The sequence below is a fragment of the Indicator indicator genome, chromosome 23, assembly GCF_027791375.1.
Source record: "Indicator indicator isolate 239-I01 chromosome 23, UM_Iind_1.1, whole genome shotgun sequence".
NCBI lineage: Eukaryota > Metazoa > Chordata > Aves > Piciformes > Indicatoridae > Indicator > Indicator indicator.
The window spans coordinates 14271115-14537283 of NC_072032.1; the positions used below are offsets into that span (position 1 = coordinate 14271115).

Below are 266169 nucleotides of genomic sequence, written 5' to 3' on the forward strand. Positions count from 1 at the left end.
CCCCATGTGTTCTGTTTCTTTTTTTTTTTTTAATCACTTGTTTAAAGACTCCTCCTTCAGGAAGAACAAACCCCTGGCCTGCTCTGTGACTGCACCACAAAGTGAAGGGGCTGCAGGGGTTGGGTGTCTGTGAGCTGGCACAGCCCAGAGACAGCTGTGTCCTGGGGCTGCAGGGGCAGGGAGGGGATTCTGCCCCTCTGCTGGGCTCTGCTAAGACCCCCCCCCCCTGCAGTGCTGGGGCAGCTCTGGCATCTTCAGCACAGCACCGACAGGGACTTGTTAGAGTGGGGCCACAGCAATGATCTTAGGGCTGGAAGCCCTCTGCTGTGAGGCCAGGCTGAGAGAGCTGAGGTTGTTCAGCCTGGAGAAGAGAAGGCTCTAGGGAGACACACAGGGCTGTTCATGGGGCAGGAGGAAGTGCCATGTTCTACCACCCCCAGCCCTGTCACCCAGCTCCCAGGTGATCTTGGACCCTACCCCCAGGCTCTTTCCCTCCTGCTCCAGCCCTGTGACTGCCACAGGGCTCCTGTGCTGCTGGTCCTGTTGGCAGCAGGGTGATCCTGTGTCCCCCAGGCCATCCTGTGACACCCCTCTGCCCTGCCAACACCCCCTTCAATGTCCCTGTGTCCCCCAGGTCCTGTCATCCTCAGGGGGTCTGTGTTCCCTAGGCCATGCTGCTGTGTCCGGGTCACCCCTCGGGGGTGATCCTCTCATCTGAGTACCCTCAATCTTGTCACTCCCCTCTGGAGTGGCTCTGTGTCTACCAGGGCACATTGTGACACCCTAGGCCCTGTCATCCCACGGAGGAACGCTTACCCCCAGGCCATGTGGTGTCCGTGTGTGCCCTCGCTCGTCACAGCGCTGTCACCCCTCAGGGTGGCTCTATCCTCACGCTAGGCCGAGCTGTCCCCCAGGCCCTGCTCCCTGTGCCCCCACCCCAGCCCTTGCTTCGGCCTCCCTCTCCCGCCCGCCGGCTCCTATCCATCAATCAGCGCCTGCCCGCGTCGTTTTGGCCAATCACGGCGCGCCTCTCTCCCGTGCAGTGGGTGGGGGCCAAGCTGCTCTGCCGCTCAACCAATGCCCGCCGCCCTTGCTTCCTCATCGGCTAATCCGCGCCCCTCCCACGAGCTGCGCCAATCCCGGCAGAGTCCCGCTGCCCCTGCTGGCCAATAGCAACTTGCGGGAGGAGTGGGTTGACTCCGCCCCGCTCCACAGAACTGGGCGCGGGCCGGGGGTCGCGCGGCGCTGCCATGGTGCGCGCGCTCGTGCTGCTGGCGCTGGGCGGGACCGAGACCCCCGGCCCCGCCCCTTCGGGCCCCGCCCCCTGCCGCGTGCTGTACGCGCGAACCTTCGGAACCCCTCCCGAGCCCGCGACCCCCCGCCGGCAACGCCTTCGCCGTAAGGAGCAGCTGCTGGCCGTGGCCAGGTACCGGGGACCCTCTGCCACCGCTCCCGGGGATGGGGCTGGGATCGGCAGGAGCCCTGGGCTCGTGGGATCCTTCCCTCGTGGGACTCTTTCCCTCCTTGGGACGTCCCCCTTCAGCGGGACACCCCCATCGCGGGCCTCTGCCCTTCCCTGGTACCACATCCTCCGGGGGACCCTTCGCTCGGTGGGCTCCCCGTCTTCCGTGGGCCCTCCCAGTCCAAGAGACACGCCCCCCCATGGGACCCTTCTTCTTGGGGATGCTGTGCCCAGTAGGATCGCCTGCACTCGACCCTCCCCTTCCTGGAACCCCCAGATTTATGACCCCCCCTAGTCTTCCTGAGCCCCCTCGGGTGGTGGCACCCCACTCCCTGGGACTTCCTTGGTAGCTCTGGGCTCAGTGGGACCCTCAGCATCCCTCCCTTTCCGGGACCCTCAGGGTGGTGACACCTCCCTCCATGGGATCTCCTGCTTCCTGGGGATGCCAAACTTGGTGAGACCCCCAGTACCATGACACCCCCCATTCAGGACCCCCCTCTTTTTGGGGGATGCTGAACTTGGCAGAACCTCTGGGCTTGGACATTCTCCTTCTTGGGGCTGCTGGGTTCAGTGGGACCCCCCCATGACCATGACACCAGTGCCCAGGCTCCTCATGGCCCTTATGCCACCCCTTCTTTCCTCCCTGGGACCCCAACTCCCCCCCAACCATGCCAACAACCCCCATTTTTGGGAGGTTTCCCATTCTTGGGTGGCTCAGGTGCCCATTGGGGGGGGGGGGACAGAGCTTGGCAAGACCCCCAGGGCTGTGGGACCACAGCCCTGGGGGTCTTGCCAAGCTCTGCCCCCCCAGATGGTGGCCAACCTGAGCATGGGGGGGGGGTCTCCCTTCTCTTCCAGACAAGTGGCTTCCCAGTGCCATCTCCTGCAGTCCTCCTCAGCTCGCCCATTCTCCCCCCAGCTCCCCCAGCTCCCCGACGACCCCATCCCTCTCCAGGATGCCCCAGGGGGACTTTTCCAACTGCCCCCTGGCGACCCTTTCCCCGAAGAAGTGACAGTAGCCTGGCTGTCAGTGATGGCCATCGCCTTGGCCTTGGTTTGTGACCCCCAGGAGAACCTTTTGCTGGCTGAGATCACCTTACGCCGCTTGGCTCCTCGTTTGCTCCACTCCTTGCATCTCCTGGGCCCTGGTGCTGATGTCCTGCTCCGACCTGAGGTGGCTGATAGCCTCCTGGATCGGCTTCTGCCTCATGGGGAGATGCTTTTCCTCAACCAACATTTCCTCCAAGCCATAGACCGGGAGTTGGGCATCAAAATAGTTCGTTGAGCTCCAGCTCAGCATCCCTCTGGGTGGGATGCAAAGATTGGGGTGGCTGAGCCCCAAGGGGATGGTCCAAAGCGAAGTGGCTCGAGAATAAAAGAGCAAAGAGCAACCAGAAAAAAGCAAGGTTGAATCCATTTATCCCTCTTGATGCCTTCTAGTGGAAGGGAGGGTTGGGACTCGATGATCTTGGAGGTCTCTTCCAACCCAAAGCATTCTATGAAATGAGAGGTCTGAGGAGCACCAAGTGTTGTGTCCACGTTTAGGAAGCATGGGGGTGGCTGAGTGGGCAGTGAGGTTGGGTTGAGACATGGCTGAAGGACAGAGCTCAGCAGTGCAGGGAGGGCTGGAGCTCAGCTTGGCCCTCCCTGGCTCCTGAGACATGGCTGAAGGACAGAGCTCAGCAGTGCAGGGAGGGCTGGAGCTCAGCTTGGCCCTCCCTGGGTCCTGTCTTACTCAACATCTTCATGGGTGAGATGGGTGAAGGGACAGAGATGAACCTTCAGCCAGTTGGTTGTGCCCCTGGGCACCCTGCTCTGGGTGACTCTGCTTTAGCAGGGGGGGTTGGACTGGATGATCTCCTGCAGTTCCTTCCAACCATGCTGGGATTCTGGGATAAAAATCCATCTGGAGCTGGGACAGTGCCACCTTCCTGCCACGTTCATGCTCTCAGGATGGTGAGTGGTGTCTCCTCAGGGTCAGCAAAAAGAGGCTGGTTGTGCCAAACCTCTGCCAGCTGGCACCTGGATGGGTGCTGGGTGCCCTCATCCCCTCCACATGAGGGACCCTGGGTTGGAGTGTCCCCAGCTGGGTGTTACAGAGCTGGTGGAGGGTGCCCAGAGCAACAGCCATGGGTCAGGAAGGCTGGAGATGGTCACCCTGGGACAGGAGGGACCTCTGGGGACAGGGGACAACTGGCCCTGGTGCATCAGGGTCACCAAGCTGGAGCATGAAATAGGCAGGCAGTGGGACAGGACGTGGCCATGTGCCTGGCACAGGGGAGTGGTTGTCCCCAGACAGCGGACGGCAGTGGAAGGTGACAACAGCAGCCCACAGAGCTCTGCAGGGCACAGGTCCTGTCCTGGCTGTTTCTGGGTGCCAGGAGAACCAGGAGCTGTCATGCCCAGCTCTGCCACCACCACTGGTGTGCCAAGGATGGGCTGGGTGCTGCCTGGCCCTGTGTAAGGGTTGCCCAAGGTGGGCAGACCACAAAATGTCTCCCCAGTAACCACAGCAGTAAACCTGAAGGGGCAGTGGGCATCAGAGGTGGTGGGGATGCAGCTGGGCTGGGTCTTTCTGGCTGTGATGCCAGCTGGGCACACCTGTGGGTGTTGCTAGCAGGAAGGGGTCCCTGTGCCCCCCTCCCCCCATGCTCACAGGGCGAGGGGACAGATCTGCCCCTCCCATGACACTTGCAGGACCCCCATGACATGAGAGCTTGATGCCCACAAAGGTGCCCAAGGCCGAGGGGCACCTGGCTGTGTTTGGGTGGGGGTGGAGCCAACCCACCCTCAGCAGGGAGGGCAAGAGGCAGGCGGAGGAGGTGCAGCAGGAGTGGTTTAATCGCAGCTGGGCAGGGGGCTCTGGGTGTGGGGGTGGCACCGGGATGCAGGGGGCAGTGGCAGCATCATGGCATGGGCATGAGTCTGGGAGCTGGCACACTCCAGGGGGGAGCAGAGGTCCCTGGGAGGGTCATCCAGGCAGGCCAAGGGACTGGTAGTGTGGCTGGCAGCATAGTTGGCATTGGATGCAGTGGTGTGCCTGGCAGCATGGCTGGCAGTGGACCTGGCACCGTGGTTATCACTGTGGCATCAGGGTGGCATCAGGCTCCTCTTGCAGATCCAGGGAAAGGAGAAGTTGCAGTTGTGGTCATTCCAGAGCCCGTTGCCAACAGGGTGGATCTGGGCACACCTCTCCTGGCCCCACTGCCCATGGTCGGTGCTGTCTGGCTGCCCCGGTGCCCAGAAACTGCCAGGGCAGAGCTGGAGTCAGTGGGGTGGTGCCAGAGGAGCCAGGCACCCCCGTGTTCCCCCCAATCCTCCTGCTCACCTCAGGGCCTTGGAGTAGGTGGTGCCATCCACCCAGCGCCAGGAGTTCTCTGGGCCAGTGGACTCCAGTCCAATCCAGTACGATCCTCCCCGTGCCTCCCGTGCCAGGTAGTCCTGTGGGACAGGGCACGGGGGTGGGCAAAGAGGCACAGCAGGGGGCAGGGGTGTGGGCAGGGAAAGGTGTTGAGAGTGCCAGGGCAGGAGGGTGCATAGGCAAGAGAAAGCTGTCAAGGAGTGCATGGAGAGGAGGATGCCCAAGCAGGAGGTATCGAGGGGTGTGTGGGCAGGAGAAGGCACCGATGGGCGTGGGCAGGAGAAGATGTCAGTGAGTGCTGTCCCCGCTGGGTGCTGCCCCCACTGGGTGCTGCCCCCGCTGGGTGCTGTCCCCGCTGGGCGCTGTGCCTGCTGGGTGCTGTCCCCATTGGGCGCTGTCCCCATTGGGTGCTGTCCCCACTGGGCGCTGTCCCCATTGGGCGCCGTCCCTGCTGGGTGCTGTCCCCATTGGGTGCTGTCCCCGCTGGGCGCTGTGCCTGCTGGGTGCTGTCCCCATTGGGCGCTGTCCCCATTGGGTGCTGTCCCCATTGGGCGCTGTCCCCATTGGGCGCTGTCCCCATTGGGTGCTGTCCCCACTGGGCGCTGTCCCCATTGGGCGCCGTCCCTGCTGGGTGCTGTCCCCATTGGGTGCTGTCCCCTCTGGGCGCTTTCTCCATTGGGCGCTGTCCCCGCTGGGCACTGCCCCTGCTGGGTGCTGTCCCCATTGGGCGCTGTCCCCGCTGGGCGCAGTGCCCGCTGGGCGCTGTGCCCGCCCTGCCCACCTGCTCGTCGGCGCTGGTGACGGAGGTGAGGTGCGAGTGCGCCGAGCGGCAGGCAGCCTCTGCGTCCTCCCAGCCCTTGCGGTCGGCCGAGAAGAAGTAAATCATCCCCGCGTGGTACCTCCAGCCCAGCGACAGTCCCTGCAGCCACTGCCCTGTGGAGGGGGCAGCCCTGGGTCACGGTGCCAGCTGCCCGGGCAGGGGGCGCTGAGGGATGGGTGCCACCCCCGCTCCCAGGGACCTTACCCAGCCGGTCCTTGCGGCTCTGCGCTGCTCCTGGGCTCTCGCCGAAGCTCCGGGGACCTGCCGCGGGGTGAGGGAGAGGAGCTGGCAGTGGCCTGGTTGGCACCACAGGCAGGGGCAGGGGACAATGGCTGGAGGCCAGGAGTTGGAGGACAGGGGCTGAGGACAGGGAAGGAGGGCAGGGGTTGGGGACAGGGGCTGGGGACAGGGGTTGGGGACATTGAGGACGGGGAACAGGGACAGGGGCTGGGGACGCTGGGCACAAGGACTGGAGTACAGAGAGCAGCCCCCAGGGCCCCACTCACTGTTGGGGTCTGGCAGCCCAGAGATGCCAGCTGCTGCCAGCTCTGCCCGCGCTGCCCACAGCTCCGCCTGGCCCTGCACGTCTGCCCCACAGCAACAGAGACCTCAGAACTGTTCACATCACCACGGCCCCTGCCCCACAGCTGCTCCCACCACATCCCCCTGCCCCACATCATCCCAACCCCCACAGCTGCTCCCACCACATCCCCCTGCCCCACAGCACCACATCCCCCTGCCCCACATCATCCCAGTCCCCACAGCTGCTCCCACCACATCCCCCTGCCCCACATCATCCCAGTCCCCACAGCTGCTCCCACACATCCCCCTGCCCCACATCATCCCAGACCCCACAGCTGCTCCCACCACATCCCCCTGCCCCACATCATCCCAGTCCCCACAGCTGCTCCCACCACATCCCCCTGCCCCACATCATCCCAGTCCCCACAGCTGCTCCCACACATCCCCCTGCCCCACATCATCCCAGACCCCACAGCTGCTCCCACACATCCCCCTGCCCCACATCATCCCAGTCCCCACAGCTGCTCCCACCACATCCCCCTGCCCCACATCATCCCAGACCCCACAGCTGCTCCCACCACATCCCCCTGCCCCACATCATCCCAGACCCCACAGCTGCTCCCACCACATCCCCCTGCCCCACATCATCCCAGACCCCACAGCTGCTCCCACCACATCCCCCTGCCCCACATCATCCCAGTCCCCACAGCTGCTCCCACCACATCCCCCTGCCCCACATCATCCCAGTCCCCACAGCTGCTCCCACCACATCCCCTGCCCCACATCATCCCAGTCCCCACAGCTGCTCCCACCACATCCCCCTGCCCCACATCATCCCAGTCCCCACAGCTGCTCCCACCACATCCCCCTGCCCCACATCATCCCAGTCCCCACAGCTGCTCCCACCACATCCCCCTGCCCCACATCATCCCAGTCCCCACAGCTGCTCCCACCACATCCCCCTGCCCCACATCATCCCAGACCCCACAGCTGCTCCCACCACATCCCCCTGCCCCACATCATCCCAGTCCCCACAGCTGCTCCCACCACATCCCCCTGCCCCACATCATCCCAGACCCCACAGCTGCTCCCACCACATCCCCCTGCCCCACATCATCCCAGTCCCCACAGCTGCTCCCACCACATCCCCCTGCCCCACATCATCCCAGTCCCCACAGCTGCTCCCACCACATCCCCCTGCCCCACATCATCCCAGTCCCCACAGCTGCTCCCACCACATCCCCCTGCCCCACATCATCCCAGTCCCCACAGCTGCTCCCACACATCCCCTGCCCCACATCATCCCAGTCCCCACAGCTGCTCCCACCACATCCCCCTGCCCCACATCATCCCAGACCCCACAGCTGCTCCCACCACATCCCCCTGCCCCACATCATCCCAGTCCCCACAGCTGCTCCCACCACATCCCCCTGCCCCACATCATCCCAGTCCCCACAGCTGCTCCCACCACATCCCCCTGCCCCACATCATCCCAGTCCCCACAGCTGCTCCCACCACATCCCCCTGCCCCACATCATCCCAGTCCCCACAGCTGCTCCCACCACATCCCCCTGCCCCACATCATCCCAGACCCCACAGCTGCTCCCACCACATCCCCCTGCCCCACATCATCCCAGTCCCCACAGCTGCTCCCACCACATCCCCCTGCCCCACATCATCCCAGTCCCCACAGCTGCTCCCACCACATCCCCCTGCCCCACATCATCCCAGACCCCACAGCTGCTCCCACCACATCCCCCTGCCCCACAGCACCATGCAGACCCCATAACTGGTCCCATCACCTCATGCTGCTGCCCCACCCAGCATGAGGCCCCCAACATCTCTGACAAGGAGGGCACAGGGATGCCAGGGGCTGCCCCCCCAGCAGCCCTGTGGCTGTGCACACCCCGGTGGCACTTACGCAAGGCGATGATGACAGCGAGGGCAGCTCCCAGCACCAGGACCACCCCTGTGCCCACAGCCAGGATGGTGCCCATGGTCCAGCAGGATGTGGCTGGACGGGATCTGGGTGCTGCAGAGGAGGAGGAGAAATTAGAGATGCCCTCAGCCACCCTGGCACTGCCAGGTGTGGTGGGTTGAAATTACTCCCCCTGCAGTGTGCCAAGGTGCCAGGGCTCACCTCGGGTGGGGCTGGGTGGGTAGTGGATCTGCAGGGTCTCGTACAGGTCTGGTCCCCCGGTGGCCATCCCTGGGGAGCTGCTTCCTGATGGAACCTTGGCACACGCTGACAGTGCCAGGAAAGGGAAGCCAGCAGCTGGGCAACCCACCACAGCCTGTGGGTGTCAGTTCCTGCTGCCAGGCAGGGTGTCAGGCATGTGCCCCCCCGCCCCGGGTGGCATCATCTGCTGATGAGTGGCACCTGACGTCCACTGGCACCCTGGCCCCCCGTGTTTGTCCAAAAGCTATTGGTGTTTCCCACCCTCGGAGGCAGAAGTGTTGGGGAGACTCCCCAGCTTCTCCTCCCCATCATCATCGTCATCATCGTAATCCATGGATTGGGAGAACCCCTGAATCCCAGGAGGCAGCCAGCTCCTCCCCATCATCATCAGCATCATCATCATGGTCATCATGACCATCACAACCATTACTCATGGACTGAGGGAACCCCTGAAGTCCAGGAGGGAACCAACTCTTCCTCCTCCCCATCATCGTCATCATTATTCAGGGATTGAGGGAATCCCTGAACTCCAGGAGAGAGTCAACTCTTCCTCCTCCCCATCATCATCATCATCATCATTAGTCAGGGATCAAGGGAACCCCTGAACTCCAGGAGAGAGCCAACTCTTCCTCCTCCCCATTGTCATCATCATTAGTCAGGGATCAAGGGAACCCCCGAAGTCCAGGAGGGTGCCAACTCTTCCTCCTCCCCATCATCATCGTCATCATCATTAGTCAGGGATTGAGGGAACCCCTGAACTCCAGGAGGGTGCCAGCTCTTCCTCCTCCCCATCGTCATCGTCATCATCATTAGTCAGGGATCAAGGGAACCCCTGAATTCCAGGAGGGTGCCAACTCTTCCTCCTCCCCATCATCCCCACCATCACACTGGTGATGCCATGCTGAGAGCAGGAGGCTGGATGCCCAGGCCAAGCACGATGGCAGCAGGATCCATGCTGGCTCAGGACTGGGGAGTTGCCACCCAGCACTGGTAGAAGCTGTGGGTGCCTGGACAGTGCTGGGGAAGCTGTCCTGGACCCCTCCTGGTTGGCACCGTGGGGCTGCATCTCCACATCAGTGGTGCCACCTCAACAAGGGAATCCAAGAGCACCCCAGGGGTGGTGCCATGTGTTGTGATGGGACACCTGGCACACATGGCACAGACCTCAGTGTTGCCTGCTGTGCCCTTCCTGGGGCACACAGGCTCTGCTCTGGAAGCACCACGCTGGGGGATTTCGGGACGTCTGGGCCTGGCCTTGGCTTTCCTCCTCTCAGCCCAAGTCACCACAGGGCTGATGCAGGCACTGGAAATAGCTCCACACCTGCAGAGCAGCCTGGGGCTCGCTGGGGGGGTGAGGAGACACCACCAGCAGCTCCATGTCTGCAGGCTCCCCACTTCCCCTTTCAAGGGCTCCACTCAACATCTTTTCCTCCCACTTTTTGATCCTCCTGTCCTCCTGCCCCACATCACCACGGACATCCTGTCAACGGTCCCTCCACCCCCTCCTCGTGCCCTGCAGCTGGTCACCACCCCATGCTTCAGGCCCACAGCAAGACAGACCCCACAGCTGGTCTAACCCTCCCAGCCCAGCTATGGTGTCCACCCCCAGGAACGGTCCATCCCAGCTATGGTGTCCATCCCAGCTAAGATGTCCATCCCAGCTAAGATATCCATCCCAGCTGTGGATCCACCTCCAAAAATCCATCCCAGCTAAGATATCCATCCCAGCTGTGGTGTTTTCAGGGATACAGCACCACCCAATCCATGAGCTACACTGGACTGAAGTCCTCACCCATGTGGGACCTCAGAAGACAAGAGGATGCGGGCAGGGGCTGTGGTGTTGTGAAAGAGGCTGAGTCAGAGCCGGTGTTCCCATCACCAAGAGCTGGATGGTGCTGGAGAAGTGACCAAAGGAAGGGGAAGCAGCTTGGCAGGAGGAAGGAAGCTTCGTCTGCGGCTTGCACAAGCAGCAAGTCAGAGGGGCACAGAACATCTGGAGATGGAGGAGACCCACCAGGAGCCCCCCTGTGAGGAGCAGGGAGTTGGACTCAAGGCTCTTGATGTGTCCCTTTCAACTGGGGATTCTCTACAAGTCTTTGACTACCTCAAGCTCCACCTTGGAGCTTGCAGGCAGGACTGGTGACTTGTGCTCAACTTACTCCACCTGGACCCCCAAGTCCCATACTGTGGGGCTGCTCTCCAGCCCCTTGTCCTCTGGTTTCTAGGTGTAGCTTCATGCCAGGTGGAGAAGCTGGCACCTGCTCTCAATGAACTCCATGCAGCTGGTGTTTGCCCAGCTCTCTGCTCTGCCCACACCTCTCTGCAAGGCCTCTCTGCCCTGGATGGAGGCCACATCTCCTCCTGGTTTAGTATCATCACCAAACTGCTGTGATGTACACATCACTGCGCCCTTGGGTTCCTCCCCGTGCCCATCAGACCATCCTTGTGCCCACTGAGCCACCTGGTTGGGTGGTTCCTGAACCCAGCCCCCGTGGTGGGACTTGTGCTGTGCTTGCTGAGCGAGTCCCGGGGAACAGGATGCTCTGGAATTTGGCACCAGCCTCTCCTCTTGGCACCTCTGAGCAGAGCAAGAGCTGCTGCCTGTGCCAACAGCAGCAGCAGGGTTGGGGATAGATGGCATCCCCAGCACCGTGCCAGCTGTGTGTCCCCTCTTGCCCTGGCACCTCTCCAGAGAGGGTTTGGCTGCATCCTCACCCCAGGGGCTCCTGGATTCCTCACTCTGCTCTTGGCAGTGCACCAGGGCAAGTCCTGCACCACAGGCATGGAAACCCCGAGGATGTGGAGACCTCAGGGATGTAGAGATCTCAAGGACATGGAGATCCTGAAGACCTGGAAACCTCCAGGAGCCCTGACAGTCCCATGGGATCTCTCCATTCCCAGCTGACCCCAAGATCCCAGCTCACTCCAGGGAGCCCCAGCCGACCCCATCTGGTCCCAAGGGATTTGAATCGACCCCTGAGGGCCCCAGACAATCCTTGAGGCCCTCCTGGGGGCAGGGGACTCCGTCTTCCCCCAAGGGACCCCAGCCTTCCGCAGCCCCCCCAATTCCCCTATCAAAATGGCGGCCAGCACCTGCCCTCACTGTCTGCCCACACCCAAGATGGCTGACACAGGGCTGGGCGACGGTGTGACGTCATGACGAGGGGTGCTCCTCTCCCCATAATGGCCTCGCCTCCCGCCCTATGCCCATATCCAAGATGGTAGAAGGCATAGCGTGAAAAACGTTCTGCGCCCTTTCTAAGATGGCGGTTCTGGCGTCAGCGTATCGCCCAGGCGCAAAACCTTTCAGCTGCACGCTGGGCGTAAGGGGCGGTGCGGGAGAAAGCGAAAGTGGCGGAAGGACCGGAACGGCGGTGGCCGTTCCCGGAGAGGAAACGGAGAAGGGAACGGGAGCAAAGAGACAGGCGGCCAGTCGCCGGCGGGAGGCGGCCGCGCAGACAAGCTGGGCGCGGAGCGGGCGTCCCCTGCCGGCTCGGCGGATCCCGTCGGGGTAGCCCCGGGGGGTCCCCTCTGTCCCCTCCCGGGCCGGGAGCGGGACGCGGGGACCCCCCGCCACGCGGGCCATGGCGCGGCTGGAGGCGGTGGCTAACGTGGCTCTGAGGGTGCCGGGGCTGGCGCTGCTGGACCTGCTGTACCGCTGGGACGCGGCGGCCATCGGCGAACTGCTGCGGCCCCGCCGAGGGGACCCCCCCTTCCTCCGAGCCCCCGCCCTCCGGGGTGCCTGCGGTCTGGGTGAGGGCTGCGGCGCGATGGGGGACGCCCCGAGGGGGCAGGCTGGGCACACCCTGAAGGACATCCCAGGAGTGGACAGGCTTGGGGACACCCCAGGGCTGGGATAGACTGGTGACATGAGTGGACATGCGAGGGCATGACCGGGCTGGGGACGCAGTGAGGACATCCCAGGGATGGAAAGGGTGAGGACACGCCAAGGGGTGACCAGGTTGGGGATATGGTAGAACATACAAGGGCTGGATAGGATGGGGACTCAGAGAGACATCCTAGAGATGTCCACCTTGAGGACACAAAGGGACACCCAGGCCCCGGCCAGGTTGGCTCCAAGGCATGTCCGTGTTTGAGGACACCCCGAGGGCTGCCCGTGTTCATGCTTTTGCTGTCCCAAGCCCTGCTGACCCCCCTTGACGTGAAACCGTCTCCATGGGGCCATCTGACCCTGCTGTCCCCCTCCTCGGCAGGCCACATCCTGTGCCTGGTGGTGCTGGTGCTGCCGGTGCAGTCCCTGGTGAAGCTCTACCTGCACGTCTTCACCGCCCTGCTCCTCGCCGTGGGGCACAGGGTGGCCAGGTGAGAGCTGGGAGGCCGGGGAGGGGCTGTACTGGGGGGAACTGGGGAGCGGTGGTGGGGAGCTGGGGACTCAGCCACTGTCCTCACAGGGACTACATCCACCGGGAGCTGGAGTTTGGTGACCAGGGTGCTGTGTACCAGGACCCTGCGGCGCTCAGCCGTGTTGCCACCACCCTTGCAGGTGAGTGGCAACTCCCTCCCAAAATATCCCTTGCCACCCAAAAATCCCTGCCCCACAAACAGGCTGGTGGCCTCCTGGCATGTCCCTTGCCCACTTCATGGAGTTTCAGCCCCCAGGTGTTCCTTTCCTCTTACATGGGGTCTGAGCCCACCAAAATGTCCCTGATGTGGGGGTGGCACTGGGCAGAGTGAAGGTCTCTGGCTCCAGGAGCTGTGACCCCATGGGACGTTGTGTTGGGTAACAGTGACATGTCCAAGCCCCCTACCTGGCTCCCACCTCCTTCCAGGGAGCTGCAGAGAGCCAGAAGGTCTCCCCTCAGCCTTTTTTACTCCAGGCTGAACCAACCCCAGCTCCCTCAGCCTGCTCCTCACAAGATTTGTGCTCCACACCCTTCCCCAGCTTCCTTGCCCCTCTCTGGACACACTCCAGCAGCTCAACGTCCTTCTGGCAGTGAGGAGCCCACATTGATCCCTGTCCCTGTGCCCTCAGGCCAGCTCTGCCTGTGTGCCCTCTGCTCTCTGCTGATGCGCAGCCGGCAGCCGTGGCTGTTCGGTGCCCCTGCGCTGCCAGCCCTGGCTCGGCTCTGTGGCCTGCCCCTCCGTGCCCTGCCCCTGCTCGACACCTTCGCCACCACCCTCACCACCATCCAGGTGCTCTACGTCCTCGCCTCCCACGTCCTTGTCCCCTTCCAGCTGGCTGCTGCTGCCTGCCGGGAGATTGCACAGGTGAGAGGGGCAGGGGGCTGTGGGATGGGGTCTGCGGAACTGGGGGCTCTGGGGCAGGGGTCTGCAGGGATGGGGACTATGGGATGGGGTCTGCAGGGTTGGGGGCTGTGGGGCAGGGGTCTGCAGGGATGGCGACTATGGGATGGGATCTGCAGGGTTGGGGGCTGTGGGATGGGGTCTGCACATCTGGGGACTGTGGGATGGGTTCTGCAGAGCTGGGGGCTGTCGGATGTGGGCTGTAGAGTTGGGAGCTGTGGAATTGGGGTTAATGGGGCTGTGGGGCAGAGGGCTGCAGGCTGGGGGCTGTGGGACAGAGGGTCCAATGCTGAGCCTGGCTTGATGCAGGGTTAGCTGCAGGGCTGTCCCCTCACACAACTGTGCCCCCCACACCACCCCTGTCCTCTGTGGGGAGTGCTGAGGGGCAGCCCCACAGTGTCCATCCTCCCAGGCCCTGGAGCTGTCCCGGCTGGTGGCACTGGGGGTGTCCCTCTGGAGCCAGCTGGCCATCCCGCTCCTCTTCCTCGTCTTCTGGCTGGCGCTCTTCACCCTCCGCCTCTTGGCCTTCCTCACCTCTTCCAGCAGTCCCATGGCCCAACAGGGCCTCCTCTTCCTCCTCCTCAGCAGGTAGAGACTGTGGTGGGGGACAGGGGTTGATGGAGCTCTCATCCTTGCTCGGGCAGGGCAGTGGGAGGAGGATGAGGAGGGCTGGGGCTGTGGGAGGAGGATGAGCAGGGCTGGGCTGTGGGAGGAGGATGAGCAGGGCTGGGCTGTGCCTGCAGCCCCAGCAGGACAGTGGGAGGAAGATGAGGAGGGCTGGGGCTGTGGGGGGAGGATGAGGAGGGCGGGGCAGCCCCAGCAGGGCAGTGGGAGGAGGATGAGCAGGGCTGGGCTGTGCCTGCAGCCCCGCACTCAGCCCAGGCTCGCCTGCAGCGCGGCGGAGTGCTGCAGCACTCCCTACTCCCTGGTCGGCCTCACCTTCACTGTCTCCTACCTCGCCCTGGCTGTCCTCAACCTCTGCAAGTTCTATCTGCTGGGCTTCAGTGCCTTCCAGAATGGCAACGTCATGCACAGGTGAGCCCTGGCACGGGGCTTGGGTGGGCACCTCTGGCCCTGGCTGGCACAGAATCGCAGAGTGGTTTGGGTAGGAAGAGACCTTTAAGGTCATGGAGGCCACCACTGCCAGGGCACCACTGAACCATGGCCCTCAGCACCACGTCTCCAGGGCTCTGAAATGCCTCCAGGGATGGAGATTCCACCACTGCCCTGGGCAGCCTGGACCAGGCTTTGACCACACTTTTGGGGTAGAAATTGTTCCTCATGTCCAACCTAAACCTCCCCTGGTGCAACTTGAGGCCATTTCCTCTTGTCCTGTCACTTGTTCCTTGGGAGAAGAGACCAATCCCTAGCTGGCTCCAGCCTCCTTTCAGAACCAGAAGGTCTCCCCCCAGCCTCCTCCAGTCTGAACAACCCCAGGTCCCTCAGCTGCTCCTTACAAGATTTATGCTCCAGACCCTTCCCCAGCTTCGTTGCCTTTCTCTGGACCACACTCCAGCCCCTCAGTGCCCATCTTGGAGTGAGGGACCCAAAACTGAACCCAGGACCTAAGGTGTGGTCTCACCAGTGCCCAGTACAGGGGCACAATCCCTGCCCTGCTCCTGCTGGCCACACCATTGCTGATCTAGACCAGGATGTTGGTGACTTTCTTGGCCACTTGGGCACACAGTGGCTCATGTTCAGCCAGCTGTTGATCAGCACCCACAGGTCCTTTCCTGCCAGGTACTTTCCATCCACTCTGCCCCAAACAAGGAGCATTCATGAGGTTGTTGTGACCCAAGTGCAGGACCTGGCACCTGGCCCAGTTGAACTTCATCCCACTGGCCTTGGCCTATCGAGCCAGCCTGACCAGGTCCCTCTGAGCATCCAGCCTGGTGCCATCTGCAGACATTCTGGGGGTCTCCTGGACCCCCTCACCTGATCTCTGACAAAGAGATTAAAGAGAGCTGGCCCCATCTCTGCACCCTGGGGAACACCATGGGGGTGTCCCGAGGCCCCCTGTGACTGGGAGGTGTCCCCAGGGGATGCCCAGGGCACGGCAGAGGGCTGTTGGCACATGCCCACAGCTGCCCACAAGCTGCCCCACTGCTGGCAGGGGAGTGACGGAGGGTGTGACACTGCTGCTGCTGGCGCTGCAGACAGGGCTGCTGGACCTGCAGATCCTCCAGAGGACCTTCCTGCTCAGCATCATCCTCTTCATCGTGGTGACCTCCACGCTGCAGTCCATGATCGAGATCGCCGACCCCATCGTGCTGGCGCTGGGGGCCTCCCGGAACAGGTACCAGGAGGAGCAGCAGGACCTGGCCCCCTCCCCACGCTGGGGGCGGCGAGGAAGAGCCAAGCTGGGTCCCTCCACCTTGCTCCCCTCTCTCCTCAGGTCCTCACTGCCTGTTTTTGGGGCAGGATCAGGGGGAGGGGAGAGGTGGGGGGTGCTGCTGGGGTGGGCATGGCCCCGCTGAGCTGTGCCTCCCCTAGGAGCCCCTGGAAGCATTTCCGTGGCGTCAGCATGTGCCTCTTCTTGCTGGTTTTCCCTTGTTTCATGGCCTACAAGATCGCCCACTTCTTCCAGCTGGACTTCTGGCTCCTCATCCTGGTCTCCAGCTGCATGCTCACCTCACTGCAGGTATGGCCTCCTCATCCTGGTCTCCAGCTGCACGCTCACCTCGCTGCAGGTACAGCAGCCCCAGCTCTCCCCCCTCCTCCCCAGCTGGGAGCTTACTGGGCCCCCTCCAGCTGGGTCTAGGAGCACTGTGGGTGGGAGAGGTGTGCGGTTTGCCACCTGCCCACCATCACCACAATGCCATCCCCCTCCTCACTCACCCACCCAGGTGATGGGCACCCTCTTCATCTACACCCTGTTCATGGTGGAGCTGCTGCAGGACAGACCCCTGGAGCGGATGGATGAAATCATCTACTGGGTGAACGCTGTCAGCAGGGTGCTGGAGTTCCTGGTGGCCCTCTGCGTGGTGGCCTATGGCACCTGGGAGTCCCTGCTGGGCGAGTGGAGCTGGATGGGAGCCTCTGTCATCATCATCCACTCCTACTTCAACGTCTGGCTGCGTGCCCAGTCGGGCTGGAAGAGCTTCCTGCTGCGGAGGGAGGCCGCCAAGAAGATCAACTCCCTGCCCCGGGCCACCGGTGGGCAGCTGCGGGACCACAACGATGTCTGTGCCATCTGCTTCCAGGTCAGGCCTGTCCCTTCACTGCCCACCCCTCTGGGGCCCCTGCCCGCTGGGTGCCATCCTCTCCCCTGCCCAGACACCCCTCTGGGTCTTCTGCCTGCTGGCTGCCATCCTGTCCCTCTGCTGGCCATCCCTCTGAGTCTCCTACCCACTGGGTGCCATCCTGTTCCTTCGCTGGCCACCTCTCTGGGTCCCCTGCCCACTGGGTGCCATCCTCTCCCCTGACCAGACACCCCTCTAGGTGGCTTGCCTGCTGGGTGCCATCCTGTTCCTTCACTGGCCACCTCTCTGGGTCCCTTGCCCACTGGGTGCCATCCTCTCCCCTGCCCAGACACCCCTCTGGGTGCCCTGCCCGCTGGGTGCCATCCTGTCCCTGCCCACAGGACATGCAGGTGGCAGTGGTCACCCCCTGCAGCCACTTCTTCCACGCTGCCTGCCTGCGCAAGTGGCTCTACGTGCAGGACACCTGTCCCCTGTGCCACCAGCAAGTGACAGCAGTGCCCGCCGGGGGCAGCCGTGCCAGCGGGACAGGGGCTGGGACAGCGCCGAGCCACGGCCAGGAGGTGCCAGAAGGGGCACGTGCCAGCAGGATGCCAGCCCCAGCTCAGCACAGGGACAGCACAGTGTCCCCAGAGGATGGGGCTGGGGACTTTGGCCAGCACCACCCTGTTGGCCCCCACGAGGACCCTGGTGCCCAGGGCCCGCTGCAACCGGAGCCTTCTGCCAGCCCTCAGCCTGGCACGAGAGACAATGAGGACTGCCACAGTGGCCAGCACCCCTCCTAGCAGCCCAGACTGCCAGCCCTGGTGCCAGGATCGTTCTGCGGTGGCTGTGGTGGCACTGGGTGGGGCCAGGAGCCTGTGTGGCACCGGCTCCCCAGGTGCCCATGTGCCCACTGACTTTTTGCAATAAAGCCGGAGCTGAAGTGGCTGCACCTGAGGGACAGGACTGCTCCTCTCACCCACTCCATGCTAGGGTGGTGCCCCATCCCAGGGTGGTGCCCTGTGCCAGGCTGGTGCCCAATGCCAGACCTGTGATGTGTCCACAGCTTGTCCCTCATGGGCTCTACTGTGGCATGGAAAGGGTGGGCACTTGATAAGTACCCAGTGGGTACCAATCTGCCTTCTGGCCTTACCTCCTGGGTGGCATGGGGGGTGTGTTTTGGGTGGCTTGGGGTGGAGGGGCTTAGGAGGTTTTGGGGTCCTCTTGGGGGAGTATAGCCTGGGCATGGTGTGGAGCTGGTGTGGGTGGAGTGGGTCTGGCAGGGGATGGTGTTGGCTTTGCACAGGTCTGGCACAGGATGGCATGGATCCAGTATGGGATGGCATGGGTTGGTGTGAGCCTGGCATGGGATGGCATGGGTCTGGCACAGGATGGCATGGGCTTGCTGTGGGTCGTTTTTCCCAGCTCCACAGCCAAAGCCCTGTTCCCATGCCTGTCCCTGTGCCACCTTGGCACTGAGGCTCCCCTCTGGGACCACTGCCCAGCCATGCCCAGGCCTCCACCATTGTCCCCACCTCATGAGAGGGCAGGTCTGGGGACAGGATCCTGGCTGTGCAGGGGTCCCCATCTCCCACTGCCAGGGGCAGCTAACCCCTGGGGGCACCAGTGCCAGGGGAGCCACCCTCCCAGTAGCACCAGTGCCGGGGCAGCCACCCTCCCAGTAGCACCAGTGCCGGGGGAGCCACCCTCCCAGTAGCAGCAGTGCCGGGGCAGCCACCCTCCCAGTAGCAGCAGTGCTCCTGGTGGTCTCTGGGCTGGGGGGTCCCTGGGGAGGTGGTGAATGGGGGCCCCCCCTTCCAGCTCAGCCCCACCCTGCACTTACCCTGATGCTGCTCCCCTGGGCCTGGATCCCATTAGCAGGAGGGGAGGGGAGCCTGGTCCATGGAATCCGTCTGGGGGTGGAGTTGGGGTGAGCCCCCTCCCCTCTTATCTCCCCCCATCCTCCATAGCCAACCCCTGCTCTGCCCCCCCAGACCCTGCTGGAGCCATCCTGGGGTCCCCACAGGGACCCTCCCCCTGGTGGCCAAGTGCTGGGGGGACACGAGGGGGGGTCCCTGTGGGTGGCACTGGCTGGGTGGAGGTGCCCCCACCCCACTGCTGGGCCCCACAAAGGTTTGCTGTGGGGTGGCTGCTGCGGGGGGGCCCTGAGCGTTCCTCCCCTCTTCCCCCCCGCACTGCCTCCCCCCTTTCCTCTCCCCTCCCCCAGCCTCGCTGTCTCCATTACAGCCCATTAGCAGAGTGGTGCCAAGGTGGGTCCCGATGGGCACAGTCCCGGGGGGGTGGAGGGCACCCATGTGTCATGTCTCCCCCACCCCAGCATGGCTCAGCCCAGCTCTGCCTGGAAATGGGGGGCAGGGAGTGGGGCTCCCACTGCCCCCCTGTGCTGTGCCCACCGTGTGCCAAGCCCTGGGGTATCTGGGTGGGATAGTGGAGGGGGGGGGGGGGGGTGTGGATGGATGGACAGACAGACAGACCTGGAGGGACAGAGGGATGGACAGAGGCTGGGATGGGCAGGGGCATGGAAGGATGGACAATGGCACTGGGATGGATGGAGGGATGGATACTAGGGGGTGGACAGATCCTGGGGGATGGACAGATGGACACTAGGATGGATGGATGGATGGACACAGGGATGGACACAGGGATGCAGTGGGGTCCCTCTGGGGTGGGTATCTCCAGGATGTGTTTGGGGTCGCTTTGGGACACTGCAGAGGATGCAGTCCTGCAACAGGGAGTCTTGGGGGGCCACAATGTAGCTGCTCTGGGGTATCTGGGGACCTGTTTGGGGTCTCTGGGGTGTCTCAGGGGATCCACTGGGGTCACTCAGGGGTGTCTCAGGACTTGTTGGGATGTCTCCAGAGCATCTCAGAATGCAGTGGGGGCTTCCCCAGGGTACACCCAGGGAGCCTTGGTGCTGCTCTGGGCCCCCCAGGATCTCTTTGGGGTCTCTCTGGGCTGCCGTTACAGTGAGATGTCCCCAGGGTGTTCCCGAGGCCTGCCAGGAGTGTCTCCAGAGCATCCTGGGGGGATGCATTGAGGTCCTCATGGCTTGTCTCCAGAGCCTGTTTGGGTTGTCCCTGGGGCCTGTTTGGGGTTTCTCAGGGGATGCAGCAAGATCTCCTCTGGGGTACTTGCAGGTGCTGCCCAGGCTCTCTCCAGGATGTCTTCTGGGGTGCATTGGTGTCCCTGTGACTTGTCTCCAGAGCCCATTTAGTGTGTCCTTGGGACCTGTTTGCAATGGCTCCAGGGGATCTCAGGGGATGCAGCTGGGTCTCCCCTCAGGGCCGGCCTGGGGTGTCTCCAGGGGGTCTCAGGGAATGCATTCAGGTTGCTCTGAGTTACATCCAGGACTTGTTTGGGATCTCCCCAGGGCAGCCCTGAGGGTCCATTAGGGGCCCTCTAATGTGTCTCCAGAGCCTGTTTGGGGTCTCTCTGGAGTGTCTTAGGGGATATATTTGGATCACTCTAGGGTATCTCCAGGACCTGTTCAGGATGTCTCCAGAGCATCCTGGGGGATGCATTGGGGTCTTCTCCAGGGTACATCCAGAACCTGCCTGGGGTCTTTCCAGAGTGTCCTGTGGGGTACATTTTGGGTTGTTCTGGAGTATCTCCAGGACGTGTTTGGGATCTCTGCAGAACATCTCAGAGGGTGCATTGGGGTTCCTCTGACTTGTCTCCAGAGCCCATTTGGGGTGTTCCTGGGTCCTGACTGGGGTCTTTCCAGGATGTCTTGCAGGCTACTTTCAGGTCACTCAGAGATATTTCCAGGACCTATTTGGGATCTCTCTGGAGCATCTCAGGGGCTGCAGCAGGGCCTTCTCCAGGGTACACCTGGACCTGCCGGGGTTCTTTGCAGGGTGTCTTGGAGGATACATTGGGGTCACCCTGAGGTATCTGCAGGACCTGCCTGGGGTCTCTCTGGAGCATCTCGGGGGATGCAGCAGAGTCCCTCCAGGGTACCCCCGGGGCCTGCCCGGGCTCGCTTGGAACCAGAGGCCTGGGAGTGCCCCTGGGGAACCCAAGGTCTCTCGGCTCCATCCCTCGGCGGCTGCCCACCGCCAGCCCCGGGGTGCCCGGTGCCCGCAGCCCCCCTCTCCCCCGGCGCGGGGAGGGACCGCTCCTCCCCGGAATGATGTCAGCCTGCCCGGCCGCGGCCCCCGCCTCCCCCGGCGGCTCCGGCCCTGCCTCCCCGGGGAGGCGGCGGCGGCGGCGGCATGGCCCGGGCCGGCGGGACAGCGGCGGGGCCGCGGCGCCGGGTGCTGGTGCTGATGGTGCTGGTGGCAGCGGCGGGGCGGCGGGGCCGGGGAGCGGCGGGGGGGTCACGGCGGCGGACAGTGGGTACCCCGAGCTCCCCCGGACCCTCCGGGCCCCCCGCCCGCCCGCTTCTGCTGCTGCTGCCGCTGCCGCCGTCGCCGCTGCCGCCGCCGCCGCCACCCCGCGTCGCGCCCGCCGCCGCCGCCCGCCCGGTAACGAGCCGCCGCCAGCCGCCGGCCCGCCCCCGCCCCATCCCGGACCGCGCCTGCCCCTTCCCGCGCCCCTCGCCGGCCTCCTCCTCCCTCCATCCATCCCTCCACTCCTCCTCTCAGCCTTCCTCCAGCCCTCCCTTCAGCCCTCCTCTGCCTCCCTCCATCCCTCCCTCCGGTCCTCGCATCCTCCCTCCATCCCTCCCTCTAGTCCTCTAAGCCTTCCTCCATCCCTCCACTCCTCCTCTCAGCCTTCCTCCATCCCTCCCTCCGCTCCTCCTCTGCCTCCATCCGCTCCTCTAAACCTCCTTCTATCCCTCCACTCCTCCTCTCGGCCTTCCTCCATCCCTCCCTCCATCCCTCCCTCCCGTCTTCTAAACCGTTCTCCATCCCTCCCTCCCTCCTTCCACTCCTCCTCTGCCTCCCTCCCTTCACTCCTCTAACCCTTCCTCCCTCCTTCCCTCTCTTCTTCCGCTCCTTTAAGCATCCCTCCTTCCCTCCACTCCTCTGCCTCCTTCCATCCGTCCCTCCTTCCCTCCCTCTTTCCCTCCCTCCACTCCTCCTCTGCCTCCCTCCATCCCTCCCTCCTCTCTGAGCCTTCCTCCATCCCTCCCTCCACTCCTCCCCATCCCTCCCTCCCCGCCGCCCCCCGCCCCTTTTCCTCCCGGTGCCTGCACTTGGCTCCTGGGCTCCTTCGTCTCCAACTTCTCCGGCCCTGCCTCCTCCTGCCTCCGCCTCCACCTCCCCCGCCTCGAGCCTCCCCCCGGCTTCCTCCCGGTCACCCTCCGCAGATGCCTCTTCCCCGGCGGCCCCGGCACCTGCCCGGTTCCGAGCTCCGCTGCCGGACCCGGGGCAGGGAAGTTAGGGGCGATCGCTGAGCCCCTGCCATGTTCTCGGTGCAGGAGGCTCTGCCCCGGGGGGGGCTGCCCATGAAGGAGGAGCCGCTGACCGCCGGGCTGCCCTCGGTCCGCTGGCTGCAGGGCACCGGCATCCTGGATGCCAGCACGGCGGCACAGAGGTAAGGGGCTCCGCGGGCATCCCAGGTACTGCGGGCATCCTGGGCTGCGCGGGCATTCCGGCCACTGCGGGCATCCTGGGCTCCGCCAGCATCCCGGGTGCAGTGGGCATCCTAGGTACTGCGGGCATCCCGGGCTGCACGGGCATCCTGGCCACTGCGGGCATCCTGGGCTCCATCGGCATCTCGGGTGCAGAGGGCACCTCGGGCTTCATGGGTGCCCTGGGTGCAGTGGGCATCTCAGGCTCCATGGACATCCCGGGCTCTGCCAGTATCCTGTGTTTGGTGGGCATCCTGAGCACTGCGGGCATCTCGGGCTCTGTGGGCATCCCAGGTGCTGTGAGCACACTGGGCACTGTGGGCATCTAGGGTGCTCCGGTTATGCTGGGTTCTGTGAGGTCCTTGGGCTCTGTGACCATGCCAGGCACTGTGGGTAGCCCAGGTTCCCCAGGCTCCGTGGGCATCATGATCTCCAGTGGTATCCCATTTGTTGTGGGCATGTCAGTCAGTGTGAGCATCCCAGGCTCTGCAGGCATCCCAAGAACTGTGGGCATCACAGTTGCCTGGGCATCCATCCTGACCACCATGGGCACCATGGCCACTGCAGGCATCTCAGGTACCATGAGCTCCATGGGCGTTCCGGGCATTCATGCCCAGCAGGTACCTCAGGCACTCCAGGTGCTACCCATGCCCTGGACTTCTTGGACCTCTGGGGACCCACCACATTCCTGCGGCATCCCGGGGCCCCTGTGGCCTTCAGCACCCCTGGGCACCTCAGGCACCTTGAGCCCTTGGTGCCCCATGCATGCCAGGCCTGCTGCTCTGGGTTGGGAGGGCCGGTGGGTGCTGGCAGTGGGGCAGAACCTGCTGCCAGAGCTGTGAGGGGCTTGTGGTCTTGCCGTGCCATGCTGTGCACCCACCGGGACTGGGACCTGTCCCCTGAACCCCAGTTCTCCTGGGGGAGGTCACCGAGGGCACAGGCAGGGCTGGCAGCAGTGCCACCCCTCTCTCCTGGGCAGGGCTGGTGGCATTGGCTGGGGTGAGCCACCGCTGCAGCCTGTGCCACGGGGCTCGGTGCAGCCCAATGCTTGATGCCCTCCCCGGCCCCAGCGGTCCCCATCTCCTGCCCTCACTGGGCGGGCTCAGGGCTCCCTGCACCCCATCTCCTGCCCTTATTTGGGAGGGACTCTGTGCCCTCTGCCCCGCTGCTCTCTTCCCATGTTGTGCCCAGCAGGATCCTGGCTGCATCTGGGGGACCCCTTCAGCCCTGCCCCTAGGACCCCAGCCCCTGCTGGCCCCAGCCAGTGTGCGTCGTGCGGCTCGGGGCGGTCGGGAAGCAGGGGGCTGTGCCCGAACCGTGCTGTGGCTTTGCCCGGGGGTGACAGGAAGAGCCAGGGGACTTAGGGTGCTCCATGCCCTCTCCTCATCCAGGGACAGGGGGTTTGGAGGGCTGGGGGCTCCCGGAGTTTCCCCCAAACCCCAACACAGTTGCAGATACTCAGCGGATGGTTGAAAATTGCACCGACCCCTGCCCCCCCGACGCCCGGTAACCCCAGCAAAGCTCCGCCAGCCCCGGGGAGGGGGACAGCCACCACTCGGGATCCCCCCAGAATGGCTGGACTGAGGGTCCCAGCCCAGAGAGCTGTGAGGGGAGGACAGTGCGAGGTGGGGGCTGCAGTATCCAAGCCGGGGTGCAGGGGATTGCCTGCCTTGGCACCCAGAAAACTTCTCCATGCGCCGGGGTGGGGCTGCCCCAGGGTGGGGAGAGAAATCTGGCCCACTCCCACTCAGGGGACACACACAGAGGGCTAGCACCATGGCAGAGAGCAGGGACATGGCTGCCCCCCATGTCTCTGTGTGCCAGTGGGGCCCAGGGTGTGAGGATGGGGCTGCCAGATCCACCTGCCCTCTCCTTTTGGGATGCTGGGCACTCGGTGGTGCCCTTCAGCTGCCGCACCCCCACCCCACCCCATCCCACCACAGTGCCTGGCGGCAGTGTGGGCACATTTGTGGGGTACTGGTCACCCCCAGGCCCATCTTGCCTCCACCCCGTGTCCTGCACTCCTCTCAGATCCCCAGCTGGTGGCAGGGGCAGGTCTTTTACCATCACCCTACAAAGACACCCCTGCTCCCGTGGGTGACCCCATGGCCACTGCAGGATTGCTGAGTGCTGCCAGCTGGTACCCATGCCAGGGAGGGCAAGGGGTCATGAGGTGAGCCCACGCAGGGCCTCATCTTCCTGGATGTGAGGGTCCAGCACTTGCTCCCCACATTTGGCAGAGCCACCCTCCAGGGAGCTGTGGTTGCATCAGTGCACAATGCCCAGGGTGCCCGGGGTGCCCGCCAAGGGAAGCTGCTGCTGTTCCTGTAAGAGCCCAGCGCTGGGCTCCTCTGCTAGGAAATGCACTGATTGCTTTTAATAATTAATGATGGCAGCGCCGGGAGCCCAGATGCAGCCATTACCGCCCCCCCCCCTCCTCTTATCGTCCCCCCCCTGCCCCAGCACTTTAGGAACGAAGCTTTTTGGGGGTGGGGAGCAGAGCGGAGGGGAATGGGGGGGTGGGGGATGGAAAAGAGGGTGCTGGCTCGCTGCAGCCATCCAGCTGGCATCCTGCCACCTGCTCACGGAGCCCCATGGTCACTGGGCATGCTGGGATGGGGTCTCAGTGAGACAGGAGGGGGTCTGAAGGGGGCTGACTGTACACTTGTGCCTGGACATGTGTGTGCCAGGCAAGATGCCATAGGCATAGGGTGCCCTGAGAGCATACTCATTGGCACTAGGTGGACCCATGGGTAGGGGACAAGGGACACCCAAAGGAGTGTGCCAGGACATAGCCATCAGGAGCCAGGACATGTGCCTGGACAAGCGTGTGGCTGTGTACATGGGTGCCCCTGTGCCAGGCGAGTGTGCCAGGCATGTGTCGTGCTGTTTGCCAAAGGGGTGCTCTGGCTCCCTGGTGATCACCTTGATGAGCTTTTTCCTTCTTCATGCAGAAGTGTCCCCAGAGAAGTGTCTCTGGAGAATTGTCCCCATGGCTTTCAGGGTCTGGGCTTCACACTTGGCCTTGGCTGGTGCCCAGAGCTGGGGTCAGGGCTGGGGGTGGTGACAGGAGGTAATTAAAGCCCGAGGAATGCCATTAAAAGTGCCAAGGGGCCTGCACCCACCCTGTGCTGGTTCTGCCCCGGGATGGTCCTGTTAAAAGGACCTCTCTTTCCTACTCTTCTTTGGAGGACATGCTGATGACTGTCTTGTGTAGCACCGTGGGGGGTGTCCCCATGTCCCCGTGGTGTCCCCGTGGTGTCCCCATGTTCCCCATATTCTCACAGCTGGGTGCAAGGGTTGGGAGCAGCATTGGGAAGAGCAGAGTGTGGGGTGAGGTGGTTGTGCTCCATGCTGTGGGGGACTACAAGGTCCGAGGGGGCCTGGAAGGTCCGTGGGGTCCCCATGGGAACCATCTCTGGCAGCTGAACCACCCCCCCAGGCTGGTGTGTGGGCAGCCAAATCCTTCCCCCCCACATCCCCCACCCCCACCTCTGTCCTCACCTGATGTGTTTTTAATGATGAAAAGGGCAAATTTTGTACATTGCTGTGTTTATCTTGGCCCCCCCAGCTGGGGGGTGGCCCAGCTCCCATGTCTCCCTCCCTCACCCCCCCCATGGCACTGGTTGGGGATCACATATTGGGCTGGGGATGAGGTGACAAGGATGAAGACTGCTCAATAGCGGAGCCGTCGTCCCTGCACATGGCTCTGCCACCCTCCCTTGTGCTGTCACTCTGGTGGCCATGCAAGGACAGCAGTGGTGCCCCCCAGAGCAGCACTGGGAACTGTCCCCTCCCTGGGAACTGTGGCTGTCTTGAGGACTGTCCCCTCCTGGAGACCAGGGCTGGCTTCAGCCTTGCTCCCCCCAGTTTCAAGCTCTGTGAGCAGGAGTGTGCTGGCCACAGGCAAACCCTGTCCACCGAGCAGGGGAGGTGTCCTGGGTGCTCCCCCCTGTCCTTGTGTGTTGGGAGCATTGTCATCCACCACGGGGGTGTTTGGCAGCTCCCACCAAGCCTATCCCCTGGTGATGGGGTGACCATGGTGATGGGGTGGCCCCGGTGATGGGGTGGCCCCAGAGAGGGGTCCTGAGTGCTGACCCCGTCCCGGTCTGCAGCACCCTAGGGGGCATTGGGAGCATTGTCACCCACCACAGGAGTGATCAGCAGCTCCCATGGAGCTGGTGATGGGGTGACCCTGGGGAGGGGGTGCTGGGGATGCTGGGGGTCCTGTGTTGTGCCCTCATCCTGGCCCACAGCACCCTGTGGTGGTGGGGAGCACTCTTTCCTGCCGTGGGGGAGCTGGGAGGGTACTACCAAGCCTGTCCCCTGGGCATGGGGTGGCCATGGTGGGGGTGTGCTGGCAGCCACCCCATGCTCACCCCCTCTCTCCCCCCCAACTTCCTCCTGGCAGCGGGGTGGGCCTGGCCCGAGCCCACTTTGAGAAGCAGCCCCCCTCCAACCTGCGGAAATCCAACTTCTTCCACTTCGTGCTGGCCATGTACGACCGGCAGGGCCAGCCCGTGGAGATCGAGCGCACCTCCTTCATCGACTTCGTGGAGAAGGAGCGGGTGAGACCCCCGGGAAGGGGGGCGTGGTGGGGGTAGGGTGGTGACAGGGATGGGGATCACCCACCCCCTCCTCCCTCCACCCCGTGCCGTTGGAGGTGTGCAGGAGGCTGTCCTGCAGAGGCTGAGAGCTGTCCCAAACTCCTTGCACTTGTGAGGAATTCCCGACCTGGCTCCGCATCCCTGGGGGCTACCAAAGGGCCGCGCTGGGAGGGGACCAGGATGTCCTTTCCCCAGCCAACCATCCTCCCCCCAGGAGCAGAACGGAGAGAAAACCAACAATGGCATCCACTACCGGCTCCAGCTGCTCTACAGCAACGGTGGGTGCCAGCGCCTGGGGTGTGCCAGGGCTGGGGGCAGCGCGGGCAGGGTTCACCCTGTGCCCTCTCACCACAGGGCTCCGGACTGAGCAGGACCTCTACGTCCGCCTCATCGACTCCATGTCCAAGCAGGTACTGGCATGGGGGCACAGCAGCACACAGCTGCACACCTGTGGCAGTGCCAGGCAGGCACATCTGTGAGTGTGTGTGCACACGTGGGTGTGCCAGGCTGGCACATCTGTGCCAGTGCATACAGCCAGGCAGAGCAGGCACATCTGTACATGTGTATGCCAGGCTGGCACATCTGTGCCAGTGCATGCAGCTGGGCAGAGCAGGCAGATGTGCAGATGGGCACAGCACACACACCGGTGCATGGGCACAGCACACATGGGCACAGCACACACACAGGTGCATGGGCACAGCCCACAAGGGTACATGGGCACAGCCCACACGGCTACATGGACACACACATGTGCACCCATAGAACTCCCTGGCAGGGTGCACTTCTGCACACCCACCCACCTCAGCTCCCACCTCAGCTGCCACTGAGGACCCCCAGCCTGGCTGGGGTGACCCGAGGAAGGTCCAGGGGTCGGGGAGGGGCTGGAACAGTGGCAGGGGATGGTGGCAGGGTGCCCGGAGGTGGTGGCACCCCCCTGCGTGCTCTCTCCTCCCCCCCAGGCCATCATCTATGAGGGGCAGGACAAGAACCCAGAGATGTGCCGAGTCCTCCTCACCCACGAGATCATGTGCAGGTAGGTGGGGAGGTCCTGTGGGGATCTAGTGGCACCAAAGTTGGCACCGTGGGGTCCCCGGTGCCCCATTAGTGCCTCTCTTGTTTACCACCCTCGGCTGGGTGTTTGTGCAAATTAATGCTCCGTGCCAGGGCGGTTAATTAATCTCCATGAGCCAGGATAACGATGCCAGGGATGGGTCCCCCGCTGCTCCCCACTCCCCAGGGCTGGCACCAATGTGTTGATTGGCCAGTGGTGGCACAAACCTGCCTGGCACTACTGTGTCCCTGTGGGTGGCATGGACCCCCGAGGAACAGTGTAGGGCTGGGGCACTCCTGTTTCAGAGTTCCCTCCTCTTTGGCTTCCCAGGGCAAGGGTGCCCCCCAAGAGCCCCAAACTGGAGCCCAGCCCCATGATGTGGGGTGGTGGGGTGGGTAAGTGGGGTACCCCAGGCGTGCCTTCTCTGCCACAGCCCCCTGCCCTGGCACCATATGGCTGATGTCCCTGTCCTGAGATGTGTTCCTGCTCTGGGGACTTGTGGGGTACCTCTGCCCCCTCTCTCCTGTTGTGGGGCAAGACCTCCCCCTACTCCCCAACGCTAAACTGGGCGATTCTGGAGGGCATAAAGGTGGCAAATGGGGGTCTGGTGGGTGTTGCCCTGTGGGTCAGGGGTGTAGGGGTGGCCCCAGCCCCCCTCACGCCAGCTCCTGTCCCCGGCCCGTGTCCAGCCGCTGCTGTGACAAGAAGAGCTGCGGGAACCGCAACGAGACCCCCTCGGATCCCGTCATCATCGACAGGTACCGAGGGGACATCCCCTGCACCTCGCTGGGGCCGAGGGAAGGGGGCAGCGGGAGCGGACCCTGGGAGCTGGGGTGGGGGGTCCCGAGGGGCTGGGGAGGTGGTGCGAGCTATGCTTCATTAGCGCTAATGAGCTGGAGGAGCAGAGTGTGGGGTCCGGGGCGGGGCACAGGTGCCCCCGGTCTGGTTGGTGGCCCCGTGCCAGGCTGCGGTGGCAGATGGGGCCGCGGCCGCTCGCTGTCACGGCGGCACTCCCGCGGTGCATCAAACAAAAAGCACCCGGGCGCCCCCCGGGCACTTTGGCGGGGCACAGCCAGCCTGTGGCAGCCCCGCGCCGGGAACACGTCCCGCAGGGGCACCCCCGTGCGGGGAGGGACAGAGCCATCCTCCCTGCCAGGGCAGGGCCACCGAACCAGAGCAGGAAGGGAGTGGGAAGCCCAGCCCAGTGTGTGCGTGGACATGGTGCCCTCCCCGCTAGGATAGGCACCTGTCTGTCTGTCTGTCTGCAGCCCTGTCCCTCTGTCCTGGCTGTACAGACTGCACACCTCACCTCCTGACATTCCCCATTCTTCTCCATCCCTTCCTTTGTCCATTACCCTTCCTGCTGCCCCATTATCCATCCTTCCTTCTATCCATCCATCCCCCATCCTTCTCCATTCCATCTGTCCATCCATCCATCTATCCTTCCCCCCTTCTACTCTTCCTCCCACCCTTTTACCTTCCCATTCCTTCCCTCCCTTCTCTCTCTGCCCTCTCACCAGCTGTTCCTCCATCCAGCAGCAACCCCAGGCTCCCACACATCCACTCCTCTGTCCTCCTGTCCCCCAACTCAGCCTGTCCTGTGCCCATCCCTCTGTCCCCATTCAGGAGTTTTCATGCATCTTCTGGCACGGTGGCACTGCCCTGGTGACACCAAGCCAAGCCCAGCCTCTTCAGGAGGTGCTGAGGGCTTCAGGGACCCCATCTTGGCCACCTTGTCACTGGGGCCAGGGTGATACAGTGGGGACCATGGGGGCTGGCCTGTCCCTGGGACACTGGCAGGTCTCTGGGGACAAGGGATGTATCCTGCATACCTTGATCCCAGCTCCCTCCAACTGTGCTGGTGCCAACCAGCTGTGCCCCCCCTTCCCATCCAGCTGTGCCCAGTCAGCTGTGAGGATCGCAGCCATCCCCCCAGCCCATCATGCCAGGGGGGTGCAGCCACCATGGCTCAGCCATGACAAACCTCCTGCTCATGGTGACCCCATGTCCTTCCCGTGCCTTCAGCCACCTTGTGGATTCTGGGGTGCCCTGTGACTCACCTGTGCTGAAGGCTGGCACCAATCCCGCTACCCCCAGGGCCAGTGTGCCCCCAGCCCCCTTCTCCCCAGGGACTTCTCCAGGCTGGAGGTGTGGTCCCCTGGCTGGTGGCATCTAGGGGGACATCCTCGGTGCCCCGTTGCCCTCCTCCAACCTTTGGTGGGGGTCACCTGGGGCCAAGTGAGTGCCCATCCCCAACCCCATCTCCTCAGGGACCCCTTAGGCTGGGAGGTGGCATCCCTGGAGTGGTGACATCTGAAGGAGCATTCTCGGTGCCCCCTCAGCCTTCTCCATTATTGTCAGGGGGTCACCTGGAGCTAGGTTGGTGCCCAGCTCCCTGCTCTTGTCCTCACCAGCCCCATTTCCCCAGAGACCCATCCTGGGCTGGAGGTGATGCCATCCCCTGGTTTATGCCATCCCTTGGCTAGTGGCATCCCCGAGCTGGTGATGTTAGAGGGGGACATCCTCCCTATCCTCTCACCTTCCTCCATCCGTTGGGGAGGGTCACCAGGCTGCTGCCCAGCCCGCTGATTCCCACCTCCCCACCCCCTCCCCTCCCGCCACAAACCCTCCCATTCCTCCCAACCCTTCTCCCCAGCCCTTCGCCCAGCCCCACTGGTTTAGAGAGCCGGCTAAGTGCCCTATCAACATGTTAATCAAATTACTTAGGAGCTAAAATTGAGGCTTTTCATTAATTATACAAGATTAGCCTAATTGCGGATTCAAATTTATGCGCCGGGAACAGAAGGTGTTCGGCAGCAGCGCCGGGAATTTGCATATTAAATGGGGAGCGGGGTGCAGGCGGGATGCTAATGCTTCCCCCGCCGGTATTTATAACTCCCCGGCCCATATGTGGCTGCCTGGCGGGGGGGGGCACAAGGATTATCCACCCCCGACCCCCCCACCCCACCCCACCCCACCCCGCCCAGCAGAGTAGAGGCAGGGCCAGAGAGCTGGGGGAGAGGTCAGGAAAGTCAGGGATGGGGGGGTTGAGGGGGCTGGAGGAGGTCAGAGAGAGGGACTGGGGGGGGCGGCAGGAGGGGCTGAAGAGGGGTTAAAGGGCTGGGGGTGGGTCAGAGAACGGGGATGGGGGCATCAGGATGGGCTGAGGAGGGGTTAAAGGGGCTGGGAGCGGTCGGGGAGGCTGAGGATGGGGGGCTGAGGGGTGGCTATAGGGGGATGAAGGGGTTTAGGGGGCCTGGAGGAGGTCAGAGTGGGGTACTGGGAGGGTCAGGCGGGGATGAGGAAGGGTTAAAGAGGCTGAAGGTGGGAGCAGGAGAGGGTTAAGGTGGGGCTGGGAAGGAGTTAAAGGGGCTGAGAGTGGGTCAGAGAATGGGAATGGGGGCGTCAGGATGGGCTGAGGAGGAGTTAAAGGGGCTGGGGGTGGTTAGGGAGGCTGGGGATGGGGTTGAGGGGTTTAGAGGGGGCTGAAGAGGGGTTAAAGGGGCTGGAGGAGGTCAGAGGGTGGGGCTGGGGGGATCAGGATGGGTGAGGAGGGGGTTAAGGGGACCGGGGTGGGTCAGAGGGAGCAGGAGGTGGCTAAGGTGGGATGGGAAGTAGTTAAAGGGGGTTTGGGGGTGGTCAGAGGATGTGGGGCTGGGGAGTTGGGGGTGTCAGGGGGGGTGAAAGGGTGTTAAGGAGGCTGGGGTCAGAGGGGTCGGAGCTAAGGGACTGGGGGAGTCAGGAGGGGCTGGGGAGGGGTTAAGGTGGTCGGGAGGGGGGTCACCCCCAGCCCCACGCCGTCCCTGTCAATCTCCTGGCAGGGCAGGGGGTGTTTTCCTGCCGTTTTCCAGCTCCTTCCTTGCCCTGATTACCTCCTGCCAGGCGGGAGAGGGGGGGGCGCGGGGGAGGTCTCCCTCGTCCCGGCCTTTCCCGGGAAAACTGCCCCCTGCGTGGGCAGTGCCGTGGTGGGAGCCCTGCTCCATGTGTCCCCCAAGGAGCGGGGCCATGGTCCGGGTGCCCAGAGAGGCCACAGGGTGCCCAGAGTCCCCGGGTGGGTGTCCCAATGTGCACAGGGGCTGTGTGCCCCCCTCTTCGTGCCCCACCAGGGATGTGGCTGCAGGGGTCTGGGGCCGGAGGGGTCTGGGGCCAGGAGGCTGTGCCTGCTGCTCCCGTCCTGTGCACCACTGGGATAGAATCATACTGGGATGGGACAGGGTGGCAGACTGGGATGGAGACACACTGGGATGGCACAGGGTGGTACACTGGGGTGTGGGACAGGTTGGCATACTGGCATGGGGGCACTCTGAGATGAGGAACAGGGTGGCACACTGGAATGGGCATAGGTTGGGAGACTGGGATGGGGAAACACTGGGATGGTACAGGATGGCATACTGGGATGGCACAGGATGGCATACTGGCATGACACTGGTTGGCACTGATTGGCAGTGGTTCCCTGTTCCCCACCTCTGGTTTCTGTCCTGTCATCCCAGGTTTTTCCTCAAGTTCTTCCTCAAGTGCAACCAGAACTGCCTGAAGAATGCAGGGAACCCCCGGGACATGCGGCGCTTCCAGGTGAGGGGATGGGACCCCCCCTCAAATTCTGCCCCACACAGAAGGGGGTAGGGGGCGTCACACAATTCCCCACTCAGGGAATCGAGTCCCTCTTTCCCTCCAACCCTTTTGCAAAGCCTAATTTCCAAAGCCTCATTCCTCTTGAGCCCCTCTGCAGACCCCAGTTCCCCTCAACTGCTTCCTAAACCCCAGTCTGCAAACCCTGATCCTTCTCACCCCCCTTGGTGGACTGCAGCTCCCTTTCCCCCTCTGCAGACCCCAATTCCCAGCCCTCAATTCCCCTTGCCCCCTTTGCAAGCCCTAAATCCCTTTGAATCCCTTTGCAGCCCCCCTGAACCCCGATTCCCAAACCCTAGCTCTCCTCCACCCCTTTGTGACCCTCATTTCCAAACCCCAATTCCCTTCACTCCCTTTGCAAACCCCCTTAGACCCCTCTGCAGATCCCAAACCCCATTTCCCCTCACCCCCATAGCCCTTAGCCCCTCTCTCCCCTAGTCTCCCCCCATACCCCTCACCCCTTCTCCCCCCTCTCCTGTCCTCAAAGCCCCTAGCCCTGCTTTCCCTCCAGTCCCCCCACAGACCCCAGCCCCTTCTCACCACACTGTCCTCATAGCCCCCAGCCCTCCTTCTCCCCCATCTCCCCACCAAAACCCCCAGCCCCCTCTCCCCATTCCCCCCATAACCCCCAGCTTCTTCCCCAGTCTCCCCTATACCCTCAGCCCCCTCTCCTCCCCGAACCCCCCATTTCCCCGAGCCCCCCATAGCCCCCAGCCCCTCTCTCCCCTGCTTCCCCTTTCTCCCCAGCCTCCCCAAATCCCCCAGCTCCTCTTTCCCCCTTCCCCCTTCCCCAGCCCCAGCCCCTCTCTTCTGGCAGCAGCTGGAGGTTGTGGGGGGGTGGGTCCGGCCCCGGGCTCCCCCCACCCCCCACCCCAGCACCGCGCCTTCATTAGGGCCTCTCGTAACGATATGATAATTGTGACATTTTTACATGATTAACGACCCAGCCAATTTGCATCGAGCGGAGCCGGCGCCGGGAGAGCAGCCAAGGGGGGGGGGCACGGGGAAGGGGGGCACAGGGGGGCCCCTGGGGTCCCCTGGCCGGGGACATGGGGATGGGACCAGGCTGGGGACAGGGGCAGCGTCAGTGGGTGGGGTCCAGGGAATGGCTCAGGGGAAAAGGGGGGGCACGGGGAGGGGGGCACATACGTGTGTGCAAGGGGGAGGGATGTGTATGGACAGGCAACCACACGTGTGCAGGGGCACACAACGGCCTTGGCACGCACATATGGCACCTCTGCAGATGGCACACGTGTGTGCAGGGGTGCACACACACCTTGGAACATACATGCACATGTGTGCACACATATATGTGCAGGGACATACACACCTTACAACACACAGAGGCATGCACATGTGTGCACACAGCTCTTAGCATGCTCACACACGTGTTCAGCACATACATGTGCAGATGCACACACACATCTTGGCACATCCACATCCATGCACACACATGTGCACAGCACACACATGTGCAGATGCACACACACAGCCCTTGGCACACTCACACACATGCACACACACGTGCACAGCACACACATGTGCAGATGGGCACACAGCCCTTGGCACACTCACACACATGCACACACATGTGCACAGCACACACATGTGCAGATGCACACACACAGCCCTTGGCACACTCACACACACGCACACACATGTGCACAGCACACACATGTGCAGATGGGCACACACAGCCCTTGGCACACACACACACATACACACATATGTGCACAGCACACACATGTGCAGATGGGCACACAGCCCTTGGCACACTCACACACATGCACACACACGTGCACAGCACACACATGTGCAGATGGGCACACAGCCCTTGGCACACTCACACACATGCACACACATGTGCACAGCACACACATGTGCAGATGCACACACACAGCCCTTGGCACACTCACACACATGCACACACATGTGCACAGCACACACATGTGCAGATGCACACACACAGCCCTTGGCACACTCACACACACACACATACACACATATGTGCACAGCACACATATGTGCAGATGGGCACACAGCCCTTGGCACACTCACACACATGCACACACACGTGCACAGCACACACATGTGCAGATGCACACACACAGCCCTTGGCACACTCACACACATGCACACACACGTGCACAGCACACACATGTGCAGATGGGCACACAGCCCTTGGCACACTCACACACATGCACACACATGTGCACAGCACACACATGTGCAGATGGGCACACACACAGCCCTTGGCACACTCACACACATGCACACACATGTGCACAGCACACACATGTGCAGATGGGCACACAGCCCTTGGCACACTCACACACATGCACACACACGTGCACAGCACACACATGTGCAGATGGGCACACAGCCCTTGGCACACTCACACACATGCACACACATGTGCACAGCACACATACATGTGCAGATGGGCACACACACAGCCCTTGGCACACTCACACACACGTGCACACCACACACACACATGCAGATGCATCCTCCCCCCATCATGGCACCTGCATGCCCAGGCACAAGCATGCACCCACACGTGCACACAATGCCCAGAGGTGCACGGGGCAGCCCCTGGCACACGAGAGCCCCTGCACACTCGTGCACACAGCACAAGCACATGTGCACCACACACCCCCCTTGGCACACACATGTGCAGGGGCAGCCCTGTGACGCTAGTGGCAAGCAGGTGGGCAAAGAGCCCCTCCTGGGGTGGTCCCCGTGGGGAAGCTGACACCAGTGCCTGTCCTCTGTGGTGACCCCAGGGCTGAGCAGTGACATGGCCAAGGGGCATGAGGTGGCCCTGTTGTGTGAGGCACAGTGGCCCTGAGCAGGCTGTCTGGTGGCCATGGGGCACAGGGGAGGGTGGCCCTGAGCAGGCTGTCCCCGCAGGTGGTGGTGTCGACGACAGTGAACGTGGACGGGCACGTCCTGGCAGTCTCTGACAATATGTTTGTCCACAACAACTCCAAGCACGGGCGGCGGGCACGGCGCCTCGACCCCTCCGAAGGTGAGCCCCTGTGTGCCCACCCATCTGTGCCCACGCACACGTGTGCCGTGCTCTGGCACTTGTGGCATCCATGCAAGTGGGAGCTGCTGCTTCTGTGGCATCCTCTGCCCCACGGTGCCAGGGCAGCCACATGGCTCTGTGTGTGTGTACCACATGGTGCCAGGGCAGCCCCATGATCATGTGTGCCCCACAGTGCCCATGGCTGTACCTGCCCCATGGCACCAGGGCAGCCCCACAGACTCTGTCCCCATGCTGGGGCCCCCTGAGAGGTTCGTGCTTGTGCCCAGCTCTGCCCCACATTGCTCAGAGCCTGCAGCTCTCCCAGCCCTGGCACTTCGGGCACCACAAGGCAGCCCCCAGCCCCATCTTTACACCTTGTCTGTGTGTCCATCCACATGCACATACCCTTGGCCTCTCCATCCACCTGCCCAGGCAGGTGTCCTTCCCTCCTGGGTGCCCTCTGTCTGTCCACATCCTGTCCGTCCATCCATGCATCCACCCTTCTGCCTGTCCCTCCCTCTGCCCAGTGCATGCATGCCCTGTCCACCTGTCTGACCCCTTGGCTCTCTGTCCATCTGTCCCATGCATGCTCTTTCCACCCCCCCACATTGATGTGTTCTTTGTACCCTTGTTTGTCCCCTCCATGTGCTCTTCCCCACCACCCCCATCCTCTCCCCACCATTCCCATTTCCTTCCCCACCATCCCCATCACCTTCCCATCTCTTCACCATTCCCATCACTTCCTCACGCTCCCCATCTCCCCACCATCCTCATCCCCTCCCCACCACCCTTGTCTCCCCCACACACTGTCCCCATCCGTCTCCATGTGGCCACCCATCTGTCCCCTGCCTGCTTCCCGGTCTCCACCTCTCCTCTCCCTCTCTGTCTTCTCTCCCCCAGCACCCAACCCAAGGTCCCCCACACTCACTGCTTCTCTCTCTTCGTCCCCCATCCCCCCTAAAAAGCAGCCACCCCCTGCATCAAAGCCATCAGCCCCAGCGAGGGCTGGACCACTGGTGGTGCCACTGTCATTGTCATCGGTGACAACTTCTTCGACGGGCTGCAAGTCGTCTTCGGCACCATGCTGGTGTGGAGCGAGGTACGGGGTGGGGGGATGGGTTAGGAGGATTTGGGAGCGGGGCCGGGGGGCTGCTGAACGCCTTGGCCGTGGGCTGAGCACCGTCTCGCCCCGCAGCTGATCACACCTCATGCCATCCGGGTGCAGACCCCCCCGCGGCACATCCCCGGCGTGGTGGAGGTGACATTGTCCTACAAGTCCAAGCAGTTCTGCAAAGGTGCTCCCGGGCGCTTCGTCTACACCGGTGAGGGGGGGCACAGATGCCCCTGGGAAAAGGGCACAGATCCCCAGTGAGGGGTAGAGAACTCTGGGAAGGGGCATGGATCCCTGGTGAGGGGCACAGACCTCCGGGAAGGGGCTAAGACCCGCAGTGAGGGGCGCAGACACCCAGAAATGGGGTATGGGTGCACAGGTCACTGGGAATGGGGGTATGGACCCCTGGTGACAGGCACAGACCTCCAGGAATGGGGCACAGACCCCTAAGAACAGGCACAGATCCCCAGTGAGGGGTAGAGACCCCCAGGAAGGTGACAAAGATCCTCAGTTTCCCTACTGATCTGGGGCCCTGTACCCCTCAGTCTGTGCCTCAGTTTCCCTCTGAGTTCCAGAGGGGCCAGGGCCAGGGAGGTTCAGGGCAGCTTTGGGGGGCAACAACTGAACCCCCCTCTTCTCTTGGCAGCACTGAACGAGCCCACCATTGACTATGGCTTCCAGCGGCTGCAGAAGGTCATCCCCCGGCACCCCGGGGACCCCGAGCGCCTGCCCAAGGTAGGGGACTCCCCCTCAGCACCCATGGGTGCTGGGCACCACCTCACACAGACCCCTGTACCTCAGAGGGGCACATGGAGGGGACGGGGACGCAGAGAATGTTGGAGAAGGCTCAAGGAGAGCCATGGGGAAAGGCAGGGAGCATCACTGGGAGGCTCAAGGAGGGTCATGGTGGGGAGAGCTCAGGGAAAGCCATGGGGGCAACTTCTGAGCCCCATCCTGCTCCCCACCCAGGAGGTCCTGCTGAAGCGTGCAGCTGATCTGGTGGAGGCTCTTTATGGGATGCCACACAGCAACCAGGTACTGTGACCCCTTCCCCACCTCAGCCCAGCAGGTCCCACTCAGCTCATCCTCCCCCTCCTGCTCCCCCATCCCAAGCACCCCAAGCCCTCACAGCAGGGACACAGAAGCCAGAAGCTGGGCCTGGGCTTCCAGCTCCACATCTGCTTCACATCAGGATTCCTGAGGCGCTGAGTCAGCACTCCCCACCCCCACCCCAGCCCCCCATCTGCAGGGAAGGGGAGCAGCAGGGTCAGGCCTCCAAAGCTGCCTTTGTTCCCAGCTCCTTCTCAGTTGGTGACACAACGTGGGGGGTCCTGTTCCCCCCCTGCCCCATCACTGCCCAGCACAGGATGCTTGGGCCTGGGGGTGCCCTGGGAGGTGTGTGTGTGGAGGGGTAGCTCAGCACCCCCTGTCCTGTTCTGCATTCCAGGGGTGCTTGGGGACTGAGGGTGCCCTGGGGAGGTGACATGAACCGGGGGGAGGGGTCTGCACAGCCCCTGCCCCATCACTGCCCATCACAGCCTGTCCTGCACCCTGAGGCTGTGGGTGCCCTGGGAGGTGGCATGAGCTGGGACATTCTCAGCACCCCTCACCCCACCACCACCCATCACAGCCCATCCCGTGCCTGGGGACATGAGTGCCCTATGAGGTGACACAAGCTGGGGAGGGTCTCAGCACCCCCCTACCCCATCCTGCACCCCGGGGGGGGGATGTGGTCACCATGAGAGGTGAGATGAACTGGGGGGTCTCAGCCCCCGCTGGCACACCCCACCCTGCCCCGCAGGGATGCTGTGGGCACCCTGGGAGGTGACCCGAGATGGGGAGGATCTCGGCCACTTGGGGGTCTCACCCCAGCCCCTGCTTGCCGCGGGGTGACGCCGCCCCCGTGTGCCCCACCCCAGGACCTGATCCTGAAGCGGGCGGCAGACATCGCCGAGGCTCTGTACAGTGTGCCCCGCACCCCGGGCCAGCTCTCCTCGCTGGGGGGCACCCACGGCCCCGCCGCCATGATGGGGGTGAACTCCTTTGGCACCCAGCTCGCCGTCAACATCGGCGACTCCCCGCAGGGCGCCGAGCAAGGTGGGCCCGGGGCCGCGCCGCGGGGCAGCGGGAGGGGGTCCCTGCCCGCCCCGTGCCACCCACGGCCCCTCTCGCCCGCAGGTTTCTCACGGAACACGGGCAGCGTCTCGCCAAGGGGCTACGTGCCCAGCTCCACGCCACAGCAGAGCGGCTACAGCGGGGCCGCTGGCATCGGGGGCTATGGCGGTGGCACCATGGCTGGTCTGGGGGTGCCCGGCTCCCCCAGCTTCCTCAACGGCTCCACGGCCAACTCACCCTACGCCAGTGAGTCGGTGCCACGGCACGTCCCCGCTGTCATCCGCCAGTCCCGGGACCTCCTCAAAGCCGTGTGCTAATCCCAAGGTGTCCCCTAAAGTCGTGCACCAGCCCTAGGATCTTCCCAGTGCAGTGCACCAGCCCTGGGGCATCTCCAGCATTGTGCAGCTGCAGCCCTGGCATGTCCCCAACACCATGCACCAGCCCTGGGTGTCCCCAGTGCTGTGCACCATCTTCAGTGTGTTCCCAAAGCCATGTGCCAGCCCTGGGGTATCCTCAAAGCCACGTGCCAACCCTGGGGTGCTCCAAAGCCATACACCAATCCCAGAGCATCTCCAGGGCAATGCACCAGCCCTGAGTGTCCTTAGTGCCATGCACCAGCCCTGGCATATCCCCAAAGCCATGTGCCAGCCGCAGGGTGTCCCATACCATGTGCCAGCCCTGGTGTTTCCCCAAAGCCATCAGGGAGGGTGAGTGGGAACGTGGCCAACCAAGTCACAACAAGCCCTGGCCCTTGCAGTCTGTCTCCGAGTGCCATCACCAGGAGGTGCTGGTGTCCCTCATGGGGTGCCACACCCCACCCCCAGCTGTGCCCAGCCTGAGCAGGTCTCTCCCTGCAGTCGTGCCCGCCAGCCCCCCACTCGGCGCCTCCTCCATCACCCTCCCGTCGGGCACCAACGCTTCCACCCCCACCGGGGTCTTCTCCTTCTCCCCGGTCAACATGATCTCGGCGGTGAAGCAGAAGAGCGCCTTCGCCCCCGTGGTGAGACCACAGCCCTCCCCACCGCCCGCCTGTGCCAGCACCAGTGCCAGCAGCCTGCAAGGTGAGCCTGGCGCAGGCACCACTGCCCGCCCCGGGTTCACCCCACCCACGGGGATCTCAGGACAGCACTGCACCTGCACTCTCCTGCCTGCACCCAGGGCACGGCTGGGGCTGTGCCACCATGCCAGCTCTGTCTTTGTGCCCCCTGTGCCCAGCCCTCACCCGCTCTCTCTCCCTCCTGGTGCCCAGACCCGGCTTTCGAGGACTCAGACAAGTTCCACACGCCTGCGCGGCCGCTGCAGGGATTGGCCTATTCCTAAGCACAGTAGGTCCTGGCATGCCCCAGAGCCCCCAGATCCCATTGGGATGAGCAGGGATCCTGCACCCTGCCTCTGCCCACCTCTCATCTTCCCTTCCAGCCATGCCCGGCCACCTCATGCCACCCACATGAGCCAGGACAACGCCGGAGCCGTGCCATGGAGCAGGGCTGAGCCTGGCCTGGCAGCTTGGCCCCTCTGACCTGCTCCTCAGGGCTCCCCTTGGGATCGGGGCACAGGGGGCCATGGGACCCACCCCCCCTCTGCCCTGCAGCCACCCCAGCTTGGTGACCCTGGCCATGGTCAGCACCAGCCTGGCTTGGCATGGCACAGCTTGGCTGGGTGGGCAGCACTCCTAGGGCCAGAGGGGCCTTGGGGGTAGCCCCTGGGAGTGACCTGAACGCTCTGGGTTTGGCCCTGGAAAGATACAGAGAGACCCAGGGGAGCGTGGGGCAGCTGTGGGCAGGATGGTCCAGGGTGGGAGGGATGTATGCTCTGGGGCAGGAGGGATGTGCCAAGGTGGCATGGATGCTCTGGGGCAGGATGGATTCTCTGTGGTTGAGTGAATGCTCCAGGGTGGAAGGGATTGATGCTGTGAGATGGGAAGGATGATACAGAGCAGGATGGATGCTCTGAGCTAAGATGGATGCTCCAAGGTGGGGTAGTTGCTCTGGGACAGGAGGGATGGATGCTTCAGAGCAGGATGGGGGCATATCCCAGGACAGGATGGATGCTCCAGGGCAGGATGGGTGCTCGGAGTAGGATAGGGGGATATTCCAGGGGCAGGATAGATGCTCAAGAACAGGATAGATGTTCCAGAGCAGGAGGGATGCTCTAGAATGGGATGGATGCTCCAGGATAGGATAGATGCTCTGGAGGAGGGTGGAGAAATGTTCCAGGGCAGGAGGGATGCCTCAAGATGAGATTGATGCTCCATGGCAGGATGGATGTTCTGGGGTGGGAGGGATGGATGCTCTGAGATGGGACAGACGCTCCAAGACGGGATGGATGCTCCAGGGCAGGATGGCTGCTCGGGGGCAGGGCGGAAGCTCCGGCGGGACCTCGCTCTCTCCCACACACTGTTCCGGGCTCTCTCACGGCTGTGGCCAGCACTCGCTCTCCCCAGATGTGCAGCTCCACATCTGGAGCTGCCCACCCGCAGCTCCCGGGGGGGCTGGGGCCGGATCTCTGCCTGCACCCCACACCCCCACACAGGACCAGGACCCAGGTGGGGGGTCTGGGCTTCCCTGAACCCCTCAAGCCCAACCCCTGCGTGGGTACAACACGGTCCCCGGCCCGCCCCAGGCCGTCACCGCAGCTCTTTTCTCATCGTTATCACTGTCATTAACACTGTTATTCTTCTTTTTAGCAGCAGGCAAGATCCCCCCTTCCCGGCCCTGGCATTGCCTCCCCACCATCCCCAGCCGGGGTTTTCCTTCTCCTCTCAGCCGGGAATTTTGTAAATAAAGGGTAAAAGGGAAAAGAAACCAAAACATCCCCACTCCCCCTGCCCGCATCCCACCCGTGGGGGTGGCCAGTGTCCCCCCACCCCGTGTCTTGTGTAACGGTGACACTGCCGTGTCCTGCTCAGCGTCCCCCTCCCGGTGCTGTACCTCTTGCCCCTCACTCGGTGCTGGGTCCTGCCTGGGGTGACTACAGGGGTCCCGCGGGTTAGGGGACAGCCCTACAGCCACCCCTGGGGGCAGGGTCACCCCGCCGCGGTGGCACAGGAGCTCGGGGAGGGGCTTTCTGACATGGAAATAAAAGGCCTTGCAGAAGGGCACCGGCTTTGGGGGGGCGTCTGTGAGTGTGAAGGGGACTGTACATGGGGACACCCCCGGGGATGGGGACATCAGCCCAGCAGCAGCAGGAGCGATGGGGGGCTCGACCCACACCACCCCCCCATCACCCGGCCACTCTGTGCTGGCAGCACCCACCCTGCACCCTCACAGCCTCCAGGGGTCCATGCCCTGCATCTCCCTGCCCCAGGCCTGCCCATGTGGGCAGCACCTATGTGGGGACCCTTTCGCAGGCAGCTGAGGCCTTGCAGCTCATTGCATGGCAGGGAAGCTGCAGACCCCCACTGGTGCTGCCACCAAACAGGGACTGGGACCCTCACCATCCATGGAAGGAATGGCCTGGGGGAGGACTCTGAGATCCCAAACAGGGATGCCCCGAACAGGGCTCTGCCCTTACCCAGGCACCCTCAGCTGAGCAGGGTGGGCACGGGGCTGTGCCAGGAGGACCTGGCATGCAGAGTTGGCAAGGGAATCCCAAAATCCCAGCTACTGCCCCCAAAGAAGTGTCACCACCAAGTACCCTCCCAGCACCTTCATCTACCTCAACAGCCCTAAATATTTATCTATTAATTAATAAATTACTAATTATTATTATTAGGCACTGGCCCCCAGGGTGTACCCACAGCCCACTCAGCTCCTCCCAAGCCCCTCGGCTGAGGGGAGAGAGTTCCTTCAGCTGCGGGCTCCCCCAGAGACCCCCGGCCCCATGCAAGGGTCCCCTCCACCCCCAGGACACACGTGGGGGCTGCTGGGGTGAGGAGTCCAAAGAGCTGTGGTCACCCCAAAGACCCTCCCAGCCCCTCTTCACCCTCCACCTCACATCCACTCCATTGCAGGAGGGTCTCTGCCCATGAGTCTGGGACAAGGCAGGGCAGGGACCAGACCCCCAGCTGGGGACCCTGGGGGCATGTCCCCACCCTGGCATGGTCCCTGGCACCCAGCCCCTGGAGGCTGCGGGTGCAGCAGAGCTGAGATGTTTAGATTAGAGGATAATGTGCCTGAAATAATTGCCCTAATCAAGAAAGGTTAATGAGGCTGCGGGTGCGCAGGATGCTGATGGGTGCCAGCACAGGCCAGGGTGAATGGAAGCCTGGCACAGCTGGCACCAGCCACTGGGCACTGGTCAAACTGGTAACCTGTGGTGGGCAGTCCCTGTCTGCCAGAGCCAGTGTGTACAGGAGGGTGGTGGCACCAAGTGTGGCATCAGCACATGTTCGGGGCCACCTCCTCCTGGTGACCCCCTTGGGGACATGCCATCTTTCCATGGGGCACAGTTATCACCCAGGCCAGCCTGGGTCTGGCACCCACGGGATGCTGCCATGTGGCATGTCCCAGAGCCCCTCTGCCTGCAGGGAGGTCCTCACTCCCCAGCCAAAATGCACCCCCCAGCATGGGCACGACCTGCTGGGGACCATGACAATCACGGGGGGCTGCCAGGGGGTATAGCCACCCTCGGCTCCTGGCACTGTGCCGCAGTGCAGCTGGTGCCGCAATTGGCACTTGATGGCAAGCGAGCGCTCGATGGCTCTTGAAGCTGCACTCCAGGCTGAGCTGCAGCAGAGGGGGACCTGCCCCCTGTGCCCCCTCACCCAGGGCACCGGGGATGGCTCCTGCCACCACCCCGGGGTCTGCTGCCAGTGAAGGGCTCGACTGTGTGGGGCAAAGGGACCCTGCTCCTATGGGGGTTGGCATCACCCCCTGAGGCCACCCGAAATCCTTGGGGTGTCACAGGGACCTTGGGGGGAGCTGAGGGGACACAGGGGGCAGGTCCTGGGAAGGGGCAGGAGCTGAGGGGTTGAGCACACACACCCCACCTCCTCTCTATCCCCCCATGCCCCAGCTTGTGCCCAGCCATCACCCTGGCCTCTGCTCAGGCTCTGCAGATGCCCTGGAGCACAGGAGAGCCATGCCTGTGCCCATCCCGTGCCACATGCACCCTGCTCCTTGCAGCAGGTTAATGAGGCACAGATGAGAGCAGGACTCCTCAGCTGCAGCGGGACCCCCACAGGGACACGTCCCTGTCCCCATCTCTGTCTCCACCACTGTCCCCGGCACTGCTCCCTCCCCAGCCGGGCCCCGCTGCAGCGGACCACAACAGGGCTGTCATGGTCCGTGGATGGAGTCTGCACCCCAGCCTGCACCCTAACCCTGCACCCCACCCTACACCCCAACCCTGCACCTTAACCTGCACCCCAACCCTGCACCCCAGCCCTGAACCTTAACCTGCACCCCGACCCTTCACCCCAACCTGTCATTGCCAGGGAGCCCTCCTGGGATGCTCCGAGAGGGTGTCCAGCACCCCCAGCCCCTGCTTGGGCAGAGCCCACGTCCCCACTGTGGGATGGGGCCACGGGGCCAGGCTGGTCCAGGGACCCCATGCCCAGCACAGGGCCCCCTCACCCAGCTTGGGCACCCACGTGCTGAGCCACTGGCCTGGGCAGCGTTGGGTGAATGTGGCAGTGCCAGGCGGTTTGGACACGAGTCCTGTGGCCAGTCTGGTGGCCACCAGAGTTTGCCTTGGCTGGTGTCCCCCGACCTCGGCCACGGCTGGGGCAGCTTGGGGCAGCGAGCCAGGCGGGCAGCAGCACTGGCACCAGGTGCAGGGCGCTGGCATCCCCAGGACCCGATGTGGGAACGTGGGGCTCAGCCATTCCACTCCGAGGGGGAATCCCTCTTTTGGGATCCCCCCCCGGTAGCAGGGATCTCAGATGGGCTTCTCCACACCCATGGAAAGCAGAATAGGAGCACCATCACCAGCGGTGCCAGCAGATCCAGGACCCAGTTGATGGGTTCGGCCCAGATCCAGCTGCGGGGTGCCACGGGGGGAGCCGGGTCCTGGCATCTATCCAGTGGCATTCCTGCTGGGATAGAGCACGGCGCCTTTAAGGCATCTCCCCCAGTGGGATCTGGCAGCTGCCGGCGCTGTGGACGCGGCCGGCTTGAGTCGGAGCCAGGCTCCATGGGGAAATTCACAACATCCCTGGAAGTGCTGAGCAGAGCAGAATCGGAGAGCAGAGAGCCTGCCAAGGTTGTGTGTGCCTTGGCCCCAGCCAGCTGCGAGCAGGGCCAGCCCAAACTGGCCTCTCCTGCCCCGGAGCTGGGCCATGTGCCCACCGCCTCAGCCAAGAGGGGGCAGAGAGGTGCCAGGTCTTCAGCAAACCTAGAAAGTGCCATCGCAGGGGGGCTGAGTGGGGACGGTGCAGGCGGCCACCACTCCTGGACCCTTTCCAGAGCCCTCAACAGGATGTGAGAGATGCCTCAGCTCGTGGTGAAACCCTTCCCACCATCCAGCCCCAAGAGACAAAGACTCATCCTGTATGCCAGACATCTGGGCCCTGTGCCAGCCCAGTTTCAGCCATTCTCTGGTCTTGAGCAGTGATGGAGAAGAACCATCCTCAGGAGATGCCGGGATGGAAGATCCCATCCCACAGCAGCATCCCTGGGTGCTGCAGGGCCAGAGGACTCTATCCCACAGCAGCATCCCTGGGGCACACAAGGGCTGCAGTGAGCTCTGGGGCAGCCCCACAGGGACATGGTAGAGGGGGAAGGGATGGCACCAACAGTCGGAGTTGCCAGTGCCACTCCAGCCTGCCATGAATCAGGTGAAGGCAGAGGTGCCACCAAAGGCTGCCTGTGGCCCAAGCCCAGCCCTCTCCCTCCCACTCCTTTGGCTGGAGGCTGTAGGAAATGTCTCCAAAGAAGTCAGGACTTTGGGGAAAGTCCTTTTGGGGTGGAAAATGAGCTCATGGGAGGCTGACGACAGTGGTGTGGCTTTTGGAAGGGTCCCTCGCTGGGTGGGGGCAGAGGTAAGACACAGAAACCTTCTCCCTCAGTGGCATAGTGGCCCCTGGGCAACCCAACCTGGACCCCAGCCTTCCACCCTGGGCACCCCACTGGACTGGCATCAGCTCTGGCACTGCACAGACTTCAAATCTATGTCAGGGAGGTGACCTGGTCAGGGAGGTGACACGGGGTGTGGCAAGGCCACTCACACCTGCCACAGTGCTGGCCTGTGCCCAGCTCCTGTGGTCCCATTGGCGATGTCCTAGTGCTCCGGGCACTGCGGGCACCGCCGTCCCTGGGAGTCCCTTCTGGGCAGAGCACCAGGCAGGGCATCCCCACTGCCTGGAGAAGCCAGGGCTGGATCTGGATCTCTCTGATGCCTGCTGGGCTGGGACTTGGCTGCAGAGCCTGGTCAGGCTCTGCTCCGGCTCCTGGGGCCCCCCAGGTCCCCCAGGCTCGGCCGGTGGCACCAACGGGAAGAGCTGAGCCCCTCCAGCTGTGACGGTGCTGGGCATGGCAGGGAAGCACTCGAGGTTTCCTGGCATCCTGGGGAGCATGGCACAGGGCCCGTGGGGCACCCAGCACACACTTTGGCATGTGCCGGGGGACAGTGGGCACCCACTGACCATGGGGACACTGAGGGGTGCTGAGCACAGTGGGGTCACCAAAAGGTTCTCAGGCAGAGTGAGGACATAGTGCAAGGGTGGTGAGGACATTGTGGGGTGCAAGGGTGGTGGGGACACTACAGAGTGCTGGGAACAGTGAGGACATGGTGCTGGGGACATCAGGGACAGTGAATAGCACTAGAAACAATGGAAACCCAGTGCTGGGGACAGTGGGGACACTGAACAATCCTGGGGATAGTGGGGACACGGTCCTGAGGACAGTGGGGACACTGAATGGTCCTGAGGACAGTGGAGACCGATGCTGAGAACACTGGGGACACAGTGCAAGAGTAGTGAGGACACTGTGAGGACAGTGGGGACATGGTTCTGGGGACACCAAAGACACACTGGGGACACGGTGGGGACCCAGTGCAAGGACTACAAGGGTAGCAGTATGGAACCGAAGTCCCCAGTTCGAGGGGCTCTGGGACCAGCTGGTGACGCTGGAGAGGGGCATCCGGGACAGTTTTACACACATTCCCCCTCAGACCCGGGCACAGCCCGGCGGGACCCGGCTCGGTGTGGGCACGGTGCGGGCAGCGATGACCCCCCCGGAGGGTCCCAGGCAGGCGGGGGCAGGGGCGGGGAGGGGCGGGCGGGGGAGGGCTGGGGCCGGCAGGACCGGGCAGGACCGGGCAGGGCCGGCGGGGCTGCACCGCTCCGCTCCGCCGCGGCCATGCCGGGGCTGCCCCTCGCCCTGCTCCTACTGCTAGTGGCCCCCGGGGGGTCCCGGGCTGCGCCCTCCCGCAGCACCCCCAGACCCCGAGGGCTGCCGCCCCTCCCTGCCCAGCCCGCCCGGCCCACGGCCACGGGGATGGGCACCACCACCGGCCCCCCGCCAGGCACCGGGCTCCCCGCGAGGGGCATTACAACGGCACCTCCCAAGGGCAGTGGGGCGGCCCCCCGGAAGGGTACCGCGACCCCCCCGAGAGGCAGTGGACCCTTCCCGAAGGGCATCACGGCGGGACCCCCCAAAGGCACTGAGGCAGCTCCCCCGAAAGGCACCACGAGCCCCCCGAAAGGCACCGGGACCCCCCAGAAGGGCACAGCGACGGCACCCCCCAAAGGCACTGGGGCAGCCCCCCCGAAGGACACCACAAGCCCCCCGAAAGGCATCGAGACCCCCCCGAAGAGCACAACGACGGCACCCCCCAAAGGCACTGGGGCAGCCCCCCCGAAGGACACCACGAGACCCCCGAAAGGCACCGGGACCCCCCCGAAGGGCACAGCGACGGCACCTCCCAAAGGCACCGGGGCGTCCCCCTCCCCGGTGAGCGCGACCCCGGCCAGCCCCGGTCCTTCCGAGCGCGAGGGGCTGCAGGAGGGGACCCCCGGGGGCAAAGGTAGGAGAAAGGGGGAAGGAGGGGAGAAGCGAAAACGAGCTCGTGTGCACGGCGGGGAGAAGGGGGTTGTGCATATGTAAAGAGGGTGTGCAGGGAGGGGGTGTGCACAAGTGTGGGTGTGGGTGCACAAGCGCGTGGTTGCACAACTCAGTGCACAAACGCGGGGCGGGGGCATCTCGGGGACGGGGGTGCTCCGTGTGTGTGCACAACAGCCTGTGGGTGTGCAGGACGTGAGTGCATGGCTCTCTGTGTGTGCGCGTGTGTGTGTGCAGGGCTGCGTGTACACAAGCTGTGTGTGTGCACAAGCTGTGTGTGTGCACAGCTCCACCTGCAGGGGCTCTGTGTGTGCACAACTGTGTGCACTGCACATGTGCAGGATGTGCAAGTCTGTGTACAAGTGTTTGTGTCTGCACAACAGTGTGTGTGTGCAGGATGTGTGTGCACAGCTCTTGGTGTGTGACTCCATGTGCAGGGCTGTGTGTGCACGACTGCGTGTGTGCACAGCCTGTGATTCCCCGTGCACATGTGTGTGTGTCTGTGTGTCTGTGTGCACGGGGATGTGTGTGCACAAGTGTGTGTGCATGTGTGCACAGGGATGTGTGTGCTGGGTGTGTGTGTACAAGGATGTGTGTGCAGGGATGTGTGCACAAGTGTGCATGTGTGCACAAGTGTGTGTGTGCACAGGGATGTGTATTTGTGGTCCCATGTGCAGGGCTGTGTGCACAAGAGTGTGTGTGTGCACAAGAGTGTGTGTGTGCACAAGTGTGTGTGTGCACAAGTGTGTGTGCACAAGTGTGTGTGTGTGCACAGCTGTGTGTATATGGAGGGAGGAGGCTCCAAGTGCCCGTGCACAGGGGGGTGTGTCACACGTGTGTGTGTGGGTGATGGGGTGCAGGGTGGGTGCACAGGGGCCAGCCCTGGGGTGCTGTAGGGTGACCCCGGGCCCCACCCCCCTCATTGGGGAGTCCGTTCTGCCCCTCCAGCCCCGGCAGCCAGGAAGAAGCTGGTGCGTGTGAAGGTGGTGAGGAAGAAGGTGGTGAGGAAGAAGAGGCCGAAGGCTCCAGCCAAGGAGGCAGCTGCTCCGCAGGAGCCTGGTACCTATGCTCAGGGAGTGGGCACGGGGACTGGCAGGGGCACATGTCTGTGTTCGTGTCTGTGCCAGGCACACACCTCTGTGCCATGTACTCACCTCTGTGCCAGGCACTCACCTCTGTGCCATGCACACACCCCTGTGTCAGGCACTCACATCTGTGCCAGGCACTCACCTCTGTGCCAGGCACACACACTGGGACCAGTGTGGTGCTCAGCTCTGGGTGCACACCCACACACCTTGGCTTGTGCCCACACATGGGGCACTGCATGTGCCAGGCACATGCCATGGCATGTATGTGGCCCCTGCATTGTCACCCACACCCCCTGCATATGCCACCATGTGTGTGGTCTCCATGCTGTCACACATGCCCTGCACAGTGTCACGCATGTGGCACACCGTGGGGGTTGCATGACGTGGGGCAGGGTTTGTGTGGCACACCGTGGGGGCTGCATGACGTGGGGCAGGGTTTGTGTGGCACACCGTGGGGGCTGCATGACGTGGGGCAGGGTTTGTGTGGCACACCGTGGGGGCTGCATGACGTGGGGCAGGGTTTGCAGGACATGGTGTGGGGTTTAGTGCCATGAGGAGAGGTTTGTCTGGCATGGAGCAGGGTTTCCATGACACAGACCAGGGCAGGCACACATCCCACAGCATGGCACCTGCTAGACGTCTCTCCTGCCCCATGCAGGAGGGCACAGGGTGGGTTGTCAGCCGTGCCCAGGGTTCTCTGAGCCAGCCTGGCACCCCCTGCTCTGTCTGTCCCCAGGGTGTCCTCCGCTGGGGCTGGAGTCCTTGCGGGTGTTGGATTCCCAGCTGCGAGCCTCCAGCCACAAGCGCTATGGGCTGGGGGCACACCGTGGCCGCCTCAACATCCAGGTAGGACACAGGGCATGTGCCTGGCATGTGCCTGGTGTGTGCCTGGCACAGGTGTAGCAGGAGGTGTCTTATCCCACCATGGCCAGTGGCAGCACCAGTTGTTGTGCCAGTGCCGTGCCAGAGCTGTGGGGCACAGCAGGGCTGGGGACATGTGGGCAGTGAGTGCCCTGAGTTCCCCTCCTGTCCCACCTGTCCTCCCCCACCCCACAGTCAGGGCTCTACGATGGGGACTTCTACGACGGGGGCTGGTGTGCAGGGCGGGAGGACAGGGAGCAGTGGCTGGAGGTGGATGCCCGCCGCCTCACCAACTTCACTGGCATCATCACCCAGGGGCTCAACTCCATCTGGACGTAAGGCACCAGGCTGGGGTTGGGTGGTGGTGGGGAGGGGGACAGGACAGGACAGGAGCCTGCTGAGCCTCTCCCCGTGCAGGTACGACTGGGTGACATCCTACAAGGTCCAGGTCAGCAACGACACACACACCTGGCACCCGTGCCGCAATGGCACCCAGGAGGTGGTAGGTGCCCGCGGGGGATGGCCCTGGGTGGGGTGGTGGGGGCAGGGACCCCGCTGGCACTGCCCAGCCTAGCTGGTTCCCCAGGCAGACCATGTGGGGTTAATCACAGCAAAGAGGGCATGTGGGGTTAGTCGTGCCAGGGAGATAATTGCGCCAGGGTTAACCACGCTGAGGAGTTAACTGCGCCAGGGAGAACTGTGCCAAGGGAGTTAACCACGTCAGGGTTAACTGCTCCAGGGGGATAACCCAGCCAGGGGGTTAACCATGCTGGGGGGTTAACTGTGCCAGGATGTTTAACCACACTGGAAGGATTAACCATGCCAGAAGGGTAACTGTGCCAGAGTTAGCCGTGCCAGCTGGCACTGGGCTGGGCCCCAGCTCTGTTGCCTTTGGCATCCCCCAGCAGTATCCTCCAGTGCTTCTCCCCACCTCTGGGCACCAAGCACAAAGGCCACTTGTCCCCAGCTGCCTGCCAGACCCCCCAGTGCTCACGAGTGTGAGTGTGATGTGGGCACAGGTGAGTCTGTGTGGCACTGCTGGCACCTCTGGCTGTGCCCAAAGGTGGACACAGCAGCCTGGTGCTCAGGAGCACAGGTGAGCACTGCACGTGCAGGGTCACACACGTGTGCAAGGACGGAGGGGCTGTGAGCAGTGCACACGTGTGTGCAAGGAGGTGTGAGAGGGGGGTGCTGCCCACTCAGGGTCTCTGTGTCAGAATGGGTTTGGGGGTTCCTATAGCAGACTGCATTTGGGGCTTGACGTCCCTGTGCTGGGAGAAGGTTTGAGGCTCTGTATGCCAGGTCTGTGCCAGGAGTGGATTTGGGATCCCTGTGCCAGGGCTGTGCTTTGGGAGTCCCTGTGCCGGGCGTGGGTCTGGGTCACTGTGCCAGGATGATGCCAGGACAGGGTCCCTGTGACAGGGTGGGTTTGGGGATCCTTGTGCTGGAGCAGGAGCAGGCTGGGGGTCTCTGTGACAGAGCTGTGCCTTGAGTGGGTTTTGGGGTCCCTGTGCCAGAGGGGGGTCTGAGGGTCCCTGTGCTAGGGGTGGGTTTGATAGGTTTGAGGCCCTTGTGCCAGAAGGAGGTTTGAGGATCCCTGTGCTCATTCCTGGGGACTCCCCCTCTGTGGGTGCTGGGGTGGCAGGTTTTGGGCATAGAGCAGCTCAGGCTCTCCCACCCCACCCAACCCTGTGTCTGCTCCTCACGAGGGGCTGCAGTGGGGTCAGGACTTGCTGTGGTGTCTGCAACCCTTTAGGGCACAGCAGGCAGCCCCCTGGCTGGGTGCCCCCTGGCACAGGGGACCCACAGGGACTACATCCATGTCCCCCTGCCAGGTCTTCCCTGGGAACAAGGACCCCGAGACACCAGTGCTCAACCTGTTGCCCACGCCGGTGGTGGCACGTTACCTGCGCATCAACCCCCAGAGCTGGTTCCAGAATGGCACCATCTGCCTGCGGGCAGAGGTCCTTGGCTGCGCCATGCCAGGTGGGTGCCTGCTGCCCACCCCCCTCACCCCAACCTGTGAGTGCTCGGGATGGGCGTGTTCTGTGCCCAGGTTGAGGTCCAAGCTGTGGGATCTCTGACTGTGTCCCCTCTTGTCCCCTCTGTGCCAACCTGGCTCCTGGCAGACCCGAACAACATCTACGCCTGGCACAGCCAGCCCTTGCCCACTGACAAGCTGGATTTCCGCCATCATAACTACAAGGAGATGAGAAAGGTGCCCCCCACCCTGCAGCCCTGGCACGGGGCAGGAGGCTCTCTGTGCCCTTGACAGCACCTAAGCATCAGGCAGTGGGGGTCTTTCCATCCCTGGGGACACCCTGGCATGGAGCAGAGGGTCACTGCACCCCTAGGACACCTTGGCATGGGACAGATGGTCTCTGCCCTGGAGGGCACCTTGGGATGGGACAAAGGGTCTCCATGACCTGCGTGGATGCCAGCGTGGGGCAAGGGGTTTCTGCACCCCTGGGCTTAGCCAACTGTGGGGCAGGAGGGGTTCTACACCCTTTGAGTCACACTGGCAGGGGGCAGGGGGTCTCCATAACCTTGGGGTTCTCCCAGACCCTGGCACAGAGCTCTGTACCCTCCCTTGGCAGCTGATGAAGCGGGTGAGCGATGAGTGCCCTGACATCACCCGCATCTACAGCATCGGCAAGAGCTACCTGGGCCTCAAGATGTACGTCATGGAGATCTCCGACAACCCTGGGCACCACGAAGTGGGTACGTGCCAGCCTGCTGCACGATGGCAACGTGGTGCCCAAGGACACCCAGGCTGGGGCAGGATGGAGTGGCCAGGGATGCCCAGGATGATGCAGGATGGAGACAGGGTGATTGGGGATGTCTGTCATGGGGATAGGGTGGCTGGGGCTGCCCAGGCTGGTGCAGGATGGGGATAGGGTGGCTGGGGATGCCCAGGCTGGTGCAGGATGGGGATAGGGTGGCTGGGGATGCCCAGGCTGGTGCAGGGTGGGGATAGGGTGGCTGGGGATGCCCAGCTGGTGCAGGATGAGACCGGGATGGCCGGGGATGCCCAGCTGGTGCAGGATGGGGCATGTAGGGCTGGTCACCGTTCCTGGCAGGTGAGCCTGAGTTCCGCTACGTGGCTGGGATGCACGGCAATGAGGTGCTGGGCCGGGAGCTGCTGCTCAACCTGATGGAGTACCTGTGCCGGGAGTTCCGCCTGGGCAACCCCCGCGTGGTGCAGCTGGTCACAGAGACACGCATCCACCTCCTGCCCTCCATGAACCCCGACGGCTACGAGACCGCCTACAAGCTGGTAGGCTGGGGTGACCTGGGGCCACGGAGCTGAGCCCCCACCCTCCCCTGGGGCTGCCCCGGTGCCGGTCCGCCGTGACCCGGTCCCCAGTGACGCAGTCCCCTGGCAGGGCTCGGAGCTGTCGGGCTGGGCCATGGGCCGCTGGACCTATGAGGGCATCGACCTCAACCACAACTTCGCCGACCTCAACACAGCCCTGTGGGATGCCGAGGACAATGACCTGGTGCCCCACGAGTTCCCCAACCACTACATCCCCATCCCTGAGTACTACACCTTTGCCAATGCCACGGTGAGCCAGACCCATGGGCACCCCGAAACTCACCCCTCCTTTGGGCATCCCTCTTGTGCCAATCCTGCACCAGGCTGTCCCTGGCCACCCTACGCTCATTGTGAGTGTCTCGAGCCACCCTGTCCTCATCTTGCACAAGCTTTGGCATCCCCCAGCTACCCTGTCCCCATCCTGGATGCCCCTGGCCACGTTGTCCCCATCCTGCACCAATCCGGACACCCTTGGACCCCCATCCCTGGGGATGGACCCACACGTTCTTGACCAAGGACCCTGAGGAGAGGGCAACAGGAGCTGCCACGATGCCATCTGACACGAGGTTCCTCCAGGTGGCCCCTGAGACGCGGGCAGTGATCGACTGGATGCAGCGATACCCCTTCGTGCTGAGTGCCAACCTGCACGGCGGGGAGCTGGTGGTCACCTACCCCTTCGATATGACCAGGACCTACTGGAAGGCACAGGAGCTGACCCCCACAGCTGACGATGGCGTGTTCCGCTGGCTGGCCACTGTCTATGCCACCTCCAACCTGGCCATGGCCAGCGAGGAGCGGCGCCTCTGCCACTACGATGACTTCATGCGCTTCGGCAACATCATCAATGGAGCCAACTGGCACACGGTGCCTGGCAGTGAGTGGGGGGCTTAGGACAGAGAGTGGGTTCAGATGGGGACCCCCCATGATACCCACCCCATCCTTCTCAGGCATGAATGACTTCAGCTACCTGCACACCAACTGCTTTGAGATCACAGTGGAGCTCTCCTGTGACAAGTTCCCACACGTGTCCGAACTGCCAACCGAGTGGGAGAACAACCGAGAGTCACTGCTGCTCTACATGGAGCAGGTCAGGGAAAACCCCTGGGTGGCACTGTGGTCCTGGGTGGAAGGAGGACATGCTCTGGGGGGTGTGGGCACTGAGAGTTCAGAGTTTGTCAGGGGCTGGATGGAGAACGCAGAGGTCCCCAGACACTCCCAAGGCTCCATGTGTCTATGGGCACCTCCATGGGCACAAAGCGTGGGCTTGGCATGCAAGGCACATGTGTGATCTGCAGCACGTGTGTGCCCCATATGGAATGGGGGTGCTCCTGTGTCCAGGGCCTGCATGTGCCCAGGGTGTGTCCCCCCCATGCCCAGGGCATGTGCCCCTGTATGTGTGGGTACACAGCTGTGTCCTGACGTTAGCTCCACTTGTGGTTCCAGGTACACCGTGGGATCAAGGGGGTGGTTCAGGACAGTGACACAGGGCAGGGCATCGCCAATGCTGTTATCTCTGTGGATGGCATCAACCATGACATCCGGACTGGTACAGTGAGATGAGGATGGGATTTGGGAATGGGAATGTGAAGGGGCTGGGGAGGGGATTGAAGAAGGGATGGAGATAGAAATGGGGATGGGAATGGGGAGGGCATGAGGTTGGGAATGGGGATTTGGGATAGGAATGGAGATGGGAATAGGGTGGGGTGGGGATGGGAATGGAAATAGGATGAGAATGGGGATGGACAGGAATGGGATTGAGGAGGGACATGGGGATGAGGGTGGGATGAGGTTGGGAATGGGGATAGGGACAGGCATGAGGAGAAGGACGAAGACAAGGGACGGGGCAGAACAGATGCCTCCCGAGGCACCTGATCACAGCCCTGCTGTTGCAGCCTTCGATGGGGACTACTGGCGACTGCTGAATCCTGGCGAGTATGAAGTAACAGCGCGGGCCGAAGGCTACGAGGCGGCCACCCGGCCGTGCCACGTCTCCTACGAGAATGTGCCCACCCAGTGCAGCTTCCGCCTGGCCCGGGTACGGCGGCAGCGGACACGGGGGCGGCTGCCCGGTGATACCCCTGAGCCACCCGATCTTCTGCTGCGGCTGCGGCGGCAACGCCTGCAACGGCTGCGAGCCCACCGCCGTGCACCGTGAACAGGATGCTGCCCCAGGGCCGCAGGCTCGGCGTGCGGGGCCAGAGGCTGCAGCCCGTGCCAGCGGCGGGGCCGGGAAGGCGCGGGGAACCATGGGGGACCGTAACCGGAGCGGGTGCTCCCGGTGTCACTGCTGTGCGGGATACCACCCAGTAAAGTTGGCTGTGCTGCCCCTCTGCCTGCGGATGCCGAATCCTGCCCCATGTCCCAGCCCCGTGAGTCTGTGGGGACGGGACAGGGCTAGATTCTGCCCGCTGTCCCAGCAAGGCCCGCCCCCCGTCGATCATTGGCAGATCGGCAGCCAGGCTCCGCCTACCTACGCTGGCCTCGCCCCGGTCGGTCTGAAGCACGTGATGATCTGTCCCTCCCACTGGCGTCATCGCGTCGCTCGCGCGTCTGCGACCCTCGCTGGGCGCCTATTCGTCCGTGACGGCGAGAGGGGCGTATCCCGTTAGGCGAGGTGGCCAATGGGCAGCGAGCTCTGTCTCCGTCAGGCGGGCGCTGGCGGCGGTGCGGCTGCGGGCGGAGGGTGCGGAGGGAGGGGGCGGAGCCAGGGTGAGGGGCGCGGGGGGGAATGGGGGCCCTGAGGAGTACTGGGAGTAATGGGGACACTGGGGCTGGCGGAAAGGTGCTGCGAGCATGGGGGCATGGGGTTGGTCGGGGGTCTAAGGGCATGATGGGAGCAATGGGGGCGCTGGAAGCACTGGGGAGAAAACTGGGGGTATTGGAAGTGTGGGAGCACTCCGGGAGGTCCAGGGTGGGGGAGTCTGGGAGGTGCTGGGAGCATGGGGACATAGGAGAGAGTGTGGGAAGTGGTGGGAGCAATGGGAGCATTGGGCGGGGTCTGTGGGGTGCTGGGGGTAGGGATGCACTGTGTGAGTCTGGGGTGGGGAGTCCAGGGGGTGCTGGAAGCAGGGTGGCAATGGGAGGGAGTTCCGAGGTGGGGGGACCGTTGGGATGGGGGGACTGGGACCATGGATGTGTAGAGAGGGAGGCTGGAGGGTACTGTGAGGATCCTTTTGGGGGTGCAAGGGATCCATGGAACACATGGTGTGGGATGTGAACTTGTGGGGAGGGGTGCAGGGTCCTTCCTGGGAGTGCTGGGGAAGTGTCCCTCGGAGGATGGAATGGGGTAGCACAGTTATGTGGGGTGCAAGGTGGAGTCTGAGGGTACTGGGTGCAGACAGCAGCACCTTCTGATCCTGTGCCTTGTGGGCTGGTTAGGGTTCTGAACACCCTCCCATCCCATCCGATGCCAGCACCATGGTGGAGTACCGGATCCGTCCGTACCGAGACGAGGACTACAATGCAGTGCGCGAGGTCTTTGCAGCCAGCATGAGCGAGTACGTGCCCGCCCTGTGCCAGCACGTCCTGCGGCAGCCATGGGTGCTGCTGCTGCTGGGCTGCACCTTCTGCCTGCTGCTGGCCAGCGCCCGCTCCCTCCTGTTGCCTGTCTTGGCTGTCACCCTGCTGCTGGCACTCGCCCGGCACCTCCTAGGTTACGCCTGGAACACCTACATCGAGCACTGCCTTGATGACGACCTGCGCGACATCGCTGCTTCCTATGCCGAGAGCGCCGGTGCCCGCTTCTGGGTGGCGGAGGCAGATGAGAGGGTGGTGGGCACAGTGGGCGTGCGGCCAGGTGACGCTGAGGGCGAGCTGGCCCTGAAGAGGATGGCGGTGCGGAAGGGTTACCGAGGCTCGGGCATCGCCACGGCCTTGGGGCGCACTGTGCTGGCTTTCGCCCGGCAGAGCGGGTGCCAGGCTGTGGTGCTCAACACGTTGATGGTGCAGCACGAGGCTCGTGCCCTCTACGAGCGTCTGGGTTTCTGCTGGCACCGCCGCTACGTCCTACCGACCATCTATGGCCACTTGGCCAACTGCACCATCACTGTCTACCGCTACGACCTCTCCGGCACTCCCTGAGCCCTGTTGCAGCGCCAGGACTGGGCATTGTGCCCAGGCACTGCCATGGCCAGGTGCATGCCCTACACGGGGCCAAGGGGCATGGAGGTCCATGGGATGGTGGGCATCATGTCCAGGCACCCACATGGCCAGGCATGTCCCCGTGCCCACATCTCAGCTATGCTACTGGCTGCTGCTCTTCACTGGGCTTACCAGACATGACATTGCCACAGGGTGCCAGGTCCCTCCCTGTTGTGCCAAGTGGGTCCTACTTCTCAGGAAGTGTCCTGCACACTGGCACAGGTCTGGCATGGGAGGTAGGGACCCTCATTCCACATGCAGTGGGGTCTGCAGGGCTCAAAGAGGTCCTCTATGTCTTGAGGAGGTGTGAGTGCTGTGCTGCTTCCCACCAAGCTCTCCTTGGGCTGGGAGAGGTTTCCAGGGACGGGCTGTGCCCTGCCTGGCCTTGGTACCTCCTTGTTCCCTGGGGGAAACAGCTGCCCAAGGGAGACTCCCCCCAAGCTGTGTGCCCCACCTTGGTGCCTGCAGGTCAGGCATTGCCCCCATGTGGGGTGAAGAAATAAAGGACTGTGTGCAGTATTGGGCTGGGTCCTTCTTCCTGCACTGCCACAAGGTACCAGGAGTGCCACTCCCTTTGGGTGATGCGGGCTTCTGGCACTGCACAGACCATCGTGGCACCCCCGTGGGAAGGGTCCACCAGTTGCCACCACTGTGGGGTTCTGGAACAGGATCTTACTTTGTCCCATCGCTTGTGCTAGTAGGCATCCCAGGGCAGGGCATGGTTACCAGCCAGTGCCCTGGAGCTTGGACACCTGCCCTTGGGGAGTTGCCTGTCTCCAAGGAGCTCTTTGTGTGCCCACCTTGGGCTTTGGTGGCCTTTGTTTGAGGGATAAGTGACTTGGCCACAACGAGCCTGGCATTGAGCCTGGGCTTGGGTCCAGGCCAAGTCCCCTGTGGGGCTGAGCTGGGTGAGTGCCATAGTGGGGGGCTGGGGGGTACAGCAGCTCTTTTAAGGGGGTCTGAGCAAGGGATTAAATGCGCTCAGCCCCACACCGCCCCTATTGATACTTGCCCCTCGCGGCGGTCCGGTGCCAGGGCATCTCCTTCATTTGTTGGGGATGAGGGTCCCGATAAGCAGCGAGGGAGGGGCTTCCCCACCCCCCATGCGCACGCTGAAGCCTGTGCCTCCCGCCACACACATCCACTCCCCTCCGCGGGATTTACCCATCCGAGCCGCAGCGTGACCCCACAGCCCCCCCGGGACGGGCTTATGACCGCGGCCCGGTACCGGCGTGGGCGGCACTTCCCGTTCGGCGCCTGCGCTCGCCGCGTCCCTGGAGCCGCCGTCAGCCCGGGTAAGGGCCAAGTTGGGGGGGGGGGGGGTACAACCGCCGGAACCACCCCTGCCTAAATCTAGACGAGACCCCACTCCCCCTCCCCAGCCAGAGGGTTGCAGAGGATGGGTTGAACCGAGCCTGCGTCTTTGGGCAGCAGCTTGGGCACAGGCCGGGGATGGGGGAAACAAAGCTCCCCCGCCCCCTCCCCAAACCCCGCACTGTGCTGGGGGATTGCCGGGCCCCCAGGGTCTGGCGAGGGACACTCAACATCTCACCTCGGCCACCCCCGAAGCTGCTTGGAGCCGCAATGTCAGATAGCAGAAGGTGCGGGGGGTCGGACAGGGAGTCTGCCAAGGTGGAGGGGACTGGGAGTCTCCAATGGAAGGGATGCAGGGACCCCAGGGTGAGGGGGTACTCTCCCTTCCCCCCCGGGAACGAGGCCGGTGCAGACCCCCGCGGGGTTTTTGGCGGCTCAGGATTCCCACCCCCTTCCCCCAGGGCTTGAGGGGGTCATGCCTGCTCGGGGTGTCCCTGCCCAGGGTGGGCTTAGACCCTGCTCCGTGAGCCCACAGCGTATGCTGAGCAGCCCCCGCAGGGGTTCTGTGCCCCTCACGCCCCCTGCCCCTCCTGTGTACCTTTGCCCTGCTCCCAGAGTGGCACCGCAGGGCAAAGGACGAGCGCCCAGGCAGCAGCCCGCTTCTGCCCGTGCCACCGGTGAGTGCTAGGGGCCCTGGGATTGTTCGCGGGAGGAGCAGGCATCCCTAGATCTTCCTGCCCAGACCCTGCTCCCCATCTCCTGGATGTCCCAGCCTGAACCTGTTCCCTGCAGCCTGGGGGAGATGAAACTTGGAGGTCACATCTAGGAGACCACTTTGCCTCCACCTTCATGGGGATCCCTGTATGGGAACAGCACTGGGGGGAAATGAGGAAATCTGGGGTGAGATGGTCATGCTTGGAGGGATGGAAGAAATTCTTCACCATGAGAGTGGTGAGACACTGGAACAGGTTGCCCAGGAAGGTGGTGGAAACCTCATCCCTGGAGGTTTCTAAGGCCGGGCTGGATGTGACTGTGAGCAACCTGATGTAGTGCGGGGTGTCCCTGCCCATGACAGGGGGGTTGGAACTGGATGACCCTTAAGGTCCCTTCCAACCCTAACAATTCTATGATTCTCTGGGATTCATGAGGTACTCGGAGAGGATCCCCAAGGGGAAAGAGATGTGGGGGGAGGGCTGGGGTGGGTAGTCAGGGCAGGGACCCGATGGGGGGATGAGGTGCACACCCTCAACAGGGCTGCTGGTGGTGGGTTTTGGTGAGAAGGGGGAGCTGATGTGGCTGCATGGTGCTCGGGCAATGATTCCTGGGGTTTGGGGATGCTTTGGGGGTCCCCATCCAAGGCGGGCAGTGCCCTGACACCCCTGTACCACGCAGGTGCTGGTAGCCCATGGCGTCCTACCGCATCAGGCAGTACCGGGAGCAGGACTACGAGGCGGTGCGGAGCCTCTTCGCCCGCGGCATCCTGGAGCACGCCCCGGCCGGCTACCGCCACTTCCTGCGCTCGGCCTGGGCACAGCTGGGGCTGCTCATCCTCTTCATCGGGGCACGAGCGGCTGCCGGCTGCTGGGTACTGGGGCTGGGTGCCGTGGCGGTGGCACTGGTGGCCTCCTGGGTCCAGGTCCGCTCCTTGAGCACGACCTACGTGCAGCAGGCTCTGAGCACCGACCTCCTCGACATCTCCAGCAGCTACCTGCGGGCACCCAACTCCTGCTTCTGGGTGGCAGAGGCCAAGGGGACTGTGGTGGGCATGGTGGCTGTGACCCCACCCGAGGATCCAGCAGAGAGAGGGACGGCCCTGGAGCTGAAGCGAATGTCGGTCAACAAGGACTACCGGGGCCAGGGCATCTCCAAAGCGCTCTGTGGGGAGGTGCTGCGCTTCGCCCGGGCACGGGGCTTCGGGGCCGTGGTGCTCTCCACCTCCATGGTGCAGGTGGCTGCCCAGCAGCTCTATGAGGGGCAGGGCTTCAAGAAGGTAGGAGCCTCCAGCCCCTCGCTGCTTGCTGCCATCCTCTGCTTCCAGATCTACCATTACCGCTGTGACCTGCCCGGCCGCACCGCAGCCCCACCACACTAGGCACCGCCCTGGCACCCCAACCCGGGCACCCCAACACTGGCACATGGGGCATGGCCATAGCACCCCTGATCCCAGCCCTGGTATGTGAGGTACCACCATGAGCCCCATGATTCCAGTCCTGGCATGTGGGGCACTGCCGTGGCACATCTGAACCCCACCCTGGCATGTGATGCACTATTGTGGCACTCCTGACACTGACCCTGGCACAGGAGGCAATGTGGCAGCATCCTTCTCTGAGGCACTCCTGACTCCAGCCATGGCACATGAGGAATTACCATGGCATGAGGCATGTGCCTTGGCACATGAGGAACTGCCCTGGCACATGAGGCACCACCATGGCATTCCTGACACTGGCCCTGGCACACCAAGCACCATTGCCATCTCCAGCCATGGCACACAAGGCACCACTGTGCCACTCTGACCCCAGTATGCAATTCCCTGTGGTGGCACATGCGTGGGGTAGGTGGGTGGGTGCCAATGCCTGTGCCTGGCCAGGCTGCTGGGTCCCTTCCTCGTTTTCTAGCAGTAATTAATAAATGAGACCTGTGTAAAGCCTCGTGGGCCATGTCTGTGGGCACAGGTGTGCCCATCTGTGTGCTGCCTGCGTGGGCTTGTGGCTGTGTGTGTGTGTACATGTGTTGGCACATGCGTGTGCCCACGTGTGCCAGCATGTGCCTCGTGTGCCTGCACATGCTGCCAGCCCCCTGACACAGGACCATCCAGGCATCCCAGTGGGGTCACCCTGGGGACAGGGAACAGCTTGGGAGACACAAGCACCCTGGGTGACCAGAGTAGGAGCAATCCTGTGCTGGGGACCCAGGGTGCTGGGGTGAGGTGGTCATTGAATGGATGGTGATAGAGGATGCTGAGGGCATAGGTGACACCATGGGGACTGGACACTTGGGGGACACCGGACACCTTGGGGAATAAAAGATAAGAGGGCTCCTGACCGTAGGGCAGAAGGGACAAGGGACCCTCGAGGTGCTAGGGGGAATTACGCAGGGATGATGCCAGGGGACACCTCAGGGACAGGGGACACCTTGGGGACAGGGACATCCCAGGTGCCCAGGACAGGAATATGGTCATGCTGGGGATAGAGGCGGACCAGGGACCCTCGGCGAGGACGTCACCCAGGAACGGCGGCAGGGCACGCCCCGGAGACACCCCCGGGGCCTGGAAGAGAGCGGCCGTGCCCTTAGGCAAGATGGCGGCTGCAAAAGACCCGCTGTGCCCTCACTCAAGATGGCGGCAGCTCGCGGTCTCTTCCGCCTCCACGTGCCCTCAATCAAAATGGCGGCGACCAGCCCGGCGTCGCGTAGCCGTGGGGTGGGCGGAAGTGTTGGGGGCAGCCGCGGTCCCGACAGCGCCTAGTCCCGTCCCTGCGCCTCCCGTCCCTCCGCCTCCCGGCCTCTCACCTCCCGTCACTATGGACTGCTACACGGCTAACTGGAACCCGCTGGGCGAGGAGGCCTTCTACCGGTAAGGAGTGGCGGGAATGGCTGGGGGGACTGGGCCCGGCACCGAACTGGCACCTTCCCGTCCCTGGGGCCTCACAGAGGGTCCTGGGACTACTCGAGAGGTCTCGGGGCAGGCTATGGGCCTTGGGGCTGGCCAAGAGGGGTCCCAGGGCAGGCCATGGGCTTTAGGGCTGGTGGGGTGGGGGTCCCGGGGTCAATTAGGGGTTAGGTACTGTCCCTAGAGCCCCCACTTGTTGATTTGTCACCTCTCCATCCATGCCTCCATCCATCCGTGCATCCATCATCCATCTGCCCATCTGTCGTCTGCAGGAAGTTTGAGCTGTACACCATGGAGTGGAGCCTGAAGGAGGACCTGCGGGACTGCCTGGTGGCAGCTGCCCCATACGGGGGACCCATAGGTAGGGATGGGCCCTGTCCCCCTGGGAACACATGGCAGGGGTCGTCCTGGCCCCCTGTGGTGACAGCAGAGGGGCCGTGGCTCAGCCTGTCCTGTCCCACGCGCAGCTCTGCTGAAGAACAATGCCCGCAAGGAGAAGTCCCCCAGCGCCCGACCGCTGCTGGAGATCTACTCAGCCTCAGGTCTTCTGCTGGCCAGCATGCTGGTGAGCTGGCCTGGGCGAGGCTGCCCCCTCCTTTGAATTGCACCCTGTATGCTCTTTAGAGGTCTGTGGCGTGCCAGAGAGCTTGGGACAGTCCCAGCTGCCTCTCAAGGAATGCTGGAGGCTGGAGCTTCCTGCTCCTCACAGCAAAGAGCCTGTGGGCAGGGCTGGGGCACTGTGGAAGGGCTTGCTGGTGGCACCAGGGGATGGGGCTTGATGATCTGAAAGGTCTTTTCAGACCAGAGAAAGTCTGTGATTCTATGTCTCCTGCCCACAGTGGAAGAGTGGCCAGCTGGTGCAGCTGGGCTGGACAGCCAGCGAGGACCTGCTGTGCATCCAGGAGGATGGCACAGTCCTCATCTACAACCTCTTCTGCGAGTTCAAGCGCCACTTCAGCATGGGCAATGTGAGTGGGGTAGCACAGTTTGCTCCAGAGCTGCCCAGCCTTGAGTTTGTGTGGTGGGGAATCATCTCCCTTAGCAATTCCCAGCCCCCTGGGGCACTGTGAGAAGAATCCTGGGGCCTCTAGGGAGTGAGCTGGCAACCACCTTGGTGGACCCTGGATCCAGAGATGTCCTGGCTTGGGTTTATGTGGTGGAGAATCATCTCCCTTAGCAATTCCCAGCCCCCTGGGGCACTGTGAGAAGCCTGGCGCCTCTGGGGAGTGAGCTGGAAATCACCTCAGTGGACCCTGGAGCCAGAATCATCCTGTGTCAGCGCAGGAGCAAGGCCTGCCTGAGCTGGGACACCTCCCAGCAGTGCAGCACAGGGCTGGGCTGGCTGCTGGCACGGCCCAGCCCTCTCCTTGTCCCACAGGAGGTGCTGCAGAACCATGTGCTGGAGGCCAAGGTCTTCCACACGGAGTACGGCACCGGCGTGGCCATCCTCACGGGGGCGCTCCGCTTCTCCCTGGCCACCAACATCGACGACCTGAAGCTGCGCAGGATGCCCGAGGTTCCCGGTGTGTCCCTGTGCCCCCTGTGCCCCCTGGCTCTGGCTGGGCACGAGGGCCTGACAGTGCTGCTTGGCAGGTTTGCAGAAGCCCCCCTCGTGCTGGGCCGTGCTGTCCCAGGACAGAGTCACCATCGTGCTGCTGGCAGTCGGACAGGACCTCTACCTCCTGGACAATACCTCCTGCTCTGTGGTGGTGAGTGAGCCACAGTGGCTGGCTGTGGGCAGCAGGGCAACCCCTTACACGCACTGGCAGATCCTTACTCTGTTCCCTTCTGTCCCATGGGGTGTTCTCCAGCCCCCAGCACTCATTAGTAGGTCTTTCCTCCTGCTGTGCCACAGGCAGATGTGTACACCAGGGACATCTGGTCCCATCCCGGCCAGGGGTGAGGGTTGAGCGGCCACAGGGTGGGAAGTAACCAATCCTCAGCCCCTTGTGCAGCACCAGTGCTGGTGTGTGGCATGTCCCACGTCCCCAGGTGTGACTTTCAGACCTTTTCCCTGTTCCAGACCCCCCCTGGCATGAGCCCTTCCGCTGGTGCCTATGTGCAGATGGCTGTGTCCTTCAACTACCGTTGCCTGGCCCTCTTCACTGACACTGGCTACATCTGGATGGGGCTGGCCACACTGAAGGTGAGTGTCCTCTGTCCCTGCCTGTGGCAGGGCATTAGGGCTTAGCCCACACCTCCTCTCCTCAGCTTACAGCACTGGGGGGTGTCCATGCAGGTCCCCTGGGGTCCCCATGGGCTCCAGGTCACCTTCACTGCTGTCCACAGGCACTTTTGTCTTCAAAAGACATCCTCCCTCCACTTCCCATCTTGTTCTTCACTTGATTTTTGTTCCTTGCTCCCCACTTTGCCTAATTCTGGACCTCACACCCCCTTTTCTCTGTCCAAAGTCCCCCCAGTTATACAACCCACCACTAATTGCTGTTTCCCTGCCACTCACAGTTTTGTGACATCCACACCCAAACTTGCTGCTCCTAGAACCATGCCCTGGGCCACCTCAGCCATATCACCACTGCTGGTGCAGTCACTTAGACCCAGGGACCTGCTCACAAGTTGTGATTCCATCCTGCAGTCCCCCCCCGTGTGTGGGGCTCATGTGGATGAGGTTCTGGCTGCCTTCTGTGATCTCTGAGAATCACTGAATCATGGAGTTCTTTAGGTTGGTAAAGACCTTTCAGATCATCAACCATCAGCCCACCACTGCCAGGTCACCACTAAACCATGGCCCTCAGCACCACAGCTACATGGCTTGGAAACTTCTCCAGGGATGGGGACTCCACCACTGCTCTGGGCAGCCTGTGTCAAGCCCAAGCAGCTTCTCCCTCTGTGCAGACAGAGCTGTGTCCTGCAGCAGCTGAGGGACATTCCTCACCCTTGGTTTCAGTGCTCTCACAGTGTCCTTTGGCTGTATCAGCCTCAGCCCTGATGGCCTCCAGAGCCTGAGATGGGGCTGGGTGCTCCCACAGGACCCACTCACAGCATGGCACCCATGTTTCTGGTGCTGCCTGCTCTGGGCTGTGCTGCTCAGCCCTTGGCAGCTCCTGTTGGCAGTGTTGCCCTGGTGGCCACTGCCCCCCTGACCCATTTCTCTTCCACCACAGGAGAAGCTCTGTGAGTTCAACAGCAGCATCAGATCTTCACCCAAGCAGATGGTTTGGTGAGTGAGTCCCAGGGCTGATGGTGGAGCCTGGGCCTGGCTGAGGGGGCTCAGGGCTGATCGTGGCTCTTGGAGCTGGCTGGGAGGGTGTGGGGGCTGGTTATGAGCCTCCAGGCTGGCTGGAGGGGGTCCCAAGTTTGGTCATGGGTCCTGGGGCTGGCTGAGAGATCTCAGAGCTGGTCGTGAGCCTTGGGGCTCGTTGGAAGGCTCCCAGGGCAAGCTTTGGGTCTGGCTGAGAGGGTCCTTGGGCAGTCGTGGGTCTTTAGGTCCCCAGCAGAACCCTCGGGCCCCAGCCGTGCCCACCAGCACCACTCCTCTGGTACCCTGAGGCTTTGCTGGGATCTGCTTGGCTTTGTGGCCACTCTGCTGCCTCCCTGGGACAATCAGGACCCTCTGTGGTCCCCCCTCCTGGTGTGGGGAAGCTGCAGTGGGACTGTGGTTAAGCCAGGGCCCCCTGGCAGGTGCATGCGGCCCCGGAGCCGGCAGCGCGCGGTGGTGGTGGCCTGGGACCGGCAGCTGATGGTGGCAGGGAACTCCAAGGAGTGCATCCAGTATCCTTTGGGAAAGAGGAACCACTGTCAGTTCTGAAGGCCACTGCAGACCACTGCGTGCCCTCCTTGGGCCACTGCCATCTCTGTCACAGACACTGGTGACCCTGGAGTGACCCTCAGGTGTCCGTGGCCCTCCAGGCTGGTCACATCATTCCCAAATCCCAGCGTGCTGGGAGCACTGCCCCTGCTGAGGCCCAATCCCACTCCCCTGCTTCTTGTGCCCAAAGTGCTGATCCCACACCCTGCTGCCTCAGCATGGTTATGAGGCACAGCCTCGTGGGGCAGGGGCTCCAGGGTCACTCTGTGGCACTGCCAGGGCTGGGCTGAACCCAGAGCCACTCTCGTCCCCCAGCCCTTAGCAGGGAGCTCAGGTTTGTCCTGGACGAGGATTCCTACCTGGTGCCCGAGCTGGATGGGGTCCGGATCCTGTCTCGCAGCTCCCACGAGTTCCTGCATGAGATCCCAGGTGAGGGGTGCAGGGTGGTGAGGCTGGGTGGCACCCATCTCTGCCAGGATGGGCACTGCTCACTGCCCAGGATGTGGCCCATGACAGTGTTCTGCTTCGGGGCATGGGTTGTCCAGCCTGTCCAGCTCTTTCTGGAGGCTCAGGAGGTAGTGAGAGCTCTGAAGGCAAGCTCTGAGCCCCACCAGCTGTCCACTGCTGGGCTCCAAACGCAGTTCCTCACCTGGCATTGGGCTTTGCCTTTTTTTCCCCAGCATCGTGCCAGTGCTGGTCCCCTGCTTTGCCAGCTGTGAGTCCTGAGCCAGTGCTGTCCCTGCTTTGTCTCTTGGGCCCTTGATTTGGTGTTGAGTGGGGTCATCAGGGCTGGAAGAACATCCCTGAGCTGTACATCAGCAATCGCACTGCCCAGCTCCTCACCCCAGGCTCTCCTCTGGTCCTGAGCTGCCCGCAGGGATGGTGGGGAGCAGGTTCTGGTGGATGCTCCTTAGCTGGGGCAGCTTTTCATCTGTGTTTTTTTCCCCTCCATCTCTGCAGAGGCCAGCCAGGAGATCTTCAAGATCGCCTCGATGGCCCCAGGAGCACTTCTGCTGGAGGCACAGAAGGAGTATGAGGTAGGTCTTGCTGTCCCCATGGCAGCTGGCATGGCTCTGGTGCCAGCATTATCCATTGGTGAAGAGGGCAGGGAAATTCTTTCTTATACTAAAGCTGGGGACAAGCTGTTGTGACAGGACAAGGGGAGATGGTTTGAAATTAAAAGAGGGAGATTTAGGCTGGAGAGAGGGAAGGCATTTCTGTGCTGATGGTGGGGAGACCCTGGCCCAGGTTGCCCAGAGAGGTGGTAGGTGTCCCATTCCTGGAACCTTTCCAGATCAGGTTGGATGGGGCTCTGAGCAGCCTGCTGTAGCTGATCTCACTGCAGGGAGGCTGAACTGGATGACCTTGAAAGGTCCCTTCCAGCTAACCCAGTCTGTGACTCTCTGACGCTGTGATCCCAGAGGTTCCTGCTGGGGCTGAGCTGCCGGGGCAAAAGCTCCCTTGGCTTCCAGTCCCAGAGGTGCTGGTGGGTGCTGCCAGGGCTCACCCTAGGGACCCTGTTGTCCTGCAGAAGGAGAGCCAGAAGGCAGACGAGTACCTGCGGGAGATCAAGGACCAGAAGCTGCTCCCCGAGGCCGTGAGTCAGTGCATCGAGGCGGCCGGCTACGAGCACGAGCCAGACACACAGAAATCCCTGCTGAGGGTGAGCCTGGCACACGGAGCCTGAGGCTGGCGGGCATCTCCTCCTGCCCAGGTCAGGGTCTCGCTGTGGCTGGCACAGCCCCAGCACCACTCACCTCTTCCTGCAGGCAGCTTCCTTTGGGAAGTGTTTCATCGACAAGTTCCCCCCGGAGGGCTTCGTGCGCATGTGCCAGGACCTGCGGGTGCTCAACGCCATCCGGGACTACCAGATTGGCATCCCTCTCACCTTCACCCAGTATCCTCCGTGGCGTGGGGGGTGCAGGGTCTGGCCCAGACAGGATCAGTGCTCTTTGGCTTTCTGGCCCTGCTGGAACGGCCACCTCCTAGGTGGAGTCACACAGGGTGGAGAGAGCTGCTGACACCACAGGGTTTGGGCATCAGCTGGGCCAAGGTTCTATGGCAAGACCTCTACACTCATCACACACTGGAGTGTGTCCAGAGAAGGGCAATGAAGCTGAAGGGTCTTGAACACAAAGCTTGTGAGGAGCAGCTGAGGGAACTGGGGTTGTTGAGCCTGGAGAAAAGGAGGCTGAGGGGAGACCTTCTGGCTCTCTGTAGCTCCCTGAAAGGAGGATGGATCCAGGTGGAGGTTGGTGTCTTTTCCCATTGAACAAGCTGTAGGACAAGAGGGATTGGCCTTGTTGCACCAGGGGAGGTTTAGGTTGGACACAAGGAACAATTTCTTCCCCTTGAGGGTTGTAAAGGCCTGGCCGAGGCTGCCTGGGGCAGTGGTGGAGTCCCCATCCCTGGAGAGTTTTTAAAAGCTGTGTAGATGTGGTGCTGAGGGCCATGGTTTAGTGGTGCCCTGGCAGTGCTGGGTTGATGGCTGGACTCAATCTTCAAGGTCTTTTCCACCCGAAATGATTCCATGCTCATGCCCTGTGGTGCTGGCAGAGCCAAGGTGACCCTTATGGGGCTGACCTAGGGGTGCCAGGCAGGGATGTTGCTGGAGGAGTGCTGGTGCCCAGCATGCATTGCTTGCACTCCATGGGTTTTTGTGGTCCAAGGTGTCCCTTGACTGTCCCTACAGATACAAGAGGCTCACCATTGAGGTGCTGCTGGACAGGTCAGTGTCTGCGCAAGCACAGCCAGGGTCCTGCACAGCCTGGCCTGAGCCAGCACCCAGCCACACTGCAGTCCCCATTCCCATATCCCCATCGCTTTGGCAGGGGGCTGAGAGGCTCTGAGCCCCCTGCCAGGCCAGCCAAGCTGCCCAGCTCCTCAGGGCTGTGCCACTGAGCCCCCCCTGCACCCCCTCAGGCTGGTGCTGCGGCGACTCTACCCTCTGGCCATCCGCATCTGCGAGTACCTGCGGCTCTCGGAGATCCAGGGTGTCAGCCGCATCCTAGCACACTGGGCCTGCTACAAGGTGAGGAGACAGCCTGGAGGGCTCTGCCCATCCAGGGCCCTGTGGAGACCTCTTCTCTTGTGCCCTTGCAGGTGCAGCAGAAGGACAAGTCTGATGAGGAGGTGGCTCAAGCCATCAACCAGAAGCTGGGTGACACGCCGGGCATCTCCTACTCAGAGATCGCTGCCCGCGCTTACGACTGCGGCCGGACGGAGCTGGCCATCAAGGTCTCCTGGCTGGGGCTGGGGCTGGAGCTTGTCTGGTGGGATGGCTGAAGTGAGTCACACTGCACTGACACCTCCTCTGCCACCTGCAGCTGCTGGAATATGAGCCACGCTCGGGGGAGCAGGTCCCACTGCTGCTGAAGATGAAGCGGAGCAAGCTGGCCCTCAGCAAAGCCATCGAGAGTGGGGACACAGACCTGGGTAAGGGCCAGGGCTGGGCAGCAGAGCACAGGAGGGGTCTGAGGGGGTTTGTTCATAGCTTTGTCTTGTGGAATGAGAGTGGTGGGAGCTGCTGGGGACCTGTGGGGTGGTGCTTGCCCCTCAGCAGGGGGTGGAGGTCTCCTTGCTTCCCTTGCAGTGCTGCCTCCCAGGACTGGCTGGTTGGGCTGCTGGAAGCAGCTTTGCTTGTAGTAAAACCTTCTCACTCTCTGCAGCTCCCTGAAGGGAGGTTGGAGTGAGGTTGAGGTTGGTTTCTTCTCACAATGAACAAGTGACAGGGCGAGAGGAAATGGCCTTAAGGCTCTGACAACCCTTTCCATGAGCTACTGGAATGGCTTGGGAGGGACAGGCTTGTGGCACCCAGCAGGGCTTTGCCAGCCCAGTTGCACCAGGGGAGGTTCAGGTTGGACATGAGGAACAATTTCTTCATGGAAAGGGTTGTCAGGGCCTGGCCCAGGCTGCCTGGGGCAGCAGTGGAGTCTCCATTCCTGGAGGGGTTTCAGAGTTGTGTAGATGTGGTGCTGAGGGCCATGGTTTGGTGGTGCCCTGGCACTGCTGGGTTGATGGTTGGACTTGATGATCTTAAAGGTCTCTTTCCAGCCAAACAATTCTGTCCCTCCCTGACTTGTCCCTGCTCTTGCTGAACATCACTGGTCCAGTCTACACCGTGGTGCTCCACCTGAAGAACGAGCTGACCCGTGGCACCTTCTTCATGACCCTGCAGAACCAGCCGGTGGCCCTCAGCCTGTACCGCCAGGTAGGTGCTGCTGCCATGGCCTGAGGCTGCAGCTGCTCAGCCCCACGTGCCCTGACCCCCTCCTCCCTTCGCTCCCCAGTTCTGCAAGCACCAGGAGCGGGAGACACTGAAGGACCTCTATAACCAGGATGACAACCACCAGGAGCTCGGCAACTTCCACGTCCACTCCAGCTACTCAGAGAAGGTCTGTGCCTGGCAGCGGCAGGAGGAGCAGGGAGGGAGGGGTGGTGGCTCTGGGCTGGCTGCTCCTCGCCCAGGAGAGACAATGCAGTGGAGGAGGGACCACGGTTGGGGAATTTCACACCCTGTGTCTGCCTCTGCCCCATGCAGCCCCATGACAGAGCCAGGTGTTCACACCCAGAGGGGTTTCCCACTCTCACCATGCTCAGGGTGGTCTTAGGATGTGGGGGCTGGGCTCCCCACTTCATATCTCAGGGCCCATAGGCTCATACCCAACCTAAACGACTCAAAGACCTTTAATTAAGATCATCAACCCTTAGCCCAGCACTGCCAGGTCACCACTAAGCCATGGCCCTCAGCACCACATTTACACAGCTTTGAAACCCCTCCAGGGATGGGGACTCCATCACTGCCCTGAGCATCCTGGGCCAGACCTTGACAGCCCTTTTGGGGAAGAAATTGTTCCTCATATCCAACCTGAGGTCTCCCCTCAGCTTCCTTTTCTCCAGGCTGAACAACCCCATCTCCCTCGGTTGCTCCTCACAAGATTTGTGCTCCAGGCCCTTCAGCAGCTTCCTTGTCCTTCTTTGTACGTGCTGCAATACCTCAATGTCCTCCTTGGAGCGAGGAGCCCAAAACTGAGCACACAATTGTCACCTTAGGGCTCTGGGCTAGCAGACACCCAGCCCGTTCTGTGTATCCTGGGAGGTCAGGATCCCACCAGGCCTGAGCAACTCCCTGCCAATCTCTGGGTATCAAGCAAAGCATCTCAGAGCTGGAGCTTCACCTTGGCGGTGTCTTGGCACCAGACACACCTCTTGCCCCACTCTAGGGGTTCTGTGGGTGCTGCCCCATCCCCACTATGTGGCATTCATGCTGGCAGGGGTGACATGGCTGTGCTCTGTCCCCAGCGCATTGAAGGGCGAGTTGGAGCTCTGCAGAACGCCCTGGATGAGTACTACAAAGCCAAGAATGAGTTTGCTGCCAAGGTGAGTGTAGCTGGGGCTAGGAAGGTGCTGGGGGCATCGCTGGTGGGCACAGGGCTTTGGCTGGGCCACGTCTGCTTAATGTGACACCTCAGGTCCCCCTGCCTTGCTCTGCTGCGTAGCTGCTGCCATCGTTTTCCTGGGCCAGGGACCCCATGGCAGAGCTGGGACAGGGACTCTAGGCTGGTGCTCTGCTCCCCAGGCCACAGAGGATCAGATCAAGCTCCTGCGGCTCCAGCGCCACCTCCAGGAGGACTTTGACAAGCCCTACCTTGACCTCTCCCTGCATGACACTGTCTCCAACCTCATCCTGGACGGCCACCACAAGCGAGCTGAGCAGCTCTACCGGGAATTCAAGATCCCTGACAAGAGGTCGGTCCCCAGGGGAGCTGGGTTTGGAGGCCTGCAGGGTCCTGGCAGCTGGAGGAGCCAACTTGCCCTTTGTCCCAAGGTACTGGTGGCTGAAGATCAATGCTTTGGCCACCCGTGGTGACTGGGAAGAGATGGAGAAGTTCTCCAAGAGCAAGAAGTCGCCCATTGGGTACCTGGTAAGGGCTTTCCCTGATGGAGAGGGTGCCTGGGGTAGTTGTGGGGCTGAGCCATGCCATGGGGCAGCAGGAGGGCACTGCGTGGAGCAGCCTGAACAGGCTAGCATGGGGTAAAGGCTGAGACTGGGGGTCCCAGCAGCCACTCCCCCCCCACCCCTGCCTGCTTCTGTGCTCTCCAGCCCTTTGTGGAGATCTCAGTGAAGCACCACAACCGCTACGAGGCCAAGAAGTACGCTCCCCGTGTCACCCCCGAGCAGCGCGTCAAGGCCTTCGTCCTGGTGGGGTATGTCAGGGGGCTGGGGGCAGCTGGCAGGGGCAGGGTGGGAGCACACAGAAGCAGCTGCTTCCTGAGGACGTAAGGGAACCAGGGGCGGATCAGACTCCCGGGAGTGGCTGCTCCAGGGCACTCGGTGGGGTCCCAGGGCGAGCTAGGAGTGGATGAGACCTCCCAGGAGAAAGTGGGTGGGGGTAGCCTTCATCCTTGTTCTCTGCAGCCAGCAAGGGCTGTGGGGGGAACCCTGCCCTTGCTGGAGCTGGGGGAACGGTGGCTGTGGGGCTCCTGTGTCCTGTCCTGTCCCCACACCATCCCCAGCTGCCTGGCTCTGCTGCAGGGACCTGGACCAGGCAGCTGATGCAGCCATCGAGCACAAGAATGAGACAGAGATGAACTTTGTCCTGTCCAAGTGCAGCCCCAGCACTGATGCTGCTGTGGCTGAGAAGCTGAATCGGGCCCGTGTCCAGCTCCTCAAGAAGTGAGCCCTGTTTCTGGGGGGGCCATACCTTGGTCCCCTGCCTGCTGTTCACTCCAGGGGCATCTCCAGCTCCTCGTTGTGCTACTGAGACTCTGCACCCCCTACACCTCCCCCTTGCTGAGGGGGGATCTGTGCCCAGAGACAAGGGTGGCAGAGGGGTGTTCATGTCCTGCACCAGGGCTGCTGTTACACTGCCCAAGGCCAAGGTCTTCCTCGGTGGCTATGAAATAGAGCATTGGGACCCTCCCCTACTGACTGTGTGGCCCCCTCCCCACTGTGGGGCAGGGGTGACCCCAACCTTCTCCCTTCTTGTTCAATAAAGAAAAGACCTCGCTGTCCTGACTCCAGGTGGGAAATGCGTAACCTCCATTGGCACCCCCAGACAGGGCCTGGGGGGGGTCCTGGGGGCCAGGGTTAGAGGGGGTGGCTGGAGAGCAGGTACGGGGGGCAGTGGGGCCTGGGCTGTGCTAGGGCGCTGGAGCAGGCTCCAGGGGGGAGGGCTGGAGTTGGAACACTGGTTGTGTACCCAAGGCGCCATGCAGGGGAGAGTTTAGCGGGGAGGGTCTCAGGGTCGGCGGGTCCGTGGGACCCTGCGGCCACTCCCTGGCGGGGGTGTCGGGGGTGGGGATGTTCTCTCTGCCGCCGACCGCCAGGGGGCGCTGCAGGGCGCGCCCGGCCCCGCCCGGCCCCGTGGGCGCGGTGCATTGTGGGGCGGCAGGAATGGCGGCGCTCAGCGTAGGGCGGACGGCTGCCGGGGTGAGGGCGGTCAGCGGTCGGGCTGGGTTCGGGAGGGGGTTTGTGTGCGGTTGGGGGTCGGTCTAGAGTAGAGCATTAGTCGGGGATGGAGGAAGGTCTGTGCGGTTTGGAGGGTCGCGCTGGCTGGGCCGCGGGGAGCAGGCTGGGTGGAGTGGGCCGGGCTGTGGGGTCAGGCCGTGAGGGGATTGCGGTCTGGAGCGGGGCAATCGTGAGGGCTGGGGCTGGACACGGGCTCGGGCCTGGGCGGCCCATCTAGGCTGGGGGTACATTGGGTCGGTAGGTCAGTCCGGGCTGGGGCGGTCCGACTGGACCGGAGGGATCAGCCTGCGCTAGTGGGTGGGAAACAGACTAGATGAGGATCTGGGCTGGAGGGGGGCAGTCGATCTGAAAGGGAGTTAAGGTCCGGGGGTGAGTGGTCTGTGTGGCTCGAGGGGGGTCAGTCCGAGCTGTTGGGGTTCGACTGAATGAGGAGGGGTCTGGCTTGGGGTTGAGGTGTCAGTATGGGCTGGGGGTACCAGTCTGGATAGAGGTGGGAGGCAGACTGGCTTGGAAAGTCTGGCTTGGGGATCACGGAGTTGGTCCCTCTAGGCTGGGGGTCTCAGCCTGAGGAAGGGGGTAAGATTTGGGCTGGGGGTGTTCAGGCTGGGAGCTGAGATTAGTTTGGGCTAGGAGGAATGTGGGGGGGCAGGGGGAGTGTTCATCCAGATTGGGCTGTCTCACCTTCCCACCCCCACCCCAGGGTCTCCTGCGTGCCCAGAGCCTTGGGGTGTGGAGGGGTCTGCGTTCCTCTGCCGCTCTCCAGCAGATCCCACGGGCCAAGGTGAGAGTGGGGATCCTGGGCCCCCCGAGTGTGGTTGTTCCCTGGCTGGGTGGGGAGCAGGACAGAGCTAGGGGTGGACCCTGGGCAATGGAAATGTACCTGGGCTGGCTCCACTGTGGGAGCAGCACACTCTCCAGGCACACTCCCTTCTTCCCTGGAGGCTCTTTAGCTCTCTGGCTCCAGCTCAGCCTCACTTGCCAGGAGGGACTGCTGGCAGGGCTGTGAGGATGAGTGGTTTTGTGCTGGTACAGCTGAATCCGTGAACCCAAGTGCAGCATGGGCTGCAAATCTTTTTGATCCAGTCCTGTCTATTCAATCCCAACCCTCCTGTAGCTGCCTGCAGCAGTGAGCAGGAAATGAGAGAATAATTGTTGAAGATGGGATGAGGTAGGAGTGAGTGGTGGCTGAGCACGTAGGCAAGTCCTTCAGACCCTGTGGTCAGGGAGGTTGGGCTGTGGTGGAGAGGTGAAGGTGTTAGCTGTGGAGCTGAGGGTGGAAGACACACCCCAAGCTCTGGGTAGTGAATCCACACAGTTTGTTGTGCTCAGAATATTGAGGGGTCTCCTCTGGAAGCTGAAAGTGTTTTGTGTTATTGAAGCCACTGAAGGGAAGAGCTCAGCACTGAGATGTTCTTTTGACCTTGAGCTTTGGCCTGTGCTGTGTTTCCCCCCACAGATGCTTTGCTGCTGCTTGAAGTTTAGTTGCTGAACAGTAGGTGAGGTTTTTCTGCCCTGGAACTTGGTTCTGAGATAACAAAACCCAAAAGTGAAGACTTTAACCTTTCTTTTCATACCCCCTCTTCCCTTTTGCCATTCCACGGTCACTGTTTGCCTGCTCTTCGTGAGACTCAAATAATTTCTCAACTCATATTGGCTTTGCTGCTGGGTCACTCTATTTGTTGTCTGATTAAATAGTTGAGGGAGGTTTTTGTCTCTGGTTGTGTGGTTCTGTGACTCCCCACACCTGGCGCTCAGCCATGTGCAGGGAATTAACAGACTGAAGCTGTGGGGATTAGCAAAAGAACTGTTAAAATAGGAGGCAGCTGTGGTGGGGGAGCAGGCAGTGCTGGGTTGGAGGTGGATCCTGTGTGGAACATCCTAAGAATTATCTTTGAGACTGATTTTTGTGTTCAAGACCCAAAAATGAAGCAGCAGACAGCTGTGAGGCAGTGTGAGTGCAACAGGGTGATGAGAGCAGGGCTCAGGAAATCCTGAGGACGTGAAGGAGGAAGGAGGAGGGTTGAAAACACAAGATTGTGCTCTTAGCTCCCCATGAGAGGGGTTTATGTTGTGCAGGGGGAGAGCTCAAGCCTGGAAATGCTGTTTGAGGAAGGGCTCCTTGTCTGGCAGTGGGTCCCAGGGTATCAGGTGTCTGCTGCACAGGAGCAGGAGCCCTGCAGGGCACAGCTCAGAGCTGCAGGGACCTGCCCTTACCGAGAGCAGGGCTGGGAGGGAGGATGTTCATCGTGTTTTGAAGTGCCCTGTGTCTGGCTTGCAGCCTGCAGGCTCTGGGGGTCCTGTGAGGGTCCCTGTGTGGGGTGCAGCAGCAGGTCTGACTCTGCCCTGCTCTCTCTCTGCAGTCAGACAATGCCAGGTCAGAGAGCACCTTCCAGGTCACCATGGTGCCCGGGGACGGCGTGGGCCCCGAGCTGATGCACGCCGTCAAGGAGGTCTTCAAGGTAATGCCCTCTGCCCCTGCTGGGCATGGAGGGGGTGGGGAAGCAGCTGCAGAGCTGGCTCAAAGTGCTGCTGACCCACAGACACTCCAGGACCAAACTATCTGGTTGGGACTTGCGGGGGTGGTTGGTTGACAATCATCTAGATATGAGCCAGGGTGTGCCCCGGGGGCCAGGAAGGCCACCAGCATCCTGGCCTGGATCAGCAATGGTGTGGCCAGCAGGAGCAGGGCAGGGATTGCCCCCCTGTACTCAGCACTGCTGAAGCTGCCCCTGGAATCCTGGGTGCAGTTTTGGGCCACTCACTCCAAGAAGTACTTCGAGGTGCTGCAGTGTGTCCAGAGAAGGACAGCAAAGCTGGTGAAGGGTCTAGAGCACAGATCTTGTGAGGAAGGAACTGGGCTTGTTCAGCCTGGAGAAAAGGAGGCTGAGGGAAAACCTTCTGGCTGTCTACAACTCCCTGAAAGGAGGTTGGAGCCAGGTGGGAGTTGGTCTCTTCTCCCAAGGAACAAGTGATAGGACAAGAGGAAATGGCCTCAAGTTGCACCAGGGGAGGTTTAGGTTGGATATGAGGAACAATTTCTACCCCAAAAGTGTGGTCAAGGGCTGGCCCAGGCTGCCCAGGGCAGTGGTGGAATCCCCACCCCTGGAGGGGTTTCCAGGCTCTGTAGATGTGGTGCTGAGGGCTGTGGTCCAGTGGTGCCCTGGCAGTGCTGGGTTGATGGTTGGACTCAATGAGCTTAAAGATCTCTTCCAACCTAAACCATTCTGTGTTACTGGAGGCTCTGTGAGCCGGGACAGGACAGACCCAGCCCCTTCAGAAGGCTGCAGCATGAGGTCCTGTGCTGGGAGGGGTGGTGTCTCCATCTCTTGCAGGCTGCCAGCGTGCCTGTGATCTTTGACGAGCACCACCTGAGCGAGGTGCAGAACATGGCCTCAGAAACAAAACTGGATGAGGTGGTTGGCTCCATGAAGGAAAGCAAAGTGGCCTTGATAGGTGAGGACTGCTGCTGGTGCTCTGACACACAGGGGCTCTCTGCTCCTCCTGCAGGAAGCATTGCCTCAGCTCAGACACCATCAGGTGGTTGTGGGGGACCAGAGTGTCAGTGGTTGGGTCCTGGAGAAGGAACACAGCTAACTCCTGAAGTGCTTCCTGAAGGGAGCAAAGGGGAGGTTATATCCAGCTGCTTCCTTTCAGACAACATGTCTCAGAATGGCCCAGAGAAGCCAAGAACCTTAGCAGGGTCCTGTGGAATGCTCAGCCTCCACACTTGGCTGAGGTGCTGCTGAGGCATCCTGTGGCCCAGCCCTTCCCACCCCGTTGCTAAGCTCAGGTTATGGCCTTAGCAGCTGTTGCTCTCTCCATGTACTTGCTCCATGATCTGTGTCCTCACAACTCTCCATGTTGTCCCACAGGGAAGATCCACACCCCCATGGAGTACAAGGGAGAGCTGGCTTCCTATGACATGAGGCTCAGGTGAGCTCCAAGTCCTCCTCAGCTGCCAGGGCTGGGCAGCAGCACAGCAGGCACTGGGAATGTTGTGTTTGGTTGTGGTGTTCTGCTGAAAGGTCTGAGATAGGGCCGGGGGGAAATGAAGAGGAATCAGAGTGGTTTGTGTTGGAAGGGACCGTTCAAGGTCGTTTAGTCCACACCCCCTGCCGTCAGCAGGGACATCTGCAGCCAGATCAGGTTACTCAGAGCCCCAGACAGCTTGACATGGAAGTTTCCACCTCTGGGCAACCTGGGCCAGGGTCTCACCACCTCAACACAAAAAATCTGTCACTTCTCTCCAGTCTGAATCTCCCTCTTTCAGTTCCAAACCACCACCCCTTGTCCTGTCACCACAGGCCCTGCTAAAAGTCTGTCCCCAGCTTTCTCATCACCCACTTCAAGTACTGAAAGGCCACCAGAAGCTCTCCCTGGAGTCTTTTCTTCTCCAGGCTGCACAACCCGAACTCTCTCAGCCTGGCCTCACAGCAGAGGGCTTCCAGTCCTCTCATCATTGCTGTGGCCTTCTCTGGCCCTACTCCCACAGGTCCCTGTCTGTGCTGTGCTGAGGACCCCACCAGCACACCACCTCCATGAAAGCCCTTCAGGAATGGGCTGCCCTGGGCAGCTTGGGCCAGGCCTTGACAACCCTTTTGGGGGAGAAATTGTTCCTCATGTCCTGATCACCAACCCAGTCTGTGAGGGGATGGATGGATGGGTGGATAGTTGGAGGGAGGGAGGGAGGGACGGATGGTGGGTGGGTGACTATGGGAAGGTGCCAGGAGGTGGGGAGCTGTTCACACCATCAGCAGCTGTCACCCCAGAGCTTGCAGGGAAAGGTCACTGCCCCAGAAATAGCTGCTGCTGAAGTGCTGACGCTGCTCTGCCAGGCGCAAGCTGGACCTGTTTGCCAACGTGGTGCATGTGAAGAGCCTGTCAGGCTACCAGACACGCCACAACAACCTGGACCTCGTCATCATCCGCGAGCAGACCGAGGGGGAGTACAGCGCCCTGGAGCACGAGGTACAGGAGCCACCTCCCAGCCCCGGGGGGCTCTGCTGGTGGGCAGCCTGCCCCCAGGACGGGTGGCTTTCCCTGCTGCCAGAGCTGCTCAGCACCACTGAGGAGCTGGCTGGAGCAGCTGTGATGTCCCCTGTGGTAGAATTGGGAGTGTTCAGCAGTGGGAATGTCCACAGCGAGGGTCCTGGTCTGCTGCCGGAGGGGAGATGCCCGAAAGGAGGGACATGGGAGTTAAGGGACTTCTTGAATCATGGACTAGTAAAATCACAGACTGGGTTGGGTCGGAAAGGACCTATAAAGGTCGTTTAGTCCACCCCCTGCAGTGAGCAGGGACATCTGCAGCTAGAGCAGGTTGCTCTGCCCCATCCAACCTGACTGGGAATGTTTCCGGGGTGGGTTATCCATCATCCCTCTGGGCAACCTGGGCCAGGGCCTCACCACCCTCACCGTAAACAGTTTTCTCTCTTACCTAGTCTGAATCTCCCTCTTACGGTTTCAAACCATCATAAAGAGCCTTGTAAAAAGTCTGTCCCCAGCTTTCTTGCAAGCCCCTTAAAGCACTGAAAGGCCACCTGAAGGTCTCTGTGGAGCCTTCTCTTCTCCAGGCTGAACAACCCCAACTCTCTCAGCCTTCTTCTCTTGGTGGGGCGTGATCGGTTGTCAGGCAAAGATGCCTGATCTCCACCTGGAGGTGGCACAGTGGGTGCTGGGCAGGGGGCCCTCACCCTGCCCTTTGTGCCCAGAGTGTCAAGGGTGTCATTGAGTGCCTGAAGATCGTCACCCGGGCCAAGTCCCAGCGCATCGCCAAGTTCGCCTTCGACTACGCCACCAAGAAAGGGCGCTCCAAGGTCACAGCCGTGCACAAAGCCAACATCATGTGAGTGCCCCAGGGGCAGGCTTGGAGCACTCCTGTCACTGCTCTTGGCTCCAGAGAGGCTGGCATTTCCCTGGCAATTGTGGCTTTCCTTCTCCCTGCGGTCGTGTCCTCAGTGTGGGGCCCGACAGCTGCACCCTGAGGCTGTCAGCTGAGAAGGGTGAAAGCTGCTGGCACCAAAAGCTGATCCCTTGCTGCTCCCCCTGCCCACAGTCGCCACCCGTGGCTGCAGCTGTGCTGTGGGGTGCTTTGGGGTCACCTGCCCTGCCTGCCCTGCTGCTGGGACGCAGCACTGTGCAGAGCCTCTGATGTGCTGCTTCTCCCACAGGAAATTAGGTGACGGACTCTTCCTGCGCTGCTGTGAGGAAGTGGCAGAGCTGTACCCCAAGATCAAATTTGATACCATGATCATTGACAACTGCTGCATGCAGGTGAGATCCCAGGTCCCTGCCCTGAAGCCATGCCCTGAAGATCTGAAACCTGAAAAGCTGCTGCTGTGGCCAGCCTGCCCATCCAGCTGGTCACTCTGGCCTGAGGCTTGCTCCTTTGTGCGAGGCAGGAGCTGCTCTGCTGCAGGGCCTGAAGGTGTCAGGGATGGTTAGAATCATACAATCAGAATTGTTTTGGTTGGAGGAGGCCTTTAAAATATCATCAGGTCTGCCAGGTCTCCACTAAACCATGGCCCTCAGCACCATATCTCCATGTCTTTGAAACCCCTCCAGGGATGGGGACTCCACCTCTGCCCTGGGCAGCCTGGGCCAGCCCTTGACAACTCTTTCCATGACGAAATTGTTCCTCGTGTTCAACCTAAACCTCCCCTGGTACAACTGGGCTGGCAAAGCCCTGCTGGGTGCCACAAGCCTGTCCCTCCCAAGCTGTTCCTTGAGCACGCTTTGGGGATGTTCTCCGCCAGGCTGGGTTCTGCTGCTCCACCAGATTTCTCACCCTGCCCTGCAGTCCACATAGCGTCTCAGGGTCCTGTTCTTTCTCCCCGCACAGCTGGTGCAGAACCCCTACCAGTTTGACGTCCTGGTGATGCCAAACCTCTATGGGAACATCGTGGATAACCTGGCAGCAGGGCTGGTGGGCGGCGCCGGCGTGGTGCCCGGTGAGAGCTACAGCGCCGAGTACGCCGTGTTCGAGATGGTGAGGAGCTGGAGCTGCCCGGGGCTGCGGGGCCCTGCCAACCCCACTCACTGAGGCTGGGGGGTGGGGGGTGGTCCCTCACTGTGGCTTCTCCTCCCACAGGGCGCCCGGCACCCCTTTGCCCAGGCTGTGGGCAGGAACATCGCCAACCCCACTGCCATGCTGCTCTCGGCCTCCAACATGCTGCGGCACCTCAAGTAGGTGCCTGGCACAGGGGGGTGGGCAGCGCTGGGCTGAGGGAGGGACTGACCCCGGCTCCTTTGCTGTCTCCAGCCTGGAATTCCATGCCAACCTGATCTCAGATGCGGTGAAGAAGGTGATCAAAGGTGGCAAAGTGAGTGCTGGGCGGTGGCTGTGCCAGTGCTGGGCGGTGGCTGTGCCAGTGCTGGGCGGTGGCTGTGCCAGTGCTGTGTGTAGGTGTGCCAGTGGCTCCAGGCATGAGTCTGTGGCCTGCCCCACTTCCAGCTCCCAGACCCGTGTGTTTGGCTGTGGTGGGCTGTGGCCAGCCGTCAGTGCTTGTCTGGGGGCCCAGTTGTGCTGCCTGCTGTCTGTAGTGGTGCCTGATGCTAGGCAAGCTGTGGGGAATGTCAGTTAGCCTCCTCCTCCTCCTGTGTCCCTGCCAGGGGCTCGGGCAGGGTGTGTCGAGTGACTCTGCTCTCCTCTCCTTTCCCTTCCCCCAGGCACCACCCTGCGTTCACCATCACATTTCTCCCTTGTTTCTCCCCTTCCCTGTGTTGGATTTTTAGGTTCGGACACGGGACTTGGGCGGTTACTGCACCACCTCTGACTTCGTCAAGTCTGTGATTGACAGCCTGCACCCCCACTATGGTGCCTAGGAGCCCCCCACACCCCGAAGCCGGGGTCGGTGCTGCGCCCTCCTCCAGCACCTGCCCGTGGCTCACAGCCCAGCAGCGCATCCTCCCCTCTCCCTCACCCTGGCTGAGCCCCCCTGGTGTCCTAGGAGAGGAGGAGGAGGAGGGTGACCCAGTCCCAGTGCCCAGTCATCACCCCCAGCCACACCAGCAGGGACTGCTGCAGGGACCAGTTGGAGTGAGGGTCCCTGAGGGTCCTTCCAGTTGATGCAGGCAACGTCCCTGCTGTGCCCTCCATGTGAGGAGGGCAGTGAGGGTGATGGGGCAGCACCCCCAGGCAGCTTTTTGGGTCAGTGGGACCATGGTAGCTGTAGGAACCTTCTCCCAACAGAGGCTTTAGCAATAAAGGGACCACAGGGCTGCCACCCTGCAGCCAGGAGTGTGCCAGGGTTCCCTGCTCTGCTCCCCCATGCAGGGGGTGAAGCAGCTGGGAGGCTTTGTCACCTACGTGCTGGGGACCAGTGCAGGATGTGGAGACTGCCCTCTCTGCTCCCCACTCGGAGGTTGTGGCTGGTTTCTGCAGGCTGGGGGAGCAGGGGCCTCCAGGCTGAGCCACCCTGGGCACAGGAATTCTAGCCCCAGGACTGTCCCAAACTGCCACCCTCCTCCACAGAAGCACTCCCTATGGGTTGAGCCCCCTCTGAGGGGCTCCCAGTGGGCCTAGGGACCAGCAGCAGTATGGGGCTGGGCTGTGAAGGTGCTTGGTGGGACCAGAGCAGCTGTGCCCTGGTGCTATGTGTGAGTGGCTGGGACATGACCCCAATGCTGTGCTGTATATTCCTGCTAAAAATAAAGGGTCCAACGCTCCCCTCCACCCCTGCCCCCACTGTGCTGTTCCCCATCTGCCTCTGCCCCACACTGGGGTGGGGGACGAGCCCAGGGAAGGGCTCTCCCATGACACTGGTCCTCTGCTGCTGCCATGCTGGCCTGGGGCAGCTCCTGATCAGCTGCTTTTGGGGTCATTCAGCCTGGAGAAGGCTGCAGGAAACCACCACCAAGCCTTTCAGTGCTTGAAGAGGCTGACAGGAAAGCTGGAGAGAGGTTATTTATCAGGGCCTGTTGTTGACAGGACAAGGAGTGATGGTTTGAAACTGAAAGAGGGAGATTTGAACTGGTGAGAAGGGAGTAAATCCTGGTTGTAGAGTGGTGAGGCACTGGCCCAAGTTTCCCAGAGAGGTAGTAGATGCCTCATGGCTGGACCAGGTTGAGGCTCTGAGCAGTCTGTTCCAGTTGCTGATGTTGCTGCTGACTGCAGGGGTTGTGGACTAGATGACCTTGGAAGGTTCCTTCCAGCATACATCAGGCTGTGATTCTATGACTGCTACTGTGGGGACATAGTGGGAGGGCTGTGCTGGAGCCAGTGCTCTCGAAAGGGCCTCAAAGTTGCACCAGGGAGGGGTAGGTTGGACATGAGGAACGATTTCTTTCCCCAGAGTTGTCAAGGCCTGGCCCAGGCTGTGCAGGGCAGTGGTGGAGTCTCTGTCCCTGCAGCTGGTTCAAAGCCATGGAGCTGTGGTGCTGAGGGCCATGGTTTAGCAGTGCTGTAAGGATTGGACTGGATGATCTTAGGTCTCCTCCAAACAGAACGATTCTGTGATTCTACTGTGCAACACCTGGACACCTTTTGGGGTGCCCCAACTCTTGATGTGGCCCTCATCCCCCTCAGCAGACACAGGGCAGGCTGCTCCTCCAGCAGCCTGTCCCCATCGCTTCTCCCTAAGGCAGAGACACCTCGGGGACACCCAGGAAAGGCCTCAGGGAGGCCAATCCTGCAGCCCCAGCAGCCGGGGGGGTCCCCAGAGCGCTGTGGGCCCCCCTAACACTGGGCTCTCCTTGCAGGTGCGCACAGCGGACATGGGGGGCTACGCCACCTCCGTGGATTTCACCCAAGCCGTGATAGCCGCCCTGGATGTGTAGGGCCCTGCCTGCCCACCCACCTCCCACCCGGTAACTTATTGCTTCCCTCCAATAAACGTGGCCTCTGCAGCACCAGGGATCTGCCACCACTGATCCACACGTGCAGCGGGCACCGGCTCTGGCCCTTGTGCCAGGAGCAGCATGGGCACCTCTTGCCCACGCAAGGAGAGCTGAGCCCCCACAGCAGAACAGGACAGGGATGGCTCCAAACCACCTTGACCCTTTATTGAGAGTCACAGCCAGCCAGTTCCTGCCCCACAGTGCCATGAGGGATGGGCCTCATGCCAAGGGGACAGCAGGGGCCTGAGGTGGGGACACCACATGAGGCCCCAGCACAGCTGAAGCTCTGCCGCTGGCCTGCCCCAAGGGACTCACCCACACCACAAGGTGCCCAGGGGGGTTTAATGTGGCCTCCTTGGGACACCAAGCCACCAGCACTGGCCAGGGCATGCCATGCTGACCTTCTGCCAGTCCTGAGTCCACACTGCTGGAGCACAGTCCAGCCCCAGCAATGCTTGCTCCTCTAGTCCTCGTCCCAGTCCCTGGCCTTCTCCTTCTTCTTCTTCTTTTTCTTCTTCTTCTCATCATCCTCCTCAGCAGCCTCCAGTGTTAGTTTCCTTTTCTTCTTAGACAAAGGCTCCTCCTCCAGCCCGTTCTGCTCTGGCTCTGAAGCAGCGTCCAGCTCCTGCTCTGAGCTGGCCTCCAGCTCCTGCTGCTTCTTCTTCTTTTTTTTCTTGGGCTCTCTGTCATTCTCCTGAGGGGATCCACAGGGTCAGGAGCAGCCATGCCCAATGCAGGGCTGTTCAGCACCCTGTCCTCACCCCCACTAGGGCACCATCCCACAAATCCCACTTTGGGATGGCCTAGTGAGGAACAAACAGTACTCAGCCCACAGTCCCCTGCCCTCACCTCTATCTCCATCACTGAGTTCTCCACCTCCTCTGCAGCCGCAGCCAGAGCCTCCAGCCGCCTCTTCTCTCGCTTTTTCTTCTTCTTCTCCCTCTTCTCCATCTTCCTCTTGACCTCAGCCACCACCTCACGCGCCTGAGGGAGCAGAGGCAGCAGTTCAGGAAGGGTTCCCTCCCCTCCTCCCCCCAGCCCACGGCCCTGGTCGGATCAGCCTCATTAAATCAGTCTTTGCCCTCCATGGTGGGTCAGGCTGCAGGTTGACATCACCTCCGACAGCAGAACCCAGCCCCCTGCCCTGGTGCCCGCTGGGGCTCACCTCCACCACCGCCTCCTTCATCACCTCCAGGTTCTTACGGGGCGGTTCCCCGGTCTCGTAGAAGGCCAAGCGCTCCTCCACCTGCTCCCGCAGCTTGTCCCCAAAGACGCTGGTGGGGACCTCTGCAGGGAAGGGAGGGAACAGAGGGGGCTCAGCACCCACTGCCCCGTGCCACGCACCCCCGCCCCAGCTGCCCCGGCTCTGCTCAGCCCACAGGAGTCACCATTCACACAGTGAGATGCTGTTGACGAAAAATGTTCCCATCACTGCAGAGGCCACCTGGGGACCTTGCCTGTCCCTTCCCTGTGTCCCTCCCCTCTGCCCAGTCCCCCCAGCACCTGAGAAGCAGTCGATGCGGGAGGCGATGGTGCACTTGTTGGCCAGGTAGCGCGAGATGCGGCCCTTGTTCTTGGCAGCTGCTCGCCCGATGAAGGTGGAGTGGAAAATCAGCCCATACTTGGGGGTGTTCCCTCGAGTCTTCAGAGCCCTGCAACCAGCCCGTGGGGCTGTGAGGGACAGCACAGGGCACCCCCAGACTGGGGCTGCCACCTGCCACCCTCCCCCACCAGTACAGCAGATCTTGGAGCTTTGGTTAGAAGAGATCTTGAGGACCACTGGGTCCAAGCTATAACCCAGCACTGCCAGCTCAACCCTGAACCAGGTCCCTCAGCACAGCTACACAGCATCAAGACTCTCCAGGAATGGAGACTCCAGCACTGCCCTGGGCAGCCTGGGCCAGGCCTTAACAGCCCTTTTAGAGCAGAAATTGTTCCCTGTGTACAACCTAAACCAACCGTGCGAGCAACTTGAGACTGTTTCCTCTGATCACTTCATCCTTGTAAGGGACCATCCCCCACCTGACTCCAGCCTCCTTTCAGGGAGCTGTAGTCAGGTCTCCCCCTCAGTGTCCTTTTCTCCAGGCTGAAAACCCCAATTTCCTCAGCTGCTCTTCACAAGATTTGTGGTCCAGATCCTTCAGCAACTTCCTTGCCCTTCTCTGGACCTGTTCCAGTCCCTCAATGTCCTTCTTGCAGTGAGGGGCCAGTACCCAGCATGACCTGACTCACTGGATGTGTTTCCCCCACCACCCTGCTAACCTCCAGGGGTGCCCAGGGCACCCTCAGGGCCCCACCAGATGAGATGCAAAGCCATGGTGGTCACTCAGCAGCTGGGGCTGGCTGATCACATGCAGCTGGGGCCACCCAGCACATCACAGCCAGCAGCCCAAGGACCTGCCATCACCGTGACCACCCTGCAGGCAGTGGTACCTGAAAAGGGCCTTCTCAGCCCCCAGGATCTGCACCGTGGAGGCTGGGTACTTGGCCAGGTTCGTCAGGCTGCCGGCATGGGAGATGAGGCGGGCACCCACCTGAGGGGGAAGAAGATGATGAGGGGAGGTTAGGGCTGCTCCCACCCTGGGAGCTCAGCTCCAGCCCCACGCAGCCCCCCAAGGCCAGGATCAGCAGTGAGATGTCAGCAGCACAGCTCAGTGGATTGACAGATTCACTCTGACATCATCTCCATAGCCTAGACATGCCCACTGGCACCCCCCAGGCCCCACTGGCACTCACCACCTCGCCAATGAGTGCTGAGAGGCTGGGAGCCACCTGGCTCATCTTGGAGCGGAGATACTCCTGCAGGCCCTTGCGGTACTCGGAGAGGGAGATGACACGGCTGGAGAAGCTCTCGATGTTGATGAGGTCAAGTGGGGAGATGTCCATCCCTGGGTGTGACAAGTGGCAGGGGTTGAGTGGCACCTCCCAAGGTGGAGAGGAGCTCTCAGCCCATCCTGGCTGTAGTGGATCCATCAGCACTCACCCCCAAGGACCCCTCCTGGCCCCACTCACCCTCCCGTGAAGCACAATGCTCCCCTGGAACCACTGCCACCACAAACCCCCAAATCCTAGCATGGTAGGGTTGGAAGGAACCTCTACAGATCATCTAATCTAACCCCACTGCTAAAGCAAGGTCACCCATGCAGAGCAGGTGCCCAGGCTCACAATGTCCAGTTCCACATCATCACCACATTGGCTGAAGATCCGTTCCATGCCCTTGTCCAGACTGCTGATAAAGATGTTGGAACAAGCCTGGACTCGGTCATGATCCTGGGGAACACCACGAGCTAAATGACCTCCAAACAGGTTCTGCACCACTGATCATGATCTTCTGAGCTCTGTCTTTCAAGTGAGGTCTCATCCCTACCTCACTCTCCACTCACACACTTCCTAAACTTCCCAAGGAAGATGCTGTAGCAGAGGGCATCCAAAGCCTTGCTGAAGCCAAGACACCATCTGCTGTTCTCCCATTATCCACCCAGCTAGCGATGCCACCAGAGAAGCTTTTCAGCTCGGCCAAGCATGACTTCCCCTTCTCACCCATGGAGGAGCGGGAGGCCTCCAGGATGGCCTGCGCCTTGGCACTGTCCATGACGATCTCCTCCAGCCCCTCCAGGCTCTCCTCGCTCAGCTCCTTGCGGTTGCCAATGAACTTGGCCAGCCGGCAGTAGGTGTAGTTCTCAGGGGTGATCTTGATCAGCTCGGGGAAGTGGTACCCATACCACTCCCTGTGGGACAGGCACAGGGTCAGAGTCACAGTCCCACACCAAGCCCACTGTGTCCCCACCAGGCACACCGTGGCCAAGGCACCATCGCCTTAGCTGGGCCGGGGTGCCCGGGGTGCTGCTGTCCCTCCCCTGTCTGTACAGGCAGCCGGAGCAGCGACTGCCTGCGGTAAGCATGGGGAGGTGAGGCTGTGCCACCCCCACCCAGGACCCCCACTCACCGCACACGCATGGAGAAGGTGTTGATGTCCTTGTCCAGCTGGTCCAGCAGGCTGATGGACTGGATGATCATGTTGTCCACGCGGTTGACATTGAACTTCACCTTGGCCCGCGAGTAGCTGTGGCCAAGGCCCAGCTGGGCCTTGGAGGCCGACTGGGCGGTCAGACCCTTCACCAACACGTGGAAGTGCAGGCGGATCCCTGTGCAGGGCCACAGGTCACTGTCACCAAGGCTCCAGCACAGCCCCAGGCCACAGCAGAAGGTGTCCCCACCCCAGCTGCTGTAGGCCCCTCCAGGACCCAGACTCACCCCGCATGATCTCAGCCACAACCCCTCCAGTCTGGCACTGGTAGCCCAGCTCCTCCAGGATGGCAGCTCCGATCTTGGGGTCAGCCACCCCCAGCAGTGCCTTCTTCTTCTTAGCTGGCATCGAGGTCTCCAATAGCAGCCGCAAGTCCTCATGGAGAATCCCTGTGACATGAGAGGGGTCAGTGGAGGGGATCCCGGTGCCCCTGGCCCCTCCCGCACGGCGCTGGGGGAGCGCCCCAGTGCTCCCTGCTCACCCTCGGAGATAGCGTTGATGTTCTCTAGGGCGCTCTGGGCCGACCTGAAGGGAGAGAAGGCCACCAGCTTCACCACGTTATGGAACTTGCCGATGGTCAGGACGCTCTCCTCCACCTGTGGGGGCGGACAGGACCGGGGGCTTCCGGTCAGGCCCCGGATGGCCACCAGGACACCCAGTCCGCGGGAACGGGGCTGCAGCCGGAAAACGCTGCGCCGCCCCCTGCCCCGGCCAGAATAGTTAACACCAGGGAACGAAACCCCCACCCAAAACTGGTACAGTCCCTCGATACCGGCCAGAATCCCTTCGTACTTCCGTCCCGGCCTTCCCGGTACCGGAGCAGCCCCATCCCGCGACCACACCAGATCCCGGGCAGCACAGAACCCCTCCCCTCTCCCGGCAGTGATTTCCCTGGACACTGGACTCACTTTCCACCCTCCCGCACTGGGTGGTCCCTTCCAGCATTGCTGAGATCCCCTCCTCCGCCCCGGGACCGGATCGCCTCCATCCCAGCACCGATCAGCTACTGGGCACCAGGCAGATCTGCTCCCTCCTTCCCTGGTCGCGGTGTCGGACCCGTACCTGCGGCAGCAGCAGGCTGATCTCCTCCACCTCCCGCACGGCGAACAGCGCGTACCCGGCGGCATGCTCGAACAGCACGTGGAGCAGCACCTGCACCGGCACCGGTTACCGGGGGCTCGGCTCGGAGCGGCCGCGGTGCCCGCTCCAGGGCGCGCCCCACACTCCACCTCCCCGGCCCGGCCTCAGCGGCACCCCGAGACCGTGCACCCCCATCCGAGTCCCCCATGAGTACCGGCCCAGCCCGATGCAGGCAGATGCGCTCGGCCCGGCCCAGAGGCCACTCACCATCCTGCCACCGCCTCTGTCACCGCCGCCGGAAATGACAGAACCAGAAGGAAGCCCGCCCCTTTCGCTCTAAACCAATCGGCGGCCTTGACGCAAAACCCTCTACCAATCAGCGCAGGTTACCCTCAACTAGGCCGCTCCAGCCAGTCAGGTAGAGGACGAAGTAATCCTACCTTCCTTTGCCGCTCCTACCAATCAGGCTCAAGGAAGCTCTGCGGCCTCCCGCCCCTTCCTGCCCTCCCGGCCAATGGAAGCCGCTCGCGCTTCCCGCGCGGCTCCTGCCGCTGCAGGTGGCTGGACCACCACGCAGGGTCCCGTCCGCTGCGCGTTCTCCAGTCCCGTCCCGTGCACCTCATTGCCCCTCCGGTGCCCCTCCGTGTCTCCCTCGTCCGCGGTGTGTCCCCCTCACCCCCTCCCCGTGGCTCCTAGTGCCTTCCCCACAGCCGCCTACCCACCCTCCCGCTCCTCCCCTCATGTTCCTCCCGCTGCCCGCGGTGCAGGAAGGCGCCGAGTCGCGGGCAGGTTCAGGGCAGCTTTATTCGAGAGCGCGAGTGCCGGGACCCGGGACGGGGTACCCCGGCGGCTGGGGGGAGGCCGCAGTCCCGGGCCCAGCCTGCAGCAGTCCCCCGGCTGCAGGGGGCGCTCCCGGGGGTCCGTAGTGTCTGAGAGCAGCGGGGCGGTAGGGAGCCCCCGCCTCACAAGTGGGAGAGGCGGCGGGTCTCGGGGGTGCTGCCGAGGCCCCAGGTCATCACCGGCACCGGGGGGAAAGTCTGTCAGCGGTGGGGGGTGCAGAGAACCTCGGTCTGTGCTGGGGAGGGGGCAGCCGGTCCCGGCTCAGGGCCCGAAGTGCTGGCGGAGCCCCTGGAGCAGGTCGGGGGTGAGCAGCAGGCGGTGCGCCTGGCCGTGGCCGGGGGCGCAGGGGAAGGTGACCCGGCCATAGCACGACAGTCCCTCCTCTTGCTCCCGCTTAGCCTGTGACAGGGAGAGAGCAGCCAGTAGAAGACACTTGTGGGACTGAGCCAGGACCCCGCAGACCCAGCAGCTGTGGAATCATGGAATTATTCAGTTGGAAAGGACTTTGAAGGGCAAGTGCATTAACCCAGCACTGCCAGGTCACCACCAAACCATGGCCCTCAGCACCACAGCTCCATGGCTTTGAAACCCCTCCAGGAATGGAGACTGCACTGTCTTGGGTAGTCTGGGCCAGGTCTTGACAACCCTCAAGGCGAAGAAATTGTTCCTCATGTCCAACCTAAACCTCCCCTGGCATAACTTGAGGCCATTTCCTCTTGTTCTGTCACTTGTTCCTTGGGAGAAGACCAAGCCCCGCCATGTTCCACCCTCCTTTCAGAGAGTTGCAGAGGGCCAGAAGGTCTCCCCTCAGCCTCCTTCTCTCCAGGCTGAACATCCCCAGTTCCCTTAGCTGCTCTTCAGAAGAGGAGGGGCCTGTCCTCTCTCCTCACCCTCTTGCACTCACAGATGGCGCCAGCACGACTCCATGGGACACGCCCAGGGGCCCACGATGGAGAGTGAAGGTTCCTGACCCACCCCTGTCCTTCAGCCACTGCCCTGGGGACAAAGGTCTCACCTTGAGGAAGGAGGATGAGGGGAAGATGCCAAAGTTGGTAGGGACGCTGGCACCCATCTGCTGCTGAACTGTCTCCCTCATTGTGTCATCCTGGGGGGAGAAAAGCACAAGGGTGGCATCCAGAACCATGCTGCTGCTCCTGTCAACAGAGCCCCTTGCCCATCCCACAGAGACCTTTCTCTGAGCACCTTGCCCTCTCTTGTGTTCCCTGCAAAGTCCCTCACCCACTCTGCAGAGCCCTTTGTCCATCCCAGAGCCCCTCCCCAAGCCCCTTGCTGCCCCACAGAGCCCTCTCAAGCCCTCACCACCCCACAGAGCCCCTTGCCAAACAGGAGGGACAGGAGGACTGGGCCTGGGGTGCTGCTGGGGCACCCTGGCAGCCTCCCACAGCAGCTCCCACAGGCAGGGAGGGCTGAGCCTTACCTTCAGGGTGTCGATGGTGTTTTTGAGGGCGCAGAGCCGAGCTGTCTGCTCCAGCAGCCGTGCCGAGGAGCTCCGAGCTGCAGGAGACAGGGGAGAGGCAGCTGCCCACGGGGCTGCTAAGCGCCAGCCTTGGGGCAACAGCAGCACTGGTGCACACCCAGAGCCCTTTGTCCCAACCACCACCACTAATCCATGTCCCTCTGCACCACATCTGCATGGCTTTGACATCCCTCAAAGGATGGATACTTCATCACTGCCTTGGGCACCCTGGGCCAGGCACTGACATCCCTTTGGGGGAAGAAATTGTTCCTTATGTCCAACATAAACCTCTCCTGGTACAGCTTGAGGCTGTTTCCTCTTGTCCTGTCACGTGTTCCCTGGGGAAAGAGACCAACTCCCACCTGGCTCCAACCTCCTTTCAGGGAGTTGTAGAGAGCCAGAAGGTCTCCCCTCAGCCTCCTCCAGGCTGACCAACCCCAGTTCTCTCATCTGCCCCTCACAAGTCTTGTGCTCTAGACCCTTCACCAGCTTCCGTGCCCTTCTCTGGACATGCTCCAACCCTCAAGGTCCTTCTTGGGACGAGAGGCCCAAAACTGAACCCAGGATTTGAGGTGAAGCCACACTAATGCTGGGTACAGAGCCATGATCTTTGCCCTGGTCCTGCTGGCCACACTATTGCTGATCCAAGCCAGAATGCTGCTGGCTTTCAGTCATTTGTGCAGGACCTACCTGACTTGTTTTGCTTCATATCCAGAACCTTGGCATTGGCACTCATCTGGTAGAGGGTCTCCAGGAGCTGGCTGCTCTTGCGGTACAGAGTTTGTGTGGCCAAGCCTTCTCCCTGCCTGTTCTTGGGGAGGGAGAGCTTGGGTACCTGCAGAGGTGCCAGGCTGGCCAGTTCCATCTTCATCTGGGCTCCCTGAGAGTGAAGAGGACAAGGTTGTTAGAGGCAAGGGCTGCTTTAAGAGTAATTGAGCAGAGAAAAGGTGTGAAGGCAGCAAAAAGGAGAAAAGAAAGGATACAAAACTGTAGCCAAAGCCACCAGAGGGAGATCAGCCAAGGGTGGAAGAATGGATGGACACAGACAGCATTAATGTCCCACCAGGACACCAGAGGGAAGCCCTTGGACATTCAGTAAGACCTAGGGAGGGGGAAAGAGGTTGGAACCTCAGGGCTTGCAAAACTGTAACTGAGCAGTGATCACAGAGACGACTCAGCAGAGCCAAGAGCCATCATTAACAGCTCCACCATTGTGCACAATCACCTGCAGAATTATATGGCTGCTAATTAACACTACTGGGATGTGATTTACTTAGATTACTGCTTTGCCAGTTTCCTCATTGTGTGTTCATTACAATCTGTACCACAGAACCACAGAATCCCAAATGGAAGGTGCTCAAGGATCGTCTGGTCCAACCTTTCCTGGTCAAACCCAGGTCTAGACTTTTTATGCTGTCAGGTAGTGATAGGACTGGGGGCATGGAACAAAACTGGAAATGGGTAGATTCAGGTTGGATGTAGGAAGAAGTTCTTCCCCATGAGGGTGGTGAGAGACTGGCACAGGTTGCCCAGGGAGGTGGTAGAAGCCTCATCCCCGGAGGCTTTTGCAGCCAGGCTGGATGTGGCTGTGAGCAACCTGCTGTGGTGTGAGGTGTCCCTGCCCATGGCAGGGGAGTTGGAACTGGCTGAGCCTTGAGGTCCCTTCCAACCCTGACAGTTCTGTGATTCTAGACAAGCTGGCCCAGCCCCTGTCCAGCTGAATCTGAACAATGTCCATGATGGGGACTCTGCCACTGCCTGGGGACATTATTCCAAGTGCTTGTTGTTCTCATGATGAACAATTTTCCTCTGGTATCCAGCCAGAACCTCCCCAGGAGTCACCCGTCCCTGTCACCCCTTGTCTTCTCCATGGGACTCCTTGGCACCTCCCTGCCCCTCACCTTCAGGCGGTTGTTCTCATTCTTGAGGTGCTTGATGGAGAGCTGCAAGGCATCGATTTGCTGCAGAAGCAGAGGGGAGTCCTTCACCTGGACAGGTCCTGAGCCACCTCCGTTCATCTGCCCAGCACCGACACCTGCAGGCGGCACCAACGGCAGCAGCGTCAGCAGCAGGCACAGGTGGGCATGGGGCTGGGCATGCCATAGCTCAGCAAAGGGAGAGGTGTCTGCAGGGTGGGGGGAGCAGAGTCTGCCACCAACAGAGCCATCATGAGCATCCTCACCCCCACCACACTGTCCCAGTATCTGGGCACTCCCAGTGCCTGCTTCCTGGAGAGACAGGGCTGTGCCAGGCTCTGGGCACTCCAGAACACATCTGCCCCCTGCAGGAGTCCCACCACTCCACAACAGCAGTGGTTCCATGCTCATCCTGCCCTTCCTGGGCACTGGCCAGAAGTGCACCAGCTGCCACCTCGCCTGCACCCCTGAGCAGGACCTGCCTCCTTCCCCAGGCTCCCACACTGGGCTGTGTCCCAGAGCCATGCGTGGGTGCTGTGGGACACTTGTCCCCCCCTGGCATGCACTTCTGGGGGAGGCTGGCATGCTGGGGTGCAGTACTGTACCTCTCTGCTGTTCCTCTGCAGTGCAAGGAGAGGAGCCAGAGGAAAGACAAGAAGAAGCAGAATTAAAGCTGAGGATGAAGTGTGGGAGGAGCCAAGGCCAGAGGAGCTCTGGTCACCTATGGCTGTGTTCTGAGCCCTGTCCCCTGAGTCTGGGAGCAGCAACTGTCCCAGCAGCCCTGATTCCATGTGCTGCTGCTGCTGCTGCTGCAGGAGATGGTGAGCCCTGCCCATGCTCCCTGAGGGCCAGGAGCTGCTGCACCCAGGTGTTACTCCAACCCAGAGCAGAGCAAGCAGATCAGGAACCCACTGGATCACCACCACCACACTGCGGCCAAGCGGCTCTGTAGCCACCTGGTCGTCATCCTCCAGCAGGCCACACACTGTCCCCCAGTCAGAGCTCCTGACAGAGACCTGCTCAAGCCACTGTGTAGGACATTTCCTCCTGAGTGCCAAGGACGGTGCCAACAGCCCTGCAACCAGCAGGAGGGCTCACAGCCCCAGCCAGCACCTGTCCCATGCCATCATCCACCCCCTGCTGCTGGGCTCTGGGAGAGCCCAGGAGGCACAGTGCAATCAGCTCTCACTCCCAGCCAGCCAGAGCACAGCAGCAGAGCCTGCACAGCCAGACCATGCCCTGAAGAGGCACAGCCCAGGCAGCTCCCCAGCTGTCCTCATGGCCTGACTATCTCCTGTCCTCTCCCTGCCACACCAGGGCTCTGGTGGCTGCGGGAGGATCAGACAGGCAGAGCAGAGGCTGCCGCAGCAGCATTCCCAAGCTCTGCTCACTCCTCCCAGTCCTGAGCTCCAGCACAGCCTCCACACACACTGCAGGACAGTCTCTGGGCTTGGGAGGACACCCCAGGGCTCCTTTGCAGCCTGCAGACACCCCACAGAGCCGCAGAGGGGCTCTGGGGACGCCGTTACGCACCTCCGGCGATGCCGGAGACGATGGAGGCCACCCCGGAGGCAGGGGATCCGCGCAGGCCCTCGATGGTCCTCTTGGACTGGTTGTTCAGGCGCTGCTTCAGCTCCACCTTCTCCGACTCCAGCTGGTCGATATCTGCCTGAAGAGCATCCATGGTCTCCTCAAACTCCCTGGGGAGACCACACAGAGTCATGGGCAGAGCCGAGGATGCTCCTCCCGAGGGAAACGGGAAGCAGCAGTCCAGGACCCAAGAACTCCTGGCTGCTGGCTGCACATGCCTGTCTGGATCTAACCCAGGATGGTCCTGCTTTGTCCAGTTCACATTACAGGACAGTCCCACATCCACCCTACACCTTCCTGCTTGTCCAGGCTCCCTCTGCCAATGGCTCACTTGTGGCAAAAGATGCTTGGAGCCTGGCAATGTTGTCAAGAGCATGCCAGGACAACAGCCCTGTCCACAGGTGAATTTGGATAGGACCTTTGCCAGGATCTTCTGCCAGCCTGTGTTCTGCTGTGCATCATTCCTGGAACCCGAAGGTTCCATTTGAACATGAGGAGAAACTTCTTGACTTTCAGGGTGCCAGAGCCCTGGAGCAGGCTGCACAGAGAGGTTGTGGAGTCTTTTTCTCTGGAGAAATTCCAAACCTGCCTGGTTGAGATGCTGGACAACCTGCTCTGGGTTCAGCAGGTTGGGTTTAGATCCTGCTTTAGCAGTGGGATTGGACTAGATGACATCCAAAGGTCCCTTCCTAACCCCATCATGCTGGGATTGAAACGTGCTGGTTCCCCTGCAGATCCTCCACTGATGTCCCCTTCTACCAACCCCCAGAGCCTTGCAGCTAGCCTGAGGGACTGCTGGCTGCCCTCAGAGACCCTCCAGCAGCAGCCCCACCTCACACATACTTCTCTTTCTTTTTGAGCAGCGTCTGGGTCTCATCCAGCTTTGTCTGTATCTTCTCCACACGATCATCTGCATCCTTGGATGCACTGTCCAGCTTCTTCTCCAGGAGGCTGAGCCTCACATTTGCTTCACTGAGCTCCTCACCCTGGAGTGGGAGGGAAGACATCAGGGAGCTGCAAAGCCCTGTGGATGGTGGGCACCCAGAAAAGCTCCTAGCAGCGCCCAGTGGGAGCCTGGCCAGAAATGACACCTCCACCCACACTGCACCCATGCTTGGCACCCATCACCAACACTTGCCATCCCAAAACATCATGGAGAAAAGGCCAGAACAGTCTGGCAAGGAGGCACCAGGCAGATGGCACCTCCCTGGCAACTCAGAAGAACATTTCCAGGAGGAGACCTGGCTGGGACTGGGCACCATCAGCCACACAGGCAACAAGTCACCGGGAGCATGAAGGTGACCACTACAGCAGCAAAGAGCTCTTCAATGAGCAGAGTGGAGGGCAAAGATCAGCTGAGAAACAGCTCACCTTGATCTTGAGGGACTTCTTCAGCTCTTTGATGACTGTCTCCCTGTCCTCCAGCTTAAGCCCCAGCCCCTCAGCATCAGTGATCTCTGCCCGCAGCGCCGCTGCCCGCAGCTCAGCAGGTGGGGTGGGCTGCAAAAGGCACCACAGGGACAAGACACAAAATTGGTAGTTTAGGAAAAATTCCACTTGCAGATGAGGCCACACAGCAAGAGGAGGATTGTTCTCCACCTCCCTGAACCCTGCAGGCATCTGCTGCACCCTCCCAGCTCTCTGTCCCACATCACACCCACGAGACAGTCTCCCTTCTCCTGCCAGAGGAAGCAGCAGCAGGACCACAGAAGATGACAGAGCAGTTCAGATGTTCCATCTGTGCCCAAGACCCCTGCCCCAGCTGAGGCCCACCTTGGTCTGTGGCCTGTCTGCATCATACTCTCCCTCCTGCATGGCTGTGGCCATCTTGTTCATGGTGGCAATGAGGATGCTGCAGGACTGACGCAGACACTCGTAGGGGTTGATGCCCTGAGCACCATAGATCTGCAAAGAGGGGGAGAAAGTGGCAGGTGGCTGGGGTCACCTTTACAGCCCTCTCCCAACCCTCCCCAATGCACCACAGACCTGGGCAATGGTGGAGTCTCCATCTCCAGAGGGGTTTAAAAACCATGGAGATGTGGTGCTGGGGGACATGGTTTAATGATGACCTGCCAGTGCTGGGTTAGGGCTTGGGCTCAATCATCTTAAAAGGCTTTTCCAACCTAAATGGTTCTGTGATGGTATTCCCAGGAGCTTGTGCCAGCCTCCACAAGTGCCATGGGCAGGTCTGTAGCACTGGAGGGAGACAGCTCCCAGCTTGACCCCATTGCAGCAGGGACCAAGGAGCAGTTGAGAGAGGACTTTCTCACCTGCTCGCTCGCTTTGAAGGCCAGATCCTCCAGCTTCACAGCCAGCAGCCCCTCGTTCTCAGCCAGAGGAGCTATCATCTGTGCCCCAGCAGCAGCCACCTCCTGCAGCACAGCCACCACCCAGGTCAGATGCTTGCGGCAGTCCAGGAGCGTGTCCGACACCTGCAAGTTGGGGAGGCACAGGGTGGTTGGGAAAGGCAGACACAGGAGTGGCTTTCCAGGTCACTTCCCAGGCACAGGGGGAGCTCTGGCCTCACCCTACTCTGAAGCTTCTGAAGCATCCCTCAGAAGATGGGAAACACCAGGGAAGACAGAAAGAAACCCCAGGGCTGGAGAAGAGTAGGTGATGAACTCCACATCACCGCCCCAGCCAGCAACGCGAGGACGAGAGACACTATAGGGCACTGCACACCACCATGCTCCCTCCCTGGAGCCAGCAAGAGCACCAGAGAGCTATCAGCCTTTGCTGCTAGCCCAGCGCAGCCCACAGGTGCCAGCAGGTGGCTGAGAGAGCTGTGCCAGCAGCTCACCTGCTGCCCAAAGCCCAGCGCCGCGGGGATCCCCGGAGCGTCGGTGCCAGGCATGCGGCGCCTGATCTTCTTGCAGAACTGCCTGATGTCACTGCAGGAGGTCTCCAGGTCCTTCAGCAGGATGGCGAGGTCAGATGCCTCCTGCCCACCCTAGGGTGCAGAGAAAGGAGCTCACACAAAGCACAGAAGGTGAGGGGAAGCCACCACACCCCCCCTCAGAACCAGCCCCAGCCTGTCCTACCTGCAGGAAGGATCGCAGCCGGCACACCTCCACCCCCATGCAGTCCAAGGCACTCTGGGTGAACTGCAGAGCACAGAGATCATCAGCTCAGGGCAAGGCAGAGAGCAGTGAGATGGCTGCTCTGGGGCAACCTGGGGCTTGTATCAGCAACAGTGTGGCCAGCAGGAGCAGGGTAGTGATCATCGCTCTGCACTGGGCACTGCCGAGGCTGCACCTCAAATATTTGGTTTGGTTTTGGGCCCTGTACACCAAGAAGGACATTGAGGTGCTGGAGTGTGCCCAAAGGGAGGGTAGCAAAGCTGGTGAAGGGCAGAGAGCACAAGACTTGTGAGAGGCAGCTGAGGGACCTGGGGTTGTTCCTATGGAGAAAAGGAGGCCAAGAGGAGACCTTCTGGCTCTCTACAACTCCCTGAAAGGAGGCTGGAGCCAGCTGGGGTCCGGTCTCTTCTCCCAAGGAACAAGTGACAGGCCAAGAGGAAACAGCTTCAAGTTGCCCCAGGAGAGGTTTATGTTGGACATGAGGAGTAATTTCTTCCCCAAAAGGGCTGTCAAGCCCTAGAACAAGCTGACAGGACAGTGGTGGAATCCCCATCCCTGGAGGTGTTTCCAGGCTGTGTAGATGTGGTGCTGAGGGCCATGGTTTAGTGGTGACCTGGCAGTGCTGGGTTAAGGGTTGGACTCCATGATCTTAAAGATCCAACCAAACCAATTCTGTGATTCCATGACTCTGTTTGGTCTCAGGTGCTTCAGGACAGACCCTCTCTGCACTACCCTGCCACAAGTCCAGGGTTACAGGAGGGGAACAGGTTGAGACATTCAGTCAGGTTTTGGTTTGCCCCCTAAGGGACAGGACAGTGGCTGGGACAGGACTGGCACTTCCCTTGGAAAATGGACTCGGGGTGGGGGCAGGAAGGGCAAAGAGAGAAACCATGTGACAAGGAAGAGTCAGATTATTCTTCCCCACCTCACCTTGATGTGGTCAGCCAGCTGCATGGTGCAGTCTTCAGCCTGGTCAGCCAGGTGGATGCTGTACAGGTGCTGGGTGGAGAGAGAGACCAGCAGAGGTCAGCACCCCCAAAACACTTCCACCACAGGCTCAAACCAACCCAACAAACGAGGAAAAGCAGAACAAAAGCCCTCAGGCATCGAGGGGTTGGGCTAATTCCTGCCTGGATGTGAAAACCCTTGCAGTGACTCTCACCAGAGCCCCTTCCAAAGAGCTGGTGGCCTCTCACTCGAAGCCTCAGCAACCCTGACCTGCAGCTCAGAGGTTTGAAGCATAGGATGGGAGAACCGCATCCCTTCTGCCTGCATTCTCCCAGGGACAGAGAACCCAGTCCCCAGGTGACACAGCCAGAGGCTCAAGTCCTGTGTGCTCCAGAGGTGGAATCATCCACAGGAAAGTGCTACCAGTGAGCTTGTCAATGTGCCACAGGAACACCACACCCCAGGGCACCGTTTCCAGCTGGGGGGCATTCAGAGGAGTGTGGCCAGCAGATCCAGGGAGGTTTTCCTCTCCCTCTACTCTGCCCTGGTGAGGCCACACCTGGAATATTGCATCCAGTTCTGGGCTCCCCAGTTCAAGAGGGACAGGGATCTGCTGGAGAGTCCAACAGAGGGCTACCAGGATGCTGAAGGGACTGGAGCACTGCCCTGTGAGGAGAGCCCTGGGGCTGTTCAGTTCAGGGAAGACTGAGAGGGGATTTAATAAATGTTTATAAATATCTGAGGGCTGGGGGTCAAGAGGGAGGGGACAATGGGCAATGGATATAAACATGAGGAGGAACTGTGAGGGTCACAGAGCACTGGAACAGGCTTCCCAGAGAGGTTGTGGAGTCTCCTTCTCTGGAGGCTTTCAAGACCCATCTGGATGTGTTCCTGTGTGACCTGCACTAGATTCTATGATCCTGCTCTGGCAGCTGGACTTGATGACCTCCAAGGGTCCCTTCCAAGCCCTAACATCCTGTGAGCCTGTGGCACATACTGGTGAGGCTGCCCCAGCTCCCCAGGAACACCCCAATCTTGGCCAACCCCCCTTGGCTCCATGGCTATACCTGGTAGTACTTGATGGCTTTGGTGAGGGGCTCCACATTGACTGTCTCATCCAGCTGGTCCTTGTGCAGCAGCTCGATCAGGAAGTCGAGGGAGCGCTCATGGACACTCATCTCGGGGTACAGCATCCCCACCTTCTTGTACACCTCCACACTGCACTTGTTGAGGGCCCTGGCAATGGAACACACACATGGTGGCTTTGGCTGGGATGGGAACATGCTCCAGACATCATCAGTAAGGGTTTTGCTGCTGGCTGCCCATCTCAGACCACTGGAACTCCTCCCAGGTCCGCCAGCTGGACATCCCAAGGAGCTCTGTAGCTAGAGAGCAGTGAACGAAGGTCAAAAGATCTGTAGCAAACCAGGGCATGAGACAGGTTCCCTGTCTGAGGGGAAGAGCTCCAGGACAGAAAACCACTCAGCTCTCTAGGCCAGGACTACTGTTGGAGGCAGAAGACTCTATGAGGTCATCAGCAAAGGGATCTCTCAGCACCCTGGCTCAAACTGGGCCACTTTCCTGGGAGCAAGGCCTCAAGGTGAGATCCCTCCTTGGCCACAGCCATTTTGGTGCCCAGTGGCTTTTCCCAGTCTCCAAGGAAGGCCCCAGCCTCATGGTGCTGGCAGGGACAGGCTCAGACTCATCAAACACTCAGGATGATGCTCTGTGAAACCTTCCACACAGGACTAAGCCTTAGGCACTGGTGGAAGAGGGCACTGGGCTGCAGGGAGGAGCCTGCTCTGGGGAACTGAAGCCCAGAGTCAAGCCTGGATGCAATCAAGGTCAGCAAGAGACTGTGACACATCTAAAGAAGGACAGCAAAGCTGGTGAAGGGTCTAGAGCACAAGTTCTGTGAGGAGCAGCTGAGGGAAGTGGGGTTGTATAGTCTGGAGAAAAGGAGGCTGAGGGGAGACCTTCTGGCTCTCTACAGCTCCCTTGAAGAGAGGTTGGAGCCAGGTGGGGGTTGGTCTCTTCTCCCAAGGAAAAAGTGACAGGAAAAGAGGAAACAGCCTCAAGTTGCACCAGGGGAGGTTTAGGTTGGACATGAGGAACAATTTCTTCCCCCAAAGGGCTGTCAACGCCTGGCCCAGGCTGCCCAGGGCAGTGGTGGAGTCTTTATCCCTGGAGATGTTTCAAAGCCCTGGAGATGTGGTGCTGAGGGCCAAGGTTTGGTGGTGACCTGGCAGTGCTGGGTTAAAGGTTGGACTCAACAGTTTTCAAGGTCTTTTCCAACCTAAATGCTTCTGCAATTCCATGATTCTATCTCCTGGCAGGGCAGACAGAATTCATGCAGCCAGGTTTCTCCTGGCCTCAAGCCATGATCACAGCTGAAGGATGAGCAACATGTGCCAGAGAACTGATTCCCTTCATGTGCTAGTTCTTGGGAGGAAAATGAGGAAGGAGTTAGAAGAGAAGCAAACCCTCCTCTCACAAGGCAATGAAAGAAATCCAAATCTCTATCCCTGCAGAGGGACAGCTCCTGCTAGGAGGCTGCTGAGCTCCTCCTCCCTGCTGCTGTGGTGGCTGGGGATGGGGATGAGGAGCAGGCTGGGTGGGGATGGGGATGAGGAGCAGGCTGGGTACTCACTGTTCATATTTGTGCAGGGTGGCCTGCAGCAGGCTCAGGGAATAAACCAGGCCAGCAGCAAAGCTCAGCTGCTCGCCTGCTGCTCCCCGCAGCCCGCTGCGCTCGGCGCAGTTCTCGTTCAGATCAAACTTCTCCTGAGCCTGTTTGCTGATCAGCTCAGCCTGGAAGAGGAGAGGACAAACCTTCAGAGCCTCCCCAAGCTTGCTCTGAGCTGTTCTGCTCAGCTAGAGACCAGCCAAACACCCCCCAAAGGCAAGCGTTCCTGGGAAAGGTTTCTGCAGAACAGAAGGGGAATAACCCCCTGGCCACTGCTGCGGCACCCAGGCTCACACACACCAGCCCTGCCTGACCTGGGAGCCCTGACCCACCAGTATCAGCTGAGGGCTCCAAGAACAGACCCACCACCACCCATGGGCAGGGACTCCAGCTTCCTCCTTCTCCTGGACAATTTGGAAAGTTCTCAAACAAGAAAGCATTCAAAATCCCTAAATCAGCTGGGAGAGAAAGAGCAGAGGCTGGGGCCAGGCTCTTTTTGGTGGTGCTCAGTGACAGGACAAGGGGCAATGGGCACAAACCAGGAGGTTCCATCTGAACAGGAGGATAAAATTCTTTGGTGTGAGCTTGCTGGAGCTCTGAAGGAGGCTGCTCAGAGAGGTTGTGGAGTGTCCTTCTGTGGAGAGACTCCAAACCTGCCTGGATATTGTGATTCTGGGCAAGCTGTTATGGGTGCCCTGCTTTTCAGGGGGGTTGGACTGGCTGATCTCCAGAGGTCCTTTTCAACCCCCAGGATGGTGGGATCCTGCAATTCTGTATTTCCTACCACTGACTCCCCATTAGCCCAAATGGCCTGGTGGGATAGAAGATGACACTACTAGGCAGTTTTAGGCTGATGCCTAGGAACATTTTCCACAGATGTTGAACAGCAAGTGGTAGGATGTAAACAAATCACCACTGGATGGAAAAAGGGAAATGATGCTAAGTTCTAAACAATCCCATTGGACAGACTACTAACAAAGTTGATTGGTACAGAGTTTCTCTCTTCTCGCTTCCTCCGCTCCTGCTGCTGCTTCTGCTGGGCTTTGCTGACCTTGGCTGCATTGCTTTCTTGTGGCTAAGTACTAACAAACAACTCCCTGCTCTTTTCTCCCCTCTATCATGTACAGGGGGCTAGGGAGCAAGGAGTGGTGAAGCTATTAGGAGCCCCCTGGTTTGTCCAGAGGGGGTTCTTGTGCTGTTTAGAAATTGTAAGTACAGCTTCAGGTGATTCAACTAGAGGTGATTCTCCCCCTCTACTCCACGCTGGTGAGACCCCTCCTGGAGCACTGTGTCCAGTTCTGGAGCCCCTATTACAAGAAGGATCTGGAGGCACTGGAAGGTGTCCAGAGAAGGGCCACAAGGATGAGCAGAGGGCTGGAGCTGCTCTGCTATGGAAACAGACTGAGAGAGGTGGGGTTGTTCAGTCTGGAGAAGAGAAGGCTCTGAGGAGACCTTCTTGTGGCCTTCCAGGATCTGAAGGGGGCTACAAGAAAGCTGGGGAGGGACTTTTGAGGGTGTCAGGGAGTGACAGGACTGGGGGGATGGAACAAAACTAGAAATGGGGAGATTCAGATTGGATATTAGGAAGAAATTCTTCCCCATGAGGGTGGTGAGACACTGGCACAGGTTGCCCAGGGAGGTGGTGGAAGCCTCATCCCTGGAGGTTTTTAAGGCCAGGCTGGATGTGGCTGTGAGCAACCTGCTCTAGTGTGAGGTGTCCCTGCCCATGGCAGGGGGGTTGGAACTGGATGATCCTGGAGGACCCTTCCACCTCTGACAATTCTGTGATTCTGTGATTCATTTGCTTCCAACTGAGCTGGTCTGGCAATTTTATGTCAGGGGGAATTTCCAACCCACCACATTACAGGCAGCCTTCCCACCTTGCAGATGAGGCGAGGGATGAGCAGCAGCACCAGGACGCAGTCGTGGTCCCCCCCGTGGCGCAGGAAGCTGTCGGGCATGAAGGAGGTGAGGAGGGAGAGGTGGCGGTTGGCCTGCTGCACCTCCATCTGCCGCAGCTCCATCTCGATGGCCTGCAGGACACAGCACAGCCTCAGCTCAGCCTGAGGGCTGAGCCAGCTGGGGAAGGCTCCCTGCTAGCCCTGCCACTCATGGACTGACAAGGACTTGGGAGTGATGTGAAGGTGGTTTTGGGCATAGCCATGGTGAAATGGTTCTCAGTTCTTGGAGAGGTTAAGGGGGAGGGAGGGAGTCAGCAGAACTTGGGTTGCTGGAAGGCAGGTTTGATATCTTTTGGAGCCTGACTGACAGTTAACTTGAGAGGCAGCCCTGAAGGGCAGAGGAGTCCAGGAAGGCTGGACATTCTTGGCTTGAACATGAGGAACAATTTTTTCCCCTTGAGGGTTGTCAAGGCCTGGCCCAGACTGCTCTGGGCAGTGGTGGAGTCCCCATCCCTGGAGGGTTTTCAAAGCCATCTTTGTGTGGTGCTGAGGGCCACGGTTTAGTGGTGACCTGGCAGTGCTGGGTTAACAGCAGTGAGGGTCCAGTTCCACTGATGGGCAGCAGCAGAACGAGGGATCTCAGGGCCTTTTGCTTGCACTGTGGCCAGGAGCAGAGCAGGGGAGGCTCTGCATAGCCCACACCACCCCACTGGCACAGTCCACCCAGGAACAGGGGAAGAGATTTATTTCCTCTTGATTAATCTTCTCTACTTGCTGAAGAAAGGACGGGAAAGGACACATTCTGCTCAGCCCCTGGGGCTGGTGCACAGCTCTGGTGCTGGCCCTACCTTAGCATGGGCTTTTGTCTCTGCAAATTTAATCTTGAAGTCAAACATCTCGGGGGGAGGCTGCTGCTGCTTCTCGGCAGAGGCTTCTTGCTGACTCATGAGCTCTCGGTTCACATCCTGGGCACAGAGAGAAGCTGAGGTGAGACAGAGCCTGGAGGAGATGTGTGACCTCACACCACTGCAGAACATCACAGCTCACCTCCCCATGCCCTTCCTCAGGGAGCACCAGGGCTCCTTGTGCAACACACACAATGATGGATGGGAGAGGAACACAAGAGCTTCCCCAAGGCTCAGCTGACTGCACGCTGTGTGAAAGCCAAGGAACCAAGCCAGGCTCCTCACTCGGCTCCTCCCACTGCCAGCACAGCCCCAGGGAACCCAGCCCAGTGCTGGAACAGCCCCATGCTGCTCTGTCCTGTCCAGGACTCGGTTCCCGAGCAGCCCAGTGCAGCGAGAGGCTGGAACAACCCTCTGCTCCCAAATATTTACAGAGCTGACTTCAGCAGGGGCTCTGCCAGCCCCATCTGGACACAGGCTGAGGGACAGGCAGGGCTGCCAGAGGTCACAAGAGGTCTGGTACTGCTGGAGTTTCCCAGGAAAGCTCCATCAGGAACCTGCACTCCAGGATGTGGGTAACAAGCTCACCATGAGCCCAGAAGGTCTCCTGGGGGGCCTCTTGAAAAGTGTGACCAGCAGGTCAAGGGAGATTCTCCTCCCCCCTTACTCTGCCTTAGGGAGGCTACATGTGGAGTACTGGGTCCAGTTCTGGGCTCCCCAGTTCAAGAGACAGGGAACTACTGCAGGGAGTCCAACAGGAGCTGGAGGCTGGGGTGCCTGGAACATCTGTGAGGAAGAAAGGCTGAGAGCCCTGGGGCTGTTGAGCCTGGAGAAGAGCAGCCCCAGAGGGGATCTGAGCAATGCTCAGCAAGAGCTGAAGGAGCTTGGGGGGTAAGAGGATAGGGCCAGACTCTTGTCAGTGGTGCCCAGGGACAGCGCAACAGGCAATGGGCACAAACTGGAACCCAGGAGGTTCCATTTGAATAGGAGGAGAAAATTCTTTGCTGTGAGGGTGCTGGAGCTGTGGGGCAGGCTGCCCAGAGAGGTTGTATAGTCTCTGTCTCTGGAGAGATTCCAAACTGACCTGGACATTGTGATCCTGGGTAACCTGCTGTGGGTGACCCTGCTTTAGCAGGGGGTTGGAGCAGATAATCCCCAGAGATCCCTTCCAATCCTCCCCACAATGGGATTCTGTGATCACCCATCTGTCCCACAAGAGCAGGAGGCCCCAGGGATCACCTCCTCCAGGAACGCTCTTGCCCACACATGCTTGGCCATGTGGTTGGCTCCCCAAGTCTCAGCAGCTGCCCCAGGGAGGGCAGGGCAGCAAAGGGCCACACCTGCAGGTGAGCTGTGAGCTCTCTGTACTTTTTGATGGTCTGCTGGTAGTCAGCCACGGTCTCCTGCGCCGCCTCCACGCGCTTCTCAGCCTGGCGCACCCTGGCCGTGGCCATGTCCAGCTGCTCCCGCAGCTCCAGCTCCGTCTCCCGGGCGTTCTCCTGCAGCTCGTCGTTCATCTCGTTCATGGCTTCCTGCCAAGGCACCACAGCACAGGGTTATGTCCCAGCTGGGTCAGCAGTTGGGCAGCACAGCGGGCAGCCCACAGAGACGCGGCGCTCAGAAGGGGCACCGAGAGCAATCGCTGCAAAGAGGGTCTCCAGGGCCACCTGGTGATGCTGCCAGGTAGCCCCCAGTGCCCCGGGTGCCTTCGCTGTCTGCCAGCCAGCTGGGCCAGTCCCCAGGTCAGCCCAGGCACAAAGAAGGTGGCACAAGCCCTCTAGCACCAGCTCCTGCCCCAGAGCAGTCCATCTTACCAGGTCCCCAACAGTCTCGCGCAGCTCCCGGACCTTCTCCTCCAGGTCCAAGTTTCTCTCTGTCAGAGTTTCCACCATCTCTTCAGCACCCAAAGCAGCATCCACCTGCAAGGACACCCCACATCACACTCCAGCCTGGAGCTCACACTGCAGCAAGCAGCTCGAGAGCCCTGAGGGATCACCCTGCTGAGCTGCGGGGCATGGCTGACAAATCCATCTCCCCACACTGGTGGACAAGTTGCCCAGGAGCCAGCAATGTGCTGTTGTGGCCAAGAAGGCCAATGGTCTCCTGGGGTACATTTAAGAACAGTGTGGCCAGCAGGTCAAGGGAGGTTCTTCACCTCCACTCCACCCTGGAGAGGTCACATCTGGAGTACTGGGTCTAGTCCTGGGCTCTCCAGTTCAAGAGAGACAAGGAACTACTGGAGAGAGTCCAGTGGAGGTCACAAGGGTGCTGAGGGCCATGGCTTAGTGGTGACCTGGCAGTGATGGGTTAATGGTTGGACTCAAGGATCTTAAAGGTCTTTTCCAAACAAAATGATTCTGTGATTCCATCTCCTGTGCTCAAGAGCCACCCCATGGCCAAGCAGAGCCCAGCGACTCCACTGCTGGAACGAGGTTTGCTTTTGGACAGGGACTCTGAAGTGTCAGTCCCTGCAGTGGTATCACCAAGCATGGCTCTCCAGACATCTGTCCCAGGAGGTGTCCCCATGCTGCCTTACAGAAGTTGCTCCATGCTCCAAATGGCCTCAGACTTCCCTCCCTGCCCATCCACTCCCCAGGGCACTCACCTGCTCCTTCAGCTCATCGACCGTTTTCTCCGCCTGCTTCACCTCCTCCTGCAGCTTCTCCCTCTGCTGTCTCAGGGACTCCAGCTCTGTGTTTTTCTTCTCCATTTGCTTTTGAAGCTTCACATGCTCCTGCTTCTCTGAGGCAGACAAGTCCCTCATCCTGAGAGAGAGCAACCAGACCCATCACAGCCCAGCAGAGAGCCAGGCACCAGAGCAGGAGAAGCCTGAAGCAGTGGTGCTGAGGGCCATGGTTTAGTGGTGACCTGGCAGTGCTGGGTTAATAGTTGGACTTGAAGAGCTTCAAGGTCCTTTCCAACCTAAATTCCATGATTCTGTGTTGAGGCCACTGCATGAACAGCTCCAACAGCCCTAAAACATCTATGGCTCAGGGGCTGCAAGTGCTGGGGCATCCCTCACATGGACCTTCTACCTCCCACCCCAAACACACTGGTTTGGACGTCCTTGCAAGGCAGTTTCTTGTGTTTCCTCTCAGGAGGGGATGCTTCCACCTCCTCCACCTGCTCCTGGCCTACAGGAACAGCTGTCTTTGAGCACAGGCTGGTGGCTGCACCAAAGACCACACAGCATCCTGTGCACACAGAGAGCAGCAGTGGGGTGGTCACCAGAGGGACCCTGTCTGAACCTCCAGGATAAAACTACCCGAGAGAAAAGCCCCAAAGCCCTAAGCCCTGGCCTTGTCCAGGGAAAGGCAACAACCAGAAGCAGGATGACCTGGACAGGAGGAGTCTGGGTCCTGTCCAAGTTGCTTGGCTAAACCTGTGGCTGTGCTGGAGAAGCAGAGCACTGTGTACGTGGAGAGATGAAGCACAGAAGCTTTCTGAAGTGGCTCTTTTTTGCAGCAAGAGGAGACCCTCCCTTCTGTGTCACATGCTTGAAGGAGCACCAGAGCTCAGAACTATCCCAGACCTGATGGCAGGACCATCAGCTGCTCTGGAGGAGCATTTGGCTCAGTGCTCTGATGCAAACTGCTGTTAGAGATGCCATAGGAAGGAACTTCATGGGCAGCCCTGCAGGCTCTGGAGAACACAAGTGGTCTCCTACCTCACAAGGGCTTCCTTGAGTCTTGCATTCTGCTCTTCCAGCTGTTTGACCTGGTAACTGGAGGCTGCTCCATCTGAGCCTGCAGTGAAAGCAAACACTGTCTGCCTGGGCTGCTGCCAACAGAGCCAGCTCTGCCAGCACCAGCAAGGGGACAGATACACCAAGGGGAACACCTCAGTCCCTCTCCTGCAGCCAAGCAGAGCTGGAGCCTGGTGCACAGCACTGGTGCTTGAAGGCTGAGAGATTGCTCCTAATGCCCTCAAAGCCATTTAGTGCAGATGGAGAACCATCAGTAGAAGAACTTCTAGTGCAGGTGAAGGACCACCTCCCAGAGTGGATCTGAGACACCAGGCAATGGCAGAGTCACACCTTGCTGGGTACCATCAGTGCTCCCTCCTGGCCCTCACAGCTTGGTGCAAGCAAACCCAACCCAAAGACATTGCACATCTCAGTAACTTCCACACCTCCCTGCAGATCACTCCTGTCCTTCCCACATCTTCCCAACCCCTCAACACATCACATTCCTCATCCTGCCCAATCAGCTGCTGATTCTACAAGTCTGAGTCTGTTTCTAGGTGAATGCCAGCTCTGCCAGGGTTTAATGGTGGCTTGTCCTCTCTGGGTGTAAGTTTGAACACCAAGAGCCAAGAGGCTGCAGGGGAATCAGCACTGGTTCTGCAGGGGAAATGCACTGGGGTTTGGGAGCTGTGCTTGGGGCAGAGCTGGGGACTTGGGGCAGGGAGCAACAAAAGCTATTGTGTTGCCTCCTACATAAAGTCTGCCCCAGTCACACAGCTTCTGGGGTGGGATCTACCTTCTCCAGGGAGAAGGACAAGCATTAAAACAACTTGATAGAACAAGAGGAAATGGCCACAAGTTGTGCCAGACGAGGTTTAGATTGGACATGAGGAGCAATTTCTTCCCCAAAAGGATTATCAAGGCCTGGAACAGGCTGCCCAGGGCAGTGGGCATTCCTGGAGGGGTTTCAGAGTTGTGTAGATGTGATGCTGAGGGCCATGGTTTAGTGGTGACCTGGCAGTGCTGGGCTAAGGGTTGGACTTGACAATCTTAAAGGTCTTTTCCAACCCAAACAATTCTGTGATTCTATCATTTTAACCCTAAGCTCCTTCAAGCCCAGGACAGCAACACCTGTCCTCAGGCTCAAACAGTCAGCAGCACCACCTCTACCTTCTCCACAAGGCTGGGAGCCATGTGAAGACCACACTGAGCTGCTGCTTCCCTGTCCCTGTGTAATGGTCACAACCGTCCCCACCGAGCAGGGCCAGGAACACAGCACAAAGGCCCTAAGGCTGCATGGGAGCTACAGAGACAAAGCCTCAGCCCCACCACAACCGGCAGTGAGGAGACATCACAGTGTTCCCCAGACCAGTCCAGTGTTCCCCAGACCAGTCCAGTGCTCCCCAGACCAGTCCAGTGTTCTCCAGACCAGTCCAGTGCTCCCCAGACCAGTCCAGTGTTCTCCAGACCAGTCCAGTGTTCCCAAGACCAATCCAGTGTTCCCAAGACCAATCCAGTGTTCTCCAGACCAATCCAGTGTTCTCCAGACCAGTCCAGTGTTCTCCAGACCAGTCCAGTGCTCCCCAGACCAGTCCAGTGTTCTCCAGACCAGTCCAGTGCTCCCCAGACCAGTCCAGTGCTCCCCAGACCAATCCAGTGTTCCCAAGACCAATCCAGTGTTCTCCAGACCAATCCAGTGTTCTCCAGACCAGTCCAGTGTTCTCCAGACCAGTCCAGTGCTCCCCAGACCAATCCAGTGCTCCCCAGACCAGTCCAGTGTTCTCCAGACCAGTCCAGTGCTCCCCAGACCAGTCCAGTGCTCTCCACCCCAGCAAGCAGCTCCCTCCCTCATGCAGTGGGACCCAGGCTGAGGCCACCTGACCCTCTCCCACCTTTCTCTTCGATCTCATGCTTCAGGATCTCCAGGTCCATGGTGAGGTATTCCACCTTCTCTTTCAGGGAGTCCACCTCCTGCTGCAGGGACTCTGCTCTCTCTTCTGCCATCTCCTTGTCCAGGGTTGCCATCTCGATGGCATCAGCCGTGTCTGCCATCTCCTCCATGTAGCGCTCCTTGGCCTCCAAGGCATCTTTGGCTTCCTGTGGTCAAGCACATGAGGGTGAGAAGAGCCCTGGAAGCCCCAGGCTCTCTCTTCCAGGACAGATCCTCTCACAATCAATGAGCCTCCAACAACTGCCTCTCATCCCAAAGGAGGATCAAGTCCAATTAACAGCAGCTTATCTGGGCCCAGATGGGAAGGCCCAGGGTGCTCCAGCTGCCTTCTCCTGCAGCCTCTCCCCTGCTTCACAGCTTCTCCCACCCACAGAAGAGCCCAGCAGAAAAACACCTGCAGGCAAGGAGAGACAGAGATGAGGACAGCAAATACACAAGCTTGGACTGGGACAATCAAACACTGGGGAATCAGCCTCAGGTGGCACCAGGGGAGGTTTGGGTTGGACAAGAGGAACAATTTCTTCCCCTTGAGGGTTGTCAAGGCCTGGCCCAGGCTGCCCAGGGCAGTGGTGGAGTCACCTCCCTGGAGGGGTTTCTAAGCCATGTAGATGTGGTGCTGAGGGCCATGGTTTAGTCATGACCTGGCAGTGCTGGGTTAAGGGTTGGACTCCATGGTTTTAAAGGCCTCTTGCAAACCAAATGATTCCATGATTTATCCTTCTCTATTGCTTTAATGTAATAAAGAAGCAAGAGGAAGGACAAGCTGCTGCTGCTCAAACAGTGGAGAGTCAAAGACAAGCCCAGGGCCTCTCCCAGGCAGGTGAGGCCATTCTAAAAATCATTCCAGAGATCCAGGGACAGCAGGAAAGCCCAGGCTGCCCAGTCAGCAGATCCCACAGGATCTCCCACCAGGGAGCCTCCTCCTATGGGCTGGCTCTCTCAGGTGGATCTGAAACCTCAACACACAGCCACGGTCCTAAAGCTCCAGGAGTCCACTTCTGTTTGAAGTCAGCTGCAACATCTCCAAGAGCTTTACTTAAGCTTTTGAAGGTGGGACTGGTGGTTTACCAGCAGGTCTGGAGCGTGAATGGTGCCCTCCTACAGTGCTGGTGGCCTGCAGCAGCAGATTAAGCCAGAGGAACAGGGCTGCTGTTGCACTCAGACACCCAGCCTGCAAGCTGAGGTGTAAGACCTGCTCCTCAACCATCATGCTCTTCATCTCCATCTACCAAAGCAAACCACCTCTGATGTTAGCTCCTCTAACCCTGCACAAAAGCCTCTCACACAGATTTTCAGCAGCTGAATTAGCCCTGGACCCACCTCTCCCTTTGCCAGTGCCAGGACAGGAGCTGCCTGGCTGCCAGGGGCCACTCACCTTCTTGGCCTCCTTCAAACGCTTCTGGAGATCAGCCTGCTGCTCTTGCATTTTGCTCTTCCATTCCTGCACCTGCTCCAGCTGGATCTTGTACTTCTCAAGCTCTTTAAGCTTTGCTTTGTCTTCATTTCGCTTTATCTTCAGAGTTTCCAGTTTCTCCTCCAGGTCCCTGACTTGAGAACGAAGATTTTCCTCCTCCTACAACACCAAACCAAGAATTACTAAGAGGAGCAGCAAGTTCCTTTGAAGAGAGCTCCAGAGACACTCACTTAACCCTCAGAGAACCTGGCCCTGCATTGTGGCTTGGTTGCTGGGGCACCTTCAGAAGAGCAGCCCTCTGCAGCTGCAGACTCCATCTGCCAGTTTAGTCTCTGGATTTTTACTACGCACACAATGTGTGGCACATGTCCCTCAACACCCTGACAGAACCCTTCGGGCTGGCAAAAGCTCCTGAGTAGAATCACAGAATGGTCTGGGCTGGAAGGGACCTCCAAAGCTCACCCAGTCCAACCCCTCTGCACTCAGCAGGGACATCCCCAACTAGATCAGGTTGCCCAGAGCCCTGTCCAGCCTCACCTTGAATAGCTCCAGGGATGGGTCCTCAACCACCTCCCTGGGCAACCTCTTCCAGTGTTCCACCATCCTCATGGTGCAGAACCTGTTCCTAACATCCAATCTAAATCTGCTTTTCTCTAATTTGAAGCCATTGCCCCTTGTCCTGTCACTGCAGCCCTTTGCAAACAGTCTCTCTCCAGCCTTCTTGTAGCCCCTTCAGGTGCTGGGAGGTCTCTACTAGGTCTCCCTGGAGCTTCCCCTTCTGCAGGCTGAACACCCCCAGCTCCCTCAGCCTGTCTTCCTTTTGACCTCACTGGGCTCTCCAAATGCATGAATCCTTTAAAAAATCCCAAACCCCAACCCCCACCATGAACATGTCCAGATTCTCCCCTCAGCAGCTCTCCCTCCCTCCTCCTGCTCTGAGCAGAGCCATAGCATGCAAGGCTCAGGTGCTCATGGACAGAAGAGGATCCTGCAGGCAGGCTCCACCAACCCAAGGAGCACCATGGTGCAGACATCCAGTGGGGTTAGTTGTTAGTGAGGCACTCAGGAGTGTGCTGACACACACAGGAGGTGCACCTCAAACCCTCTGGTCACTGTGCTCCAGGTGAGCTGCTCCCTCCATTTCTCCTCCCCCAAATCTACCTCATGGAGCTCAGCAGAGCATTGTACAGGGGTCCCCATTGTCACCCTGGGGCAGCCAGGTGCAAGCCTAAACCCCAGGAATCCTCCTGCCTCAGCAGATCCAGCCCTGCACTGGGCTCTGCTGGGCCCCGCACCAGCTAACACAGGCAGCACCAAACCCCTCTCTCCTCAAGGCTTTTCTAGCCTCTCACCTGCACTAAGACAGGTGCTGGCCAGCATCCTTCTGAACTCACCCCTTCTGCTCTAAGTGCATTTGGGAGTCATCATGAAACCAGCTTTACCTTCTGGCTCTCTACACTTCCCTGAAAGGAGGATGGAGCCAGGCAGGGGTTGGTCTCTTCTCCCAAGGAACAAGTGACAGGACGAGAGGAATCTGCCTCAAGTTTTGCCTGGGGAGGTTTAGGTAGGACATGAGGAACAATTTCTTCCCCCAAAGGGCTGTCAATGTCTGGCCCGTGCTGCCCAAGGCAGTGGTGGGGTCCCCCTCTCTGGAAGGGTTTCAAAGCCCTGGAGATGTGCTGCTGAGGCACATGGTTCCATGGTGACCTGGCAGTGCTGAGTTAAGGGCTGGACTCAACGACCTTGAAGGTGTTTTCCAACCTGAACAGCTCCATGATTCTAGAAGCTACAGCCTGAGGAGGACACTAACACCTGTACACCATGGTCCAGGGACAGCTGCACGGTGACACAGCCCTGCAGCTGGGTGCTGGAGCATCATCTGGAGACCAAAGCCCATGGTGGCTGAAATGACAGCCAGCATATGGAAAAGGGACACAGGCTGGAGGTTTCCAAGCAGATGTGCACACAGCTTCCTCAGGGGTCACCTCCCCCAGCTGTTAGGGGAAAGGCAGAGTGGACTTGCTGTAAAATCCTTCCAAAGTTGGCTCTGTGTCTCTAAAGGGCTCTGCTGTAACTGGACAACCACCCACCCAGGAGGGGAACCACCAAGGCAAGAAGTTATCACCCAGCCACATGTGAGCTGTTACTGGGGGGTGTTAGGTGTGAAGGCAAACCCTCAGCTCCCTTTTATGGGAGCAATTTCCACATGCATGCTCAAAGCAGAGCCCTGGAGCAATGGTCACCTGGCCTTCCTGGAGACAGGGAGATGGTGCTGAGCTGTGCTGGAGACAGAGAACACTTCAGTTACCCTGGGCTGACCTGCACACAACCAACCAGCTCCTGTCCTATGGGATGGGAGGGTGGCTGAGGCTGGGGAAGCTGCGTGGAGGTCTCTGCTCAGTGGTGCTGAACAGATCAGGCAGCTCAGGCCCTCGTCTGGCCAAGCTCCAGCTGCCTCCAGGCACAAGGTGCTAGACCATCCTGGTGCCTGCCCTCCCCACCAGGGAAACTCTTCCCTAGCCAAGCCCAGCACTCACCTGCCCACAGAGCTTACCTTTGTGGGTGAGGGAACTGGAGGTGCCACTGGTGAGGTCAGGGAGGGGCTGGGGATCACTGGGGCCACCAGTGGTGTCTGAGCAGGCGTGCTGGGCTCACTGCTGCTCATCTCCCCACCCGAGGCAGAGGCTGAGCCCGACGGCCCGGCCGTGCCGCTCGACGCTGCCGAGCTGGGGGTCCGGGTAGGCTGCAAAAGGGAGGGCAGGGGGTCAGCTGAGAACATCTGGAGGGAGATGGCACTTCCATGGACAGTCCACTTCAGCTCCAGTTTCCCTTCACCAGGGTGTTTTTCATGGTCAGCCAGTCTCTGGACTCACACTCCCAGCACTGATGAACCCAGAGCATGGTGACGGTGGGGACACGGATGGCAAACCAGCTCTGGCTGGACAGAGCATGTCCATGTCCCCCACTGCCCCCAGACCCACAGCATGCCCAGGCCCAGCACCACTGCAGAGCCTCCTGGAGGAGTCAAAACTCAGAGGTAACCACTTGTGAAGGGAAAGGTCACTGACAGTTGAAACAAACTGCATCATTTTCAGAGCAGCCAAGCTCTGATCAGGGCTCAGGGGCCCTCTCCTCCCTCCTGCAGTAGTGAGGACAACAAAAGATTGCCAAAAATCTGTGCCACGTTTCCTTCCTGGCACTGCCACATCTCTCAGCACTGCTGCTGCAGGCACAGAGCCATCTTCTTGGTCCCCTGGCAAGGTCAGGTCATGCCCCGGGGGCTCAGGATGTGAGGGCAGACCCTGCCCAGAGGACATAGCCAGGAATAATGAAGCTCTTTGGTCGTGCTTGCAGAGGTTTTGGGGTTCCAGCTCCAGAGGATGGAACAGCAAAGCTCAAACCACACCGAGATGGGAACAGGGAAGGTTTCACCCCATCCATCCTCCACATCTGGAACACATCTGCTGCTTGGCATTGGCAGGAGCTTGAGTTAGGAGCTGCCTTGCATGGTGTCACCAGCAGCTTGTTGGGGACGCAACAGGTGCCCAAGCCTGAACCCACTGCCTGCAACCACCCCAGTTCAGGTGCCACAGCACCAGGTTTGAGGGGAATGGAAGGAGAAAATGAGAGAGCAACAAGAGTTCACCAGAGCCCAGGGAAAACCAGTGGAGCTTGGAGGACTCAGAACAGCAGAGCTGCTTCATCAAGCTAACAGGCTGTTAATTGCTGTCTGGGGACCCAACCATGTAACCCAGGTGACAGGAGCAAGGGAAGCCAAGAGAAGTGCCAGGTCTGTCAGAAAGCTCTGCTCTTCTCCTCATGGACCTGTGACTCTGGAGCACTCACCCCTGTGGCATCCAATGCTGGCTAAATTAACTCCCTGACTTTGTATTTCACTCCTCCAGACTGGACTTGGGTGCACTGCAGCTTGGCAAGGGCACAGCTCACCCCAGGCTGGCCGGGCATGGACACACACACAGCTGGGCACAGGCACTGGCACTACCAGGCACAGACTAGGACACAGCTGGGTACAGGAGCTGTGCATGCCCAGCCTGGGCATGGTCTCCATGGCACCAAGCCACCCGTGTGCCATCTCCAAGAACCAAGGCCTTTGTTCTTGTTCCTGCTGCCTTAGGGCTTCAAAACCCTGCTCAGAGTGAGCCCTCAGCTGCTGAGGGGACAGCAGCACAGCCAGGGACACACCAGGACAGTTCCACTGCTCATCACATCTGAAGAGCTGGAAACCTTCAGAGACCCACAACCTTCCCTCACCCCAACTGTCAAGGGCAGGTCCAAAGGATGTAATTCCTTCCAGCCAGGGTGAAAATGCAGCATGGCATCTCCTGGAGCCTTCAACTCCATCTGGTTCCTGCCCAGGAAGGGCAGGATGGAAGGCCAAAGGAGGAGGAGGTCACGCAGGACATCCACTCTGGCTCCTCTCCAGTACAGACAGCCAGAACACCATCCCAGCTGGAGGCAATGGGACAGATCCCCACAGAATGGTGAGGGTTGGAAGAGACCTCTGAAGGTCATTTAGTTCAACCCCCCTGCTAGAGCAGGATCACCTACAGTAAATCACCCAGGAACAAATCCCAGGGAGTTTGGATACTCTCCAGAGAAGGCAACTCCACAACCCCTTGGGCAACCTGTTCCAGTGCTCTGCCACCCTCAAGAGCTCTCCAGGATTTGCCCCAGTAATGGACAAGCTCCCAGCTGGGACTTGAAACTGACTCAAAAAGCACAGCAGCAAACAACAGCTGCTTACCTTGAGCTCACTGCTCTGCCTCACAGGGAGCTCACAGCAAAACCCTGCCCTGACTCCAGCATTTGGGTGACCTTAACCTAGGCAAGGAGTAGTGGACTCCCCTCCTCACACTGAACTCACATTGTTCTGTCACACATTTTATCACCCAAGAGGTCCCACCTTGGCCTCTTTGCTCTGCAGGTGCCAAAATGACAAAGTATCTTGGGGAGGGTGAGAGGAAGATGCCTGGCAGTGAGGATCCCCGTCCCCTGGGACTGAAGGAATCCACCACTGCCTTGCTTTGAGTTTCTTCTACAAGACAGTGAAAATAAACCCTCCCCAGTGAAAATAAAGCCCCCAGCAAAAATAAAACCCCCCAGTAAAAATAAACTCCCTAGAGTGCTCCTTTACAGAAGAGAAAACAAACTGTGGATTGTTCACAAACTGTAACTTGGCTACTCCAGAGCTCTCTGAGGATTTGTCTCCCTTGTTTGCTCTCCTCCATGTGCCCCTTTGCAAGCCAGGTCCCACTGGTTCAAATTATGATGGGTCAGCACCCAGCAGGTTCATGTCTAACACAGGAGGGTGCTGGGTGCCAGGGTCAGCACCCATCACATTCACATCTAACTCAGGAGGGTGCTGGGTGCCAGGGTCAGCACCCAGCAGGTTCATGTCTAACACAGGAGGGTGCTGGGTGCCAGGGTCAGCACCCATCACGTTCACATCTAACTCAGGAGGGTGCTGCGTGCCAGGGTCAGCACCCATCACGTTCACATCTAACTCAGGAGGGTGCTGGGTGCCAGGGTCAGCACCCAGCAGGTTCACGTCTAACACAGGAGGGTGCTGGGTGCCAGGGTCAGCACCCATCACGTTCACATCTAACTCAGGAGGGTGCTGGGTGCCAGGGTCAGCACCCATCACGTTCACATCTAACTCAGGAGGGTGCTGCGTGCCAGGGTCAGCACCCATCACGTTCACATCTAACTCAGGAGGGTGCTGCGTGCCAGGGTCAGCACCCATCACGTTCACATCTAACTCAGGAGGGTGCTGCGTGCCAGGGTCAGCACCCATCACGTTCACATCTAACTCAGGAGGGTGCTGGGTGCCCCCAGCTGCGGTGCTCACCTTGGGGCGCCGGGCCGTGGTCTGGAGGGCAACAGGAGCGGAAGGCAGAGGAGGAGAGAGTCAGACAGGACAGACAGGAGCAGAGGTACAGCCGCAGCAGCAGACAGCAGAGGAGCAGGGAAAGGAAAGAGAAGACAAAGGAGAGCTGTTAGTGTGCAAGGCAGCGCTGGGCCAGCTCCTCACCCCCTGCTCCCAGCACTGCTCCAGGCTAGCAGAGCTCCAGGAGATGGAGGAACAGAACCCAGTGGCAGCTCAGCCTCCCGCCCAGGATTTCCTGCCCACACTGAAGGTGGCTTGTCCAGCTCTAGCCCTCCTCTGCCTTTAGGCTGGTGCAGAAGCACAAAGCTGTGGAGATGACGGGGCTGAACCCCAAGCCTGACAGCCTGAACCCTAACCCTGGCTCCAGCAGAACCCTGGGGCAGAGGCACCTTTTCCTGCTCAGAGATCTTGGCTTCAAGGGCAAACTCTGAGCTATCCTGGGTCAGCCTGGGAGCTGCTGTCACCTCACTGCAGAGCTCCTCAGGTTCTGCTGACCAAGGCTGGGTTTATCTCGGCACACCTCTCCCAGAGCTCACTGCAGTGTGAGGCCGAGGGGGGGATTTCTACTTTACTTTCCCCCTCCCCTCAGCCCTTTGGATTCTGCAGGGCCCAGAGATGCTGCAGGCCCCAAGCTCTGTTTCTCTTTAATTGCAGGGACAACTTGGAGTTTCTCCCTGGCCACTTCCATGTTTTCTTGTCAGTTCTGTAACTAGATGCATCCCCTGACTCTGAGGCAGGACCCCCTACCCTGCAGCACACCCACCAGTGGCACATGCTGCAGAGCAGTGCCACAACTGTCCCCATCAGAGGTGCTCTCATGTTGAAGGGTGAGGAGATCACCCCAGGTATCTCAGCACATCCTGACAAACAGCTCCACCATCACCCACCCGAGGGCAGGCAGCAGCAAGGCTGGCAGTGGGGAAAGCTGCCCAGGGGGCTCTGGGTGCGGGCAGGGAGCCCCTGGCTGCTGGGGGCCATTGGCTGGGACACCTGCTCCCCAGCTGCAGCTTTCCAACACCAGAGCATGCTTTAAAGCTCTTCTGCTTCGTTTGCTGTTCCATTACCTAATGCACAGCTTAGAGCCACTGAGAACAGCAAAGATCAATACAGCTGCTGCCGTACCACATCCCCGGGGACTCCTCTGGAGCCATCAGCAACCACTTGGCCCCCGTGACCCAGCAGCAGAAGCAGCTCAGACCGTCACAGCATCACACCCACCACCACAGCTTCTCCCTGACAGTCAGGACAAATGGTCATGTTCACGCCCAGGGCCTTGATAAGCAAAGATAAACCTTAGAGCTGTTTGGTTTGTAGCTACCAATCAGCTCTGGGTGGGTTTTATCAGCTCTACAGAGCCCATCCCCTTCTGTTTCCCTTCAGCTACATCTTACTGTGCTCACTCCCAGTCCTTCCAAAAGGGCTGCACTCAATAGCAGCCCATTTCAGGATGGAGGGAAGAGGCCAATCCTCCAGAAAATCCTCTGCTTGGCAAAATCCACCAGGCATGTGCAATAGCATTAAAAGCTTCAAACCCTCTTCTTTAGGAACAGCTCTTCAGGAGCACTGCAGCATCTTCCAAAAGTCCTGCTAAAGAAAGATGACACTGAGTGGGCACCAAACCCCTGGAAAACACTCTGAAAACCTTCTTCCTTGGGGAGTCTGCAAGTAGGGAGATGCCTCCACTCCTTGCCAAGCCCATGGCTCCCAATACAGCTTGTGAGGGGAACTCCAGAACCCCATCACTAGGCAAAGTTCTCCCAGCCACAGGGGGAACTCCAGAGCTCCATCACTGGTCAAAGTGCTCCTGGCTGTGGGGGAAACTCCAGAGCCCTGTCACTGGGCAAAGTTCTCCTGGACAGTACCAAAAGCTCCTTGAGATGTTACAGATAGGAACCACGAGGAACTGGGGTGTTTCACACCAGCAACTGTGCTGGAAATCCAGCTTCATTGGATGGACCCCACAGCAGCAGTGGCTCAACAAGCAGCCACTGAGCCCTTCCCAAGCTGGGGTGAGGAGACCCAAACCACGCTGAATCCTTAAGAAGGGAGGCCTCTTGGTGACCTTCTCTAAAAGCCAGGCCAAATGATAGATTCATTCTGGTGTGAGGCTGTTTTGGTCCCCCCGCACGTAACATCATGTGAAGATTTAAAAGCCAAAGTGTCAGCTCCAAGACCTCCAAGCTCCTCAGTGAGAGGAGGGGCAGGGAGATGCTCTCTAGCAGGGCCGGGGGTGACCAGGCTCCCAGCTGTCCCCTTCTCCATCCAGCTGTCACCCAGCACACCTCACATCAGCAATCCACTGGCTCTGCTCAGCTGCAGAATGCTGGTGGCACCAGGACACCAGATTCTCCTCCTTCTTTCCCGCATCCATTGGGGTCCAGCATCCAGCTGGTGAGATGATAGCAGCAGCTCTCCACTGACAAAGTTCCTCCTGGCTTCAGGAGCATCCTAGAGCCTTGCTCAGGAGCTGAGAGCAGACACCTGAATCTCCACTGGTCACACATTGTGCAGTAGCTTCATACAGGAACTCTGGGCCCTCCAGGGTGCTCCAGCATCCTGCTGCTCCCAGCCATCAGTTTGGTGGTTCTGAGCTCTGCTGCATCACGTTGTTGCATACATATTTGATGACATTATACAACCTCTGTTCCCTTGCAGGTCCTGTTCTCAGGAGCGAGGAGAGCATCCAGGGCTCTGAACAGAGGCACTTGGGTGCCAGCTGCACCTCCAGCCACAAGGAACCTGGTGAAACTCCTGGCTACCAACAACTGCATGTGGTGGAAATGGCATCACCCATCCAACTGTGGGGCTGCAGCTGGCAAGTCCTGCAGCTTCCTCCTGACCTGAGTCAGCTCTGAATGCAGGAGCCCTGACCCTGACGCAGACCCAGCCAGGAGCACTCAGCATTGGCAGCGTCGCGAGCATGGCCGAGGGCACTTGGGTTAATGTCACAGCAAGCAGGACTGGCACTGCTGAATGCCTCTGCTGGACAAAGCCGGAGGGTTTCTGAGGCAGAAGAGCAGAACTTCCCAGGCTGCTCCAGTGATTTCCCATGTAGCTGCCAAGAGTTATTCCAGCAGTGGGTACAAAGGGCTGGCAGGCACCTCCTGAGCAAGGCTGGCAGCCATGGAAGCCAACACCTGGGCACTAATCAGGCCAAGGCCAGTGCTGCCCACCCAAGCGGGCACAATGCCATCCCATTTTCCAACAGAGAATGAAGCCCTCAGAGGAACCAAGCCTTCTCCAGACAAAACCTGTTGGTATGAACTCTGTCTCAGCCCCCATGGCAGAAGGACAAGCTCCCTCAGGGTGTTTTTCACCATCTCGGGGTGTTCTTCACTACCATGGGGCATCCTTCATTACCTCAGGGTCTCCTTCTTCATCACCTCAGGGTGTCCTTCACGATCTTGGGGTGATGTTACTTGCATTACTGCTGGGCACCCAGTACAGGAAGTTTTGCATTTTAAACCACCAGCAACACCTTGCACATGATACAATTCCGTAGGGAGGCAGCATGTGCAAGGGGAGAGAACAGCAGGAAAGCTGAAAGATGAGATCCAGTGGTGGCTGGGTTTGCAAAGCTCCCTGGCAGGCAAAGTGCTGAGTACTGGGCACTCCACCCTTTTGCTGGAAGCAGAGGAAGATCAGCATTTGTAAAACTTTTCCTTTGGAGGAGGATTAAAGAGGAGCTGTGAAAGCAGTCAAAGTATCTGGCTGGGTTTGGTGAGCTCAGGGAGGCAAATCAGGAGCGTTCACTGGAAGGTTAATGAAGCAGCAAAGTCCCTTCACTGACACAGCACAGTCAGGGAAGTTGCACCTTTGTGCTTTTGGTTATTTCTATTTTCCCTGATTCTTGGAGATCAAGCAAAAAAATTCCCAGGATTTCTCTTTAAGCTGAACAGTGATATCCTGGTTATGCTAAAAATATCCATATAGGACACTACCAGAGCACAGAGCCCGTGCTGTAACCTACAGAAACGTCAGCCTGACAGGGAGTCCAGATGCACCCAACCCCTGGAAAGGCTAAAAGCAGAACCCAGGGCTCGGCTGGCATCACTAGGGCAGGAAAAACCTCACTGTGAACATGCAACGCCCAGCAGTCAGGCACCAGCTCCCTCCCTGGCAGCAGGGAAGGCAGGGAGCCCGGGCTCCAGCCGAGCTGCAGAGCTGCTGCTGCATGCAAGACAGGCACGGAGCAGGGAGATGAAGAAAGGAGCTCTGGAAACTTGCAAGGGAAAGCAAGGCATGAAATGATGCTGCGATGCTGCGCTCTCACTCGGCAACCTCCCCCCTCCCCGTCCCGAAGGCGAGGCCACCTCGCAGCTCCCAGCTCAGCAGCCTTCACACACGAAATGAAGGGGGAGAGGAAAAAAACCAAAACCCAAACCAAACAACAAACACAAGAGCAGAGCAAGGTAGGTTCAGAGCAGCGTTAAGCGATGCCGGGGTGGATACAGCGGCAGATTGTACCTTCCGTGTCGCCGGGGCCTGCCTCATCATTGCAGACAGACAGACGGAGAGAGACAGAGAGGGAGAGAGAGGGATGCGGAGAGACGTTAGGCAGCCGGGTCCCCGAGCGCGGTCTCGGAGCAGCGGCTGCCCGGCGGCGCCTGCAAATGGCCGCAGCTTCCCCTTTAGCCGCTCGCCATCCGCCGAACGCCGGTCGTGACGCGCCGGCCGCTACGGCAGCGGCGGCAGCTCAGCGGGGCTGCGCTGCACCGGGGCCCATGGCAGCCGCCCGAGCCGCGGCCGTTCGTCCTGGCTCCGCCGGTGTCTCCAACCACCGCCCCGGTGGCTCATGACATCACCGCCGGTGGGGCTCTCCTCCCCGCGCCGCGGCTGCTGCACCGAGCCGGCGGTGATGCGATGCGATGAGATGCGATGGCTCCTCTCAGGCGAGGGCTCCCCGGTAGCTTAGCAACAACCCCGGCTCGGTCACCTCGCCGAAGGGGCCAGCCAGCTCCGTCCCTCCGCCCAGCATCCGCGGCGTGCCCCGCAGCCCTTCTCCCGCCCGCCCCGTGTCACCGACGCGCCGACGCCGCCACGCCGGCCCCAGCGACGGCTGCGACCTCCCCAGCAAATCCCCTGAGCCCGGGCAGATGGACGGAGCTAAGCCCAGACAGACGGACAGATGTCTGCGCAGAACTGTATCCATCTTGCAGCCGTTTGCCGCCCAGCCTGGCTCCCACCCTCGCAGGCACTCGGCTTGGTCCCTGCCGCCGAGGGGAGTTGGTTTCGAAGAGCTCAACGCACCCCAAGGACAGCTGTGAAACCCCCATCGCAGGACTGGCCCCGGAAAAGCCCTGCCCTATGTCCCTCAATCATTCCAGGTCAGGCTGGCTGGGGCTGTGCACAGCCTGCTCTAGTTGAAGATGTCTGTGCTCACTGCGGGGGGGGGGGGGGGGGGCTCGGACTAGATGATCTCTAAAGCTCCCTTCCAGCCCAAACCATTCCATAATTCTATGCTGCTAGAAAGAAGCCCACACTGCCGAGCACCAGCAGCCAGCACAGCATCTGGAAGGTCAGCTGGGCTGTGTCCAAGCCCAAACCTCCAACTGCTGCTCAGCATCCTTGTCCCCAGACCAACACCCCATCAGAACTGCCACGTGGGGTCTAAACCAAAGCATCCAGGAACACCTCGAGCAAGATCTCACCACAAGCTCAATGCCACGATGTCAGCACAACACTGCAGATCCCAAGCCTTCAGATTCTGATTTCTTCTGCAGACACACACCTTTGTTCTGTGTATCACACTCTCGGGGTGTCAGTGTGGATCTTCTTGTCCAGCATTGCCAACTCCCACCTCAATTACACTATTTTCTGATATTCCACACTAGGGTAGCAGGAGGGAGCAGAGCTGAGGCTGACCCAGGCCACTGTCCTTCTTAAACAGTACATGAATGGAATCATGGAATCATTTTGGTTGGAAAAGACCAACCAGGTGACCTCTAAACCACAGCCCTCAGCACCACAGCTACACAGCTTTGAAACCCCTCCCCGAACGGGGACTCCATCATTGCCCTGGGCAGCCTGGTCCAGGGTTTGACAACCCTTTTGGGGAAGAAATTGTTTCTCATATGCAACCTAAACCTCCCTAGGTGCAACTTGTGGCCATTTCCTCTTGGCCCCATCACACTGCTGCACAAATTTCACACCAGTTCACAAAAAGCCCATCCTAGCAGTTGAGTATCACCTATTGCTCCAAAATACCCCATCAGTACTGCTCTGAACTGTGGTGAAGAGCAACCAGCAGCACCACAGACCCTGCACAGAGCCAAATCACACACAGAGCCCCCAAGCCTCCCTTTCATTATTGGTCTTGATCCAAAAGCCCTTGGGGTAAGTGGAAAGCACTTACAGCACCAAGTTCAGGTTACAGGCTCCAATCAATCGCCTCCAAAGCACATCAAGGCCTGGATTTAATTACACATTAAAGCTCACTAGTGCTGGCTGGACCTCCCCAACCTCCCAGCAGAGCCACAAAGCCAGATGTGGTCTTGTTCAGTTCATTTCCAGCGTCATTTTGTTCATCTCCACTGCAGGAAATGCTGTCTGAGGCCTCAAAGGACAATAAATGGTGCAAGACTGCAGCAAACATGGGGCAGAAACACTGCTCGTGGTGATGGCCCACTCCACATCCACACCAGTGACAACCAGCAGCTCCCATGCTGGTGGGGGGTTAGTCAGTCAGGGTCTAGTTCCTCTAAGACTCTCCAGGTCTTGGGTTTTGGTTTGGTCTGAACCAGTGAAGTTCTCCTAGAGCCTGGTAGGATGAGGAACATAGAACAAGAGCTTCCTGCAGGATAAAAGGTTATGGAGCTGGATTAAATCATGGAGCAGACATGGACATCCCACAGAAAGAGAAAGGTAATTTCTGTAGGTAGCAAGCTCCAGCAGCTGACATTGATCACTGTTGTCTTCAATGGGGCATCCACTGGATCTACAACCCAGCATCACACCCTACAGACTTACTGGCCCCAGGACCTGAGCTGCCCAACTCTTCTGTAACCCCTGTGGCCTGTTGTACCCATGGTGACTCCTCTACCCAGGACTTCATACAATTATTGATCTCCAGGCTGGAAGGGACCTAAAAGATCATGTGGTCCAACCTTTCCTGGTCAAAACCCAGGCTAGACAAGGTGGCCCAGACCCTGTCCAGATGAATCTTAACAGTGTCCCATGCTGAGGACTCCACCACTGCTCTGGGGACATTATTCCAAGATCTGATTGTTGTTACTGTGAACAATTTTCCTCTTGTGTTCAATCACAATCTCCCCAGGAGTCACTTGTCCCCATCACCCCTTGTCTACTCCATGGGTCTCCTTGTAAAAAGGGACACTCCAGCTTTAAACACTGCAACAAGGTGAGAAGGTCTCCTCTCTGGTCTGTCCACAGCTTTTTTGTCCAGCAGGGACCAAAACTGAACCCAGTATTCCAGAGGTGTCCTGAGCAGAGTGGGACAATGACTCTACCTCTGCTGCTGATGCCTCTGGTGATGTACCCAGCATCCTGTTGTCTCTCTGTGCTGCAGCAGCAGCACATTGGTCACTCACACTGAGCTGCTTGTCCACCCCCAGGGCCCTTTCCACAGAGCTGCTCCCCCACCAAGTAGATCTCAGCCTGTGCTGCACTCTTGGATAGCCTTTTCCCACGTGCAAGACCTCGCACTTGTCCTTGTTGAACTTCATCAGGTTCTTGCTAGCCCACTCTTCCAGCCCCTCCAGGTATTCCTGAAGGTGGCTTGCCTTTCCAAAGTGTCCCCTTGCCCATCCAGTTCAGTGTCACCAGTAAACTTCATCAGGCTATGCTTGATCCTCTCCATCCAGATCACTTGGGAAGACGTTGAGCAGCGTTCGGCCCAATGCTGATCTCTGAGGGACAGCCACCAATTTATCTCCCCAAAGCACAGGTGAGCTTCTGCCAGCCTCCAGGTAGTTATGATTGGCTCTGTTCCAGAAGTGTCAGGAATTCTGGGGTGTCTGGCCAGCCTGGAAGCATTCTCAGCATTCCCCCTCCAGCAGCACCCTCTGGGTCACAGAGAGGACCACAGATCAAAGGCTGTGCTGTGCTCTTGGTATGTAGGATCTCCTGGGCATGCTGAAGAAGCAGAGTCAGGTCAGTACCCTCCAACCTCTCCTGCTGCAGAAGATGGTGGTTAAGGCCCTGCCACTCACTACAGATCCTGGTGACAGCAAACCTCCCTGTGTTGAGGCCTTTCACCTCACCAGTGCTGTGTCAGACTTGGGGAAACCACAAGACAGTGATGGTCATTCGGTGAAGAGGTCTCTGCTTTCTCCACCAGAGCAGGGGCAAATGCCCCTTCTCCTGCTTTAGCTGCACAGCAAAGGTGTGCAAGCTCTACAAAACACAGCAGGGTGCACAAAGCACCCAAGAGCAGGATTCCAGGTGTGTCACAGAGGCGACTTCATACAACACATGGGGCTGCCTCCACCTCTGAGAATTCCTAAAGTGCAAACAAAAAAAAAAAATCCAAAACGAAAGCATTTTAAACAGCTACAGAAGATAAACACTGAGGGAAGCAGGAGATAAACACTGAGGGCAGCAGAAGTCATGTCCAGCTCTGGTGACACTTACCCTGCACGAGAGGCTGGAAAAAAAAAAAGGATTGTCCTCAAGAAAATGCCTCTGGTCCCGCAGGAGCTTATCCAAACAAGGCAGATGAGGGTCTAATGAACTGAGAGATTGCCAAATACCCAGATCAAGAGCCAAGAGGAAGAGTTTAGGCAGTTTCTCAGAGCTGAAGCACTAAGGTGACCCAGCAGACTTCAGAAGTTAAGCAGATGAAGCAGTTCAGGAGTTCAGAAACTGCAGCACTTTGCTGCAGACAGCTCCAGGCAGCTCAGACCTGCCCCATGACTGCACAGAACCCCTGAATCCCAGCATGGAGGGGGTCAGAGGGACCTCTGGAGATCATCTAGTCTGCTAAAGAAGGGTCACCTACAGCAGGTTACCCAAGATCAAGTCCAGGCAGGTTTGGAATCTCTCCAGAGAAGAAGACTCTACAACCCCTCTGGGCAGCCTGCTCCAGGGCTCCAGCACCCCCTCAGCAAACAAATTTCTCCTTGTGGAACCTCCTGGATTCCAGTTTGTCCCTGTTGTCCTGTCACCACTGAGAAGAGTCTGGCCCCATCCTCTACCTCCCCACCCTTTAGCTTTTGCTGAGGATTGATCAGATCTCCTTTAGACTGCTCTTCTCCAGGTTAGACAGCCCCAGGGCTCTCATCCCACCCCTTCTCTCAGTGCACCTCTCAGAAGCACAAGGACAAATGCTGCTTAGGGACAGGAAACCCCAGTGTGGGACGCTTGAGAGCTGTCCTCGGGGACCCGCCAGTGCCACGTAAGAACTTGCTGATCTGGGAGCCACACCAAGCACCAAGGGGCTCTCAGCACAGGGCAGATGAGCAGCTTGCCGAGTGTCAGCGCAGCCCGCGCTGCGGCCGTGCTTACCGCTGGTTCATTTGCCTGCTGCCACCACCTTGGGGCGCCAGAAGCTGCTCAGCTCCGCAGCTTCCCCGCTCCACCCTGCGGGGAACAGCACAAGAACCCCCGTGCTGCTGCCAGTTCCACCCCCCCGAGGCAGGGAGAACGGCCACAACAGCTTGTGAGTGGCCAAGAGGGACACCAGCCATGCACCCAGAGCAATCTGGGGGACATCTTCAGCTGTAAGACACGGTTTATGAGCTAATCGGATCACTCCTTCCTTTACAGGATTGACAGAGCTTGGGTTGGCCTCTCTGCTCCAAAAAGAAACCATCTGGAAGCAGATTGCCCCCTGCCCTCAGCACCTGGCTGAAGAGCCCATCTGCTACTGCATGGAGCTGGCTGCCACAGGACCCAGCTCATGACTGGCACAGCCAACAACCAGGACAGAGCAGGGACTGCTGGAGCACCCCTGGCACCCTGCACAGAGACAGAGCAAGGCTGTCCTCCTGGTGGGACAAGAGGAAATGGCCTCAAGTTGTGCCAGGCCAGGTTTAGGTTGGACATGAGGAACAACTTCTTCCCTGAAAGGTTGTAAAGGTCTGGCCCAGGCTGCCCCAGGCAGTGGTGGAGCCCCCATCCCTGGAGGGGTTCAGAGCCATGTAGGTGTGATGCTGAGGGACATGGTTTAGTGGTGGCCTGGCACTACCAGGTTAGTGGACTCGATGATCTTCAAGGTCTTTTCCAACCTCAACACATCCATGATTCTAAAGCACATGATACCTGCATGAAGAACGAGGACACCCCTCACCATGTCACAGCTGAGAACCTCCAGCTTGGGGCTGCCCCAGAGGTGACCCAATCATTCTCTGAAGCCCCACAGCCACCCTGACAATGGCATGGTGCACATAACCAACAGCAAAGGCTGGAAGAGCCATGACCTCCATGCTAAGAGGTCCTACCCCACTGCTCCCAGTGAGCTGAGAGAGGCAAAGGCAAGGCAAGCTGAGAGGGGCAAGAGCTGGGAGGCTGAGGCCCATCTGGCACACAGAAGGCTCTCAATACGATTCCAGTCTATATTTAACATGCAAAGAGCCACTTTAAGCTCCTGAGCTGGGGTTTATCTGCTAATCATGTCAGGTACTTTGTGATCACACCAACAGGGCTGCAAGCTTCAGGTGCTTGTGCAAGGGCAGGAGCTGCCAGGGGGGGTGCAGAGCTGCCAAGTTTATTAAAAGCCAAAGCAGTTCACATGTGAGGTGACATCAGCACAACCACAGCACTGGCCTGTCCCTCTGAGAAAGAGCTGTGATGTCCCCATCTGGCCAGGAGGGGTTCTCTGGGCAGCTATTGTCATACAACCAGCAGCAGCAGCTAGAGCTGGGAGCAGATGGCAGCACAGATGGAACCTGCCATCAGCCCAACTGCCTGCAGACCACAGCGACAGGGAACCAAAGACACACAACAGCCAAACTCAGCAGTTCTTCCCTTCCCACCAAGGGAACGACAGACAGTGGGGGCAGGACAGAGCTGCACTGGCTGGGAGCTCACAGCAGCGAGAGGTGGGGCAGACATGCAGGCAAAGCCTCGGATGAGAGGGCTCAGGAGAAGGGACATCCAGGAACAGCCATTCTAAGCCACCCATCTACAGTGCCTCAGAGCTTCTCCTTGCACTTCTGCATTGCTCCTCACCTGTGGACTTCCCAGGGGTGAATGCTGCTGTTTGGATCATCCCTTCACCCAAGGGTCACAATGAAAAGATCCATCCAAGACACCACCAAGGACCCAGCAGGTACTGTATTGCTTTCTCTCTTTTCCTTGTTCCAGGTCTCAAGTGGTCAGTTTTGCTCCTCTCTTGGCAAGATTCCCATGGTAGAAAAATATTCATAGAACAATGGAATTGTTTTGATTGGAAAAGATCTTTAAGGTCATCAAGTCTAACCCTTAATCCAGCACTGCCAGGTCACCACCAAACCAAGTCCCTCAGCACCACATCTCCATGCCTTTAAAACCCCTCCAGGGATGGGGTCTCCACCACTGCCCTGGACAGCCTGGTCCAGGCCTTGACAACCCTTTTGGGGAAGTAATTGTTCCTCATGTCCAACCTAAACCTCCCCTGTGTGCAACCTGAGGCCATTTCCTCTTGTCCTGTCACTTGTTCCTTGGGAGAAGAGACCAATCCCCACCTGGCTCCAACCTCCTTCCAGGGAGCTGTAGAGAGCCAGAAGGTCTCCCCTCAGCCTACTTTTCTCCAGGCTGAACAACCCCAGGTCCCCAGAGGCTACGGACATGGTGATTCTTTGCCAAGACCTTTTGAGTTCCTCTTGGTAAGGAGGATACAAAAGATGTTTGGCTTTGGCCAAGTGTTACAATTGAACTGGTTGTGGTCTGACAAAGTGTGAATCAAGGGAAAGAGAAGGTGGCCAGCAGGGAAAACTGAGCTGAGCTGTGACAGTCAGGTGGTAGAAGCAGCAAAACCTGGGCTGGCTCCTCTGTGCCCACAACTTACAGAGGAGAACTCCACATGGACGTGTCAGGAGCGATGCTGGGCACAGCTCACAGGTATAGAACAAAATCCCAGACTGGTTTAGGCTGGAAGGGACCTTTAAAGGTCATCTACTCCAACCCCCTGCAGTCAGCAGAGACATCTGCAACTAGAGCAGGTTGCTCAGAGCCCCAAACAATCTGACCTGGAATGGTTCCAGCCATGGGGCATCTTACCACCCCTCTGGGCAACCTCAGCCAGGGTCTCACCACCCTCAGTGTAAATCCAGTCTGAATCTCTCTCTTTTAGTTTCAAACCATCACCCCTTACCCTATTACAGCAGGCCCTGCTAAAAGTCTGTCCTCAGCTTTTTACAGGCCCCTTAAGCTCTGAAAGGCCACCAGAAGGTCTCCCTTCTCTTCTCCAGGCTGGACAACCCCAGCTCTCTCAGCCTGGCCTCACAGCAGAGAGCCTCCAGCCCTCCGATCATTGCTGTGGCCTCCTCCAGCTCCACACCAACAAGTCCCTGTCTGTGCTGAGGACTCCAGAGCTGGACCCAGCACTGCAGGTGGAATCTCAACAGAGCAGAGGGACAGAATCCCCTCCCTCCACCTGCTGCTCATGCTGCTGGGGATCAGCCCAGGATACAGCTGGCTTCCCAGTGACCAGCTTGAAAACACCGCTGTGGTTAACAGGAACAGCAGAAAACCTCCAAGCTGGGCACAAAGCTGGGCTGCTGGCCTCCCTACCTCCCTTGAGCTCCAATCCCACAGTGCAGCCTCTTCTGACTAAGCTGTGGTCTGCCTGGGGAGCCCTGGCTTGGGCTGCACTGAGCCGAGAGCAAGCCAGGATGGGCGAAAGGGAGCACATGCAACGAGCAAACATGCAACGGCGTGATGGAGGAGAGCAGCAATGGGTGACAATGAACTGAAATGCACTGGGATGCACTGGAGGGCCCATCATGCAGCCAAGAGACTTGGCAAGCCATGGATTAATTGTTATAAAAGCACCACCTTCTTGGGTTTCGCTCCACGCTGCATGAAGAGGGAACAAAAGAGCACAGAGTTAGAGCTCCCAGCGGGGCGACAGCGGTGAGCAGCCAGCTGCTCCCTGCTCCCACACAGCCAGACTCAGAACCTGCTGCTCAGGGGGACAACAGGGCTCAGCTTGGGCTGCAAAGGTACCATCAGAAAGGGAATGCATTCAGATGAACTTAAACAGCTGCTGAAGAGAGGAAAGCAGAACCCAGAGTTTGTTTCAAACCCTCTCTGTTAGGAGCTTTACTGCAGTGTGTTTGATTCACCTTCCTCTGCTCCAGCACAGGATCTTTCTAGGTGCCAGGACACAGGCAAGGAAGTTAAAGTGAGTTGAATGGTGGCCACCAGCACTTGGAAAGAAGAGTTACCAACGTGCTTCGGGGTCTCTGAGAAGGAGAGATCCCAGCCCAGCTCTCACAAACACTGCTCCCCTCAGGCCAGGCACTGCCAAGGGAAGAAGGAGCTGTATCCGACTGCTTCGTCTCCCACGTGCTTTGTGGGTGCACTTCTATGCCCCTCAGGTCACACAGGCTGCTCACAGCTCACCACTAACACAGCATTTTTGCTTTTAAAATGCAACTCTTGATGACACCAAGGCAAAGCCCTGCACTGGCTGCTGCCCTGAGGATGAGTTCTCATGGAAGCTTACATCCCTGCTGATAAGAAATCACATTTCACCCACAGCATGCTTGGAAACCTCCTCCAGTCTGGGCTGGAATACTGAGCAAGTGGCTCAAAGCACTTTTCCAGCACCTCATGTCCATGTCTCTGCAGCAGCTCCTGGGAGGAGCAGTGGAATCCTGGAAAGTAAACTTCACCTGCATGTCACACAAGGGGCAGAAGCAAAACCCCTGTGTGCCCATCATGGTGGCATCACTCAGCCTCAGGAGCTGGGCACACCCCCAGCACTGTCTGGAAAGTGGCAGGGTGTTCATGTTGAGCTCCGGTGTTTTCCATAAGGATAAACCAGCCTGGGTGTCCCGGAGCATGGCAGCACATCAGGCAGCAGCATCCCCAGCCCAGAGCAGCAGCAAGCTCCATCCACCAACACCTTCTGCTTCCATCAGCAGCCAAAACTAAACACATTCAGCATTAAAAACCAACCAAGTGATGCTTTTGGACAGGAGGTCTGCTAGATACTTAATCTAGGGGTTCACACTTGTGACTCAGAAGTGAGGAAATGCCAAATTCGAGCTTGCACCCACAGGAAACAGAGCATTTCTCTGTCAGCCACACACAGGAGCCAGAGAAAGCTCCCAAGGAACGTGGAATATTCTTCCTGCAGGATCTAAGGGTTGTCAGTGAAGGGAAAGCAGCCCAGAGCTGTGCTGGGGGTGGATGCTGCAATATTCACTGAACTGAGGTAAAATCTGTGACAGAGGAAGCTGCCCTGGGGGTTATTCCTCACTAACTTACTGATTTCTGGTCATCACTTAAAAATTACTTTTCATACAGCCCTCCTTCCATGGCTGCCAGGAAAATCTGCTTCACCAGGAGCATTTTCATTGCAGCCTTGAAATGAAAGGGGGTAAGAAAGAGACAGGCTGGCAAAACCCTGTCCTTTCTGTGTGTTTGGAGGAAGGGGGATCTGGAGGAGGGTAGGGGATGTGCACAGGGTTGAAAAATGGAGCTTCTAGAAGTGATAAAAATGAATGAGAAGGCACAGAACAGCATGGGTACGTCTGCCTCTTCCACTACCTGCACCCCAAAACGGGAATGTGTTTTGGAGCCTGAGGAATTCCAGCCCAGCACTCACCAGTTTGCTGGCTTTGGAAGCATCCAGGGAATCTGCAAAGCAAAACAGAAACAGCAGGGTGAGCCTGGGGAGGGTGTGACCTGCATACAGAGTGTCTGCAGCCCGGAGAAAGGAGCCCCTGAGGCATTCTGAGGGCAGCAGGGAGCAGGGTGAAGCAGGAGGCAGGGTGGCACAATGGGGTGTGGGCTGAGGGAACAGGGACTCCCTTACTGTGCCTGCTGGCAGAGCCTGAGGAAGCCAAACACTCAGACACGTGTGTCAGAACTAGGTCAGGCTCTGCTGCTTCTCCTGAGCTGAGTTACTGCAATTCAGGGAACCTGAATCACCATCAGAGCATTCAGTGGGAAGTGCACAGCAGCCTGAAGGTCCATATGACCAGAGCTGGATTCCAAAAGGGAATCTAAGGTGAGCAGCAACAGAAAAACAGCTCCAGAGACCCTTCAGGCAGCACAACAAACAGCTTCATCCCACTCTGTACGTGGAATCTGAACTAGCACAAGGTACATGTACAGAAGACCACACAGAAACATTCCCAAACCAGCCAGCCACAGCTCTGCTCTCCATCTCAGCCCAGGGAACTTCCCAACATTGGGAATCCATAGCCCTGACCACGGTGAGGCCACTGCTGGAGTACTGGATCCAAGTCTGGGCTCCTCTGTTCAAAAGAGACAGGGAACTACTGGAGGGAGTCCAGAAGAAGCTACAAAGCTGCTGAGTGGCCTGGAGCAGCTCTGTGAGGAACAAAGGCTGAGAGCCCTGGGGCTGAGAGCCTGGAGAGGAGCAGCCCCAGAGGGGATCTGAGCAATGCTCAGCTAAGGGGTGGAGGGCAAGGGAATAGGGCCAGACTCTTTTCAGTGGTGCCCAGTGACAGGGCAAGGGGCAGTGGGCACAAACTGGAACCCAGGAGGTTCCATTTGGACACGAGGAGGAAGTTCTTTGGTGTGAGGGTGCTGGAGCCCTGGAGCAGGCTGCACAGAGAGGTTGTGGAGTCTCCTTCTCTGGAGAGTTTCCAAACCCTCCTGGACATTATGATCCTGAGCAATTTGGTCTAGTTGAAGATGTCCCTGCTCCCTGCAGGGTGGTTGGATCAGATGGCTTTTGAAGGTCTCTTCCAACCCAAACCAGTCTGCAGCTCTGTGATTCCCAGCTGTGGCACTGACCACCCCAACAGCAAATGCTGCACAAGTGTCTCAGGAATAAGAAACAGGAGCCACCTTCCCTGCACACCCCTCACCCCTCTCCCAGCCTGGCAGAGGAAGGTGCTGGATGCACAGGGGAGCAATCCCTGCACCACCCAGCACAGTCAGACTGCAGCAGCTGGCGCTGCTGTTCCCATGGAAACCCCTGGCAGGCAGCCACAGCCCAGCACCCACAGCCCTGCCCCTGAGCAGCAGCAGAGCCAGCACCAGGCCTGGCTGCCTGGGCTCACTGTAACACCCCAAAGGTGCTGGTCTCCTCAGAACCTGTCCAGTGTCCACCTGCTGCTGTCCTGCTGCCCCTCCAACTCAGCTCCTTTGCCGACCAGTTCAACCAAAACCAACTGCCCCTGGAATCCTGGGGTCAATGTGGGCTCCTCACTCCAAGAAGGACATTGAGGTGCTGGAGCATGTCCAGAGAAGGACAACAAAGCTGGGTAAGGGTCTGGAGAACAGGGCTGGTGAGGAGCAGCTGAGGGAACTGGGCTTGTTCAGCCTGGAGGCTGTGGGGAGACCTTCTGGCTCTCTACAACTTCCCTGAAATGAGGCTTAAGCCAGGTGGGGGTTGGTCTCTTCTCCCAAGGAACAAGTGACAGGATGAGAGGAATCTGCCTCAAGTTGTGCCTGGGGAGGTTTAGGTTGGACATGAGGAACAACTACTTGCCCAGAAGGGTTGTCAAGGCCTGGCCCAGGCTGCCCTGGACAGTGGTGGAATTCCCATCCCTGAAGGGGTTTTAAAGACATGGAGATGTGGTGCTGAGGGACATGGTCTGACAGTGCTGGGTGAAGGGTTGGACTTAATAATCTTAAAGGTGAGCCCTGGCACACCTGACCTGGGGATGGAGTCTGGCACACCCAACCCAGGAGCAGGGCCTTGGGATAGCCACTGTGCCCCCTCCAGACCTGCACCCACCTCCCCAGGGTGGGAACCCCCTGCTCAGCATCAGGACCTCATCTGGTCAGACCACAGCCCAGGGGGTAACCCAGACTGGCCATACCTCGTTTGGGGACTTTCAAGGCAGCTGATTCTGGTGTTTCTGGGGATGTTGTATCAGCTCCATCTTCAAAGACTTGGATCTGGAAAAAGCAAAGCCACTATTATTACACAAACCCCAGACCAAAGCATGACCAGCAAACAGGCCCCTGCTGGGCCAGAGTCACACAGAGCTGACTGCAGTTCTTTGGCACAGGTCAAGCTCAGCTACCCAACCACCCTCCTTCCACAGGCTTCACATTGTTTATTCCCACAGGGAATAAAAAAAAAAAAAAGATCAAAACTCAGGATCTGGCAGCCCCAATGCTCCCTAACAGCTCCACAGTCACTCTGCAGAGCTACTAGCTCAGGAACCCTGCTCTGGCAGCAGGTTCAGTTACTGACAGCAGAGAGAAGCTTTGGGGTTTGTGTTCCCTTAGCAAAAGCTGACTTAAAACTCTCTTTTCATATGAAAAACTAAAAAATACTCTTCCATGAAACCCAGCAGCTGCAGTGACTCAGAATGCAGCAGAGCAGGGTTTGGTTGGGGCTGTTTCATTTGCCCAGCTCACCAGAGCAGCCCAGGGGGCACAGGCAGGAACTCCTCCAGGTTTGAGCCATCTGAAGCTATCTAAGGATTGAAGGTTTAAGATTTTTTCTCTCTGTTAACTATTTTTGGACATATTTTTTTGCTTGATAAATACAGAAAACAAGGTGGGAAAAGGGTTAGATCACTTCTGAGAACCATCCTTTCACCTCAGAAGATCAACACCACCCAAGCTGCTGCAGACAAGTATTGGTCCTCTCCATTCCGTCTCAATCTCAAGCCTGCAAGTTGAGTTTAAAAATGACAAGAATCTAAAGCTGTCAAGGGCAGTTTCTGGTTTGGGTGGTCTTGGAATTCCCCACCAGGTATGACTTGGGTGGCCACAGAAGACTTGCTGGAAGATGGCACAAGGCAGTGGCAGAAGCCAGAGCAGGATTTGCTTTGGGTTAGAGTGGGAAAGTGCAGCAACACACAAAGTGCTGCTGTGGGACAATTTCTTCCCCAAAAGGGTTGTCAAGGCCTGGCCCAGGCTGCCCAGGGCAGTGGTGAAGTCCCCATCCTTGGAGGGATCTCAAAGCCATGGAGATGTGGTGCTGAGGCCATGGTTTAGTGTTGCTCTGGCAGTGCTGGGTTTAGGTGGAACCTAAACCAGTCATTTGGTACCAAAAGGAAGGAGAGAGAAGCTGAATGCCCCTCACTGTGAGATTGTGCTCAGAGCAGTGACCTGTGGGGCCCAAGAGCAGCATCACCATGCTGTGCTGGTGCTGTGACACTGACACAGGGGAAATTAAACCAGGAGAGGTTTGTTTGTACAGAAATGAGCCACTTGTTCCTATCAACAGCACACACACAGGGAAAAGCTCAACAACCTAACCCAGGTGACAGGTTTTGTACACCTGAAGGTAAACATTAGTTAATTCAATTACACTTCCCTGCCTTCCTCCAGCTAAACACCCAGATACTGTTCCCAAACTCCACCTGCTGCAGATGATCCACTCAATGACTCTGCAAGGCAGCAGGAAGACTTTACTCTTCCTTTTAGAGGCAAAATAAAACTACCCTGCCCTCTCTGTGGCATTCACTCAGCTTTTTTAGACCCAATTATTCCACACTAACCCCAGGAGCTGGGCTCACCCAGGCACTCAGTTAAGGGCACACAGAAGTCACAGCATCACAGGATGTTAGGGGTTGGCAGGGAGCTCTGGAGATCTGAGAGTCCAACCCCACTGCCAGAGCAGGACCATAGACTCCAGTGCAGGCTGCATAGGATTGCATCCAGATGGAGCTGGAAAGTCTCCAGAGAAAGAGACTCCACAACCTCTCTGGGCAGCCTGTTCCAGTGGTCTGTGACCCTTACAGTCAAGAAGTTCCTCCTCATGTTGAGGTGGAGCTTCCTGTCACCTGTCAGCCTGGGACAGGGCCCAGCCTCAGCAGCCTCCAGTTGATCATAGGATCACAGGATGTCAGGGGTTGGAAGAGACCTCAGGAGATGCTCAAGTCCAACCCCCCTGCCAGAGCAGGACCATAGAATCCAGCACAGGAACACATCCAGATGGGTCTTGCAAGCCTCCAGAAGAGACTCCACAACCTCACTGGGGAGCCTGTTCCAGTGCTCTGTGACCCTCACAGTGAAGAAGTTCCTCCTCATGTTGAGGTGAACCCTCCTGTGTTGAGGTTCCTCTCTGTGCTTGGAGCTGCTCTGCTTCTGGCACAGGCAAAATGAGATCCCAGGACCACTGCTGAGTCTGGCAGCAAAGGAAACTCCTTGTGCCTGCCCCAGGCTGTGCTGAGAGGTGATGCCAGCAGGCCAGGGGGGGTGGCAGGGGGTACCTGGGACTGGCGCACGAAGATGCCGTGGTTCTCCTCGCAGGTGAAGTACTTCTTGCCCTGCACGGTGCCATCGTTCTTGCCCTTGGCTTCGTCCAGGATGACCCCGACCCACTTGCCCGTGGCAAACAGGGTGGCACCCACGTAAGCCACGGTGCCGCGGTGCCCCTTCCCGATCACCTCAACCCTGGAGCCCACCTTGAGGGGCTTGCTGCCGGCTTCCACACTCATCCTGGGGCCGGTGCTGGACGCCTGCGGCAGAGAGGAGAGACACAGAGGGTTAAACACAGACAGACACATTCACAGCTTGGACAGTCAGGTCTCATCCCCCTCCAACGCCCCTCTGGGGCCACCCACAGCCCAGGGGTCGATCTCCATCCACTTCCACCATCCCTTTCTGCTCAGGAGCCAGCAAAAGTGATTCCTTCCACTGCCAACAGGAACCACAACCAACAGCAAAACCACCATCAGCTGCTTGTCTCCAGTGTTGGGGGGACACAAAACTACCATCAACTATTTCTCTTCAGTGTTTGAGAAACACAAACCCACCACCAACTGCTTCTCTTCAGATCCTCAAGTCTGACCCTTAACCCAGCACTGCCAGGTCACCACCAAACCATGGCCCTCAGCACCACATCTACACAGCTTTGAAACCCCTTCAGGGATGGGGACTCCCCCACTGCCCTGGGCAGCCTGGACCAGGCCTTGACTAACCTTCCATGGAAGAAATTGTTCCTCATGTCCAAACTAAACCTGCCCTGGTGCAACTTGAGGCCATTCCCTCTTGTCCAGTCACTTAATTCCTCAGGAGAAGAGACCAACCCCCACGAGTGGATTTGGAAGGGACCTTTAAAGACCATCCAGCCCACCCCCTGCAGTGAGCAGGGACTATCACAAGGTGTTTGAGGCATCCTCATCACAAACAGCAATCCACATCTAAATTCCAGCATGCATCACTGCATTAGGTCGTGGACCTGGTGCTGAGGGCCATGGTTTAGTGGTGACCTGGCAGTGCTGGGTTCATGGTGGGACTGCTTACAAATGAACCCTACCCCAACAGCCCCTCCCCAAATGGCCTTCAAAAGGACACTGCTTTTGGACACAGCTAAGGCCGGGGAAGTGTGGCTGCCTTACTCAGGTCAAGTCCCACAGCCCTGCAGTGCTGTCCTCACAAGGGTCTCACACAGGGCACGTTTGGCACTGACATCACCCCGTTTGTCCCTTGTGCTGTTCATTGGGTATGAAATATCTCAGTTTGATGGCTGCTGGGCTCTGTCTCAGTGAAAGAATGAACTCTTTATCCAGAGGGGAACAGAAAGTGGCTTTCAAGGCCATGCTGTGGCAGAATGCAGCTGAGGAAGAGCAGCGGAGGCTGATGGACATGGAGACAAGCCCCAGCAGCAGCCAGACACTAAGGGAGGTTTCAGTGGCTACAGCCCACGTGGAGAACTGGGGAGTTCAGAAAGCTGTTGGCTGGCACACGCAGAGACCTGGATCACTGCTGCAGGAACCAGCACCACCACTGCAACCACCACTGCAACCACCACTGCAACCACCACCACCACTGCAAACACCACCAGCAGACAAACCGCAGGGTCAAACCACCACTGCCAGGTCACTAAACCATGGCCCTCAGCACCACATCTACACAGCTTTGAAAGCCCTCCAGGGACGGGAACTCCACTACTGCCCTGAGCCAGGCCTTGACAACCCTTTTGAAGAAGAAATTTCTCCTCATGTCCAATGGAAACCTTCCTTGGTACAACTGGAGGCTGTTTCCTCTCGTTCTATTGTTCGTTCCTTAGGAGAAGAAACTGACCCCCACCTAGCTCCAACCTCATTTCTGGGAGTTGTAGAGCATGAGAAGGTGTCCCCTCAGCTTCTTTTTCTTGACCATGGGACATTTCTTGGGTAACTTCTGTTGATGCTCCCAGGCATGCTCCTGCAGCAGCGCTGCTGGGACAGGAGCACGCTCAGCAAAGCAGAGCAGAAGCAAAACACCGGTGCCAGGAGGAACACACAGAGAACAACCTCATCACCAAGGAGGCAGCCAGGGCAGGGACCAGCAGAAAAAAAGGTCAGGGAGATATTTCAAGAGGAGCAGAGCATGAAGCAGCCTCTCAGCTGTAGTGAGTGGGACAAGACAGAGAGTCCCAGGATTGTTTTGGTTGGAGAAGAACTTCAAGATCAAGTCCAACGCAGGCTTGCATCTGGTCGGACCAGATGACCTTTGAGGTCCCTCCCACTCCAGGTGTGATGCAATGAGTCTATGATTTTGGTTTTGGTTTTCCATGGCATCAGTCTGGAGAGTGGCAGCAGACAAACTGGCCTCAAAAACCAACTTTTTCACTGTTCCTGCTGCAGCAGCAGCACGTTTGCTGCTGTGGGCTGCAACGTGGGTGTCCGGGGAATGCTCTCTGCAGGGCACTCACCTGGTGGCTGAGGGACAACTCTGTCTTCCTTGCTTCCCTTCCAAAGTGCAATGAGAGTAAAAGCAAACATCAGCAGTAACCAAACCCCCTGGATTTTTAAACAGAGGGCTTCAGGATCCAACATGGCTCCACACTGCAGATCTTTTGACCACAAAGCCAACTCAGGAGGCTTCCCCATGTCCTTCTCTGCAGCTGCTCACCCACTCTCCACTGCAGGCTGCCAGCCTCTTGCAGTGATTTTTCCAGCACTGTCTCTCAAGTGGGTTTTGATGTGGCTATGGACAGAGGCCTACCAAGGAAGGGGCAGCCAGCAGAGCTGCAGTTGAGGAGCCTCATAGGCCAGTCTGGGGCAGCCACTGGTGGAGCTGCAGCAGTGGAGGGTACTGCTAGCCTCCCAGCACCACTCTCTTTCTCACCAGCAGTAACAGGAATTCTCCAGGGAAGAAAATCTGGGACTTCACATGGAAAAAGAATTTCCTGATATTTTTAAACCACAAAAGCTCTTTGGGGCCCATTTCACAAATTCTGACACAGAGATGCAGTCCAACCATTACAGAGCTCACTGTCCCAGCTCCTGTCCCAATAAATCCCAACCGGATGATCCCGGATGAAGGATTTTCTCCATCGTGCTGCCCACTCCTGTACTCTCCCTGCTAGCTGAGCATCTGGCCCAGGAACAACAGAACTTCCCCCAGAGCTGCTGGTCAATAAAAGTACAGAATTCAGTCTTTGGTGACCCTTCCCACCTCTAACACTTGCACAGTCCAGGAGAGAAGATAAAACCTGAAGATACATAGGTTGAGAGACATCTCAAAACAGTTTTGTCTTTGCCTCATGACTCCCCTCAGCCTCTACAAACCAGGGTTGGTCTTAGGGTTTATCTGTCACTTAATTAGATGTTCTAATTAACACAGCAGCCAATTAATAACACTTGGGGTAGCATCACCACAAGTGAGTAACAGAAAAGTCATTTCCTCGAGTGGCTGCCATTTCCCTGGCACTGAGTGACAGAAGTTGATGCAATTCAAGCTGGCAAAGGCAGGAGCAGGGAGGTTTGGTGGCAAACACAGAATTCATTTGGTAAATCCAGCCAATCAGGTTCCAGGTTAAAGCCAGGAAGTTCAGCAATTCCACCCTAATCTCATGCTCAGTACCCTCCCTTCCCAAGAGGGGATGGGATTTGTGGTATCAGTGACAAAGCCTTTCAGAAGAAGGTCTTCCAAACACACTCTGCTTACAAAGTCTTACCAAGGACCTTCTGGAGCATCAGCCAGGTGTCCTGCCCCGAGCCCATTCCCCAGCTCCTTCCCCTCCATGGGTCCCCACCACTCACGACATCGAGGGTACAAGGCACACTTCAACAGCCCAGAAGCTCCTCCTGCACTGGCACATGGTGATTTGGGGGCATCCAGAAGACATCTTCTATCCCAGCCCCAAGTGAGCCTGAAGGCCTCCTTCTGCCAGTGCTCAGCCACCAAGGGAGGTGTGAGAGCATCCCCTCTGGTCACACAGACCTCTCCAGCAGGACACAGCAGTGCTGCAGATAGTCAGATTGTGGGCACGGGCACTGAGGTGGTGGCACAGTGATGGATGGAGCAGCAGACATCTGTAGGGAGCTCCCAGAGTCACCAGCCCATGGGAGAAGGGGGACACTCCAGGTGACCACTCACCCTCTGACAAGCTCTGCATGAGGCAGCAGCCCTCGGCAGTTGGGCGCAAGCACTGGTGTGGACAATTTGCAGTCACTGCTCCCATGCAGCAGGGGTCTGAAGGGTGGGCAAGCAGCTACCTCACATGAAATGAGAAATCCACCTGCTCTGCCCCCAGCAGCTGCAGCAGCAGTGACCTGTCCCCCTGCTTGCCCAGACCAACCCCACAGGGGACCCCCAAGAAGGCAGCAGAGATCCAGGAGCTGGAGAAACAGCCAGGAACATCGACCCATCAGAGCAGCCACCACCACCAGTGTCCAGCAGGACAGTCCCTGAGCAGGAGGCTCAGAAGCATCCAGCCTGGCAGGACCCAGGAGCACCTCCCCCCAGGCAGGCCTGACTAACTGAACCTCAAACTGTCACTCACAGCACAGATCAAAAAGTTTCAGGTGAATCTCAAACACAGCAGCCACCTCTGACAAGCTCCCGTGGTACGATTCACTGCCACAGGTTAAAATGCTCTTGGCCTCCGGCTGCGGGAGTAAAGCTGGAATAAGGAAAGGCTTGGAAATAATTCTAGTTTCTGTTAAGTCTGGTTATCACCAAACCCTACAGAAAGCTGGGGATTGCCCTGGGATTAAGAGCAGACCTTGGTGACACAGAAGAGGTGGCTGCCATCATACCCAGCAGATCCAGAGCAGGTCTGCCACTGAGGGACTGGCAGATGGGGCAGGAGGAAGCACCCACCATAGTGCTGGATTCATCCTGCTGAAGCCTGGGGAGTGAGATACCACATGCAGATGGCTTGGGTGTTCCTGAACACAATGACACCACCCACAGCACTGCTGTATGACCACATGGCCCTAAAACTCTTGCATGGTCACCACCACAACAGCCCCAGCACAGTGTTGGTCACTGTGGCACTGGCATCCAAATGCAGCTGGAGTAAAAGGCTAATTGGCCTCTTCACAGCTGCCACCCTGCCCCACCAAAGCTCACGGAATCACTTCGTGTTGGTGTGACCATAGAATTGTTTTGGTTGAAAGAGACCTTTAAGATCATCAATTGCAACCTTTTACCCAGCACTGCCAGGGCACCACTGAACCATGGCCCTCAGCACCACATGTGCACATCCCCTCCAGGGATGGGAATTCCACCACTGCCCTGGGCAGCCTGGGCCAGGCCTTGACAACCCTCAAGGGGAAGAAATTGTTCCTCATGTTCATCCTAAACCTCCCCTGGTGCAACTTGAGACTGTTTCCTCTTCTCCTATGACTTGTTCCTTGAAAGAAGACACCAACTTGTACCTGGCTCCCACCACCTTTCAGGGAGCTGCAGAGAGACAGAAGGTCTCCCCTCAGCCTCCTCTTCTCCAGGCTGAACAACCCCAGGTCCCTCAGCTGCTCCTCACAAGACTTCTGCTCCAGACCTTTCACCATCTTCACTGCCCTTCTCTGGACTGGCCAGGCTTCAGCACCTCAATGTCCTGCTTGCAGGGAGGGGCCCAACACCGAACGCAGCGAGCAGGACAGAGCTGCCAAGATTCAGCTGAGATTCCACCTTCTTCCCTCTATTTCCCGCACTGAAAACAGCCACATTCAGGTGACACAGAGCCCAGGAGGCTCCAGCAGCCTTCAAGCCACCACAGACATCCCCTCCAGGCCCAGGGGAGCATCTGCAGCCACATCCCCACATGGAAACACACTTTGACCCCGCACAGGGTGGGCAAAGCAACTTCCCAGCCATGCACTGTCACCAGCAGCCCCAAGCCTGTCTCTGTTCAGCAGCTGAAGCAAAAAAACCCTTCAGCCAGGAAGCAAACCACTAATACCCCACTGGTGGTGGGCTTGGTGTGGTCACACAACCCCTGTGCCCATGCTGGCCCAGAGCTGGGCCCTGAAGGACTTTGGGACAGCCCCTGTGCTGGATGCAGCCCCAGTGTGATGGAGAGGGTGGCAGGAAGGGGTCTCCAGCCGTGCCTGGAGCCACAAAGTAAAGGAGACAGCGAGGGCAGCACTGCCTGTCCCCAGAGCAGCCAGGGTCTGGACACGATGTCACCGCAGCAGCAAGGAGGAACACGACAAAGAAAAGCAGCTGGGAAGTGAGGCCTGGCGGCGGGGCCGGGTGCCCGGTGCCCGGTGCTCTGCCCGCCGCACCGCCCAGGGTTAGCTGCAATACGGTAAAACCTGGAAATGGTTGGCAGGCACTCGGAAGCTCAGTGTCTCACCCTGCAACCTGGAAAATAAGTACAGGGGAAAAAAAAAAAAAAACAAAACCAAACCCAAAGCCCACGCTGCAGAGAGGAAAAGAAGCCCAAATCTTTGTGCTGAGCAGCCCCCAGCAAGGCTCTGCCACCAGCAGAGCCTGAGCCGAGGCCTCGCCGCGGTCCTGCTGACCGTCCCCAGCAAAGGAAGCCTAACTTCCACCCAAAGGACATGGCTGCTGACAGGATTCAGGCTGTTTGTCCACCCCCCACCCACCCACCAAACACACGCTGTCAGGCATGAGGAGATGAAATTCCAGACAGAGGAAAGCCCAGGAAGCACAATCTCCATTTCAGCACAAACCCAGCTCTGTTTTCCCCTACGCCAGCATCACCACACAGCACCAGATCACCTCCCAGCATCACCAGGAGTTTGCCAGTAAGTTTCCCCCCAGCAGCTTACCCGGCTGTATGTGTGTCTCTTGCTCTGGGCCATGCTGCTGCTGGCTCCTCTCTTTATTTTAAAGGTTTATCCTTTGTAGCTGACGTTCTGCCGTCATGGCCAGCAGGAATTCAGCAGAGCTCGCTCCCCCTCCTGCCTATCAAACCACCCCAGCGTGCCCGGCCAGGCGCTGCCGGGTGGCACAGGAAGGGGGAAAAGCCCTTTCCTGGACGAGGATTCTTTACTGGAGGATACACAGAAATCCAGCCCGGCTGATGGAGCCTACCCTGCGCTAGTGCTGCTCCAGACTTGTCACCGGCACTGCTGGGTCCTAACGCTCCCCGGCTGCCGGTGCAGCCGCAGCACCAGCAGCAATCGGCGTTGGCACAGCCACAGCACTGCCACTGGCACGGCCACCGCTCGCCCACCCAAGTGAAGGAAGGACAAAAGGAAGGACAAAAGGCCCTGGGAAGCATAAAGCCTCCTGTCAGCTGTCCTGCTGGGTGTAGGGGATATCCTGATTTCCTCCCACCTGGAGGCTGACCAAGAAGTCAGTGCCATGGCCAGGCTCAGGGTACCCTCCAGACCCCTCATTAAGCACCAAGTCTTACCCTCACCAGCCATGACTTGCTTCTCCCAGCCCCCCAGCACTGCATCAGTGAATGGCAAAGTTTAAGGAGAAATAACATCACAATCACAGAATTCCCAAACCCCAGCACAGTGGGGTTGGAAGGGACCTCTGAAGATCATCTAGCCCACCCAACTTGCTAAAGCAGGGCACCCACAGCAGGTTACCCAGGATCACAATGCCCAGGTGGGTTTGGAATCTCTCCAGGGAAGGAGACTCCACAACCAGTCTGGGCAGCCTGCTCCAGGGCTCCTGCACCCCCTCAGCAAACAAGTTTCTCCTCGTAGAACCTCCTGGCTGCCAGTTTGTGCCCTTTGCCCCTTGTTCTGTCACTGGGCACCACTGGAAAGAGTCTGGCCCCATCCTCTTGTCCCCCACTCTTTAGCTCTTGCTGAGCATTGCTCAGATCCCCTCTGGGGCTGCTCCTCTCCAGGCTCAGTACCCCCAGGGCTCTCAGCCTTTGCTCCTCACAGAGCTGCTCCAGGCCCCTCAGCAGCTTTGTAGCCTCTGCTGGACTCTCTCCAGTAGGTCTCTGTTTCTCTCTTGAACAGCGAAGCCCAGACCTGGACCTAGTACTCCAGATGTGGCCTCCCTAGGGCAGAGTAGAGGGGGAAGAGAACCTCCCTTGACCTGCTGGTCACACTCTTCTTCATGCACCCCAACAGACCAGGTTCAGCTCCCCAGCTGAGGTGAGCACAGCCACAGCACAGGCAGCTGCAGGCACGGAGCCCAAACAGTTAATGAGGGGCATTTTTTAAATCAATAATTGTTCTTCCCCGGGTTGATCTGAATAGGAGCCTAATTAAAGCCATCAGCCCCTCTTCTCAGAGCTGTCAGCAGCGTTAATTGCTGCCTCTGAAATGGTGAGCATGGCTTTGGCAAGCCACCACGACCAGCCACCTCCTCCACGGCTGGGAGACACCAGCACCCACCAGCAGCTGGGGACTTTCTGCCCTGCCACCACCCCAGCACACCAACACCCGTGGCTGTTCCCAAGACAGGGACTGCACCCTGAATTTCGGCTGTTTGCACCCTGGTTTTGCACCTGATTGCAGTGACCACAACAAAGGTGATGAACTACCTGGAGAGGATGGAGAGAAAACCCAACCTCATCAGGAGGTGTTTAAAAGGGTGAAGAGGAAGTCCTGGACAAAGTCATAGAATTGTTGAGGTTGGAAGAGACCTTTAAGATCATCAAGTCCAACCTTTAACCCAGCACTTCCAGGGCACCACTGAACTGTGTCCCTCAGCACCTCATCTACACAGCTTTGAAACCCCTGCAGGGATGAGGATTCCACCACTGCCCTGGACAGCCTGGGCCAGGCCTTGACAACCCTCAAGGGGAAGAAATTGTTCCTCATGTCCAACCTAAACCTCCCCCAGCACAACTTAAGGCCATTCCCTCTTGTCCTACAGCTTGTTCCTTTGGAAAAGAGACCAACCCCCAGCTGGCTCCAGCCTTATTTCAGGGAACTGTAGAGAGCCAGAAGGTCTCAGCCTCCTTTTCTCCAGGCTGAACACCCCCAGTTCCCTCAGCTGCTCCTCACCAGTCCTGTGCTCTGGTCCCCTCACCAGCTTCATTGCCTTTCTCTGGGTACAGTCCAGCACCAACAGCTGTGGGACAAAAGAAGCCTCAAAATCTACAAACACCTCATGTCACCTTTCCTTTCCCTGTTCCTCTCCAAGGAGTCTGCACACGCTGGGGCTCCCTGCCCAAGCTCACCAAATCAGGTCCCTTCTGCTTCCTCTCTCATTACTCCAAATTTTTTTCCCTTTTACAAAACCCATCAGGTGCTTTATCCACCACCTCCAGCTTTGGAAGTCTTCGGTGACCCACTTCCAGAACCTGGGAGGTTACACTGCAGGAAACATCATTTGGGGGAGAAGCTGGAAGGACAAGCAGGGAAATCCCATTAATAAATCCTCTGGATGCAAAGGAAACTGGGAAACAGCTACAGGATTTCACAGGGGCTTGAGAAGGTGCAGAGAGTGAACAGTGCTGCAGCAGCCTGGGAATGGGTGATGCAGGTCACATCCACTGCTCAAGGGATGGGAATGTAGCCCTGTCCTTCCCACAGATCCTTAGGGATAACAGAACAGATACCAAAACACCAGTAAATGGCAGGAAGGCTTCCTCCCAGCGAGGCCAGCTGCAGCTGGAAGCTCTTTTTCCATTTAAAAACAACATCACAAACGCTGTGTGGCTGACTTCTCCCTCCTGCCCGCCCCTGGAGTTTGCCACCTTAAACCTGAAGCAAACCTTTTCAAACAGAAACACTATTACCCCCCTCAAAGTGTCCCCACAGAGCCCATTCCACCAGTCTGCTCAGCAGCCAGCACCTCATGGCACATGCCAAGTGAACCCAGTGGCAGCACAAACCATCACCAGCATTGAGGAGCTCTCATCAGACTGCCTCATCTCCCCCCCACCAGCCAAAGGAGTAAGACAAAGGAGGACACAGTGAAGGTGTTTCCAGTAAGGACACTGCTGAGGTTCTAATACCCAGCCAGGGAATTGTTATGGTGCCACTGGAAAGCTAAAAACAGTGGTGCAAAAGTAGGAAATGTTTCCACATCTGAAACAAGCCTGGCCAGGCCAGAGAGTGTGAGCAGGAACCTCATGAAGGTCAGCAATGGTAAGTGTGGGGTCCTGCACCAGCACAGGTGAGGAGCTGACCTGCTGGGAAGCAGCTCTGTGCAGGAGGATCTGGGAGTGCTGGTGGACAAGAAGTTCACTGTGAGCCAGCAATGTGCCCTCATGGCCAAGGAGGCCAGTGGGATCCTGGGGTGCATGAAGTCTGTGGCCAGCGGGTTGAGGGAGGTTCTAGTCCCCTTTTACTCTGCTCTAGGGAGGCCTCATCTTGAGTACAGGGTCCAGGTCTGGGCTCCCCAGTTCAACAGAGACAGGCAACTGCTGGAGAGAGTCCAGCAGAGGCTACAAAGCTGCTGAGGGGCCTGGAGCAGTCTGTGAGGAGCAAAGGCTGAGAGCCCTGGGGGTGTTTGGGCCAGAGAAGAGCAGCCCCAGAGGGGATCTGAGCAATGCTCAGCAAGAGCTAAAGGGTGAGGGGCAAGAGGCTGGGGACAGATTTCGAGTGGTGCCCAGGGACAGAATAAGGGCAGCAAAGCTTCCTGAGTCATAAGCTGCTCAGTTTTCCAGCAAACTCGGGTTCAGAGAAGAGACTCTAAAAATGGCACTTCGAGGTTCACTCTTCATTGTGTTAGTATGAATCCAGACTGAATTTGATGAGCTTAAGGCTTTTAATTAAACTCTAAGCTCTATAGATTGTTCCAGGTGACCTGAAACTCAGCCTGGGGACCTCTCTGTTCTTGATGGAGAATGACTGTAAGGGAAGCTTGACCTGCACCAGCTCCTCCTCCTCATCTGTTCTGGGTTCTGAAGGGCAGAACAGCACAGTGCAGTGGGTAGGTCTGTGACAGGATGAGAGGAATCAGACTCAGGTTGTGCCAAGGGAAGTTTCAGGTTGGACATGAAGCACGATTTATTCTCCCAAAGGGTTGTCAAGCCCTAGAACAGGCTGCCCAGGGCACTGGGATAGTCCCCATTCCTGGAAGGATTCCAAAACTGTGGAGATGTGGTGCTAAAAACATGGTTTAGTGATGGGTTTATGATTGAACTCAATGGTCTTTAAGGTCTCCTCCATCCCAAATGATTCCATTATATCAAAGGCAAATTCTAGCCCTGTAGCTGATGCAAGAACCAAAGAAATATCAACTCCAGCACTACCAGGAGCAGAATAAACTTATTTCTGCCTCCCAAGAGCCACCTAAATGAGGCCAATAACACACAAGAAAAAAATCTGCTGAGCCATTAAAAACCTGAATTAAGCCTCTGCACTGCCAACCAGTGCACACTGTGTGCTACAGCCAGGCTGAAGCCCCCACACCCACCAGTACTGTCCCATAAACTCTTCATGCTTCCCACGTGTCCCTGTCACAAAGTGTCCCCTCTTACATTCAGACCGTGATCTTTGTGGGGCACAGAGCATCCCTCATACTGTCCCTGCCCCCACGGGACACAGGACAGGTCTCACCCTGCACACCCGCAGTGCAGGGACGATTCTGTGACGGGCACAACACCCAGGACACAGCAGGAGCTCACCCACACTGCCGCTCAGGACCAGGAGGAGGCTACCGAGATGCCTCAGCTATTTCAAACGGCATCAGATGCACGTTGTTACCGCAGTGCCACCCACCGCCAGCCACTGGAGGAGGGGACACTGCTGCCAGCACCCCAGCCCAGCACCGCTGAGCACCCCGTTTGCGAGCCAGAATGGATGCATGGCACTAGGACCCGGCGGGCGCTGCGAGCCTGCGCCCTGCACAGCTGCAGCACCGCAGCGCCGCAGCCACCGCGGCACAACGCCGGCTGCGGGCTTCGTGCCCCAGACCCGACCATTTCCCTCGGGGCTTTAAAAGGCAAACTCTGCGGATCGCAATCGACGTGCCAGCAGCGCTGCCAGGGGACAGTAACCACGGAAACAGCCTGAAAAGATGCCGCGGACCAGCTCCGGCTCCCCGGCAGCGGGAGGAGGTCAGTCACGTTCGGTTCATCTCCATCAAACCATCGCTCATTATTTCATCCCCGAGCCCCTCCCGTGGCCACCGAACCCCAGCCATTGCCATGTCGGTGCCAGTCAGCCCTCACCGGTTTAATTACAGCCAGAAAAGCTGATTTAAATACCACCCTGCTCAGCTTTATTGCTCCAAGATCAAGCAAAACTCTTTATTCCTTCTTGCTTTATTGCTCCAAGATCAACCAAAACTGTGAGACTTCGACCAGCTGCTTCCTTGCAGCACTGACCCAACCACCTTCAATTCTTTCTTGGAGTAATTACCATCCCTAATGAACTTCTCTTGTCATGGAATTCCCAGCCAGCAGCCCCCTTTCCCTCCGAGGGCAGGGATTCCAGGCATACCATCACCTCTCACCACTCAGTGGTGGCATCATCTGGGGATGCTGGGCATTTTATAGCCCATAAAACCCAATTAATCCATCAATCAATCACCCAGCAGAGAATTCCTCCTGTGCCAAGAGGAGGATCCAGCCAAGGTGCTGTGTGCCCAGCTCAACAGCTCCTGCCTGGCCACAGCCCATTTTCTGCCTCACTGCTTTGCACTCTTCAGGTATTTTCAAGACAAATTTGCAGACTCTTTAGGAAAGGTGGAAACCACCCCCCCTGGGATTCAGCTTCCGCAGGTCCTGCTGTGGATCTGGGGCTTTGCAGTGTGTTAGTAGAACACAACTGCCTGAGGGAGAACCTTGCCTGGCAGAGCTGCTCCCCACACAACCTCCTGCTACCAAAAACAAACAAAAACTGCTCCTTCTTTCCCCTCAGACATTCCCAATGAAGTTTAGGGATGTTTAATTCAGGAAGAGCACCCACGAAGTGGGTCACAGGCACTGCTTTGGTGCTTAGAAAGAAAGAAAAGAGAGAAATCAGACCAAGGTCACACACCAGACCTTGGCAGGATCTTAAAACCCAAACACAACATCCACCTCCCAGTTAAGGACCAGCCCAGCCCTTCCTGGTGAGTTTTGCTCAGGGAGTCTTGCGCCACACATAAAGGAACTGGGAGGTTTTGCTATCAAGCACAGAAAACAAGCAGCACTGGGCTGGTTTGTGCTTGTCTCTGCAGCACTGCAGAGTGCAGCAAGGCCACACACACACAGGTTTTGCTGGGTGCACACTGCAGGAGCTCCGAAACCAGCCACGATTCACCATCACCAGAACCACAAGGAAAGGTTCTATTTGTTGAGGAGAAGTATGGAGTCCACAGAAGCTTTCCTCTGGCAGGGCTGCAGGGTGCAGCTGGAGGGGTCAACCCCCAGACAGCTCAGCTGCACAGAACAGCCCCAGCTTGCTGTCTGAAGGCACCAAGAGACCCATTTAGCAGCAAATACCCAGCACAGCCCCTCAGCTCATACACCACACTTTGGGGAACCCCTCCAGGGCTGTCCCTGCACTGGGAAGCAGGAAAGGAGGATGGAAATGTGACAGTGCTAGGGATGGGGTCTCCTCTTTGAGGGTCTCCTTCCCCTGAGGGGCACAAGGCCACAGCAGCCATGAAGAGCTAACATGACAGTGGCAGCAGCACAGGGTGAGGCACCACCACAGCCATCATGCTTGGGCTGAGCACCAGGGACATTCTGTGACACAGTCCAAATGTGAGGCTTGTGGCCCTCACCTTGCACGGGAGAAAATGGGATCCATTCAACCCCAAGTGATCAGAAAGATTCAAGCTGCTGATCAGATGCAGCAGGGCTGAAGACTGGCACAACACATGGGCACACACCCTACAGTCCCATGGGCCACAAAACAAGGGCCATGGTCCAGTGTTAATTTGATCAGTTAATTATCCTGCTGACTAATGAGGGCTCTGGTTTGTACTCCTGTGTGCCCAGCACACAGCACTCAGCTATCAGAGCCACACTGTACCTTTACTGGACTGTATGGAAGAGAATGTGTTTGTGGATTGGGCTAGATGACTTTTAAAGTCCCTTCCAAGCCAAAGCATCCCAGGATCCCATCAAATACCCAGGCACAACAATTCCTGTTCTCTTCTTGCCCACTGAACTGCCGATCAGCCCCATGGCAACTTCCCAATGGCTGAGTCACTCCTACTCCACCTCCAAACCCAACTATTTCTAATCCCAAAGCTGACCCTTTCAGCTTGTGCAGCTTCTGGTCCTTTCTAAATACTACTTCTCAAATCTCCACTTCTTAGTCTCATAAGGTTTTGGCTCAACTTCAAATTCAGAACCCCTGTTTCTTGGCAGCACTGGGTTCACAGTTGGACTTGATGATCTTAAAGGTCTATTCAGTTCCATGATTCTATTCCATCTATGATTCTATTCCATCCAGACAGGTGTGATGCAGGTTTTCAGCACAAAATCCTGGCTCCCCACCATGGGAACTGCTGAAAGAGGCTGGGACCACGAGCAGGCTCTGCTCAGATGCGAGACCTTCTCCTCTTTCACAACTAAGCTCCAGCTCAGTGAACGCTTAAAGCTCATGCTGAGGGTGGCAGCTGCATAATGAGCCCTGTCCTCACTAGAAGAGGGGTTCCCATGGCAATCCAGGGTGACTCTGTTGGGTTTTTTTTCCCCCCATGGAACAGATTCCTTCATCCCAAACGAGCCCACCATGGAATCACGCTGCTGCATCCCACACGAGGGAGCCAGTCACCGTGTCCCAGTCGGACAGAAGGCTTCCAGCACCACGCTGAGGGAAAAGGTGAATTACACAGGAAACAACCCCAAAACCTGCAGCTACAAACAGCAGCAGGGAAAGACTACTCTTTTTTTTAACCCAGCACTGCCCCCTTCCCCAACAGACACTCCATGAGAGTTGGGTTCCCCAGCACTGCCCCTCCCCTAGTGGACACCCCATGGGGATGGGGGTCGCCCAGTACTGCTCCCCCGCCTCCAAATCCTCCATGGGTGGGTGTTGGGGTACATCAGCACTGACACACACACTACCCCAACAGCTACCCCATGGAAAAGATGAGAGATCCCTCAGCGCTAACCCAGCGTCGACCCCAACCTTACACATCCCACGGGGGGAAGCTGAGACCTCCCGACGGCGCCTCACAGCCCCACCCACAGCCCTATGAAGGGAAGGGGATGCTCCGCATCCCAGTATTGACGTTTCACCTTCTTCTCCACCAAAACACGCACTAGAAGGCAGGAGAAACCCCCTCCCGATTCCAGGACCCACCCAAGGCCGCCTCCGCCCGGTACCTGCCGCCCGACCGCTCCTTAGCGCCGGTCCCCGCCTCCCGCCCTCAGAGACCAGGGGTCCGGCCCGCAAGGCCCCCACTAGGCCTCTCCAGGCTGCCCGCAGCGTTGCCTCCCCGCGATTCTACGCGCGCCTGGCCCACATTTGTGCAGGCATTAGTTAGGGCAGCCCTACGGGAGTCAGAAGGGCGGAAGGGGTTCTCGGAACTGGTCATGCGTATTGACGGAAGTGAAGCTGGCGGGGTGGCCTAGTAGACGGGCACGTCTTGTTGCCGGTAAAAGGGGACGCAATGGGGCGGGAGCTGCCGGCGCTGATGGGGCTGGGTCCTCCCCGACGGGGCTGGGTCCTCCCCGACGGGGAGGTGCAGCTGGGACTGGAGGAGGAAGCGGAACGGCGCGTGGAGCTGTCGGTAAGTGCTGCAGGCCAGGCAGCGGCTACTGGACGGGCGGCTCCCACAGCCCCATCTGCTGTCCCAGTGAACTGAGTACTGTGTCTGGCTGGGGGTCCCACAGGTGGCATGCTGCTAGTACTCAGACGGTTTTCCCGTGTCGGGGCCTTTCTAACCACAGCTAAATCCGTGCTGGTTGGTCCAGTGTACTCTCATCCACTGAGTATCTGGAGGGGCTTTTCCTGGTTCGTGAGATCTCACCTGCCTGGAGATTCCTTCCAGGCAGGAGATCATGGAATCGTGGAATTTTGTGGATTGGAAAAGAAATTCAAGGTCCTTGAGTCCGACTGTTAACGCAGCACTGCCAGGTCACCACTAAATCATGTCCTTTAGCGCCACATCTACGTGCCCCCGCTGTCCTTTCCCCCCCACAGCAGCCAGATGCCGAGGAGAAAGGAAGTGGCAGCACTGCGCAGCCTCTGCTTGCAGAGCCTGGCCCAGCACATGCAGAGCCTCTGGGTGAAGGACTACAGCGAGAACTACCTGGATGAGTACCAGTTCCGCTTTGTCATGGGTCCCTTTAACGACCTGGGTGAGTGCTAGAGGCCAAGCACCTCCTCTGCAAGGAGGAGGAAGATGGGTGAGTGGTGCCAGGACTCTCGGTCTGACACTTAGTCTCTCCACAGCTGGCAGCTTGGTGCAGGAGCTGATCCAGCTGCTGGGCGAGAGCCGGCGCCTGACGCGGGCAGCACTTCACCTGCTCCTGGTGCCACACCTGCAGGAGCTCAGCCTGCGGCCATGCCCCAGCCTGGCCAGCAACGCTGTTGGCCAGCTCATCACCATGCGCTGCAAGGTCAGTGGGCACGGTGCCCACCCACCCTGGGGCTTTGGGTGCCCACCCACTATGCAGTGGGACAAGAAAAGCAGGGCTGGGAACTGTCCATCCGTCCTGGAGCTGGGAGAGCAGGCTTAGGTGTGCCCATGCTCCACAAGGCTGGCAGTGCCCAACTCTGTGGGTCTAGGGGAGTAGGAATGGGGGTGCCTACCCCCTGTGGAACTGGCGGAGCAGGAATGGGATTGCCCACCTTCTGTGGGGCTGGAGGAGCAGGAGCAGGGGTGCCCACCCTCCATGGGTGGATGTTGTGGGGCTGAGGGGTGTCAGGGTCCCCCCTGTATCCCCTGCCTACCGAAGGTCTCCCTCTCTGTGCTGTGGCAGAACCTGAGCTCCCTGGACCTGCAGGGCTGCAACCGGCTCTCGGTGGACGTTCTGGTGGACCTAGCTGAGGGGCTGCCACAGCTTTGCCAGCTGAGGCTGGCAGGGACCCAGGCCAACGTCCAGGTGCTCTCGGCTGTGGGCTCCTGCTGTCGGCACCTGCGCGAGCTGGATGTGTCCTGCTGCAAGAAGGTGTCCCCCCGCGCCCTGCGGCACCTGGCCTACGACCCCCTGGCCCAGACCCTCTGCTGCCCCAACCTCCGCATCCTGCTGGCCCGTGACGTGGAGCCGGTGGACGACATGGTGCCAGCATTGGCCTTCCTGCTGCTGGCCCTGCCACGCTTGGAGTTTCTGGCCCACAGTGCAGTGCCAGAAGCTCTCCACCTCTTCTACAAGTGCCAGTTTGATGACACAGAGGATACTGAGGGTTTTCCCTCACTGGCAGAGCTGGCACAGCAACGAGGGGCTGTCCCTGGGGGCCCCCCACTCACCCTGTCCCTTCAGCACATAGAGGAGGTAGAGGAGCTGGCTCTGGCCACCATCCATGCCATCTGTCCTCAAACCAAGGAGGCCAGTGTGTGGCTAGGGGACACCCCTGGCCTGGCAAGCAGCTGGGAACTGCTAGGCTGGGACCGCCTGGCCCGACTCACCCTGGGCTGTGTCGGGCAGCAGAGCCGGATGCTGACAGAGGTGCTGCCACTGCTGCAGAGACTGGGCCCTCGCCTGCAGAGCCTGGGCCTGCATGGCTTCTGCTGCCAGGATGAAGTCTCACTGCCCACCCTGCTTGCCAGCTGCCCCAGCCTGCAGGCCTTCAGCGCCGAGCTGCATGCCATGCCGGACTCAAAAGCCCACCTTGAGGTCCCAGAGGACCCTCCACACTGGGCCACCGACCTGCTGCCCCACAGCCTCACCCAGCTCCGGAGCTTCTCACTGGCCCTGGCCAGCACCACTGACGTCTTCCCTGCGTGGCACAGGTTGGCATTGTGTGCCACACTGGCCTCCCTGCTGTGCCACACTCCACACCTCCAGACCCTTCACCTGCTCAGTGTCCCCTTCCCACTGGACTCGGTGTTTGAGACGGTGCTGGCAGCACCAGGGCCACCACTACTTGAGCTGCAGGAGCTCTCACTGGCCAAGAGCTCTGTGTCCAGTGAGACTGTGTGGCTCCTGCTGAGCTCTGAGAGTCACCTGCGCCGCTTGGACCTGTCCCACTGCTGGAACATCCTCCGGAGGGACTACGACAGCTTTGTGAAGATGGTGCAGACACAGCAGCTGGAGCTGGACATTACCTGGGAGTAGCCAGAGTCTTTAATAAATGACTTAGGCCATGCCCCATGCCACCATTTGTGCCCATTGCGGTGGTTGTCCTGGCACAGCTGGGCTCTGTGCCCACTCTTTCCCTTTGGGAAGGGGCTGGGGGGGGGCTGATTGCAAGGGGGTGAGCCCCCTGTGCTGTACTTCAGGGTGCAGCTGCCTGCACCCTGGCACAGGTTGCCCAGCACCTACATGGCACTGGCATCTCCCTGGCAGCATGCATCCCTATGACCCAGGTTGCTGCAGGGATCCTGGCACAGCAGCTGACAAAACCAGCTGTGGCACAGCCACTGCTGGTTCAGTGCTGGGGTCTGTCCTCAAGCCCTGTCAGCCTCTCCGACTCCTCCCAGAGCTTGCGAGCCAGCCCAGCGTCACGACCAGCTGGGGCGGGCAGTGCCAGCCCACAGTCGCTCTTGAAGTACTTGCCCGTGATGCCCGACGCCTCCTCTGCCACAGCGCAGTAGATGGTGCTGATGGCCCCCTGCTCTGGCGACTGTGGACAAAGTGCAGTGAGGAGGGGGCCTGGCAGCCCCCTGCCCACCCCGCTGCCATGGGAGGAGATGTGTGGGCACTGCCCCCTCACCTTGAGGAAGGGGCGGATGAGGAAGAAGAGGGTGCGCATGGCCCAGCCGAAGTGACGCATGATGCTGGTGTTCACCACGCCAGGACTTAGTGCATTGCTGGTCACCCCTGCCCAACCACACTCTTGGCACCATGCCCTCAGGGCCCCTGGCACAGGCTTGGTCCCTGGGACCTGAATGTCACTCAAGCCTGGGCATGGCACAGGGGCTCCACCATGCCACAGCACCAGAGATGCCCCAAGGGATGTGATCATCCCTGGTCAAGGTGCATGGAGGTGTCCCAGAGAAGGCTGAGACCCACCCTGACCCCATCATGCACATCCTGGCATAGCAGCATAAGGATGGGCTGCAGCCCTCCCTGGGAGCTCCTTGGCACAGTATGGCACGGCCATTTGTGGCATGGTGCAGTACAGCATGGCATGGTATGGCCATGTATGGCATGGCACAGCTCAGCAGGGTACTGCTGGGCATTGTATGACATGGCATGGCTGTACTTAGCACAGAAGAGCCAGGCATGACAAGGCAAGGCACATTATGGCACTGCGTGTCATGGAATAGCCACAGCCATGCATGGCACCGCCCAGCACAGCATGGTACGGCTCGTCAGGGTACTGCATGGCACGGCACAGCCTGGCACCCACCTGTGCCTTGCAGCCGCCGGGACAGCTCGGCACTGAAGAGGACGTTCATCAGCTTGGTGCTGTTGTAGGCAGCGTCGTAGGCCCCGGGCCGCTGCTGCCCGGTAAGGTACCGGCCGTCAGCGGTGCCTGCGCTGTGCCGCAGCGACGAGACATTGACCACACGGGCAGGCGCCGAAGCCTTCAGCAGGTCTGCGTGGGGCAGGGGCGGTGAGTGGGAAGGGGTCACCGGCAGCCTCGCAGGCCCCCGGCAGCCCTCTAGCGCTCACCCAGCAGCAGGTTGGTGAGCAGGAAGGGGCCCAGGTAGTTGGTGGCGAAGGTCATCTCCAGGCCCTCCGGCGTGACAGCGAAAGGCAGCCCTGGGCGAGGGGAGACAGGTTGGCCAGGAGCCGGGCAGCGATGAGAAGCTGGACTCCGGCCGGGGCTGGCTGGGGCCCGACCCTGACACCGGCGCAGAGCGTACCGGTGACGCCGGCGTTATTCACCAGCACGTCCAGCCGCGTCTCTTCCCGCAGCACAGACTGGGCGAAGGCTCGCACCGAGGCCAGCGAGCTGGTGTCCAGCAGCCGCAGCAGCACTGAGGGGTTGCCCGTCGCCGCCCGGATCTCCTCCACCGCCGCCTGGCCCCGCTCCTGGCTCCGGCATGCCAGGATGGTGCGAGCGTTCCTGCGGGCCAGGTCCATGGCCACACATTTGCCAATCCCTGCGCCACGGAGAGGTGATCCCCAACGGGTCCCCGTGGTGAGGGGTCCCTGGGGGATCCGTGTCCTTGTCCGTGGGGCCGCGGCAGCCCTGGGAGCAAGGCAGGACTGTAGAGGGGGACCCTATCCTGGGCAGTTCAGTCACTGCCAGGAGCCCAGTGCCCACCCCACAGAGGGTGTCGGAGGGGCACTGTTCCAGGCTCTCTGGTACGGTGTGGCTGTGTGGGGATGGGGACAGGGATGAGGACGAGGGTGGTGCAGAAAGGAGCTGGTGGTAGCATCTCACTGCAGGTCAGTCGATGGCTCACTCTGGACCACTCAGGCAGGATGGTGACTACAGCCATGGCCACCAAACCCATCCAGCAGCACAGCACTGGCACTATGCTCCAGTGCAGTGGGAAACAACAGGCACTCAGAGGGACATGGACACATCTGGGGCCACCCTGTCCCTGGGCATACCCTGGAACACCCCACATGGAAGGGGACACATCAACATATGAGCTCCATGGGTCCCATTGGCCCTAGCTCTGCCAGTCCCAGCCCAATACCTTGCAGTGGGACATAGGTGGAAGCAGTGACCCCACTCCCAGCACAAGTTTCTGGCTCCAACACAGTGTGGTGCCCATGGTGCTGGGCAGCATGGTGGCAGCTGGAACACTGCCAGCAGCGCAGTGACCTTGGCTGTCAGTCATTAACCTGGTTGGGGCAGAGTCCATCTGCAGAAGCTGGGCAGGGGCTGGGGGCACAACTGCCCAGAGCCCAGTGAGGCTGAGCTGCTGCTGGCTGGAGGATGCCAGCTCACCGAGGACCAGCTACCAAGCACAGGAGGCAGTGTGCAGCAGCCAGTGCAGTGCAGAGGATGTCTGCTGGCACTCTGGCTGCAAGCACAGGCCACCAGTAGTGCATTGTGTGTGCCCAGGGATCAGCCACCATTCCTGCAGCCACTGGCACCGCCAAAGCTGGGGCTGTGGTCCCAAAGCTGGGGAAGCAAGACCCACATCCCCTGCGGGCCACCCCACAGCACCACCATCACCCCTATGCATGCCACCAGCCCATTCTCGATCCTGAGGGGACAGGGAGCTGCCACCATCCCCGGCTCTGGCTGCCAAAGGTCCCATGGCCAGGTAGGATCCTACCCCCATGTCCTGCACCTCCCCAGCCCCACGCCAAGCCCCACAGCACTGGCACTCCCCTGCCACCGCTCACCGCTGTTGGCTCCGGTAACGATCACTGTCTTGCCAGTCAGGTCAGTGGAACACCTGCGGGGGTCCCAGCATTGTCTCCTCTGTGCCCAGAGGAGCAGCCCCAGAAGCAGTGTGAGCAGGAACCAGCATGGGTGGCTGCAGGCACTCAGCAGATCCATATCTGGGCACTGTGATATGCCTAGGGTACAGAGTCTGGCTCAGGTTGGAGGTCAGCCCTGGACTTTGCCCAGCCCAGCAGCTCTGGTATGGCAAGATCCCCCCTGCTCCCCAAAACCCCAGGAGCAGCCAGTGGGGAAGTTCCTCACTGAGATTGTTCCTTGAGAGGGGCAGAGCCACCTATTTCTCCGTGGGATGGGAAGGCAAGCTGGTTTAGCAGGCTTTGAGACCAATCAGCAGGTGCCTGCATGCAAAACTGCCAGAGAGCTGAAGAAGGGAGCCTCAGGAAGATAAGATGGCCCTGTTTGAGCTAAAAGTGATGAAGCAGGTCTCAAAATACATAAACACCCAACTCCAACGCAGCTTTTGAGGGCCAGGTTGCCTGAGTTCCCTCAGTATGATGATTCCCAGTCGTGAGACCACCTTGCAGCCAGGGCAGTTACCACGGACAATCCCCAGTCTGTTGTATCTGTCACTTTAAAACAGAGGAGACTCCACAACCTCTCTGGGCAGCCTGAGCCTTGTCTCCAGCACCCTCACAGCAAGCAATTTTTGTCTCATGTTCAGATGGAACCTCCTGGGTTCCAGTTTGTGCCCATTACCCCTTGTCCTGTCACTGGACACCACTAAAAAGACTCTGGCTCCATCATCTTATCCCCCATTCTTTAGCTCTCAGGATGCTCTTGTCCAGGCTAAGCAGCCCAAGGTCCCTCAGCCTCTCCTCCTCACAGAGATGCTCCAGCACCCTTCAGCATCTTTGTGGCTTCTGTTGGACTCTTTCCAATAGTTCTCTGTCTCTCTTGAACTGGAGAGCCCAGACCTAGATGTAGTATTCCAGATGTGCACTCCCTAGGGCAGAATAGAGGAAGAAAACCTCCCTCGACGTGCTGGCCACACTCTTCTTCATTCAGCCCAGGAGACTGTTGGCCTTCTTGGCCATCAGGGCACAGTGCAGGTTCATGCTGAACTTATCTGCCAGCACTCTGGGGTCCTTTTCCACAGATCTGCTTCCTACCATGTCAACCCTTCACCTTGTACACCAGTACAGGGGTTGGTTCCTCCTCAAGTGCAGGGCCCTACACTTGTCCTTGTTGAACTTCATGAGGTTCCTGCTCACCTATGCCAGCCCTGAGGCAGCCACTGCAGGATGGGCAATGCTCACTGGGCGCCCCAAGATCCCCATCTTGTCAGCGCTGTCAGGGGGGGTTAGAATCACAGAATCAGTTTGGTTGGAAGAGACCTTTAAGATCATCAAGTCCAACCCTTAAGCTGGCACTGCCAGGTCACTACTAAACCATGTCACTCAGCACCACATCTACACAGCTTTGAAACCCCTCCAGGGACAGAGACTCTAAGCAGCAAAACAGAAGCTTCCCCCAGGAATGCTCCACCTTTCCCAGGGCTCCCACAGCCTCTGGTGCTGGATAAGCATAGCTGGCCCCACACTATGGTTGGACTCAATTATCTTAACAGACTTTTCCAACCTAGATAGTTCCATGATTCCAAGCAGCTGCCATTCCCTGGCTTCCAAAGCCTCTGGTGTTACCTTGGCACCGGGCTCCCACCCCAGCTGAGCTGTCCCAGTGCATCACCCCACACTAGCACAGCCAAAACCAGCTTCTTTATAGAAAAACCGAGATGGCGCTTGCTCAGCCAGAGCCCTGCTGAAGCCACCAAATAGCCCCAGGGCTCCCAGCCCCACCAGCCTCAGTGGCTGTCAGTGAAAGGGGCAGAGCAGCTTGGCGATGGGCACGCCTCTGAGGGCAGGGACACGGGTCAGCGACGCAGCTGGGGACGTGGTGTGGTAACAACCCTGGGGAGAGCTCACACGGGAAAGCCCTGCTGAATCCTTCTCGTTTCTCGTTTGGTGGCAAATCGGCTGCGTGTGGCTGCAGGAGGTTGTGGTGAGACGTGTGCTAGAGGGGCTGGCAGCATCATGGGCTGCTGAGGACCCTGTTCGGGTGCCAGAGCCACGGTGTGACAGCCACACGGCTGATCTTCAGCACGGGACCAGATCTGAGGGACAGAAACCTCTTTATTTTATGTCTGATTTCTTTGACAGAACTGGCAAAAGGCACCGAGCTCCAGCCTCACTGGCAGAGCGGCCGTGCCACTTTCAGCGCCCAGCCCCGTGCCAGCCCCGTGGTGATGCCGTGTGGAGTGGAAACGTGCTGAAAGCCACGGGTGAGGAACCTGCCGAGGGCAGCGTCTTCTCCTGGAGCTTGAGCATCCAGGTGAGGGCAGCATCCAGCCAGACACCCGGGCCGGGCTGCTGGGGCCTCCCGGGAGGTGCTGCCTTCAGTCCTTGCTCTCGCCCGCGACCTGCCTGGCAGTGATGGCCGGGAGGGGCACCGTGGGGTGGATGGGTCTCAAGCTCTGCTCGGTCTCTTCTTCTTTCTCGTCCTCCTCTTCCTTCTCGTCCTCTTCAACCTCCTGCTTCACACTGGTGTCCCATCTGATGGTCACACGAGGGGCCAGCCGGACAGAGCCGAGTGGCTGGGGCAGGTCGCCGGTGGGCTGCGGGGATCCCGGGAGGGGAGCCTGGAGCTGTGTCCCCCTCGTAGGGACCAGCCCCCGCGGCAGCCGCGAGCTGTCCCTCTCTGATCCCCGGCTGTGCCAGCGGGCACCATAGGGATGTGCCAGCGGCTTGGCCTTTGGGTCCAGCACCTCGACCTGCGGCCAGATCCAGGGCTCGGGCCGGCGGTGAAAGCCCAGCCTGGGGACCCCCGGAGTGGTGTTGGATCCCTTCTGCTTCGGCCTTGGCCACATCATGGTCGGACTGGCACAGGAGGGAGATGGAAGTGGTGACACCTGGCTGCTGCCCCTCACCGTGCTGCTGCCCTTTACATCCCTGTGGGGTGACCACAGTGGACACCATCCCTGCTCTGGCTGCCCTGGGGATGGGCAGGGGTCTGGTGGCCTGGCTGGGTGGAGTGGGGCTGGCTGAGGTGGCAGGGACTGAGCATGGGGATGTTTTCTTTTGGGGGACCGAGGAGCAACGGCCATTTTGTCTGGATGTGATGGCACTGGCTCAGGGAGGGTGGCACTGGTGTTGGGGACTTGAATGGAACATTGGGGTGACAGAGGGTGAGCTTCAGTCTCAGCAACCACAAGGGGGTCCTGCCTTTCCTGTTGGCACAGGGTCTGTGCACCAGAGACCTGTCAGGGAGAGAGCAAAGGGGGTCACTGGAGTGGGCTGGGGGTGTTGGCCTCCTGGCCACCTTGGCACAGACCCTCTGGCTACCTCAGAGGGTGTGGGGAGGATGACTGTGCCTTGCCAGGATCCGTGTGGCAGCATCCTCAGGACCTCCCAGATGAGACCAGGGGGTTAGGGAACGTCCCCTCAGGCTAGTCAGGACCAAGGTGAGTTCGGGTCTGACTCACCTCTCCTTCGCCCAGGGACAGATGGGCACACTGGGTGGGAACGCATCCCTGTGCCCAGGAGTCTGTGGTGAGGGGCTCAGGCTCCTCGTCCTCCTGCCAAGTGCCATCTGCATCCTTGAGGTCCAAATCTCCCTCATCCCGTGCCAGGAAATGCCACTGGGCAATGTGCAAGATGGCATCCCGTGCCTGGGACACCACAAAGGGCACAAGCTGCCAAGAGAGCCAGTGATGAGACTTCCACCATGTGCCATTGGTGCCCTGCAACCTTGTCCCTCTCCCACACCATGGAACGGGAGCTGCGAGGGACCTGCGGGCACCAGGATCCCCCTGAAAGCAGGGTGTGGGTACCTCACCTGCTGAGCCATATCAGCTTTGAGGCACCCATCCATCACACGGTCCAAGAGCTCAGCAAGGATGTCCCCAACATCCCTGTCCCCCTGCTCAGCCTCCAGCAGGTGCAGCCACTCATCCTCAGGCAGCTGCCTGGACACCACATCAGCATGGCTGGTGGCCACGTTGGGCTGCCGGGACTTGTCCACCCGTGACTTGGAGGTGGCTGCTCGCTCCCGGGGGATCATTTTCTGCAGGGACACACAACAGCAATGGCAGCTGGGGCTGGGGGCAGACACATCTCGGGAGCCACACCCGTGCCAGCACACCTCAGCAGCTCATCTCCGTACACCCCAGTACACCCCAGTGCACTCCGACAGACCTCAGTATACCCCAGCACATCCCAATGCTCCACAGTTCACCCCAGTACACCCCAATATTCCCAAATACATCCCAATACACCCAAACACTCCCCAGCGCACCCAGTACACCCCAAGACTCCCAAATACCTCCCAGTACACCCAAACACTCCCCAGCACACCCAGTACACCCCAATACTCCCAAATACCTCCCAGTACACCCAAACACTCCCCAGCACACCCAGTACACCCCAATACTCCCCAGTACTCCCCTGCACACCCCAATATACCCGTCCCAGTTCACTCCCGCCCGTCCCCCGCCCCCTCGCCCAGGCCCCCTCGGAGAGCGTTCCGGTCTCCATGGCAACCCTGCTCCCGCCGCGCCTGGTGATGTCGTCACTGAGCGGTGGCGCTTACGTCATCACTGAGCGACGCCGTCTCCATGGCTGCGGCCGACACCGTGTAAGGCTGGGGGTGGCGCGCCGGGGCGGCTGTCGGGGTCCTGGGAAGGGTATGAGGGTCCAGAGAGGGGTAAAGGGGGGCCCAGGAGGGGTACGGTGGTCTGAGGAGGGGCGACAGGGTGGGGGATCCCCAGGGCCAGGTGGTCTTGGGGCCAACAGGGTCCTGGAAGAGGGGATGGAAGTCCCAAGTGGTGGTTAAGGGTCCCGGGAGAGTGGACCGAGGGGAACCCCGGGGCGGGGAGTCTCGGAGAGGCAGGGTCCCGGGAAGGGGGATGGGGGGCCCAGGAGGGTTAAATGGGTCCGAAGAGGGGGGTACGAAATATCCGGGACGAGGGGGGAACCCAGGGGCGGGGGTTCCTGAGGATGGCGGGGGGCCAGGGAGCGTTACGGGTGTTGTGGGAGGACTACAGGGAGCCCGGGAGGAGCACAGGGAGGACCCAGGGGTGGGCCTGAAGGGTACAGGGAGTGTGGCGAGGCTTCGGGCTGCTGCTGGGATGTGGCGCCCCAGTGCGGCTCTGCCCCTCGGAGCTGCCCAGTACCGTTCCCCGCAGGATGTACCGGAAGGAGCCGAGCGTCCCGCTGCGGAGCAGCAGCGCGGCTCTGTACAACAACCTGAGCGTGCTGCGGGCGGGCGGGCGGCCGCTCACCTGCTTCGGGGCTGTGCACGGGCCCAGCCTCAGCCTGGTCACTGCCGACGGGCTCGGCTTCACCCACCGGCAGCTGCCGGCCAAGGAGGCGGGCACGGCCCTCAGCACCTCTCTCCTCACCCAGGTTAGGGGCTGCGGTGGGGACATGACCCCATGTGGGTGGGATAAAGGGCTCCAGGTGGGTGGTGGATACTTTGCTGGGTAAAGAACTGGCTGATGGCTAGGCCCAGCGTGGTGGGGACTGGGGTTAAATGCAGTTGGTGGATGGTCACAAGTGGCATCCTCAGGGGTCAGGACTGGGTCCAGTTCTGTCCAGTCTCTTTGTGCATGGAGATCGAGGGGATCAAGGCACACCATGAGTCAGTTCACAGACAACACAAAGTTGGGCAGGAGTGTTGACCTGCTGGAGGTCTGGGATGCTCTGCAAAGGGATCTGGCTGGGATAGATCAATAGGCTGAGGCCAGGGGGATGAGATTCAACAAGACCAAGTGTTTGGTCCTGCACTTGGGTCATAACAACCCCATGAACACTCTAGGCTTGGGGCAGAGTCACTGGAAAGTGCCCAGTGGAAATGGACCTGAGAGTGTTGCTTGACAACAGCTGAACATGAGCCAGGGTGTGTCCAGGTGGCCATGAAGGCCACCAGCATCCTGGCTTGGATCAACAATACTGTGGCCACCAGGACCAGGACAGGATTCTTCTCTTGTACTCAGCACTGGTGAGGCCACACCTTGAATACCAAGTTCAGTTTGGGGCCTAGTTACAGGCAGGTGTAGAGGGAAGGAGCCTTCTGGAAGGTTTGGGAGACCTTGGAGAGATCCCCAAGGGCAGTAGGGACCCACCTCCTGTAGCCTGTGACAGAAGCTAGAAACAGGCCTGCCCCAGGGTGCCTGGGGACTGTCCCTGCCCCAGCAGGTGAGGTGCTCGGGGTTGCCCCATCTTTGGCCCCATTCTAAGCTGCCATTCCTTCCAGGCTGCGTGGTGTGTCCTGCCATCACGGGTCCTGCTGGTGCTGACCTCCCAGAAAGGGATCCAGGTGAGGAGATTTCCATGGAGGGTGGAAAGTGAAGTCGTGACCATGGGAACTCACTGTGAAGACAGCTGGGGTCTGGGGGGACCCAGGGAGCCACCACTTTCTGGTGGGGCAGCAGTTGTGCCTGAAGCCATAAAAGAAGCTTCCCCACCCTCTTGACCCTCACCCTGCTGCTTTTCCTCTCCAGATGTATGAGTCTGATGGCTCCATCATGGTTTATTGGCACGCGCTGGACGTCGCAGAGCATCCTTCAGGTAAATTGGTGACACCAAGCTGAGTAGTGCAGGTGACACACCTGAGAGAGAGAATCCATCCAGAGGGAGCTGGAGAGGTGGGACTGTGTGAACCTCATGAAGTTTACAAAGCCAGGTGCAAGCTCCTGGACCTGAACTGGGGCAGTCCCCAGTATCAACACAGATTGAGGATGAAGGGCTGAAGAGCAGCCCTGTGGAGAAGGACCTGGGGGTGCTGGTGGGTGAAAAGCTGGACATGAGCTGGCACCAAGCATCCACAGTCCAGACATGTCCTGGGCTGATCCCCAGCAGTGTGGGCAGCAGGGGCAGGGAGGGGATTCTGCCCCTCTGCTCTGCTCTGCTGAGACCCCACCTGCAGTGCTGGGGCCAGCTCTGGGACCTGTTTGAGTAGGGCCAGAGAAACGCTTACAGTGAGGGTGGTGAGACACTGGCCCAAGGTTCCCAAAGAGGTGGTAGAAGCCCCATTCCTGGAACCATTCCAGGTCAGGTTGTTTGGGACTCTGAGCAACCTGATCTAGTTGCAGATGTCCCTGCTGACTGCAGGGAGGTTGAACTAGATGATATTTAAAGGTCCCTTCCAAGCCAAACCATTCCCTGACTCCATGAATCCTGTAGTGCAGCCTGGTTCTCCTGGCCTGCATCTCCCCCGAGCAGCCTCACTCCCAGACCCAGCTGGGACCATGCCAGGACAGAGCAGCTTAGCAGAAGGATCTGGGAAAAGTCACTGCGTCTTACTGACTCCTCTGTCCTGGCGTCATGGGAACCCAGGGAGGCTGGGAAGGGGCTCAGAAAGGGCCCAGCATGGCAGGGACAGAGCTCACACCGAAGACAAAACCAGGCTGGGCTCCTGGTGCCTCGCAACGTGGCGCTGCCCTCCCAGTTGCTGGGAACGGCCTCAGGTCAGGACCTGCTCTGGTTTCCTTTCAGCACAAGCAGTGTTTGCTCGAGGGATTGCTGCAGCTGGAGGACACTTCATCTGCGTGGGTGAGCTGGGAAGGGAAGAGGGGGCAAGGGGGGTCCCAGGGAAAACGTGAGGCCAGCTGAGGGAAATACTGAAGTTCACCAAGGGCAAGCCTAGGGTCCTGTGGCTGGGGAAGAACAACCTCCTGCACCAGGACAGGTGAGGGGTGACCTGCTGCAAAGCAGCTCTGCAGCTTAGGACCTGAGAGTGCTGTTGGACAAGAAGTTCACTATGAGGCAGCAATGTATCTTCATGCCCAAGAAGGCAAATGGCCTCCTGGGGTACATGAAGAGGACCATGACCAGCAGGTCAAGGGAGGTTCTCCTGCCCCTCTATTCCACCCTAGGGAGGCCACAGCTGGAGTATTGTGTCCAGTTCTGGGCTCTCCTGTTCGAGAGGGAAACAGAACTACTGGAGAGAATCCAGCAGAGGTTGGATGCTGAGGGGCCTGGAGCATCTCTGTGAGGAGGAAAGGCTGAGAGCCCTGGGGCTGTTGAGCCTGGAGGAGGGAGCCCCAGAGGGGATCTGAGCAATGCTCAGCAAGAGCTAAAGGAGGGGAGGCAAGAGGAGGGGGCCAGACTCTTTTTAGTGGTGCCCAGTGACAGGACAACAGGCAAAGGATACAAACTAGAACCCAGGAGGTTCCATGTGAACATGAGGAGAAACTTGTTTGCTGAGGGGGTGCTGGAGCCCTGGAGCAGGCTGCCCAGAGAGGCTGTGGAGTCTCCTTTTCTGGAGAGATTCCAGACCCACCTGGACATTACAATCCTGGGCAACCTGCTGTGGGTGACCCTGCTTTAGCAGGGAGCTTGGACTAGATGATCCCCAGAGGTCCCTTCTAACCCTACCATGCTGGGATTCTGTGAGGGGGCTGGGGTTGGCCTTGGAGCTGTTCTGGGATGACAAGAGGGCAGCTTGGCAAGCAGCATCTATGAGGAGCAGCCCCATGGGATCAGAGGGTCTCAGGGGAAGCAAGGTGCCCTTCTGGGGCTTCATCCCCAGGATGTGAGGTGGGACAAGCTCCTCCACGCTGATCCCTGCTCCGTCCTGTCTGCAGGGACATCCTCGGGGTCAGTGCTTGTGTTTGACATCCCCCCAAAAGGAACAAACATCACAGTGAGCGAGGTCCTGGAGGAGCACCGCGATGCCATCACCGACATCGCCTCAGAGCTGGCGCAGGCTCCGGTATGCAGCAAGTTGGTGCTTGTTGGCTGAGGGAGATGGCAGGGCCCATGGTGCCAGAGGGCTGGCAGCGAGGACATCAGCCATCACCTAAGCCATCCTGGGGACACCAGCTCCAGGAGCTGAGGTTCACCCAGTCCCCAGCTGTGGTGAGCTGTTCCAAGGATGCAGCTCCTCACCCTGGTCACCAGGGCTTCCCGTGGCCAACCCAAGCTCACAGACCAGCACAAGCTGTCCCCATCCCATCAGTGTCCAGCTGGTCTTTGCCTTCTTGCCCCTTTGGTCCTCGTGTTTCTCATCTGGCTGGATCCTAGCCCTGGAAACCTAAATGCTCAAGGAGAGGAGCAGCAAGGGTGGGGAAGGACCTGTTCCCCCACACACAGCAAGACTCATTGCTGGCCCAGAGCATCCCATAATCCATCAGGATGTGTGCCAGGGTTGTGGGATAAAAGCAAATGAGCAAAACTGGCTATGAATAATGAAAATTAACTAAAATTAAAGTTCCTGCCATTAGAGCTGTGAGCTACTGTAGCAGCCCCTGAGAGAAGGGCACAAGATGTGTCCTGCCTGTGTCTCTAGGGCCATCCTGAGGTGCTAGGACAGATTCCTGGACTGGGCTTCCTGCAGCTCAGCTCCTTCTGGCTGGCATCTCTGCATGGAATTAGGGAATCATTTTGGTTGGAAGAGACCTTTATGATCATTGAGTCCAACCCTTAACCCAGCACTGCCAGGTCGCCACCAAACCATAACCTTCAGCACCACATCTCAACAGCTTTGAAACCCCTCCAGGGATGGGGATTCCATCATTGTCCTGGGCAGCCTGGGCCAGGCCTTGACAACCTTTTGGGGGAAGAAATTGTTTGTCATGTTCAATCTAAGAGTGCAGATGCACTGCCTGGCTCCTCGTTACTGGCTGCACCCTTCCCAACCAGGACACTTTCTCTAATTAGTCACATTAATATTCTCTGTTGGGCCTTCCCCTGCACCATTAATTGATTCCCAATTAGCCTGGATAGGGCTGGCTTTTGCAGAACCCACTCTGTCCCCTGCCCCTGTCTGCACTGACTCCTCTGACACCGCTCTGGACTTTGCTCTGTGGTTGAGGCAGGAGACAGTCCCCAGCATGTGGGTCCCAGGTGCTGGGGGGTGAGGAGTGTCAAATTTGGGCATGGAGGGAGGGGACACAGGGATTCTCCCTAAAATTCCTGATAGGTGGAATTAGCGCTGCCAAAGGCAGATGTGCCTGAGCTGCGATGCCCACGGGAGCCAGGCCTGGCCCCACTTGCTCACCAAAGCCATCAGCACTCTGTGACCTGTTAAACTTTAAGTTCGTTCTGCTGTTGGCTCTGGCTCTGCTCTGTAGCAGTTTTTGTGGTGCAGGGAACTGGAGCAACCAGAACTTTCTGCCGGTGACAGAGCCAGCTTGACCCCACCTCTGCTTCACAGGCTGGAGCTGGTGATGTGGTGACTGCTGATGACGCTGGCACCCTCTGTGTCTGGAGCTCTGGAGAGGAGTTCACCTTGCTCAGCAAGATCCTGGCCTTTGGGTGAGCCCATGGGTTGGGGGGAGCCACGTGGGGGGGTCTCCTTCTTGTCTGGTGTTGGACATCCTTGGCCAAACCGTGACAGTGTCTGGTGAGGGGACACCCAGCATCAGCCCCCACACACAGGTCTGGGGAGGAGGTGACATGTTCCTAAGCTACAGGCTTGGGGAAGTGTGGCTGAAAGCTGTCTGGCAGAAAGGGACCCAGGGATTCTAATGGACAAGCAGCTGAATAGGAGCCAGCAGTGTGCCCAGGTGGCCAAGAGAGCCAAAGGCATCCTGGCTGGGATCAGAAATGCTCTGTCCAGCAGGAGCAGGGAGGGGATTGTCCCCTGGGACTCAGCTCTGGTGAGGCCACACCTTGAATGTCATGTCCAGTTTTGGGCACTTCAGTACAGAAGAGATGTGGAGGTGCTGGAGCCAGGGCAGAGGAGGGCAACGAAGCTGGGGAAGGGCCTGGAGAATAAATCTGATGAAGAGTGACTGAACAAGCTGGGGATGGTTAGTTTGGAGAAGAGGAGGCTGAGGGGAGACCTCATTGCTCTGTACAAATACCTGAAAGGAGGTTGTAGAGAGGTTGCTGCTGGGCTGTCTCATAGGTAATTAGTGATAGAACAAGAGGGAATGGCCTCAAGCTGTGACTGGGTAGGTCTAGACTGGACAGTAGGAAAAAAATTTTCCCAGCAAGAGAGCTTAGGGATTGGAATGAGCTACCCAGGGAGGTGGTGGAGTCCCCAAGCCTGGCTGTGTTTAAATGTGGTTTGGATGTGGTGCTTGGGGCTCTGGTTTAGGGGTGACCCTTGTGGGGTAGGGTTCTGGGTTGGACTTGGTGATCCTGAGGGGCTTTCCCAACCTGAATGTTTCTGTGATTCTGCGATGCCCCTGTGCCCAGCTGCTCCTGCTCCTCAGTGAAGCTGTGGCAGGGCGTCGTGGCTGCGGGCTATGGGAATGGGCAGATCCGGCTGTACGAGGCAGCCACCGGCGTCCTGCACGCAGAGGTCAACGCTCACGCCCGCTGGATCTATGCCCTGGACCTGGCCCCACAGACAGGAAAGGTAGGGCCAGCCGTGCCGTGGCTCCCTGACATGTGTGCCACATCCTCATCCCGTATCCCACCCCGCATCCTGCCAGCCTGCAGCGTGGCAAGGGGCTGCTCGCTTGCCCCAGCACACGGCACTGTCACCTCTGTGCCATCCCTCTGGCCTCCCCAGTGCCCACAGCTGCTGCCCCTTTCTGTTGCAGCTGCTGTCGGGTGCAGAGGACTCTTTTGTTCATGTCTGGAAGATCAGCAGGAACCCAGACACGGATGATGTGGAGGTGAGTGTGGGTAGTGGCAGCCCTCAGTGGGGAGCTTGTGGCATGTTCATGGCACACCAAGATGTTGTGGGGCTGTGGTGCCACTTCTGCTCTGTCTGACCAGCGTGTGGTTCTTGTGCCAGTGCTGGTTTTCCTTCCCCTGTAATGGCCACACCTCGAATCCTGGGTTCAGTTTTGGGCCCCTCACTCCAAGATGGACATAGAAGTGCTGGAGGCACGTTGCCCACAAGAAGGGCAATGAAGCTGCTGAAGGGTCTAGAACACAAATCTTGTGAGGAGCAGCTCAGGGACCTGGGGTTGTTTAGTCTGGAGAAAAGGAGGCTGAGGGGAGACCTTCTGGCTCTCTACAGCTCCCTGAAAGGAAGTTGGAATCATCTTGGGGTTGGTCTCTTCTCCTAAGGAACAAATGACAGGACAAGAGAAAACCACCTCAAGTTGCCCCAGAGGAGGTTTAGCTTGGACATGAGGAACCATTTCTTCCTGTTGAGGCTGGTCAAAGCCTGGCCCAGGCTGCCCAGGAATGGAGTCCCCATCCCTGGAGGGGTTTTGAAGCTGTGGGGATGTGGTACTGAAGGGCCATGGCTTAGTGGTGACCTGGCAGTGCTGGGTTAAAGCTTGGACTCAATCTTAAAGGTCTTTTCCAGCCCAAATGATTCCATGATTCTATGCCATGATTCCATGACTCCATGTCATGGCAAGTCCACTGACCCCGCCACAGTCCCTGCCCATTGCCACAAGGTGATGCTGCCACAGGCAGGCAGGGGCCTGGCACCGAGTACCTGGCTGTGGTGGGTTCTGCTTCCCCCAACCTCGGCCACCTGCCGCCTCTGCCCTGCTGCAGATCGAGCACTGCCACGCCGAGTGTGTGACCGACACCCAGGTGTGTGGTGCCCGCTTCTGTGACCCCGAGGGACTCTCCTTCGCCGTCACCGGCTACGACCTGAGCGAGATCTTCCGCTACAGCCGGCCATAGGCTGCCAGCCGGCAGGGCACAGGGACACCCAGCAGGCACCGGCGTCACCTGGGGCTGTTGGCACTGTGAGCGAGGAGGGGGTCCCGCGCCCATCCCCCCCAGCTTCTGCTCGGTGGCGCCTGGGGTGGAAATCTGCGTGCCAGCAGAGCTGAGCCAGGATCTCCATCGCTCCCACACCAAACCTGCCCTCTGTGTGCTGCGTCCACACATGGGGAACGTGGTCTTGGAGCCGCTCCGGCTACTCAGGACCCCAGGAGAGGTGGGAAGGGTCCCTGCAGCCCTTCCTGGAGGGCAGGTGGTGTTGGCAGCAGGGCTGGAAGCAGAAGCAGCTCCTCTCTTCCCAGCCTGATTCAGACGGGAGTGGGTCCAGGCCAAACCTGTGTTACATGCTGCTCTGGCCCACAGAGCCTCGGGAGCCGGTCCCAGCCGGGGCAGTGTCAGCGTCTCCTGGGTGCAGCACCCATGGGAGCACCCAGTCCCAAGGAATTGCTTACCTGGGAGGAGGAAGAAGAGAGGAGCCTCTTCTCCTCCTCAGGGAGCCGTGGGGACGTGTGGGTTCCCGTGCTGGGACTTTCCAAGCCCAGGGCTGCTGGCCAGATGTGCGAGGCCACAGCTGTGCTCAGGGCTGGAAAAGGCAGCAGCAGCTGCCAGGAGCCTCCCAGGAGCACCCCCATGGGTCACTGCCGTGTCCTGTCCCCTCACCCCATGCCCCTGTTCTTGCCCTGTGTTCCTCCTAAGCTGGCTTTTACCCAGACCTAGAATTGGAGACTGGGGGACAGCCACTGCACCCAGACACCCCCCAGGCTCTGCCCCAGCCCCTTCCCTGGGGGGTTGCCCTGCCTAGCCCTCCTGTCCCTGCTGATGGGACACCAGAGAGAAGCTTGGCCTGCAGCTCCACTCCCAGGGCCCTAGAGGTCTGGGGGGGGACAACAACGACACAGGGGGCTGTGGGTTGAACTCAGCCTGTTTCAGGCCCCAGGATGGGGAGTAGAATCCCCAGCCCCTCCTGCTATGCTGCAGCCAGGAATATGACCTCCCCTGATGCTGCCTGACCCCAAACTATGGGGCACAGACCTCTCCCCACCCATGCAGCCCAGATATCCCCCCCATCCTGTGTGCCCTAGTCATATCCCTGCCCCAAACACCCCCCATCTATGAGCTACACCCCTCAGGTGGGGTCAGTCCCCCCACATTCCTGTTCCTCACCACCCTCCATGAGCTGTATAACCTCCCCCCACCATGATAAATGCACCTGAATAAAGCCTCCTCCCTGGCACTCCTTTGGGGGGGGTGTGTCTGTGTGATGGCCAAGAACCCCAGGCTGGGGGGCACTGGGGGTGGGGGGTAACAGTCAGAGCAGAGCCCAGTCCCATTACAAAAGGCTTTATTAGAGGTTAAAACAGCCGATGCTGAGGCATGGGCAGCCCCGCTCACAGTGCTGGGGGGGCCCTGGGAGGGGAGCCCAAGGGCCAGTGTGCTCATGGGGCGGGGGTAAAAAAGTGTAAAAACGGTTGTGCAGTTCAGCCCAGGGAACCCAGGCTGGGGACAGTGACCCCTGCGGTGTCACGGTGACACAGCCCACGTGTGGCACAGCAGGGGCACGTCCAAGGCACAGAGATGAGCTGGGAGGGGGGGACAGGCTGCCCACCCCCCCAGCAAAAGCAGCCCTTATAACCACACAAGCACCCAGGGACTCCCCTGCCCACCCCCCAACCCCACTCACAGCTTGCCCCCCCCATTGCCTCTGGCAGGGGGGAAATACAGCACCAGAAAGCCCTGCCCGGGGAGCACCCGGCATGGAACGGGGAACAGGGAAGGGAGGAAGAGGCTGGCAGAGTGCCCCCCCACTGCCCAGCCCCACAATACTGCTCGGTCAGAGGTAGCACCAGCGTTGGCCAGGGTGGAGGGAGCCCTGTGGGCATGGCACAGCTTGGCAAGGCTGAGACAGGTTGGCACAGCACAGCTCAGCATGGCTTGGCATGGCCTGCAGAGCTCAGCACAACTCAGACTGGCCGGTACAGCTTGGCGTGGTTGGTACAGATTAGTATAGCTGGCATGGCTTGGCATGGCTGGCACAGGTTGGTATAACTGACACAGACTGGCATGGCCAGCACAGCTCAGCACAGCTTGGCAAGGCTGGCACAGCTTCAGCACAGCCACCAGAGCTTGGTGTGGCTGGCATGGCTGGGCACAGCTTGGTATGGCTGGCACAGCTTGGCACGGCTGGCACGGCTCAGCACAGCTCGGCCACGCTCCCGTGCCAGTGAAAGGCACGGAGGGACAGAGAGGGAGAGGATGAGCCATGACCCAGCAAGCGCCTGTAAACAGCCGGAATGGGGAGCACCAGGGGGTACCAGCTGCCCTCCAGGGCATGGGGCCGAGCGGGCATGCACGTTCCCCCCAGTCCCATCCGTGCCCCCCTCCCCAGCTCAGGAGACATGGGGCGAGGGTCTCCAGAAGCACCACTTGCTGCGGGGGTGCTGCTTGCGCTGGAGCTGCTCCTCCCTCTCCCGCTCCTTCTGCGAGCGCAGGTACAGGTCCTCCTCCTTCAGGTACCACACCGGTGGCCACCGGTGCCGCTCAAAGTGCGCCCGGTTCTCTGCAAGTATGGCACCGGGGGAGTCAGGACGCAGCCTGGCACCCCCCGAACCGCTTCCCCCGACCCCTGCCTGCGCCGAACCTGGGGACATGAACTTCATCTCGCGGGGGAAGCGGCGGCAGACGTCGTTGTAGTTGGTGCAGATGTAGTGCAGGCACCATGCGGCCAGCTGCTGGGCGTTGTGGAACTGCGGGCACAGCACAGTGGGCACGGCACGGCACGGTGGGCACCTGCCCGTACCCCACAACACCAACATCCACCCAGACTGCAGGGCTTGTGCCACGGTCATCCCCCCATACAGGCATTTGGGTCCCTTCAAGCCACCAGGCTCGAGCCATGGCCACCCCAACCCACCACCACCTGCCCCTCAGGGGTTTGGGTCTCATCCAGCCAGAGGTCTCACATTATGGCCAACCCCCCACCACCTGTACCCTGGTATTTGGGTCCCCCCAAGCCACCAGGCTCATGCCTTGCTCACTTCACATGACCATGGCAGCCCCCAGGGGATTCGGGTCCCCCCCAAGCCATAGATCTCATGCCATGGCCACTCAAGCCTGTACCTGAGTCATCTCCAGGTAGATGATGACCTGCTCATCGATCTCCACATGCTGCATGAAGGCTCTCAGCAGCTCATCCACTGCGTATTGCTCTGGGGGTGGAGAGGGATGGGAGGTGTCAGCAGCAGGGGGGTCACACTCACCAGGGACATGTGCCCCAGCAGCCAGGCTGTGCCCCAGGGCTGAGCCAGGCTCATCCCACTCTTACATAAGGCCTCCACTGATGGCAGGCTGGGGACACATTGATCCCTGTCCCCATGGCAATGTCATCGTATTGACAGGTGACGTCAATTGTTGGGGGAACCAGGGCTGGGGGACAGTGTCTTGGTGGGGGGGTGGAGGGTCTCACCTGTGAGCGCCTGCAGCCGGGGCAGGCAGAGACGGTTGGTGAGGATGAGGAGCTCCATGGCATCCAGGTCAGGTGTGGGGGTGAAAACGCCGGTATAGAGGAAGTCGAGGACAGCGCGCAGGCAGGCGCAGTTGGTGCCAGGCAGGGAGACCTGCGGGACAGAAGCTCTGGGGGCAAGGGCTGGCAAACAGAGACCTCCTGTCCTGCCAGCAGCTTCGTGGCAGAGCTGGAGGAGTCACCCCTCCCGCCATTCCCCCGTCCCCTCACCTCGGCAGCATAGCTCTCCCGGAAGGCCCCCCGGAACATGGCCATCATCCAGTCACAGCCCGCGATGAGCAGCGGCTTGTGCGCCGGCACCGCTCCGTCATCCACGCAGAACACCACGTCTGGGGTGCCAAGGGGACAGCCTCAGCCACCCCAGCCCTGGCCACAGGGATAGCTGCCCCCTCGACACCCCAGACAGAAGGACAGTCACCCCTCAAACTCCCTTGACACAGGGCAGTCACCCCAGCCCCTACCCATGGGGATAGTTGCCCCTCAGCCACCTGTCACAGGGACAGCTGCCCCTTGGCCACCCCAGCCCCTGCCACTGGAACAGTCATCCCTTGGACACCCCTAACATGAGGACAGTCACACTGTGTCCATCCCACCTCCAGACATGGGGAGTAGTCACCCCTTGAACACCCCAGATCCTGACACGGGCACAGTTGCCTATTGGCCAACCCAGTCCCTGCCACAGAGACAGGCACCCCTCAGCCCCACCCAGGTCTCCCCATGGCTGGGCACTGCCACATGGGTGCCAGGGACAGCAGAGGGAAGGCTCTGGAACCCAAACTACAACAAACAGAACAGAGGGAGAGGGATCAGAGTGGCCAGGTCCATGCAAACCACCACAGACACCCAGATGGAGGGGAAGAAGCTGAGTGATGTCCCCAGGCAAGGCAGCCCCCCCCCAGACCATCTCTCTGTCCCCCCAGCTCACCCCTGGAACCCCCATACCTGCAAAGACTCCTTTAGCCAGGCACTCCTTGATGCGGTTGGCACGGCGGACGTGGAAGGCCTTGGTGATCTCCTGGTTCATGAAGCTCTCCTTGTTGAGCACGTTGGCCACCATCATGCGCAGGTCAAAGACCTCCAGCAGCTCAGCGATGGTGGCCACCTGCATCAGGTCACCTCGGGCTTGGTCCAGCCGCCCAGTGTAGAGGTACTCAAGGACAGCACGGAAGGGCTCAGCCTGCACCCGCTGGTCCATGTGCACCACTGCCATCCGCTTCTCCCGCCCCATCACCGGGTCTGCCACCGGCTCCCAGCGCATGCTGATGAAGCCCCGGCCCCAGGCGGACAGGTCACGGATCCCAGCGTCGCTGTCCCCTGTGCTGTCCCCGGCCGCCAGGCGCAGAGCATCGTCGCTCTGCGAAGTCCTGAGCAGGGTGCGCGCCCCCTCAGCCAGTGCACCCCGCTCCCCGTCCAGGCTCTTGGTGCGGGCAGCTGGCTCCTTGGCTGCCCCACCCTGCGGCCCCTCCAGCGTGAAGAGGTCATAGAACTTGGAGCAGGAGGTGGCCAGGTAGACGCGGTGGGCAAAGATCTGCTGGCCTCCGTGCAGCTGGAAGACGACGTCAGCACAGAGCGGGGTGCGGAAGAGCGCAGCGGGGCCCCAGGTGCGGCCAGAGGGGGGATCAGGGACCTGAATGACAGGTGGGGGAGGTTTGGGGGGTCGGAATGGAGCCTGCAGCAGCGGCCGCTGCATCTTCTTCAGGTGGGACTTCCAGAACTGGAGGTGGCGGCGGGAGATGAGGGCAGCTCGGATGGCATTGTCGAAGACGTCCTTGATGCCAAACTGGGCCACCACGCTGGTCTCATAGTAGGGCACCCCCAGCTCCTTGGCCACCTCATGGCCACGTTCTGGGGGCAGGATGTCAGTGGGCTTAATGGGCCTGGGAAGGGACAGAGCAGCAACGTGTCACCACATGCCCTGAGGGGCCCAGTCCCACCTCACCCACCCAGCACCACGGCATTACTTGGCCAAGGGACGCCGGGCACGGTTGACAGCATCCAGGTCAGCGTAGCGCAGGTCCAGCTGGCACCCCACCAGCACGATGGGCGTGCGGGGGCAGAAGTGCTTGATCTCAGGGTACCACATTGTCTTCACATGCCGCAGGGAGTTGGGGTTGGCCAGCGAGAAGCAGAGCACCACCACATCCGACCTGAGGCCAGGAGGAGGAGGAGGGTGAGGGCAGCCACGCCCTGTTGCAGCCCTGTTGTCACCCTGCACCCCCCTGCCGCAGCACTGAGGTCACATCCTTGTCCAGGGACACCCGTCACTGCCCACGAGTCTGGGGCCTGCCACCTGCCCTGGCAGGGCTCAGCCCCATGGCCCCCAAGAGCCACAAAGACTGAAGAGGGAGCCTGAGGTCACCTGGCTCTGAATCCTCACAGGTGGGCAAACCAAGGGCTGCCCAGCTCAGACATAGCACAGGACTGGCAAAGCATGGCACAGGACTTGCACTGCATGGCACAGGGCTGGCACTGCAGAGGACCAGCATGGCATGGCACGGCACAAGGCTGGCACGGCATAAGGCTGGCACAGCATTTCCTGCCCCATAAACAGCCAGCACGGAACCAGGGCAGCACCTGAGCACAAGCGAGTGCACAAAAGTGCCCACAGGGAGCAGTCAGGTGAGTGCCAAAGCATGTGCCAGTCTCCAGCACATGGACAGCTGCAGGGATCTACCCTGACCATCCAACCTGAGCCCTGTCCCCATGTCCAGCATGAAGCTGCCTTGCTGTCATGACCCTCCCAGCCCTGCTATCAGCTTGGTGGAGCTTCCCAGGGCAAGGTGACGGGGGAGGCACAGGAGGTGCCAGAAGTACCCAGGTGCCTGCAGCTCCTGGGGCCTTGTGAGGCAGGCGAGGGGGGGGGGGGCAGGCACGTGGCCCCAGTCCCGGTTTGTTTTTAGTCTGCGCCTCGCCGAGACGTGACCAAGAGCCGCGTTTGGAGCCGGGCCCATGACACGGACCAAGATAGAAGCCACCGGCCGCCTCCCGCGGGCCCCCGGCCAGCACGGGAGCCGGAGCTCACTCGCAGGCGATACCGATCTGCGCCGGGACTTGGCACCCGGCACCCCGCGGGGTCAGAGCCGGTAGCAACAAGCACTGCGGACACCTCGGGATGAGGCAATTCCCCACGTCCCCCCACCCTGTAGGGCCACCCTAGCCCTCCGCCGCTGGCCCCGGTCCGTGCGGAGAGGAGATTAGAGTGTACCGAGCCGCGCTGGCACAGTGCGGCGGGCGATAAGAGCCTGGACGTGCCAGCGGCCACGGGAACCAGGGGGTGTTTACAGCCTGGGAGCACCGGGGGGGCAGTGACCGCTTGGCCCAAGCTGCCCAAGCTGGAGCCATGGTAGCCACAGTGCTCCCAGGCAGGAGGTGGAGACACTTCTGGCCTTCTGGGGTGCTAGAGCTCATTTCTTGGGGCCAGCAACAGCCCAAGGGGCCCCTTCAGCCTCACGTGTCCCCCCAGGTGGGCAGGGTCAGGGAGTCAGGTTGCCAGTGGTGGGTGGGGGGTGACGGTGAAGGGGCTGAGAGTGCTGGTGGCAGGGCTCGGAGTGCTGGGGTTGGGACGGGTGATGGTGGTACAGTTTGAGTGATAGTGGCAGGGCTTAGTGTGCCAGTTATGGGTGATACTACAGGCAGGATTTTGAGTGCTAATTGTGGGTGGGTGTGCCAGGGGTGGGGTTGAGGGTGCTGATGGCTCAGTGTGCCAGTGGCACATGGGGGTGCCAGTGGTGGGGCTTGGTGTGCCAGTGATGGATAGGGGTGCCAGCAGCAAGTTGAAGTGCTGGTGGCAGGGCTAAGGGTGCCATAGGTGGGTTGGGGTGCTGGTGGCAGGTTGAGGTGCTGATGTCAGGGCTCAGGGTGCCAATAGTTGATTGGGTGCCAATGTTAAGTCTCGGGGCTCCAGTGCTCCCACCTGCCATAGGCAAAGCGTCGGTCCTTGTGGTGGTCCCCAAAGGTGTCCCAGAGACGCAGGGAGACGCTGACCTCGTCCACCACATCCCGGGAGCGCTCCAGCACCTACCGGGACAGGGAAAGCTGCCGTCACGGCCCCAGGTCCAGCCCTCTTGGTTCCCCCGCGGTACCCCTGATATTCGGTACCTCCTGACAGACGCGGTACTGGTCGATGGCCCAGACGGTGGGGACGTGGGTGGCCAGGAGCTGGTACTGGCTGAGCGTGGCGTTGCAGGCGCGGGCGCAGATCAGCCGCGTCTTGCCCACCGCATTGTCGCCCACCACCACGCACTTGATGGTCTCGACGTTGGGGCGCTCGTAGTCCACGTCCAGGTCCATGGGCACCGGGGGGAGGCACCGGACACTGGGGGGCACACCGGGAGGCACCGGGGGGGGGGACGCAGCGGTCCCGGCCCCGCACGGAGCGGCCGCGCTCAGCGCCGCCCCCCGCCCATGCCCGCGCCGCCGCCCGGGTCCGTTAGCCCGCCCGCCCCGCTTCTCACAGCCAATCCGACCTGTCCCTGCCGCGTCGCCCCGCCTCTCTGCCCCCGCCCCGCTAACTCCGCCAATCGCAGTAGAGCCGCCCCTCCTCGCCCCTCCCCGCCGCCGCCAATCCGTGCCCGCCCCGCCCGCGCGCGGACAAAGGAGAGCCGCCAGGGGGCGCCCCGGCCACGTGACTGCCCCCCGCCCCTCGCGGGAGGGGGAGAGCCCAACGGGACACATCCCTCAGCATGCGCCCCGCCCTCCGGCACCAGGGGGCAGCGGAGGGGGCACCGGAACGGCGGGAGCGGAGACAGCGGCGATACTGGTGACGGCGGTGGCACCAGTGACACCTGCTGCGCCCGCTGCACCAGTGACACCAATAACACCAGTGACACCAGCAGCACCAGTGACACCAATAACACTTGCACCAATAACACCAGTGACACCAGCAGCACCAGTGACACCGATAGCACCAGTGACACCGATAACACCGGTGACACCAATAACACCAGTGACACCAGCAGCACCAGTGACATCAGTGAAATCAGCGGTACCCATGACAGCTGTGACAGCAGCAACCACAGCAGCACCAGTAACACCAGTTACACCAGTAACACGAGTGACGCCATTCCCCACCGCAGACCGCACTACCGCCCACTTCTCACCAGTGACGCCAGTCACACCAGTTCTCGCCAGTATGAATTACCAGTACGAGCATGCACGAGTGGCATCAGTGATATCGGGGCGTCCCAGTACAAACCAGTCACTCCAGTAATACCACGCGAGGCGCAAGCACAGGCACTGGGCACAGGCACTGGGCAGGGGGACCCGGGGACACCCCCAGCCCCAAAGTCCCATTTTAACGCATCCCACATCCCGGACAAGGACCCTGCCCGCCCCAGTACCAGTTGCTCCCGGCTCCGCCCGGCCCCGCCCGGTGCAGCCGGTCCCGCCCGTGGGCGGTGGGGCGGGGCGGGTCGGCCACGGGGCCGCGGGCGGCGAGACGGGGACCGGGATGGCGGCCCCGGGGCTGGAGCGGCACCGACTGGCGCTACTGGCGGCCAGGGAGGATGTGGGCAACCCCCGGGCCGGTACCGACTGGTGAGAGGGACACGGGACCGGGCACCGTGGAAGGGGAAAAGGGGAACGGGAACGGAAACGAGCAGGAACGGGGAACGGCAATGGGAGAGGGTACCGCGAACGAGTAACGTGAATGAGAGAGAGCACCGGGAACGGGACTGGGCCCCGGGAGCGGGCTGGGAACTGGGAACAGGAACTGGGAACGGGAAGAGGCAACAGGAACCGTCACCGGGAACGACCACTTGGAACAGGCACCGGAGAAAAGAGTGCACACCGGGAACGGGAAGCTGGCACCGGGCACCGAGAATAGGCACCGTGAAGGGGAACTGGGCACTGGTACGGGCGGCGGAGGGCAGGGGGGCTAGACACGTCGGACACCGGCACCGGAACGGGAGAGTCAAGGCACACAGGCGTCCAGGCTGCGACTTTGGGCTGGCGATACCGGGTGAGGGTACCGGGCTGGGCCCACGGCTGAGCCCCCACCGGGCCGAGCCGAGCCGAGCCGCGCTGGGAACCGGGCGCCCAGGCTCGCCCCGCCCTACCAGGTCCCGCCGCCGGAGGGCTGGGAGCGGCCTCAGGGCACGTCCCGTGGGGGCTGCACCGGGAGCACTGTCGGGGAGGCGAGAAGGAGCAGCCAAACCCCGGCACCGGGGGCTGGAAGTGGGAAGGAGCCTGGGGGCACCCATGGGTGCCTTGAGATGTCGGGGTGCCCAGCCCGGCCATGCCCTGTGGATGGGTCTCGGAACGGTGCCCCCCAGTGCCGCGGGCATAGGACTTGAGCCGGTGTCCCCCTTAATACCCCACTGAACTGGCAGCACCAGGACGGTCAAACGGGCGACTGGCGATGGTACCAGGATGACAGCAGCACCCACGGCCATCACTCGCCCTTGTCTCGGCCCCTCGGCCACTGGCCACCTGGGCACTGCCCTCTGCCCCAGACCGGCGCCAGGCGTCGTGACACGCTGCCAGGGCTTGGCTGGCCCTACTTCAGCAGCCGCGCCAACACCCGTGCCAGCACCCGTGCCAGCCACGCCGATTCAGCCAGCATGCCGTGCCATGTCCTGCCATGCTGGGCCATGCCGCGGTGCTCCGTGACCGTGCCGGGGCGTGTCGTGATGTGCCATGGCATGTCCTGCTGTGCCACGCCGTGCCAAGCCGTGCCACACAGCACACGTGTTCCCTGAGCCGGGCCGGGCCGCGCACATGTGCGTGTAACCGGAGCCGTGCACAGACAAAGAGGCGGCAGAGCTGGGGGGTCCCGGCCAGGCCACAGTGAGGGACCCCCGCCAAATCCCCAGACCCTCTCAGCACCGGGTGGGGGACCCCGTCCTGCCGGGTGGTGCCGCGGTTGCTCCTTTCTCTCCGGGTAGGGTCAGGGGACGATGGCGCTGAGGGGTAAGGGGCTGCCTGGCGACTGGGGCGGAGTCCTGGGCACCCTGTGCGGTGCCAGCCCGGTGCTGGGTGACGCTGGGCGGCCGTGGCGGGAGGGGGGTGCAGAAGGGGGCAGCGCCGCTGCCACTTCCCGTGGTCCCATTGTCCCGGGGCGGATGCTGCCGGCGGCACTTCCACGAATTCAGCCGGGTGGACGGCACGGGGAGGGGCACAAGAGGGGCACAGGGGGTATCCCCAGGCTGGCTGCCTCCCCGGGCCCCACCTCCAAGTTCCCATGGCTGGGGTGGGTAGCCCGGGTGAGGGACACTAAACTCGCTGGCCATGCCCGGAGAGGGTCAGTGGCCATCACCTGCCATGGCTGACCTTGCCAGGCTGTGGACAAGTGCCCCCCCCCAACACACACACACCCCCCTCCTCACTGCCTTCCCTGATGCCGATCTCCCTTTGCTTCCAGGGCCATCTTTGCTTATGAGAAGCACCATGACCTCAAGCTCCTGGACTCTGGAGGTAACACAGAGCAACACTGGGCAAGGGGGCCCTAGGGGAGTGGGGGTTGCTCATTGTGCCCACTCCTGTGCCCACCTTACTCTTACAGCTGGGGGTCTGGATGCACTGGCCAAAAAATTCTCCGTCACCAGCATCATGTATGGGCTGTGCCGCACCCAGGACCCTGGCACCAGTGGCCACCGCATTGTCCTCATCCACTGGGTGAGTGTGAGGATGGAGAGGGGGCAGAGGGGGGGCACAAGGTGCCAGTCTCAGACATATGTGCCGGTGCCAGGTTGGGGAGAACGTTCCGGAGTGCCAACGCCAAGCATGTGCTGGGCATCTTCCTGCCATCCGAGCCTTCTTTAGGGTGAGTAATGGGGATGGCACAGGGTTCAGTCCCCCGTCCTGGACCCCCATTCATGGGGACTGAGCCCTGTGCCTTCCCCATCTTTCTCCCCATCATGCCAACCCCGACCTTTGCTTGCCACGCCGGGCACATTCCTGGCGCTGCTGACTCAGCCGCCGCCGTTCCCAGTTCCCAGCCTTGGCTGACGATCCAGGGTTGTGGTTACGTTCCCTGCCTCTCCCCTCCCCCCGCTATCCCAGGCAGCTCCTGCCCCCCCTCTCCCCTCCCCTTGCCTTTACTCCCATGTCCCAGTTCCCCCCAACACCCCCCGTGTTCTACATCTGGATTTGGTCCCTAACATCTGGATCCGGGCCCACATCTGGAGCAAGCCAAGGGAACGGCGCCAGGATTATTCCCGCCCACTGGGGAGGCTCCAAATTCATCCCAGGGGGTTTTGTGGGTGCTCAGGGGAGGGGGGAATGACGCCGTCCCGTCTGGTGGCAGGAGGCCAGCGTGGTGCTGAGTGCCCATCATGCCGAGGAGGTGACGCAGGAGAGGCTGAGCCAGGTGCTGGCACAGATGGCACCCACCACCTCTCCCCCAACCAGGAAGGTGCCCCCCACCCAGGACACCCAGGAGCTGGTGGTGAGTGGAAGGGTCTTGGGTGGGGGGACATGCTTGTGGGGATGGGGACTGGTTGGGAGGGCACCAAGTGGGGTGCTTGGTCTCGCCCACCCTTCATAGTGCTGCTCCAGGGGTATCTGGCTATAGGGGGTTCGTGCCCTGAGACCCCCCCTCTCTGCTGGGTCCCTCCAGGGCACCAACTACCGCAAGACCAACCCAGCACTGGAGATCCAGCGCACCAGGAGGGACAACTTCTGGGCCCAAGCCGAGGTGGATGGGCATGAGGGGCATGGGGGGCATTGGGTAGGCATGGAAGGGCATGGGTGATGGGTGCTTGGGGTGTCCCCCATGGCATCCCTGGCACCGGGGGGGGCAGCATATGGCTGCCAGCTTGAATTATGGGGTTGGTGGGAGGTGAGATATGTGGGGGTCATGACGGTAAAGTGGGTGCCAAGTTGGGTGCTGAGTATGGTGCAGAGATGGATACCGAGGTGGGTGCTGAGGTGGGTGCCAAGGTGGGTGCTAAGTGTGGTGGGCACAGCGTGAGGAAGAGCAGCGGAAGGCAGCGGAGCGGCGGCGGGCACTGGAGGAACACCGGCGCTGGGAGCGGGAGCGGATGGAGGAGGAGCGGCGGGAGGCGGCCGAGCGGGAGCGGCGCCTGCAGGAGACGGAGCGCAGGATCGAGGAGCGGCGGTGAGGACATGGGCAGTGCTCATGAGCCGGGCTTTGGCATGGGTGCCCATGGTGGCACCTGAAGCCCTCTGCATCCCACAATGTCCCCAGACCCGTGGGTGTTCTGACCATGGGGCACTCATAGCCCCTCTCACCACACGGTGCCCCAGACCCGTGGGCATGGACCCTCTTGCCATGGGCACCAACAGTGGCATTCACAGGCCCCTGCACCCCCAGGTTCCCCATCCCAGTGCCCCCCATCTTACGTAGCTCCAAGCACAGAGACCCGCAAGAAGACCCAGAGGCTCCTGTGCCCCCATGTGCCCTCTAACCCCTCATGCCCCCCTAATGCTCTGTGCCCTGGCAGGAAGGAGCAGGCGCAGTTGGAAGCAGAGGAGCGGAGGAAGGAGAAGGCACGATGGGTGAGTGGAGCAGCCAGGCTGGGGATACCAGGGAGTGCTGGGGGTATCAAGGGGTGCCGGGGGTGCCATCACACTGTGGGCTGCCTGGCCACACTCTGTGCCCACAGGAGCAGCAGCAGCGGGAGCATGAGGAGGCCACGAGGGACCGCAACCGGCACAGCGAATCCATCGGGAAGGCAGCCGTGAGTGCCAGGGCTGAGCACCCCATCCTGCCCTGTGTGTGCCCAGCCAGGCCATGGAGCCACGTGCCTGTGCCATGATGCTGCGTGGCCATGCTGCAGTGTAACATGGATATGCCATAATGCCACATGCCTTTGCCATGGTGCCATGTAGCTATTCGGTGGTGCCAAATGGCTGTGTCATGGCGGCACATGTCTGTACCCCATGCCATGGTGCCCTGTACCTGTGCCATGTCCCCACTAACAGCTTCCTGGCACTGGCAGGAGGCAGCAGTCCTGGTCTCACAGCGCTCGCAGAACCCCCGGGACTTCTTCCGGCAGCGTGAGCGCTCGGGGCCCACCTCTGGCCCCTCGCCAACCTCCCCAGGCCCTGGTGCCAGACCCGGTAGGTGCGGTGCCCCTGCAGCAGATGGGGGATGTCAGGGTAGTGGGGAGGGGGCAGCAGGGCAGCTGCTGACCCCCCAACTCCCCTGTGCCTCAGGTGCCCGCCGGCCGTTTCTGCGGTATCAGCGCAGTCTTACAGAGTCAGCCTTCATCTTCAGCCGACCAGACCTCCCCACATCCCCCAGCCCCGGGGCGTTCAGGGCTGTGCCCCCGCCTAGCCCCCGCCGGCTCCCACCTCCCCTCCCCACCAGTCCCCTGGGGACAGGGACCCCTCCCTGGTCCCCCACCAGCCTCATAGGGAGGAGGACTCCTCCCTGTGCCGACCTGGGGACGCCCCCGAGCCCAGCCAGATCAGGGCACTCCCATGTCACCAGCCCTACAGGGACAGGAACTGCTCCCCGTGCCACCCTGGGGACCCCTTCCAGCCCCATGGGAACAGGGACCCCCCCCAGCCCAGCTAGAGTAGGACCTCTCCATGCCACCAACCCCATGGGGATAGGGACCTCTCCCTCTGCCACCCTGGGGACCCACTCCAGCTCCATGGGGACAGGGACTCTTCAATGTGTCACCAGCCCTATAGGGACAGAGACCCTTCCTTCTGCTATGGGGATGCCACCCAGCCCAGCTACGGCAGGACCTCTCAGTGCCACCAGCTCCACGGGGATAGGGACCCCTCCTTCTGCCACCCTGGAGACCTCCCACAGCCCCATGGGGACAGGGACTGCACCCGGTGCAAACCTGGGGATCCCCTCCAGCCCCATGGGGATCGAGACCCCTCTCTCTGTCACCCTGGAGACTCCCCTCAGCCCAGCTATAGCAGAGGCTCCCCATGCCACCAGCCCCACTGGGACAAAACCCCCTCCATGTGCTACTCTGGGGACCCTTCCTAGCCCGACGGGGAGAGCAGCGGAGTGTGTGCCCACCATGCCTGGGGTAGACCCCCTGCCTCGCTCCAGCCCTCCTAGCACCGGGGAGTCTGCGTTCCCTGACAGCAGTTGTGAGGAGCTCCTGCCACCCCCAAGCCCTCCCCAGGATGAAGAGGGCCCTCCCCTGGAAAATTTACCCCTCCCCAGCCCCCCAGCATGGAGCTCTCCGGGGCTGTTGATGGGGTCGGACGAGAGGGTCCTCACCCCTCCGGGGGGAACACCCCTGCCCGAGACTCCTCCACGCAGACCCAGCCCCCCCAGCCTGCCGCAGGATCGGGCCCCTCCCTCCCCGGGGCACCGGGAGCCGCAGCCAGGTGGGTGTCCGAGTGGAGCTGGGGTGAAGGGGGGTCTCGCGTCCCGGACCCCTGCCCGGGCGCTGGGGCTGGTGTGGGGCTCATCCTGCCCTTCTTCCCATAGATTCTATGGGGCAGGAGCCGGCCCGGGATGACTCAGGGCACAACGGCATCGGGGAACACGAACAGGAAAGCTGGGGCGACCCCTGGGAGCGGGACCCCTCCTCGGGGCAGGTACGGCATCGGCTGCCGCCATGTGGGGCTGGGGGTGACGGAACGAGGCTGGGGAGGTGACAGAATGGGTCGGGGGCGGTGTGGGGCTGGGAAGGTACAGGGCTGAGGGTAGGGAAGGGTGGTTCAGAGGCTGGAGCCCGTGGTTGGGAAGGGGCTGGGGGGTACAGGACTGGGATCTGTGCGTAGTTCTGGGCTCGGGGAAACGGGCCAGGTCCAAGGACCAAGACTGGGGAGGACAAACGTGGGGGGCAGAACAAGTCAATGGGGCTGAGGGGCGTCCCCTGGGTGGGGGACGGACATGGCTGGGCGGGTCGGATCCCTCACGCACACCTCCCCTGCCTGTTTTGCAGGGGATTGAGCCCAGCGACAGTATCCTCCTGCCCCAGCCTCTGCACAAGGACAAGCCAGGTATCCCCAAACAAACACCCCTGGACCCCTGAAACTCCCTCTACCCCATAACCCCCCCACCCCTATTGATCCACTGTACCCCCCAACCCTTCTAACCCTGTAACCCTTTCTTATCCTCCATCTCCTTGTAGTCCCAATTCCTTTCATCCCCATCCTCTCCTCATACCCCTCCCAACCCCAATCCGTACCCACCCAAACCCCTCACCCCTGGGACCTTCACACTCTATAAAACACCCCACCCACGTACCCCCTTGTACCCCTAAACCCTTGTACCCCCCTCCCACACTCTCACTCCGTACCCCCACATACTCTGTGCCAGGCTTCGCCCTGCTACTGGCCCGAGACCCCCCCCTGCAGCTGCCGGGGGGCACCAACCCCCCCACTGAGGATGAGGATGGCTCCCCCCACGCCGTGTAACAGGGGGGTTCACACCAGACCCTCAGGACACACACAGACTCCTATGGCACAACGACCACCAGTCCTGGCCCCACCCCGCTGGACACCCCCTCACTGCACATCACCGACCCTTCCCACAGTGCCCCCGTAGCACAGTGTGTTCCCCCCTCCTCCATCTGCACCACAAAAAGCAGCTTTAGGAGAGAGCTGGCAAAGCCAGACCCAAACAGGGAGGGGTAGAGGGCATAGCTCCCTCACCCCAGGCTGGGCAGAGGAACCCCCACTCCCTGCCCCTCTGCCCACCCCCCCAAATCACACAGCAGCTGTTAAATAAATTTTAATGCATATTAATGAGGTGGCAGCTTCAGGTCCCCGGCCCGGGTGGGGCCAGGGCTGGTCCCTGCCGAGGGGCGCTGGTCCCTGCCGAGGGGTGCTGCCCCCTCCCGGAAGGGGCTGGCTAGCGGGGAGCAGCTCGTGGGGTTAGAGGTGAGGGAAAGCAGAGCTGGGGGGGTCCCTGCACACCCCCCCGGGTTAGACCCACACCTGCTGCGCGGGGGGGTTGTCCTGAGCACCCATCCTGTGGGAGACCCCAGCACCCAGACGGGGGGGGTGTCAGCCCCCCTACACACGTTTTGGGGGGCGGGGGGTTCAGTCCTGAGCCCACCCTGCAATGGCAACGTTGTGTCCATGTCGTGTACTCCCCTCCCCCCAGTTGGCAGAAATTCCAGTTTCTCCCCAAGAAAACAAGCTGGGAGCCCCCAACCCCCACCCCGGGGCAGGACTTCTCCTCTGGGATGTCACCCACCCCACAGCCACCTTGGGGGCTACAAGACCAGAGGTGTCCCTGTCCCCACAACCTCCAGAGTCCCGCGGGTCCCCCCACCAGGCTCAGACCCGGGACTGGGCCGGGCTACAGTTGCCAGAGGAACCGGAGCCAGGGGGCAGTGGGCGCAGGGTGGGGTCCGCCCGTCGCGCCCCCCGCCCCTTCAAGGTGCTGAGCCGGGCGTCCAGGGACAGGGTGCGGGGGCGGCCCCAGGGCCGGCGGGGAGGGGGGCTGGGGCTGGGGGCGCGGGTAGGGGGCCCCTCAAAGAGCGAGAGCCACGGTGGGGGTCCCGGCTCCCGGCCCCCTGCCCTTCGTGTCAGGATGTCGGTCACCGCCTCGATGTCGTCAGACGGGTCAATAGCTGGGGGCGGGGGGAAGAGTGGGGGTCAGCACCACCTCCTGGGAACTCACAGCCTACTCTTGCACTGGGGGACTGGGCTGTGCCCCAAGGCCAGGATGGGCACCAGAACAAGTGGGACAAGTTCTGTAGCCATTGGGGCCAGCATGTGCCCTACAGCTGGGATGTGCCCCATGGCCAAGGTGTGCCCCACGACCAGGATATGCCCCATGGTCGGGATGTGCCCCATGGCCACGGTGTCTAGGGTGTGCCCCATGGCCAGGACATTCATGAGAGCCAGGGCAAGTGGGACAAGTCCTGTGGCTAGGGTGGCCAGGATGTGCCCCATGGCTTGGGTGTGTCCCATGGCTGGGATGTGCCTTGTGGCCAGGACATGCACCAGAGCCAGGGCAGCCAGGACAGGTCCTGCGAGCAGCGTGGCCAGGATGTGCCCCATGGCTGGAACGTGCCCACAGTGTTCCCAGGGTCCCAGTGGCCATGTCCCCGAGGCAGGGTCACCCGCTGGCCCTCCATCACCTGTCGCTGTAATAGGTGGAAAGCAGCGCCCGGATCTCGGCCGAGACAGCGTTATCCTGCAGCAGGAGCCCCTCGCAGGCCGGGGGGGGCACGGCCGGGCCCGGCAGGGCTGCAGTGCCAGGGCAGGGGGCGGAGAGAGAGGAGGAGGGAGAGAGATGGGCGGAGAGATGGTGGGGAGTGGGGGAAGAGAGAGATGGTGGGACAGAGAGAGATGGGGGCACAGAGAGATGGGAGGGATGGAGTGATGGGGTACATGGAGAGATGGGAGAGACAGAGGAAGACAGGAGGGGGGGACACAGAGGTTGGGGGAGGACAGAGAGAGGACAGGCAGGGAGAGAACGCAGCATCAGACAGGTGCCAGGTGGCAAGGAGGGGCCCATCAGCGACAGGTTAGCAGAGCAGAGAGGAGGGAGAGAGGTGAGCAGAGCTCCCTGGGACCCCCCAGACCCCTCAGCTCACCCATCTCGTGGTAGAGAGAGCCCTGGCGTGGCAGCATGGCAGGGGGGCGGCGTGGCGGCGGCACCTCGATACGCATCAGCTCCTCACAGCACTGCTTCCACTGGCCTGGGGGATGGGGAGAGTCACACCAGGATGGGGGGCAATGGGGTGGGGTCGCATGGGGGTGGGATCCACTGGGATGGGTGTCACACTGGGAGAGTGTGTTGTTGGGATGGGGTCCTGCTTGGATAGAGGTCCCACCAGGATGGGGATTGTCCTGGGATGGGGGTTCTGTCAGGATGGAGGTCCTCCTGGGATGAGGTTCCTCTGGAATGGGGGACCCACTGGGATGGGGGTTCTGTCAGGATGAAGGTTCTCCTGGGATGAGGTTCCTCTGGAATGGGGGACCCACTGGGATGGGGGTTCTGTCAGGATGGAGGTTCTCCTGGGATGAGGTACCTCTGGGATGGGGGACCCACTGGGATGGGGGTTCTGTCAGGATGGAGGTTCCCCTGGGATGAGGTTCCTCTGGGATGGGGGACCCACTGCGATGGGGGTCATCCTGGGGTGGGTGTCATGCTGGGATAGGGGTTCACCCAGATGTAGATCCCACTGGGAGAGGGGTCCCCGAGGATGGGAATAGCAGAAAGGGTGTTCATCAGGCTGGTGTCCCACCACGCCAGGGCCCCACCGCACTCACTCATGTCATAGAAGTGCTGCCAGAAGGCCTCCATCCAGCGCTGTGCCTCAGCCCGGCTCTCGGCCACCAGCGTGTGGGTCACCTCCTCACCGCCGTACCGGTTGGTGACGGCCATGCCATGGGGCTGCCCGCGCCCCTCCCGCTCCGTCGACCGGATTCGGGTCTCCTGTGGCAGTGGTGGTCATTAGACTCCCGCCAATGCCCATCGTGGCCCCCTGTACCCCCCCACAGCCCCTCACCATACCTTGTTGATAGCGATGGTGAGGGCCGGCTCCAGCCCAGCTTCGGCCTCGTCGAGGCCACGGTAGCAGAGGAGGTTGGTGCCACGCAGGACGCAGTACAGGCGGGTCCCACCCTGTGCCTCTGACCCCTGCTGCTGCCCCCCAAGATGGCACCATCAACACGGGGGGAAATGGTGGCCACCATCCCTGCCAACACCCCCAGCCCCACTGCAGCCTATGGGGAGCAGAGGCAGTCCCCTCCTCTGAGGTCCATCCCTGCCACAGTCCAGAGCCACTGGCTGGCACTGTTGACACCCAGCATGCTCATGCCACCACCTGTCCTTATCCCTATCCCTGACCTTGTCATCATCATCCTCATCTCACTGCCATCCCTGTCCCCATCCTTGTCCTCATCCCCTTGCCATGCCTGTCCCTTTCTCCATCTTCATCCCTGTCTGTTTCTATCCTATCTCCGTTTCTCTTCCTGTCCTCATCTCTATTGCCATGTCTGTCCCTGTGGCCATCCTTGGCCTCTCCTTATGTCTGTCCCCATCCTCATCCCCATCCTAATCACCATCACCACCCCTGTCCCTGTATCCATCCCTTCCTATCCTATCCCATGTCTGTGTCCCCATCCCAGTGTCCTGATGTCCCTGCCCACTCCTGCCCACTCCTGTCCTGGTGCTGCAGTGCACCAGTGCCCCTGCCCAGCCCAGTCCTGGTGTTGCAGTGTCCCTGTCCCAGGGCAGTGTCCGGTGGGGCTCACCTGGAGCCGCAGGAAGCCGGTGCTGACGGGGGTGGCCATGCAGCGGGGCTGGGCAGCCAGGCGACAGCACATGCTGCCGTACAGGGGCACCCAGCAGGAGCTCTCCTCTGGGGTGAGGGACACACAGAATGGGGATGGGCACACACACCCCACATACAACCCCCCCCACACCTCACTGGGACCCCAGACTCATCTCCCACCCCAGCCCTGCCCAGGTTCACCTCTACCCTGGACCAGCCAGGACCCCCCAGACCTTTCTCTCCTCACCCCACCAAGTCCTCACACCACCTCCTCTGCCCCTGCCAGCCCCTCAACCCCACCAGGACTCCCCCTGCCTTTTTCTTCCCCCTCCGCCCCATTCCAGACTCCTCTCTCCATCCCATCAGCCCCCCCACTAGACCCATCCTACCCCCAGAACCATTTGTCCTCCACTCCAATAGGCACCTAAACCAGCCAGGACATCAGGAGTCTTCTCCCTACCCCTCCAGGACCTCCAAACCCCTCTACCCACCCTGCTAGGACCTCGAGACCCATCTTACCCCCAGACCCATCCTACCTGCAGAGCCCTCACCTCACCAGAACCCCTAGAACCTTTCCTCACCTCACCTCACCTCACCAGAACCCCAGACCCCTATCCCCACCACGCCGGACTGCCAGACCCCTCTCTTTTCATCCCATCAGTTCTCAGAACTCCCTTCTCACCCTACCAGAACCCCAAAGCTCCCCTCACCTCACCCCATGGGTGCACAGAGCCCTCTTCCCACCCTGCCAGGATCTTAAGACCCATTTGTCCTCCACCCAGCCCAGCAAGTCCCCATCTGCTCACCGCTGCTGGCGATGGCCAGGTCGTGGGTGCGGAACCCATCCTGCACCTCGGCCAGGGACAGGACAGCATGGGCCAGGAGGTGGAACTTGGGGCCCCTGGGCGGGGACAGCCAGTGAGGGGAGCAGGGACACGGTGGGGACATGGGGGGAGAACAAGATAGGTGGGGGAACATTGGGATATATTTGGGGGTCATTGGGAGATATTTGGGGGCACACAGCAGGTGAGGGGACACTGGGGGGATTACGACAAGGGGACACGGTCGGGGCATGGAGACACTGGAGGGCACACAGTGGGTGGGGGACACAGGGGGACACTGGTGGGATATGGTAAGTGGACAGTGGGGAGACACAGTGGATGGGGGCACGCTGGGGGCATACACAGGCACAGTGAATGGGGGCACATGAGGGGCATAGGCAGGCATAGTGGATAGGGGCACACATGGGCACAGTGAATGGGGGCACACTGGGGGTACACATAAGGACAGCAGATGGGGGCACACTCGGAGCACAGGTGGGCACAGTGAATGGGGCATACTAGGGTTACACATGGGCACAGCAAATGGGGTACCTTGGGGGCACACATGAGCCCAGTGAATGGGGTACCCTGAGGGCACACATGGGCACAGTGAATGGGGGCACATGGGGGGGTACTCACGGCACGTTGGGGGCTGGCAGCAGAAGGGGCCCGGTGCCCCCGTTGCCGGGGGGGCTGCCGGGACCCCCGTCCATGGCAGCCCTCACTCGCTTCCCGGAGGAGCGGCCCAGGGAGGTGCTGAGGCGGGTGGCCAGCTTCCGGGGGGTGCTGCCCTGTGTGCCCCCCCCTGCCAGCCCTGCACTGTACAGCTCAACCTTCAGCTCAAAGTCGGGGCCGGCCTCTGAGCTGGGGGAGGGGGCACAGGGTGAGGGGGGGCACGAACCTGCCCCAGCACCACCCTGGCACCCATCGCGACACACTACAATATGGGGGTCACTCCAGGGCGCATCAGGGAAGGGCAAGGGTGACCCTGGGGGGTGGTAGAGGAGGGTAAGTGTCCTCTTCGTGGGGTGCAGGGGAGGGAAGGGGTCCAGAGGAAGGCAGGATCTGCCCAGAATGAGGCATGGGAGGGTAGGGGTGACCTCAGGGACTGTCAGGGGACCCCTTGTGATGAGGCAGGGGAGGGCAGGGGTGACCCCTGAGGTTGGCAGGGGAGGGCAAGGCTTCCCTTCGGGTCTCAGGGGTCCAGGGGAAGGCAAAGGTGACTTCAGAGGGATCTAGAGGAGGGCAAGGGTCCTCCTAGGAGGGTGTAGGGGCATGTAGGAGTCCCTGTTGAGATGAGTGAGGCGAGGGCAGGAGGTCCGGGGGAGGGCTGGGTCCCCCCAGAATGAGGCAAGGGAGGGCAGGGGTGACCCCGGGGAGGGACTGGCAGAGGATCCCTTGGGATGAGGCAGAGGAGGGCAGGAGTGAGCCCAAGGAAGTCCAGGGTAGGTCACCCCCCAGCCAGTCAGCCCCACTCACAAGAGCACAGGGCTCTCAAAGCAGATGTCGGTGAGGGTCCGGTCCACCAGCACCATGGGGGTGTCGTGGATCTCGGCCCCCAGCTGCAGCAGGCAGAACACAGCACAGCGGTGCAGCTCTGCAGGACAGGGGCTGTCAGGGCTGGGGGGCGCAAAGAGGGGGGCTCTGCAATGCCTCCTTCAGCATCCCACTCACCTCCCTTGTTCCTGAAGTACTCCGTGTCCTTCCACATCAGTGGGATGCGCAGGTCTGGAAGCAGGGGAGATGGGTGGTGAGGGAGGTGACCCTCCCTGGACAGCCCCATGGGGACATCTGCACTCAGGACCCCCCACCAGCCCCCTGGCACAGCTCCACGGGTACACCTGTACTCAGGACCCCCCACCAGTCCCCTGGCACAGCCCCACGGGGACACATGCACTCAGGACCCCTGCCAGCCCTCCCAGCACAGCCCCACAGGTACACCTGCACTCAGGACCCCCCCCCCAACGCCACAGCACAGCCCCATGGGGACAGCTGAAGGTCCCTTGCTGGCAGCACCCAGGGTCCCCCACCAGTCCAGGAGGTCACACAGCTGGCAGGTGCTTGCTGCACCCAGCCCACCCCAGTGTGGGAGGCCCAGTGGGACCCTCCCGTACCTGAGATGCAGACAGTGCCCCGGCAGGGCAGGCGCTCGTCCATGGGTCCAGCATCCGAGGGGCTGTGGGGGGATGACAGGGGGTGGGGGTGAAGCAAGGTGGGGTGAGGCAGGGACAGGCACAAAGCACGGAGGAGGGGGATGTGGGACAGAGATGAAATGGGATGGAAGTGAAATGGGCTGGGGATGAAGTGAGATGGGGATGAAGTGGGATGGGGTGAAGTGGGATGGGGTGGCTGCCACAGCACTTCCCCCAGGTGCTCCCCAGCCCACCCCCGGGTGCTCACCGCCGGGCCGTCCGCCGCAGCACCTGGGCCTCCTTCCTGCGCTGCAGCTCAGCCATGTATGCCAGCACTCGGGCGTTGCACAGCAGCAGCCCCTTGGCAGCCTCCAGCGCCTGCTCGGGCCGGCTGCAGGCCCCCAGCAGCTTCAGGGCCCCCTCCCGCAGCCGCAGCTCCCGCTCCAGCTTCCGCTGCATCTCCGGCTCCTGCACCGGCACACAGGGAGCACCGGGCTGGGGGCTGCAGGGGAGTCCCTTCCCACCCCCTGCATCGGGGCTGCCACGTCTCCCCCAGGACATTCAGCCACCAGCTCCTCGCGGTCCACCTGCAGCCACCTGCCTCAGTCCCTGTCCCACCACCCCGGAATGGTCCCCACAGACCTACAGCTGCAGCCCCCCAGGCCCTGACAGCCCCCAACCATCCCCCCAGGGGGACCATGCAGCTCCCCATAGACATCGTGTGCCCCATGGATGTGTCTTGCACTCCATGGAGGCAGTGTGTGCCCCATGGGGGAGCCGTGCACCCCACAGATGTTCCACACACCCCAAAGGTACACCAGGTACCCCCACAAACAAGCCATGCACCCCATGGACACATCGTGTACCCCACGGGGGAGCCACACACCCCATGGAGAGACTGTGCACCCCACAGACATACCATGCACCCCACAAATACATCACGGACCCCGTGGCAGAGCCATGCACCCCATAGCAGAGTGGCACACCCCACAGATACCCCATGCATCCCCACAGATGTGCCACACACCCCACAAATACATCACATACCCCAAAAGGGCACCATGTGCCCCATGGATACCCCAAGCACCCCTATGGGTGTGCCACGCACCCACAGATACATTAAGAACCCCAGGGATGTGCTACACGTCCCCAGGCTGTGCCTTGAACCCCACAGATACAACCTATGTACCCCACGGGGGAACAGTTGACCCCACAAATACCCCATTCACCCCATAAGAGAACCATACACGCCCCAGATACACCGCCCCACGGTGGAGCCTCTGCCCCACAGGTGCCCCATGCACCCCGTGGATGTGCCACATGCCCAACAGATTCATCATGTACCCCACAGACACACCACGGGCCCCATAAATACACCCCACAGATACACCACACACCCCACGGGTGTGCCACGCACACTGTGGATGTGACACACATCCCTCAGAGGTATCCTGTGCCCCACAGATACCCCCAGCAAAGCCACTCACCCCACAGATACATCATGCACCCCACAGGGAGGCCACACACCCCACGGATGCCCCCTGCACCCCGTGGGCATGCCACATGCCCCCCAGATACCTCGTGCACCCCATAAGGGAACCACATACCCCACAGATACCCCATGCCCCCAGCCATGCCCCACACTGCCCATAGCCATACCATGCAGCCACACCATGCACCCCACAGGGGAACTACATGCCCCACAGATGCCCCCACCCACAGACATCCCCCCCCTCCCCCACAAGCCTCCCAACTCCCTCCCGGTACCGGCTGCTGCTCCATCCTGGTACTGGCTGCTGCTCACATATCATCATCCTCATCCTCTCCCCCCTCCCCCCCCCCCAGGCCCCCTGCCCATGAGCCGCAATGACGTCATCACTGTTATAAATAGCCCTGTGAAGGGGGAGATGGGGGGGGGGCGCTGCACCCCCCGAAAGAGAGAATGGGTGGGGAGAGCTCTTCATCTTCCTGGGACCCCTCAGGCCCCCAGACCCGGGGAACCCAGACTCCAGGGGTCCAGAGGGTCCCAGAAGGTGGGTGCTGGAGAGGTGGGTTTTTTTTTGGGGGGGAGGGGGTGCCCAAATTCCTACCTGGAGGCTGATGGCGATCTGACGGATATAAAGCATGTTGAGATCCTCCAGGATCCGCAGCTTCTCCTGCATCTGCAGGCGTTGCCCCCTCCCCGCTACCTCCATGGGGACCCCCTCGGTTATTTGGGGGGGCTGGGGGGGGGTCCAGCCCAGTTCCCCACTCGTAGAGGCCAATGCATCCAGTGCTGGTGGGAGATGGGGTTTTCTGGGAACAACCCCCGCCCCAACACACACCCTCCCTCAGAATAATATGGCTGTGGAGAGAAAAGGGCCTTTCATCAACACCCCCTTCCAATGGTAACGGGGTCCCCCCCCTCCAGTATCGGCCACCCCCTCCCGCAGAACAACCAAGCACTGTGCGGGAAAGGGCAGCGGGGGCGGGGGGGGGGCGGGGAGATGGAATGGGGGAGGGGGGAAGCAGGGGGTGAAGGACTTGGAGTGCAAAGGAGGGGGTGCATGGATGGGTGCTGGTGTCAGCTGCAGGAGATGGGGTTCAGGGGACAAGATGAGTTGCAGGGGACAGGGGACAAGATAGTGTATAGGGTTTGGGGTGCATGGGACAGGGTGCAGGGGATGGAGGGGCAGGGAGGGAAGAAGGGGAGCTGCAGACAGGCTGGATGGAGTAAAGGCACAAGATGGGGTGCAGGGTTCAGGGTGCAGAGGAGGGGGTGCATGGGCAGGATGAGAAGCAATGTTTGGGGTGACGAAGAGGGGGAACAAGGGGTGCTGCAGATGGGGTGAAGGGTTAGAGGTGTGAGGACACAAGACAAGGTAAAGGGCTTGCAGTATTGAGGGGGACAAGGGGTGCCGTGCACAAGATGCAAGGACAGGATAAGTTGCAAGGGTTGGGGTGCAGGGATGGGAGAAGGGGTGCTGGGGTCAGGGTGCAGGGGTCGGAGGACAGGCACAGGAGAAAGGGTGCAGGAGATGGGTTGCAGGGAGGGGACAAGGGGTGCAGAGGACAGGAGGCTGGGGATGGGGTGCAGGGATGGGTCAGAGGGATCAGGGGACTGGAAAAGGGGTGGTGAGGAGGGGAACAAGGGATGAAGAGGGGTGAGATAAGGGGGGCAGGGGTTGGGGGACAGCGGAGGAACCAGGGTGCAGGGGATGGAGTTCAGAGGACAGAACAGGGTGTACGGGGATGGGATACAGCAGACAGGGTGGGGTACAGGAGACAGAAGGAGGGGTGCGGGGTGCAGGGGACGGGACAGGGAGAGTGTCCCTGGAAAGAGGGTGCAGGGACAGGGGACAAGGGACAAGACAGGGAGTGCAGGGACGAGGTGTAAGGTTTGGGGGGGGCTGAGACGCAGCAGGCGGGGTGGGGGGCACAGGACGGGGTTCAAGGGACGGGGCACAAGACGGGGTGTAGGGACAGGGAGCAAGGTCTGGAGTGCAGCGGGAGCGGGGGCTGGAACCGGGGGTCCGGGGACCGGTTCAGATTGAGAGGAAGGGGAACGGATCGGGGTGCAGGGAGGGGACAGAGTACCGGCACCAGCGCGGGGACAAGGCGGGGGGGGGCACCAGACAAGATCCCGGTGCAGGCCGCCGCCCCCTGCCGGCCCCGGTGGGCGCAACACCGCGACCCCCACCCGCCCTTCCCCGCCGCCGGTACCTTCCGCCGCTCCCGCTCCGCCACGGCGCGCACAGGAAGGCGGCCGCCTCCCCTGCTCCGGCCCCGGCCCGGCCCGCCCCGTCTCCCTCCCGCCCGTTCCCCCGCCCCACGGCGGCAACGGCGGCTTCGGAACAACCCCCATGTGTGCAGCGGGGAAGCTCCAAATGCACCGGAACCTCGCATTGTGCAGCCGGTAACGGCGGAACCAGGACCAGCCCTCGCCACACCGTGGGTACCGGGACACCTCGACCGTCATGTACAGCCAGTACCGAGGGAACTAGGCTCCCCCCGAGTGTACCAAAAAATCATTCCATGTGTAGTTGGTACCGGCGGAAGCAGGACCCCCCCATACGCACCGGGCTCCCCCCTCCCAAGTACACTGAGACGCCGGCACCACCGTATGCAGCCGGTACCAGGGGAACCAGGACCTCCCTAGTGGCACCAGGACCTCCCCTATCCTATGCACCGGGGATCCCCCTCCATGTGCACCGGGACACGTCCACCACCATGTGCGGCCGGTACCGGGGAAGGCAGGATTCCTGTCGTTTCACCAAGACCCCCCACCAAGTTCACTGGGACTCCTCCAGCACCCTGTGCAGCTGGTACTGGGGAACAAGAACCTCTCCAATCGTATCAGGGAACCCCTCCCCCGCACTGCACCAGAGCCCTTCCAGTTGCACCACGACGCCCGAGTTTGCAGTGTACCCCCCCCCCCCCCGGTGCCCCGTGCTCTGCCGATGCCATGTGTCCTGTGCCCGGTGTGACGAGGGTCCCGTTCCCTCAGCTCCGTCTTCCCCCACGTCCTGCACCCCGCCACACCGCTGGAGCCCCCTTCCCGGTCACCCCGGCCCCCTCAGCCACGAGGGCCCCCGGCACGGATTCCGGTGCCAGGCCCTGGCCCCACCGGCCCCCGCCCTGGGGCAGGAGCAGCTGGAGACGGGATACCGGTGCCGCGGTCCTGCCACACCGGGCTAGCAGCAGCCGGGGGCGAGGGCGGCCATGCCGCAGGGGCAGGCGAGGGCGACAGGAAATCCCGGCTGGGCCGGTGCCACCCGGTGCTGCTGGTGGGACGGGCACGACAGGCAGACGGTACCAGGGGCGGGGGAGTGGCTGCCGGCGGCCGCCTGACCGTGCGACCTGGGTGCTGGTGCCAGTGGTTGTTGCACTGGTGGTGGTGCCGGTGGCAGTGCTAATACAAGTCCCAGTGCTGGTGCCAGCACTGGTGCTGATGCCATTGCCACTGCTAGTACAAGTGCCAGTGCCGGTAGCAATGCCAGTGGCGGAGCTAGTGCTCAGTACTGGTGGCGAAGCTAGTGGCAGTGATAGAACCAGTGGCAGTACCAGTGCTGGTGCCAGTGGCAGTGCCAGTACCGGTGCTAGTGACACTGTGAATGGCAATGCCAAGTATCGATGCCAGTACAGGTGCCAGCGCCTTTGCTGGTGCCAGTGCCAATGGCGGTGGCAGTACCAGTACTGGTGCCAGTGCCATACCTGCGGGCAGTCAGCCAGGACGCTCAGCCGGCAGCGCCCACGGCGGATCTCCATCTCCAGCGCCGAGCCGCGGGCCACGGTCAGCCGGCTCTGCTGGTTACGGCAGAACATGGTGCTGGTATCGGTGCCAGGGTCAGGCCACCAGAAGTGTCCTCGGCTCTAAGACCAGAGTAAACCCCTCCCTGGCACAGGGCGGGACACACCGGAGGGCACTGGGGGCACCAGGACACACCAATGGCGGCTGCCACTGCTGCAAAGTGCCCCGGGGGGCACTAGGGCTGGTATCGGGCAGTGCCTGGCACAGTCAGGACAATGGCCCCAGTCAGTTGCGACAGCTGCAGGGATAGGGGGGGCGAGGGGGAGCTGGGGGGATGTTAGTGAATGCACGGGGTGGGCACGGGCTGGGTATGTCGTGCCTGCAGGGCTGCCTGTGCAAGAACGTGCACAGGACAATGTCCATACACACACACGCGCACACACACTCACCACAGTATCAGGTTGTGCACATGCGTGTGATGGGGAAACACACATGTGACAAGGAGCACACACGAGTGACAGGCAGCACAGGAGTGACCCGGCAGCACATGGACAATAGCACACATGTGTGAGCAGGCACACACGTGTGCACAAGCAGCACACAGCTGTGAACAGGTACCACGTGGGCATGGGCAGCACACACATGAATAAGCACATACATGGGCACGGGCAGCACATATGTAACAGGCAGCACATGCATGTAGCAGAGAGCACATAGGTATGACAGGTAGCACATACATGTAATAGGCAACACATATATGAGAGTAAGCAGCAGACACACGTAAGAGGCACCACACACGTGTGACCAGGCAGTACAGGTGTAATGGGCTGAGCATATGTGCGACAGGCAGCACATACAAGCAAGAAACAGCACAGACGTGTGGACAGGCAGCCCATTCATGTCAAGGGGCAGCACATACGTTACTGTGCTGCACACACACGTGCTAGGCAGCACATGTGCCAAGGGGCAGCAGATACACGTTACCGGGCAGCACACACGTGTGACCGGGCACGTCAATGTGCACGTGCAGCACACACGTGTGCACCTGCCCGCACGCGCCCCGCCGTAGCACACGCGGCCCAGACGGAAACCGCCGCCGCAGGCTCGAAGTGTTTCCGGTCTGGTTTCCGCCCGGACCCCCGCCCCTTTTTGCCCACTTCAAAGATGGCGGCACCAACCACCACTCTCCGCCCGCTACCCCTATGTGCGCATTCCGCCGCGCCGGGCGGAAGTGGGTCGGCGCCGAATTGGTTCCCCTTGCAAGGCGGGACCCCGGCACCTGCGGCGCCGGATGAGCAAGGCCTGGCGGCGGGGCAGGATGGAAGGTGGCGAACACGGTGAGGGTCCCGGGCCGGGAGGAGCCCGAGGGCCAGGGCAACCACGGGTGTCGCCGCTGAGGCCCCGGCGGGCACGATGTGGGGTCCCCGGGCCGCGCTGACGGTAGTGCTGCCCCGCAGGGGAGGAAGCCGAGGCGGTCGGCGGACATGGGTCCCACAAGAAGAAGCATAAGAAGCACAAGAAGAAGCACAAGAAGAAACATCACCATCAAGAGGCGGCGGGGCTGCCGCCCCCCGCAGCCCCCGAGCCCTCTGCTGGCCTGCGCAAGCCCCAGCTTAAGCTCAAGATCAAGCTGGGGGGGCAGATCCTGGGTACCAAGAGGTGAGGAGGGGCGCGGCCGGGCTCTTCCCCCGCCCCACCAGCGCCACCGACCTCGCTCGGACACGTGTCCCCACGTCTTGGGGAGGGCCGGGGCCTCCACGCCCCGGTTGGCCCTGTCCCGGCTGGCCCTGGCCCTGGCTTTCCCCCCTGCTCCTCTCATTCGGTGTCTCTCCACAGTGTCCCGACTTTCACTGTGGTCCCTGAGGCTCCGCGCTCTCCCTCTCCACTGATGGTGGTGGACGAGGAGGAGGAGCCCACCGAAGGGGTGCCCATCGAGCAGTACCGGGCCTGGCTGGGTGAGACCTGGGGGAAGCACTTGCACAAGGAGCTATCAAGGGGGGAAGTCTGGCTGTAGGGGAGACTGGTGGGGAGTCTCAAGGGGTTGGAGCAGGACGGGGGTCCTGCGGGGATGCTCTGTGTCCCTCTCTATGGGCATGCTGAGAGGCTTGGAATGGTGCTCACAGGTCAGCTGTGCTGTCCAAGGCAGTGTGAGTTGCCCTGTCATGGCTTCGGGGCTGGCCTGACCCCAGGATGGGGTGGTCCCCCTCCTGGTGATTCTTTTCCTGGCTCAGATGAGGACAGCAACCTGGACCCCTCGCCCGTGCCGGATCTGGACTCGGAGAGCTGCTTTCCTGCTCGTGAGGAGGAAATGGAGGAGGAAGAGCGCTGGCTTGATGCCCTGGAGAAGGGCGAGCTGGATGACAATGGGGAGCTCAAGAAGGAGGTGGATGAGTCCCTGCTGACTGCCCGGCAGGTGAGGGACGAGCATAGAGCTGCCTGGGACAGGGCTGAGGTGGTGCAGCTGGGGCCTTGGGGCTGGTTCTGCTGCCCAATGAGGTACCAGGGAGGCCCAGCACTGGTAGGAGGCCAGGTCAGAGATTTCAGAGGGGCTCGGGGTGCCGTGGCTAGAGCGGTGACAATGCCACTGTCCCCATGCAGAAAGCACTCCTGCACAAGCAGCAGAGTCAGCCACTGCTGGAGTTGCCCATGGGCTACAAGGCAAAGGAGCTGACGGAGGAGATGCTGGTGAAGCGGGAGGAACGGGCCCGCAAGCGGCGGCTGCAGGCAGCCAAGAAGGCTGAAGAGAACAAGAACCAGACCATCGAGCGACTGACCAAAACCAACAAGGCCAAGGTGAAGACGCTACGGGAGCGGAAGTCCAAGCAGCCTCCCTGCCCTGTTGTCCACTACTGCAACGCCATTGATCGTATCACTGTCTCCTTCCCTGCTGGCATGGCCCTGCCGTTGCTGCCTGCCCCGGCTCCCCCCACCGTGCCCCCTGCTGTCCTCTGTGCCGTTGCCGGCTGCTCCAACCTCAAGCGCTACTCCTGCTCCCGGACCGGTCGGCCACTCTGCAGTCTGGCCTGCTACCGGAGGAACCTCCAGCTGCAGGAGGCTGCTGCCTAGGCTAAGGGGGACAGTGGGAAGGGCTATGGATCCTCCAGGATGGACAGAGTGAGGCTGTATCTGTGCAGCAGTCTCTGGAAGCAGGGAGGAGTCCGATCTCTCCAGGATCGCCAGATAGGGGTTGAGACTGTGGGACAAGGACCCAAGGAGCCATGAGGGGGCCGTGGCGGGGGCCCGGCCCCTCCAGAACGGACAAAAGTGGGTAGAGACTGAGAGATTCCCGGGGCAGCGGGAGGGTTGTGGGAAGGTCCCGGGGCTGGTCCTGCGGTAGCGTCGGAGCTAATTAAAGGCTGTTGGTGAAGGAACCGTGTGCGGGTCCTTCGGGACGGGGAGACGAGGACACCCTGGCTCCCCATGGTGGGTTATGGTACGGCTTAGCCCGGCCATCTCGGGGCCATTGGCTGGAGCTCTGCCCAAGAGAAAACGAGGCCGCTGATTGGTTGGCTTTGTCGTCAGTCGGTAGGTCAGGCCGCGCGTTGGCTGCTCTTTCTCAAACGCCCGCCCCGGAGGCAGGGTCCAGCCAGGCGGGGAGGATGCGCCTGTATGGCGACGAGCGGCGATGTCGTTTTTGGCTGGTATCCCCGTCAGTTACAGCCATAAGGGCGGGGCTCCACTTCTGGTTGGTGGCGGCAGCCGCCAATCCGGCAGTGGGGCGAGGCTTGGTCCCTTTGTCTCTGTTGTTGGGCGTGAGGCGCGGGCAGATAGTTCCCAATTGGTGGGGGCAGGGCGGTGGCGGCGACGCCGATTGGTGAGCGGCGTGGAGGCGGCGGGTGATTGGTCAGCGGAGGTGGCAGGGGCGGGGCGGAATCTCCGGCCCGGGCGTGATGGCGGCGGCGGAGGCTGCTGCCCGGGCGGTAGCGTTGGGCCCGGCGGTCGCCATGGCGGCAGCGGCAGCAGCAGCGGGGCAGCGGCTGCTGCTGCGGGCGGCGGGGGCCGGGGCCGGGGCGGCCGAGCGGGTGGAGCCGGCACGGGGCCGCGGCGGGCTTTGAGGAGAAGCCATGGAGCGGCCCGGGAGCGGCGGCGCCGAGGGGGCCTGGGCCGCGCTGCTGGGCCGGCAGCACCAGGTAGGGCCGGGACGGGCTGGGGGAGGGCACCGAGGGCCGGCCGGGACCCGCTTCCCCGGGGCCTGGGGTGACCGTGTGGCCGTGGCTGCAGGCCCGGGAGTACTGCCCGGGGGTGAACAACCAGCCCTACGTGTGCGAGACCGGGCACTGCTGCGGGGAGACCGGCTGCTGCACCTACTACTACGAGCTGTGGTGTGAGTGCGGGGGACCGAGGAAGGGGGGACCCTGCAGCTCGGGAAGGGGGTTAAGGACTCGAGGAGGAACGAAGGGCTTGAGGGGATCGGGAAACTGAGGGGACCTCCGGGCTGTGGGGAGGGCGGAGTGGTCGGCGGGGCCTGGAGGCGCCCGGTTCCTCGGGGAGGACGTCGGGGTGCTTGGGAGGACTCTGCGGCTCTGGGGGGTCAAAGGCTTTGGGAAAGGGTTAGGGGCTCTGGGGGAGTCGAGATCTCTGTGAGAGAATATGAGGCTGTAGGAGAGAGCTCTGTGGCACCACTTGGGGTCTTTGGGGAGATCTTGTAGTCCATGGAGGTCGAGGACTCAAGGGGCAGTTTGAGGAAAGGACTAGGGGACCTGTGGAGATGTCCCTGCAGGGTCGCCCTGCCCTGTGTAAAAAGGGTTCAAAGGGAAGGTGACCCTGCTCTGCTCGGCTCCCTGCAGGGTTCTGGCTGCTCTGGACCATCCTCATCCTCTTCAGCTGCTGCTGCGCCTACCGGCACCGCCGGGCCAAGCTGCGGTTGCAGCAGCAGCAGCGGCAGCGGGAGATCAACCTCATCGCCTACCATGGTGCCTGCAATTACCCCGCCTCCATGATGGACCTCAGTGAGTCGAGGGGGACAACCCCAGCCCCCTTTTTGTCCCCACTAGAATCTCTCATGTCCTTCTCCAGCCCCTTCTCTGTTGCTTTCTCAGCTCCCTTACGTGTATCTCCCTTGTGTCCCCAATTCCACATCCCTGTGTTTGCTCCTTTCCCCTGTACTCTTGCATCCTTCTATTTTGTGTCTCCCCTGTGTTCTCTCCTTGCCTCCTTTATTGTCTCATCTTGTCCTCACACCTCGGCCCCATACGCTCTGCTTCTGTTTCTTTCCTCAAGCTCTGCTTTAATACTTGCTCCCAATCGCTTTGTGTGCCCCTCAGAGTTCCCCTATGTCTCTCCCTTGATTGCCTTTGTACCTTCCCCACCACAGCCTTTTGTGTCTGTGTAGAGCCTCCTGTGTTCCCCTTGGCTCCTTTTGTTCATCCCAGAGTCCGTTTTTCGTGTCTGTGTCCTTAGAGTCTCCTGTGTCCTACTCCAGACCCTCTATGTCCCCCTACCCCAGCAGCCCATGCCAGTTTGTGCCCCAGGTGTTGCCCCCTTACCCTTTGTCCCAACTCTCCCCACAGGGATGCTGGCCTCCTTTAAGTTGCCAGCCTATGAGGAGGTGGCTCACCGGCCCAGCACCCCGCCGCCACCATACAGCACCATCCTGGCTCAGCTGGGTGGCCCACGCGGTGCCCCCGGCTCCAGTAGCCTCACGCTCTCACCCAGCTCTGCCAACTCCAGCAGCAGCTGCTCATGTGGCTCCAGCTGTGTCACGTCCCCCAGCAGCACCTCGCTGTCGGCACCAGGCACCGATGACACCGAGCGCAGCCGTGCCAGCACGCCCAGCCACGACGGTGAGGGTGGCACTGGCACCAGTAGCACTGGCACTGGAGCCAGCTGGGAGCTGCCTCCTGCTGAAGTGCCAGCACGTGGGGGCCCCCCAAAACACGCCTTGTTCTCCTCCACCGTGGACTTCTTTGAGGCTGATGGGCACCTCTGCTCTGACATCGAGGAGGGCGAGGAGGAGGAGGGTGGCATGGCCCGGGATGAAGGTGGCACTGGTGGTGGCAGCGAGCATTTCAGGCACCGACGGCTGACAGGGGACTCAGGCATTGAGGTGGGACGGTGCCAGGAGGAGGAAGAGGGTGAGGGCGAAGGCAGCCACCTCCTGGGCAAGGCTGGCCCAGTGCCTCCACCTTGCTGCCCATCCGAGGGGCCTGGCTCACCTGCTCTGCCCATCTGAGCCTCACAACCATCCCCTGCCCAGCCCCAGGGCCCTTCTGCCTGGTTCCCCCTCTCTCAGCCTTGGAGGAGCCATGGGGCACAGCAAGTGCGACACTCCTGCTTAGAGGGCACCTGGTGTGCAGCAGGCAGCACTTTGGAGGGGTTCCCCCTGTGTGCCCTGGGTGTGGGGCAGTCCCGGGGTCTGGACTCTCCCCACGGAGCCCCCAGCTGACTCCCCCCATCACCCCCCGAGGGAGTGGCCCCCCCTCCTCCGAACTGCTTCCAGGGACCCTGCGCCAGCCCTGTGCCCCCCACCCAGTGCTGCTAGAGGGGGAGCCCCAGCTCTGCCTGGGGCTGGGCGGCTCACGTAGCGTTTGCTCATCATTAAAGAGATGTGGAAGTACAGCAGCCTGCTGGGGAGTACTGGGGGCTACTCTGGGCACCCCGACCCGCACAAGTAGGGGTGCTAAGATACCCACCATGGCATGGGGGACACTGCCCTAGCCCTACAGGCATCTCACCTCTATGGCATGTGGGGATGCTGCCCTAGCTCCATGAGGTGACACAGGGCCAAGCTGGGACCCCTTAGGCCACCTCTCCGCCAACCCCAATGGAGAAGGGAACTGGGATACTCCCACCCTGTGGCATGGGGAATCTTGCACTAGGCTTATAGGGCAGCACTGAGGCCTAGCTGGGTCAACATCCCAAGCATTGGTGTTGGCAATGCTGTAGCTGAGCTGGGAGCTTCTGGGCCTCTTCAGTGCCACTGGGACCAACCTGGGATACCACAGCCCAAGGACCAAACCCTCTTACTGCACAGAACCCCTGAAGACAAGCAACAGCAGGCCCTGATGGTATCAAGAGGGTTTATTGGGGGGAGGCATTGGGCTCAGTGCCTCCACCTGCACCTGAGTCAGAGGAGCCAGGCCAGCAGCATATGCCAGCCAGTAGCCCCATGGCCTTTAGTAGTCCTCAGCCATGGCCAGCACAACCAGCGCGGTCCAGCCGGCGAAGGGCCGGCAGCCCTGGCCATGCCCCGTGCTGTCATTGTAGTGCTCCCAAAGGAAGCCACTCTCAGCAAACTGCCGGTAAATGTTGGTGATCAGGTTGTGCCGCAGCTGCTGGTACAGCTCTTCTGCCTGTGCCCGCTGCGGGCCTTCAGCCTTGGCATAGCCATGGAGCGCCCGCAGCGCCAGGTAGTTGATGTTGACCCAGACGGCGCCACGCCAGTAGGGAGGGTCGTGCTGGCTGTTGTGGCGCATGTAGAAGCTGCTGTCAGCAGCCAGTGACCGCAGGCCGAAGGGAGTCCAGAGCTGCCGCTTGCTCCTCATGGCTGCCAGCACTGCTGGCAGCCGTGGTGAGTCTGGCTGCAGCACCCGCAGCAGTACTGGGAACAAGCTGACATAACCTAATGCCCCCACAAACTGTGGCCGCGGTTCTTCCCGCACCTCCCGGACCAGCCGCGGTTCTGGTGGCAGCTGCCCTGGTGCCGCTGGCCCCGGTTGGTGCCACCTCAACCCCACTGCGGCACTATGGTTGCCATAATCAGCAAAGATGCCCAGCTCCGGTGCCCAGTGGTGCTGGTCGAGCAGGGCGTTGTCGGTGAGTGCCTGCTCCATGGCACGGTAGCCGTCCGCTGGCTCGCCCAGCCGCTCAGCCACCGCAGCCAGCACGCGGGACGCCAGCGCCATCCAACAGCGCAGGTCCAGGTGCCGCTCTTCAGGCGAGGGATGGGAAGCACGGGGGTAGTCGTCCAGCCCCGACGCCAAGGTTTTGGCATTGAGGAAGAGCTCGGGGTGGGCATCACGGCCACGCCAGCGGAAGGTGAACGGCAGTGGCCCAGCCTGCGTTCGGTTGTACCAATCGTACCAGGCACGGAGGCGGGGGAAGATGCGGTGGAGGTAGGGCTGGGGGGCCTCAGGGAGCAGCTGCTCTAGTGCCAGCAGCAGTGTGGGGGGGTTGGCTGTCTCGCTGAGCTGCGGCACGAATTCAGGGGGCACCTTGGACAGCGCTTCCTCCCCCAAAATCTGCTCCCGCGGGATCCAGCCCTCCATGTTCATCAGGTCAAGCCAGTGGGCCAAGATCTCCCGGCTGAACGCTGGATCCCAGCGTGCCAGCAGCAGCTGGTGGAAGCCCTCATCCCACAGGAAGCCCCTTGGGAAGAAGGAGCGGGAGGGGACTGCAGTAAGCAGCGAGGCCTCAGCCCCAGGCAGCGGCGGCTCGCCTGGCCGTGGCGACTGGATCAGTGAGCGCCCGTGGAAGTAGCCCACCCCACCCAGGAGGTCACTGAGGGCAGCCTGGGCGAAACGGCGCTGTGCAGGGGGGAAACCCTTTTGGGCCAGGCCAAAAGTCTCCTCAAAACGCCGCTGGAAGGCTGCTGCGTGTCGTGACAGTGCCGACGACAGGGCTGCCCCTGCCAGCCACTCCCGGTGCTGCCCTGCCACCGCCCTGCCCGACTCAAACATCACCTCCAGCACTGCTGGCAGCTCCAGTGTCACTTGGTGCAGCAGCAGGTGCCCACGTGGGGCTGGTGGGGGATGCTGCTCCCACCCTGGCAGCCCCTTGAAGGTGTCGACAGCGAAGAAGCGGCGCCGCGGCCCTCCTGGCCCCGAGAAGACGAAGCGGTTGCTGAGGCTGCTCCGAACTACATCTGTCAGGAGGTGCAGTCCCGGGCTGGGCACATCCAGGTAGTTGTAGCTGCAAGGGAGGGGGACACATTGTCAGGGGACTGGGGCGCATGGAAGATGTGGAGAGAGACATGGAAAAGGGGGGAAACATGGGGGACACAGAACAAGCGTATCAAGGAATGGTGGGGACACAGAGAAACAGGATGGGAATGTTGTGGGTGAATCAGGATGGGGGAACACAGGGACTGGGGAGGGGGATGACAAGGGAGTATCAAGGAGAAAAAGTGGACACAGCGACCAGGGAGGAGAATGACAAGAGGGGGATGTTGTGGGGATTAAGGGAACAGGGCAGAGAGCATAAGGGCATATGGGGACAGGGGAATACAGGAAATAGGAAAGGGAACATTGTGGGATGGAGGGACATGGGGGACAGGGAGAGGGACAACAAGGGTAGGTGACATCAGGGGACAAAGAATGGGATGTTGAGGCTGCTGTCGGGACAAGGGTGCACATGGGTAACCGGGGAGGGGGATGTCATGGGAGCAGTAGGGAACAGGCAGACACAGGGAATGGGATACTGGTGGGGTGTGAGAAGACGGGGGCACATTGTGGGAGCATTGGGGGACAAGGAGGGAGATGATGGGACAATGGGGGTATCAGGTGAGAGGTGGCACATGGGAAGGGGATGTCATGGCAAAGCACCTGGCATGTTTGGGGTCCCCTTCTGCATCAGCTGTGGGTGGGAGGAAGGTGAGGGTGAAGTCTCCCAGCTCCTCTGTCGTCCCTGTCACAGCAGCCAGCCGAGTCTTGTTCTCCAGGTGCGGCCACAGCGTCCCCTGCCCGTCTGTTGCAACGTAGAAGAAGAGAGAGAGGAGTGGGGCCGGGCCCCCCGTGCCCTGCAAGGAGGAAGAGGAGGGTGAGGAAGGGGCAACGCAACCTCTTGGCATTGTCACGCCCCCCCCCCCCCTTTCCCAGGCTGTCACCTCCATCCGTGCAGTGACACGCCAGCTCCAATCTCCTCCGTGATCCCCTCCCGGCCGCTTAACGAATTCGGTTTTTAACACCAATCCTCCATCACGGATTTCCTGCACCCCGAAATTCTCCCCGTCGTGCATCAACCAGCCATATCGTGACAGGCCGTCGCTTTGCTCACAAGTATGACGTAAGCTGCCACCTCCCTCACGTTGTTGAAGCCACATTAAGCCTGGGGGGAGCGGGGTGGGGGGGTTCAGCCTCCGTTTACCGGGCGGGTGCGGCGGCAGGCCGAGGCCCCGCTCCCGCCCTCTCACCGGTAACGAGAGCCCGCGGGCTGCGTGTCTTCATCCCGAAATAAACATGAGGCCGGTAAGTGCCCCAGAAGCGTTGAGGCGAGGCGAGAGGCCCGGCTGAGCCGGGATCGAGCGCGGGAGGGGCGGGGTGCGGGGTAACGAGGCGGGAGGTCTCGCTCCACCGGTTCCATTCAGCCACCGCTGCAAGGCCAAAGGCCACCGTTAGTGCTACGGCTGCCACTGCCAGCGCCGTGCGGGCCCGGCCCGCTCCTCGCTGCTGTTCCCGCTGTTCCCGTCGTGCTCCGCGTTCCCGGGGTCGTTCCCGGGCTCCATTCCCACCGCCGCGTCGGCGCCGCTCCGCCGCCATGTTCCTAGTCGCATTGCTTACCTCATCACGCCGCGTCGGCGGCCGGGGTGCGGCGCGCTGCCCATGGCGCCCCTTAGCGGGCGGGAGGAGCTAGTGCAGGGTCTGTCCTCCACGGGACTCCCCACCTTCAACCCCAACCCGGTTCCGAGGTGGGACAAGAACCCCCCTGCGTCATCTCAGCACACACAGACCACGCTCAGCACGTCCTGGGAAGCCGCTTTATTGTGTCCCGTGGTCGGATTTCACCCGAGTGGGGATCCTGGGGATGCCCCCTGGCTTGGTGGGGGTCCTGGTGTAGGGGTCCCAGGGCTGCCCAGCACCTGGGCAAGTGTCCTTGGACAGCCCTAGAGCTGGGTGAGGGTCCTGCGGCAGCCCCACTGACACGCGGGGGTGGTCCTGGGCACAAGGCAGTGTCTGGACGGGAGGTTGGGGGCTGCTCCTGCACCCTGGGGGGCACAGCAGAACCCTGTCCCCCAACAACAGCTGGCCAATGGCCTCAGCCCCCCACTCACTGCTTGACCTGTCCCCCATCACCTTTGCTTATGAAGCGCTTCCGTCTCCTGTGCAGAAGGAATACAATGATGAGAATGAAGGGGGAGTCCCTTCCGGTCCCCCCCACAATCCCCAGTACCTGGTGGGGCAGGCGTCCCGCAGTGCCCGGGTGATGACCCCACGGTCGAAGCAAAGCTCCACCAGCTGCTCCAGCAGCCCCTGGGCCAGCGGTGCATCAAGGCTGATGTCCCCCAGCTCCTCATACACCCGCTGGAAGCCCTTTGTGGGGGGCAGAGAGCAGACTAAGCCCTCGGATGGGCTGCTGACCCCTCATTCTCCCCACAGCACCCTACACTCACCCGGTTCATCTGATCCAGTGTCACCAGCCCTGTCTCCCACAGCACTTTCAGCAGCGTCACCATCTTGGCCACAGATTCCTCACCAGAGCCCTCCAGAACCATCACCACAGCCTGCCGGGCAGCAAGGGTCAGTAGGACCATGGGGGCTCCCCCAGAACATCCCTAGAGCCCCACCTCTCACCTCGTACACCAGCTCATGGTGGAAATGGGGCACCTCCAGCTCCCGCAGGCAGTGCTCAGCCTCTGACACCTCCCCAGAGAGCAGATACTCCCTCAGGAGCAGGTTCATCTAGCAGAGAACACAGCAGGGGACATCGGGGTGGCACAGGGACACAGCATGGGAATCCAGCATGGGGGTAGCCAGGGGCTGTAGAGGTGGGTCCTGATGTGGGGAGGGCACGGGGATGTGTCTGGGGGGACACCACAGGCAAGGTCCCATCCTGAAGAACATGGTTGGGGAATGTCCACAGGACAGACATCTGGGGTCATACCCAGTGGTGGGGGCATGCAGGGACAATGGATGGAGCAGAAGATTATGTCTGGGGGGATCTAGAACGTGGGGAACAGGGTGCAAGACACAACCTGGGGCAGGGTGGGCAGCTGGGTGCTGACCTCTTTGACAAGGTGCTTGACAGGGCGCTGGCCACCCCCCACACCCCACACATTGTCCAGACGGTTGACGTCGCGCTTGATGCGGAGCAGGACGGCAGCACGGTCCAGGGCAGCCCTGTGGGATGGGGTAGGTAAGGGTGGGAGGGGGTAGGGAATGGGGGGGGGTTGGCAAGGGTCCAAAGGGGACCTTACCTGGCGTGTTCGCAGTCCACACGCCCCTTGTACCGCTCCAGGAAGTCCAAGGGCAGTGCATGGTCAGCCACCGCCCGGGCAATGAACTGGCCCAGCATCTGCAGGCAGGGCAGCAGTGCCTGGAGCCAGAGCTGCCAGGCAGACCTTGGCACAGCCACACCCCATCCTAGCATAGTCCCCCAGAGCAACCCCCAACACGACCATTGCCCCTCCATGGCCCAGCAACATCCTTCATCTCTGCCATGGCCATGTCTCCAACCTGGCACAGCTGTATCCCCTCAGGGCACCCCCAGCATGGCCTTGTTCCCCCCCCAGAGCATCCACTGTCATGGCATAGCCCCCACAGCATGCTGGAATGTCCTACAGCATGCCTGTGCCCTCTCAGAGCATCCCTTTGGCACAGCTGTGGCCCCCTTAGCATGGCCACATCCGCCCAGAGCATCCCCTGGCATGGCCATGGCCCCCCAGCACACCTCTGCCCCCTTCAGCATTGCTGTGTTCCCCCCTACAACATCCTTGGCACGGCCACAGATTCCCTGGCACAGCCATGACCCTTCTGCCCCCCCCTCACAGCATCCCTGGCATGACTGTGGTCCCCTGACACAACTGTGTGTCCCCTCAAACATTCTGCAGCACAGCCATGACCCTGCCCAGCCCAGTCCTGGTCCCCCACCTGTGGTGCCTCAGGAGTGTCAAGGATGAGGTCGGGCAGGTCCCTCAGCATGGCATCAAAGGCCCAGGCCATGTCATCGGGGGTGACCACAGGCCCCACCAGCTCAGCCAGCAGGCGGGAGGTCAGCTCTCGGTGGCTGGCCTTGCCTTCCAGTGCCAGGGCCACTGCCAGCGCGGCCACCGCTGGCCGTCGGCCACCCAGGTTCAGCTCCCGCAGCAGCTCCTGTGCCCAAGCATTACCAACCATGGCACCAGGACCCCTACCCACTGTGAGGACCTGGCACCCCAGGGACACTCCCAGATCTGCTCTTGGGTGAAGATACAACATCCCTAGAGACAATCCCAGACCACGTGGAGTCAACATCCCACAGACCCCCCACGGGGACTTCATACCCCCCCAGACACCCCCAGATTCACCTTGGGGTCCTTGACAGCCCCAAGGATATCCCCCAACCCCAAGGGACCCTCTTTCTTCCCCTCACACCAGCTTGACCCCTGCAAAGGTCTCCATCACTGTGGAAGCCCCATCCCCCTCCCAAGGGACCCTTCTCCATCCCTAGCCTTGATGATTTTTGTCACCCAGAGACCCCTGTCCCCTCCCTGAGGTCCCCCCTCCTCCTGCAGAACCCCTTCCCATCGCACCATGACCTCACTGGTGTCCCCGTGCTCGAAGTACTCCAGAACCATGGGCTGCACGTTCTTCTCCAGCTCCTCCTCCTCCAGCTCGGGCACCACGGTGGCATAGACTGTGTCTCCCTGTGTGAGGACATGATGCCACCCTCCCACCCACAGCCCTGCCCACAGCTGGCCAGACCCCCAAGGGGCTGCCTGTGGTGGGAAGGGGACAGCTGGATTAGGGGGTCAGGGCCATACCTGAGCCACCTCATCATAGTTGGGGTCTCGGACGTCGGGCTCCTGGTAGCCATAGACCACGCCAGGGGCACCCCACACGCCCTTGCCCCCAGCACCGCCTGTGCCAGGCATGGATGGGATGAGTGGGGGCTCAGTGAAGGGGGGGCACTGAGGGACCCAGCTGGGACCACCTGGGGCAGAGTACTGAGCCTGGGGCACTGGGAGGGAGCCCAGCCACATGGTGGTGGGGGGACAGAAGGGGAGTGATGGAGCTTTGCGCAGGGGTCCCAGCCCCATGGGGATGGACAGAATGAGGCTAGCCCCAGACACAGGAGGGGGAACTCAGGATGGGTCCCAAGCCCATGATGGGAGCAGGACAGGTCCCAGCCCCATACAGAGTGATGGAGTCACACAGGGTTCCAGCCCTACAGGGATTCAGGAGGGGTCAAACAACGAAACAAGGTCCCAGCCCCATGGCAGACACAGGAGACATCCCAGCCCCAACGAGGCCTCATGAGGGGCGTGAGGGAGCTCTGTGGAGTCCCAACCCCACACACCGCCCCACAGCATGGCCACCCCTCACCTTTCTTGGGCAGCCCGCGGCCCTTGCCCGTGCGGGACCTGCGGTCATGTGCTCTGCCCTTGGGACTGCCAGGGGGCTCCGGGCCAGGCTCAGGACCCTCTGACAGCGACTCCCGAGCCGAGTCCCGGGACGATGCTCGCCGCAGCCGACGCTTGGCCTTGGCCTTCAGCCGTGCCTCATGCAGCAGCTTCTCCTGCGGAGTCCAAGGACGAGGACCCCCGACCCCCAGCAGTGCCTCGTCCCCATCCTCATCCTCTGCAGCCACTGAGCATGGGCCCTGGGCACCGCGGGCATCATCATCATCACACACCAGGGCACCGGGATGCCACCCAGGGCTCCATGGCACCACTGCCATGCACCCCCAGACTTGCCAGCACTTCCAAAAAGACTCCCTCCCTCTGCCTCCCAGCCTTCCCTGGGAATCCCAGCCTCCCAGGGGACCCCCATGAGACCCCACCATGTACCTCCAGCTTCTCCTGGGATCCCCATAGACCCCTGTACTCTTCCAGTACACCAGAGGGACCCCCATCATGCACTCTCAGCCTCTCCTGGAACCCCCACGGATTCCATACTACCCTGGGAACCCTCTCAAGTGCCTCCCAGCCTTCCCAGGGACCCCCATAGTACCCTGGAGCCCTCAAGAGATCCCCACTATGGGCGGGTCTCCATCCTTCTCAAGACCCCACGGACCCCCCCACACGTTCCCCCCAGCCCTCCCACCCCCATTCAGGATACCGAGCCCCACCGACCCTCCCCTAGTCCCCGCCGGTCCCGGTAGCGACCGGAGCTCAGCCCCGGAGCAGAGGGGTCTCCGTCCCCTTCCGGTGCCGCTCCTGATGCCGTTACTTGCCGTAGCGAACGGCCTGCGATTGGCAGCGCCCAGCTCGGGAATGGGGATGGCCATAACGGGCGGCACCGGGAACCGCACGGGGATACCGGGACCAGGACCGGGAAGGGGCGTCCAGGCTCGACTCGACCCCGCCCCGAGACGGAAGTGGCCGAGGTCGGTGGCATCACGGGAACCGTAGTCACACCATGGGTTCTAGTAGCCACCGGCCGCTGAGCCCGAGCTATCAGGCTGCGGCAGCGGCGGAAGGGCAGCCCGGGCAAGGAGGGGAGAGGGGGCAGCAGCTATCGGGGACCAGCCCAGCGGGCACCGGAAGAGAGAGAGGGATGGGGACGGTCACGGGGTCCCCGCTTTTATTGCACACTTAGGTCTCGGGGTCGTTGCCCACGCAGGGCAAACCGGGCACACGCCAGCGCCTCGCCCGGTTCAGCCGCAGCGACAGCCACTGCTGCTGGCTGCCAGACAAATAGGACTCGGGAACGCCGCTGCGCAGCCGCCCAGCGGGATCCGACGAGAGGGGCCCCGCCTGGGGGGCCATCGGTGCCGCTTCCAGCGTGTCGAGGCCGTGGAGGGCATCAGTGCCTGGCTCCTGCGGGTGGGCACCCTCATCTGAGCCTGCTCAAGGAGAGGGGGTGGAGGGGGCAGGGAGACAGGAGTCAGAATAGGCTATCCCTGTCCCCTCCTTGTTCCCAGTGCTCCATCCCAGCCCCATCCTCATCACATTACCTCTTCCTCTCCCCATCCCATTCCTGATCCTATTCCTGCCCCCATCTCCCATTCCTCTCCCCATTGTCTCACCCTTGCCCCTATCCCCATCGTTCCTGTTGCCATCTCCATCACCATCGTCCCCACCCCCACACCAATGCTCTTCCCTCATCCCCTCCCCCCTGTGCCCATCACCCCCATTCCCGTCCTCTCTCACAGCAGCGGCGCAGGTTGTGCCATGGCCGCGGTGCGCCCCCGGCGGCGCCCCCGGGCTGCTGCAGGAGGCAGAGGATGGCACCATCCATCTGCTGGAAGACACGGAGGGCAAGCAGGGCCTGCCGGGTCTCGGGGGCCAGCCCGTAGCGCTCCGAGGCCACCAGCTCCCGTACCAGCTCGAAGTCCTGCCGCAGCTGCAGGGCTCCCTGCAGGCTGGAGACACTGGTGGTTGGCATCGTGGCCACACTGGCACTGTCCCAGTGCCAGCCTGACCCCACTGTGGGCACCATACCTGAACTTGATCCTCTGGGCTAGAATGTGGTCCATCCAGGCCTCCAGGAAGGCTGTGGTGACCCGTGCCAGGGCAGGTGCCTGGGCATCACGGGGAAGGAGCTGTGCACCCTGCAGCACCTGGCCCAGCACTGCCTGTGCCGCCGCTGCTGCATAGGCGCTGGGTGAACTGGGCAGGTCTGTGGGGACAAAAGGACACAGGGATGCCCACTCAGCCCTGGCTGTGGCACCACTTGCAGCGCTGCCCCTGCTCCTGTGGCATCTGAACGCACCGGGGCGCAGGCCAACCCGCCAGTGCTTGCCCAGTGGCATCGTCTGATCGAAGATCTCAGCTGACATCCGCTTGCAGTCAGTGGAGAACATCTTCAGCACATCCCCTGAGAAGAGCTAGGGACACAGCAGGGAGAACTGGGATGACACCGCAGTCCCACAGCACCCAGTGGCTCCCAAGCATGGCACCCCATGGCACCAGCCAGCTCCTGGAGCTGCCACCAACCACACTGGGGCTGTACCTGGATGCTGGTGGCCACAGAGTGAAGCTGCTGGCAGAGTTGGAGCTCCCAGGGGGACGGTGAGGTGGGGGGGAGGCCCGAGGTGCTGGGGGACAGGCCTGGGGGGGTGTCCCCAAGCACTGGGAAGGTCTCAGTCACCAGCAGTACCAGCTTGTCGGTCTCTGTCTTCAGCAGCTGGAGGTGAGAGGAGATAGGAAGCCAGGCCCACAGACAGTCTCATGGCCAAGCCCATGGCCAGTCTCACAGCCCAGCCTTGGCAGGGTGGGAGCTGACCTCCAAGGCTGCTCCCCAGCCCCACAGGCTGCCCCCCACATACCTGCAGGTCCCCCTGGGTGACGATGAGGAACTGGGGCAGTGCCCAGGCTGACAAATACCTGCAGGCTCTGCTCATCAGCCACCAGCAGCTGGCCTGGGCTGTGGCCACGCACCGGGACAGGATCTGCAGCCGCAGGCAGGACTGACCACAGGGGTGGCCTGCAGGGTAAGGGGGGGTCAGACTGGAGGGGACCCCCAGGACCCTAATGTCTCCCCACCCCATCCTTCTGCTCACAGGGCAACCCCTCAAGACCCCCACCCCATCTCTCTACCCCCCTGCTCACCGGGCAGTGTCCGTAGGCAGTGCAGGGCCAGGGCCAGCCCCGGGTAGAGCCGCCGCAGGCACCACCCTGTCCGGCTCCGCACCAGCCCTGCCACCGGTACTGGCCCTGGTTCCCCGGAGCAGGAATCTGACAGCGCTGAGCCGAGGGCATGGCAGAAGTCTGGGGGAGGACATAGTCAGTGTCACTGGTCAGTGGCATGGGGGCAGCAGCCACACACTGCCTGCCCACATCCTGCACCCCATAGCCCACATGCTGTACCACATACCCCCCGCACCCCTCCACACCCCATACCACCCCACCTCACACCCCTCATCCTCCACACCCTGTGCCCTGCATCATGTACCCCACAGTACACACCCAGCATCCCATATTCCACATCTCCTGTACCCCATACCTCACCTCACACCCTGTGTCACACTATCTCAGTGCTGCACCCCATATCCCACACCCTGTACCCCACAACCGAGACCTCACACCCCACTACCCCATACCCTGCACCCCATATCCTGCATATCATATTTCACACCTCCACCCATTTTGTACCCCACATCCCGCACCTGTTACCCTTACACCCTGCAACTTGTGTCCACCAGCCCACACCCTGTGCGCCCCCCACCCCTACCCTCCTTACCACTATCCCAGCTCCAGAGAACACCCTGGCAGAGCAGCCACAGGCAGAGCCACCCCAGCTCCTCTTCACACTCCTGGGGCACACCAGCTGTGGGGGACAAGGAGTCCGGGACTGGTGGCAGCACCCCACAGCAGTGGCCCCACTGGAGAGGGCCCAGGGAGCCACCTCTCACTGCCACCACCCCACTGCAGCCCCCACATACCCGTGGCAAGTGCCTGGCTCATCTCCCTTGCTGTGGCCACGCTGCTGCCCGTGGGGCAATGAGGCAGCCCCAGCCGGTGCCCCAGGGCAGTGCTGGTGGCCCCCCAGAAGAGCTGGCGGTACCGGGTGTGCAGAGCCTCGGCAGCTGGTGCCCAGGATGCATCCAGCCACCGCACTGACTTCCAACCAGCAGACCCAGGCCTGCTGCCTGTGTCCATGCCCACCAGCTCTGGCAGCTTGGGGTTGGGTGTCAACAGCTTCTCTTGGTTGGGCTCATAGACGACATGGTACCAGAGGGTGTTAGTGGAGGCCACCAGCACCCCCAGGACGTGGCCCATCAGCTCCTCATCCTCCCTGCACAGCTCCTGCAGCACCCTGGTGAAGTCCAGTCTGGAAGGCTCGGTGCCCGCCACAGCACCACGCTCCAGAGGCCAAGGCACCACCACGTTCTCCCAAGAGGTGTGTTCTGCTTCATCCTGTGGCTGCAGGAGGGTTTGGAGCCGTTTAGCTGCCAGCTGTCCCCGCTCAGCAGCCAGGACCTCCAGCACCTTTGCCGCGGGGAAGGTGCAGGAGGGGTGACCGTCGGCACCGCAGCCAGCAGCAGTGCCCATCTCCAGGGCCAGATCGCTCACGACGCGGTTATAGATCTCGATGCCCTGGAAGAGGTCAGACAGCAGTGCTGGGGAAGGGAGTGCTGCAACAGTGCCAGCTTGTGCCAGTGCCCGCAGCTGTGCCTCGACGTGCTGCTCAGCCAGCCCTGCCGCAGCCAGTGCCGGCAGCACCAGTGCCCGCCGCATGTGTGCCACCAACTCGTGGCGGCGCAGCAGCAGCGGCCGCAGCCATGGGTCCCCTCCAATCCGCCGCCGCAGCCCACTCCAGTGCCCAGCGTGAGTCCGCAGCTCCTGGAACAGCTCCTGCAGAGACTGCTCGACTCCCGGTTCCCCTGCCGGCAGCTCCGGTAGTGCCATCAGCCGGCGGAGAAAGTCAGAAGTGGACTTCAGGCGCCGGCTGTAGTCACGGGCGAGGCGGAGGAGGTGACGGTGCTGCAGGAGGGCGTGAAGGGCAGCACCACGCTCAGCTACACGTGGGTGCACTGGGTGGTAGGTGAAGGCAGTGGCACTGGCGTTGTCCCCAGGCTGGTGCCGCACGTGGCCATGGAAGGTCTCAGTGCGGGGGTCCTCCCAGATGCAGAGGCAGCGGCGCAGCCCCAAGAAGCTGTGCTCCAGCGGGGCCACAAAGGCTGATGCTTCTTCCTCATCCTCATCGCTGCCATCATTACTGCGCTGCCGGGCCCGCGGGGGCAGCAGGCGACGCAGGCTGGGGGTGACACAGCTCCGCAGCATGGCCTCAGCCCTCTGCAGTGAGCGGGCCAGGCCCCCCAGGGAGCTGCTGCCTGTAGAGACAAAGACCCTCAGCGAAGGGCGAGGCAGGGGGGCACCTCCTGGCTCTGCTCTGATGGCCAGAGAAGACAAGGGGATAGCCACAGTGCTATGGCCACACCAGCATTACCAGTGGTGGTGTCAGAACCCACTGACAGCCCCCAGACCCTCCTAACATTGTCTCCTAGGTAGTCCCCAATCTCCCAGGGAGCTCCCAGCCCCCTCCAGCACAAGACTCATTCCATGGGCTGCTCTTGCTGGTGTACCATTAACACTCCCATTCATGTCACACTTTAATAATCCATTAATGATGCAGCTCAACCCCCCCACTCCCCAGGCCCTGCTCACTCCTCACCTGTTTTAGGCGAATCCCCCCGGGCAGCCCCATCACCCGGGGGCTGGAGCAAGAGGAGAAGGAGCCCGCTGAGCCCGGCGCCGTCGCCATCATCCACCTACGAGGCGACCGGGAAGGGGTCAGCACAGCCCGGTTTGGGTGGGCTAGCGGAGAGGGGCGTGACCGTGACGACGTGACGACGCCCTTCTCACACCAAGCCACGCCCCTCCGCGGTTGTCAAGGAGACCCTGAGAGCGGCCTTGAGCTCGGTGCCGGCGCCCGGTTGGGAAACTGCGGCTCCCGGCCGGGCGCCGGCGCTGGGCCCAAGGCTTAAGCGGTTTCTCCTCATCCGTTTAGAGCCTCACCTTCATGAAGGTCTCCCCGCCACGACGCTCAGGGCAGCCGTCCTCCATGCTGGGCCATCCCCGAGGGCGACGGGAGGAAATAGGCTTAGGCCGCGCCCCGCCTTAATCCGGAGGAACGGGCAGGGCTTGACCTGCCAAGAGGTCAGAGCCTCGGTGACCGGTGTCCTGAGCAACGGGAGACGTCCGTGGTTTGAGGGCAGGAGGGCAATGCGAGAGGGGACACGGAGCCCCAGTGCTGCTCGGTACGGGCCTCACGGGCCCCCGTCCTGCCCGCACCCATCATGGTGGAGAGGCAAGCCTCAGCCGGCTCACTGCCCCACTTCCGGTTCAGGTCGTGCCCCACTTCCGGCCACGCCATGTCTTTCTTCCGGTTCTCATGTGCCCCACTTCCTCTGCTTCTGGGTTGGGCGGCCCAGGGTGATGCGGGGAGTGGACGGGACACAAGAGCCGGCCGGATCGAGCCTGAACTCCTTTAGGCTCAGGGTCTCCCCCGCTGCCTGCCCCTGGGGCTGCGTGCTCGGGCCTGAGGGTTGGAGCGACGGTACGGGGGGGGGAAGGTAACTGGGGGGGGTCCCGAGGCGACGGGAGACGCGCTGTGAGGTGGGCTGGGGCTGCTCGCCAGTCTGGATCTCCGTGGAGCGCGGTGCTTTAGCTAGGCTTGGACGGGCGGTGGGGTGGGGAGGGGCCTGTGCCCGGTCCCGCCCCGATCCCTCCCCGATCCTGCGCTGGCGCTGTGGTTTCGGTTTCGGTTTCTGCCGTTGACGGCTGGCTCCGCTTCTCGCAGCGCCCTTCTGTCCCCTGCACCGTCCACCGGGCGCCGCCGAGGCCGAGCACAGCCTGTGGCAGGTACGTGGGGACCTGGGGAGGGGCGGCGGTTGCTCCGGTCTGGTCCCGCCACTTCAGCTCCGGGTGACGCCGCCGGTCGCCTCCAGCGCGGTGAACCGAAGCGCTATGGGAGAAGTGTCTGGGACCTGCGACGTCTTGCACCATGGTGAGTCGGGGGAAGATCCCGGGGGAGACTCCCGGGGATCTCCGTGATTGAGAGCTGGTCGTGACGTGTCCCTTTCTCACTACCTAGACCTGGATTTCTGGGACCAAAAAGACTTTTGCGAGGAGTACAGCGAGGAGGAGGACGACGATGAGTATGAAGATGAAGCGGTTGAAAACGGGGACTGGGTGGGCTTCAACGAGCCCTGGGTGTTTGAGGATGGCTTGCCCCCGTTCCCATACCTGGCGAATCCTTTCGAGTACCAACGCTTTGTGAATCTTTTCGGGGACCACGATCCTCCCGAGTCTGTCTCCCTCCCCTCCAGTCTGTTGGAGGCTAAGATGGGCCGGCTGCCTGCCCCCCAGGGGCACCAGCTGACAGCCGAGGTGAGAGGTACCCCCTGACCGTGCCCTGTCTACTCCTTGACCGCACTTTGCCCACCCCCTTCTAACCCCCTGCCTGCACCCAGCCCGTGCCCTGGGGGCTCCAACTGATAGACTAGATGAGAGGCATCACCAGCCCATCACTTGTCTGTGCTGTGCCCGGGGTGCACTGGCTGATGGCCAAGATAAGAGGCACCCCCTGCCAACTTCTTGCTCACCCCGGGTCTATTCCCTGCACCTCAGATTTCATCCTCTGGTCCCTCTTGTTGTCCCCAGTGGCTGGCAGCACTAAACCTTTGAGAACTGCCACTGCTGCCACTGATGTGCCTGGGGCCCTTCCAGCCATGGCACAGTGCGAGTGCCCAGCACTCATAGTGTTGCTTCCCCAGGAAGCAGAAAGGAACGCACAGGAGCTGGTGGCAGAGGAGGAGCGCGTAAAGAAGAAGGCAGAAAAAAAGAGGCTGAAGAAGAAAGTGAGTTCATGCCACAAAGAGGGGGTTCAACCCATGTTCAAGGCTTGCTTCCACCCCATGAGACCTGGGGCCAGGCACGGGGTCATGCCCTCTGCTGGTGTCCACTCATGATTCTCTCTCTGCTTTCCAGAAGCAGAAAGACCGGAAGAAACGGGAGAAATTGGAACAAGAGCAGAAAAGTGCACTGCAGGCCAAGCCGGTGGGTGGCTGCACTGCTTCCCAGTCCCAGGGGCACCTTCTGCAGGGTCCCGTGGAGGTCCCTAAAAGTGGGAAGCTGCAGGGAGCAGGTGAGCAGAGCCTCCTGCCCCAGCTGCCACTTCACTCTTGCTCTCTCCTTCCAGAGCACCCCAGCTGCAGGCGTTGAACACCCTCAAACCAGCAGTGCTGAGAAAGGGAGAGAGTGTCCAGTCCCCAACACCTCTGCAGGCCCTAGGGGCTCCTTGGGTGAGGAGGAGGGAGGCCAGAGATCCAGGATAGAGGAATTGGAGGTGAGAGCACCTGATGTGGGCACCAGCCTCACACGGGCTCTGCCCTACAAGGAACCCAGTATTCTGCCCACCTCACCCCTCCTGCCTGCCCCCCATCCTGCTTCCCTAGGATGAGCTGGACCTGAGCTGCTCCTTCGTCTCCAAAGCCCGGGAAAAAGCAGGCGTCAGGCTGCCAGGGCCTAGCAAAGAGAAGCCAGGCAGAGCAGACAGCACCAAGCCAGGCAGGAAAGTGCCAGGGAAGGTGAGTTGGAGCCCATGAGGCCCCAGGGAGGGAGCTGCCTGTCCCACAAGCACCCCAGTCCCTTACTGCCTGCCCCGTGGGCACCCCAGCCCGTTGGAGCTTGCCCATCTGCCCCACAGGTGCCTAAGCCTGAGGCCCTGGACACAAGCATGGTGGAGCAGAGCCTGGTTCTTGCAGGTCAGTGCCAGGAGGGTTTGTGCCAGGGCTCTTCATGGGGTGACATAGCTTTAGGCTGTCTCCAAGGCCTGTCCCTCGCAGCTGGGTGATGGCACAGTCAGTGTCTCCTCCGCAGGCCGTGGCAATGAGGCTGCTCAGCAGGGCAGGTATGCCGAGGCAGTGCAGGTCTTCACCGAGGCCATGAGGCTGAACCCCCAGGAGCACCGGTGAGTGGGGCTGGGGACAGGGTGGCTGGAAAGTGTCATTGGGAAAGATCCTGGGGGTGCTGGTCAACAGCTGCTGAAGATGAGCCAGTGTGTGCCCAAATGGCCAAGAAGGCCACCAGTATCCTGGCCTGGATCAGCAACAGTGTGGCCAGCAGGACCAGCATAGTGGTGGTCCTCTTGTACTCAGCACTGGTGAGGCCACACCTTGAATATTTCATTCAGTTTTGGGACTCTTATTCTGAAAAGGACATTGAGGTGCTGGAATGTGCCTAAAGGAGGGCATCAAAGCTGATGAAGGATCTAGAGCACAAATCTTGTGTGGTGCATCTGAGGGAATTGGGATTGTTCAGCCTGAAGAAAAGGAAACTAAGGGGAGACCTCCTGGGTGTCTACAACTCCCTGAAAGGAAGTTGGAGCCAGGTGGGGGTTGGTCTCTTCACCCTAGAAACAAGTGATAGGACAAGAGGAAATCACCTCAGGTTGTACCAGGGCAGGTTTAAGTTGGACATGAGGAACAACTTCTTCCCCAAATAGTGTTGTCAAGGCCTGGCCCAGGCTGCCCGGGATTGGAGTCACCAACCCTGGAGCAGTTTCAAAGCTGTGTAGATGTGGTGCTGGGGGACATGGTTTAGCGGTGACCTGGCAGTGCTGGGTTAATGATTAGGCTTGATCTTGAAAGTCTTTTGCTACCCAAACATTCCCATGATTCCCTGCTCCGTGTGTCCCCCAGGCTCTTTGGGAACCGCTCATACTGCTATGAGAAGCTCCAGCGCTATGAGGAAGCCCTCAGAGATGCACAGGAGTCACTGCGGCTCCAGCCTGGGTGGCCCAAAGGCTTCTTCCGCAAGGGCAAAGCACTGCGGGGGCTGCAGGTAGTGGGGCTAGAACCATGAGATGCCAGCAGGGTGAGATGCCAGGGCTGCGAGGTGCCAGGGCTGGATGAGAGCCAAGGGGGTGCTGGTGGAGCTGGCTGTGGGGGGCCAAAGTAGTTGTCTGTGGGCTGGTTTGGGAAGCTGCAGCGCAGTGTGCCAGAGCTGATCATGGGGTGCCAATGGGGAAGGGCAGGGTGCTTTGGTTCCAGCTGGGGCAGTGGGTGCTCACACCCCCTTACCCTGTGCCAGCGCTACGCTGAGGCCGCCTGCACCTTCGAGAAGCTGCTGCACCAGGATGGGGCCAACGCTGAAGTGGCCTCTCAGCTCAAGGCCTGCCATGCCCTGCTGTTGGTGAGTGTCCGCATTGTCCCCTTCAGTGTCCCCACTGTCCCCTTCACTGTCCCTACCCCATGAGCCTGACCCCCTCACCCTCCACAGCAGGGCAGCCACCAGAGCAGCCCAGGAGGGATTCCCATGTCCATATCACCGCTGGAGGCCACAGAGCCACCACTGTCTCCCTCTGGTAAGTGGTGATGTGCTGGTTGCAGGGGGACACCTGGGCTGGAACTGCCCCAGGGTGGGTGCTGAGCGCCTTCTGGCCCCTTGGCAGGGAAAGGGGCAAGTATGAGTTGCCAGAACAGAAGTGGCTTTGTCACCATCGTGAGCTCCAGGAATCAGGCAAAGGGCCAGGGCCATGCTGCAGCCAGGAACCCCAGCAGCACTGGTAACTTCCCAACGCTGCCTCGTGGCCATCCTGCAAGGTACAGCCAGGGCTCGGGGGGCTGGAGCCGTGGCTGGTGTTTACTGGGGGTGGCAGACAGGAGCGGGTGGTGCCAGGGGCTTAGTCATCAGGCTGGCAGTGACGCTGGTGTGGTTTGGCAGGGATTGTTACCCACTCTGGGTGGGCAATATCACCCACAGGATCAGTGAGAAGGTACTGCAGCGTGCCTTTGGCCGGTGAGTACAGCCACAACCTGGCATTCCACATTTCCTCACAAGTCCCACTGGTGCCTGTGCCTAGCTCCACTGACACCCTGTGGTTCCCCACCAAGCCCTGGATCCCTGCAGCCCCCTGCATTCATCCTGCCCCACATCACCATCTCAGTTCCAAGACCTCTGTGCCAGTCCTGCCCCACATCATCATCCCTGTGCCCATCCTGCCCCATGTCACCATCCTAGTGACAAGACTCTGTATCCTGACAGCCCTGTGTTCATCCTGTCTCATGTCACCATGCTGGTGCCAAGACCCTGATGCCCTGCCAGCCTGGCACCCATCCTACTCCATGTTGCCATCCCCCTGCTTGTTGGTCTGATGTCACCATCCCAGTGACAAGCCCCCAGCACCCCCCAGCCCTATCTCGTTCCCCATCACTCCCAGAGTTCAAGCCCAGCAAGGGGGCAGTGTGTGTGTGTGGGTCTTGCTGTGGTGGTCACTAACAGTTCCCCCCAGTTTCGGGGAGATTCGCTTCATCCGGATGCTGCCAGAGCGCCGCTGTGCCTTCGTCAACTACACTCAGAAGAAGGCAGCAGAAGAGGCATATATGGCCATGAAGGTGGGTGTGGGGTAGGGGGGCACCGTGCCGGGGGTCCCATAGCCCCTCAGAGCAGCAGGAGCTGGGGCAGGCAGTGTAGGGGCAGTGCCTGTCCTGCTCCCATCCCTGCCCCTGTGTGGATGGTGATAGCAGCTCTTGCTTTGTCCCCTGCCAGGAGGCTGAACTGGAGGGCAGCAGGCTGGTGCTGCAGCTCAAGCATCCATCCCATGCCACCCCCCCTCCTTGGCAGCACCCAGAGGTGGGTGCCTCCCCAGGGAGGCCACAGTAGCCAAAGAGGGGGTTCTCCTCAGCTCACAGCAGCAGAGCAGAACCCCTCCCCACCTCGGGGGGCTGCCTTCGCCCTGCCTGTGCCTTTTCCCTCTGCAGGCAGCAGGACTTTGCCCTGCCTTCCCCCAGAGCCTTTCGGGGTGGCACCCAGCAGGGTCTCAAGTCCCTGGAAGGGATGTGGTGGGGATGTGCTGCCACACATACACCTCCCCTGCCCAGGAGACAGGGTTTCTGCCCACTGTGGGACTGGAGGCCCCAGTGGGTGCCCACCCTGCAGCTCCCAGTGCCAGAGGGAAGGGCAGGGCTGGGGGAGTTATTCTCCAGTCCTTTGGGGGTTTGTACAGGTTTGGGGTTTTGTAATAAAGATGAGAACGAGCACAGATATCTGTCTGTCCCCTCCTCTCCTGCTCACCCTGTGTTGCTTTCCCACATGGGGACAGCCTGGCATGTCTCCTGCAGTGTCCCCAAGCAGTAGGGAGGGACAGGAGCAGGGAGGCCTCTGAGTCCCCAGCTCCCCCATAATGTCATTTGCCAGTGGCAAGGAGATGACAGGCAGGTGACAGGCAGCCCATCAAGTGGAATTGGATTAATATGCAAATGGCCAGGGCGGGGGGGACAGGACGGAAGGGGGGGGGGGGGCTCGGGAGGCAGTGGGTAATTAATCACTCGTTAAAAGAAATTAATACCAACAGCAGTGGTTGTCGGGAACCAGCCGCTGGGTTAATCAGCTGGAAAATTGGGAGAGGGAGAGATGGGGGGTGGGGGGCGCTGAGCCCAACGGAGCTACCCCTTGAGCCACTGCTCCAGGGCCATGGGGACAGGCAGAGGCCACCACGGCTGCGAGAGGCTTCTCAGTGTCTGTCAATGTCACCTGGAGGAGACGAGAGGGCCCCGGGCAGGACGTTTGTCTGGGGGTTGTCTGCCCTGGGTGGGTGTGTGGGGTGCTGGGGTGGGGGGTTACTCTCTGGGATCGGACGGGGTGAAGGAAGGCAGAAGGGTCTGGGAAGGTCTGGCAAGCTACAGGGTAACACGGCTTGGAGTGACACAAGCTGAAGAGTGACATTCAGGATGGGGACTGCTGAGCCCGGAGGGGTCCCAGGCATCGGGTAGGGGGGGCACTATCAGTCCCTCATAATCCTCCCTCCCCCCGCCGCCTCTTACCATGTCCCTGCCTGGGAGGTCTCTGCACCAGGCCTCAGGGGCTTTGCGACCCACTCCCCTCTGCCTCTTCTCGTCCCCCCGGATCGCTTCCCCACCCCCCGCGGGCAGTAAGGCCGGGGTGAGGCATCCCGAGGGGGGTGGGGGCCACTCTACCTGTCAAATTCAACGCCACCACATCCCCACCCGGGGCTGCTCAAAGGCACTTTCAGACGAAGTATCATTTCTCCCCTCCCCCTTCTCCCCCCCGTCTCCCCCCCGCCGCCCAGGCGGGTGGCTGCGGCGCGGGGGGAGGGGCAGGACAATGCAATTAAACCAGAGACAAAAACGGAGGGGGGGACCTGGGGGGGAGCTGCTCTGCCTTCGGATCCTCGAACCGGTGTAATCACATCAGCGCGGGGGAGGGGTGAAGAGGGGCTCAGAGCTGCGGGGACAGGAAAGGACCCACGGGATCCCCGGCAACTGCTCCAAATATCCGCCTGCAGCACCCTCACCCCCTCTGCCGCCCGTTCCCGCCGCCGCCGGGCCCTGTGGCACCGGGCTGGGGGTCCGTGATGGAGCCGGTCACCAGCACGGGGCGGGAGGGGTGTCTTCCCGCACACCCCCTGCACCCGCAGGACTCCTCCCTGCCGACCCCCCCTGCTCATCAGACAGTGACATCACCGTTTATCGAGCAATGACGTCACGGGATCATGACGTCACGGGGGCGGTGAGGTGACGCTTTCCCCTCCCCGAAGGAACCCTCCTGCTCTCGGAAGCGGGGGCGCGGCACAGGCCGGGGACCACGATGATGGGAGATGGGGCTCAGGCGGCCCTGTGGGGGGAGGTCTCTGGTGTCCTATGTTTCCCCTCTTCCCTGGCCGGATCACTGGCAGAGCAGAAGCTGTCCGTCTGTCGGACTGTCCGTCTGTACCCCGCTAGCCACTCCGTGATAACGTGTCGCCTTTAATTCTAAATATTTACACCCGGGCCAGGCCTCCCCGAACTTTAACCCCCACCCCCCTCTCCACGCCCCCAGTTCCAGGGGCGACACGGTAGAAAATAACGTTAAAAATAATTAAAAAAAAAAAGGCAAAGAAAGAAAAAGAAAGAAAGCAAGAAAAAGACACCAAAAAAAGCAAAGGAATTGCACCAAATCCTCCGGGGTGGAGCGGGAAGCTCGGTCAGTCTTGGTGCCGGCCCAGAAACCCCTTACCCCGGGCATCCGCCCCGCGCCTGTCAGTCCCCCACGTCGATCTCTTCCTCTGAGAGCTCGGCGGGGCCGGTGGCGGGGGGGGTAGCCGTGGGCGGTGGGCGCGGGGGGGGGTCGGGCATCGCGGCCAGCTGCCGGAGGGCAGCGGGGGGCAGCGCCCTCAGCGAGGCCACGTCGGCGCGGAGCTCCTCCAGGTCCCTCTTGAGCTTGGCCCGCCGATTCTGGAACCAGGTGATGACCTGCGCGGTGCTGAGCGCCAGCCGCGCAGCCAGCCCGTCCCGCTCCGCCGGGGACAGGTACTTCTGCCGCAGGAATCGGGCCTCGAGCTCCCGCAGCTGCTGCGCCGTGAACGCTGTCCGCGATTTGCGACGCTTCTTGCAGGGCGGCCGCGGGCCCGGTGTACCCGGAGGGTCCCGACCTGCGGGGACAGCGGCGGACGTCAGCGTGCGGGACCGGCACCGAGACTGGAATCAGCACCCGCACCCGTACCGATAACAGACTAAGACTGACATCGGTATCCGTACCCACACCGGCACCAGTATCGGTACCTGCAACTGCACCCACACTAGCACCGGTACTGGCACTGCCTGGCATCGCTACTGGCAACGGCACAGCATCGGTATCGGTACCCGCGCCCATACCGGTACCACACTAGTATTGGCATAGGTGCACCCGCGATCATACCGGAACTGCACTGGTATTGGTACCTGCATCCGCACCCGCACGGACACCCCTATCGATACTCGCACCCACACCGGCACCACACCACACCGGCACTGGTACCCGGCACCGGCACCCCAAGCAGCACTGGCCGCGCTGATTCCGGCCAGTCCGGTCCTGGACCCTTTGCTCAACACCGACCCCACCCAACCGGGAAACACGGACCCCGAACCACCCGAGCCCAGCCGGACCGTGCTGAACCGAGCCTGGCTTGCTGGGCCGAGCTGAGCTGTATTGGGAAGAGCTGAACCGAGCCATGCCGCACCCGCCTCAGCTGAGCCTCGCAAAGTAAACGGAGCCCGGCTCTTGGTATTGGGCACCCGAGCCTCCAGGCACAGCCCCGCCGCTCCCGCCTGGCTCCGCGACGCTCCGCAGCTGACCCGGTCCCGCCGGAGACACCGCCCGTGTCCGCTCGTGTCCCGCCGGTCGGCGAACCCGGCCCGCCGCCACGGGCCCGCACCGGCAGCTGCGAGAGGAGCCGGGAGACACGGACGGCGGGGCCGGTTTGGCCCAGCGGTACGAAGCACGGTCGTTCCCCTGAACCCCGACAGTGCTTTCCCTCAACGATTGTCAGAGTTCCCCATACTGGCAGCCATGGGTCCGTGTGGGTCTCTCAGCTCCAGTCCCCACCGCTGCTCTCGGCACGGCCGTGCCGCAGCACTGGGGCCCGATCCGGGCGTGCTCCGGTGTTCCTGCCGGTGGCGAAGAATCCGCCGGTAAGATTCGGATAGCTTCTGACTGTGGAGCCAGTAATGGCCCCGTACCGGCCACGGCATCCTGGTCCCAGCCCCATCCCTTTACAGCCGCTCTGCTGCCATCGGGACCGATCTGCCTCTCGGTAACGCGGCTCGCGGAGATCTTCGAGGCGCGGGTTGGCGGCCGGTCAGTCCTCGTGTCTCCTGTTACGGGCTCCAACAACCTTCGTCCTCGCGGGGTCCCAAGCGCCGGTTGCCGGCGGCGGAGGCTCCTTTCCTGGGACCCCGACTCGCCGGGGCTGCAGGCAGGCCTGTCCAGCATCTCCGGGTGTCCCGGCCGCGTCCATGGGTCCATCCGGCAACAGGATTTCACTTCAGCCACGGAGCCGCGACCGTTCCGCTTCTGTCTGTCTGTCTGCCTGGGCAAAGAGGGTTTTTGCCATTCATCACGGGAGCCGCGCTCGACCCGGCCGCGTCCCTCTGTCCACCCGGTAGTGGAATTTTACACCAATTACGGGAATCTCAATCTGTCCCTGTTTGTCCGTGGGTCCCGGTTTGTTCCACCGTTAGTCGCAGGCCTCCATCTGGCCCTGCCGGTAACGGGTTGATTATTCGTTATTTCCGAGAACCCCTCTCGGTCGGGCTGTGTCTGTCTGTCCAGCCGGTAGCGGGAATTTACCTCGACCTCCAGTCTGCCCCTTGTCTGTCCTTCTGTTCGGCCAGTAAAGGGGTTTACCCCCAGCCCGAATCTCCATTCTGTCCTGGTTCTGTCCTTCTGTCCGCCCCCATAACGGGTATTTTTCATTTACGACGGCAGCAGTGCTCCATCCACCGTGTCCGTCTATCCATCCCGGTAACGGGGTTCTTTCTTTAATTACCACAGCCCCACTTCCCGCGCCGTGTCTGCCTGTCTGTCCCGATAACTCGGTTTTGTTTTTGTTTGTGTTTTTTTGTGTGTGTGTGTTTTGGGTTTGGGTTTTGGGTTTTGTTGTTGTTTTTACCTTAATCCCTGGAGCTCCGGTCTGTCCCGGTTCTGTCCGTTTGTCCGTCCGGGAAATGGGTTTTTTCGTTAATTCTAGGAACGCAAATCGCCCGAACGTGTCTGTCTGTCCGGCTACGTAAAGGATTTGTGTCTTTTTCGTTAACCACGGGAGCCCCGTTCTGTCAATCCGTGTCTGCCTGTCCGTTCGGTAATTACCGGAGTCTGCCCGGCTCTCCGCGGAAGGGAACATTTTTTCGTTAATTCCAGGAACCTGGATCAGCCCGTGTTCGTCGGCCGGTAACGGGGCTTTTGGTTAATCACGAGGCACGGCTCGTTCTGTCTGTGTCCGTGTGTCCGTCCTGTTAAAGGTTTTATTCGTTACGGCGGGAGCTCCGTTCTGTCTATCTGTGTCTTCACCCGTGTGAGGGATTTTTCGTCAGTCACGGAGCTCCGCTCGGTCTGTCCGTCTCCGTCTGTTTGCCCTGGTAAGACTTTCTTTATCGTTATCGGCGGTCGCTGCTCTCGGTCTGTGCGCCCGATGGTGGGTTTTTGCCTGAGGCGGGCGGCGGAGTCCCGCAGTTCGTCCGTCGTTCAGTCCTCCCCATCTCACGGCAGGTTTTCTCAGTGAGGCCGGTTCATTCCGCAGGGACCACGAGACCCACTGCCCCCGGTGGAGCCGCCGCCGGAGTGGGCCGCCCGCGAGCAACGTCCGTGAGCAGGGAGAGGCCGCCTGGCCCCACCGGTTAACGGCGGCAGTTGTCCGATACCGCTGGTAATGGGTTTCTGCCGGAGAATAGCTGCTCGACCGGAGTCACAGTCCCGGCCGCAGAAGCCCACCGGGGCTCGGTAATGGGTTTTCGTTGCTGACGGGCCCGATCCTCCTCTGCTCTCGGTCATGGTCACGGTCACGTCTCGGCGGGGCCGGCTGCAGCCGCGAGAATGATCCACATCCCGGTACAGCGGCTACTGAGGCCGAGTCGGTCCCCGCGGCTCCCGATAAAGCTGCCAGTCTAGCTCGCTCGTTCCTCCCGAAGCTGCGGAGTCTCGGTCGCGGCTTCCCCGCCGCCGAGGATCGAGGTCGGCCGGGGCTCCTTCGGACTCCCGGTGCCCGGCAACGAGCCTCTCCCTCCCTCCGAGCCGCGATCCTGGGAGAGCCCCGGTCCCTTCCCGGCCCGCGCTGCCAGGACACAGACGAAACTTACCGGGATTGCCCTAGTCTGGGGGCAAAGAGGGATCACATTCCCGGACCCCCCTCGCCCATCGTCCGTGGCACCTGCCCGGTTCCCCCCACCGTTCCCGCCGGTGCTGGCGGAGCCCCCCGGTACCCGGTACCTTCTGCTGCCTGCAACACGCCCAGCTCCAGTCCCCGGAAGGTTTTGCTGGCGAGCTCCTCCAGCGCGCAGAGCGGTGAGGCCGGAGCACAGCCACCGCCCCGGGGCCCCGCCGCCTTCTCAGGGAACCGGGCCGGGAGAACGGCGGGGCCGGGCCCGGGGGGGCTCCCGCCGCGGGGCCGCCCCAGGATGTCCTCGATGCCGAAGGGGGTCAGAGGCTTGTTGGAGTTGGCGGGCGGCGGGAGCTGGTCCAGGACGTTCCTCCGGCGACCACCGCCCGAGGGTTGCAACTGGGACGACCCGGCCGTCTCCCGCGCAGAGGTCATGGCCGCACCGGGGGCCGCCTCAGCACCGCGCCCGCCTCATCCCCGCCGGGGTTGCCCCCCCCCCCCCCACCCGCCCGCCCGCCCGCCCGCCCGCCAACGTCTCACCGCCGCCGTCCCGCCCGCTCATCCACCCGCACTTAAACCCCGTGGGCGCTCCCGCCCCCTCGGCGGGGGCCCGGTGGCGGCGAAAGGGAGCTCTCGGTCTCCTGGCACCGGGAGCTGTTCGCTACCTCCATCCCCCACCCCTCCCAAGCCCGACGGTCCCGGTGCCGCAGCCTTAAAGACCGAGGGCCGGCAAATTGGGCACCGGGAGAAGGAGGAGCCACAGATGGGGTGGATGAAGGAGGGGGCCCCGCTTCTTCGCCGCCGCTACCGGGATGCAGATGGATTTTAACTCCCCTCCACGGGTGCCCACTCTCTCCCCCCCCAACCTCATCTTCATCCTTTTACCCTCGCCAGAAAAATTTATTAGCTCCCCTGCTCTAAAACGCCCCATAAAAGCGTGGGGGCCGCAGCGTCTGGGAGTGATTAGGCCGCTTTTGGGTGGGTTTTGGGTTTCAGAGCACGGCCCCGGTCATAAATATCCCCCCCCTCCTCAACCTCCCCTCTGCCCTCCCCGGTACAAATAGCTCCGGGATCCCGAGGGCTAGTAAAATTCCCGGGGATGCCCGCACACGCAGGTGAGCCCTGCTTGTCGACACCAGGTCTGCATCCTCCAGTGGGATGGGGGCCCCCATCTGATGCTCTAGGCCCAGTGAAGCGACACGGTGACAAGGGCATGGTGATAACCACAGGAATTGGGGGAGCAGGTGCAGGGGGACCCGGCGATGCTGTTGCTGGGAGGGGTTTGGGGGCTTCCAATCCTGCTGACCAAAGCAGAACGCGATCCCCCGGCTGGAAATTGGAGTGAAGACCAAATTCAACCTTGAAATTTCCCAGCAGCCGGAGCAATTAAACGCCCAGAGGGGGAGGAGGGGGGTGATGAGGGGGCTCTGGTGGGGATCAGATGGATTTAGGATGGAGGTTTGGAGGTTGCTCCTGGGAAATGCCAGCCAGGGCAGGGCACATGCGGCCCCTTGCCAGGTGCTTGCACGTGGCTTTTGTCCTCTCTGGTAATGCCATGTGGGGAGCTGGTAGAGCTGCTAGAGCCGCACATTTCCAGCGGGGACTGGTGCCTGTCCCAGGGCCTGGCTACTAGTGGACTCCTGAAAGCCACAGTCCCCTCTGGAAGCACTGCATCGCACAAGGGTACTGGACTGGATATGGGACTCTGGGCCCATGGCAGGCAGGAGCTGGGGATGGCCTTTCTCATCCCAGTCCCAGCCCTGTGGGGTGGTCGAGACACAGTCGGCACCTGTGCCATGGGCTCTGTCCCAGACAATGTCTGGTGACATGCACTGGGATATTGTTGCTCAGGGTCATACCTTGTGCTCAGGTCAATTGGGGTCAGAGCTGCCCTGACCTGCAGAACAAACCCCACCCCTGCACTCACAAATGCTCGAGAGTGGACTCCAGAACTGGCAGCACCTGGAGCACCTAGGCTAAGCCCTGGGCACTGGGCAGCACTGAGACTTGGATGTGCTCGCCCTGATGGGTGGGATGTCACTCCAGATCCATTGCTCCTGTCCCATCACTCCACAACAGCTTGATGCCTAGGGATGCTCCAGAGACCAGGACTGGCACCTCCTTCCCTCCTTGGCTGCCCTCACTCATGCCATGTGAGATGCCCAATGAATCAACCCAGGGCACTGCCAGGGTGGGTTATGTGGCTCAGATCCTGACTGTCTGCCAGCAGCTGCTGTGGACAGGATAAGGGAATGGTAATGGGCAACAGCCATAGGAGTGCAGTGCCAGCACGCCACCCACCAAAGTGTTTTCCACCCCTGTGACAGGTCTGACACCCTCTGGGCCCCAGCCCTGGCACAGAGCTGGCTTCGGCTGCCAGCTGAGTTCTGAGTGAGGAAGTGCCAGCTCCAGCTGCCGGGAACACAGGATGGGAAAGGCTTTTCACCCTAGAGAACAGGCGGTGGAGAACAAAAAGAGACTCCGAATCTTTGCAGGAACATTGGTGTTTCCTGCAGTGTGGGGGATGGCTATGAGCACAGCTGCTTGGATGGAGCTGGTGTGGCATCAGGAGCGCCCAGCTCAGCTCCCACACCTTGTACATCTTGTTCCCTGGATCCCACATCTCCACCCTGCTTGTGGTCAGGCCTCCAGAGGGATGTGAGACCATGGGCAAGGAATAGTCAGATACTAACCACTCTCCATCCCTGTAGCAGTGCCTGGGTGTGCCAGGGATGAGACTTGTGGCCCTTTCTCTGGAAGATATGTCAGGCTCTGCACCTGAGTGTGAGGGGGGGTGTGCACATGCGAGGGTGCCTGCACAAAAGTGTCCATGCTCTGGAGATTGGCTGTGCCAGTGGCGGGGGCTGCCATGTCCCCTTCTTCAGGACACTGCATCTGAGGAGATGAGCATTGCTCCAGACGCCCCAGCTCATGGGCACCTGTGTTGGAGCCACCCAGAGCTGCCCACCCCTGTGTGCTCCAGCCCCGCGCCATGCTGGGATGGCAGTGCTGCGCCAGGGTAACAGGATTAGGGGTGATGGTGGGGGCTGAGGCTGGCAACACGCTTACACCCAGCCCCATACTCTGCCCTGATCTATTATTTATCGGCTCCATCTCAATATCGCGGCTCGGTGCCGGAGCGCTGTCGGTAACTCGATTAGTTGCTCCCAGCCCTGCGCCAGAGCCGGCACTGCCGAGTGCTTCGCACATGGAAATTGCTGGCAAATGAATTTTCCTTTAATAAGGGGAACAGCTCGGTGCAAAATTAAACCACGGGTAGTGGGGGTGAGCGAGGCATCACCAGGGGAGCTGCCAGCACCACGCGCACCCGTGCCGGGGGGAGGAGACACGGCCAATTATTGGCAATAAATCCTGACCCTGCTGTGGGGCCTGGGGCCGCGGGAGAAGCCACAGCTAATGGGATTACACCTCGCCCCGGTAAATGGGGATTAATGTGTTGGGACCAGGGGGGACGCCAGAGACTCCCCCTGGGGTCCGTCGGCAAATGATCTATTCATTAACATGCTCTGGCCTCTCCGTCCGTGGCTGAACCCTGCTCATCACACGGTGGCGGCACTGATGGGGATGTTACACAGCAAGGAGCACTGAGGGCTCGTGCCCCCAAGGAGTGCCAGGGTACATGGCACGCAGGGTGCCCCGTGTACCTCTCGGCTGCTCCCACATCTGTGTGCCAGGGCAGGTGCAACCCAGTGCTCACACGTGTGCTGGGGCATGCATGTGTGCATGGCCACCACACCCAGCAGACAGCCTGCAGCCACGTGTCCATGTGAGCACAGCCATGGCCAGGTGTGTGCAGGTGTGTACAGATGTGTACAAGCATGTGCAGGTGTGTGCAGGCACGCAGCATCTGTGCATGAAGCATCAAGCTCATGTGCAGAGCAGCCACACACATGTGCAGGCACACGTACACACACAGAGACACATGTGCCAGCACCAGGGGCTAAGGGCTGGACACGGCCCCGGCAGGGGGAAACCCAGGCAGGGGTGAAGGGAGACACCATGGGGAGCCCCACCCAGGGCCATGCAGGGTGGAATTGGTGTGCTGAGGTCATGGGCTCCCACCAGCCACAGCCACAGCTGCTGCCACCCCTTGCTCCAGGGCCCCCTCCCTGCTCTGGGGCCTCCATATGGGCCTGGGCCAAACTCCAGACAAATGGGCCTGGGGGGGTTGCATTTCAAAGCCTCTGGCCAGAGCAAACGCTGCTGCCCCCCTGCCGGGCTGTCACCTGTCTGTGCCCCCTGACCTCAGTATGGTACCACTGGTGGGGTGGGAACAGTCCTGTCCCCCTCCTCAGGGCTGCTTGCTCCCAGGGCTGGCACCTACAGAGCCATAGCACAGGAGGTGGGCACCCTCTGCAATGCCCACAGGGGTTGGGATTCCTCCCATGGCTGATGCAGGGTTGGGGGAAGCTGAGCCACGGGGTGACGAGGGGACATGCTGGGCAGTGGGGCGTGGGAACCCCCTGCTGCCATGGGATAGGGCCATTGTGTGGGGCCATGAGCCTGCAGCCTGTGAAGGCAGGGGGGGCTGTTTGTGCTGGGGGGGCAGGAAGCGGGCAGCCAGAACTGAATTGCTGCGGCCACTTCCCTTCCCGTGCCACAAACATTCAGGACAGGGTTAGGGTTTAGGGCAGATGGCAGAGGATGCCGGGACAGGGGCTGTGTGGAACGATGGGATGCCAAGGGCCTGCTCTCCTGTGCCATCCTGGCAGCCCTGGGCAGGCATGGCACTGGGAGTGAGACCCCCATCCATTCCTACTGGGTGCAGCCAGAGCAGGGTGAGGGGCTTTGGCTGTGCTCTGAGGGGTTCCCTGTCTCCCTGATTGCCCCATGGCAGCACCAGGAGCACCAGAGACACCTGGATGGGTGGGTGCACGGTGGCAGGGTGTGACGGAGGGGCCAAAGCAGCGATGCTGACCATGAGGATTCAATTATGGTGTGAGCACGGAGGGCTTGGCTCGGCCCCGCGCCGGGAAATGGCTCGTCTGAGCCGCTGACAGCCGGGCCCCGCGCCCAAGATGAACGACCGAGCCCCGGATTAATGCTCCGCACGCTGACAGGGCACCGAGCGGGGAGCATGGCTGGGGCACTGCGGGGGGGGTTACGGGACCCTGGACCCCGTGCTTCTGAGGGGCTGCCGAGGGGCCGGGACATGGGTTCCTAATGTCACAGGGGCGGGAGGATGTGGCACTGGGAGGGTGCTCTCTGTGCATGGGCACCTACGGCATCGCGGGGCCAGGCAATGATTTTATGACGGGTGGGTGAGGGTAAGCAGGGAACCCGTGGCAGCACTTCAAGAGGGATGGCAGGGTCACAGTGGAACATGTCACCCTGTGGAAATAGACAGGGTCCAGGACCCCCAGCTCGGGCAACTCGAGTGCCAGCCCACCTGGTGCCCTTAGACCTGGCTGAGGTCCATCGGACCTTCTCCACTGTGCTGGGGGGTATGGTCTGCTCGGGCTGCCTGTGCTTGTGCCATCCCATGGCTGGGATCTCTGGTGATGGTGGGGGAAGCACAGGGCACGATGGGAGTAGCTGAAGCAGGGGTTCACTCCTGCTTCCAGCCCTGCGGGCTGCCCCACACCCTGGGCTGCCCCACACCCTGGGCTGCCCAGAGTGCATGCCTCTCCCAGTGCCCCACAGCTTTCCCAGTGCCCCACGACCCAGCCCTCCTGGTGCCTCACAGTCCTCACAGCTTGGCATGGTCCTCCTAATGCCCCACAAACTCCCCAGTGCTCCACAGCTTTTCCAGTGCCCTATAGACCAGACCAGCTCTCCCAGTACCCCACATTCCTTCCAGTGCCACACAGAGCCCTGCAATGCCATGAGGCTGGACAAAGTACAGCAACACCTCAGGGGTAACTGGGGGCTGCACCTTGCTGGGCTGCAGCAGGGTGGTGGCACCCCCAAGGGTCCCAGTGGACTGAATGTGAGCCTGCTGCCCTGGGGGGGGACACACACTCCTCATCCCACAGGACCCCCCGTCCATCGCCCGTCGAGCGTGGGGCTGTGGGATTGATGGGCCGCGGCGGGTCACCGGCACCATTAACCCCGGTGAAGCAGCCGGGCCGCGACGCCCCAGGGTTAATTAAAAAGAAAAGTGCAACGAAACGCGGCGGCGATGCCGAGGGCGCGCGGGGAGGGGCGGGGAGGGGGACGGCGGGCAGTGGGCATGAGGCTGCTGGGGCTGCAGCGCTGGACGGCCCGGCACGGGCTGTCACACATGGAGGTGGCAGGGGATGTGGGACAGTGTGGGGAGCAGGTGGCACTGGAGTGTCCCTGTCACACGTGTCCCTGCAGCCTGGGGGGCTTGGCGTGCTAGGCAGGGGGGTGAGCAGGGATTTGAGGCTGGAGCTAGTGGCATTGGTGCCCATACTTGCATTGGTGTGAACACATGCAGAGGTAGGATGGGGGATGGTGTGCACACGTGTGTTCATACCTGTGTGTGTGTGCCACCATTGCAGTGTGCACTAGGCACTTTGCCCATCCTGGTGTGGCAGCACCCGTGTGCCCCACCTTGGGGAAGACCCAGCTGTCCTGGCATGGGTGTGGTGAGGGCAGTACCATATTGTGCTGCACTGTGCCACACGGCAGAGTCGGGTGGGAGGAAGAACAGGCGTCGCGGAGGAAGCCCCATCCTTCCTCCTCCTCCTGTCCCAGCCCACTCTATTCTTAGCCCTGGTCTGTTCTGCATCCTCCCTGCCCATCCCTCGGGGCAGGAGAGATTGGGGACCCCACTGGAGAGAACCCATCCCTCCCTGGGCCCTGCTGCCTGCTTTCAGTCACCACTGTAACTCTAGATTTGGGAGCTGTGTCATGCTGGCCATCCCACAGCTACCATGGCACTGCATGGCATGGCACAGCACTGCATGGCATGGCACAGGATTCATACACGGTGCTGCATGCCAGCACGAGATCGAGCCCTCCTGCCCACCAGTATCAGTTCTCCCACAGATCCTGGCACTGCAAGATGTCCCCTGGCCCATGCCATGGGCTGGTTGAGGGTCTGGAGGGGCTTCTTCATGTGAGGAGAGGCAATGACACCCAGTCCAGCATAGGGACACTGAGGACTTCACCTGTCTGTGCACCCCAGGGACATCTCCATGGGTTTGGTGACTGGGAAACGGTGCCTCACTGTGTTAAGGGAACAAGGGCATGTGCCAGGGCTGGATCCGGGGCTGCATGGGCAGCTGCCCGGTTGGCTGTGGTGGTCCGTGGTGACCACTGCATGGCGGGGCCATTTGCTGGGCCGTGGCAGGCACGGCAGGGTCAGCTCGGCAGAGCTGCATTCCAGCTCCCGGCAGGGTGATCCGGTTACCGGCCAGCCCGGCTGCGGCCCCACGATTAATCTTCCCGGGTGCCCTTTGGAATTTGCCGCCCGAGGCCCTGCGGGGTGTGGGGAGGTTTGACCGGGTGCTGGCGGGGTAGTGGGGCAGGGACTAGTGGCAAGCTTGGCATGGGAGTGGGAGAGAGATAGGAGAGAGGGATGATGGATGGGGACGATCTCCTTGGAACCGGCCATGGCACCGCTGGGCTGATGGTGGCATGGCTGGGGCAGGTAACATAGGCATGTACCTACCAGAGCCAGGGATGGAGACAGGGATGGAATGAAAATGAGGATGGGATGAGATGGAGATGAGGGTAGGGGTGGGATGGAGATGGAGATGGTGGGATAGGGACAGAACCACTCCTAGGTTCGCCCCACTAGGATCACCCCTGCGCCACGCCGGTGACCCCTCCTGCAACATCAGCCCCTGCACCGTGGCGGGTGCCGGCTGCCGAGGAGCTATCGGCAACGCTGGCAGCGCGGGGGCTGCACAGTCGCGGTGCGGGAGAGAGCCGGTGTGAGCGGGGATCACATGCAATTAGCCGCCAGACGGAGACGCGGCGTTTCAATAACGCACCGAATTGATTTAGGGAGAGCGGCAGCGAGCGGGTGGCAGCCGTGGCAAGATGAGCTTCTCCCGCTGGGACTGGGGCTCTGGGCCCCCCCGCCTCTAACACCCTCCCATGTGACCCTGTCTCACACCCCCAGCACATGACTGAGGGAGTAAAAGACGGGAAAAAGGGGGAAGCAGCGCAGGGGGATGGCCAGAGCCACAGATCCTGGCTGAGGCAAGGCGCAGAGTTAATGGCCATGGGCCTCTCTGCCCCCCCGTGGTGCCTCCAGCCTGGCACAGCCCAGGGTCCTTTCTGCTCCACGGGAGTCCGGGGTCCTGCCAACCCCTCTGCCTATGGCAGCAATATGGTCAGGTGGGCACCTGCCTGCTTGGCATTCCCTGCGCACTGTTGGTGAGGATAAAACCACTGCCATGGCTCAAAGGCACAGGGGGGCTGCCAGGGGATGCCAAGTGCTGCTGGGACCCAGCACGCCCTGACGCTAGCATGCCAGGAAGGGTATTGATGCTTGTGTGGCCACAGCCATGGCTGGGATACGGCCATGCCTCTGCCCGTAGCATGGTGGGGAGCAGCCCGGGAGTGCCGTTCTGCTGGGCACGGAGCCGGCAGCTCCACCGGGACCAAAGGCTTCCTGCGAGGAAGGTGGGACAAGGAGGGGAAGACAATAAACCCCAGGAAATGCTCGGAATAGCGAAGGTGACTGCCACGCCGAGCCTGTGCCACTGGCACCGAGCCAAGAGGAAGCTTCGGGGTGCTGGGGGCAGCTGGACAGGGACACCTCATGGTACACCAGGCTGGTTGAGTCCTTGCTGTCCATGGGCATTTCCAATCTTGCCATGATTTGCCCTAAAATCCTGTTAAATCTCAGCCTGTTGGGCTGCTGGGGGGAATTCAGTGGGGCCATGAGGAAAGCCGGTTGGCTGGCTGGTGGTGTGGGTGCCTGTTCCAACCTCTCACAGATGCAGTGCTCATGCCAGCGTCCTCCTGCTTTGCATGTCTCAGGGAAAGGTGGGTTTAGCTGGTGCCACTTTCTGTGGCCACGGGCATGGGCACGGCCACGCAGCCGGCTGCGCCGCGCTCCCTCCGGCGCTGAGTGATTTATGGCCGGGGGAAGCGAGCGGCGCAGACAGATTGGGCCATAAAACCAGGGCAGGAAGTCGCCCGACTTCAAAGGGGCTGTGGCAGCAACAATAGCAGGGCTGGCAAGCGTGGCATCCACATTCCTGCACCCACATCACGGCACCCATAGGATCCCAGCTGGCACCCACATCTGCGAGCACCCTGTGCTTGCCTGCACCCATTGTGCATCCTGTGCGCGTGTCCTACGGAAAGGGTGAGCATCGAGCTACCTCTGCAGGGGTCCCAGCCTCCAGAGCCCGGTGGGGCATGCCAGGGTGGTGGTATTGCAGTGTGGCCGTGGCTCCCGGCATGCACACCCCCACTCCAGGCACTGCGGCACGCAGGAAAGCCGAGGGGGGGGGGGGAGGGGGCACGGGCGGGTGCAGACAAAGGGCTAGAGGAAACTCCGCCGTCCAAGATAAACCAGGAAAGGTGAGGGGGTGCTCTCCTGACCCGCTCCCACGGTCCTGCAGCTTGGGATGGGCTGGAGGCGTCTGGCCCTGGCGCCCTGTTTGCAAGGGGCGTGCACCCTGACACCAACCAACACCAGAGGTGCCAGTTTTGCCCATGGCAGCGATCAGTGGCAGAGCTGGGTGCCAATGCTGCATACCAGGGCTGGGTGCTAGGGCTAGGTGCCATGTCTGGGTGCCAGAGCTGCTCCCATCCTCATCCTAGGCTGCTCCAAGCTCTCCCTGGGCGCCATAGCAACCCCAATACCCTGGCCCAGTGGTCTGGGCATGGCTGTGGGGGGTGTCTGGCCCCAGGAGATGCCAGGGGGTTAGCAGACAGGGACAGGCCACTTTCCTAAGTCCCCATAGCCACATCCTCTAGGGTAGAACTTGCTGTGGCTCCTCCATTTACAGGAAGGTGCCCCCTGATCCCTTGTTCACACACTGCCCAGGCATCCCAGTGCCAGTGCTGGTGCCCACATCCACAGGAAGCTGGCAGGAAGCCTGGTGCCGCCATCCCTCCCGCCTTGGTCCTGCTGCTCCACGCTGGGCATGGCAGGGTCTGGTGGATGCCGGGGGGCAGGCGGGCACAGCATGCTGGCCCGTCAGAGCCACGCGGCGTCGTTTAAAGACGATCAGGCGGTGACAGGAATTAAATTGTGTTTTGATTTTCTCATTAGCCTAATCTCCAGCACGCCTCGTTACAGCGTAATTCCCCCACGCTGACATGACAGCTCATTCCCACCATGACAGCCATATGCCAGCGTGCCCATGCCCTGTGCCAGCAGCCACCGGGGTGCCCAGTAGGGACAACTGCATGCCTCAATGGGCCCAATGAGTGCCTCTGGGGTGGGCTGCGGTGTGGGCGTCAAGGTGCAGGTGGCACACGTGTCCACATGGTGCCCATCCATCCCATGCCCTGCAGAGAGACGCTGGCACGTCCTGCTGTGCCACGGGTAAGCAGCCAGCCTGGCAGCTGGCCCAGCAGCATGGTGCTGCCATGCCAACAGTGCCTGGGCTGCAACCAGCAGGATTCAGTGATGCTGTGTGGTGGGAGGGGGTTGTCATGGGGGTATCATAGGCCTGACCCCACACATGGGTCCTGGGCACTGCCCCACTCACCTCAGCAGTGGGGTGTGAAGATGGTGGCAGGAACTGGTAACACATTTGTCCCTGTCTGGAGGTGGTGTGGGAGCTGGTGCTGCTGGAGTATGGTGGGATTGGTGCAGCCAGGGGTGCTCAGCACTGCAGTCCCACTTGCCTGTGGCACAGCCAGTGCCAGCACTGCAAGCCACATGCCTGAGTGGCATTGGGCACTTGGCCCCACGTGGGGCTTGGCAGGTTCCCACATGGCTAAGGAGCTCCCAGGGGTCAAGGTCCCGCATGCTGGGGGCCATGTCATGCCCAGGTCCTCTCAGGCAGGGCTGAGCGGCCCTCACAGCCCTGTGGGTTCAGGATGGGGGGACTCAGATTTCCCCTCTGTGGGACTGGAGCCTGGGGACATTAAACCCCTTCAGAGCATGACGGAGTTTGGGTGGGAGGGATAACAAAGTGCCTTTGCCCCACAATAACAGGCATGACTTCAGACCCAAATGACCTCAGGGCCAGGCCAGAGGTGCCAGACCCCACCCTGGCACCTGTCCCTGCCCCACTGCCCCCAGTCCTGTGGGGATTGGGGTATCCTGGCACCCTCGAGAGCATCCTGCACCCTCTGAACTAAACCTGTGTCCCCCTTCCAGCCTTGTCCTGCTCCCCCTGTCCCTGGTTCTCACCCCTTTGAACCTCTCTCTCCAGGCTCTCCCTGCCCATTGTGGGGCCTCCCCAAAGCCCTCACATGGCCCTGATTCCCATCTCCCCTCATTCCCTTGCACTCTGGGACTCCCCTTGCACTCCCAGGCTCTCTTTGCCATCCTGAACCCCCCAATCATCTGTCTCCCTGCACCCCTGAACTCTCCCTTCTCTCTGGGACATCCCCATACCCCCCCCCAATTTCCCCTGAACCAACCCCATGTCACCTTGCTCCTCTGCACTCCAGGGCTCCCCCAGCCACCCTGGCCCCTCCTGGGCGGGGCACAGCCTGGTACCCCCTAGTCCCCATCAGGCGATGAGGCCAGACTGCAGGCGGGGGTGCTGCTGGCACAGACCCTTTGGCTGCCCCCACTCCCTCCTCGGCAGGGCTCATTTACCAACGTCAGCCCCACAGTTGGTTTGAATTAGGCTCCTCCACTGATAAGTGGGGGTTGCGGGGCTGGGGGGCTCGGGGGGCTGCTGGCTCTGCCCCCACTTCCTGCTCTGCGCTCTGTAAGCGGCTGCCAGAGCTGCTGCTGAAAGACAGGCGGACGGCCCCTGCCTTACCGCCTCCCCCGTTCCGCCGTCCGATTGTCCGTCCACCCGCCTGTCCGTCCACCCACCAACCTCTCCCACGGCCACGCGGCCGTCCCCGCTCCCACGGTTGAGACCACAGGTTGAGGCTGGGGCCTCCGGTGTCTGCTGGGGTGCCAACAGCCGGTGATGGCCGTGGCACGGGGAGACTGCTGGCACTGCTGGCACCGCGGGGTGTTTGTGGGGCTGGATACGGGACCCCCATCCCCGGCTGTGCTGCTGACCCCTGGCCTCTGCCCGCGTTTCACCACGTCCTTAGCAGGGGCTTTCGGCACGGGGGGGCCGCTGCCGCCCCACGCCCGAGTGAGGGATGGCCGACAGCTGGCCCGGGAAGGGGCCGGTAACCGGATCCTCCGTCAGCGGTGGCTCGAGGGGTCCCGGGCGTGAGGTCAACTACGGTGCGGGCCTGGGGGTGAGGGACGGGACACGGCCCGTGTCCCCTGGAACTGGGGACCCCAGGGTGGGTGGGTAGGTGAACGCGGTGGGAGCGTCCATGCATGACACCGAGGCTGGCGGATCCGCGGCTGCTGCCCACCCTACGAAGGTACACGGGGGCAGAGGAGTTGCAGTCACTGGCCCCAGCGAGCCCTGGCAAATGAGTGGGACAGCCCAGAACAGTCAGCGCTGTACCGGGGAGCAGGGTGGGCACAGAGCAGAACCAGTGGGCACACGGACATCCCGTCTGGCTCTGGGCCACCTAGCACCCCCATTCCCAAGCCTCATGCCACGTCCTCTCCGTAGCCATTTTGTCGGGATGGCCAACGCCTGTGGCACCTGTTCCCCGCCAGGAGCCCAGGGCTGTGCCCACTGGATCATGCTGGCAGCACTAGGGCGAGGGGAACGGGACCCAGCCCCACGCTGGGGACCCCGAGCCACCCCGCACCGGCAGTTGGGCCTCACGACCCCGCTGCGCTCCAGCAGTGCCCCAGATGGCTGCGAGATGGTCCCTGCAATGACTGGCTAATTAGGGAGGCACTGTGGAGCACGGGGGACACCCTCCGTCACTCTGCTCTCTCCCCCCCAGCTCATGCAATTAAAGGGCCTGTGACTTTATTAGGGCTCATTATGCACTAAAGGTGGCGGAAGGCGGAGGGCAGGCAGCGGCAGGCGGGAGACATCTGCCCCCGCCCCTAAATTGCTCTTCATTGGGATTCTGGCACCAGGGCGGGCGAAGGCGCAGGGGGCCCGGGCCATGCGCCAGGCAGCCCTGATGGTGATTAGTCTGCCAAGCACCCGCATGGTCGCACTAGGGAGAGGGGCTGCCAGCCGCCCCTCTGTGCTGCAGAGGAACAGGGGGACCACCCCCTACTCTGCACCCCACAGCCCAGCTCACCCTGCTCCTTCCCACCCCGGTACTGCACACCAGGACACCCTTCAGCATGGCCAGTCCTCCCTCCTCCAAGTTCCACAGCTCAGCCTCCCACTCCACATCCCCACACTGCACCCCAGAATCCAGCAACACCCCCTTCACTACCCCCAAATGCTGCACCCACTCTCCAAGGCCCCCTCCAGCACCACACACCCCCCATAGCCCTGCCCTGCACATCCCACAGTGCACCTCACAGCCCAGTTTCCCCCTGTTCACCCAAAACACTGCATCTTTGCCCTAGGACCCTCCTCCCCAGTACCAAACCCTCTCTAACCCTTCCTAGCCCAGCCCTTCATTGCCCAGTACTGCCCCCCTCTACATCCCCCTAGTGCACCCACAGCCCTGCCCCACCCTAACTGCAGTCCTTCCCCGAGCATTCCTCCCAGCACTGCACCTCCTGTGCAGCCCCACAATGCATCCCCTCATCCCCCAAAACCCTACAGCTGCACCCCCCAGATTGCAGCCCTGCTCCCTGCTCCTGGAGGTGCTTTGTGGCTGGGGGGGTGCTCAGCACAGCCTTCAGCCACCCACCTCAAAGTCCCCAGTATCAACCCCAGCCCCAGCAGGAACCCACTGCAGGGATTTTCCAGTTTTATTCAAAAAATAAACTCGAGCAGGGTAGGGGATATTAAGTTAGGGGGAGGCGGATGAGGTGTGGCATGGGAGCAGGGCTGTGCTCCAGAGGTTGGGAGGGGAAGCACCCGCCCCCAGCCCCTACCTCCTCTTGTCCTTGATGCTGTAGTGCAGCAGGAGTGGTGCAGGCTGCAGAGCAAATGGAGAGAAGTCAGACACCCTGTACCCCATACCCTCACCCCATAACAGGCCCCCTCATACCTCCCATCCCAAGAGCCCACAGGTGGGCAGAAGCAACCTTTCCCAGCAGGGGAGTCCCCCAGGCTGTGCCATGAGCCTGTCCAACCCCTTCTGGGCCCTGTCTCCACCCCACGTGGGAACACTGGGCCAGTGGTGGGTGTCAGCAGATGACATTAACCAGCCTCAAATCACCAGCTCCCCACTCCTGTAGATGCCTCTCAGTAAGAATCCCCCCTGGACAGACCCTGCTGAGCACCCCCAGCCTGGGGGGGCAGCAGCAGGTGCTCATCCCACCAGGTGATGCCCACCTTGCCAAACCAACGCGACAGCCAGAGCTGCTTCATTGTCATGTGATCGGGGAGGGCCTCGTTGTTGAACAGGATCTGTACCTATGGACAGGGAATGTTGAGCTGGGGGGAACACAATGCCCAACCAGGCACACCCCTAGCCCCCAGACTCACGTGCTGCAGGGGCAGCCCCAGCCGGTGGCACAGGACCCTCCGCAGGTGCCGGATCTGTGCCCGCACAGAGCACCTCACATACTTCTGCTGCAAGGGGCAGAGCAGGGGGAGGAAGTCGCAGGTGCCCCAGCCCCGTGGGACCAGCGTGAGGCCCCAGCTGCCCCCTGCCCACGCTGCTGGGGACCCCTTCCTGGCAATGCAGGCTGTGGGCAGAGCCAGGGGGCCGGGAGCCCCCAGACCCCAACTCACCTGCAGCACAGCCTTGCTCTTGTCCTTGCTGGAGCTGTGGGGGGAAAAGAAGGGGCAGCCGGCCAGCTCTGGTGTGGGGGCTGCCTGCTGAGCACCTTGCTGGGCACAGCCGGATGGAGAGGTGCCCCCCACCCACCCGCCACGCATACACAGAGCTGGTGACAGCTGGGTGACACAGGCTGACATGCTGGCAGCCATCGATCGATCCCAGCCCCAGGGCTGCCGTCTATTGACTTTGTTGTCAGAGCCAGCAAGCAGCTGCCCAGTCCCTGCCGTGGCACCTACCAGCACCAGCAGCTGCTGGGCATGGCTGCGGCAGCTCCGGGGATGCAGTGAAAGACCCCCCAGCTCAGCTGGGTCCCCCTTCTCCCAGGAACACAGTGGTACAGGACGATGCAATGCCCTGAGCACGGGCAAACTCCCAGTGCTGCCCTGGACCCCCACCGTGCCATGGGTTCTTGACAACACTGGCATCCTGCAGGGCTGCCATGGGCCTGGCACTCACCTCTGCTTTTCCAGGCAGAGTGAGACGTGCTCGTCGTAGCGGAAATAGTGGGCACGGGAGTGGTCGAAGGTGCTGTAGGGGAGCCCCATGGGGTCACCCCCAACTGTGTCTGGGAAGATGGGAAGGCAGGAGTCAGCCCACCCCTGCCCCACTAGCATCCCTCCAGATGGCTCCTGGAGACCCTCAGCCCTGGCTCTGACTCCGCTCTCCCTCCATCTGGTTAGCCCAAGTCCCTCAGGTGCCCCCCACTGGCTGCCCCAGGCATGCCCACCCTCACTGCTGGGCTGTGTCACCCGGTCGAGGCCGCGAGATTGGTAGAACTCCCGGATCCTCTTCTCTTCACCTGTGGGTGAGAAGCAGGAGCTGCTCAGGGACCCTGCCTCGTCTCACACCTTCCCTCATCACGGCACTCAGGGCTGGTGGTTCCTGGGCTGCCCTCAGCCCATCCTATTGCTCCAACCCTTGGCTTGGCAGATGCCACAAGACACCCAGATCCTACCCTCCCCCCCCAAACATTTGCCTGCTCTGGGGGTCTACACCAAACTCCTGCTGTGAGCCCAGGGGCCCTGTCCCCATCCCTGTCTCTGTCACCCCTCATACCTTTCTTCACTTTCCCCTCTCCACTGTGGGGGTCCATGGCCCACACTGGGTGTTTGCTGTGCCCCCTCCCACTCCAGCCCAGACCCTCTAGGGTGACACTTCCACAGAGATGTCCCTAGCACTGCCCCATCCCTATCCTCAGTGAGGGAGGCTAATCCGGAGCCCCCCCTGTGCACTGCTTTGCACCCACCCCCATCACTTGCCATCAGGTCACTGTGATGTCACACAGTGCCTGGCCTCACAGACATTGCTGGAGGCAGCCCTGATCCCACAGGTCCTGTCCCCACCAACCCAGTCAGGCTCCAGCAGCTGCCACAGACATAGCACTGTTTTGACAACCCTGACTCATGGAGAGAGACTCCCCCATCCAATAAGGAAGTGGCCCCCCCAAAATGTCCAGATCGTAGAATCATGGAATTCTTTTGGTTGGAAGAGACCTTTAAAATCATCCAGTCCAACCTTTAACCGAGCAGTGCTAGCTCACCACTAAACCATGTTCCTCAGCACCACATCTACACAGCTTTGAAACCCCTCCAGGGATGAGGACACCATCACTGCCCTGGGCACCTGGGGCACCTTGACAACCCATTTGGTGAAGAACTTTTTCTTCATGTCCAACCTAAACCTCCCCTGATGTAACTTGAAACTTTCCTCTTGTCCTATCGCTTGTTCCTTGGGAGAAGACACCAACTCCCACATGGCTCCAACCTCTTTTCAGGGAGTTGCAGACAGCCAGAAGGTCTTCCCCCAGCCTCCTTTTCTCCAGGCTGAACAAGCCCAGTTCCCTCAGCTGCTCCTCACAAGACTTGTACTCTAGGCCCTTTATCACCTTGGCTGACCTTTCTTTGGGCATGCTCCAGCACCTCAATGTCTTTCTCACAGTTGAGGGGCAACTTCCTTGTGACTCTCTCAGCTCCTCCCTACATCGCTCCACAGGACACTAGTACCACCAGGTCCTGCTCCCCCACCCCATGCTAAGGTCACTCACTCTCCTGCAGGCCAGGCACCAGCTTGTAGACGATGTCCTGCATGACTCGGTCCAACTTGAGGTTGAGCAGCGGCTGTGTCTCGTGGATCTTGGTGTTGCACATGGGGCAGTACTTGCTGGTCTGCAGGTACTTGACGATGCAGCTCTTGCAGACTACAGACAGAGGGAGGGGGCGTCGGGGGGGCCGAGGCAGTGACACAGCCCCACCCCCCAAACACCTCCTGCTGTCTTGGGAGAAACGTTACCACGGTTCCTGGGGCAGGGGGATCTGCAATCCCCAGCCTGGTGGGACCCCCAGGACCCCAGAGCTGCCACCATCACCATGCTGGAACTCACATGTGTGCAGGCACTCAGTGATGGTGGTGGCATCGATGAAGTACCCAGCGCACAGGCAGCACACAATGTGCTCGTTCAGCTCCTTCATCTTCACTTTCACCTCCTCCTGCCAAGATGCCTCACCATCACCCACTCCCTGCCTGCCAGGCTGGCACCCTGCAGGGCACCCAGTCCAAACACCGCAGGCTCTCACCCTCTTCAGCAGCTCCTGCCCACCCCACCATCAGCAGGAACCCCCAGGGACAGCACAGCAGGGGGAACATGGGTCTGGGAGTAGCTCCCACCCAACACGGATGGAGGGCTCCCCAGGGGGATCTGGCCTTGCCCTGTGCTCTGCCACACCTTGGGCCCCAGCTCACCCATGGCCTCATGACATAGTCTGGCCTCAGGGCCCTCTGTGGAGCTACCACTGTGACAGAATGAAGGGACAGGGCTGGTGGTGGCCTCTTCCAGCTGTGAGGCCCAGCATCTGCAGGGATGGGGCTGCCTGGACCCTACTGCCTCAGAGAGCCCAGCCCAGACTCAAAGAACTCAGCACAAGTCCAGAGAGCCCAGCCTCACAGAGCCCTGCCCAGCCCTACACAGGCCCACAGAGCTGTGCAGCACAGCCCCACACAGCCCCGTCCCACAGAGCAACCTCAGAGTCAGCCAGCCCAGCCCTACACAGCCCACCTCAGCCCCAACGGACCTGACCCCCATAGAGCCCAGCAGAACCCCACAGAGCCCAGCCTCACAGAGCCCTGCCCAGCCCTACACAGCCCACCTCAGCCCCACGGACCTGACCCCCATAGAGCCCAGCAGAACCCCACAGAGCCCAGCCTCACAGAGCCCTGCCCAGCCCTACACAGCCCACCTCAGCCCCACGGACCTGACCCCCATAGAGCCCAGCAGAACCCCACAGAGCCCCATCCAGCCCCAGAGGCCAGCGCAGCCCCACAGAACTGCTCTGCTCGACTCCAAAGAACCCAACTCAGAGGCACGTAGGGCACCGGCCAGGACAGGTCCTGACCCACCTGCGCCACACCCCAGCGTCTGACCCCGCCCTCTTAACACCCGCCCCGCCCCACTGCATTGGCCCCGCCTCCCGCGGCGTGGGCCGGTCCCGGAGCATGCGCGGAGCGTCCACACGACGCTTGCGCGTCCCCCTCTTCCCCCTGGCGGCGCGCGGCGGCCTCTTCCGCCCACGCATGCGCTGCCCCGGTGCCGCCACTGGCAGCCGCCCGCCGCCGCTCGCCTCGTTCCGGAGCGGGTCCATCTTGTAGACGGCCTGGAGCTGGTTCCGCAGCCGCATGGCGATCGCCATCGGGCCCCCCTGAGGAGGCGACGCCATCTTAGAATCTCCTCCGCCTCCACGCTCACTTCCGGGTTCGGGGCGGGGCCGCCGTCGTTAGCCGTCCGCGCCGTGACTACGGCTCCCGCCGGGCGCCGCGCGCCGCGGGGCATGATGGGAATAGACGGGCCGGCACGCGGCGTGGCTGCCCCCTGCTGGGCGCGGCGGGGAGCGCGGCCTCGCGAAGAGGCGCTGGCCCCGGTGCTGACCTTGGCCGCCATGCTGAGGCCTCACCCCGCCCCACAAGGAGATTCCAGAACCACGACAAGGGGTCCTCGACCTCCTCGGCCGTGGCCGAGCGGTCACCGCTGCCCTCCTACGAGGCAGGCCCCGGTAACGGGCCCGCCCTGGGGACAGCTGTTCTGCCGTCCCCTCCTCCCTTTCCCCCCCCGCTGCTGGCCAATAGCGGGGAGCACTTTCTTTGACAGACAGCACCTGCTGCCAGTTGCAAAGGCAGACGCCCTGTGCCGCGGACCGCCACTAGAGGGCAGCGGAGCACCGCGGGGGTGCGGCGGAGCACGAAATGTGCGGGGGCCCCAAGTGGTCCTGGACTGGCCCCTCCCTGCGACAGAGCCGTGTAGCTCCGATGTCCCTGTGGGCCCGTCCCGCCCCGATCAGGCCCCTTACAAGACCTCGTTGTGCCGGTGGCACCAGTCCGGCCCCTCCCAAGGCCTCACTGTCCCCGGAAGGGCTGCCCTTTGCGAGGGTTCGGCAGCGTCGTTCAAAGGGCAGTGATCCCCGTGGGCTCTGTGGGGCCGTGCCCTCGTCATGCCCCCCTGCCGTGCAGGGCCGGCTGGGGCAGCGGAGCGTGCGGAGACACACTGCAGGGGGAGCGGTGGGCTAGGGCGACACAGTGGGTCCGCGAGCGGTACTGGAGAGTGCGGGGGTTGTAATGGTGAGAGGAGGGCAGGCGCTGTTTTGGGGGGTGGGAGGTGGAAGTGGATGGGTGGAGGATGTAGGGGCTCGGGGTGTAGGGTGCGGCGGGTTGCAAGTCTCCGAGCTAGGGGAACGGGGGGTACTGGGGACCCGGGTGCGAGGGCTGTACTGGGAGGTGGTGAGGAGGCTCGGGCTGGGGTCAGCGGTGTCGGAACTGCTGCTGGCACTGGTGGGTCGAGGGGTACCACATGGGGGGCTGCCAGGTGTCGGGGTGCTGGGTACGAGTTGAGAGGTGCCAGAGGACTGGAGGTTTGGGGAGTGCCAGGGAGCTGGGTTCCCGAGTGCTGGCAAATCAGGGGGTGCCGGGGATGCGAGGTGCCAGGGGTGCTGGGTGCCAGGGTGCCGACGGGTCTGGGGCTACAACTTCAGGGGGTGCCGAGTGCCGGGGGACTGCGTCGGGGTCTGCCGGGTGCCGGCGGGTCGAGCTCCCTGGCGCAGCGGCGGAGCCTGGAGCCGCGCTAATGGAGGTGATTGGATCAGGGCTCTGGAGGGGAAGGAGCGGCCCCGCTAATGCAAAGCAGAGCCCTTTAAAGGCCGTTAAGGGCCGTAATGGCTCGTTATGGCCGCGGTTATTGCTCCAATCCGAGCAACAAGTGTCGTCTGGGGAGGCGGCGAGGGCAGCCGGCGGGCCAGGCTGCGGCACCTGTGGGACACCGGGTCGGGCGGGTTGAGGAACAGGCAGGGGCGGCTACACCGGGACCCCCAGGCTGAGCTGGGAGTTGGGAGCAGGCGGGAGTGCCACACCGAACCCCCGGGAAGATGCTGCGACCCCCGGGCTGGGGCTGATGCCTACGGCCACATCACCCCGCTCCCCACTTTCATCACCCTGTGCCCATATGATGCCACCCTCCCTGGCCCAGGCAAAGACCTGTTATGGAGCTCCTTCACACACAGCCACGCTGCCAGCCCTGCTCTGGTGCCAGCACTTGCACCAGTATCATGCTGGCTACCATGGCTGGGGCCCAGCTGGGCAGAGGCAGAGCTGATATGCTTCAACTTTTCCAACCTAACTGATTCTGTGATTCCATTATGGGTGTCTGGCCTCCCAGGGGCCTCCAGTCCAGCTGTGGCAAGCCTGCGACCTCTGTTTCCCTCAACCCTCAGGAAGCCTCTGGTGCAGCTGGGGCCCTTGGGTGACCTGGCACTGTCCCTGCCCCCACCAGCTTCCCTGGCAACTAGCTGGCTGCAGCCATCCTCTTGGCTTGAGTGCTCCTGCATGGAGCCAGATCCTATTCCTTGTCCCAGTGCCAGTCAACTCAGGTCATCCTGGTCCTGATTCTGGTCCTTGTCCTGGTCTTGTTCCTGATCCTGGTATTGCTCAGCTCAGCTAAGCTCAGGTCTTCCTGGTCCTGGTCCTGATGCTAATACTGGTTCCAGCCATCTCAGCTTGTCCTGGTCAGAGCATCTGTACCCCAGCCCCTGTCACCTCAGCTCCTATACATCCCAGCAAGCCCAGTATGGCCCAGTCCAACTGGTCAGTGTGTCTTGGCCCCCCATGACCAACTGGACTTGTTCAGCCTGGTCCCCTGAAGTGCAGCCAGCATCAGTTGAACCTCAGTGTTCTTCAGTGTGTCGCCGCAGTGTGTCCCCTGTGTCCCTGTACTCTGCCGGAGGCTGAGTGCAGTGCGTGCCCGAGCCCCATCACTTTCAGTCCCGAGTGCAGGGAAGGGAGCACACTGGGAACTGCAGGACCCTCTCCGGTGCCGAGTCGCCCTCGGGTAGGGGCGGCCGGATCCAGCCCCCCCACCTCGGTGTGACTGCAGCATTCGACTCACCCACCCCCAGGCCTGTCCCCGCCGGGAAGGAGGAAGGAGCGAGGCAGGGGCCGAGGTGACCCCTCGCCGGGGAAGGTCCAGCCCCGTCTGTACCTGCCCGGAGCTGTTCCTGGGAGGGGCGGCCGGGGGGTCTGCAGGAGGCTGTGGGGGTCACAGCCGGGCCAGCAGCCCTGGGGCAGGAGGGCAGCGCTCAGCACTGGCACCGCACCCGGTGATGGCACCGAGCCCAGCACCACACCCAGGACTGGCACTGCAGCTGCACCAGTACTGCAACCAGTGCCATGCCCAGCACCATTAGCAAACCTGGAAATGGCACTACACCCTGCACCCAGCACTGGCATTGCAGGGGCACCAGCACCACATCTTACTGACCAGTGCACGCACCTCACTGAGCACCAGCAGTGCACCAGGCACCAGCACTGCACTCTGTTGACCTCTGGCACCAGCACCAAGCTGAACACCACACCGAGCATCAGCACCAGCACTGGTCTTACAGGAGGTTCTGGCCTGCTCTCTGCTTAGTCCTGTGCCTACCCGTGCATGCCCTTTGCACCCCTCCGTGTCCCTATCCTTGGCCCAGGGCACCAGGATGGGCTGGTCGTTGTGGTGATGGCTCTGCCAGGAAGAAAGAGCCGACCCCTGGTGAAGGGGCACCAGGGCAGGGATGGGCATATGCTGGCTAGCTCCTGCACCAGTAACCCTTGGCTGGTGTAGACCCCTGCAGAACCCACACATGCTGGCAGAGGGCTCCTCATGCTGCAAGAGACCTCTTCACACCCCCCTTCATGAACAGGGCCAATGCAGGCAGCAGCAGGTGCCCCCACACTCTTAACCCACTGTCGTCTGTGCAGACATCTCCTGTGGGCCCCCCCCCCCCCTCCCCCCCACCAGCCTGACAGTAGCAGTGCAAACCCCCGGGCTGGTGTGGAGTCTGCGGCGTGGCCCTGGCACTGCCTGAACTCTGGCTGGGAGTTCCTCGGTGCCAGAGCAGAGTGCCCACCCATGCTTCCCGACAATGCTGGGCACGGGGCCGGGGTGCCCGGCAACCGTTGTTCCCGGGGCCGTGTTCATCAGACTGGCACACGTGAAGCCGCGCAGCTTCATCTCCCCGTGAATAATTGATGCCCGGGCGGCAGTCGGCTCTTCCCCCGGCCTCAACGCGGCTCCGGAGCCGGGCAGCCCGCGGCTTTCAGCAGAGACCTGCTCAAATATTCAGCTCCATTTCCGCTGCGCGGGGCCTGGGCGGCTCCTTCTGGTAAGCGCCTGCCGGGATGTTTTCCCGGCCGAGCCCCTCGGCGGGACCAAGCGGGACCGGGACTGAGGCCGGACACACTCGTGACTGCGGTGGGTGCAGGGCAGCAGCGCTCCAGCCCCGCCAGTGCTGGGCTCCTGTGCTGGGTCACCTCCCCATTGCCGGAGCCGCTGTCCCAGCCTCACTCCGGCCCCACACGCTAGGTGCTGGCCCTTTTCCAGAGTGGCAGGACCACGGGCAGGTCGGTGCCAGCAGGTGCCAAGGCCGGGCAGGGGGCCGGGGGGGGGGAGCTGGGCGGTTATGGACTCAACTCCTTCCTAATGCACCTGATTGAATTTGCAGAATGCAATTACTTGCCCTCGGCCTTTGATAACGAGGTTCTGAGCGACGGTTTCTGTCAGCGGCACCGCGGCAGCCACAGCCGCTGGCACCTGCTGACACCCCGGCCCGTGGGGACGAGCAGCAGCGGCCCCCACAGCCCCGCACGGGACGGGACCCTACAGCAGCCGCCTACCCAGCATGAGGAGGGGATGGGGGTACCCATACGACCACCCAGCAGAGCGCTGGAAGGAATTCCGTTTTGCCTGGCCGCGGCTCCCGTACACCGACACCGGCCCCGCTGGGCCAGGGCAGAGGAACAGAGCTGGGTAGTTAAGGGCCAGAGCCTCGCATTCTGCCATCCCCGTGCCAAAGGGGCCCAGGAGCTTTGCATGCACCCCCCTTAGCAGCCCCTCTTGCTCTCCGCTCCATCTTTCACCTCTCTCACAGCCCCACCTCCCACCATACCAAGGCCCGGGGGTTCTCCTGCGACCCCGGTGGCATCGGAGCCAGCCATGGTGGGTGCCCCCTCCCCGCCGGGGAGATGCAACCACGGGCACCGCTGCAGCCTCTCCTAGCCCAGGGAGATTCGTGTCCCAGCCCTCTGTCCTTCGTTCCCAGCCCAGGGGGCCAGTGGGTAGCTTTGCAGAGAGAGCCTCACGCCGCAACCCCAGCCCGGGCTTCGAGCACCCACTGGGACAGGGGGACTGTCCGAACCTCCTGCTCCGCTGTCCCCCACCGTGGGGGGGGGGGAGGGGGGGGGCTGCAGCCCGAGAACGCACATCGGGAAGCTGCCCCCCCCAGCAGCTCGGGGCCAGTGTCACCCTGCAGCCACCCGCGTGTCCCCGTTGCACCCAGCTCCTCCCTGAGGACGTTGCGCAGACGCCGACGGCCACGGTGACGTCCGTCGGGGCCCCGGTAGCCGGCGGTTCGGCTGTGGCGGTGGCTTCTCGCCATGCGCGGTGCTGCTCCGGCGACCTCATTTCATCCCCGTCTCGTCCCTCACGGTGGGTCGGGGCCGGGATCGTGCCCGCCGGCTGCCACCCGCCTCACCCCGCGCACCCCGGCCGGGTGCCGGCGCCCACCCCGGGGCGGGAGCGGGGGGCACCGGGAGTGTTTCATGCGGTTAAGAAGTGTCTGATTGAGGCAGGAGGCGCCAGCAGCTCCCCCGGGAGCCGCAAGCCAAGGACTGGAGGACCAAATGCAAGCTAAAGTAATCCAATCTGGGCCGGCTTCATCTAATTAGCCCAGAATTAACCCAGCAGCCAGAGAGGAGCTGACTGTCCCTACAGTTTGCCAGCGGGTTTGGGGGGAAGCGGGAGGAAGAAGGGGACGTCCAGCGGTAATGAGATTACTGGGGGGAGCGGGCGGGAGCGGGCGCTTGGCAGCATCTCGCGGGTGGTAACGTGGGGCCCTTCCAGGCCTTCGACACTTAATTGCCGTGCGCTGGCCGGTGCGCAGGGAGGCAGCTGCCGGTGGTGAGGGGCAAACAGGGACCCTTTTGAATGACCCCTACCCCGGCAGCAGCACCTGAGCCCGGCAGGAGTGTCAGTGGGGAACAAGGACACTGGCATGTCTGACATGCTGGGATGTGGCACCGTGAAGCTGTGCAGCAGTGCTGGCTGCAAATGGCAGCCCCGGAGTGGGGGACTCGGTGAGAAACTGGTAACAGGGGGACTGGAGGACCCCAGGCACTTCTTAGGGTGGCCGAAGGGATGGTAAGTGCCACCCAAGAGACACCCATTGTGGAGTGGGGCAGGGCAGACTCTGGTGTGCTTACACCATTGCCTCCCAGGTCAGCAGTGACACTGATGGGACCCCCACTGTGGAGCAGGGTGGGGGTCAGAACCTGGCGTGCCCATCTTGCTGCCTCCCAGGTTGGCTGTGCTGATGGTTGGAGGTCCTTAAGATGGTGTGGGGGACGTGGCAGTTGGATGGTGGGATGCAGTTCTGCTCTGGCTGCTGGCCCTTGAAGGAGCCAGTGCAGCTCCAGTGGCAGCAGGGCTGGGTGCCATGGTGGCTACAGGTAGAGCTCTATGACTGAAGGCTAACCTGGAAATGAGCAAACATCCCTTCTTCTGTCATGTTCCATCCAGACCTCCCTGCCACCCAGGTGGCAGGTCACACGACCCCACTGGCATGGGGACATTTCCCCTGCATCCCAGAGACAATCAGGTACAGGGCAGAGGGGCTCACACCAGGGGCTGTGGCAGGGCACACTGGCTGAGGAATGGGGAGTGGTTTTGTAGTGGTGCACTGTGTGGTCCTAGACCCCTCAGTGTGTGGGTGTAGGTGCCTGAGGTCTTGCTGCCGACATGGTGTGAGGCTGGGTACAGAGCTATGGGGAGCTGGGGGCCAGGGTGTTATCTGTCCCACCCAGGATGCTACCTGACCCCCCATCTCAGGCTTCATGGTGCCTTTGAGGATCCCAGGAACAGGCAAGGGGTCTCTGGTGGCCTGAGGGCAGACAGGACCAGTGGCATGACGAGATGACAGCAAGAGGCCCTTAAAGGGTGGCACCCTGCACCCACAGCCAAGGTGGCACAGGGCTCACCAACCTCCCGGGCACCCTCATCCCTTCTAGCCTTTGTGGGGGCGAGTGTTCAGTGCTGAGATCCCACCCTGGGTGGGGGTCGGTCTGAGCACTCACTCGGCAGACTCCCGTGGGCACGGGGCGGACCGTGGGGCAGGCAGGCGCCGAGTGAGCCCGTGTCGCCCCCGGGCCCATCACCTGCCCCTCAATCCATCTCCTGGGACCGGCAGCATTCCAGCCCCTGGGCACGGCAAACATCTGCCTCTGTTCCAGGTTCAATTAACCTGATGCCGCCTCCCTCCCCCTGAACTCGGCATTTCCTCCCGGCCACCGCCACCGCGCCGGGCCCGGGCAGGTGCCGGCAGGGTTGGTGCCAGCGCTGGTGTTTGCGATGGTTCTAGTATCAGTGCCATGCCAGTTGCAGTCGTAGTGCTGGTGCAGCGAGAGCACCCATGACAGCTGTGCCCCCTGGGACCGCCACAAGCCCCCCTGCCACAGCAAGCCCCGATCCGGTGGCTTTTCCAGGTTGGGCAGCACAGCCGCCCTGTGAAGCAGGAGCACCGGGCAGGCTTTCCCGTCACCTGCCAGGCCATGAGCAGGAAGGACTAGGAAATGTTCGGGGCTCAGTTTGGCACAGCTTGTGCTGAGGCACATGGGGACTCCCACCCTGGCACGGGGCTCCAGGGGGATCTGCGGGGAGGGGCAAGCTCCCGGCATGGCACAGCCGGCTTGGCGCAGCACCAGGGTTACATCGTCACCCCACGCCGCCCAGCCGCCGTACCCCTGTACAGCTCCGGTGCCCATGACCCCACGCTCCGCAGGAGCTGTGGGTGAGGGGAAGGTCACTCCACACTGCAGCGGGTCCGCCCAGTGCCCCCAGTGCGCGCAGTGCCCCACGGGTGAGGCAGCTGTAGCTCCCGGTGCCGCCGTGATTTACAGGCGCAGGCCCCGGTAATGTCATTTGCCCCAGACCGGTGGCGCCAGAGTGACCGGGCGGTCGCCCCCTCCCCGCCGGCCCCCGCCCCGAAGCCGTGACCCTCTGCCCGCCCGGGAGCTCCAACCCGCAGCCCGGCAGCCGCCGGGACCGATCTGCCGCCCCACGGGCCGGACCCATTGCGAAGAGTGCAGTTGTTGCGATAGTCACCAGGCCCGGCCGTGCCGACCTGTGGCGGCTCTTACCGCCTCGGGCGGCACCGTCGCACCCCGGCCCCGGTCCCCCGGTGGGGCAGCGGCCGGGCCCTCTCCTATGAATTAGGTATGAGCGTCCCTATAGGGCAGGACTGGGCTCCGTGCTACCGGGGACGGCGAGGGGGGACCGAGGTCCGTCACTCGGGACGGCGGTCTCGATGGAACAGGGATCCGTGTCCCAGGAACGGCAGGGACAGGGGACCAGGATATGTGCCCCCGGGAACGGCGAGATCGGTGAAAACGGGATCTATCACCCGGGATCAGCGGGACAGGGGGACCAAGCCTTGCACACCGTGAGCGGCGGGGAGGGGTGACGGGGGTTTATCACTCAGGAACGGCGGCTTCGCAGAAAATGGGGTCGGCTCTACTGAGAATGGTGGGTCCGGGGAAAACGAGATCCCTGCCCCGGGAACGGAAGGCCGGCACGAACGTCTATAAATATATGTTACATCAATGTCTCGAAACGGCGGGCTCCTGGGAACCGGGTATGTGATACCAGCAGCTGCAGGTCAAAGGAAGTGAGGTTCGTACCACGGGGACGATGGATGTGTCCGAGCCCCGGTAACGGTGGCTCGGCGGAACCGGAATCCGTGTCCCCGGGAGCGCAGGTCCCGTTAATGGTAACGGCGGATTGGTCTGTGCCTCGGGAGCGGTGGCTCCGGGGCCGCGAGGTCCATTAGCTCCACGGTGGACGGGCTTGGTGGGGTCGGGCTCGGTGGGGTCGGGCTCGGTGCTTTCGGACAGCGGCGGCTCTGGGGAACTGCACGCTCCGTGAGCGACACGCACGGGGCCGGTTCGTGCTCCCTGTTACCCGTGCGCTCGGGAGGACGGGAGTAAGGCCTTGCCGGGCGCCCCGACGCCACCGGAGGCTTCAACGGGGCTGCGCAAGGGCGCGGAGTGTTGTCCGGTATCGCGGTGGCGGCGGTGTCGTTGGTCTCCACGTCGCTGCTTCGTTGATGCGAGCCATTCGGCGGGGAAGGGGACCCGAGTGCGGCGGAGCCGAGGGAGCGCCCCGGGGACAGACGGGATTCCACGCACTTGGAGCTAGACGGGTCCGTCCGTCCCGGGATCCGGTGCGGGACCCTCAGCAGGGCCGGGCGGTGGCGGAGGTGGGGGGGGGAGGGGTGCCCGGTGTCGGGGCGTGGCCCCGGGATGCACGAGCTCCCGCCCTCGGGGGGCGCAGGTCTGTCAATCACGGGTGGCGGCCGCCAATCAGGGCGCGGGCGGCCGGGATTTTGGCAGGTCCAGATGGAGCGGAGCAGAAAAGCATTCGCCACCGGGGCCCGCAGCGCACCCGCGCTCCCGCGCCGGGGCCGCCAGCAGACGCGGGCCATGCCCCGAGCCCGGCCACAGCCCCGGACCCTGTCCCGGCTCCATTGGGACCACATCGAGCACCCCGCACCAGCCGCCTCTGCTCCCTCCCCCGCCCGCTGCCGCCCGCCACCGCCGCCGGCCGCAGCCGCCCCCCGCTGCCCCCTGGCCATGACCGCGCTCCGGCGGCGGCTTTGAGCTTGTCCGGACGATGGAGGCTGCGGTGCTGGGTCGGGAGGGCGGCGGGCAGGGACCCCCGCACCACGAGCCCATCAGTTTTGGCATCGACCAAATCCTCGGCGGTGCCGAGCCCCCGGTATCGGTCCGAGCGTCGGGGGAGTCTGACTACGGACTCTACAGCGGCGGCTACGGTCCCGCTTGCTCGCTCGGTTCCTACAACCTCAACATGAGCATGAACGTGAGCGTCAACGTGACCCCCGCGTCCGCCGCACCGCCCGCCGGGGTCATCCGCGTCCCGGCGCACCGGCCTGCGCCCGCCGCTCCACCCGCCGCGCCTCCGCCGGTGCCCGGGCTCTCGGGGCTCACCTTCCCCTGGATGGAGACGACGCGCCGCATCGCCAAGGACCGTCTCTCAGGTGAGCGAGAAGGGCTACCGACCGCTATTGACGGCTACCGACGTCTCTGGTGGCTCCGACGGTTCCTGTCGGCGCGGCGAGGCAGGCGCAGAACGGGGTCGGAGCTGGAGCGGACCGGCCGGGGCTGGCGGAGACCGATCTCTCTCCGGCTCTCGCAGCGCGGGGTCCCCGCCCTGCTCCTCTGCGCCGGTCGCTGCCGAGCCCCGATCCGGACTTCCACTGCCGCGGGAAGCGGCCGCCGTCGCGGTCTGTGGAGAGTGGCTCGGGGCTGGCACAGGTACCGACAGCTATGTCGCAGTCCCGCTCCGGCTCCCGGAGGCTCCGGCCAGGGGTTTGGCTGAGGTCTTGCTCCGGGCAGCAAGGAGTCTTGCCATGCTCTAGCCTCGGGCTCTGCTCCGTGTCGAGTCGCGTCCCCGGGCCCAAGGACATCCGTAATGGGGAGCTCCCAGGGCTGTGGGCTGCCTGGAGCAGGGCGTAGGGTGGGGGTGGTGGCTGTGATGGGAGCGGGATGTAAAACCCATCTGGGTGTGGGGAACCACTGCCTCCATCCTGCAAGACAGGGTCAGGGTAGGGTGCCTGTTGGGCCTGGTTGTGGGACACTGAGGGATGGTACTTGGAGCCCCCCATGTGCAAAGATGAGCACAGGACACAGTACCTGTGGGAGAGGCTGGGGTGCGTGCTGGGGGATGGGTAGCGATGCAGGTGTTGGGGAGACAGTTAAGGGTCCCAGTGCTGCTGGTGGGGCTAGTGGAGTGCCCATGGTGGGGATTGGAGCACCCAGTGGTGGGGTGAGGGTGATGGTCACTGCATCCCAGAGGAGAAGGTGTGGGGTGCTGAGGGTGGGGAGGGCATGCTGGGCACAGATGAGTGCCAGGGGGCTCTGGCCTGGCTCAGCTCGGCTCAGCTTCTTTCCAAGATGGCGGCACTGCCACGTCTGCAGTGTGCAGCTCCATGCAGGGATGAGGCTGGGGGCCGTGTGGGGCTGGGGGCCGAGCGCCAAGCAGTGCTTATGGGGGCTGCTGGGACTGTGTGCAGACACTGCCCAGGGGCAGCAGGGGCCCAGCCTGGGCGCCAGCAGAGCCATGTTCACCTCCCGGCCCACCCTGCCATGCTGGCGGTGATGAAGCACCGTCCCTGCGCAGGGGCGGCAGGTGACGTCCCCGTCTCCTGCCTGGCGCCAGCAATGGGGTGGATGGGGAGGGCCCTCCCCGGCACGGGGTCTCCCAGCCGTGGCCATCACTCAGCACTGTGGCCTTGGGGTGGTCTGTAGGCTGTCAGCATCTGTTCCTAGCGAGGGGCCGCCCTGCGTGGGGAGGGGGCTTGAGAGCCTCTGTCCCCCCTGGCTGCGTGGCTCCACCTGCGTCAACCGCATATGCCTCCCTTGGCAGTCAGCCTGGCCTCCTGCCTGGGCGTGGGCAGGAGGGAGGGTCTGCTGAGTGCCAAGAGGCTCTTATGGGGTCTGCCCTATGCTCCCGCCATTATGGCCTCATGGGCCTAGCCATTTGCAGCTCTTCCTGCATGGTGCCAATGGTGACGGTTCAGCCATGGGCCTGGCAGAGCAGGAGGTGAGTGGGAGCTGGGTGCTGTGCTCAGCCAAGCTCTTGCCTTCCTCCACACCCCTTTGCCTCCCTGACGCTGCTGGTTGTTCCAGCCTCCTGCTATGTCCGGAGCTGGGATTTGGCATGCTGACCTTCCCGTCCCTGGCTCACACCCTGGCTGTGCAAGGCCAGCCCCTTCCCTGGCCTCCATCCCTTGAACGCTGCTGGTGTGCTGAGGGAGATGTTGGCCACTTCCTGAATGGTTCTGGGGTCTTATCCACTCACTAGGAGGGCTGGGGAGCCTGGCAGCACTGGGGAAGCTCATATGGGGCTGTGTCAGGGCTTAATGTGGGGAAGGGTAGGTTTGTGCTGCCAAAAGCCTCGCTGGCCCTGCACCAGCCCTCAGACTGGGTGTTCCAGCCTGCTGCACTAGCCCTCATCCCCATCCACTGGGCTGGGGGACTGATGTGGCTGTCTCTTCTGCCATGCTGGGAGTTGCCTGGTGTGTCCTTGGGCTGGGAGAATTGGGGAATGATAACTCAGGGTGTCCTCCTCACCTCCTCTCTGCTAGGCAGTGCTGTTGTCCCTGCCAGCACTCCTTCTCCCCATGGCCCCTGCAGAGCTCCTCATTCCTATTGAGTCCCTGGAGCTCCCCATCCCCATGACCCCCCAGGAGTTCCCTGTCCCCACGTCCCTGAGTGCCTGAGCCTCCCCTTGTGGGCTCCCCTGCCCACTTCTACCCATGTGGCAGCAGTGCTGGGCTGGGTGCTCTGTCTGTGACACCCTTGGGCAGCCCCTCACCCCCACTCTGCCCGCAGCGGCACTGTCGCCCTTCACGGCGACCCGGCGCATCGGGCACCCCTACCAGAACCGCACGCCGCCCAAGCGCAAGAAGCCGCGCACGTCCTTCAGCCGGGTGCAGATCTGTGAGCTGGAGAAGCGCTTCCACCGCCAGAAGTACCTGGCCTCAGCTGAGAGAGCCACCCTGGCCAAGGCCCTCAAGATGACGGACGCCCAGGTCAAGACCTGGTTCCAGAACCGCCGCACCAAGTGGAGGTATGGGCCCAGCCTCGCTGCAGCCTCTGCTGCTCCCTCCCCCCAACTCCTTTCGGCAGCCTCCCCTCACCACAGTTCTGCCTCCTGGGAGAAGCTGGGCCGGGGTGCAGTGGGGTGCCCATCCTCATGGCATCCCTCTGCCCAGCTGGGTGAGGCATGGTGGCGCCAAGGGAGTGACGGATCTGCAGGGCTGGAGCTGTGGAGCAGTGCCACACTGGCACACAGTGATGCCAGCAGCAGAATGGGCTGCAGGCAGGGGCTACTGGGCATTGCCACATCAGCACCAAGAGAGAGATGAGGCTGTGGGACAGTGCCACATTGGCACACAGTAGTGCTGGCAGTGGGACAGGGCTGCCAGGCACTGCTGGATTAGTGCACAGTGATGCCAAGTGACGGACAGGGCTCTGTGGGGGAGAAGCTGTGGACCATTGGCACCTCAGCACGTGGGGGTGCCAAGAGGGGTGGAGTTGTGAGGCATTGCTGTACTGGCACACAGTGGTGCCAGCAGCAGGACAGGGCTGCAGGGTGCTGCCAGGCCGGAGCAGAATGGTGCCAGAGGGAATGGGACTGTGGGACAGAGGCTGTGGGGCAGTGCCACCCTGGCACATGGCAGCATTGAGAGGTACAGGATTGTGGGGCATTGCTACCTTGGCATACAGCAGTGCCTCAGTAAGCAGGATGGGTTGTGATGGGAGGTTGTGGGGCCCTGCTGCCCTGGCACACACAGTGGTGCCAGCAACGTGTTGGGGTGCTCTCAGGCACAGGAAGAGGGTGAGTGCTAAGGGCCCATGTGTGGCACAGGCGGCAGACGGCGGAGGAGCGCGAGGCTGAGCGCCAGCAGGCCAACCGCCTGATGCTGCACCTGCAGCAGGAGGCTTTCCAGAAGAGCCTGAGCCAGCCGCTGCCCCAGGACCCGCTCTGCATGCACAACTCCTCCCTCTACGCCCTGCAGAACCTCCAGCCCTGGGCTGAGGACAACAAGGTCACCTCTGTCTCAGGGGTGGCCTCTGTGGTGTGAGGTCTCCATGAAGGTCCTGGGAGTGGTGGAGGGAGCCTGGCAGGGTCTGATCCAGACACCTCTGGCCTGCAGTAGGGAGGGGGCTGCTGCTTCCTGGAAGCATCTCTGTTGGCAGCCCCCTCCCCACTGTGAGCCATCCCTCCTGGGCATCCCTCAGCCACCCCAAAAAGCTCCAGGTGGGTGGATGAGCCCCTGAAGTTGGACCAACCCCTGCTTGGAGCACCCTCTTGATTGGACCCCACTTGGGGAGCACAGGCCTGGGCCCCCACACCCTGTGGTCCTCTGCAAGTCCAGCCCCTGGCTTCCCAGGGCCCCTGCTCAGGGGGTACCTCCTCAGGGGCTCCCTGCTCAGGACCTGCTGCCCTGCCATTGGTGCCTCTCCCAGCCTGGCCAGACCCCGTTCCCTCCAGGGCAGATGCAGCCCAGGACAGGCTGTGCAGGGTGTGGGGCGGACCGCGCCATTCCCAGTGCTGGAGCCCCCTCCCATTCTTGTTGGTAGCCATGACAGGGTCTGTGCCACCCACACACCCTTGCCTTATCCTGGTCGGAGTTTGCCAGCTCTGGCCCCAGGACTTGAAGAGGAACTTGTCCCAGTGGCCTCCTCTCGGTGTGGGACAGACTGGTGAACTGGGGTCCTTTGCTCCCCTGTGCAACCACACCTCCAGTGCTCCTGGCCCCTGCACACACCAGTTTGCTGGCTCCCTATGACATGGGCCTGGACATGCCCCCACAGCACCCTGAGATGGACTTGGGGTGCCCCCACATGCTGAAGGACTGCACCAGCCCCCTCTTGCCCAGGCCTCTTGCCCCCCTCTTGCCCCCAGAACCTGTCCATGTCCCCACACTGCCAGATGGGACCTTTGCTCTGCCATGACCCACATCCGTGAGGAGGGAGAGAGGTTCAGGAAGAGGCTGAAACCCCCATACTCCACCAAATATCTGCCCCTCCCCTTCCCTGGTGACCCCCTGACTGTTCCCAACCCCGGCTGGGATGGGGCATTGCTCCTTCCTCACTGTGCCGATGTGGTGCCTGGTCACCGGGAACCACCCTCGGGCTGGTTCCGGCCAGGGTACCGGGGTGATAATGGAGAGGACGTGGTGGCAGTAGCAACGACCTTGACCCTAAGCTTGACCTTGACCCCCACCCTGCCGCTGTCCATGGTTTGGAGGGGGCCGGTAGGGCCAAGCTCCCATCGGCTCCCCCCGCCGTTGCCATCGGGAGGAGGCGGGCAGCCGGTGCCGGTTCCCCATCGGCGGGATTGGCTGCAGTTCTGTGACGCGGCCCCGTTTTACCGGGGGAGGGGGGATGGGTGTGGTGGGTTTGTGGAATCGCTGCGGTGGAGCTGCCGGGATGAGTGCGGCCGAGAGCCGGCCCCGCTGCCGGTGGAGCGGTGAGGCGGTGCTCCGGGCCCGTGCCGAAGCTGCCGGTTACCGGCGACTGCTACGTGCCCGTGCTGCCGAGGTGGAAGCGTTGCGCGGGGCTGTGGGCGCGTTGCACCGGCAGCTGGAGGGGCTGCGGGACCGGCGGAGCGGGGAGCTCGCCAAGTACCAGGTGAGAGGGTGGGCTGGGGGAACCGGGAGGGTGCACATTGCTGGGGGTAGGGAGGGCGTTTGAGGGGTGGGAAAGTCCAGGCATTGGTGCGGGGCCTGAACGGCCGGAGGGGTGGGGAGGAGTGGAAGGGCTGGGGCTGGGAAACGAGGGGAATGAAGATCCGGGGGCGGGGGCGAGAGGGAGGGGGTCAGGGTGGGACTGGGGAGGAGGGTCCGTGTGGGGTTATAGGATGGGGGGGTTGAGGTGCGGCTGGGGAGAGCGGGGTCTGGGAATCTGGATGGGTTTGAGGAGGGATGGGTAAAAGTGGGCCTGGGGGTGAGGGTTGGGATAGGGTTGGGGAGGGCTAACAGGGGTGTGGGGGAGGGACGAAAGGAAGGGGGTCAGGATGGGGCTGGGGAGGGGCAGGAGTCCATGCCGGGTTACACGATGGGGATGAATCTGAGGATGGACAAGAGTCCGGGTGGAGCTGGCAGCGGGGTGTGCAAGCGAGGGCAGGGGACAAGGGTCGGAAGGGGGCTAGGACGAGGCACTCGGGTGGGTCTGGGGAGTGGAATCCTTGCGGGGCGAGGGTCTGTGCGAGGCGGGCTGAGGTCGGAAGTGAAAGGGCTGTTTTAGGGTCCGGGAGGGGCAGAGATCGGGCTTGGGTCCGGGGGTCCGTATGGGGAGGGGTTCGGGCCAGGATCCGTGGATCCGTGCGGGGCAGGGATCGGGGCGGGGGTCCCGGGCGCAGCTGACAGCCCGGCGACAGGAGCGGGTGGCGGAGCTGGAAAGGGAGATCGGCGAGGCAGAGGCGGAGATGGCCCGCTGCCTGCGGGAGTACCCGGCGCTGCTGCGGCTGCGGATGGCGCTGGAGGCGGAGATCGCCGCGTACCGGTACGCGGGGGCGCGTATGGGGGGGCGGCGGGGCCGGGGGGCGCGGGGCTCAGCCCGGGCCTGTCCCTTGCAGGGAGATGCTGGAGAGCGAGGAGCTGCGTCTGGGCTGCCTGGCCCCGCCGTGATGGGACCCTGCACCCGGAACCCCGCACCATCACGCCTCGGGGTCCCTTGAGATTCCCCACTCTCCCCTCGACTGCCTGGGCCGTGGGATTCCCGGACACGTTGTACTTCTCCGGACTCCTGGAGCCCCGGTGCTGCTGTCTCCCCGTGCCATGGTCCCTCTCGGACTCATAGACCCCCGAACCCCCGCAGGGCAGGGCCCGTGCGCCGCCCACTCTCACCAGCCTCTCCGGAGCAGCAGCGGGGCGGGGAGCCCGGCCCGCCGAAGCACCTCAATAAAGCTCCGTGGCATTACCCGGAGCCGGCCTGTTTGTTTTGGGGGGGGTGGGGGGTGGGTAGCGACCCCCAGTCAGGTCCAGGGGTTCAGGGTGCCCATCTGCCAGAGCAGGATGGTGGGGACCATCCAGGTACCTCCACTGATGGAGCATTGTGCACATGTGTGTGACATGCCCATCCTCAGCCATGTGTAAGGACACCACGGCTGAGCCCCCTGCCAATAGGGAGCAGGAACCCCTCAGGGAGTTGTGGCATTGCAGGGATGTTGTGCAAGCCTGTGACCTGCCATCAGGCAAGGGCCAGTCTGAGCATCTTGAGCAGAAAGCGCCCAATTGGAGCCCCTCAGAGGCCGGGGGGTTCCAGCACTCCCCACCCCACATGAGACCAACTGAAGTTCGTTGTAATAAACCCCAACCATTAACAGAGATAAAAATCATCTTCCAAACCATACATGAGGTAGGGAAAACATTGGGTGTCACACCTGGGGGGTACCCCAGAGCCTCAAGCATCTCCAGAGGTGCTCCTGGGTGGGGGGTGAGCGCAAGGGGTCAGGGTGTGTCTGTGGGTGGTGGCAGTGTGGCTCATAGCTGGCTCTGCTGGGTGGCATCAAGGTCCTGCCACTCACTCCATGGGCTCCAGGCCGGGTTGGTGTAGGGATCTTGGCAGCTGATGCGTACTCGCCGTGTGCCCACCTGCAGCTGCGTTTCCTCCATGCCCTCCACATACTTGTCCACCTGCAAAGTGGAGAGAGACACAGCCTTGGGAGCATCCTGGCACCAGGGCTGGGGACAGCTCGGATGGGTGCTACTAGAGGGAGCAGAGGGAAAGTGTGGGAGAATGGCTGGGCACTGGGGACTCAGGAATAGGAAACACCCAGGCAGCCAGGAGCGACAATTAATTGCCCCAAGCAGAGATGCTGTGTCATGGGGAGGGGGCCACTGCTGAGCACACAGCACATTCTTGTTCCTAATGGCACCTCTGGGAAGCAGCAAGATGGGCTTATGGTTGGGCAGGCATAGGGCAGGGTGAGCACAAAGCAGGGTGGACGCGGAGCAGAGTGGGCATAAGGCGGGGTGGGCACAACAGAGGGGGGATGTGGGGTGGCACGTGCTGTGGCAAGGTGGGTACAGGCATCCTGTAGTTACCTGGGTGCCATTGGAGAGCTCGTACTGCAGTCGGTAGAGCAGGGCAAAGTAGGACTTGGGGAGTGGCCAGGAAACTGGGGGGGCCCAGGTCAGGAGGAGCTGCTCCCCTTGCCTATACACGGTCAGGTTCTGTGGTGGGTCTGGACGTACTGTGGGCAGAGTGGGGCTCAGTACCAGGCAGTGTGCCCAGGCCTGGGGCTGAGCCCCCATCATGGCAAGGACACCCCCTGGTCCCTGCTGCCACCAGTCTAAGCTCACCAATGTCACGGACGAAGAAGTGGCTGGAGACGTTGAGGTAGGAGGTGTCCGTGAGCCCCTCCAGCTGCAGCTGCAGTGGGTGCAGCTCCTCAGCAAAGGGGCAGAATGAGGGGTCCATGAAGCTAGCACCAAACTGTCCATGGTGGCTGGATGCCAGCACCCATGCACCCATGGAGCCATCGCTGCAGGGGGAGGCAATTGTGAGGCAGGGTGGCCACAGGGCTGGGGTGGGGGAATCCCCTGGGGTACCCACCTGCCAGTGAGGCGGGCACGGAAGACAGCAGAGTGGGGACCAGTCCAGGAGCAGTGGAAGGAGCCATGGTAGGACTCAGCCTGGCAGGAGATGTTCATCCTCTCCTCACCTGGCAGGGCCAAGGACTGAAGGTCTGCACAGGGCTCGAACAGTGCTCCATACCCATATGGTGTGGGCAAGGCTTCCCCACAGCTGGGCTCCCCTCAGCCCCACACAGATCTACCTGGTGCAGTCCCACCAAACATCAGCAAAGCTTGAGCATCTCCTTGGCC

The 266169-nt window shown here is 61.2% G+C and overlaps 25 protein-coding genes and 2 non-coding genes across 32 annotated transcripts in view; 14 read left to right on the forward strand and 13 right to left on the reverse strand.

The window, feature by feature from the left end:
* The first annotated feature begins 1250 nt into the window (after positions 1-1250).
* AP5S1 (adaptor related protein complex 5 subunit sigma 1) lies at positions 1251-2851 on the forward strand. Its single transcript, XM_054391666.1, has 2 exons — positions 1251-1426; positions 2321-2851. The coding sequence occupies exons 1-2, from the start codon at positions 1251-1253 to the stop codon at positions 2745-2747; spliced, it is 603 nt and encodes a 200-aa protein (XP_054247641.1). The 3' UTR covers positions 2748-2851.
* Positions 2852-11928: 9077 nt separating this feature from the next.
* Positions 11929-17594, forward strand: LOC128974748 (RING finger protein 145-like). The gene is made up of 10 exons (XM_054391444.1): positions 11929-12097; positions 12559-12667; positions 12757-12848; positions 13338-13573; positions 14022-14197; positions 14504-14644; positions 15723-15905; positions 16103-16250; positions 16456-16812; positions 17193-17594. The coding sequence occupies exons 1-10, from the start codon at positions 11929-11931 to the stop codon at positions 17592-17594; spliced, it is 2013 nt and encodes a 670-aa protein (XP_054247419.1).
* A 3432-nt stretch (positions 17595-21026) lies between these two features.
* On the forward strand, positions 21027-40194 carry LOC128974768 (transcription factor COE1-like). 4 transcript variants are annotated; one of them, XM_054391472.1, is made up of 17 exons: positions 21027-21278; positions 22178-22293; positions 26742-26898; positions 27152-27215; positions 27292-27347; positions 27897-27970; positions 28678-28746; positions 32479-32560; positions 35531-35648; positions 36614-36747; positions 36844-36970; positions 37406-37494; positions 37729-37794; positions 38679-38856; positions 38938-39120; positions 39732-39935; positions 40124-40194. In XM_054391472.1, the coding sequence occupies exons 1-17, from the start codon at positions 21027-21029 to the stop codon at positions 40192-40194; spliced, it is 2040 nt and encodes a 679-aa protein (XP_054247447.1). The 4 variants fall into 4 exon arrangements, with proteins under 4 accessions (XP_054247447.1, XP_054247448.1, XP_054247450.1 ...); XM_054391473.1 differs by lacking the exon at positions 21027-21278 and having other exon boundaries at positions 22163-22293; positions 35531-35690; positions 36617-36747; XM_054391475.1 differs by lacking the exon at positions 21027-21278 and having other exon boundaries at positions 22163-22293; positions 36617-36747.
* A 6638-nt stretch (positions 40195-46832) lies between these two features.
* On the forward strand, positions 46833-55236 carry CPXM1 (carboxypeptidase X, M14 family member 1). The gene is made up of 14 exons (XM_054391445.1): positions 46833-47781; positions 48765-48875; positions 49641-49750; positions 49961-50100; positions 50183-50267; positions 51601-51751; positions 51895-51983; positions 52363-52486; positions 52846-53042; positions 53152-53331; positions 53658-53955; positions 54029-54168; positions 54525-54627; positions 54974-55236. Exons 1-14 carry the CDS (start codon positions 46833-46835, stop codon positions 55234-55236), a joined length of 2940 nt encoding a protein of 979 aa, XP_054247420.1.
* A 1262-nt stretch (positions 55237-56498) lies between these two features.
* On the forward strand, positions 56499-57161 carry LOC128974750 (probable N-acetyltransferase 8B). Its single transcript, XM_054391446.1, has one exon. The coding sequence runs from the start codon at positions 56499-56501 to the stop codon at positions 57159-57161; it is 663 nt and encodes a 220-aa protein (XP_054247421.1).
* Positions 57162-59940: 2779 nt separating this feature from the next.
* On the forward strand, positions 59941-60627 carry LOC128974751 (putative N-acetyltransferase 8B). The gene has a single exon (XM_054391447.1). The coding sequence runs from the start codon at positions 59941-59943 to the stop codon at positions 60625-60627; it is 687 nt and encodes a 228-aa protein (XP_054247422.1).
* Positions 60628-62053: 1426 nt separating this feature from the next.
* VPS16 (VPS16 core subunit of CORVET and HOPS complexes) lies at positions 62054-72820 on the forward strand. 2 transcript variants are annotated; one of them, XM_054391684.1, is made up of 24 exons: positions 62054-62106; positions 62415-62503; positions 62610-62707; positions 62982-63110; positions 63521-63665; positions 63736-63851; positions 64166-64288; positions 65265-65320; positions 65782-65871; positions 66243-66337; positions 66869-66945; positions 67440-67571; positions 67678-67805; positions 68601-68636; positions 68831-68939; positions 69011-69145; positions 69235-69343; positions 70021-70118; positions 70198-70302; positions 71210-71287; positions 71487-71656; positions 71736-71832; positions 72012-72115; positions 72444-72820. In XM_054391684.1, exons 1-24 carry the CDS (start codon positions 62054-62056, stop codon positions 72586-72588), a joined length of 2517 nt encoding a protein of 838 aa, XP_054247659.1. In that variant the 3' UTR covers positions 72589-72820. The 2 variants fall into 2 exon arrangements, with proteins under 2 accessions (XP_054247659.1, XP_054247660.1); XM_054391685.1 differs by lacking the exons at positions 66243-66337; positions 66869-66945; positions 67440-67571; positions 67678-67805.
* A 484-nt stretch (positions 72821-73304) lies between these two features.
* On the forward strand, positions 73305-81211 carry IDH3B (isocitrate dehydrogenase (NAD(+)) 3 non-catalytic subunit beta). Its single transcript, XM_054391704.1, has 12 exons — positions 73305-73340; positions 74080-74160; positions 75740-75838; positions 76712-76832; positions 77252-77312; positions 78215-78347; positions 79088-79221; positions 79547-79649; positions 80218-80364; positions 80467-80561; positions 80638-80698; positions 81111-81211. The coding sequence occupies exons 1-12, from the start codon at positions 73305-73307 to the stop codon at positions 81198-81200; spliced, it is 1161 nt and encodes a 386-aa protein (XP_054247679.1). The 3' UTR covers positions 81201-81211.
* Positions 81212-83380: 2169 nt separating this feature from the next.
* Positions 83381-88602, reverse strand: NOP56 (NOP56 ribonucleoprotein). 2 transcript variants are annotated; one of them, XM_054391511.1, is made up of 12 exons: positions 88588-88602; positions 88303-88392; positions 87722-87836; positions 87468-87629; positions 87160-87358; positions 86754-86941; positions 85950-86101; positions 85647-85747; positions 84717-84865; positions 84379-84500; positions 84063-84197; positions 83381-83907 (listed from the first exon to the last, which is right to left on the reverse strand). In XM_054391511.1, the coding sequence occupies exons 1-12, from the start codon at positions 88588-88590 to the stop codon at positions 83677-83679; spliced, it is 1647 nt and encodes a 548-aa protein (XP_054247486.1). In that variant the 5' UTR covers positions 88591-88602; the 3' UTR covers positions 83381-83676. The 2 variants fall into 2 exon arrangements, with proteins under 2 accessions (XP_054247486.1, XP_054247487.1); XM_054391512.1 differs by lacking the exon at positions 88588-88602 and having other exon boundaries at positions 87722-87765; positions 88303-88378.
* On the reverse strand, positions 84267-84334 carry LOC128974942 (small nucleolar RNA SNORD57). The gene has a single exon (XR_008489321.1). It is a non-coding gene; the product is annotated as a small nucleolar RNA SNORD57 (small nucleolar RNA).
* Positions 84580-84650, reverse strand: LOC128974943 (small nucleolar RNA SNORD56). Its single transcript, XR_008489322.1, has one exon. It is a non-coding gene; the product is annotated as a small nucleolar RNA SNORD56 (small nucleolar RNA).
* A 5476-nt stretch (positions 88603-94078) lies between the features above and the next one.
* Positions 94079-136120, reverse strand: DCTN1 (dynactin subunit 1). The gene is made up of 26 exons (XM_054391653.1): positions 135884-136120; positions 133532-133610; positions 131338-131369; positions 129558-129578; positions 121089-121106; positions 116583-116603; positions 113255-113456; positions 112957-112985; positions 110675-110872; positions 109241-109445; positions 107331-107409; positions 106269-106428; positions 105478-105582; positions 105004-105195; positions 103607-103723; positions 102738-102890; positions 100822-100982; positions 99239-99407; positions 98154-98222; positions 97185-97247; positions 96944-97093; positions 96414-96575; positions 95917-96048; positions 95515-95643; positions 94987-95129; positions 94079-94253 (listed from the first exon to the last, which is right to left on the reverse strand). The coding sequence occupies exons 1-26, from the start codon at positions 136109-136111 to the stop codon at positions 94079-94081; spliced, it is 3192 nt and encodes a 1063-aa protein (XP_054247628.1). The 5' UTR covers positions 136112-136120.
* An 18087-nt stretch (positions 136121-154207) lies between these two features.
* Positions 154208-157192, reverse strand: LOC128974752 (retinol dehydrogenase 13-like). The gene is made up of 6 exons (XM_054391448.1): positions 157036-157192; positions 155592-155831; positions 155398-155487; positions 155132-155320; positions 154493-154599; positions 154208-154402 (listed from the first exon to the last, which is right to left on the reverse strand). The coding sequence occupies exons 1-6, from the start codon at positions 157190-157192 to the stop codon at positions 154208-154210; spliced, it is 978 nt and encodes a 325-aa protein (XP_054247423.1).
* Positions 157193-162276: 5084 nt separating this feature from the next.
* Positions 162277-169635, forward strand: WDR54 (WD repeat domain 54). The gene is made up of 9 exons (XM_054391450.1): positions 162277-162495; positions 163346-163408; positions 163593-163659; positions 164587-164643; positions 165678-165805; positions 167249-167349; positions 168238-168400; positions 168588-168662; positions 169504-169635. Exons 1-9 carry the CDS (start codon positions 162277-162279, stop codon positions 169633-169635), a joined length of 1005 nt encoding a protein of 334 aa, XP_054247425.1.
* A 1720-nt stretch (positions 169636-171355) lies between these two features.
* Positions 171356-177487, reverse strand: LOC128974939 (rho-related BTB domain-containing protein 2-like). The gene is made up of 9 exons (XM_054391709.1): positions 177296-177487; positions 177111-177214; positions 175159-175344; positions 174140-175074; positions 173408-173526; positions 173141-173291; positions 172795-172883; positions 172316-172421; positions 171356-172234 (listed from the first exon to the last, which is right to left on the reverse strand). Exons 1-9 carry the CDS (start codon positions 177485-177487, stop codon positions 172065-172067), a joined length of 2052 nt encoding a protein of 683 aa, XP_054247684.1. The 3' UTR covers positions 171356-172064.
* Positions 177488-178646: 1159 nt separating this feature from the next.
* LOC128974754 (drebrin-like) lies at positions 178647-185760 on the forward strand. The gene is made up of 14 exons (XM_054391451.1): positions 178647-178732; positions 180558-180610; positions 180699-180811; positions 180885-180959; positions 181443-181583; positions 181755-181832; positions 182104-182255; positions 182602-182656; positions 182764-182838; positions 183100-183220; positions 183317-184459; positions 184563-184672; positions 185023-185080; positions 185400-185760. The coding sequence occupies exons 1-14, from the start codon at positions 178647-178649 to the stop codon at positions 185495-185497; spliced, it is 2358 nt and encodes a 785-aa protein (XP_054247426.1). The 3' UTR covers positions 185498-185760.
* A 1409-nt stretch (positions 185761-187169) lies between these two features.
* On the reverse strand, positions 187170-197575 carry RTKN (rhotekin). The gene is made up of 12 exons (XM_054391509.1): positions 197465-197575; positions 192540-192739; positions 192254-192315; positions 191814-191867; positions 191619-191736; positions 190779-191003; positions 190125-190219; positions 189299-189405; positions 188556-188684; positions 188312-188477; positions 187633-187737; positions 187170-187282 (listed from the first exon to the last, which is right to left on the reverse strand). Exons 1-12 carry the CDS (start codon positions 197573-197575, stop codon positions 187170-187172), a joined length of 1485 nt encoding a protein of 494 aa, XP_054247484.1.
* A 1217-nt stretch (positions 197576-198792) lies between these two features.
* Positions 198793-200784, forward strand: INO80B (INO80 complex subunit B). Its single transcript, XM_054391617.1, has 5 exons — positions 198793-198844; positions 198968-199160; positions 199338-199456; positions 199733-199914; positions 200100-200784. Exons 1-5 carry the CDS (start codon positions 198793-198795, stop codon positions 200565-200567), a joined length of 1014 nt encoding a protein of 337 aa, XP_054247592.1. The 3' UTR covers positions 200568-200784.
* Positions 200785-201565: 781 nt separating this feature from the next.
* Positions 201566-203942, forward strand: WBP1 (WW domain binding protein 1). Its single transcript, XM_054391631.1, has 4 exons — positions 201566-201631; positions 201723-201825; positions 202289-202450; positions 203012-203942. Exons 1-4 carry the CDS (start codon positions 201566-201568, stop codon positions 203671-203673), a joined length of 993 nt encoding a protein of 330 aa, XP_054247606.1. The 3' UTR covers positions 203674-203942.
* A 674-nt stretch (positions 203943-204616) lies between these two features.
* MOGS (mannosyl-oligosaccharide glucosidase) lies at positions 204617-207619 on the reverse strand. The gene is made up of 4 exons (XM_054391663.1): positions 207571-207619; positions 207265-207485; positions 206984-207177; positions 204617-206351 (listed from the first exon to the last, which is right to left on the reverse strand). Exons 1-4 carry the CDS (start codon positions 207602-207604, stop codon positions 204617-204619), a joined length of 2184 nt encoding a protein of 727 aa, XP_054247638.1. The 5' UTR covers positions 207605-207619.
* An 805-nt stretch (positions 207620-208424) lies between these two features.
* Positions 208425-212033, reverse strand: LOC128974755 (programmed cell death protein 4-like). Its single transcript, XM_054391452.1, has 10 exons — positions 211679-212033; positions 211117-211214; positions 210886-210999; positions 210245-210466; positions 209572-209669; positions 209380-209494; positions 208949-209056; positions 208768-208878; positions 208548-208687; positions 208425-208476 (listed from the first exon to the last, which is right to left on the reverse strand). The coding sequence occupies exons 1-10, from the start codon at positions 212031-212033 to the stop codon at positions 208425-208427; spliced, it is 1413 nt and encodes a 470-aa protein (XP_054247427.1).
* An 856-nt stretch (positions 212034-212889) lies between these two features.
* CCDC142 (coiled-coil domain containing 142) lies at positions 212890-218116 on the reverse strand. Its single transcript, XM_054391453.1, has 13 exons — positions 218005-218116; positions 217759-217859; positions 217415-217511; positions 217227-217230; positions 215682-217066; positions 215480-215566; positions 214849-215007; positions 214566-214723; positions 214250-214423; positions 214010-214124; positions 213739-213916; positions 213448-213659; positions 212890-213140 (listed from the first exon to the last, which is right to left on the reverse strand). The coding sequence occupies exons 1-13, from the start codon at positions 218114-218116 to the stop codon at positions 212890-212892; spliced, it is 3033 nt and encodes a 1010-aa protein (XP_054247428.1).
* A 62-nt stretch (positions 218117-218178) lies between these two features.
* TTC31 (tetratricopeptide repeat domain 31) lies at positions 218179-225244 on the forward strand. The gene is made up of 17 exons (XM_054391454.1): positions 218179-218299; positions 218543-218749; positions 218837-219132; positions 219519-219602; positions 219733-219801; positions 219944-220090; positions 220200-220331; positions 220451-220508; positions 220624-220714; positions 221445-221586; positions 221836-221937; positions 222025-222109; positions 222197-222347; positions 222469-222543; positions 223037-223139; positions 223294-223377; positions 225050-225244. Exons 1-17 carry the CDS (start codon positions 218179-218181, stop codon positions 225242-225244), a joined length of 2142 nt encoding a protein of 713 aa, XP_054247429.1.
* A 538-nt stretch (positions 225245-225782) lies between these two features.
* On the reverse strand, positions 225783-229810 carry LBX2 (ladybird homeobox 2). The gene is made up of 2 exons (XM_054391664.1): positions 229486-229810; positions 225783-226174 (listed from the first exon to the last, which is right to left on the reverse strand). The coding sequence occupies exons 1-2, from the start codon at positions 229808-229810 to the stop codon at positions 225783-225785; spliced, it is 717 nt and encodes a 238-aa protein (XP_054247639.1).
* Positions 229811-243228: 13418 nt separating this feature from the next.
* On the reverse strand, positions 243229-247896 carry PCGF1 (polycomb group ring finger 1). Its single transcript, XM_054391533.1, has 9 exons — positions 247801-247896; positions 246567-246672; positions 246231-246383; positions 244914-244985; positions 244643-244751; positions 244138-244171; positions 243889-243975; positions 243736-243816; positions 243229-243376 (listed from the first exon to the last, which is right to left on the reverse strand). Exons 1-9 carry the CDS (start codon positions 247894-247896, stop codon positions 243329-243331), a joined length of 786 nt encoding a protein of 261 aa, XP_054247508.1. The 3' UTR covers positions 243229-243328.
* Positions 247897-257420: 9524 nt separating this feature from the next.
* TLX2 (T cell leukemia homeobox 2) lies at positions 257421-261417 on the forward strand. The gene is made up of 3 exons (XM_054391455.1): positions 257421-257805; positions 260162-260399; positions 261201-261417. The coding sequence occupies exons 1-3, from the start codon at positions 257421-257423 to the stop codon at positions 261415-261417; spliced, it is 840 nt and encodes a 279-aa protein (XP_054247430.1).
* Positions 261418-264822: 3405 nt separating this feature from the next.
* LOC128974759 (interleukin-12 subunit beta-like) overlaps positions 264823-266169 on the reverse strand; it is a gene marked incomplete at its 5' end in the record, with an annotated part of 2189 nt that continues 842 nt past the window's right edge. The window contains 4 exons of the mRNA XM_054391456.1: positions 264823-264975; positions 265387-265535; positions 265645-265826; positions 265898-266006. Of these exons, the coding sequence (XP_054247431.1) occupies positions 264823-264975; positions 265387-265535; positions 265645-265826; positions 265898-266006 (593 nt within the window). The remainder of the gene's footprint in view (positions 264976-265386; positions 265536-265644; positions 265827-265897; positions 266007-266169) is intronic.

What these genes read in the sequence shown, in the direction of transcription:
- AP5S1 (XM_054391666.1), top strand. Translation starts at nt 1,251, where the DNA reads ATGGTGCGCGCGCTCGTGCTGCTGGCGCTGGGCGGGACCGAGACCCCC. An exon ending in CAGCTGCTGGCCGTGGCCAG is followed by an intron (nt 1,427 to 2,320) that starts GTACCGGGGACC and finishes CTTCTCTTCCAG; the next exon opens with ACAAGTGGCTTCCCAGTGCC.
- LOC128974748 (XM_054391444.1), top strand. Translation starts at nt 11,929, where the DNA reads ATGGCGCGGCTGGAGGCGGTGGCTAACGTGGCTCTGAGGGTGCCGGGG. An exon ending in CCTGCCGGGAGATTGCACAG is followed by an intron (nt 13,574 to 14,021) that starts GTGAGAGGGGCA and finishes CCATCCTCCCAG; the next exon opens with GCCCTGGAGCTGTCCCGGCT. An exon ending in GCATGCTCACCTCACTGCAG is followed by an intron (nt 16,251 to 16,455) that starts GTATGGCCTCCT and finishes TCACCCACCCAG; the next exon opens with GTGATGGGCACCCTCTTCAT.
- LOC128974768 (XM_054391472.1), top strand. Translation starts at nt 21,027, where the DNA reads ATGGCCCGGGCCGGCGGGACAGCGGCGGGGCCGCGGCGCCGGGTGCTG. An exon ending in GATCCCGTCATCATCGACAG is followed by an intron (nt 28,747 to 32,478) that starts GTACCGAGGGGA and finishes CTGTCATCCCAG; the next exon opens with GTTTTTCCTCAAGTTCTTCC. An exon ending in CGGGCGCTTCGTCTACACCG is followed by an intron (nt 36,971 to 37,405) that starts GTGAGGGGGGGC and finishes TTCTCTTGGCAG; the next exon opens with CACTGAACGAGCCCACCATT.
- CPXM1 (XM_054391445.1), top strand. Translation starts at nt 46,833, where the DNA reads ATGGAACCGAAGTCCCCAGTTCGAGGGGCTCTGGGACCAGCTGGTGAC. An exon ending in GCAATGGCACCCAGGAGGTG is followed by an intron (nt 50,268 to 51,600) that starts GTAGGTGCCCGC and finishes TCCCCCTGCCAG; the next exon opens with GTCTTCCCTGGGAACAAGGA. An exon ending in CCCTGGGCACCACGAAGTGG is followed by an intron (nt 52,487 to 52,845) that starts GTACGTGCCAGC and finishes CGTTCCTGGCAG; the next exon opens with GTGAGCCTGAGTTCCGCTAC.
- LOC128974750 (XM_054391446.1), top strand. Translation starts at nt 56,499, where the DNA reads ATGGTGGAGTACCGGATCCGTCCGTACCGAGACGAGGACTACAATGCA.
- LOC128974751 (XM_054391447.1), top strand. Translation starts at nt 59,941, where the DNA reads ATGGCGTCCTACCGCATCAGGCAGTACCGGGAGCAGGACTACGAGGCG.
- VPS16 (XM_054391684.1), top strand. Translation starts at nt 62,054, where the DNA reads ATGGACTGCTACACGGCTAACTGGAACCCGCTGGGCGAGGAGGCCTTC. An exon ending in CCCTCAGCCTGTACCGCCAG is followed by an intron (nt 70,119 to 70,197) that starts GTAGGTGCTGCT and finishes TTCGCTCCCCAG; the next exon opens with TTCTGCAAGCACCAGGAGCG. An exon ending in AAGGCCTTCGTCCTGGTGGG is followed by an intron (nt 72,116 to 72,443) that starts GTATGTCAGGGG and finishes GCTCTGCTGCAG; the next exon opens with GGACCTGGACCAGGCAGCTG.
- IDH3B (XM_054391704.1), top strand. Translation starts at nt 73,305, where the DNA reads ATGGCGGCGCTCAGCGTAGGGCGGACGGCTGCCGGG. An exon ending in TAGGGCGGACGGCTGCCGGG is followed by an intron (nt 73,341 to 74,079) that starts GTGAGGGCGGTC and finishes CCCCCACCCCAG; the next exon opens with GGTCTCCTGCGTGCCCAGAG. An exon ending in TTGACAACTGCTGCATGCAG is followed by an intron (nt 79,650 to 80,217) that starts GTGAGATCCCAG and finishes CTCCCCGCACAG; the next exon opens with CTGGTGCAGAACCCCTACCA.
- NOP56 (XM_054391511.1), bottom strand. An exon ending in TCAGCCTGCTGCTGCCGCAG is followed by an intron (nt 87,837 to 88,302) that starts GTACGGGTCCGA and finishes CCGCCCCCACAG; the next exon opens with GTGGAGGAGAGCGTCCTGAC. An exon ending in ACCTTCTCCATGCGTGTGCG is followed by an intron (nt 86,942 to 87,159) that starts GTGAGTGGGGGT and finishes CCTGTCCCACAG; the next exon opens with GGAGTGGTATGGGTACCACT.
- DCTN1 (XM_054391653.1), bottom strand. Translation starts at nt 136,111, where the DNA reads ATGAGTGTGGAAGCCGGCAGCAAGCCCCTCAAGGTGGGCTCCAGGGTT. An exon ending in CACAAAGGTAAGCTCTGTGG is followed by an intron (nt 112,986 to 113,254) that starts GCAGGTGAGTGC and finishes AGCACAGCTCAG; the next exon opens with CACCATCTCCCTGTCTCCAG. An exon ending in TCCCTCGCCTCATCTGCAAG is followed by an intron (nt 100,983 to 102,737) that starts GTGGGAAGGCTG and finishes CTCCTCTTCCAG; the next exon opens with GCTGAGCTGATCAGCAAACA.
- LOC128974752 (XM_054391448.1), bottom strand. Translation starts at nt 157,192, where the DNA reads ATGGATCTGCTGAGTGCCTGCAGCCACCCATGCTGGTTCCTGCTCACA. An exon ending in GCTCACCAACCTGCTGCTGG is followed by an intron (nt 155,321 to 155,397) that starts GTGAGCGCTAGA and finishes TGCCCCACGCAG; the next exon opens with ACCTGCTGAAGGCTTCGGCG. An exon ending in TCATCCGCCCCTTCCTCAAG is followed by an intron (nt 154,403 to 154,492) that starts GTGAGGGGGCAG and finishes CTTTGTCCACAG; the next exon opens with TCGCCAGAGCAGGGGGCCAT.
- WDR54 (XM_054391450.1), top strand. Translation starts at nt 162,277, where the DNA reads ATGTACCGGAAGGAGCCGAGCGTCCCGCTGCGGAGCAGCAGCGCGGCT. An exon ending in CCTCCCAGAAAGGGATCCAG is followed by an intron (nt 163,409 to 163,592) that starts GTGAGGAGATTT and finishes TTTCCTCTCCAG; the next exon opens with ATGTATGAGTCTGATGGCTC. An exon ending in AGCAAGATCCTGGCCTTTGG is followed by an intron (nt 167,350 to 168,237) that starts GTGAGCCCATGG and finishes CCCTGTGCCCAG; the next exon opens with CTGCTCCTGCTCCTCAGTGA.
- LOC128974939 (XM_054391709.1), bottom strand. Translation starts at nt 177,487, where the DNA reads ATGGACCTGGACGTGGACTACGAGCGCCCCAACGTCGAGACCATCAAG. An exon ending in AGTACCGCGTCTGTCAGGAG is followed by an intron (nt 177,215 to 177,295) that starts GTACCGAATATC and finishes CTGTCCCGGTAG; the next exon opens with GTGCTGGAGCGCTCCCGGGA. An exon ending in CCGGCTGCAGGCGCTCACAG is followed by an intron (nt 172,884 to 173,140) that starts GTGAGACCCTCC and finishes CTCCACCCCCAG; the next exon opens with AGCAATACGCAGTGGATGAG.
- LOC128974754 (XM_054391451.1), top strand. Translation starts at nt 178,647, where the DNA reads ATGGCGGCCCCGGGGCTGGAGCGGCACCGACTGGCGCTACTGGCGGCC. An exon ending in CAAGCTCCTGGACTCTGGAG is followed by an intron (nt 180,611 to 180,698) that starts GTAACACAGAGC and finishes TTACTCTTACAG; the next exon opens with CTGGGGGTCTGGATGCACTG. An exon ending in CGCAGGATCGAGGAGCGGCG is followed by an intron (nt 182,256 to 182,601) that starts GTGAGGACATGG and finishes GTGCCCTGGCAG; the next exon opens with GAAGGAGCAGGCGCAGTTGG.
- RTKN (XM_054391509.1), bottom strand. Translation starts at nt 197,575, where the DNA reads ATGTTCTGCCGTAACCAGCAGAGCCGGCTGACCGTGGCCCGCGGCTCG. An exon ending in CTGCGGCGGACGGCCCGGCG is followed by an intron (nt 192,316 to 192,539) that starts GTGAGCACCCGG and finishes ATCCCCCCACAG; the next exon opens with CCCCTCGGATGCTGGACCCA. An exon ending in GGGCACTGTCTGCATCTCAG is followed by an intron (nt 191,868 to 192,253) that starts GTACGGGAGGGT and finishes CCCTGCTTCCAG; the next exon opens with ACCTGCGCATCCCACTGATG.
- INO80B (XM_054391617.1), top strand. Translation starts at nt 198,793, where the DNA reads ATGAGCAAGGCCTGGCGGCGGGGCAGGATGGAAGGTGGCGAACACGGT. An exon ending in AGGTGGCGAACACGGTGAGG is followed by an intron (nt 198,845 to 198,967) that starts GTCCCGGGCCGG and finishes CAGGGGAGGAAG; the next exon opens with CCGAGGCGGTCGGCGGACAT. An exon ending in CCCTGCTGACTGCCCGGCAG is followed by an intron (nt 199,915 to 200,099) that starts GTGAGGGACGAG and finishes GTCCCCATGCAG; the next exon opens with AAAGCACTCCTGCACAAGCA.
- WBP1 (XM_054391631.1), top strand. Translation starts at nt 201,566, where the DNA reads ATGGAGCGGCCCGGGAGCGGCGGCGCCGAGGGGGCCTGGGCCGCGCTG. An exon ending in CTACTACTACGAGCTGTGGT is followed by an intron (nt 201,826 to 202,288) that starts GTGAGTGCGGGG and finishes GGCTCCCTGCAG; the next exon opens with GGTTCTGGCTGCTCTGGACC. An exon ending in CGCCTCCATGATGGACCTCA is followed by an intron (nt 202,451 to 203,011) that starts GTGAGTCGAGGG and finishes CTCTCCCCACAG; the next exon opens with GGATGCTGGCCTCCTTTAAG.
- MOGS (XM_054391663.1), bottom strand. Translation starts at nt 207,604, where the DNA reads ATGAAGACACGCAGCCCGCGGGCTCTCGTTACCG. An exon ending in CCCGCGGGCTCTCGTTACCG is followed by an intron (nt 207,486 to 207,570) that starts GTGAGAGGGCGG and finishes CGCTCCCCCCAG; the next exon opens with GCTTAATGTGGCTTCAACAA. An exon ending in GGGGACCCCAAACATGCCAG is followed by an intron (nt 206,352 to 206,983) that starts GTGCTTTGCCAT and finishes CCTCCCTTGCAG; the next exon opens with CTACAACTACCTGGATGTGC.
- LOC128974755 (XM_054391452.1), bottom strand. Translation starts at nt 212,033, where the DNA reads ATGGCAGTGGTGCCATGGAGCCCTGGGTGGCATCCCGGTGCCCTGGTG. An exon ending in ACTATGATGAGGTGGCTCAG is followed by an intron (nt 211,000 to 211,116) that starts GTATGGCCCTGA and finishes GTCCTCACACAG; the next exon opens with GGAGACACAGTCTATGCCAC. An exon ending in CACTGGATCAGATGAACCGG is followed by an intron (nt 208,688 to 208,767) that starts GTGAGTGTAGGG and finishes CCCCCCACAAAG; the next exon opens with GGCTTCCAGCGGGTGTATGA.
- CCDC142 (XM_054391453.1), bottom strand. Translation starts at nt 218,116, where the DNA reads ATGGCGTGGCCGGAAGTGGGGCACGACCTGAACCGGAAGTGGGGCAGT. An exon ending in GACGGGGGCCCGTGAGGCCC is followed by an intron (nt 217,860 to 218,004) that starts GTACCGAGCAGC and finishes CTCCGGATTAAG; the next exon opens with GCGGGGCGCGGCCTAAGCCT. An exon ending in GCCCAGAGGATCAAGTTCAG is followed by an intron (nt 213,660 to 213,738) that starts GTATGGTGCCCA and finishes CAGTGTCTCCAG; the next exon opens with CCTGCAGGGAGCCCTGCAGC.
- TTC31 (XM_054391454.1), top strand. Translation starts at nt 218,179, where the DNA reads ATGCGGGGAGTGGACGGGACACAAGAGCCGGCCGGATCGAGCCTGAAC. An exon ending in AAAAGAGGCTGAAGAAGAAA is followed by an intron (nt 219,603 to 219,732) that starts GTGAGTTCATGC and finishes TCTGCTTTCCAG; the next exon opens with AAGCAGAAAGACCGGAAGAA. An exon ending in CCAGGATAGAGGAATTGGAG is followed by an intron (nt 220,091 to 220,199) that starts GTGAGAGCACCT and finishes CTGCTTCCCTAG; the next exon opens with GATGAGCTGGACCTGAGCTG.
- LBX2 (XM_054391664.1), bottom strand. Translation starts at nt 229,810, where the DNA reads ATGACCTCTGCGCGGGAGACGGCCGGGTCGTCCCAGTTGCAACCCTCG. An exon ending in CGTGTTGCAGGCAGCAGAAG is followed by an intron (nt 226,175 to 229,485) that starts GTACCGGGTACC and finishes CTGTCCCCGCAG; the next exon opens with GTCGGGACCCTCCGGGTACA.
- PCGF1 (XM_054391533.1), bottom strand. Translation starts at nt 247,896, where the DNA reads ATGGCGTCGCCTCCTCAGGGGGGCCCGATGGCGATCGCCATGCGGCTG. An exon ending in TGGACCCGCTCCGGAACGAG is followed by an intron (nt 246,673 to 247,800) that starts GCGAGCGGCGGC and finishes GCATCTTGGCAG; the next exon opens with GAGGAGGTGAAAGTGAAGAT. An exon ending in CACTGAGTGCCTGCACACAT is followed by an intron (nt 246,384 to 246,566) that starts GTGAGTTCCAGC and finishes CTCTGTCTGTAG; the next exon opens with TCTGCAAGAGCTGCATCGTC.
- TLX2 (XM_054391455.1), top strand. Translation starts at nt 257,421, where the DNA reads ATGGAGGCTGCGGTGCTGGGTCGGGAGGGCGGCGGGCAGGGACCCCCG. An exon ending in CGCCAAGGACCGTCTCTCAG is followed by an intron (nt 257,806 to 260,161) that starts GTGAGCGAGAAG and finishes CTCTGCCCGCAG; the next exon opens with CGGCACTGTCGCCCTTCACG. An exon ending in AACCGCCGCACCAAGTGGAG is followed by an intron (nt 260,400 to 261,200) that starts GTATGGGCCCAG and finishes TGTGTGGCACAG; the next exon opens with GCGGCAGACGGCGGAGGAGC.